This window comes from Atractosteus spatula, chromosome 14 (assembly GCF_055471065.1).
Source record: "Atractosteus spatula isolate fAtrSpa1 chromosome 14, fAtrSpa1.hap1, whole genome shotgun sequence".
NCBI lineage: Eukaryota > Metazoa > Chordata > Actinopteri > Semionotiformes > Lepisosteidae > Atractosteus > Atractosteus spatula.
Window position 1 is genome coordinate 30,489,605 of NC_142719.1, and position 276,686 is coordinate 30,766,290.

A 276,686-nucleotide genomic window follows, 5' to 3' on the forward strand; every position below is an offset into this window, starting at 1 on the left:
CAGCACATAGACCACTGCCAGGCAAGACTCAGCATTCACATAATGACACAGTTACACAGACACAATACACACAGTACACAACAGGGGAAACACAACAGAAGGGGCAGGGAGGTGGCTCTGTGGCTCAGGACCTGCCCCTGTGTCTGGAAGGTTACTGGTTCGTATCCCGTGGCCGACAGAGGAATCCAACTCTATTGGGCCCCTGAACAAGCCCCTCATCCCCAGCTGCTCCTGGGGTGCTGTATAAATGGCTGACCCTGCGCTCTGACCCCAAGCTCCTCTCCCTGTCTGTGTGTCTCATGGAGAGCAAGCTGGGGTATGCAAAAAGACAAATTCCTCATACAAAAAATTGTATATAATCAATAAAGTGATCTTATCTTAAACACGGAGATGCATAGGGACACATTCTTTAAACTGCAGCATTGATCATTCCAAAGTGTGACGACTGATGCATTATCAGGATTTCTTCTTGTTTCAGAACTGGAGTTTACAGTTTACAGTTCACAGGATTTACAGTGTACGGAGCCTCTTCTGTGTCTGCTAACACTCTGATTTCCTGCACGCTGCTGCAAGTGCTGGCAGCTGCTGTTCACTCACATGTGAAGTACCTTACAGCCATTTAATGCTTCTTGACAAAAGGACTCAGAGAGTTGTGGCGCCAGGCGCTGCAGCCTCACAGCTCTAGGCTCTCTGGTTCGATTCCAGACAAGAGCACCTTGGGTGGGGAGTTTGCACGTTCTCCCCTTGTCTGTGTGGGTTTTCCCCCAGCTGCTCCTGTTTCCTCCCATCATCCACAGACATGCTTCAGACACGGTGTGTGTGTGTGCTCCATCCCGGATATGGTTCCTCCTCGCGCCCTGCGCTTGCTATGACTTTCACGAGGAAGACAATGGGTGGATCCAAAGAGCAGCAGTTCAAGCAACCCTGCACCATTGCTTCCTCACCACCAGAGGTCGCCAAACACCACAGATGTTTTTTTTCTCCGTTTCAGTTCTGAGTCCCCGATACCAGAACTGCTCATATCCTTCACATGATCAAATTAAAGTATTCGTTTACAAGCTTGGGTCTGATGCACCAACATAAGTGAAGTATATTTTAAAATATTACAGGCCTGCACCGAGAACGTATGACTAAAGTTAACATTACGCCTGCCACAATATGATACCGTGTGTTAAAAAACGAAACGATCAAAACATAGTTATTTTTCTGCAATGATTCTGATCAGCTGATAGGATTATAATTAATCAGAGACAGTTTGATATAGAGTTTCGTGAAACGAGAACTTTAATGTTAGGGAGGCGGTCATATGTGCCTCAGAGTCATACTGAAGCATTTCCTCGGAAGGAACTTTCCAGCAGCCTATTGACTCGTTTTCAAGTGGGTGTTTTGAAATCCACCCTTACAGGTTGCAATTTGGATGAGGTCATTTGTAACACCTGGCTTTTCTGGAGCATCGTTTCATGAGGGGACATGCAGGCTGTCATGGAAGAGGTGCAGTTGGATTCCCCAAAACTGCAATGTAATGGTGTAATAATAATAATAATCACTGACACTTAAATAACGCTCTTCTGGACACTCCACTCAAAGTACTTTGTAAGGTAATGGGGACTCCCCTCCACCACCACCAGTGTGCAGCCCCACCTGGATGATGTGACGGCAGCCATAGTGCACCAGTACTCCCACCACATACAGTACCAGCTATCAGCAGGAAAGAGAACAGAGTGATGAAGCCAGTTCAGAGATGGGGATTATTAGGAGGCCATGATTGGTAAAGGCCAGGGGGGAAATTTGGCCAGGATGCAGGGTAACACCCATACTCTCTTCAAGAAACGCCCTGGGATTTTTAATGACCACAGAGAGTCGGGACCTCGGTTTTACATCTCATCCGAAGTACCGTGCCTTTTCACAGCATAGTGTCCCCGACACTGTACTTCAGTGAGCTGCCAGGGTGAGCTGCAGGGTGGTATGGCTGCTGGCTGTGTAGTGGTGTAGTGGACCAGAGACACGCTGGAGCCTTGTCCATCCTTCAGGCACGCCTCCAGAAAGTGAACTGTTGCGAGAGCCGGAGACAGAAGTCTTGCCTGTCTGAGTAATGCCGGAGCGGATGCATTAACCTAATAATATCTGTTGCAGGGGAAGCAGCTGTATTAATGCACCTCATGCACAGCACAGTAATTCCACGGAAATTTGCAATTGAGACTTTTAGGCCACATTGCTTCTATTAAAATACCATCGCTATTTACACAGAGAGCGCATCGCTCTCAAACACAGGCCAAAAAAGTGGGTCAAAACTTAGGAGGGAATGTGAAAACGTGTTTATTCATGGTAGTGCTGATAAGGGTTAAGGGCCTCACTCCCCCTGATACTGCTCTATTGATCCATGCCATTATTTCGAGATTAGACTACTGTAATGCCTTACTGAGACTTCTTCTCTAAAGTACTCCTAGTCTTCAGTATATCCTGTGTGTAACTTCAAATGGATTGTACCTGCACTTCACTCCTGTCCCTGGTCAATTGTACTGGCTCCAATCGGGTTTAGAGTGGATATTGAGGTCCTGCTGCTGATAGCTCCAGGTTCCCTTCAGCGTTAATTGCTTGAGTGTGACCCAGCTCTTGCAGCACGCTGGTTAGCATTGTTGCCTTGCAGTGCTGGGGGCATGGGGAGCAATCTGCATGGAGTTTGTGTGTTCTCTGTGTGTTTGTGTGGGTTTCTTCTGGGTGCTCCAGCTTTCTCCCACAGTCCAAGGACATGCTGGTGGGTTAATTGGCTTCTGGGAAAATTGGCCCTGGTGTGAGTGGGGGGGGTCTGTGCGCATAGTGGACTGGCGTCCTGTCCTGGGTGTGTCCTGCCTTGAGCCCATTGCTTGCTGGGATAGGTGCCAGCTCCCCCACATCCCTGTACTGGATAAAGCAGTCAGAAAATGGATGGATGGACCCAGCTCCTCCTGTGAGACGTGCTGATCCAGGCCTTTCTGAGTGAAGACCAGGCGAGAGAGTCTCCTGTCAATCTCCCCCTCTCTACTCAAGTCCACTTGAGACTGCTGACGTCTGGAAAAGTCACTTCAACACCTGCCCACTCCAGCTTCTAATGTACAGCTGACTTGTGCTCTTAGCTCTTTGATTTACTTTACCGTGTTTTCTTCACTCCTGGAAAGTGTGCTACGTGTGCACAGTTGTACAGTGCTTTGATTTTTTTTAGAAGTCCTTAAACATGAAATGGAATTGTTACTGATTCTGATGCATGGAGGAGATTATGATCCACAGGGCATGCAGAAATTGCAGAAATATGTACAGTAATTATCAATAATGACCTCAATCAAGGAACATGAGCCGAGGTGAAGAGAATAAAGAAGTCAGCGTTTCACTTAAACGACACAGCAGGATGAACAGGGCAATGATTCAATGATTCAGCCTAATCTACACATTATGATGACACCTATCCGAAGAAAACAATTACCAAGGCTCCCCAGTAGGTGGCGCACGATTTCTTTTTTCGTGGTGCTAAAATCTTCCTTTGAATTAAAAAAAAGGGGCAAAACACCCTCACGTTGTTTCCACTGACAACACATCTCTCTGTGCGTAACCGTAGTAAAACATGAAGGGCGCTTGATTTTTTTTTTCCCTGCGATCGACTGACACATTGACACCGACTCTCTTCAGATGTCAGGTCCGCGCCTCTGACGCCTCCTTAAACCGCAGACGAGGATCAGTTCCCACTGGCTATCATGTCAGTGGAATTGGCTCAAACTGAGAGTAGAGTACGGGGAGCCTGCCCGTAGACAGAGCGCTACAGATTTTTCGGGTCTACTTCAGACTCCCAGGAGAGCAGACGCGGAATGCGCCTACAATGCACCTCCATTGAAATCCGGAATTAATCGAATTTCCTCAAGCGGCACTGTCACGACAGCCCGGCTGAATGCAATCGGCTCCTGTACTTAGGGAACACCCTCGAATTCCACACCAACCCGCATCTCTTTTTCGCCTCGTCTGTGGATAAATCACACGGCGCAATTTCGGGACTGGGAACAGTCGAAGGCAGAAACGCGACATCTCGGGAGTGCGAGGTATTGCCGTAGACAGCGGTGGCTTTTTAAAAATTGCTACAAAAAAAATACTAAAACTGTGTCGAATGAGGAATACTGCAATGAAATAATTTCGCCTCCTGAAAAGATAACGGAGGAAAATACTTTCGTTTCACGAAATCTCCCCGTGTCTTTCTGAGGGAATAATATTTTCTCGGAGGCTCTCGCTCTCTCGGATGAGAAGCCAGTCTATGCATTATGAGCGGTGGAGGTAAGTCAACGGCACTGTGCCGCTTCCCTTGTTGTTAATGAATTCATGTGTGATAAGGAGAGAAATGAATGCCTGCAACATTGCAAGCAAGGAATTAAATACGAAGACACTCCTGAAACGAATACGGTGTTATTGGCATATTTAGCTGTCAGTAAGCTGCTTTGCTCTCTGGTCTAACGAAGTCGCCCGAGCTGGAGCGCTTTGGCGACCAAGCGCGTTTAAAGCAGAGCAGATTTTTTTTTTTTGAATGATTTATTTTTTTAGCTGGCGCTTCTTCACAAACGGTCTTTTGGGAAGGCTTGAGTTAGAGCTCGGGTCACTGGGAGACGACCGGGCGGCGAAGAGACGGGCCAGGTAGACGCAACGGCGGGTTCTCGTTTTCCACCTTTGCCGCGTCCCGTTTGTTGTTCTTTGCTCCCGGGTTTCTTAACCTTTGTCTGCGCGCACGTCGTGGCAGAGTGCCTGGGCCGTCGGGTTCGGGCTGCGGAGCCGACACGTGTAGGGTAAACGCCGGCTCCGAGCGGAGGGACCGCCGGCGCTGGCCGTGCGGGAGAGCGAGTGCGCAGGGGAAAGTTAGGACGCTGGTCACATCGCTGCCGAGGACGGTCAGCGCCTCACCTTCACCGAACAGCCTGCTGCCGCTGGGGGGGATATATTGTAGTACTGTAAATATTGTAATAGTGTGCTTGAGGAAGAGATGGCCGCATTATTTCCTTTCCAGGCATCCCCGTCATAACCCCAACCCTCCTACCTGTCACGGTTCATTCACCTGCTGGAATTGTGAATTGTCCCTACGGCTGCCGCCTGCAGTTTGAGCACTGTACCCGTTCCAGTAAAGCGCACTGCCGTGTGCCGTGTAATGGGGTCCGGGTTGTCTTTTCTAATGACTTTTAACAGTTGCGTTTGCGGGTTCTAAAATATGTATGCCGCTCCTCTGATGTGAGAGAGGCGGTTGAGCGGCGCTGTGTTGTGGAACCTTTCCCCCCGCCGCGATCTCTGTCGCCGGTCTGTCGAGTCAGTCCCCTCAGAGCGCTGGTCTTTTCACGGAAAATCGACTGGTGGTCGGTGTAGCACGCTGGGTGTCCTAATGAGCGCTCAGCACCGCACTAGGTTGAAATTCTTAGAGAGACCGATGTATTTTTTTTTAATTGTTTAGCGCCAGCTGTCCCTCGTCCGTCAACTACGAGGAAAAGCAGAGCGTCACTCCGTGTCTTATTTTCAGCGTCTGAAACTGCAGGCTGTTAACTGCCAGTTGCTGCGCTGCCTCTCTGCTTGGAGGGGTGCGTAGCTCCTCTGTTCTTCGCCCCTTTAATATTAATGTATTTAACTGCCGTTACTAATGGTCTCTGGTAATTTGAGTCAGGTGCTCTGAAATCAGTGCAGAGAAGAGCAACGCGAGGCATTCCAGGGCTTAAGTAATGTCCCACACTGACAGGCTGGAGGAACTGAGCTCCTCTAGTCTTGAATGGAAATAAGATAGAGATCGCTTTATTAACCATATACAACTTCTTGCATTAGGAATTTGTCTTTTTGCATACCCCCAACTTGCTCTCCATGAGACACACAGACAGGGAGAGAAGCTTGGGGTCAGAGCGCAGGGTCAGCCATTTATACGGTGCCTCTGGAGGAGTTGGGGTTAAGGGCCTTGCTCAGGGGCCCAACGGAGTAGGGTTCCTCTACTGGCTGCCGGATATGAACCGGCAACCTTCCAGCCACAGGCGCGGATCCTTAGCCACAGAGCCACCGCACTTGTAAAGTGTAGTTTACACTGAGAACGTAACATTGACTTGACTGACTTAGCACTTAACACTGAGAACAGGAGGCACTTCTTTACACAAAGGGTGGTGGGAGTGTGGAACAAGCTGCCCAGCCATGTGTTTAAAGCCGATATCCTGGCTTCCTTTAAGAAACAGCTGGATGAGATCCTGGGATCAATTACTAAAACCCAAATATAACCTTCTTCTGTTCTTAAAAAGCAAAGCGAAATCCTAGGTCAATACCAGTAATAAAATGCTGCATGGGGATTCTCCACATGGTGTCAATGAAACGTGCCCATTCCACCGTGTTCTCTCTGCCCTCTCTCCTTGGCTGCTGGGTGTCCCTGCCTGTTCCCCTACAGGGCTGTAACCCGACACCCCTCTGTCCTGCTTCCTTGGCTACACCGGCCATGGGCTTTGGCCCAGAACTGCCCCAGGGCACTTTGTCGGTGAGGTTGCCATGACGCGGGCAGCCCAGCCCCTCACTGTTTTGACGTACATCACAGCACAGACTCTGGGCAACCCACCCATTCCCAGGGTGCTCCACAGGCGGCAAAGACGCCAAACCTGCCTGGCAGCTGGCTGAACCAGCAAGCTGGCAGAGTCCTCTCCCCCTGCATGAAGGAGGAGTGCGAAGCTGGGGCTTCGACCGCAAAGAGACTTGTGTCCGAATCTGCTCGTCGCTGCTGTGCAGATTTCACTGCCCCTGACACACAAGCGCTGCTGGTTTTGTAAGAAGAGACGTTCAAGTACATGAATAGCTTACACCTGGAGCTGTTCTTTTCTGAATGAAATAATAATAATTGCTTACACTTTTATAGCGCTTTTCTGGACGCTCCACTCAAAGTGCTTTACAGGTAATGGGGACTCCCCTCCACCACCACCAGTGTGCAGCCCCACCTGGATGATGCGACAGCAGCCAGAGTACACCAGTATGCTCACCACACACTGAAGAGAACAGAGTGATGAAGCCAGTTCATAGCTGGGGATCATTAGGAGGCCATGACTGGTAAAGGCTAGGGGGAAATTTGGTCAGGATGCAGGGTTACACCCCTACTCTTTTCAAGAAACTCCCTGGGAGTTTTAATGACCACAGAGAGTCGGGACCTTGGTTTTACGTCATTTCCAGAGGATAGCCCTTTTTACAGTTTACACTATACTAGGGCATTGGGAACCACAAAGACCGCAGGATGAGCACCCCCTACTGGTCCCACTAACACCTCTTCCAGCAGGAGCCTCAGCTTTCCCAGGAGTCTCCCATCCAGGTACTGACTAGTACCTGCTGAGCTTCAGTGGGATGCCAGGGTGATATAGCTGCTGAAACAGGAACTGCAAATCCCACACAGGTGCACAGGAGCTACATCACACAACCGGAGTGTCTATCCCTTGGCAAAATACCTCACTGAGCTTTTTTGGCATTGGCATTGGGTGGCGGCAGCTCCCCCTCATTCAGGAGTTACTGCGCTGGTCCCTGGCAGCTGAGTACAGCGTGAGGCAGGTATCAGCTTGCACACCACCGCTGTGATGCAGCTGTCACCTGCGGGAAGACATGCAAATCCGCCACCGAGAGCACTGCTGCACTCCGCGGCACTTCATTCAACTCGGACTTTCTTGTCCCCCAGGGGAAAATGGCTCTCCAAGTCCAACACGACAATATGACATAACCAACCAATCAAACACACAAACATTGCCAATAAGGCATGCAGCACGCCAGTGCTTCAGGGGATCAGAGGCTTATTTTGCATTGTTGGAGAGTGAGATCGCAGAGAAGGGGAAAGATTTGCCGAGTCTGTCACCGTTCCACCTGAGGTCACAGAGGAGTCTCCCAGATGGGAGGAGTAAGAATTCACAGTGGAGGGGCTGAGACACGCTCCATAATTCTCTTAACCTTCTCTACAGCGCCCTGTTTGGCCAGCAGATTGAGGTGGATCTGATTTGACTCTAAGGCACAATTAATGTAATGAGTCTCGGAATCAACTTCTTAGCGAGAGCCTACTGCGTGTCACCATGGCCATGCCCCGACTAAATCTCTTTTCAATAATTAATGACTGCGGGCTTTTCAAAAAGGAGTCTCCCTCCATATTGAGGGCTGACTACAATATCAGCAGCAGATTGCTAATGTGTAACTAGAGGCTTTTTTTTATTGGAACCATAATCATGACGGTTTGCTGAAACTGAAGCATCTGCGTGTCCAGCCCTCTTTAACAGCGGTAAAAGATGAATTTTTAGGCTGCGTTTGGCCGAATGCAATAACATACAGCACTGTTTTAAAAAAAAAGGCCATCATGTGTTTGCATTGGTTCTGCTGCCCAGCTCCGAGGGCTGTATTTACAGCTTTAGGTACAACAATATTAAAGTCTGCACTGAAACTGCAACACATGCCCTCTATTCCTTGGGTTTGAAGTATTATATTATTCCCATGGAAAAGATTGGAATTTTTTTGATAAGCTATGGCGCTCTGTGGTGGTACTCTCTGTTAAACTGATCAAGTGAAGCTGGATCTCTCTGTACCAGGCTGCAGAAGGTGCTGAAAATTCTGATGATTTAAAGCTATATACTGTAGGCTGTGTCTATGACTTTAGCTCAATTTCTTGGCTGTTGTTTTCAATCTTCCTAAAGGAGAAAAGGTGAGATGCTGTCTGTGAAATCCTTTATCGACTCACCTGTTGCTCATCCGTATATGAACCCCAATCAGAATCATAACAGCGTCCCAGAACCTGAGGCCCCAATCACAGCCAGATGGCTGATGGAATCTGCCATTTTGTCAAACACATTGTGCTTTTGTACAAAGCTCCTCGTCTTCCACTGTTGATATTTTTACGAGATGCATTTAAAAAAAGGAATAAGGAATTATAATCTGTGAGCATTCAGTTTTATTATTGTTTAGCTACGGTACGGTGGCTTTACACCTAATGGCCAATCAGGACTTGTCTTCAAATATATTTTTACTGTATCTCTCCATTTAGTGCATATTGGCATTCCCATAAACTCCATCAATTTTTTTCAGGGCTGTGGACAGTTTTTTTTACAGAACGAATAAATACAACCTAGCCTCGGAATGCAGTGAAGCAATAGCATAGAAAAAGCAATGTTTCACACCATGAAAGAGATACTTGCCCCACAGCAAAAGAAATCCACAGTGTAATTTCATCTAGGCTATGCTTTTTGTAGATGGCTTTTTTTCTGTTTGCGTGGTCACTGCAGCATGAACTGACGTCAATTTTCCACACCGCTGGGTAAATAGGAACATATTCTCCTCCTAACCCTGACGTCTCTGGAGGTCAGCCGAATGGGTGCCTTGCAGTTCTTAATTGAGCGTGTGAACAGCCGGGAGCTGGGAAGCAGGTGACGGAAGAGTGCGAGTAAATACTTCTGAAAATCCAGGCCGAAAATGATCTTCCTCCGAACAACACCCTCTGTGGCAGCTTGTGTCGTTAGGTCTCTTTGAAAGTCAGCGCTGTTCGGTATTCAACACTTTCATCACAAACACTGGAAAACGCACAGCTGTGGAGCTCAGAATTGACACATTTTAGAAGCTCAGGCGGATGTGGCCAAGTTTACAGAGGGGCAGCTGGTCTCACATCTCTAACAAACCGACAGGCACAAATAGTATGAGGCACTAACCACAGCATCAGAAAGATAGATCGCCAGCAGCCACATCACCCTGCAAGTCACAACTGGCAGCCCCACTGTGTGAGCCTGGCCAGTACTTGGATGGGAGACTCCCGGGAAAAACTAAGGCTGGTGCTGGAAGCGGTGTTAGTGGGGCCAGCAGGGGGCGCTCACCCTGCGGTCTGTGTGGGGTCCGAATGCCCCAGTATAGAGATGGGACACTATACTGTAAACAGGCGCTGTCCTTCAGATGAGATGTAAAACTGAGGTCCTGACTCTCTGTGGTCATTAAAAATCCCAGGGAGTTTCTTGATAAGAGTAGGGGTGTAACCCCAGCATCCTGCCTAAATTTCGCCCTGGCCCTTACCAATTATGGCCTCCTAATAATCCCCATTTATGAACTGGCTTCATCACTCCTCCCCACTGAGAGCTGGTGTGTGGTGAGAGTACTGGCGCACTATGGCTGCTGTCACAATATCCAGGTGGGGCTACACACTGGCGGTGGTGGAGGAGAGTCCCCATTACCTGTAAAGTGCTTTGAGTGGAGTGTCCAGAAAAGCGCTATATAAGTGTAAGCAGTTATTACAGTATATCTATCTAAGGGTTTCTCTGCAAGCGCATCTCTGCAAATTGCAGAGAAAATAGGACAATAATTAGAAGGTCAATAGAGAACTTCAGGTCGTATTTTTTAAAAAGAGTAATCAGTAGCCAGGATTGCCGAGAGGACTTTGAGTCATATTTTTGTTTCCGAAAGGATAATGAGATATTATGGTGGCCGTTCCATCATCTCCAGGCGTCCCAAACCAACTCCTGAGAGCAATTCCTCGGCGGACAGTAGATCACAGGGCTTAATGACAGGCTGCATCAAACGGGCAGAACGCAGCCTGCGCGAGGGAGGAGAGTGCTGTGCACAGGTTTTATTCGTGTCTCCATGCCTGGCCTCATGCCATGACGCGGGTTTACAGCAGAAAGGGCTAAGGGTGGATTGTATCCAGGAACGAGTGTTCCCTGCAGGCGCGTTTTGTTCTGAATCAAAGTAACAGGAGCCACAGATCATTGCAACATTATGAACATGACTCTCGGGAGCCCGAGGAGGGGCTGGGAGCTTCGGGTGACAGGGAATGGTGGGGCCTTTTCCTGCTGGATTTAGATGAGGTGGGGGAGGGGGCGGTGGTGTTGGGGAGGTCAGCACGAGGTCAGGCCCAAGTAGCTGTGGATGTGGCAGTGCTGCGATGTTAACTTCACCTGCTAGGCTGGAGGGCCGGCCCATCAGAGGGAGAAAGCCGCATCTCTGTGGCCACAGCCACTCCCCCTCAGCAGCTGCTGTGCTCCCGGAGCGGAGGGTGTGACCTCCCTCGTCACCGTGTCCTGCGATATTCTGCACCCAGCTGCTAGCCGGTGAAATTCAAGGCCTACTGTACCTTGCTCTTCGCCAGCCCTTAGCATGCAAACTGAATTCACTGCAAAACTGAATCAAACTGACTTCTGTGCAAACTGAATCAAACTGAATCCAGTGCAAACTAAATCAAACTGAATCCAGTGCAAACAGAATTAAAGTGCCTTCGGTGCAAACTGAATTCAATGCAAACTGAATTAAACTGAATTCAATGTAAACTGAATTCAATGCAAACTGAATTGAAGTGAATCTAACTGAAGAGCATGCAATGTTTTTTTTTTTTGCTACCTGGCCCACTATCCTTGTTAAGCACACCTTAGAAGTCCAGACATTGTTTTGATCAAATTCATTGCGGCGTCACTGTATAGCATCTTAAGGTTACAGTAACTATTATTGTCTATCGTGTCTTTCATTGCCCACCATCTTAAGGTGCTGTACAATAGAGTAAAAGGCAGCTGGAGTATAACAGAGAATATGACAGGGTATGAAAGTGCTTGACTGGCTGGCAAGATCCCATACCGACGAGATTATTCCACAGGCCTGGAGAAACAGGTCTCCCAGCATTTCGCAGGGTTTGGGAATGTCAGAGCCTCAGACTAGGAACGGGAACGCCTGGAGAGCACAAACGAAGTGTAGTTGTGTGTATCCAGCCTTAAAGGAGTGCAGGAGCGACATTGTCCAGAGTCTTCTTCTGGAATGCACTGGGAGACCAGCTCAGGCAGGTGACACCAGGCTGGTGGGTTTTAACTTGTGGTTAAAATCCCAGCAGCGGTGAGCTGTGGACATGCTGTATCTCCGGCAGCCCAGCTCCACATCCTCCCCCCCCGCCACCTCCAGCGCTCCCCAGCTCCCCGCGGAGGACGGCGCGCTCCCCAGCTGTCACGTCCGCTGGAAACGTTTGCCTTCCAGGGTGCTTCCATGGAATTCGGTTGCTCTTCTGTGGAAACGGGCCCCAGAAGCAGGCGTCCCAGTCTGGAGAGAGGCCCTGTCTCCTGTCTCCTGTCTCCTGTCTCCTGTCGGGCGCTCGTGAGGTGGATAAAGACGTCTCTCACGTGTGAGGGGGAGGAGAGTGGGGGGGCAGCGTTCATAGCAGGCGCTCGTTTAAATTTCGACACGGGTCCGAGGAAAATCTTTAGCCTCCTCCGACATCCAGCAGTGCCCTCCCCTCCCCAGATGGAGAAGCACGTTCCAAACTCCAGCTGCAGCACTGTGCGTGCTAGACCGCTCTCCATCCAGAGCCGGGCAGAGGCTGGGGAGGAAAATGAAGGTTATTTAATGTGAGGGGAAGGCTCTGGGCGTTATTATGATGGGTTTTTTTTTACTTTCTACAGCTGCAACAGCTTCATTATTTCTCTTGCTATTAAAAAAATGATAGTTACTGACCCCTCCTCTCCCTCCCTTTTCAAAACAGTCTCGGCTGGAGTGGAGAGAATTCTCCCTCATTTGGTTTGTGTTTCAAAGGGAGACCTCCAGGGAGAAGACAGCATGCTGGAAACAAACTTAACAAACTGTCTGAAAGATTCAACTCACCCCAGCCGCTGTGCCCACTGCCCTCTGCCTTGCTGCACTGTGGGGGTGTCTGTCCTGAGGCTGGGGTGGGAAACACTTATCCAATCTCTCCTGGAGGAGAATCTCTCCTGGAGGAGGAGAAAAAATAAACACTGTCCCTTTTGTGGAGCAGAACTTGCTGTTCCCACGCAGTGACAACAAATTACCGTAATGATCAGGGCCGAGCAGAAACTCTTTCGCTTGCTCTCCAGGTCTCGCTTTTCGAGGGGAAAGTTCACTCGGTAGATGTACACCCAGGGGTCTGCTCATCGCTCAGGTCTGGCTGGCGAGGGCAGTCAGATCCTGCAGACATCAGCTCAAACGAGCCAGGGTTTGGAAACGCGGCAGTGCTTCCAGATCTTGCGGCCCTGAAATGTAATTTATTGTGCAGAATATTGTGCAAGCCGCAGTTCGTTCCCCCCCCCCCCCCCTGGAAAACATATTGTTTCAGCCTGCGCAAGCAGCACCCAAGCAGGAAATTAACTTTTTCGGTGCCAGTCGGGGAGCGATTGGTCCGCCTGATTTTTTCCGCAGGGGTGACACGGAGCAGTGAGAAATCCACAGCTGCACAGAGCCGAGCACGGTTCCAGGCCATTTCTCCTTTCTGGTAGTCAGGCAGAGTATTTTAGCACCTTGAGAATCCCCGCCACCACCCGGCTAATGACAGCCCATTCCCCATAGAGGTGCCTCTCTCACTGCCCTGCACTGCAAGGGCACCGCACACTCCACCAAGCAGAATGGGGGGAGAGGGCACGCCCTTGGCCAGGCCCCGCAGACTCATCTCAGGAGACACGAAAATAAGATTTTCTCTTTTCTCTTAACGGCGCGTTCATCTGATGAAGCAGGATTCTGAGTGCCTGCAGTGCCCCTCACAAGGGCATGAATGGGCTCTTGAAAGAGGGTGGCTTCTTTTTCGAGTCCTTTCAAGGAAGGGTGGAACCGAGAATAAAAGAAATCAAGGACTCGGAGATTGCAAAAGCTTTGAGAACGATCACCTGGGCCTGTCTGAATTTCTCCGATTTCCTGAAATGCTCGGAGGAATTCCTGCCGTGTCGGCTTGCGTGGGGAATTGCTGGGATTTTATTCAGGGATTTCGTTTTGCTGTTGTGACCGCTAGGGGTGCTTGATCTCCTTGTGAATTTCCAGTCCAGTTAAGTCACAGTTATCCCTGCTTCTACCTGTGCTGACCCCAAATTCCAGGGGTCGGTGCTGCTTTAACACGCTTCTGGGCACGATCCTCGTTGAAAAACATCTCAGGCCAGCCAACGGCTTGAGATTATGGTGGCGAAACAAGACTCGGGCAGCTCTGTTACTGCCAAGACGGATTGAATCCAGAGATTCTGCAGGAAAGCGTGATTCTGGAGAGCCAGCTCTTCCCTGCGATTTCCTTCCCCTTCTGGGAACAGTTTGGTCAGAGCTCCAAACTGTACTCACAGGCCGTTCGTTACCTTGCTTTGATCATTGCCATCCGTGCCGGCTCTACAACACACATCTGGGGCGTCTGTCCGTGTGGAGCCTGCATGTTCTCCCTGTGTTTGTGTGGGTGTCCTCCGGCTGCTCCGGTTTCCTCCCACAGTCCATAAACATGCTGGCAGGTTGAATAGCTTCTGGGACAATTGGCCCTGGTGTGATTGTGTGCATGCCGTGCGATGGACGTCCAGTCCGGGGTGTACCCTGCCTTGTGCCCATTGCTTGCCAGGTTAAGCTGCAGTTCCCCCTCTACCCTGGATTGGATCACATGGATAGAAACTGGATGGATAGATTAGACCAAGGTAGGTCCACAAGAAATAACATGACAGGGATCAACATCCCTGCCCAGCTTCTACAAGCCCACAGCATCAAACAGTGGACCCCGGTTCTGGATCAGAATCCGTCCAGCTGGGTCGTGACGTGGGCCACAAACCTCCTGCACCCCCCGGCTTGATTCGGCCGGGAAAGAGTCTCACACAGGTGTCGGAGTCGTTGTTCAGGGCTCGTCGTGTACCCATGAGTCATGCGGAGTGTGAGCGCTGTTGACGTGTGTCAACGCACACAAAGGGAGGAATGTGGAACAGTGTCAGCCAGGGTGCACTGCTGCCAAGAGCTGATCGAAAGGCCGTCTGTGTTCCCGAGGTGTGATGTCAGACATAATTAGCTGCACACTGTCATTAATCAGCTGGAAGACCGTCTTTTAAAAACAAACACACCTTCTTCTCATGAGCCTCGGTTGCCCTTCACTTCAGAGTGATCCAGTTCCGGATCTGGATGACTGTGTGTCGTTGGGTTTAAGTGGTCCACATTCACAGCTTTTCCCAGATTGTAAGGTGCTGGTGATTTAAAGAGACTTTCAAGAGACTTGGAAATGGGACTGACCAACGCTACAATGCAACACTTCAGTGTGTGGCGTTTGTGCACTCCTGAGAGTAACGTCTTTGTGTAACAGCCATGCCATCCCGAATGAAGCAGGCGCAGTGGAGCGTCCCTCCCCCCAGCCGAGTGGCTCACAGCAACCAACGTCCCGGAGTGGGAATGTTGAGATCCGAGTGGGAGCAGCGCCTCAGAAGAAGCGTGGCACGGAATCAGGAAGTATACAAGCCGATCCGACGGAGCTCTTTCCCCAACCTGTCCGAGGAACACGGGACGTGTCGCCCCTCCTCCTCCTCCTCCTCCTCCTCCTCCTCCTCCTCCTTCCCGACACTCTGGAGGAACTGGCACAGCAGGATGAGCCAGCTGTCAGAAGGTGTGAAAACACATCGCTGGATTCGGGAAACACCGCCAGGAAATGCTGATCAACATCACCCACAAAAAAAACCACCGCATGAAAATGACTGCTCTGCGGGATCTGAGCTCAGTTGCTCCAGACACTGCGAGTGCGCAGCAGAGGGACCCCAGAAGCTGTCTCACCTCTTTATTTGTTACAGGATTTATTTTTTTCCCATAGTTTTTTTTTCAGTTAATACATTACAGATTTTCTCATACAGTAGATGTATTAAATTGACTGAGAGAGCCCTTAAGATTCCTTTGTTGCGCACAGTCAAAGTCAGCCACACTCAATAAATCCCTTCTGCTACAAAGAAGTATCCGCGGTAATCCCTCTGTGCAGAGCACTCTCAGCAGTCATCAGTTTTTATTTGTTGGCAGGCAGGGCTCCGAGAACTCCCTCCTTCACGCGGTACGCCCATTCCAAATTCCACAGCAGGACAGGAATTTCATATCGCGATCATCGCTTGACTCTCCTTTGCCCGTCCGGTTTTTGGGACTCAAACTCGTCTTTCTCGCGGTCAGTCTTCCCGTATTAGGCGGATGCCAACTGTGACGTCCGGACTTGCACCCCGGCTCTGAAGCAAGGGAGATGATCTGACAGAGTGATCCCCCAGAGAGAGAATGCGAGACAACCCCCTTTAAAACATTCTTCGATATTTTGCATGCCTGGGCCTCTGTGAGCAGGGCTGGTTCACTCAGTCCAGTAATACTGTACGCTGTACTGCACCAGTCTGAGACACCTGAGACACGATCAGGAGTTGCAGTGTTTGTTACCAGTTATCAGTTTCCCTCTGCCAGTGTTTTCTTAACTTTTACTGTTATTGATAAGACTTAGTTTGGGAGAGAAGAAACCCATCTAGTCATTTAGTTTTAATCATTAATCTACGCTCACAATCTTCACAAACATGACCAAAACAGCTCAAGGTAAACTGTACAGGAGTCAGCATGAGGTGTTGTGACAGCTCATCCGTGTCATTTCCCAATCAGAGCTGATCGACTCCCTGTCAGATTATTTCTCAACTTTAACATCAGCTGTTCCTCCACACGCCCACAGAGCTGAAGACCGGTCAGTGTACCGGAGCCCACAGATCTGTCGGCTCAGCACAGACAGCCTGCAGTCTCAGTGGAAGATCAGCACAGACTGGTGTTTCTGTATAAACAGGGGGTCACTGAGTTAAAAGAGCAGCACAGGGCAGTAAGACTGAGGCTTTTGCACATCAGTGTTGTACCTACAGATATTTCTAATTGTGCACAGAGTCTGGGGTTCCCTTTCTATTCATAGCTCGTACACTCAGCATATCCCTGAAACCTGACCCCATCCTTTAGCCCAGTCAGGGACCTATTGCAGTGCACTAGGATGCTCAGTAGCCCCAGTCAAAACCACTACCCCTGCACTTGACTGTTCATACCCCATGTTCCTGTCGCCTCTCGACTGCTGCCAAAGCCCTGTCCTCCCTGTCAGGTCTAATCCCACATTATCCTTTGAGATATCAGCCATCCTCGCCAGCTCAAGAACCCGTTCAAATTAGCAGTGGGTTGAGGGCTTGCATGTTGTTGTGGTTTTTCCACGCGGTGGTGTGTCGTCACTCTGGCCGGGGGTCCCTGGGGCCGCAGGCAGAAGATGTGGCGGCTTCTAAAACACAAAGTCTACAGGAGAAAGCTCCTGCCAAAAGAGAGGGATCCCAGGACGCTGGTGAGCAGTCCCTCGCTGTTCGAGCGCACAGGCACATGTGCCCCTGTCGCATTTGCGTGCACAGCACATATTTCTGCCCCAGGGTCTTCAGCAGATTCTTCTTCTTTCATCTCGCGCTGCACGTGTCCCTCTCTCGTTTTCCACATTCAGAGGGAGCCCAGGAGAAATTCGGTGCCCCTGCGCTGTCCATCAGTGCACGTTTTTGTGTTTGTCAGGAATATTCCCTGTAAGCGCTTTCATGCTGCGCACTGGATTTGTTTTCGGCAGGAGAGGTTTGTGGAGTTTCCTGTACAGAATGATAGAGCAGCAGTCTAGAGTGAGTGTTTGTCATTTTCCTGACAGGAAAGCCAGGAGGGAACTTGATCCTAGACTATTGTAATCTATAATCCCACGTTGTTGTCACAGATGTGGCTCAGATGCTGTACAATCCCTATTCCAGTCAAGGCACTGGGATTCCAATCCCTACTCCAGTCAAGGCACTATGATTCCAATCCCTATTCCAGTCAAGGCACTACGATTCCAATCCCTACTCCAGTCAAGGCACTGGGATTCTGACCCCTATTTCAGTCAAGGCACTAGGGAGTCCAATCCCTACTCCAGTCAAAGCACTACGATTCCAATCCCTATTCCAGCCAAGGCACAGGGGAGTCCAGTCCCTACTCCAGTCAAGGCACTGGGATTCTGATCCCTACTCCCGTCAAGGCACTGGGATTCTGATCCCTACTCCCGTCAAGGCACTGGGATTCTGATCCCTATTCCAGTCAAGGCACTGGGATTCCAATCCCTACTCCAGTCAAGGCACTAGGATTCCAATCCCTACTCCAGTCAAGGCACTAAGGAATTCAGTCCTGGGCACTTGTCTTGATGGCACCGCTAGGCAGCTTTGAGGTGCAGATTCGGTTCCCACCATTCATAAAACGACAAAAGGTTTTGTGTGTGTGTACAGTGTGCCTGTGCCCGAGCCTTCTCTCTTGTAATTTGGGGGAGGATAATCATTTTGACTACAACAAAGCAGAAGCAAAACTTATTTTTTTTTATCTTTTTTCATGACTGAAAAGAAATTGCAGTGTTTGTGGTGTGAAACATGGCTTTATTAATCCTAGTAAAAGGAGTTATCAGACTGTCCGTCACTGCTTTGAGCATGCAAACAATTGATGGCTATACACACTAGACAGTTTATTCTTTTCTTAGCCAGACCCAACCTCCTATCTCCCTAATTGCAGTAAAAAGGTCAGTGAACCTTTGATGGCTGTAGAGCATTTAAAAGTACCTTCTAGACAGTCATAGCAGTGACTTGAGGGCTGATGTTTTTGTAAGCAAAAGAAAAGCTCAGACCTTATTCTGGAGTGACCTCGTGTCGGGACCTAAAAGCCCTGGTGTTTTTCCCAGATGGGATTGTGCGCTCCAGCCAATCTCCGATGTGGTGCTCGGAGAGGGGAATCTATAGGTGCCGAAGGTGCTCCTCGGGCACGGATCCTTCTTCCCCGGATTAAAGTCTAACGGGATTATTCTGCATAATTAGATTACCCCTTAGCCAGCTGCCAGTAGTTCTGGAACTATGAGCTGGATTGCCATTTGCAAGCGTGGAAAGGCTTTGGAAAATGACTGAAAGAAAGAAGAGGGACAAGGGGAGAGAGGTGTCGTACTCCAAGGATAGAGCCAGGGATGTATTAGACCACAGAATTGCCTGGTCCATGGCAGGTAAAGATGTCCTGTATGTTTTAGCAGTATGTACTGTAATTTGAGTTTAATTTCATTTTATGTCAATTTCAATATGAAGTGGGAAAAATGCCTTATAGTTAAAATAAGCAGCTTGGAGATCAGGAAGTAAAGACAGGTCTTTTGCCTGTTAGAAAAAGATATTAGAGAGCTTTTGAGTCATACTCTTTGGTTTTCATCCTAAGTGCTTCTCACACAATAGGGGACCCACTTAATCCCCACTGAAGTGCCCAACCACCTGAGTGCATCTGCAGCCCCACGACACACAGATCAGGGGAGGAGAGAGAAACTGTACAAGACCAGAATGGGGTTCAGTCCTCCTGCAGCCCCACGACACACAGATCAGGGGAGGAGAGAGAAACTGTACAAGACCAGAGTGGGGTTCAGTCCTCCTGCAGCCCCACGACACACAGATCAGGGGAGGAGAGAGAAACTGTACAAGACCAGAGTGGGGTTCAGTCCTCCTGCAGCCCCACGACACACAGATCAGGGGAGGAGAGAGAAACTGTACAAGACCAGAGTGGGGTTCAGTCCTCCTGCAGCCCCACGACACACAGATCAGGGGAGGAGAGAGACACTGTACAAGACCAGAGTGGGGTTCAGTCCTCCTGCAGCCCCACGACACACAGATCAGGGGAGGAGAGAGAAACTGTACAAGACCAGAGTGGGGTTCAGTCCTCCTGCAGCCCCACGACACACAGATCAGGGGAGGAGAGAGAAACTGGACAAGACCAGAGTGGGGTTCAGTCCTCCTGCAGCCCCTCGACACACAGATCAGGGGAGGAGAGAGAAGCTGTACAAGACCAGAGTGGGGTTCAGTCCTCCTGCAGCCCCACGACACACAGATCAGGGGAGGAGAGAGAAACTGTACAAGACCAGAGTGGGGTTCAGTCCTCCCGCAGCCCCACGACACACAGATCAGGGGAGGAGAGAGAAACTGTACAAGACCAGAGTGGGGTTCAGTCCTCCTGCAGCCCCACGACACACAGATCAGGGGAGGAGAGAGAAACTGCTTCATCAGCTGAATTAAGCTGTGATTTCAGAGAGGACAGGTCAGGGGATGAAGGTCACTGTTATCACAAGAAGGTTTTGCTGTCAACAGAAGCGACAGGATGCAGGATGCAGAGAAATCAGACTGGAACAGAAAAACCTGACAGGAGGCAAAAGAGATGCAAGTGAAGTTCATGCTGGGACATCTTCAGATCCTCTTGGGATCAGAGGAAGCCCTGAATTATAGATGATTACGAAATCCCACTTGATCTCAGCAGGCAAGGCCTTTTAAAGCAGCTAAGAGAGAAAGCATCCCTCCTGATGCCTGCGTGTGTTTGACCGTGTGCTCTCGTTAAGAAAGAAGCAGAGGTTGCTGTTTTTTCCTGTCCTGGCAGTGAGAGTGTGTACCCTGTGGGCACGTGCCTTTCTCTGAAGACCGTTCCAGCAGTCGCTGCCCTGGTCCTGCCTGGAGACCAGACAGACTTTTTATTGATTTTGTGCTTTGCTCTGCTCAGCATCCTCTGAGGAGGGAGTTACAGCATATTCCTGGCAGGAAGAATTATTAGACTGTAAAGACTGGAAATCAGCACCTAAACAGCAAGTATCCTGGGTTCATTGCCAAGTGTTATTTTGTGCACAGATTTCTCATTAGAGTCATGACCCTCTCGCCAGCTCAGTTGTGTGGTTTTTTCATCTTTGTGTAATACAGAAACTACCCACTCTTACATCCATTTTCTAAAAGCTTTATCCAGTACAGGGCTGGGGGGGAGGGGGGGGGGTCTATGCAGGCAGAGCAATGGGTGTAAATTAGGTTTTTAGGTATTTAGGTAATTATGTAAATTAGGTAGACCCTGGATGGGACACTAGTTCATCACAGGGTGGACATACAGTACACAGACACTCTCACACCAGGGCCAGTTAGACGCCAATTAACCTATCGGTATGTCTTTGGACTGTGGGAGGAAAACAGTGCACCCAGAGGAACCCCACGCAAACTTGGGGAGAACATGCAAACTCCACATAGACAGCACCCCAGGTCTGGAATTCAACCCAGGGCCCCAGCCCAGCAAGGCAGCAATTTCAACTGCTGTGCCACTGTGCCGCCCAACAGGCAAGACGAGAAAGACAAAAAAAAAATCCAATGCAAAACTATCACCTAGAAATAGAAGTTAACAGGTTGGAAGAAAAAAATGACATATTGAAATTCAAAAAGCACCATTCGAAATGCTCCTAGACTGTGCGCTTGCTGTGTGCTCGGATGTGTAGGTAAGCTCTGCTTCATCCTCGCAGATGCATTTTGCTTTCCCGGTGTGACTCGCACCCGTAGCACCGTGAGACTCACAGCTTAGTCAGCACATTGAAGATCAGGCCCATTAAAATGCTGAGGAAGAAAGGGCCTGTGACATCATTCTGAGCCATACGAGCGAGTTAAGGCTCAACACAGAGTCTCCTGCCACCCCTGCAGCTAGACAGCATGGTCCCGAGATGGGATTATTAAAGCACCTGAATTTCTCCACCAAGCAGGATGTTATAAGCTCCCGGAGAACGGTTCTCTTTAATAAGACTGCCGTGTTTTTCTTTTTTTGTCTGCGATAGTGAATCTTTTAATTCCATTGACAAGTTTTGAAAGCAGTGTGGGTCTCATCTTCTGATGCAGCTAATGCAACATTTCAGAACTTTGATGCGGGCTCTACCAGGAAAAGGTTAATTTTCCGTATGCATGCCAATCTATTACAATTAGCTTCACAAGGCCACCTGTCCGAAATCAGGATTTTAATTATTTTCCTGATGTGATTCTGGGTGGTTTGTTGTCTAATCTCTTGCACTGACACCGTGGCCTTAATTAGAGAGCGTTCGACTAAGCAGACAGCTTGAAACAGCATGGTTACTGTCAGCAGTTACCTTCAGTGTCCTTAAGAAATGAATCCAGTACAGCAATACTGGAAATGCTTTAAGGTGTGTGGCAAGCAGAGGATATTTCTTGTATAGCCGTGAAATATCTGCAGCTCGGAGCCACTCAGACACACAGAAATGGTGGAATTATAACCTGGGACTATCATTATCATATGGAAAAGAGCTTCTGCTTATTCTGAATCACAAATGTCCAATTACTTACTCTTTGGCTAGAAATGCCTTTTTTGATCTTTTTCCTCCGTGTCAAAGCAAGCCTGGAGATTTTGTGAAGATGCTGGAGGGCCTGGACCTGATTGCTTCTCCGTTGGCGTGGGACCTGGTTTTGATATCTCGTTATCAGCAGAGGGTGCCCCGCTGTATTTAAGCACAGTGCATGGAAAAATGGCCTTAGTGTAGGGCTCTGTCTCATGTCTCCTCTGCTATTTTAATTGCTCTGATATGGTCATAGAATAGGGATGGGCAACTCCAGTCCTGCAGTGGCTACAGGGTCCAGTTTGTTCTGAACGACGTCATCGCCGTTATTACGTGGATAAGAAGCCAGACCCCTTGTGCTTTCAGGTCTTCATCAGTTGCTAGTCGAAACACACCTGTAGGACCAGCAGGACTGAAGCCCCTAATGTTAGGGGCAGGTGGATGGATAATGGAACACTTTTCGGGGCTATGGCGTCTTTTCAGAGCCACTGCTGCTGGGAATTCTGGGAATGAAAATGAATCAGACTCCCAGTTCCTGTTTTTTTGGATATGTAGCAGTTTAAATACCTTAACATTTGGTTTGTGGTACAGTAATGCTGAACATAATGTGATGAAGAGAAAACCTGTTGGTAATAGCGTTTATCAGTTCTTCTAAGTTAAAATTTACCATTAAGAGCACAGAAAGGGAACGGTTACCAAGTCACGCTCTTACAGTAGTTTAAACAAACCAGTGGCAACGAAAGCCCTGAATCTAACTGCCTCCTTTCAGTGTTTTTATTACAGGTCTATAATCATTTATTTGCTGATAATTACATGAAGTTCTGTTAATAATCAGGGCGTTCATTCCGTTCTTAAAATAGGTTGTATGTGATGTTCGAGCTTCTTTAATGATATTAATGAATATATATAAAGTTCAACAGCAGCAGGTTACAATGTGAATTTGCGGATTTAAACTTTTATGTTTCAGTTACAGATAAGATGTTGTGTTAGAAGAGAATATTTTTTCCGTAATACTAAATCGCATTTTTAGTTTAAATACACAAGGGGCAACAAAAAAAGCACTGAAACTAACTACTGTATCTCCTCTCAATATTTTTACATTGCAGTTACGGTGATCACATTCTTGTATCCCTGGCAATCATAATACATAAACTAACTTTGATTTTCTGTACACAAAAGGGAAAATAAGAATAATTGACAAACAGCCAGAGCTAATAAAAATTCCTTCCCTCACCAGCATTTCGATCAATAAATAGGCAGATCGATGGACAGTTGTAAATGGTAAAGCAAGTTACGTTCCTGCATCTTCTTCCCCACGAGAGAAGGTTTGACAAAAAGAAATGCTTCCCAGCAGCCCCAGCAGAAGGAACTGTCCATTTTCATTTATTATTCATGCATTTCAGCAGGCAGCCCTGGTAGCCTGGCAGTGTGTACCTGAGGCCTTTCGTTAAGGTTTGCAGAATGGGTATTGAAGTGACTCTCGCCAGGCCTTAACAGCAGCCATAGCGCCTCAGATTTTCCTTTAGTTTCAGTCTATGAACAGGCTTTTCTCTCTCTCTCTCTCTTTCTAATCCCTTGTTTCTAAAAAAAAGCATTTCATTTTGATGAGCAGATGGATGAAAGCCGGGGTGGGCAAGCCCTGTGCTGGAGGGCCTGTTGGTGTGTTTGCAGGTCTTCCGGGTCTCCCTCAAGCAGCAGCACCTGAAGAGCTGGGAGAGCTTGATAAATAGGAACCATTAAGCCAATAATGAGCCCATCTAGGGTAAGAGCCGGGTTGGAATGAAAACCTGCACCGGCACTCCGGGACCAGGATTGCCCACCCCTGGCTGAAAGCATGCACAGCTGACAGACACTATAGAGAGGCTGAAGTAAACAGTGAATCCTATCAGTGAGGATGTGTTTATGAAGCAATGCTATATTTTGCTTTACTTTCTGAAAAGGAAAGTCCTGGCAGCTTAGCACTGCCTGCCTGCCTTATAGACATTTGTTTAATCAGGCTGACAGTCTGACTGGGAAACAGACTCTGCTTTTCTGGGCAGGAAGGCCAAGGAGATGTATGGGTAAAGCCCACAATGTCATCTTTTACTTCAAATGCTTCCCTGATCAAAGATACAAATACACTTCATAAACATTTTAATAAACATTGACGATCCTGTTCTGAGGCAGATATTTAAGAGGTTCAATACTGAAGTAGTTCAAGTAGGGAGCTGCGTCAGCATGCGTAGGCTGCAAAAGGAACAAGTAAAGGTGTATTCCAGGCTGAAAAGAGAAGAAGAGAAACACGACGTTTCGGCGAAGGAGGCCCCACAGCTGAAACGTTGTGTTTCTTTTCTTCTCTTTTCAGCATGGAATAACCCATGGCTTGTGGAAAGCTTGTTGCTCACTCCCACCACCCTCTGGGTAAATACGTTGTGGTTCTGACACAAATAATAAGTCTTGACACAGGATCTGCCAGAGGGATAAGCACATCTGGAGTGTGTATTGGGGAGTCAGGGATAAGAAGCTTGTCCCAGGCTCGTCTTCAGGGACACAACTCAGGAATGTGTATAGGGGAGACAGGAGTACAATACATATCTTCTTTACGTTATGTAGCTATAATTTATCTGTTTATGAGCACTGTACAGGCTTAGGCTTGAAAAATGAACTCAGTGCAAAAACCAGAGAGAAACACATGACGTCACACCCTGCTCTCCTGGTGACGCCTCATGTACTGACGCACGTTGCCGGTGTAGACTGCAGCTTTAGTGTCAAAAGCACAGTTTGTGTAGATCTGCGATAGCTGCTACAACTTTGACATTGTGGACCCCAAAAAAACAGACATATCAGATAAAAGGAAGCTGCACCAGACAAAAGCTGTGGACAACGTTAAGAACAGCTTTTACAACTGTACATGTTTACAGTTTAGAACTGTACATGTGTGAGACTCTTCCGATGATTTCCTTTAGAATCTGTCCAAGGTGGAGTCTTACAGAGTGCCGCGTCTGGGTCGAAATTTTGGCTGTGCATGATGAGTTGGATGGGGTTTGATACTGACACCCAGAATGAACCTCCACACATGTTGCGGGAAAAAAAATGTTGCAAAAAGTTTTGGCAGCGCTGAGCCTTCTCAAGTGTTCTCAAGGCACGAAAACGCCAGCCTGAAGAGGTAACACACGGTTGTCAGAAATCAGCTATTCCTGGACTGCAGTGTACTTTGAGTCAGCTTGGGTCTGTATAGGAACAAATATTAAAAAGATTTTCTCTAGGTGATGACTCTTAGGAACAGCACTGCTGTAGGAATGTTTTCAAATGAAGCAGTCATTTTCTCCTGTTTGCCCTATAGATGTTTGCGAATTATGGAAGCCACCTAAGTATTGTCAATCCGTCTTTGGGAATCTCTATTGTACTATGCACAGACATTTCATGGGTAAAATTGACAGCATTACCATTTTTATGACAAAAGGCTCACATTCTAAGATGGCTACACTCTTGCTGACGCATTGCAAAAGTATTTTATTTCTATGAATGTCTTCATTGTAATGGGTGGGCAAAGGAATGATAGTTGCAGCTGGGTTATTTCATGATTCTGATTTTTAATTGCTTTTCTCCTGTCCTCCTTGTGTTTCTTCAGCAGCGCCCTATCAACAGAGCTCGTACAGTGGAGGCCGCAGCACTTCGGCCATTCACTGCTTCCGCTGCCGAGACGTGTGTAAGGGGGAGGTGGTGAGGGTGCAGAATGTCCACTTCCACGTCAAGTGTTTCACCTGCCAAGGTAGGACCCCTGGTTTCTTTCCTGTGGCACTAGAATTGTCATACCTCAGTGTGCCAGGCAGGACCCCTGGCCCCTTTCTTATGGCACTAGAATGGTCATGACTCTGCATACAGGTAGGACGCCTGGCCCATTTCCTGTGACACTAACATGGTCATGACTACATACAGGTAGGACGCCTGGCCCCTTTCCTGTGATACTAAAATGGTCTTGACTATATATGGGTAGGACCCCTGGCCCCTTTCCTGTGACACTAGAATAGTCTTGACTCTATGTGCCAGGCAGGATCCCTTGCTCTTTTCCTATGGCACTAGAATGGTTATGACTGCCTACAGGTAAGACCCCTGGGCCATTTCTTGGTTCACTAGAATGGTCACGACTACATACAGGTAGGACCTGTGGCCTCTTTTATATGGCATTAGCATGGTCATGACTCTGCATGCTAGGTAGGGCACCTGCCCCCTTTCCTGTGGCACTAGAATGGTCATGACTCAGCTTCAGGTTGTCGTTGGCTCCCTGTGCTCTGGTATTTGGTCAGCGAGATGCTGCTGGGGCTGGATCAGCTTTATTTGGCCAGGGTTCACTTGGCTCTCAGCTTAGCAGTAACCCTGCCAGACGCCTGCAAGTTTTCAGCAACATCACAGAGAGATTTTGTAGCATTTAATATTCATACACTTGGTCATTCCCACACCAGTTAATGGCACATACGGATGCAGAGAAGTGATTGTAATCAATTTCCGAAACAATATACAGTATGATTCAGACCAGGTCAATCAATTCAAGCAGTAATGCCCAATTTCCTGTCCATTGTGTTTATCTTGTTTGTGGCAAATGCTTCACTCTTCTAGTTAAGACTACTGATTCTCCTTTCATTGAGGCAGCAGTTTCCTTTTAATAGACTCCCGAGTCCTTACATTAGCCCAGGTATCCAAGGTCAGCTTCTGCACTAATGGTTCTTAATTAATTGGGGATTTGTCGTGGGTTTAAAACGGTTCAGCTGTTCAACTTCTTTGCACTTTCAGAACCAGGAGCAGCAGCTTAGTGAGGACTGTGTGTATTAGGAGGACAGAGAGGCAGAATAAAAGAGACTCAAAGGAGATTTAGGATTAGAAAGGTGAAGGTCGGGTTTGTGATTTGACGAAAAAAAAAGAACAACACTGACTTCCTTCATTCGTGCGATATCACACATCATGAAATCTTGTGATCGATTTAAGTGGCACAGGATACGTGTGCAAATAAATGGGCATGATGCCGAAGCTGCTGGTGTTACTGTAGCTTGGCAGTTTCCTCTTGCATGCTGCCTCTGTGAGTTTCTCTGTGAGTGCACGGCGTACGGGTGTATGCTGTATGCCAATTTTGTCCCAGTGGGGAAAGCTGCAGCCTCCTGGACTCCAAGATAGAAAAACGATGATGGGCATCTGGAGGCTGTATAACAGGTCTAGACAAAAGGGGTTTTTAAAAAACGACATTGGTATTCCATGCTCCAAGTGTTGGCACAACGTGAGCAGCGATTGAATCCCTACCGTCCGGAACATAACTTTTGGTCAATAATGGCTTTTGGGCCCGAGAGCAGCCATCCTATTGGTCCTTGTAAAACAGGTGTGCTTTTTTCATTTAGTGCCACTAATGACAACATTAATCATCTGCAGATCCCCTGACTCTCTCCGAGAATAAGTCGCATAACAAGTGTGCGCCAGGGGAAAGGTTTTGTAGTTTTTTTCTCTCTCTCTCTCTGAACGGTATTTAACTCCCCAGTATCAGGCGTAAACAAACATGTGCCATGCCCTCTGTGTGTTTTGAAACAAATGGGTGGTAAGGAAGCTCTGCAAAATCACAAGTTGTTCGGGCTGCAAAGCATGCCGAGGAGAACTCCTAGTCTGTGTTTTATTCCTGAGGAGGACTCGTCCCTGTTGAAAAGGCTCCACCTCTGCCCGCCCCTCTCTGGAATCGGCAGCCTCCGTTCACACACGTGTTTTGCTGTGTTGCATGAGAGGGTTGCTGTGGCAACCCTGCGAAGGGGCATCCTCCCCTGGGTGGTGGTATTCTCAGCAACACATTCCAGACAGCAGCCAATGGGAACTCCTCCTGCCGGGCGCCGAAAACAGGGGGAGGGGGGGTCCGTGTCCTTCCCACTATTGTGACATCATGAGCTCCATGGCAGGATGAAGCCCAGAGCGCCAGCGGCAGAACTTAACAGAAGTCACACGGTCTCTCCCCCTCGCTGCCTCATTCTGCCACCCTTAGCGCCCTCCTCTCCGCAGATTTTAAAGGAGGGGGGCACAGGGAAACACCTTTCTGGGCTCGCTTTCAGAGGCCTGTGCGGTTTGCTGGCGGCACCATGTCACTTACAGTATGTCCTTCATGTCTTGTTAGGCTTGTTCCCACAATGCATTGTGGGATGGGTGTCCTTCCCACTATGGTGACATCATGAGCTCCTTGACGAGATGGAGCCCAGAGTCCCAGCAGCAGAACCTAACGGAAGTCCCCTCTGCTTTGCCAATGGGGAGGAAACAGCACACGAGCTGGCCCTCCTGAGCCAACCGCTTGACTGCAGGCGCTTGCTGTTTCCAGGGTCGCTTGGTGTCCGGGGCCTTAGCTGGCCATTATCGGACCTGCATCTGCGACAGGGCTCACGCACTGAGCCGGTTCCAGAAGTGACGTCGCCCCTCTGAAACCTAGACAGCACAGAGCTGCGCTGCAGCCGCGGATCCCGTCTTTCCGCATGGCGGAGTTGTCCGCTGTCCAGAGAGTCCGTTGTCCAATGCTCGTCAGCCATCATTAGACACACTCCCTGGCTGTCTCAGGCGAGAAGACAGCACTAATGGGAAGCTGTCAATGGGTTATACAGGGGTTCACGGCAGACCAATGCGATGCTCTTGAGCTTGCTCTGGAACTTACGTCTGCAACGGAGCGGGCCAGGAAATGAAAACTGCTGATTGCGGCCTGTGTTGTTGGGCCACACCTGTCACAGCCCTGGTCTGTGAAATCAGAATAATAATAATTGCTTACACTTATATAGCGCTTTTCTGGACACTCCACTCAAAGCTCTTTACAGGTAATGGGGACTCCCCTCCACCACCACCAGTGTGCAGCCCCACCTTGATGATGCGACAGCAGCCATAGTGCGCCAGAACACTCACCACACATCAGCTATTAGTGGGAAGGAGAACAGAGTGATGAAGCCAGTTCATAGATGAGGATTATTAGGGGGCCATGATTGGTAAGGGCCAATGGGAAATTTGGCCAGGATGCCGGGGTTACACCCCTACTCTTTTTGTGAAACACCCTGGGATTTTTAATGACCACAGAGAGTCAGGACCTTGGTTTTACATCTCATCCGAAGGACGGCTCCTGTTTACAGTATAGTGTCCCCGTCACTATAATGGGGCATGAGGACCCACACCGACTGCAGGGTGAGCACCCCCTGCTGGCCCCACTAACACCTCTTCCAGCAGCAACCTTAGTTTTTCCCAGGAGGTCTCCCATCCAGGTACTGACCAGGCTCACACCTGCTGAGCTTCAGTGGGCTACCAGCTGTGTGGATTTATTGATTTATGGAATTCATTTATTTCTCTAAAGTCCTTGATTTCTCCTATTCGCAAAGAACATAAGAAAGCTTACAAATGAAAGGAGGCCAGTCGGTTGCTCAGGCCCTTTTAGAAGTTAGTAGTTAATTAAGTTACAGTAAGTACCTCATCTACCCGTCACTTGATAGAAATCAGCTTCTTCCCAAGTTACTGAAAAATAAAACTGACTGAGTCGTATTGCAGCATGAGCAATAATTGATGGCACATTTTTTCTGTAGCGCAGAATTTCTCTGCAGCGTGTGAGAGGCAACAGGAGGGAGGAGAACGGGAAGTTTCATCACAATGGGCTTCCAGCACGAAATATCTGACTGTTAAGGAAATAAGTTGAATTTTAAAGTCACCTGTGACTGTTGGTACATTCTGTGCTAGGAACTTCATTCAAAACTCTTAAAGCACTTAATTCAATAGGAAATGTGTATGCATTAAATTGTAATGTTCTCTTTGACTTTTTTTCTCAAATAATAGTGCGGAGCTTTGTGTTCTGTAAGATTCTTTCCATTGTGTCCAAAGAATACATTTGCTGTCTGAAAAAAAAAAACTTTTTCTGTGGTATGTATTGTGTGAATTTGTGCACACTCTGCAGAATGAGTTCTGTTATCAGTATCTAAATAGGCGAAGCATAATGAGGTTTTATTCCCTCGAAAAATACAGGAAAGGTCTGTTGAGTCTGTTTTTATTTCTTAAACTGGATATTATATTGAGCTTGGCTCCACATTTGTAGTTCCCAGCAGCTGGTTTTTGATGGGTTAATTAAATTAAATTAGACTGATTGGGTTCTTGTTTCAGATCAGGGGTTACAGATTCCTGGACTCAGATCCAGCTGAGCTCCAAGTTAGTTCATTGACCACTTAATAGAAGACACTGTTACTGGAATAATGCCATTTCAATTACAGCACACTGGTTAGGAACTGAGCTGTTAGAACACGGGCAGGGTTTCCACTTCTGATCTGTTGTAAGTCACTTAAAATCACCAGTTTCTGAGCAGATACAAATCTTGACAAAATTCCAGTTGGGCAATCTGTCTGCGCACTGAAGTATTCATTTTAGCACCTGATTGCTCATCGAGGACAAACACCAGGGGGTGTGGATTCTGAGGACTGGAATGGGGAAGCTCATTTCTAGGGCCGTGCTCACATATGTACACACACACATGCACTTTCAGGCATACACACTATGTGCATCGGCGTGCACACACAGTCACAAGCACACTGGCACACTCGCACCGCACACAAATGCACACACACAAACACACATGCGGACGTACTGTACATCCAAGCACGCTCACCAGCACACGTGCGCAGTCACACGCACGCCAGCACGCTCGCACACACACATACTCACACGAGCACACACATGCAGACGTACACCCAAGCATGCACACTGGCACACGTGCACAGTCACAAGCATGCCAGCACACTTGCACATACACATGCACACTCATGCTCACAAATACAGGAGACAGCAGGTGGCTGCCTGGGGTATCGGGTGGCTCTGTTCTGGAGAAATCCAGTGCGCGTTGCTCTTCTGTCTGTTGCAGGACACAAACAATGGGCTTGTTGTGAAAGGTACATGCCTGCAGACACTGCAGTTTCAACCACTATTGTGGGATACTGCCTCACCAGCCTGTTTTCCAGCCTTCATTGTTAATTGTCACAGGCCTGTCCTAGGATCTGCAGTGGTCAGTTGTCCGCGTTGCAAAGTTTTTGTCTTTCGTTTCATAACTCTGCCCCAAAAAAGGGCAGAATGACAAAAAGACAGGGAGATGTACAGTACGAAAACAAATACGCAAAGCAAACAACACAATTCTGGGCTGGAAGGGGCCCAAGCAAACGACGCAGAATATCTCTCCCACGTCATGAAACAAAAAGCCGTTGACAAGTCATGACAGTGAGACTCTCGGAAAGAGCCCACAGCAGTCTTATTAAATCCTTGAGTTTTTACAGGAAGCACCGTGAACCCTGCACATGGGACTGCAGAAAAATTCATTCTGAAACGCTGCTACAGTTCAAAATGACAGGAGAAATATCCATTTGCAAATATCCCTCCACAGTCGGTCCTGCCAGCATGTGGAAACCACCTGCTGATCTGTGTTAAGGGAATTGTCTTTAAAGACCGTGGTTTTTATCCATCTGCCCTGTACGCATCAGTGAAATAACTGATTCTGCGTCCAGAACGTACAGTGGAGTGTGTGGCATGTTTTGCATGTAAAAGGAAATAGTAAACTAAAAAAAACAAGGAATACATTGTAAATTGTAAAAATGCAGATTTGTCCTAAATGCAGTTTTTAAGGGGCTGGTTTAAAAATGCTGAAATCTGGAGTTTTTGTAAAGCAGGGTAACTTGGGTATAATTGTGTAACGCGAACAAAGAGACAAGTCGGTTTGAACATTTCAGGATTCATTTAAGAAACTGGCTCTCCCCTTGGTTTAGCTTTGGGTTTCACTGACTCATGAAGGCAGAGTGACCTACATTGACCTTGTCTTGTGCAGCGGAGGTTTAGTTCATTAAAGGTGGACAGTAATCCGATTGCCAGTTCTATCAGTAGAGTGCTAATACCGTGATTATTTCTTTATTTAGGTTCTTGTCTGGAGTTGCTTAAGATATTTTTGTCTAAGTTATAAAATTAGCAGCTTTTATAAAGGAATAATGTTACTGTGCACTTGAAGATTTTTTTTTTCCCCCATTCCTTATAGCTTTCTTTTTGATTGGTACAATGTGAAAAACACATTATGATGTGAAAAGCTCTTTTATTGATGAAACGTAAAGGAAGTGGCTTCTCATTCCTACTGATACAGATCAGAACGATTTAGCAGAGCTGTTGTAATATTCTGGGTCACTGTAACGGCACCAGTGTGATTCTGGGTCACTGTAACAGTACCAGTGTGATTCTGGGTCACTGTAACGGCACCAGTGTGATTCTGGGTCACTGTAACATTCTGGGTCACTGTAACGGCACCAGTGTGATTCTGGGTCACTGTAACAGTACCAGTGTGATTCTGGGTCGCTGTAACATTCTGGGTCACTGTAACAGTACCAGTGTGATTCTGAGTCGCTGTAATATTCTGGGTCACTGTAACGGCACCAGTGTGATTCTGAGTCGCTGTAATATTCTGGGTCACTGTAACGGCACCAGTGTGATTCTGGGTCACTGTAACGGCACCAGTGTGATTCTGAGTCGCTGTAATATTCTGGGTCACTGTAACGGCACCAGTGTGATTCTGGGTCACTGTAATGGCACCAGTGTGATTCTGAGTCGCTGTAACAGTACCAGTGTGATTCTGGGTTACTGTAATGGCACCAGTGTGATTCTAGGTCGCTGTAACAGTACCAGTGTGATTCTGGGTTACTGTAACGGCACCAGTGTGATTCTGGGTCGCTGTAACGGCACCAGTGTGATTCTGTGAGACACAGCCCTGCAATAAATCAAAGGAGTTTGTTTTTCTGCTGGAATGCACTTTCCCCCGATGTCGATCCAGAGTCATTACACATTTCCACACTGATTGTGGCAGAACAATTAGACTTTTGTTGCTGGACCTCCTTTTCGTGTTCAGGGAACAATCGAGCACTTAATATTGACTTGGAAATGTTTATGAATGTCCTTGAACAATTTCCAAGCAAAGCAAATGCCAGATGCAATCCTTATTTAAAAAAAAAAGAAAAATGCACTTTGCCAAAGCGCCTAGCACATTCGTTTTGCAGCTCAGTGATCTATTGTATTAATTGTGTTCAAGTCAAACCATTGCAGAGCTGTGTAGTCAACCATCTGAAAGTTCGTATTGCGTTTCCTACTGCTCCCAGTGTACACTTGCTTTGTTTGTAATAAGAGAGCAACACAACAAAGTTGTAAAGTGTTGCACAAACCTGTTGGGATAGTAACGTAACAGTCTTGACAGGCAGTTCTTTACAAACATGGCCTCAGGCTTTCTAGATAAATAAACAGAGGTCTTTTAGATTAAAGAGCACTTTTAATGTTGGGGAACATTAAAAGTTGGTAATACCCCTACTCTTTCCAGAGAAATGCCCTGGGATTTTTAATAACCACAAAGTCAGGACCTCAGTTTTGTACCTCATTCGAAGAACGGCACCTTTTTAAAGTATAGTGTCCCCATCACTATACTTGGGTATTTAGACCAACATAGACCACATAGCTATAGCGCCCCCTACTGGCCTTACTAACACCTCTTCCAGCAACAACCTGAGCTTTCCCAGGAGTCTCCCATCCAGGTACTAGCCAGACTCACACCTGCTGAGCTTCAGTGGGATACCAGGGTGAGTTGCCAGATGATACAGCTGCTGGCGACATAGCTCGGTTGTGCCAGTGTTTGTAATGTGAGACAAACTGCAGGCTGCTGATGGATCAATTGTAGACACGAGCAGGCCTTTCAGGAGAAAATGTCCTGTTTGGGCAGGGGGGTGATCTGCAGAATCTCTGGAAAATATATTTCTGCATGGGGGGGGTTTGATAGCTGGATTAGAGCGGATTGGTTTTGTGTTGTCATTTTATTTTAACCACAAAATCATCCTTACAGGCCTTTTCAGTTTAGTCCTGTGTTATCTGCCCTAGGTACTGGTAGTAACAGATTCTTACATGTTCCCTTTAAAGGGGTAAGACACATTACAACCAGGTCATGCTTGAAAATGGAACATCCTCCTGTCATTGTAGAGTATTGACAATCGTCAGCTGCTTGAAATAAGTGCTTGCATAGTTATTGCCCTAAACTGCTCCTCAGGCGCTTCATATAAATGAGTGTTCAGTTTCTAATGAAAACATGTGCTACAAAATGCATTCAGAAGCATTTTTTAATCTTTTACCCTGGGCTGAGACAGGATGTAATGATAAACAAAGTGCAGAGCTGGGATTTTTTTTTAAAAAGGCAGGTGGGGGGGGGGGGGGTCACCAGGTGAACTTACCTCGAAACCGAGCATCTCGGCTGAGAGAACCAGACCCCAGACCCCAGCCGCTTCGTGACTAATCAAGATGGATCAGTGGACGAGGACCGGCTCTAGTGGTGCGTGTATCTGGTGAGAAACCCCGAGACTTGCTAAAGAAGATAAAAGACTTGCCCTCTGCAGAGGACAAGCAGACCCTTGTTTGGTCTTTGTGTGGAGTAGTCATTTAATCACCACTTCCCCGTGTCAGTTTCCCTCTGTGGCTGACCACAGCACTTGTAGGATCCCCACGCTCGGGCTGTAGTAGATACCACACACACGTGTGCGTTCGTTCCACACCAAAACACAGGAAGTAGAAAAAAACGTTTTGCCTGTTGATCCTTCTTCGGATGTCATCTGAAGACCTCGGCGTGCAAGAACGTCTGAAGGACTTGCGGCAAACCAGGACTGTAGCTGTGTCTGGGGAAGTACTGTAGGCATAAGACAATAACAGGAGACACCTCATTTCACAAAGGGTTGTGGGAGTGTGGAACAAGCTAATACAATAGGATCCTTCAAGAAAGGGGCAGTCCTTGCATTAATTAACAATGAGCAAACAAATGAGGCAGATGAGCCAAATATCCTCCTTCAGACCACTTCACACACTCAGTATTGAGTATGGCTTTTTTGTCTGCTCAATCGAAGCTCGTGTCCTGTAGGCCCGGTATTCCTCTGTGAAGAAAGTTTCCTCTCCAACATCTTGGACATTGGTTGTCAGCCTTCATGCCCTCTTCTGACCCAGGGAATAAAGGAAACCTTATCCTTTTCCATCATGTGCTTTGAAGCCACAGCAATCCTGCTGCACTCAAGCAGAGACATGACTGCAGGCTGCTGTCTGCCCAAGGACAAGATAACCAGGATTCAAAGCTCCTTTGACCTGCTCTCAGCACGAGCAGGAGTTTTGCAGCCTGACTTTCAGCCCATTATGGGTTTTGCTGTTGCTGCTTTTAGCGTTACTGTACATCATATCAGGAGCCAAGTGATTTCCAGGATGCTGAGATTTTGTCTGCTGGCAGTATATTGCTGCAATGTTATTTGGATGTTTGTCAAAACACAGATCTGATTCTCATTGCTGGTAAAAGTAATGTTATAAGTTTCCATTGAGAGGGAGAATTCCTCTGTGGCTACATGGTGCATGTTCCCCCTTTGGTGTTTATAGCCCGTTAGTATCCCTCATGTCTGTCTTATTCCAGTGCATTATCTTTACACAAAAACTGCAAACACCATCCAGTGATAATCAACATTACAGTAAAACAACAAACACTATCCATTCATAATTAACCACACAGTAGAACTGCAAATACCATCTACTGATAATTAAACTTGCAGCAGAACTGCAGACACTGTCCAGTGATAATTAACCTTGCAACAGAACTGCTAACACCATCCAGTGATAACCTTACAGCAGAACTATAAACCCTATCCAGTGAAAATGAACTTTACAGCTATACTGAAAATAGTGAAATACTTTTAATTACTGAAATTACAGCAATTAGATGTAATAAGACTAATCCCACAAGTAAAATGTGCGCTGTATTAAAAGCCACAATGAAAAAATAGCGGGATCTTGGAGGAGGTCATTCAGTTTTTTTGATTGAATCTTGCCTTGAAATTGTTTGCTTTCAAAGGGGATCTTAATGAGTTTTTCTCTTGTACCCATTCCAGTCAAATGAGAGAGAGAGAGGGAAAGATCTATTAAAATCAAAGAAATCCCGATAAATTGTTCCAACATGTTTCTGTACATACAGTATCGGCATCCCCCATCCTTGCCTGCAGCTGCTGCAGGAGGTTGTTAAAGGGATTGAGAATTTTACCTACCCCGGAAGAGCACGTCTGTTAAATCATTGCAGAGCTCCTGGATTTTTCAGGTGTTTTTAATACGTCATTGGTGGATGTTTATGTTTTAGAGTTGAAGTTCTACTCGCTAGGCTTGACCTTCGTGTGAAGCCACACAAGCACAGGAACGAGCAAAAAAATTGTAATTCTGTAATGGACCGTAACGGTGTAACTTTTGGTACTCTACCCATTCTCTAACAGCTTCATCCAGCACAAAGTTGCAGGGGAGTGAGAGTCTATTCCAACAAGCAATGGGCACAAGACAGGGTACACCCTGGACAGGACACCAGGCCACCACAGGGCCACACAGACACACACGCCAGTTTTCCCACAAGCCAATTAACCTACCAGTATGTCTTTGGACTGTGGGGGAAAACCCATATGAACATGGGGAGAACATGCAAACTCCCCACATACAGCACCCCAGGGCTGGAATTGACCCCAGAGCTCCAGGCACACCAAGGCAGCAATGCTAACCACTATACCACCATGCTGCTCATTTTTTGTACTCCCTGCCTTGAAATAAAGAACCACCCTTTTCACTTTTCACCTTGTCCTGTTCTTCCAGTCAACACAAATTGTGGATCTCATATTCTCTTCATCTTGCATTGCCCGCATTTTCCACTTTCGTTTCTTCTCTACTAATCACAGATTTGGCCCAACGAATTAATGAGTTTAATGATCTGACATGAAGTCCACACTTTCAAGCTTCTTAAGGGAATGTAAAACGCAATCCTATGAAATGAGTTTTCACCGCTAACACTTTGTGTGAGCCTCTAATTAATTTTCCTTAAATGTGGAATTAATAAGCATTGCTGCTTGTGCGATGAAACTTGTTTTATATTTAGAAAACCGGAAAGAGGCAAATGGTCGTAGCCCATTTTATTAACTGTCTACGTCCGGAGGAGATTCACAACCTCTGTTCTCATTTAGAAGGACAAACTGCTGAAGAACACAAGCTCGTTAAAATGCTAGCAACAGCCCAGCCGTTCGGGCAGTCCCAGAGTTAATTAGGTGTGCTAAAATGTCCCATCATGCCGAGAATGATCAGCCCAGCTCCCCGGAGACATCGCTGATATGCTGGGGGTTTTATGAGCTAGAACTCAAACAGAGAAACGGGATCGAAAATGTCAGTGAACATGAACACAGGGGGAACCTGGGGGAATTAACATGCCCCCTTCCCCGATCTCGGAGTTTCTGGTTTTGTTTCTTTGTTTAATCACGCTGTCTTTTTAATCCCAGCCACGAGACTCAGATCTCGAAGAGCTCTGGGGTGTCAGTTACAGGCTCTCGTGTCTACCAGTAACGCCCACAATTATCAGACATCCAGGAAAAAGAAAAACACAGTTACCTTTTCAAGCCTCTTGCTACTTCTGTGTTTTTCTTGAAAATAGGGTAAAATACACTTCTGTATACTTATTTTAGCCCCATTCTGTGTATATTTGTGGTCAAAAAGCAGGCTTATACGCAAGTTTTGCTTTGATTGTACCCTCATTGTCTTGTGGTTGAACCCTAGTTATGCTATGGTTAGACCCAAATTTTGGAGTGATTATATTCTAGTTGAGCTGCAGTTATACTCCAGAGTTTTGCAGTGATCATACCCTAGATGTCCTGTGGTTAGACTCTAGTGTCGCAGTGGTTATACTCTGATTGTGCTGTAGTTATATCCCAGTTTTGCAGTGGTTGTACTGTTGGTTTTCTGTACTTACACCCTGGTTTTGCAGTGGATATACTCCGGTTGTGGTATATTCATACCCCAGTTTTGCAGTAGTTATTCTGTGGTTGTGCTGTACATAGACCCTAGTTGTGCTGTAGTTCTACTCTGATTTTGCAGTGGTTATACTCTGATTGTGCTGTAATTCTACTCTGACTTTGCAGTGGTTATACTCTGGTTGTGCTGTAGTTCTACTTTGATTTTGCAGTGGTTATACTCTGGTTAATGGTTATACTCTAGTTGTGCTGTAGTTAGACCCTTGTTTTGCAGTGGTTATACTCTGGTTGTGCTGTAGGTAGACCCTAGCTGTGCAGTTGTTATACTCTGGTTGTGCTGTAATTCTACTCTGATTTTGCAGTGGTATGCTCTGGTTGTGCTGTAATTCTACTCTGATTTTGCAGTGGTTATACTCTGGTTGTGCTGTAATTCTACTCTGATTTTGCAGTGGTTATGCTCTGGTTGTGCTGTAATTCTACTCTGATTTTGCAGTGGTTATGCTCTGGTTGTGCTGTAATTCTACTCTGATTTTGCAGTGGTTATGCTCTGGTTGTGCTGTAATTCTACTCTGATTTTGCAGTGGTTATACTCTGGTTGTGCTGTAATTCTACTCTGATTTTGCAGTGGTTATACTCTGGTTGTGCTGTAGGTAGACCCTAGCTGTGCAGTTGTTATACTCTGGTTGTGCTGTAATTCTACTCTGATTTTGCAGTGGTTATGCTCTGGTTGTGCTGTAATTCTACTCTGACTTTGCAGTGGTTATACTCTGGTTGTGCTGTAGATAGACCCTAGTGCAGTGCTTTCCTACTGTATGTTTTTAAAGCACATGATGCTTTAAGACACAGGACAGTGGGGGGGCGAGGTCTTCTGCAGTAAACATGCCTTTGAGCTATTCTTCACGGGCCAGTGTAGTACAGCACAGCAAGGGCATGCTGACGCCACAGGACACCACAGCAGAAATATATTGACTGTAATAGACTCTCACGCTGGCCGGGTTCCTAATTACAGTCCATCAGGATGCTGCTGTCTCGTGCTCTTCCCTGGAGCCCTAAGGACGTGCGGGGAATTCCTGGGATGGGCAAGCAGGCGGAGGCTACCCGTGTTGCCGTTTCCATATATAGCCCCTCTGAGGCTGCACACTGGACTCTTGCTCCTCCAGAAGGATGGCCGGAGGCTATTTTTTCCCTACCCGGTCCCTGGGCAGGCGTGACAGGTGCCGGCTGGTGGCAGGGCGGGTCGCGTGCCCGCCAGCTGTCCCTTCACTGCGGCCTGATCTGGGTGTTGGGAGCTGGCAGGGTTAGGGCAGGGCTCAGATCTTCCAGACCCTTCTGCCCTTCGCACGGGGCTCGGAGGATTCAGGGCGGGGCTGCGACGTCTCCTGCCCAGGGGACCTCCAGAGCCGCTGCAGTCCCCCTGGGGCCAAGCCCAACAGCGCCACAAGGCGCCAGAGAGGAGGCTCGGCGAATCACGGGCTGGGAAACTCTAGCAGAGCAGAACCGCAGTTAAAAAAGGCTTGTGCAACCAGAGCTGTCCAGAGAGATAGATCTATATATACAGTATGAAGACACATTAAGAATCTCCTTCTGCAGCTGATAGAGGAACGTGATCACGCTCTCGTGGCAAGTGGCTGCCCGCTGACTGATCTCCACAGCCTTGCTTGGCTCACCTGGGGGGCTGTGCTGGATGAACAGGGCCAATCCTGCCACCTGTCGCTCGGCACCCAGCACCTTTCTCTTGGGAAGCCAGGGACTCTTGTCTTGCAGCTCCTTTCCTGGTTCTTCTTGTTGACGTAGAGTAGGACATTTGCTGGTGTTATTGCAGTAGGTAGAGCTAGGAAAAAGCTCAAACAAAACACTCAGGCAAGTTTCCTCGGGCCTCTCAAGACTTCTTCAAGTCGGAGAATGAAATGAAGTTTGAAAGCCCCAGTCCAGTTAGTACAGGGGTCCCCCACTCTGGTCCTGGAGAGTTCGGGTCCAGTTAGTACAGGGGTCCCCCACCCTGGTCCTGGAGAGTTCAGGTCCAGTTAGTACAGGGGTCCCCCACCCTGGTCCTGGAGAGTTCGGGTCCAGTTAGTACAAGGGTCCCCCACCCTGGTCCTGGAGAGTTCGGGTCCAGTTAGTACAGGGGTCCCCCACCCTGGTCCTGGAGAGTTCGGGTCCAGTTAGTACAAGGGGTCCCCCAACCCTGGTCCTGGAGAGTTCGGGTCCAGTTAGTACAGGGGTCCCCAACCCTGGTCCTGGAGAGTTCGGGTCCAGTTAGTACAGGCGTTCCCCACCCTGGTCCTGGAGAGTTTGGGTCCAGTTCGTACAGGGGTCCCCCACCCTGGTCCTGGAGAGTTCGGGTCCAGTTAGTACAGGGGTGCCTGTACCACTACCACAGCAATGCGGTCAGCAATATTGACTCCAAAATAAAGCAGTGCTCTGTGTGGACTGCAGAAGGGCTAAGTGTGTTGAGCAGGGTTTCGGAACATAGCCTGTTCGGAAGTCAAGCAGCGAGTGTAGCAGAAGGGCATGACGGGGTGTGATGAGCGTGGAAGGGGGGCGCTGTGGGAGTGGGGTCACATTGTCTCACAGGGCTGCTGCTGGAGAGTGAGACCGTGCGTTGTCTTGTGCGTGGGGGTGTGCTGGAGTAACAGCTTGCAGAGAAGGTGCTCTGGACCTGAGACAGTGCTGCGAGACAGGCTACTTCTACCCCACTCCTGAAGGCTTGCTGCCGCAGTAGTCCTGCAGATTCTGCTCTGGGGGGCAGAGCTCTCCTGAACGAGAGGAACCGCAGGTGCGAAGAGGATTGAGCGGCCCTCTGAAAGGTTTCTTGCCGTTTCCGGTGAGCTCTTCCGAATGGGTGTGTTGGAAACCAGCACAATAAAGCCAGGAATCGTCCCACTGTAAAGCAGGCGTCTTCCACCCATCTCATCTTTGTTTTCCCCCCACATCCGAGTACAGTAGAGTACAGTAGAGTGGAGTGGTTTATTGCCATAGGTACACCTACATTGGAATTCTTAATTGTGCTGATCTCTGGGATCATACACAGTACAACAGACAACACCACACAATGAGATGGCAACAGGAACAATAAATATATTGAGGAAAAATGAAATGTCGTGCTGAGACCGAGAGAAAAAAAGGGTAGACTATGTAGAAAGTGCAGAGTGCAGATGAGTATTGAGTCTGAGGCCCTGCAGTTAGCTGTCGAGGATGCGCACTGCAGTGGGTTAAAAGCTGTTCTTGAGTCTAGTGGCCTTTGCTTTAACAGTGCAGTACATGTACCTCTTGCCAGAGGGCAGGGGGGGAGAACAGTTTGTGGCCGGGATGGTTGGGATCCTAAATAATTCCGGGCGGAGATTTTAACTGGCGTTTAACTGGAGGTGGAAAAAAGGACCAGATTTTGTTCTGGGGGTGAAGAAGCTCTCCCTTCAGTCAATAAGAGGTCTGTGGCACAAAAGCAGGACCTATTATGAGCCCCGTAATGGTTTTAAAACCCATTTAAAGATTATTTCTTGAAGCTGCAGTGGTAGAATTCTCCACCATCTGGTTATTCCATGGGAACCAATTCTCAGACCTTAGGCATTTAATTACTGTGCTTTGTTTGCTTGTGCTAGTTTGGATCTGCCTAATGGTTCATTAATTACAGATGACACACTCCTCATTAAGACTATATGGATGCAGTTCTGCTGCCAGGGGGTCTACATGGAGCACAGGGAACCTGCATCCAGGAAAATGAGAAGTGTTTGACCCCCAGTTAACTTCCTGTCCTGTCTGATGTACAGGTGTGTCCCCGATCCGAAGTACAAAAGCCCTGTCCAGTGCTAAACGAGGTCATCATCACATCACCCAGGTGGGGCTGCACACTGGTGGTGGTGGATGGGATTACCTGTAAAGCGCTTTGAGTGGAGCGTCTAGAAAAGTGCTACTTAAGTAAAGATTATTATTTAAACCATTGCCTTTTTCCTTTTCCTCCTGTTTAACACGGGAGGAGACAGAAGCCGGAGCCTCCTTTTTCTACAGCTCTCAGGCACCTGGTTTGCTGTGATAGACCGTTCCAGCCTTTCAAAGGGCACGGCAGTGCTGGATATTGGGCAGAACCAGCTGTTTGTCGGCTTGGTTATCTAACATAAGAGAAGAGAAGATCGCTTTATCGGCCATATACAATTGCATTAGGAATTTGTCTTCTCGCATACCCCAGCTTGCTCTCCATGAGACACACAGACAGGGAGAGAAGCTTGGGGTCAGAGCGCAGGGTCAGCCATTGTACAGCGCCCCTGGAGCAGTTGGGGTTAAGGGCCTTGCTCAGGGGCCCAACGGAGTAGGATTCCTCTGCCGGCCGCGGGATTTGAGTCGGCAACCTTCCAGCCACAGGCGCAGGCACAGATCCTTAGCCACAGAGGCACAGTGTCACTGCTCCGCCCCCTGCTCATTGATCCAGTTTGCGCAGTTAAGGGTCTGAGTCCAGGACCAGAGCCGCCCACCTGTGTCCCACTCGCTGCTGTGACGAATGGATTCCGACACCTGCATTAAACACGTCATGTGACAGGGCCAGAGACCAGAACTCATTGAGAGCGCCAAGCCACCGCAGTGCCGCCGCAAAGCTGGACCCACGGGCGCCCTGTGAACGCGGTTTCTACCGCCAGGCCTGCCCCGCGCGCGCCCTCGATGAGCGCTGCCGCCGATTCGGCTCGTTCGCGCCGTGAATTGGATGTGTCGCACTCGGACACGAAAGGTCAGGCTGGCATTTCAGCGAGAGCGGGAGGGGCAGCGCGCTGAATAATTCATGAGAAGTTCCCGGGGGAGGGGCGGCCGCGTCTGGGCAGGTTAGATAAAGATGAGAAAACAAGTGACTCCCGATCGGCGCGCGGTGCAGGGGCTGTTATAGATTTCAGCTCTGTCCTGCCCCCCCCTGCTGCACGTGAAGTTAAAGTACTGACTAATGATGTGGGGTTTGAAAAAATCGATTCCCTTTCTCGCCCGCCCTGGCCTGCACACGGCTCAGGAGTGTTTCAGCTAGTGAATATTTCTTCACTGGTGCTGATTGAAAAAGCAATCGATCGAGGGGACGTGCCGCGAGGGAAGGCCGTTCTGCGAGGTCGCCGGGGGGCCGCGGGGATCCCCCGGGGGCTCGTGACTGCCTGGATCGCGGCAGTTTGGGCAGACTGGGCGCAGCGATCAGGGAGAGAAGTGACCGTGACCCCCCCCCCGGCTCTCTCTCCCTGCCTGACAGAGGGAGACTCGAATCAGCGTTTCTTCCCAGAAACCCTTCAGTCCCGCTTCTCCAGAATGCCACAGCTTCCTGTGTTAAGCACATGGACATCAAGGGAACGCTACAGTAATTTTATATTTGGGGGTTAGAAAGAATCAGCATGGATGGGTGCATTTCAAACCGCAGTGAGAGTAAAATGTACACAGCAGCATGTAACAGCTGACATCACAAAATAAACAGCATTTTCAGGTGTGCGCAGCGCCATATTCTGAGATTCAGAACAAGGCAACAAAACTTCCGGTGAGGTGAAGCGGCCTTATTGCGCTGTAAACCATCAGACTTGTGAATCCAAATCTCTTGAATCCAGTCGGGACGGTTTCGAGACGGCTTTAACTTACTTTTGACTGTGAACTAATAATAATTATAATAATAATAACTGCTTACACTTATATAGCACTCTTCTGGACACTCCACTCAAAGCGCTTTACAGGTAATGGGGTCTCCCCTCCACCACCACCAGTGTGCAGCCCCACCTGGATGATGCGACAGCAGCCATGGTGCGCCAGAACACTCACCACACTTCAGCTCTCAGTGAGGAGGAGAGCAGAGTGATGAAGCCAGTTCATAGATGGGGATTATTAGGAGGCCATGATTGGTAAGGACCAATGGGAAATTTGGCCAGGACACCGGGGTTACACCCCTACTCTTTTCGAGAAACGCCCTGGGATTTTTAATGACCACAGAGAGTCAGGACCTTAGTTTTACGTCTCATCGAAGGACGGCGCCTGTTTACAGTATAGTGTCCCTGTATACTGTATACTGGGGCATTAGGACCCACATGGGCTGCAGGGTGAGCGCCACCTGCTGGCCCCACTAACACCTCTTCCAGCAGCAACCTTAGTTTTTCCCAGGAGTCTCCCATCCAGGTACTGGCCAGGCTCACACGTGCTGGGCTTCAGTGGGGCTGCCAGCTGTGAGCTTCAGGGTGATAATAAACAGCTGTGAACTAATAAGCATGGATATAAAGCAGAGAAGTCACTGTGCTGTAGCCCATGTTATAAGGACCTTATTAGTTCGGTATATCTATGGTGTCTTACATATAATATACATCTGTACGTCTAAGAGTCATGCTCACTGGACATGCCACCAGACAGCAGATGATTCTGGCTTTGTTTCCGCAAGTGTGCGCTGAATCCGAAAATCCCCCCTGGCCGGGATCAATGAAAAAAGCCGGATTTTAACCCAGCCTGATCAGCACGCGTGGGGGAGGGTCTCCCTCCCCTTTCGCTGCTGTCGTCCTTGAGCCCCCTGATGTCTCGGGCGGGTCCGGTCCGCGGAGAAGAAAGCGCAGGCCGAGGCTGGGATCGCAGGGGGGGTCGGATCGAGAGCCGTGTGTCCTTGATCTCTTTTTTCGGAGGGCGCGGAGGGGGGCGCGGCGCCTCCGACGGCTTATCTCGGCAGCCCAAGGCCGCCTTCACAGTCTTAAAGAGTTTTCTACAGAACTGCGATAAAAAGTAATTGCACTGCGTGTCATTAACGGGAATTGGGAAGGAAGGGGAATGAGGGAGGCAGTCCGTCTTGCTGTGGAGCATTTTAATTGCGTCTGTGGACTGGGGATAAATATATAATGAGATGCCCTCCTGCCAGTCACAGGTTGCTGCTGTTTAACAACCTCCCCGTATGACGATTTTTGTCCTGTCCTGTCCTGTCCTGGTGTTGGCTTTCCCGTCGGATTCCCTGTCTTTCCTGGAAGGGTGAACAGGATGCCACGTCGCCTCGAACAACAGAACTGGCAGGAAGGTTTCGGCGAGTGAGGGGGGGACAGGGCTGTGGGATGGCCTCACTGCACAGCTGTCGGTATTCCAACCAGGATTATAACCTCCTTCTGCTCCCCACATGCAGCCCTTAATTGAAAGCATAAGCCTGCACTCCTCCTGGAGCCAAGTGTATCACGCGCTAACAAGGCCTCGTTTAGGATACTGTGTACAGTTTTGGTCTTCGTGTTACAGAAAAGAAATTACTGCTCTGGAACCCAACCAGAGAAGAGCAAGCAGATACGTTCTGGGGCTGAAGGGAGTGTCCTGCACTGACAGGCTGAAGGAGCAGAACCTTTTTTAGTCTTGAACCGAGGAGACCTGATACAAATCCTAAAAGATGCTTCCACAGTTAAACCAGAGGACTTCTTCACAACCAAGGGAGAAGCACGAACCAGACGACACCAGTGGAAACGACAGGGAAGAGCATTTATCACTGAGAACAGTAGTTCTTTACACAAAGGGTTGTGGGAGTGTGGAACAAGCTCCCCAGCTGTATGGTTAAAGATCACCCCATGACGTCTTTCAAGAAACAGCTGGATGTGATCTGCAGATCCGTTAAATACTAACTACCCAGCAGGCTCATGGGCTGATGGGCCTCCTCTTGTCTGTGGTCTTCCCTCCGGTCTGGTGCTCCACTGTGAAGGCGTGAGGAGGAAGGGGGGACCGGCAGCGCGGATGCGCCTCATGTAGGCCTAGCATGTCGTGGGAATGGCGCCGGGAAAAGGCGCTTTTGTAGGCCTGGAAAAGCACAGCGGATCTCAACTCCGACACAGAAAAACAAATCAAAGCACAGCTGAGCTCTTGTGCGTTGAAGACAATGAAAGAGCGTGTTAATTGACTTATAAAAAGCAGGAGTTGTGGGGGCCGAGGGAGATGCGTTGAATGTTTTCCAGTGCCACATCCTCTGTGGGAGTTGAGCTGTGCCACTAGGGAAGCAGCCGACTTTCTTGAGCTTCTTTAACCCCTCAGTGCTGTAATGTGGGTAGGTTCACCGACGTTCCCAGTATTGACGGTTTGGTCAAGAGCTTAGCTCTTGCAGGGGGCTTTGATTTTCGGCTAGAGGGGAGTCTTTTTTCCTGTAAAAAACAGTAAGTTACTGAGTGAAAACCATCTGAAAACTTAAATTCAACGCGCCGAATTTCTGATCGCTATGGAGCATATTCATCCGAAGGCCGGAGCAGTATCCCCAGTCACCATACTGGAGCAGTGGCTCAAAACTTCTGGTCCCGCGGCAACAGCGCCACCTACTGGTCCACGTCTTGCAGCAGCAACCTAGTGTTCCTGGGAGGTCGGCCTCCCCTCCCGGTACTGACCCACCCCGGGCCTTGCTGAGCTCCTGAGGCCGGACCGGCCGGCACGGTCAGCCCCTGGCAGCCTGAATGCCTGTGCCTGTGCCCCGTGCCAGGGGAGGAGTCTTGCCCAGTGACGCAGCCCGGACCCCGGCTGGCGTGACCGGGGCTGTAGCCCCTCAGACATGCTCCGCCACGGCTCGGGCCTCTCTGGAGCTCCCCGGCGTTCTCGCAAGTTTGCGTGCGGCTGGCTCGCTCTCCGAGCACAGCCTGAAGGAATTATGACGAGGAGCTGCCACGCAACAAAACAATATGCACACAGCCTAATAATCAGCCTTCTAGTTTTTTTTTCTGATTATTTTCCTTCTCGCCTTCACAGCAGATGGCCGCTGCTGTGGTTTGGTTGTGTTTGTGTTCAAACCTTCGGCAATGGGTGGGTGTGGGGGAGCTGCAGTCTACAGAAGCGTTTGAAAGGAAGGGGGGGGGGGGGGGGAGAATCAGCACTTCGTAGAATAAGGGAGACGACCGTGTTTCGTCAGTCTCTGAGTGAGCCGCGGCAGGATCCCTCTTCCCGTTGTGTCTCAGGGCTGCCCTCCTCCTCTCCTCTCTTGAAATGGGAACTCTCAGCCTGCTTGTGGGTGGCGTAGCGATAGGCCATTCAGTGAAGTTTAGAGCCATCATGGGCTCCGATATTCGGCCAACCTGCCGACGAGCCAGCACTGTGCCGCAGCCCGTAAGCTTAAATTGTTTAGGTTTTAACTTTCGGTTGGAAATGTAAAAAAACAACAACTCCCAAATAATTGTATCCCACAGACTGTAATTGCTGGGATGTTATTAAAGCGCTCAAGGTGACATCTCTCTCTCTCTCTCTCTCTCTCACACACACACACACACACATACATACATACCTTATCAGCAGTATCACTCGTGGAAGCCAGCAGTCACTAGGGCAACCAGACATCCAGTCTGCAGGTTTACTATGGCAACTGAGGCAGAGGACATACTTCACGTCACGTTCCAGCTGCTGCGAGGTGGCCGGGCCTCCGTTAGCGACAGGACACGAGTGGCCTAACGGTCCGCGGCTGGCTACCCCCCCAAAGCCAAGACATTGCATCTCCCCCTCCGCTCGCACCCCACTCCTCGCCTCCGTCACTGTGGAAGGCCACCAGTTGTGTTGTCACTGCCATTGAATTCAATGGCAAGAGAGAGCTCACTCAGCAGCAGCAGTGAGAAAGGGCTTTGTTTTGTCGTTTATATTCAGCAGACAATAGGAGTAAAAGCGCGTATGGGCAGCAGTCCTATTTCATCCTCGATTATATCCTGTATAAGCCTTTATGAATGAAGCAAGGTAAACTGATGTGAAGGTGGGCCTTGGTAGGGTGATTTGCCACCATGTCCTGGTGTGAAATCTGCGTGTTTGCAGGCTGAGCTCTATGTAATTCCCCCCCCCCGTCTGTGATCTGCCAGCCTGTCCCAGACTCACAGGGCACAGAGCAGGACTGCACACTGGATAGGCGGACCGTCCAGTGCAGGGAGCACCGATTTGTCTCCACACCAGCACACAGCACACAGGGGCGTTTTAGAGGCACAGATGAAAATTTAGAGCTGACGCACCATGTTCAAATCCCAGGTATACATGGGCTGAACACGCAAGCTCCTCGCAGAAGGTGCGCCAGGCCGTAAGCAGACCCAGCTCGAGAGCTGTGAGGCAGCAATGCAGGCAGCTCTGCATATAACAGCAGAACGTGCAGAGCCCTTCGCACATATCAGTTCCGTATTGGAGCCGCTCAGCACAATACATAATGTATGATCTAATCTCTAAATTCCATAAGGAGTGGGGGAGTTTTCTTCATCGTGGCCAGTGGCATCCAGAGACTGTAGCCATGTGGATGCTGCACATTGGTGGTGGTGGAGGGGAGTCCCCATTACCTGTAAAGCGCTTTGAGTGGAGTGTCCAGAAAAGCGCTATATAAGTGTAAGCAGTTATTATTATTATGTGCTGGTCAATCAGCATTTCCCAAGTCTGGTGAAAAGAGCAGTGAGACTCAGTAAGTCATGTGGAGCTGAAATTGACTGAATGAATGAGATTCACTGGGGTTCAGGCAGCAGAGGATCCAAACAGCTGGGAAGAAACCTCTGTCAGAGAGAATGCGGGGAGTGTTACGATTTAAGGGAGTGTTAGGATTTAAGACTCTCAGATGTAAGGGTGTACCTTTCCCTTAGGAATTAGATTAAAATAACAGTGTTATGTTCAGGTCTCCCAGAAACATCTGGGGTTGATTCAAGGCACTGCACAAAAACGGAGCAAGTTTCTGAACTGAGGGGAAAAAAAACACTGAAAATCTTCCTACTTCAGTATTCCACACGAATCCTGAAAGTCCCTATACTGTAATAGAGTGCTAGTGTTGCGGCGTAAATGCCACAGCTGATGTTGATCAGTTTTAATCTGCCTTTACAACACCATTCAATTGTCCGTCAGTCTTCTAAATACTTCATCCAGTACAGGAGTCTATTCCAGAAAGCGGCAGGCACAAGGCCGGGTACACCCTGGATGGGACACCAGTCCATCACAGGGCACACACACACAGAGACACACACTCACACCAGGGCCAATTTTCCCACAAGCCGATTAACCTGTCGGTATGTGTTTTGGGCTGTGGGAGGAACCCTGAGCACCTGTAGGCAACCCACCCACACATGAGGAGAACATACAAACTCCTCACAGACAGCACCCCAGTTCTGGGATTGAACCTAGGTCCCTAGCACTGCAAAACAACGGTGCTCACCACTGTGCCGCCCTCCATTCATGTATCTTATTAAACTGAGCATAGCAGCTTGACTCCTTTAGCTACCGTTTAAGTGCATTTTAACACGTGTTCTTCACTGATTAGGTTGCTTGGCCTCTTGTTGCATTCCAGTAGACACGCACAGTTAAAACGCCAGGCTGTCAGCTGATTTAATTTATAAGGAAGTTTGCAGTATCGCCTTTCAAAATCAGGACCCATTATTTACAGGCTCCCCTGAGCTCCATAAAACCTGAGCCCAGAGCAATAAAGCTGCACTGCCTTGAGAGAGCTGAAAGAGCAGCAAGTTCACTGAGTGAAGCCATTACCATATATCATCATATCCATAAGCAGCCACCAAAAATACACTCCCCTTTGTGTCTTCTGCCTCTGGGTTCTCGGCATCCTCCTGGGGACAGTATTAAATGAACTTTGTTGTCTGCAGGTGTGTTGTGTGAGAAACAGCACTTCTTGTGTAGAATGTTGTGAGTGTTTGAAAGTAGTGATATTAATTAATCTGGAAATAGAAGACGCCTCCTTTCAGAGCTGTGCATGCACCGTTTCTGTTTTTCTCTGCAGCAACGCGATGTCACACCTCTTGTTTTTGCATTTCAAGTGGTGCAGCCCTGTTCCAGCCTGTGTGCCATTGCTGTCGTTTATTTACTGTATGTGGACCTCTTGGGTAGCTTGTGCTATATACTGTGCATGTAGCTGCACATTCTTCAAATGGTGGGATAGCCACCAATCTGCTGCATCCTAGCATAGCGCTTCCAAACCTTTCCACAACATTCTTTTGTCATCCCAGACTTTCCTGTGGCACGACAGGTGATTTCATAATAACCAGCACCCAAGTCGCGAGAAGGAACATCTGTTCCGAACTGAAGAAAAGACTGGGTGGCATACTGGTTAACATTGCCCTGGGTTCAGTTCTGTTTTCTGAAAATTGGCCCTGGGGTGAGTGTGTGAGCGTGTCTGTGTGTGCCCTGTAGTGGACGGACGTCCTGTCCAGGGTGTATCCTGCCTTGTTGCTTGCTGGGATAGGCTCCGGCTCCCCTGTGACCCTGTATCGGACAAAACAGTTACAAGATGGGTGGGTGAATATCAGACTGTTACAGTTTCTGTTACGGAATGAAGCGTTCCAGAGCAATGGAAGCATTCTGGCACAATGATTCTGTCATTTCCAGTGTTAAGGCACTGTACACCGAGCTATTTTTCATTAAATACAGGATCACTGTATGAAGTAAACGGGCTCATCTGTGTCCTGTCACTCTTGAAGCTCCCAGTGCACACTTTTTAAACACAATCTCTTCTGATTCCACAGCACACATCAGGCTGCCTACGACACCCCAGTGCACTGTGACCCACAGTTTGGGAACCACTGACATTGTGCACTGAGCTATTGCACTCTGATTTTCTGAATGAGCTCTGCATCATGCGAGTGTTAGGTTAGAGAACTGAGTTTCTTAGCTTTCAAACGATACCACCCTGTGTCAAATTGCAGATAAAGTAATGGAGCAATCATCTAATGAAATTCAAGCATACTGTACAACTCCTTTCACATGCCAGGTCAGTTTCAGACAAGAAATGGACGTATCATTGAAAAGCTCCCTTGAGCTCAGAAGCCCATAGCTGCCAGTCACAGTGTCTGATTAATATTAGGTTTAGGCGTGACAGCAGAATTCACTGGGCTGATTTTAAAAACGTAATGAATGCCGCAGTGTCTTCTAAAGTAAGAAATGTGGCCTCTGCGCACAGATCAGACCCCCGCCCACGTTCACACACAAACACTCCGCTGTCAGGTGGGTGGATCCTGGGAAAAGTACTGACTGCCAGGACTTGTGTACACCCGCAGGAATTTTACAACACTGTGTTGGTATAGGTTTGTCAATCACAGAAAGGAAAAAGCCTCAAGTGGTAACCGTGAAGTTTCTCATCAACTGAAAACAATGTAAGTTTCATCTCTAATAAATGCTCGCTCACTTATTTCTTCTGTTCAGTACTCCTGGCTCCACGTTACAGGAGAGATTACCGCATCCTCAGTACAACACTAGTGCATTACCTTGGGTCATGAAGTTCAAATAGAATTTATTTTCCCTCGTCTTAAAATGTTATTTTAGTGACGAAAGATTTCCTTCCATTCTTCTACATTTCTCACAGAATATCACTCTGCACAAAAAAAGAAAAACACGCCGAACAAGCCTGCCTATAAGAACTCAATTAAAAAAACAGCATTTTGTGCCTTTTCCTCTGTGAAGAAGAGCAGAACTCTCGGCTCAGACAGGGGGGGTCCACGCCCAAGGATCTGGCTTGGATCTCTGCGGGTCCAGGTCTTGCTTAGTTTAAAAAAAAAATAAATCTCAGCTGTGTTCTGCACAAAACGAGCGGGGGTGTCTTCTAGAGGCGCCTGGGGCTGTGAGGTCAGGTGAGGGAGAACATGCAAACTCCACACAGACAGCATCCCAGGAACTGACCCCAGGGTTCCTGCACCGTGCGGCAGAAAAATACTAACTACTGGGCCACCGGGCCTCCCCTGTTTGTTATTAAAAATGATGCAACTTGTAATAAAACATTAAGGCAGAGCTGCAGATCAGAATACTGATTTGCTCTGCGATAGCACTGATGTTGCGTACTGCCAAACATTTCTCTCTCTCTCTTTGTGGACCCCCTCATCTCCCGACAGCCCCCAAGGACCCCCAGAGGTCCTCTTACCTCTGTTTGAGAATCATTACTGCAAAGCACATAAGAATGGTTGCAAACAATTAGAGGCAGTCCAGTCGATCTTGTACAGTTTTTGTTGCTAGAAGCTGATTGATCTGAGAACCTCAGCCAACCACTACTTAAGAGTTTAAGGAAATCTTAACAGAAGTGGAGGGGGGGGGGCTTTGTGGCTGCGTGCTCACTGGGCTGTTCGATCAAGTCGTGATGCCACTGGGCTTTACCGCCATCATCATCTTCACTGCCACGTGTGCGGTCAGACCCTGCATTGGAACTGCTGTTGCAGACACACCTGCCATCAACCAATCTGCACTGCCTGAATGAGCTCAAATTCTCCCCCATGCATCAGGGAGTGGGACTGCTGTGTGAGAGGCTAGGGGCACTTCCGTCACGTTAACAATCTCGATAATACCCTGTCACAGCATCGCACTCCGTTACCCGCCATTAAGGAAGGCAAGGGAAGAGCTGATTTTTCAAAGGATTGTTGTACTGGGATGTTGATTGCCATTACTTACAACACAAGTCAAATAAGACATGATTGTGCAACGGGGATCATGCGCCAACAAAGTATTGAGAGTTTGCTTTTTTTATTTTTTGGTTCCGTTTGATTAGAGCCAGTGCGCTTTTTCTCTCGATAGACGGAGACCGACAAGGTTGTCCCCAGTTTGTGCTGAGCAGTTACACGATCATGACCGAGCTTGTTTAGCGCCAGAAGAGAACATTCCCGTCTGCTCCCCTGTTTTCCAAAAGCAACTGCATCCTGCAAGATGTGAATTCTGAGAAAGATCTTGTTGGGACAGAGAAACTGCAAAATTAAATGAGGAGGGGCCTACAGGTTTTGTAAAATGACCTGCAGTTTTCTTTAAAAAGTGAAGAATGCTGTGCAGTGCAAAAAGCTTTGAAAGTCATCCTTTCATGAAGTCTAATCATTTATTTCTAAACCTGGCAGCCCATTACAGCCAGTCAAGAGCAATCATTCACTTCTGCTGTGCTTCTGCCTGTTTTTTCTGCACGCCAACATTGATTAGGACAGAATGTGACGCTCAGATTCTCGTCGTTTTGGATGTGGAAGCCGTCCATTTGAAAGGCTGACATTTAAAACCGCATTTAAATTAAGCTGGGATTTCAAACAGATACAAATATTGTCTCTCGAAAGGTTCACAGAAGCAATGCATCGTGTGGGAAGCATTTGAAATTGTACTACTGGTGCATATGCATTAGGATAACACTTACTGAGTGCGTTCTAATTAATTTGTGAAAGTAGAAACTTTGCATATTTTTTCCGCTTAATAGCATCTGTTTTAAAGGTAGCGCACGAGTGTGGTTCTAAATCCTGAGCTGACGGTGAGCTCCCATAAGGCAGCGGAAGATTACAGACGTCAACACGCAGAAGAGATTCATGGGCGAGATGGGTGATACAGTGTAATAATTCTGAAATACAGTCGCTGTAAATCCTGGCCTGGTCTCCTCGTTGCAGCCAGAGCTCCGCGCCTCAGAGGAGGCGTGATTAGGCAGACAGGTTCGCCAGGGTGTGTGGATTCCTCAAGGGGGTGGACCACTCATTCAAGCCGAGATGACAGGACTAGCGCCCAGCCAAGAGGCTCGGTCTTGTGGTATTCCCAGGGCCCTTAAGAGGCCCTTTTGGGGATTTTTCCTGAACTGTTTTTTCTTGTTTCTTTCACTTGGCTTAGGCGTGTCAGGATTGACAATTCCTCTGACTCCTTTCGTCTAAGGTGCCGTCTTTGCTTTAGAAGACAAGAACAGTTAGAAACGTGAGGAGACCATTCAGTTCATCTGGCCATTTGGTCATTAGTAGCTAATTGATCCAGGGATCTCATCCATCTGTTAGCTGTTGGCTCCACGGCCGAAACGTTGTGTTTTCTTTCTTCTCTTTTCAGCATGGAATAAACCTATTACTTGTTCCTCGGCTTCAAACAGCATGGCTGGATAGCTTGTTCCACACTCCTACCACACTTTGGATAAAGCCGTGCCACTTGTTCCTGGTTTTAAATGCACCAGAAATGCTTGAGTGTGTGATCTGTGTGGCTGGCGTTAGCCCATGACAAGGCCAATAAGTGTGGCACCCACTTTGTTTCTGTCCTGGAAGAGGGGTACACACCAGTTATTGTAATTATTGTGCTCGTTTAAGTTCTGAAGAGAAGTCCCTTCCCTGCAGCACACTGGATACTGTGAGGAGCATTTGCTGCCATACTGTGGAGTTATTTGTGGATTTTTAAACGATCCCCTTGTAAGAGAACTGTGCTGCGTTTGAAAATCAGTCTACCAAATTAAACCAATTGGACCACGAACTTCAACTGTAAACAAGTTGACTTGCTTAGTTTCTTTCTTTTTTTCACTGCTCCTCATTGGCCTCTAGGTTAGACATTTTTGACGCATCTAGAAACGGTATTTGAAAAGAAACAATTAATTGCTCTCTTTGGAGTAGTGTCGTTTGCAGGAATTCAATGTACAGACAATATTGTTTTTACATCCCCCTGAAACAGGTTTCAACAGATTTCGAGCCACTAAGCAGACGGCAGCTCTGGCTCTCACCCGCAGGAGCAGAGATGTGGTGAAGTATACCAGTGTGAGCCCTCTCGGTGCTTTTACCTCTGCAACAGCGTAGTTTTACCGTAGTAGACGGTGGTAAAAACAAAAGAGAGCACAGTGAAATCATGCACAAGAGTGATGAAGCATGGAGAGAAACAGTAAAGCCTGATACCATAGGTAAGCAAAGGAAAACCATGGGAAAGGCATAGGGAAAACTGTGAAACATGGGAAAAGGCATTGGAAAATATGGGAAGCCCACAGATCAGCATGGGGAAAGTGCAAAACTACAATACAGCTTGCATCGTTCAGGTGCCATGAGACTGTAGAAATATTCGTTGTTCCTGCTGTGACAGAAGAAACCATCAATCCTGGAGAGATTCACTGTGGTTTGTGTGTAAAAACAAATAAATCGGTAATTAAGAACCTGCTAGACTGACGATGAAAAAACTGCCTCATTGGTCACTGGCTGAGACTTGCAAAGGGATTGTGACACCATTTTAAAATCCGTGAGCACTACAGCGCATGGCCCTGAGACTGGGAAGAAGTCCTTTGGAGACTGAATCATGAGGCAGAAAGCAATTATATGTTCTGTTTGAGGAATAGTGAGTACAACAGTGCCCCCTACTGGAGCAATTACACCCTGCAGCTTGTGAATTACAGTGCAGTGACCGTCTGGTCTGGGAGTGTTAAGTGGAAGGTTCAGTGGCTACAATACGAGTTATTAATGGCAGTAAAGCACTAGTGTGCGTACCCATTGTAACATAGTGACAGCCTTCAGGCTGCCTATAGTTCAGTGAACTGATGAGTCCGTTTTTGTCTCGTCTCGGAGGAGCACAGGGGCAACCAGCTCGCGACGGCGATCAATACTCTCCAATCAAACCACCTGGTCAGATTGCTTTTGTTTCTGCCAGGCGAGTGCTCAGCGTGTGCATCCATTGCCCATGCTGCTGAGTCAGGGGAGGCAGGGCTCTGCTCAGGCGGTCTCCGTCTTGCCCTGCTTGCAGAAAGCTCAGCAGGGGGACAGAGCCACTGTCTTTGACAATGTAGTGCAGAGCTGAACTGGGAGAGAGAGGTCTGGGAATGATACTCCAGAGCCCATAATTGCGTAAATGTTCAGTAAATGACATATACTTTCAAAAACGAAAGCCTGCATGTGCTCAGGTTTCAGCGTCATTATATTCAGCCTGGAAGACCCAGAGGGGGTGCAGTTCTCTGGCCTGTCTTAGTGAGTCTGTGAAAAGAAAGGGCTGCGTGTTAGAAACTGGATCAGTAAGGCGGCTGCTGTCTGTATCCGACAGAGGAGGAAAAGTCTTGAAAGTGCTTCTTTGCCCTGTGTGGCGCTCGTGAGAGACCGGCGCGTGTCTGGGCTCTCCCACCGGGTGTGTGTGTGGGGGGGGGTGAGTTCGTGGCTGTCCGTGCCAGGCAGGCAGGTGTGTGTTTCTCCGAGGGGCAGCTGAGCTCCCGACACCTCCCGCTCCAGGGCTCTCCTCCGGGGAGGAGCACGGGAATTCAGGCTGGGATGGGGGAGCAGGGAAGGAGAGCACCGAGGCAGCAGGGAGATTCAAAGCAGATGCAAAGTCGGGAGTAACACAGCAGAGCGGGCTGATCTTTCTGCCAAACTGCTGACTGAAACAATAAACCGCAGAAATGTAACTGCTGAAGTTGTTCCTGGGACGACCGAAGGATTAGGAACATTTGAATTCGCCGTGCAAATACGGCCTTTTAAACTTTAATGAAGGAATGTACAAATTGCAGCCTGTGTTCCCAGATTTTACTTTTGCATATTTTTCCCAGGAAGGCATTTGCATCCATGCAAACGAACGCCTCTGCGGTGGTCTGGCCTCCCCTGCCCTTCAGACAACGAGCAGGCTTTCAAAACTGGGGGGCGCCGCCTCCTTATGGCATTTCAGAGGTGGAGGGGCGATGGGGGACCCCAAGTAATCCCTGGCCGTGGGGAATCGCGGGTGGGGGGGGGATCCACTTCACTAGGTCATCACTTCTCATTCTGGTGGTGTCGGAAGGTTCTGGAAGCTTCTGTTCCATGACCCGCCCTGGGAATCTGTAGAAATACAAACGCAGGCCTGGCGAGGGCCTGGCCCCTCGCTTGGCGTGTCAGGTGAGGGAAGGCGCCCCAGCTCCCGGGCAGGAGTTGCCGAGTTGTAACGGGCGCTGTGTGTTCTCTGCAGTGTGCGGCTGTGACCTGGCCAGATCGGGCTTCTTCCAGAAGAATGGGGAGTACATCTGCACGGCGGACTACCAGCGGCTGTACGGGACCAAGTGCGACAGCTGCGGCGACTTCATCACGGGGGAGGTGGTGTCCGCGCTGGGGCGCACCTATCACCCCAAGTGCTTCGTCTGCAGCGTCTGCAGGTAAGCTGGCGCCCAGGGGACACGGGGGACACAGGGCTCTTCCCTGGGCTGATTCCAAAGATACTGCTGCTCCAGGATCAGGGCCAGAGAAGAGCAACCAGGCATGCTCCTGGATTTTCTGGAAAGTCCTACACTGAGGGGCTGAAGGAACTGAGTCTCTTTAGTCTTGAACAGAGAAGACTACCAGGGGAGCTCATGACTATTTTTCACAGTCCTCCAACCTTTACAATCAATAGTGAAACAGGACCCAGAGGGCACAAGTGGAAACTAAGGGCATTTAACACAGAGAGCAGGAGGCATGTCTGTACACAAAGAGTGGTGGGAGTGTGGAACAAGCCATGTGGTTGAAGCAGCTGGGTGAGATCCTGGGATCCACTACTCAACCAAAGTTCAAATGGGCTGGATGACCTCCTCTTTCCTTTAACTGCTCTTGTGAACATGCATGAGGAGCCACACTTGTGATCATCTGCATTGTGTAACTCAGAAACCGGTGACCGGTCACATTAGTCACTTTACAGGGCAATAAGAAATGAACAGACACCATTGGGCCCATGTTGTGTCTTGGTTGCTGGTATTATCTGTTGTGTTATATTATACAGCATGTAACTCCCTTACATTCTGAATAATCCAAGAGTTCCTTTCATATCTTCTTAGCTTCAGCAATGTGACAAGAAAGTTAAAGACTCTGCTGTGTGGCTCATGTTTTCTGTTTAGATGCTTCTAAACTTGATTTTAGTACTTGTGTCTCCAGGTTCTTGTATTGTTAGTAATCGTAAGAAAAATCTGCTGATTTTGAGGAACCAAATCGAGTCTTTACGTGGTCTTTTCTGTGATTCTGTGTTAATGTACAAACCGTATGTTGTAGATTAACAGTAACAATAAAACACATGCAGCTGCATGCTCATATAATGTTATATATAAAATGCCAATAAAGTATCTTAAATACATCAAATGCCTATACAAGCCTAAACCCTATTAAACAGTATAAAGAATACTGTCAGCTGGCTCACAATGCTAGAGCCCTGGGTTCCTCCTCCAGTCCAAAGACATAGTGGTAGGTTAATTGGCTTCTGGGAAAATTGGTTCTGGCCTGCGTGTGTGCGTGTTTTTGTCTGTGTGTGCCCTGTGACGGACTGGCGTTCTGTCTATCCTGTGTATAACGTGAATGGATGTGCCCGGTGCTTGCTGGGATAGACTTCGGCTGCCCAGTGATCCTGTACTGGATAAAGTGCGTAAAAGATGGATGGATGGAACAAAAGGCAGTGAAGTGAGGGGCGCAGAGGTGAGCTGTAGCACGAGTGTTGCCCCTGAAGAATTACTCCTCTCGGTTCTCGGTAGAGCCAGCCTAGGGGAGGATCGACCCAAATAGCACAGGCTGAGCAGATGCCGGGGGAGTCTTGCATATTTCATGATCATTTTTTTTTTGTAATGAACCAAAGTTAAATTGCGTAACAGGTCGTTATACAATATTCCCCCTGCGGAGGTGACTTGGGTATGACAGGATGGGAAATGCAGGTTTTACCTGTTCAGCTTTCAGCCCTGCTTTGTGGAAATTGAACCACAAGCCAGTGGTTGAGCCACCGAATGTTTGTGGGATTATTCTTTGCGTTCTTTTATTTAGCGAGCAGGTAAAAAATGTCCTTCTTCCAAGCTCTCTGCCGTGCATTTCCTTTCCAATACTGTTTCTAGATCCTGAAGAGAAGACCAAGCATGGCGAATCTGTGCTACTGTAGTATTTCACAAGGGGCTACAGCCTCTCTAATTCATTGAAAAAGAAAGTCCCGTTTCAGAGGAGGAGGCTGTTTCTGCACATTTGTCAGGTCCTCTATGGCTACTGCCTTGGAGCTTTGGGTCCTGGATCTGATTCCAGCCTCGGGAATCTTCTACATGGAGTTTGCATGTTTACTTTACCCCTTGTCTGTGTAGTTTTTCTCCAGGTGCTTCATTTTCCTCTCCTGAAGAAAATTATGGCTTCGCTAATTAGTGTCCACGTACGTGTGAGAGTGAGAGTGTGTATTGTGTGTGTGTGAGTGTGAAAGGGTGTGAGAGGGTGTGAGTGAGACTGGGAGAGTGTGTGAGTGTATGGGAATGTGGGAGAGAGTGAGAGTGTCTATTTGAGAGTGAGAGGGTGTACTGTGTGTGTGTGAGTGTGAAAGGGTGTGAGTGAGAGTCTATGTGTGAGTGAGAGATAGTGAGAGTGTTTACTGTGTGTGTGAGTGTTAGTGTGAATCTGAGAGAGTGAGTGTATGTATGTGTGAGTGTGTGTGAGAGTGTGTATGTGTGAGAGTGTGGATGTGTGAGAGTGTGGATGTGTGAGTGTGTGTGAGAGTGTGTGTGTGAGAGTGCATATGTGTGAGAGTGTGTATGTGTGAGTGTGTGTGAGAGTGTGGATGTGTGAGTGTGTGAGAGTGTGTATGTGTGAGAGTGTGTATGTGAGAGTGTTGATGTGAGAGTGAGAGTGCATATGTGTGAGAGTGTGGATGTGTGAGTGTGTGTGAGAGTGTGTGTGTGAGAGTGTGTGAGTGTGTATATGTAAGTGTGATTGAGAGTGTGGATGTGTGAGACTGTGGATGTGTGAGAGTGTGGATGTGAGAGTGTGTGAGTGTGTGTGAGAGTGTGTATGTATGAAAGTGTGTATGTGAGAGTGTGGATGTGAGAGTTTGTGAGAGTGTGTGAGAGTGTGTATGTGTGAGTGTGTGTGAGAGTGTGTATGTGTGAAAGTGTGTATGTGAGAGTGTGGATGTGAGAGTGTGGATGTGAGAGTTTGTGAGAGTGTGTGAGAGTGTATGTGTGAGTGTGTGTGAGAGTGTGTATGTGTGAAAGTGTGTATGTGAGAGTGTGGATGTGAGAGTGTGGATGTGAGAGTTTGTGAGAGTGTGTGAGAGTGTGTATGTGTGAGTGTGTGTGAGAGTGTGTATGTGTGAAAGTGTGTATGTGAGAGTGTGGATGTGAGAGTTTGTGAGAGTGTGTGAGAGTGTGTATGTGTGAGTGTGTGTGAGAGTGTGTATGTGTGAAAGTGTGTATGTGAGAGTGTGGATGTGAGAGTGAGAGTGTGGATGTGAGAGTGTGTGAGAGTGTGTGATAGTGTGGATGTATGAGAGAGTGTATGTGAGAGTGAGAGTGTGTATGTGTGATTGAGAGTGACAGTGTGGATGTGTGAGACTGTGTGAGAGTGTGTATGTGTGAGAGTGCCCTGTGATGGAATGGTGTCCTGTCCAGGATGCAGTCCCTCCTTGTCCCCTGTGTTCCCGGGACAGACTCCGAGGAGCCCTGACCTTCAATAAGAGGCTTTGTGATAATGGATGGATATTAAAGTGTCTAGCAAAATAAAAGGAAACCAATTAAAAGAGCATCTGTACTCAGCGGGATTAAGTGGAAAGGCCTATGCAGAAGCACAGCACAGCCTTTCCCATCCAAAGGAACATCAGAGGCTGCAGCACTCCATAGTGACAGTTTACCACAGTAAATGGGTGTAGTATTTTAACTTCTTTGCAGTGGTTTACCACACTTCACTTCACCAGCTTCTTAATTGTTTAAAACAATTAATACAGCATATTTTTTTGTGTGGTTTCCTGCAGTTGGTATAGCGCTGGCTTCTTTTGTTTTCAGAAATTCTTACTTGTTGACTCTTAGTGTGTCTTCTCCACTGAGCAGCTCAGACCAGTGCTCACTAGTGCTGATGTCCTGTTCTGGGAAAACAAGAACCAGGAATTCCTTATTTCCCAAGCTTTTGCTGAGACAACACCTCACCTCACAGCTTTATACAGCATCACATATAAAGTACCATTTGCCATACTTAACTGCAAGATTCTTAACCTCAACCTGCATTTTTAATAATAATAATTGCTTACACTTATATATTGCTTTTCTGGACACTCCACTCAAAGTGCTTTACAGGTAATGGGGACTCCTTTCCACCACCACCAGTGTGCAGCCTCACCTGGATGATGCGACAGCAGCCATAGTGTGCCAGAACGTTCACCACACATCAGCTATTAGTGGGGAGGAGAGCAGAGTAATGAAGCCAATTCATAGAGGGGGATTATTAGGAGGCCTTGATTGGTAAGGGCCAATGGGAAATTTGGCCAGGACACCGGGGTTACACCCCTACTCTTTTCAAGAAACACCCTGGGATTTTTAATGACCACAGAGAGTCAGGACCTCAGTTTTACGTCTCATCCGAAGGACGGCGCCTGTTTACAGTATAGTGTCCCCGTCACTATACTGGGGCATTAGGACCCACACAGACCACAGGGTGAGCACCCCCTGCTGGCCCCACTAACACCTCTTCCAGCAGAAGCCTCAGCTTTTCCAGGAGGTCTCCCATCCAGGTACTGGCTAGGCTCACACCTGCTGAGCTTCAGTGTGTTACCAGTTGTGAGTTGCAGGGTGATATAGCTGCTGGCCATAATAAACTAAATTAGGTGGTAACAGAGCAATATTGACAATCTATCTGAAACAGATATGCTAAATCGTATCTGTATACGCAGCTTGTTATAGCTAATGAAACAGTATCCTACTCTGAAGCAAAGTTTCCATATAGGAATTTCTGAGGAAATGCCGGTTCCCTTGCTTGATTCTGAAGAGCTACCAGCTGCGCTTCTGTGCTTTCCCTGCAGTCTAATAACCCACACGAGCTTCAGACATTTCACTGTTTCAAAGTAGGTTAACGAGGTTAGGCCAATTAGGCCCCTGGAAAAGAGAATGCCTGGAGCAGATCTCGTTGAGGTGTTTCAAATTAGGAAGGGATTCGACGAAGCATATCTGAAAGGGAAAAAAAAAATCTCTCTTGTCGCTTAATGTCTTTTGGAAAAACTAGGCCATTTGTATTCTGTCAGCTTTTATGGTGAACAGATCCATTCTACAGTGTTGATGTCAGATCAGCAGGCAGGAAATCCTACTGTGGTTTTAGCTTAAACAGGGTCCAGGAGCCAGGCTAGTGGGTGCACAGTTTTGTTTCTGCTCCCTAAAAGGAAATCTAGTATTTGCAATGAAGATCTTACTATAAACGTTTTTATGGCTCTGCACCAGCTGTGAGCCTATTTTGGGAGTGTCAGGGGAACAGCTGTTTCTATATTTGGTCGCTGCCTGAAACGAAACAGGATGACAGAGGGCCAGTGGAGAGTGCAGGCATGACATATCCCGCTCGGAGACAGCTCTGGAGAGGAAGTGCAGCAGCAGGGGTTCGCACGGAGCTCTGCGCTGCACACGAGCTGGGATTTCGTCTCAGGATGTTCATTCAGGACAGCTCAGCTGCCTTTCAGTACGGGACTTGATCCCAGCCGAACGTGGAGGCCCACTTTTCTGGCTGCACAGCTGCATCATTTTTTAAAAGCCGTTTATTCGAGCAAGGGCGATGCCCTGCAAAGTGCATGCGGTATTTCGGGAACATATAGTGCACAGCAATCCTGATTCCCATTGAAATGGTGCTGGCTGCAGCAGAGACGAGCCTGTCTGTTCGTGTGCCAGCCTCACCTCTGGGCCTCTGTGCCTGGGACTTACTGGGCCGTTTGATCAAATCCGGCGGACTTCCTTTTGCAGCTTTCTCACCTGCAGCGCTTAAACTGGCTTTGGAGCAGCTCTGCCACCTCCCTGTTCCCACTTACTCTGTTTCTGGGGTCCCCTCTTTTATCCCGGATCACCCCCTTAGTCACGCATCTCTCTCTTGCTCCCTCTGGGATGTGAATCCTTTTTTCCAGAGCTCGTGCTCCTCACACTGTAAGCCTCTGTGCTGCTGCCGTATTACCTTCAGAATGTAGGTGCATTTAATATTGTCATTAAGACAGATCGTACCTGCTGCAAGCTCTTGCTAAATAATCATGTGATTTGAAAGCTAATGAAATTGAAGTATCGATTGCATCTATAGCATGGCTGTGCTCTGGGTCATCATGATATATTATTATTCAATATAACGCCATCTACAGTGCGGTTAATACACCGCTGCTTCAGATCAAAAGTTTCCACTTGGGGGCACTTCTCTGGTTAGTGCTAGGGCTGCTGTGGGGATTCCCAGGTTCCGAAGACCCATTTTCCGATGCCGAGGGCAGGAGCCTGACTGGGCGAGCTGGTCTGGCTGTGGTGTCAGTGAGCCCTGGAAACTCATCTGAAGGGGTCAGATGGGCTCAGCGCAGAAACACTAAATCAAAAAGCATTTTAAGGTAATGATTTTGCATTAACGGCCCCGAGGTGTGCCGAGGCAGTCAGTTTAGGGCATTCCAGGCTGGCTGCCAGAATATTATCTGAGTGCTACTGTGCTGAATCGTTTCCTAACTCACAACGTTCCTTGATTTCCAGTCACTCCTGGCAATGCCAGAAAGCTTACAGCAGTTAGCATTTGATTAATTCCAACTTTCCGATCCTCGGGTAATCCATTTTGCAAAGACTTCTGGGACGGCTTCATTGCCAATCAAGGTAACAAACTACCCAAAGGGGCCCTCCAGATAAGCCACACTTTATAACATCTAATCAGCTATTCTTGCTCGTGCTCTCACAAAAACTGGCCTGACGTTGCTATAGTCTATAGAGTGGTGGGTTTGAGACACATTTTAGGTGAACCTGTGGTACAGCATTGCATTTGTCAAATATAAAAGCTATAAAATTGTAATTTCTGCTTGACAATATTGTCTTCATGGCAAAATGGATTACTGTGTATAGTTTTGGCCACCATGTTATAGAAAGAGTTGCTGCTTTGGGATCAGTCAGAGAAGAGCAACAGGGATTAAGGGAGTGTCCTACACTGATGGACTGAGGGAACAGAATTTAGTGTGGAACAGAGAAGACTACAATGGGACCTGATAAAAGTTTTCAGAATCCTCAAAGACACCAACACAGAGGACTACTTCAGAATCAACAGTGACACACGAACCAAGGACACTGGTGGAAACTACAGGGAGGAGCATTTAACACTGCGAACAGGAGGCGCTTCTTTACACTAAAAGGTGTGGGAGTGGGGAACAAGCTGCCCAGCCATATGGTTGATGCTGATACTCTGGTTTCTTCCGAGAAACGCTGGATCTGAGTAGGTAATAACAACCAAACAAGCTGTATGGGCCTCCTGTCTTTGTAACTGTTTTTCTGCGCAATGAGGTAATGTGCCTCATTTCAAAGTCTCAGCGGCGGTCCTTTGTCTGCGTGTTTTTTCTGGCCTGTGACTATATTATACAGTAATTATAAATGAACCGACCAGTGAAGGACAAAAATAGCTTTGTTTTTATCAACAGAAAAACAAAGCATCCATTAAATATGGGAAGGGTGTAAATTTTTAAAGCACACATCCAGCAGCGTGTTGCTGTGAAGGGATACAGTTCGGTTTGCCGTCTTCTGCCGGCAGCGTGTCCACACAGACATGTGCAGAAGCACCTTTTTCAAGAATTGGAGGGCAGGGTTTTTGTCCCAGCGGGTCGAACACGTTTTAAAATCAATTATGTCATCCTCTCCACCGGAGTACAGGTGTAACAGATTCTTAACTTCGGAAATGAAGGAGCAATGGTCCGGATTGCAGTTCCAAATATTCAGATTCATTTAAGTCTGACCACAACTGAGATTTTTTATAAAGGAGATTTGGAAAGTGAATGTGGAATTCCCCTGTTTAAAGGAATTTTACCTGTGTTTTGTGTTAAATGAGGCCGTGTTTCAGTGTGACCTTGACACCAGGGTTAACCCTTCTATACCAATACACTCCCACCACGTCTCTGTAAGCAAACTGGAGTTTTTGATTGCAGTTCACAGCGCAGAGGCAAGAGCGCCACCTACTGCTCCTCCAATATCACCAGCAACCTCTTTTTCCTCTTATGCCTCCCACCCGAGCACTAAGCCTTTGAAAACTGATAAGATTAGGAGAGTTGAGTACTGGGATTTCCAGCTCCAGTTGAATTAATTAATACTTGAGAAAGAGCATTCAATCAGCTGGACCTGTTTTAACCCCTGAAACTGCTGACACTTTAAAAACCCCATAAAGGCCTCATGTTGCCTGACAGGTGACCCCTCAAATCTGAGATTCAAGAGAATGGTTCTGCACATCACACTTGAAATGACAGCAGTGCGGAGACAGAGTGCTGAGGACAGGGTGAAGTCTGTGGCCCCTTCACTTGAGCCCATCTGTTCCAGCAAACCCATCAGTGTAAAACAGCATCCCAATTAAACAAAGGGAATTGTAAGCTCTGTAAGTGGCTTCATGTAAAAGCATCGGCCAGATGAATTAATAACGGGGGGGTTCCTTGCCCAGGCCGTACCTGATCTCAGTTTCAGGCTCAGGCAGTGAATTTTCTGCACGCCCACCCGATTCTGTTGCTTGGTCGTTTCCCAGCGTCCTATACAAAGCGGCGTTTTCCAGCACCATTCTCGCATCTTGCCAGCAGCCATATCACCCTGCAACTCACAACTGACAACCCACTGAAGCTCAGCAGGTGTGAGCCTGGTCAGTACCTGGATGGGAGACCTCCTGGGAAAAACTAAGGTTGCTGCTGGAAGAGGTGTTAGTGGGGCCAGCAGGGGGTGCTCATCCTGTGGCTCATGTGGGTCCTAATGCCCCAGTGTAGTGACGGGGACACTATACTGTAAACAGGCCTGTCCTTCGGATGAGACGTAAGACCGAGGTCCTGACTCTCTGTGGTCATTAAAAATCCCAGGGTGTTTCTCGAAAAGAGTAGGGGTGTAACCCCGGCGTCCTGGCCAAATTTCCCATCGGCCTTTGTCAATCATGGCCTCCTAACAATCCCCATCTATGAATTGGCTTCATTACTCTGCTCTCCTCCCCACTGAGAGCTGATGTGTGGTGAGCGTTCTGGTGCACTATGGCTGCTGTCGCATCATCCAGGTGGGGCTGCGCACTGGTGGTGGTGGAGGGGAGTCTCCATTACCTGTAAAGCGCTTTGAGTGGAGTGTCCAGAAAAGCGCTATATAAGTGTAAGCAATTATTATTAAAACAGATCGGTTTCCCCGTCCAGCTGCCTGCCCGCCAGGTCCGATTTTCACAGGGTTCGCCTTCGTCCGCCGTTCTCTGATTTTTCAGCAAAGAAGGCTATCCGGCTCTTGTCCGCAAATGCCGGGCTCGCGAGAAGAAAGACAGATTGGAAGCGCTTCTCTTGCAGTATTTCAATAGAAAGACATAGAGGGGACCAGAGCCCCAAGAAGCTCTGAATTACAATGTCTGCCAGTGCCCAGAGCATCCCAGTGGGAATTGACTGTGTTTCCAGCAAACACTAAAATAACTAAAGGGATTATTCTGAGCGTGTATCTTAAATCGGGTTTAAACAGCGTGGGTTTTGTTTCCACAAAACAGAATGTGTCTAAAACCATTACACTTCACTGCTGAGCTATGCTATTGATCGCCTGAGGAAGCCACATTTTATTTGTCATTAAGAACTTGTCCCCTTGCCAAAGAAAAGAAAGCATAGGGAAAAATAAGACTGTCTGGATCTGAAGACGTCGCTCACACAGTCTGAACACAGTGATGAGGTCAGTGTTGAGGCCAATGATGACGTCAGTGATCAGCCACTGGTGAGACCAGTAATTAGCCAGTAAGGAGGCTAGTGGTCAGCCAGTGATGAGGTCAGTGATCAGCCACTGGTGAGACCAGTTGTCAGCCAGTGATGAGACCAGTGGTCAGCCAGTGATGAGGTCAGTGATCAGCCACTGGTGAGACCAGTTGTCAGCCAGTGATGAGACCAGTGGTCAGCCAGTGATGAGGTCAGTGATGAAGCCAGTGATGAGACCAGTAGTCAGCCAGTGATCAGGTCAGTGATCAGCCACTGGTGAGACCAGTGGTCAGCCAGTGATGAGGTCAGTGATGAAGCCAGTGATGAGACCAGTGGTCAGCCAATGATGAGGCCAGTGATGACGTCAGTGATATTTCCCTCTAGTCACTTTGAGCAGATTAAGCAGGGACCTCAGTTCAGACCATCCTGGAACAGCTGATTTTTGGGGGTTTCAAAACTACAGTTTCTAAATTAGCGATTAAATTAGTGATTATAAAATGTCCAGGCTTTCAGTTTAACCTGGAAGCTCTGCACGTCTTTGTAAAATAGATCAATAAAGTATACTGGTAGGTGGCACTGTAGCACTGCCTCACAACTCTTTGGGCCCAGTGTTTGTTTCCAGACCATGGACCCTTCTGTGTGGAGTTTGCATGTTTCCCCTGTGTTCAGGTGCTCCCTGGGAATCCTACACAGCTCAGAATCTGCTGATGTCTTTCCTACTTACAGTGGTGAAAATGGGAGTATCAGTCTGGGCACTAATGGCTGATATGATACTCTATAATACGGATATGAGAGATTGTTAACCATTCCATTGTTCTGGAATGGTGCTGTACAGATATATTTTGGAATAGAAACAGCAAAACGTTGATATCCATCCTTCTACAAACCGCTTTATCCAGTACAGGATCACAGGGAGAGCTGGAGCCTGTCCTGGCAAGCAGTGGGCTCAAGTCCAGAAACACACTGGAACAGGACATCAGTCCATCGCAGGGCACACACAGACACTGACACACTCACCCCAGGGTCAGTTTCCCCAGAAGGCAATTGACCTACCAGCACGTGTTTGGACTGGATGAAGAAACCGGAGAACCCAGAGGAAACCCACGTGAGCACAAGGAGAACGTACAGACTCGTCCGACTGAAATTCCTTATGTCTTCTGTAATTTTCCTGGTTCCAGTATAGGAACGGGGGAGGCGCTGAAAGATTTTCAATTAATATATCTAACCATCCTGGAAAGCTGTGCCTCATCAAAATTCCCATCTGTAAAAAACCTCAATAAAACCAAGGTGCACTCACCTGGAGAGAGACGATTGCGCTGACCACTGTGCATCAGGAAAAAAGGAAAAGGAGTCGAAGTTGTATAAATTTACAGTCATTGATTAGCAACTGACAAGTGTTTAGACTAAATAGCAGCAAAAAAGAGCAAACGTTTCAGTTGCTTAATGAATATCCCTGGTACTTAAAAGTAAAAAAAAAACTCAATTGATATCTTTGACTCGTGATTTTCTTTTTCATTAAGATAATGGGTGCTAATTGTGATTAAAACATCTGCAGACAGGTCTATGGATTATTGAAGCTAAATAGTACACCTACAGATGCAATGGATCTCAGTATGAAGAATGTTTTGGATGCACAGTGGAGTTCATATTTTACTAATGTATTACCTGCAAATGTATTTTATTTGGTTTATTCAAATAGCATGTGTGTTTTTCCGCTCTGCGGAAGCACATTAAGGTTTCAGGCCTGTCAATAATGATGTGCGTTTTATTGCTTGATTGCCTGAGGAAATTCTTTTATGTGCATGTTGTTTTAATTGTGGATTTAGGCACTGTTTTATTCAGTCAGTTAATCAAAGGGGTTCTGGTGTCTTCATCTGCTGCAAAGTAACATATTCAAGTTGGGGGGGAGCTTGTCACATTTAACTGTCAAACGAGAGAGTGAAAAAGTTACAATTTTTAACATCCAAACAATCCTAGAGAATTTCTGCTGGGCTTTATGATATTGCAAAAATGTAATGAAAACCAGCTCTGCAGATCCCTACTTTATATTAAAAGTGCATCATGTCCTCGTAAAATAGCCTCTAGTTACAAAAAAGCACACTTTGCCCAGGAGCGGAATTGTACCGAATTTCCAGTTTGGTTGTAGAGTTGGGCATGCCTCTCTCTCTGAGACGGTCCTGTTCAGATGAGAGACGTACACAGAATGTGTTTTTTTTTCGATACGGTACAGGCCTGCGGAGAGACAAGGTACCTGTCACGATTATAGTCCCCCCTCCTTAAGGGTGCTCCAGCCCTTTCACTAAGACTTTATTCTCTGCACCTGTTTCCTATTCCCAGCCCACCTTAAAAGCCAGGCGCTGACGCTCATCCGGGCTCTGCATCTGATTTCCATATCGTGCGAGTCCGGGACCTGGAAGCGCCTGGTCCCGTTAAGGTTTTAACCTCTGTTCCCGTTCCTGTTCCCCGTCCGCCGGTTCCGACCCGGCCTTCGTGGTTTTTAATTCCTTCCTCTGATGGATCTCCTGGTTTTGGACTTACCTTCATGTTTTGGATACTCTATGGATTACTCTTTGGGATTGTTCGCCTCGGCCACGCCACGCCTCCCCCGTGCACCAGCGCACCTTGGACACGCCCCCTTGTCTTCAGCCCCGTTTTCCTGCATGACTTTTCCCTAGTGTTCCCCCACTCCGTCGGACTGTGTCGTCCGCATAGGGTCCGGAAAGAACTGTCCGTTACAGTACCGTAGTTACTGCAGGAACTGACAGAGATTCAGCAGTTAAAATAGTAAACAGACCGCTGCGTTCGTAAAACTTGGAATGTTAATCACACATCCTGCTAGAATCAGCCCATGGGTTGGATCTTGTGATTTCTGCTATCTCGTTAACTGTGGCTTTCTGTAAAGTTTCCTTTGGCTCTGCAACCATGTCACTAATCTCATCTCTGATTCTGTATAGCAGCCACCTGTTATAGCTCACAGGAGGGACTTTGGGGGTTTTAGGGTTTACAGTATGTCGTGGGACTTCTTGGGGTTTAAGAAGACCCCTGTTACTGCTGATAACTGCACCTGCTTCTTGTTACCCTGTAAAACGTGAACTTGAAAAAGCTGTTATGTACCCAGTGGGGCTTCACTGGTGGTGTGAACAGTGATAAGCACTGCTTCCTTCCCTTATCTTTGTAAAGTTTACAGATTACCCCCCTTCCAAACAACCCATAATTAAGACTGATTGGGTGTTCCAAAAAAATCCTCTCTTTGGACTTCGCTCTGATAAGGAAGGTAGCTGGGCTTCCCATTCCGTTACTGGGCTCTCCACTCAGTTACTGGGCTCTCCACTCCATTTCTGGGCTCTCCACTCCATTTCTGGGCTCTCCACTCCGTTACTGGGCTCTCCACTCTCTTACTGGTCTCCCCACTCTCTTACTGGGCTCTCCACTCCATTTCTGGTCTCTCCACTCAGTTACTGGGCTCTCCACTCTCTTACTGGTCTCCCCACTCTCTTACTGGGCTCTCCACTCCATTTCTGGTCTCTCCACTCCATTACTGGGCTCTCCACTCCGTTACTGGTCTCCCCACTCTCTTACTGGTCTCCCCACTCTCTTACTGGTCTCCCCACTCTCTTACTGGGCTCTCCACTCCATTTCTGGTCTCTCCACTCAGTTACTGTGCTCTCCAATCCATTACTGGTCTCTCCACTCCATTACTGGGCTCTCCACTCCATTACTGGGCTCTCCACTCAGTTACTGGGCTCTCCACTCCATTTCTGGTCTGTCCACTCCGTTACTGGTCTCTCCACTCTTGCTGGTCTGTCCACTCCGTTACTGGGCTCTCCAATCCATTACTGGTCTCCCCACTCTGTTACTGGGCTCTCCAATCCATTACTGGACTCTCCACTCTGTTACTGGACTATCCAGTCCATTACCGGGCTCCCTGCTCTGTTAGTAGACTCTCCACTCTGTTATTGGGCTCTCCATTCCATTACTGGGCTCCCCACGTCATCACAGAGCTCTTGAGCTGAGTGGCTTTGACGCCTCTGTATCCTACCACCAGATCTGATTATGGGAATACATGGGGGGATCTACACACCATACCCAGATCCCTGCTTTATTATTATTCTTTTTACGCTGATTTTTATCCTTCTGGAAAATGACTGCGTCCAATGGAAAGAGCCGTCAACTCCAAGCACAGAACAGAATTGACCCCTGACCTTAGTGCTCCGTGCAGGGCCTGCCCGTGATGCTCAGGCTGATGTATGTTTTCCGCAGGCATGGGAAACCATTGCAGTTCTGCTGCAGCAGGGAGCAAGACAGCAGGTGGGCTTAGCCTAAGTGTAAAGGATTGCCTGGCTCTCACTAGAGATTCCCCAGCACTCTAACCTTTGATTAAGCTGCCCTGCTCTGCGTCACTCCAGATTGCTGTTATTACTTAACTCCTGAAGTGGTTTTTGTCATGATGATGGCTTGACACTGAACTCAGAGTGTGTTATTTTAGTCCGACAGCAAGGGTTTGTTTTTTGTCAAGAATTTCTCGCCCCGCTGAATTAATCTCCTCTCTTCCAGAGGTGGCTCGCTCTCTTTTTTGTCGTCCTTTCGGTATTGGATGAGCGGAGTCAGGTGCCATTAACGTTTGTCTAATCCATCCTCTCCTTTTAAAATTACCATGTGCTGCCTGGCAGCCAGTCATTAAGGGACCCTGTGATTATCGATGAGCCGCACAGACAGTTTTTAAAGCCCTCGGAAGGTTTGGCCGTCAGCGTGGGATGTGTTCTGTCGGGATGCAAGAACGTTGGCCCTGAAGGAAGTCTTTAGTCAAAGAGGAGCAGCTCTCCGTTTTTACTTTGCTGTGGTGATTTTTAAATGCCCGTCTTGCAGTCATTTACAAACAGCTTAGCCCTCCATTTCCTTGTTCTGACTTGCTGTTTTTTTTGCCTGTGACGTTTTTCATTTGCAGTGTTTCATGCGATGTGAGGCATCACTGTGGGGCCAACCTTTCAGAGCCTGACTGCAGACTTCTGGGTTTTTGTTTTGTGCATTGTAGACGAAACTACTTAAAAAACAGATCAATTGTAATTATCAAGTCATCATAAGTAATCACTAGATTGCTGATAGAGTCTAAGAAAAGAGTACTACATCTTCTCCTGACATCTTATGGAAGAAGCTTGCATCATGTACTGTATATAGTCAGTCATGCATATACTGACATTAACATCCACCAGCGAAAATATGAGGAACCCCTGGTCTTTGCTGACATGAAGAAAGGTGATTGTTGTTGTGTGTCCTGTGTTAAACAATCCAGTTTGAAACTGGTGGAGCCAGTGCATTCCAGTGTCACACACACACTTGTCTTCACCGCAAACTCCAGTAGAGGCAATCCTGAGAAGGGCTGGGACGGGAGCCGACCGCAAATATGAGCCCTGTCGTGTTCTTGCTGTTCTCTGTGCTCCGACGTGTCCCAGTTGACGTCCCAATATTCTGACCTATGTCCTGCACTGATAATGCAAACCCCCTGATCATTACTGCACCAACCCTGCAAGTGATCCGGTGCATTAACAGACCTGCCTGCCAAGCCTGCAATTCAAGTTCGACTCCTGGCCCAGACGGCCTTCCCCTATAGTGTCCCACTCAGGCGTTTTAAGATAAGAACACTTTATTAGCCATATACAATTTCTTGCATGAGGAATTTGTCTTTTCACATACCCCAGCTTGCTCTCCATGAGACACACAGACACGCAGATGGGGAGATGGGGAGAGAGAAGCTTGGGGTCAGAGCCCAGGGTCAGCCAATTATACGGCACCCCTGGAGCAGTTGGGGTTAAGGGCCTTGCTCAGAGGCCCAAGGGAGTAGGATTCCTCTGTCTGCCGCAGGATTTGAACCGGCAACCTTCCAGCCACCGGTACAGATCCTTAGCCACAGTGCCACCGCTCCGCCCTCTCTTCAGGCATTTTGCACTGGATGCAGACACCAGCAGAGATTTCAAGAGCTTTCTGTTTCCGGTGGCTTTTTGAAACCTCCAGCTCATCAAGAAGAAAGAGAGTCTTTTTCATCCGAGACATCCTTAACGTTTGCATCAAAGAGCCGCAGACATTTTTTTTTCTCATCAGCCAGAAAGAAAAAAAAAGAATTAAGTAATCAGACCCGTTAAAACGTATTGGATTCTGTTGGAAGCGAAGGATAGTTGTCCTGTTGGAGCTTGTTTCTTAATTAAGGCTGTTTTCCTGCATTTCTGCAGCCCGGTCAACCTTTATAATTTAATGGATAACAAATGGGCTTTGTTGTTTATCGTTGGGCAGCAACATGCACAGTGTACTGCCTCATTAGATTTTTCCAAATGCCAGGACTGTTAGTCCGTGCTGACACACGCTAGCTGTTGCTTTCTGCTGGAGGGGGAAAAGAAAACATCTCAGAACCAAAAAAATTAGAAATGCTTGTGTGTTGTCGCATCTCACGGTGTTGAAGTCTAGATGAGAGTCTTCTGATTCCACTTGTTTGGTGCTTGCCCATAAAGTCGCTATTCTCTACCAAAAGAGTTCCATCCAGCCACACATCTTCTAGCTGCTTGATAAATTCAGCCCCGCAGGGGAGCCAGAGCCCTATCCCAGCAAGCAGTGGGCACAAGGCAGGGTCACCCTGATTGGGACACCAGTCCATCACAGTGTTTTCTAGTTAAAAGTCATCTTTTAAATTCTTCTCTGTATTATTCACTTATCTCTTGGTACAGTGGATTTGAAGAGCTCGTTCCCCAAAGCGTCGAGCTTTAGTCTGAAGCAAAAGGCTTTTTAAAAGTCACCCTGGTCACCCTGCTTGTGTGCAAAATAAACACCCTGTTAACACTGCAAAATATGGTCAGCAGGCCCAACAGTGACATTTTTAATTAATTATAATTGCTCACACTTATATAGCGCTTTTCTGGACACTCCACTCAAAGAGCTTTACAGGCAATGTGCACCACCACCAGTGTGCAGCCCCACCTGGATGATGTGACGGCCGCCATAGTGCACCAGTACACTCACCACACACCAGCTATCAGTGGGGAGGAGAGCAGAGTGATGAAGTCACAACGTTGGTTTTGCATCTCATCCGAAGGACGGCGCCTGTTTACAGTATAGTGTCCCCATCACTCTACTGGGGCATTAGGACCCACAATGACCACAGGGTGAGCACCCCCTACTGGTCCCACTAACACCTCTTCCAGCAGCAACCTTAGTTTTTCCCAGGAGGCTCCCATCCAGGTACTGACCAGGCTCACACCTGCTTAGCTTCAGGGGGCTGCCAGCAGCCAGGGTGATATACTGTACACCAGCTGGCTGCGCTGTGCTCTTCACAAGGCCCATGCGGGGCAACTGATTCTGTCTGTGTTGTTGCCGTTGCTTTTCAGGAAACCCTTCCCGATCGGAGACCGAGTGACGTTCAGTGGGAAGGACTGCGTCTGTCAGCAGTGCTCTCACACTCTGGTCAACACCAACGAGCCCATAAAGATCCACGGACCCAGCCGTAAGTCCATCGGTACCGGCGAGGATGACGATGATGAGAGGATTTTGCCTTTGTAGCTGAAGCGGCTCACAGGGGCGTGGAGGGCGAGCTGCTGCCGTTCAGTCACTGATCTCCGTTTGACGTCTCATCCAAAGAATGGTCAGGACCCTTTCCCCAGCTTGACACACAGCGTTACCCCTGGACCTGAGTCATCCTGCGGTATACCGCAGTAAAAGCAGAGTGAAGTGTAGTAGAATGGGGTCACTCATGGCTGAACAAAGGGATCAAAGAAATTTGTGGAAGAGTGAGACAGTGGCCTAGCACAGCCATGTTAGTTTACAGTGCCTGTTTACCCTGGTAAACCTCTGTACCGGCAGGCAGTAGGCTGAAGTGAGCTTCCTAATAAATAATGTAGCCTGGGTGATAAGGGGTAGCTGTTAGTGCCTAGCGAGAAGAGTTCAGGATGTTAATACAGGCCTGCTGCAGGTCAAGAAATGCGAGAGACCCATAACTTTTACAGGACTAGTCCTACCACCTCCTGCACGGACCCCTGCCGGATAGAAACAACTTCTAACAATATTCGAAAACAGAAACAAAGTCGCACTTTAAACCGTAGTGCAATAGCCTAAAAAAACTGTCAGTTTTTCACATTTCTGTTTTTATTTTCCAGCTACAGCAAAAAGAAGCTGGGTTGTTTCGGATGATAACATACACAGTGCCCTCCTTAAGTACTGGGACAGAGAAGTCAAAATGGCTGTTTTTGCTGTATACTCAAGTAATTCACATTTGAGATGGAAAGATTAATATGAGGCACAATGTCAGTTTTTATTTCTGGGTATTTCTGTGCATACATGCTTTAAACTTTTAGAATAATACCCCTTTTTTTACACCATCCCCACCTTTGAGGTGAGCTCACAATTTTGACTTCACAGTACCAATGGTTATGGAAGGCATTGTTCATTTGTTACGTATGTAGTTACAGTAAGAGTTCTGTCCCACTTTGTGAATGAAGGTGCCAGCCCAATGCAGAGGACAGCCTTTCTTCCCAGCCTCCACAGATTACAGCAACTACAGCACTTATTGACTGAGACAGTGATGACTGATAGCTTCAAAGCTGTTTGCTGATCAGTTGCCGCGCACTCAATTGTCACTTAATAATTGCTATGGATCTGTGGAAGGAGCTGGGTTAAGGAATTCAATTTCAGAAGCTTCCCTCCATTCATTTAACGTAACTAGTCAATTGCATGTTGTGAAAGCCATAAATAATTTACTGTGGAGGTCTGGTTAACAGTGTCTGATTGCAGAGGTGCTCTTTGAGAGAGAGGTGGGAGGATGAGATGGTCAGGTCCAATAAATATGCCAGACACACAATTAATTGCTCTTGCCTCCTAATGCATCGCTTAAGTCTGCCTGACAGAAGGTATCTCTTCATGGTGCAATCTGCCACACCATTTATTTTGATACTTTGGCCTGACACATCTTAAATGGGTGCATTGATCGCTGAATGACAGTTTTCGCTGTGGCTGAGCATCCCATTCCTGCTCGTCGTTTAGGTTTGTGAAGGATGCCAACCACTCATCTCGAACAGTCCAGGCTGTTAGACCGACTTCCAAGGAAGGATTTTTTTTAATTGCCACTATTGTAGAATTTTTTCTGATACACCTTCCGAAATCATGTTTTGGGTGTCCAGTGTTCATTGTAAGTGCAGTGTTGACTCTTCCATCTATTTTCAGTAATTGCTTGATGCTTGATCCAGGTCATGGGGACCTGGTGCATGTGTACAATACAGTACATACACATGCACATACACACACATGCAGAGAAACACGCATACACATGCACACAACCCCACAAGCATAAAAACACACAAATTTATGCGCACACCCACCCGCACACACATCCACAGAAACACACAAACACGTGCGCACACACAGAAACACAAAAACGTGCACACACACCCACACGCACATAAACACGTGCACACACACCCACACAGACAGATCACACACAAATGCATGCACACCCACCCACACGCGCACACACACAATAGGCAACACACAGTTTACCTACCTAACCTAGCTTCCCAGATTCCTGTTCCTGGAAACCAGAGCACTTCTGGAAAACCCATGTGGACACTGGGAGAGCATGCAAACTCCATACAGACAGTGACCAAGCATTTCTGCGGGGCTGTTAAGCACTCACGCTCCCAACTGTTTTAATGCAGAAATACTTGTCTCAGGGCATAGCAATCCTTCAGTCCTTTTATATACTGAAAATATAAGTAAAGTGTAGAAGCACAAATATTTATATAAAAGAGTATGCAGCACTTTTGTGTGATTAATTGGCAGTGCTAATGGCACTGGGATTCTCACGAGGAAAGCATGTGGCGCGTGGCAGTCTGGATTCAAACCCGTGATCTCCCGTGACCCTGCAGAACTCATCCTCTGTGTTACCATCAGAGCAACCCCGAGGCAGCTGGTTTTCATCACCGGCGAGCTCCCGATTAAACAGTCGGCACCTCTATTGAAGCCACACTGTGCCGAAACCAGAGCTTTCTCAAATATTTATGCAACTGCAAAACAGTAGTTATAAACCAGTCAGAGCAGAGCAAACCATGGTCCCAGGCAGGTAATTGTTTCCTTCTGCTCACATGTGGATTCTGTGCTCATTGTGTTCATGTTGTGACTCATATCCTGTTTGTTGGATACCTCGTGTTCTGGCCAGTCCCTGTGGATGAAGTCACGATGGGAATGATTATTGCCAACGTGAGCAGGAACTATTTTAAAAACGAAGGCGTGACACGACAACATTGCCCTCGTCCTGGACTGCGTTTACCTTGTTTTTAGGGCCTCTCTGTGCTCCTGTCACAATGAAGTGTCACTGTGCTGTGCTCCCAGACAGAAGACCACACCGTGCACCATCATAGTGAATACGACCGTAGTGTGCAGAGGCTGGTGAGCACAAGAGGCACTTACACCAGAAGAGTGAAGCGTCAGCCTGCCTCATCCCTCAGCCGTACCCAGCAGTGAGGAGAGAGAGAGGAGCCTGGGCACCCCCTTCCGGATAAACAGAACTGGAGCGGGGCCTGTGGGCAGAGATCCAGCGGCTCCCGCAGGAATCAATACCGCCAGGAGGAGGCCGCTGGGCAGGGCCGATCCGGTTGCAGCGAAGGGGCGGAAATGCGGTTTGCCCGTTCAGCGAAATCCAGCTGCTCTCCGGTGTTCCATCGGAACAGTCCAGGGCAGGAAGGCGAGCCGGAGTTCGTCTGGTCTCTGGAGGGAGGCCGGGCGGCGTCAGCCCTCCTCCATCAGCACATCTCTGTTCCGGCGCTGGAGACTGCAGGCTGATCGTTTACCCCTCTAATTCACTCTACAGAGCCTTCAGCTGCTTTCCAAGGGAATCTTCATTTCCATCTTGCATTTCTTTTTCTCCGGTGCATCTCCCCTGTAAAACCACAGTTTGGAAGAGCCGTGGGGAGGGAAGGAGCACGGGCCTTTCGGAAAAGGACAAAAGTTGATAAAAAGCTTGATCACGTAACCACTGGAGGAAGGGTTATGTCTGATAATGGAAGTGTAAAAGGCTCTTTGGCAGCTTGGTAATGTGTCCGCCTGTAGGGACCTGATCCAGGTTGAGCCACGGCCCAGACAGACATCCGCTCTGACTGGACACACGCGGAGATGAGGTGCTGTTTATTCCTATGTGATTAATCAGCCTGCACCGCTGGGCTTCATCTGCTGCCTCTCCAGCTGACACTCAGCTCTAGTCTCAGACACAAGCACTCCTTGCTTTGGATTAAAGCGCGTCAAGACATCAGAAAGGGCACAGATGACAGGAGAGCATTCGGTCAGTCTGGCCCCTCTGGCTGTTAGTGGCTAATTGACCAGAGGATCTTACCCAGACAGTTCTTGAAAGAGGCCAACAACATGACTGGGCACCTTGTTCCAGGCTCCCAGCACCCTTTGTGTAAAGTGCCTGCTGATCTCAGCTCTAAATGCACTTCCCCGTAGTTTCCACTGGCGCCTTGTGGTTTGAGTTTCACTGGTGACGTTGAAGAAGTCCTCTGGATTGACTGTGTCAGTGTCTTTGAGGATTTTGAACCCTTATTTCAGTTCCCCCTGTAGTCTTCTCTGTTCACGATTAAAACGGTTCATTGCCGTCAGCCTGTCAGTGTGGGACTTTCCTATAAACTTTGGTTTTACTTATTGGGGTTGTATCTAATTGCCCTTGAATCTGGGTGGATTCAGGAGCAGTAATATCCTTCCTATTGTATGTGCATTTTACCGTTGTAGACAGGCATTATACAATTTTCGCCTAAAAACCCTTGATTTAAGTTCTATGCCTTTTGTGTTTGTGCACAAAATAAAGCCTCACATTTTATCTTTTGAACTGTTTCCCTACATTGTCTCAAAGACGTAAATGTTGAGTTTACCCACCGGCAACATCTGAACTGGGCAGTCCACAATATCCCATGCCCTTTCCTGTTCATTTTGCCCAGATTAAACCCTGTGCGTTTGGAGAGGAATCCAAACAGGTAAACAGAAGAAAAAGCACATTTCTCTACAGAGGCAAATGAAACACTTCTAAGGGAAAGTGGGTTTTGGGAGGAAGTTATTCAGCTTGCCCCTGAGGGACTGTCTTCTTCACCCGCCTGTCTGTCCTGAATATCCCACCGGAATGTGAGACATCAAAGCGTTCTTGCTGATGATCCATAGGGAACACAGGAAGTGGAATTCTTATTGACCCTTCTGTGGCACGCCTGAGAGTTGAACAATAAAAGCAATAAGGAATAAATCAATATGTAATTTCCCTACCACATTGGCATTGGTAGGATTAGAAAGTCGTTAAAAGAAATCCATAAAATTACTAAGGAAAAGTAATAATGCCGATCCGAAGGAATGTCTGATGTTTTTCTTGGACTGTATCCTCTCTTTGGAGCTGAACAAGCCTTCAGTCTGTCTCTGACAGGCTGGAGAGCTCAGAGTCGTGCTCAGCTTCAGCACAATGAAAACGAATGGGCACAGAACCTCTCCTCAAGAAAATCTGCTGCAGTCATGAATCACCGCCATCCATGTTCCACCTGCCCCGCGTGCTTATAAGATTTAATAATGTATCCGTGACGCCGTGAGTCTCATCTGTCCTCATGGCTCTCTCTTTCCCTCTCTGTCACAGATTGCGCAGGGTGCAAGGAGGAGATCAGACAAGGACAGTCCCTGTTAGCTCTGGAGAAGCAGTGGCATGTCAGCTGCTTCAAATGTCAGACCTGTGGGATCGTGTTGACAGGGGAGTACATCAGCAAGTACGTGTCTCGACTTGGGCGAGCTCAGCCTGTGTCACACAGCTCCCGGGGGAGCTGTCACCAGCACGATAAAAACACCGCCTGCCTGTTTTAACTGTTTGCATTTTTATTTTCATTTAATCAGCTATTTATAGATAGCAGTCTTAGTGTTTATTTTGAAGTGACAAGTGCAGTGAATTGACATTATGAGGAGATTCGGAGAGTACTTTAATTTTGTTTTGCTCGACTGTGCAGTGCAATTATTCAATGTGAGCACAAAACATTGTGCCCTGATGAATAAAAGATTAGTGTTGAAAACCACTGTATAGCTGGGCTGTTACCACCACTTGAAACTGATCCAGAACAGGCAGGTGGATTCTAAAATAATCAGGGCTGTGTCTTATTTACAAGTCAAGTGGAATCAAGAGTTGGAAAGGGATATTTTGGGGGGGTCTGCTCTGAAGAATATCCAGCAAGGATATGTTCCTTTTTACAAGCTGAGTTCAGCCTAACGGTGCCGTGTGCTGAGAGAGCTACATCTGAAGTGTTTTATTTTTCTTCAAAGTGGGGAATGTCCCCGCTGTTGAGGCCAGTTACTGTCGCTGTGAACTGGTGCGAAGCTCAGATAATTTCCAGGCCTTGGGAAACCAGCGCTCTCCTGTCTACAAGGCACTTCCCAGTTTGTTATACAAGAAAGGGCAGGTTTCTTGTAGATGTTGTCTTTCGTAAGGCAAAGTGAAGAAAAGGTGGAAAAAGTCTCCTTCTGCACTGAAAGACTGCTTTTAAGGTATCTGCAAAAACCATGGAAACACCAAACAATCAATACGTCGATCCATCCGACATGCTTTTTTTCGAACGGCTTTATCCAGTACAGGGAGCTGGAGTCTATCCCAGCAAGCAGCTGGCACAGGCAGGGTACACTCTGGAGGGTGCGCAAGTCCACTGCAGGGCACACACAGATACAGACAGACACACTCGTACCAGGGGTACCAGGGCCAACTTTCCCAGAAGCCAGTTAACCTGCCAGCTTGTCTTGTAGGAGGAAACCCATGCAAACCCAGGGAGAACATACAAACTCCACACAGATAGCACCCCAGAAAGTGCACGCAGGACCCCAGGGCTGAAAGACAGCAGTGCAAACCACTGCGCCACCATGCCGCTCACAATAAACACAGACTTTTTCCAATTAAACGCCAAAAAACAAATCCTCATTATGAATTTAGGGTTGTTTAGAAGCCCCTTAACTACCAGCAGGGCCCAGAGATGTATAGCTTTGCTGCCGAATGCTAACCCTAAGAGAAGGGCAATCAGCACAGATCCTTTTACATTTAAACCAGATAGCTTCTGCAAAAACTCAGTGGGTGGTCTGGAAAGTACTGAATGAAATGCAGTCTTTTTAGTCAACTTCAGGGATGTGTTTTAAAAGGCCAGAGATCACCCGCACACCTTGTTAACTCTCCCTGTGCTGTGTCTCTGTCAGGGATGGTGTGCCATACTGCGAGACCGACTATCACACTCAGTTTGGGATTAAATGCGAGACCTGCAACAGGTATATCAGTGGACGAGTATTGGAGGTAAGCAATAGTTCCCTGTATTCATATTGCACTTCTCAGCCTGAAGGATCCCAATGCAAGCTATACATAGGAGGGGATCCAGTTCATCCCCATTGAAGTGCAGAACCACCTGGGGTGACACTGTTCTGCACCTGTAGCCCCACGACACACAGATCAGGGGAGGAGAGAGAAACTGTACAAGACCAGAGTGGGGTTCAGTCCTCCTGCAGCCCCACGACACACAGATCAGGGGAGGAGAGAGAAACTGTACAAGACCAGAGTGGGGTTCAGTCCTCCTGCAGCCCCACGACACACAGATCAGGGGAGGAGAGAGAAACTGTACAAGACCAGAGTGGGGTTCAGTCCTCCTGCAGCCCCACGACATACAGATCAGTGGAGGAGAGAGAAACTGTATAAGACCAGAGTGGATTACTGCCAGGACAGGGGAGTTGACACCCCTACTCTTACAACTGCCCTGGGATCTGTACTGACCAAGCGGGACCTCAGTTTAGCATAAAGGATCTAAAGGATGTAGCATGTCCTACAGCACAGTGTCACCACTATTGCAAATTCTGGTCCATACAGAAGAGCACCACTATGTGTCTACCAGAACCACACAATCTACAGAGAAAAATACATGTCAGTTGAACCTGTTACCTCATCTCAAACTGGATGCAAAAAAATCTAATAAATTATTAATAAATTAATGGTTATAACTATATAACAATATAAGTGGTACTACAGTACATACAGTTGCAGATGCTTTTATTTGAAGGTTATATTAGAAAATATTTTTATTACGTGCTGTTTCTTTTATCAGGAGCTATTATCATTCATGCGCAAACATTAGGTAAGAGTAGAAAGTGTTATCGATTACCATTTATATGTAGTGTGTGTACACACAAGGTTCTGCACATGAAGATATAGCCAACCGGTAAAGACATCTCGACCCCTTAATGCGTTGCTATCTAAAAGGTTCTGAAAGCACTTAAGGCTTGAGAGTCTTGGCAGCAGGCTCTGTAAGAGCAGCGTGCACACGTTTCTGCTGATAGGATCCTCAGAAAGCTGGGAGCTGCAGTCCTGGCTCCTGAGGGCCACAGGCTAGCTGGTTTTCTCGGGCTCTGTAGATCACCTACAGGTAGAACGCACGAGTTCAGTACCTTTCCTCTGGCCTGAAACCTCTCTAAATAGATGCCTACGATTATCCCGGCTTTCAGTGTGTCTGATATCTGCCTTGTTTTTCCCAAGGCCTTCTTTTCTAGGGTCTAATAGAGGGGTGCTGTACCTGGGGAGGAAGGGGAGGTGTTGGGCCTGTTGTGCCCTGGAGGAGAGGAGGAGCTGAGACACAGGCTGAGACAGGCAGTGGGCTGGTACTGATCAGGGCTGGAGTTTTGATTCAGGGTGGGGGGCCGTCCTCTGCAGTTTGATACAAGCTTGCTCCCCCCCCCCCACACACACACTGCCTTCTAAGCTGGGGTCAGTTTAATCTCTGGTCCGAGAAAAGCTTTGTGTCGGCTCGCACTGTACTTGTCTTCCTCTTCACAGCTCTATCCAGGCTTTGTCGTCATGGAGACAACCTTTGGCACTTGGCTGCCTTTTCTAGGATGCAGACAAGGACTCAGTTCCGGCTTTTTGGATGGGCATTCGCTACAATATCCTCTTAAACTCCCAGGTTTTATTCATCAAGCCCCATGAGCTGACCTCCCTTCAGAGGGATGAGATAAATGGATTGGATTATTCTGTAGCAGACACCCTCTCCTGCCTCCTTGATTGATCTTGTAACTGGATCTTTCAAACGATCTCCTTACCTGCGTCTCCAAAGATGCACAGGGCTTGTTTGGCTCTTTAACGCTTCCTTTCAACTATTTCCTGAGGGAAACAAGGGGCTTATGAGGTTCAAGGGTTTGTGTTTCAGTTTATGAGGAAAGGCAATCTTTAGGGGGATTAAATAAAAATCATACAAATATTATAGATAACATACAATAAAAAACTGGGAGCATGTTTATCACATGAACAGCTGTATTATAAGGACTGCAAAAGGCTGGTGTGATGCCAGACCTTCACTGGGCTTGTTATTAGATAATAAGAACGTAAATCGTGTTATAAGTGAGAGGAGGCCAATCAACACATGTAGCTTATTTTGTGGATAATTGGTCCAAGGATGTTGTCCAGTCGTTTCTTGAAAGGAGCCGGGATATCAGCTTCAACCACATGGCTGGGCAGCTTGTTCCACACTCCCACCACTCTTTGTGTAAAGTAGTGCCTCCTGTCCTGACTGGAGGATCTCATCCAGCTACTTCTTGAAAGACTCCAAGGGCATCAGCTTCATCAGCATGGCCAGGCAGCTTGTTCCTCACTCCCACAACTTTGTACAGAGGTGCCTGCTGTTTTCAGTTTCCTCTAGTCTCCATTTGCGTTCGTGTTTCACGAGGTCATGTGCCCCTGTAGTTGTCCTTGGTCAGGACTGAAGAGGTTCAGTTCCTCCAGCCTGTCAGTGTGGGACGTTCCTTTGAGCCCTGGAATGTATGTGGTTGCTCTTCTCTGGAATCATTCCAGAACAGCAGGATCTTTTCTGTAGCGTGGTGGCCAAAAAACAGTATTCCAAAACGAGGTACCTGGTGCACTGTACAATTAGGGCTTAGGGCTCTGGACATGTAGCCAGAAGATAGTGAGTTCATGGTTCATTATATTATCCAGTTGCATAAATGGAGACACGTGGAGCCATGGAAAGAATTAATTAATAATAATCAGAATAACCAAATAACAACTTGACTCCAGTACTTAACATCTTGAAGGCTATTGTCAAGGCCAGCTTAGGACCAGCAGTAAAGCAAGGACACAAGACTAGAAGTGTTTCAGCCTGTAATAATAATAATTATAATAATAATAATTGCTTGCACTTATATAGTGTAAGCAATTACACACTCCACTCAAAGCGCTTTACAGGTAATGGGGACTCCCCTCCACCACCACCAATGTGCAGCACCACCTGGATGATGCTACGGCAGACATTGTGCACCAGAACACTCACCACACATCAGCTCTCAGTGGGGAGGAGAGCAGACTAATGAAGCCAGTTCATAGATGGGGATTATTAGGAGGCCATGATTGGTAAGGGCCAATGAGAAATTTGGCCAGGACACCAGGGTTACACCCCTACTCTTTTCAAGAAACACCCTGGGATTTTTAATGACCACAGAGAGTCAGGACCTCGGTTTTACATCTCATCCGAAGGACAGCACCTGTTTACAGTATAGTGTCCCCATCACTATACTGGGGCATTAGGATCCACATGGGCTGCAGGGTGAGCGCCCTCTGCTGGCCCCACTAACACCTCTTCCAGCAGCAGCCTTAGTTTTTCCCAGGAGGTCTCCCAACCAGGTACTGACCAGACTCACACCTGCTGAGCTTCAGTGGGGCTGCCAGCTGTGAGTTGCAGGGTGATATGGCTGCTGGCTAAGCACAGGGCTTGTCCTCACAGAGACGGCTGGGGGGCAGGGGGTACTGTAACACATGTTCCAGATGTGCTCCAGTGTGTTGTGGGAGCAGACACACAATGTGCTTCTAGCTCAAGGGCTTCAACTTGTGCATAATCCTTTCAGTGCAGGCCAGGACACAAAGGGTCGACATTTTTTAACATTACATTCCCAGACAAATTCGGCCTATTTCTGCTGGACCATACAGACATAGGACGGCTGTCAGGCGTTTTTACTGCGGGGTAAAACTCGCTCCACTTTTTCAGCGCGGCTCCAAATCAACCCTCTCCCAAAAGCTACGTCTGTGAAAAGATTAGAAAAAACAATCTTCTCCATGCCTGCGTTACAGCTGCTCTTTTTATTTAGCGTTTCTCCTGCCCCTTTCAGGAGGAGAGGACATTGTTTTTTTTCAGCTCGTGCAAAGGGGTTGCTGAAAATGAGCTCAAAGGGAAATCGCAGCTTTGCGATCCCAGACCTGCTCTGTCGTGCTGTGTGCGGAGGCAGAGCCCTTCGGTCCTGGCCTCGCGGCGATGTACTGTACACAGGCAGGGCTTGCTCTCTGCCTGGCAGCTGCTCTCCCTGCCAGCGCCACTCGGCACCCTGGCACACGCTCGGGTCTCGGTTTCGAATGCGTCCAGCTGCCCGGCGCTCATTGCCAGCCCTACGGGAGACAGCAGCAGTGGGGGAAAGTTGCGGATCTTTCATCGTAATCCGGAGGGATCCGAGATCAAAGGAGATGATGTCATAATGGCGTGAACAGCTGTAACCCTTTACAGCCTGAAATATTGTTTGTGCGTAAAAAAGGAAGCAAGAAGTGCTCATGTACTGCGGGCCGCTATTCACATCTTTGTCTTGGTGACAGACTCTGGTCAGCATCCTCCTTAATTCCACAGACACATGGACATAGGAGAACCTACTCTTTCTCCTTGCTGCTTGCTCGAAGCCAAGATTCAGATATATATCCAGATTTGTAGCTGTTCAACTCCAGCAGTCCATGCAGGGTTAAACAGCATGGGAACTGCAATAGAGAAGCTGATGGACAGGTCAGTAATTGTCTGTGTTAAATGGCAGAAAATTGGGTGTCCCATCCTGGTTTAGGGGAGTGAGGCACTGAGGCTACTCCACACTTGATCGGGGAAGTGGGGAGACGAGCAGCAGTCTTCCTTATGGGGGAAGAAATCCCAGGGGGACAAGTTAGAATATTCGATGACATCTTAGGTGTATGTCTTTGGAAGGAAACCTGGAGCATCCGTTGAAAACCCACATGTACACGTGGAGAACGCGCATACTCCACACAGCAGCAGTACTGACCCCCAACAATTCCTTGCCATCATGAAAATTGTACGAAACACATCCTGTTATTCCTATGGCTCCAGCTGTGTTTGATGAAGTTTGGCTTTATGTACTATGTCCACGCCTGTATGGGTTTTCATTGGCTGAATCTGCAGTTATCACAGTATTGATTTGGCTGTGTCTGTAGTATCTGAGCTCAGATTGGCTGTGTCTGTAGGTATCTGATCTTTGAGTGGCTGAATCTGCAGCTGTTCAGGCTCTGAATGGCTGTGTTTTTGTTTGTAACTGGGCTCTGAATGGCTGAATCTGCAGCTGTTGAGGCTCTGATTGGCTGTGTTTGTAAGTATCTGAGCTCTGATTGGTTGAAGCTGCAGCTGTCCAGGCTCTGACTGGCCATGTCTTCAGTTTTCTGGGCTACAATTGGCTGACGCCCCCCCAACACTCACACGCACGCCTGTGCTTGACAGCTTGTCAGGCTAATGGGCCTCCTGACTTGCCGTACACCTGGTGCCTCCGCCAGTGAGAGATGTAATGCCTTGTTTTGGACACAGCACTAGGCAACGGGTGGCCATGAACAGGAAAAAAGGGGTGTGTGGGGCACCGGAGGTTTGAGTTTTTCCTCTCTGTGCCTGGGCCTGTCCCCTTTGGCAGCCTTGCACACGCTGCCAAGCTGCAGCAGTTCATTAATGTCCCCTCTGGGGACCTCTCACTTGGCGACAGCGTGACAGCTCTGATCTGTATTCCTCCTTGATGGAGCACGCCCCTGCCGCAGCTGTCATCACGCCACGCCTCAGCCGCCCGGTGGGCTCCTGCAGCGCCCGGGGACTCGACAGCTGCCGGGCCCCCTCGAGCACCTCGCGAACGTTCGCCTTGGCTCAGTCGGTTTCCTTCCACGCGGCCTTTTTAATTAGCTTCCGGCACGGATCTCTCTTTGAACCAGGAAACCTTCATCTACCCTGCCCTGGTGGCGCCGGTCCTCTACAGCGTCCGTGGGCACAGAGGTGTTTTTATTGTCTGAAGAAATGTTGAGGGTGAATCTATGCGAGTTCTGTCAGCGGTGGTCATGGCGACAGGAAATGAGCCTCTCATCAGTAAGCAGCAAGCTTCCTCAGGAAATCAAGAGGCTTTTTTTTGCTCCCTTCGAGTTTTGGATTGTCCGTTCTTGAAGCCTGGCCAGCGATCAGGTTTTGACTTGCCCATATCAGGTTGACATGTGCCCATCCTCTCCTCGAGACGCCACCTTCAGGGCAGGCCCTGCGTGCTCTGGCTCCTTACAGTTTCCCCGTCTCGGTCTGCTGCTGTTCTGGGGCGCGGACATGGAAGCCGAGTCTTTAACAGTGAGTTTACCTCCAGCTCCGCCACAAAAATATAACGGCCTTTGAATTTATTCAGGGCTGCAGCGCATTCCTTTGTCTCTTTCTCCTGGCTTAGTGCTGCACAGCTCAAAGCGATTCTTTCCATTCCCACATCAAAGAGAGTTTCAGGCTGTAGCGGTGGAGCAGGGTGGTCTGGGAACCAGCTGCCCGCAGAGCCAGATTCCTGCGTCCATGTAGGAGAAAGCCAGTGCTCCTCCTGCAGTCTTTCCGCTGACTCCAAATACATGTCGGTGGATTTCTGAAGTCCCACAAGCAGGACGCGTCTGATCGGGACACAGAGAGCATAAATCCCTTACAGCTGGCTTCTGTGATACTCTCTCTGTGACATTTTGTTTTTCTTGCCTTGGAGTACGCTGGATAGATACAAATCACAGGGGTCTACATTATTTGTCCTGGGAGGACAGGGACGCCAAAACGCAATTTCTCATGTTGATGCATCAAAGCGTCCCCTGCATTTCAAACTATTTGCATAAGCTCTTTCGTGGATGGCCTAAGAAAACAGAATAATCCTGATGCAGGATTAAACCTGTACAGTACAGGCGCACGCACAAGCCTTTAATGGGACTGAGGTGCTGTGGATTTTCTTTCTGATAAATAATGCGCAGGACACTTGTCCTACATCAGACAAATCAGAGCTCCTGTTCTGTCTATGGGTTGCGTGATCTTGTTTTCCATAGACCATGAAAGTCCACTGCATGCACTGTGAGAGATGAGTTCTGCAGAGGGTCAGAGGGGTACCATGCTCCCCTCCTTTCAGAGCACAGAACATCTAGGGCCCCGGGTTCAAACCCCACAGGGTTTCCTCTATCAAAGGATAAAAGCAGGGTACCTTTATCAAAGTACTTCTATATAGATGGGGGTAACAGAATTAGCGGCATACAACAGGCATCTGTATGAGGACTGCTGTTCTTCCTAATTGCAACGATCTGCATTCTGGTACAGTTAGTGAGAGAGTCAGGTTTGCAGATGATAGCAAAATAGGAGGATTTGCAAAGACTGTCAAAGAATTCTAAACAATTTGAGACAGGAAATTCATGCAGCAAGCCCATGACATTGTCATTCCATTGACAAGTGGAAGTATCGCATGTGGGTAGCAGATGCTATTAATATGAGACAGAAAACACTGAATTGAATACTTCAGTGGAAAGAAAATACTTATAAAGAGACTAAGGTGTTCAGACAGTGAGGGAAAGCAATAAAAAAGGCAAAATGTTAAGATACAGTACAGTATGAAGTTGCAAGTCCAGAATTTAAATCGAGGGAAGTTATGTGAAAATTGTACAATGCATTAGGAAGACCTCACTTGGAGTATGAAGTCCAGTTTTAGTCCACACATTACAAAATACATTATAAAGATGTGTTCTACTTTTGCAGGCTAAAAAACTGAATCGTTTTACTCTCGAACAGAGAAGACTCCGAGAGGACCTCATTCAGGTGTCTAAAATCCTAAAGGTTAATCCATAGGATTTCCATCCATACATTTTCTAAACTGCTTTATTCAGTAGAGTGTCATGGGGAAGCTAGAGCCTAACCCATCAAGCCACAGGCGCTTGGCAGGATACACCCTGGACAGGACGCCAGTCCATCACAGGGCACACACAGACACTTTACACGCTCACACCAGGTCCAAATCTCCCAGAAGCCAATTAACCTACCAGCTTGTCTTTGGATTGTGGGGGGAAACCAGAGCACAAGGAGTGAACACTGTGAGAACATGCAAACTCCACACAGACAGCACCCCAGGAATTGAACCCAGGGCCCGATGCTCACCACTGCACAACCATGCCATTACACAGGACTTCCATAAGACAGGATCAGGAAGAGACGACACAACTGGAATGTAGGGGAACTCCTGGAATTCGGAAGGGGCTGCATGTGTTTCTGTCCAAGCAAAAGCACTCTCCTACCTGCAGCCAGCACATCACCATACATTAAAGTTCACCAACATCATCATATATAAAAGTTGCTGTTGAAAAATGTATTTATAGACAAGGTTTTTAATGCAGATTTATATTCCACATTTTATCTGCAGACAGAAAGATGTCTTTTTCTCTTTCTTAAAGTCTTAACAGAGAAGGTTATATTACGCTGTGATATAAAGTGCAGTATGGCGTCTTTGACACGTATTGGGGAGCTGGCTGGCCTGTCTCTGGCAGTATTGTTTCTGTGTGACAGTGAAGCCACCCACTCCCACGCACATGACATCCATTGCATGCTCTGTTCCTGAAAATGAATAGGCTGTCTGGCCATTTACATGGTTAACAGATGACAAGCAATTTCTGGCACATCCTGGTAGTGCTCTCCTATGAACATCAGGCTGTCAGAGCAATGTCAGGCCATGGGTTAATCTCCCCCCCCCCCACCCTTGAAGGACAATCACTCCTCCGGTGCCCGAACATGTGTGTCAGCAAGGAAATGAGATTGAGATTGAAGAGACTGAGGAACCTTTTTTCATCGGAGTTGCTATTGTTGCAGACTTTCATTCAGCCAAAGCCTTGTCCCCTTCAGAGAAGAGATGAACACTGAAAATAAAATGTTATTACACTAATAATCTGCAGCAGAGCAAGACGTCTCCTTTTATGGAGGTCTAGCACAGCACGTCTGGATGGTGTAGTTTTTCTGTGCTTCTGCCAGGCGCATACTGTAGCTTTAGCATGTTCCTGTGGCTTGCTACATTTTATGTGGTTCTTACCATAGTATGTATAGTGAGAAGGATGAACATACTGTAGGAATGCAGAAAATCTACAACTTGATTCACTGCTGTTATAGAGAGACTACTACCCAGCACACTTGCAAGCCTGACAGTTTTACTGCTGCAAAATAGCTAGATTTCAAGTTTACTAGGGTATATATACATTTTTTGTCTACCTGAATTCCTGCTAAAGCTGGAATTCCTGAAGCAGGTGAGGGCAGGAGTGTTTGTGTAGGTCTCACAGTCCTCCTTTATTCCTTCTCTGGCCAGTAATGAACCACGTAGTTCAGTTTAACCCTCTCCTCCTGCTCATATAGGAATGGAAGTATGTGAACCCCGTTCTTTGAAGATCAAAACATCCCAGAAAGCTGGAAAATAACATCCCCAGATGAGATGAATTTTGATCCCCGCATTATGCCTGAATTGCAGTGGAAGTCCTGGAGTAGACTCTTTTTTTGTATGTAGATTGATGAGGACCATAAAACAGCACAGATTACAGTCTGTAAGTGCCAATACACTCTTATGTATCATGGGAATAGCATTTTGAAGTACAGTACAATAAAAAATGCACTCAATCATAGGAGAGTACAATGAAAACGGCTTTCTAAAAGTACCACCACCTGCTTCAAATAAGGTGAGCTACTTCTGCCAATAAAATTCATTCCTTTTTGGTTAAGATCTGTGCGCTGTGGTGTCAGTGCTGTCTCTGCAGACTCCAGAAATGTGTTGGTATTTGTGCATGCTCTGCAGCTTTGCAGGAAAAGGCGATTTGAAAAATCTAAAACTGTGTTGTCTTGGACACTGGAAGAAGTCGTTAAAGTAAAAGGCTCCAAGTCTTTTGCTTGTCTTGTTTTGTTGGATGCCACATTCCTGTGAGAAGCCAGCTCTGTGTCTGAAGTGTTCTTGCCCAGACTGGGTTTTGTGCCAGAGCAGTAGCAGGCCAGTTCCCGGAGGGATCGGTGCACACCGAGAGGCAGCTCCGCGAGGCGGCACAAGCAGCACGCGTGACACGTTGCACAAGCACCGCCACACAGGGCACGGCTGGGAATCCGACTCCCGCTGCAGAGCAGTTTGAGCCAGGCCAGGAATTACAGGCAGCAGGCTCCTCTCTAGACACTGGGTGCTGGGTGTTCCAAGCACCCACCCAGCCTAGCTGCACACACTAGGTGTGAACTGACATTCGTGCAAAGGGCTGTCACTTCTAAAGCCTGGAGTGGCACAGCCTTTTAAAGAGGCAAAGGAACAGTGTGCTGCTCGTGTTTGGGGGAAACTAACAGATGTGGTACCTTTTTGTTTTTTCCCGTTAAGCCTGGCTTGTTAACATCAATGCTTAACAGCAGCAATTAGAGGCCACTGAACAGAGAGCCATTAAAAAGCGTGAAGCCAGCAACGATTTGAGGCTTGCAAATAGAACCTTTCAGTCAAAGTCTACACTTCATGAACGCAGACTCGATTTAGCTTTCACAATGTCTAAACGGAACATCTGTGTTTAATTTCTTCCTCCAACATCTTTTCGACCTGTTGCCTTGCTTTCTCCTTGTTCACCCTCTGCCTCGCCATCGCACTTCACCTAACAACTCTCTCACCCGGGTTTCTCTCTCAGGCCGGAGGGAAGCACTACCACCCGACGTGCGCGCGCTGCGCCCGCTGTCACATGATGTTCACGGAGGGCGAGGAGATGTACCTGACAGGTGAGACCTGGCACGGCTATCAAGATGTTCCTCACTCCGGCTCTTGTTGACTTTAGCTGGGAATTTCATGCCGGCTAAGTCCTTTAAAGGGGAACTGCAATGCTATTTTTATGCTTCCGGGTTAGAAAGAATCAGCATTGATGCGCATTAACGGTAAAATGTACACAGTAACTTGTAAAACACTCCAGTTTACATCACAGAATAGATGGAATTTCCAGGTATGCACAGAGCCATGTTTTGCAGTTCAGAACAAGGCAACAAAATTTCTAGTGAGGTTTTGCGGCCTTATTACATTCTAAACAAGCAGGCCTGTGAATACATCTCTTTAATCCAATAGAAATATTCCTCTCGACGTCGAGACGGTTTTGCTGACAAATACTGCTTGTTAACTCTGCATCCAGATCACGTTGGAAAATTTCTGTGGTGAATTGTCTGCTGCACAACCTGTACTTATTACAGTACATTAGTCATGGCAGTGACTAGTGAGCAGGAAGGGCAACTTCACGTCACGATTCTTACGCACTGTCACTCTTGCCCATGTAGAGACCAGGGGTTTGCAACAACATGGCGATTTACAGTACTTTTACACATTTTTGGATTTTGTGTTTAATTTGGAATTTGTCCAATTTTGCACTGCCGTCAATGAATTTATTTTGTTACCGAGATTTACTAACCAGTCTGAGAAATTGGGACTGCAGTTCCCCTATGAACTCCAGGCCATCGCCCTGCCCCTGTCAGAAATGGATTTTAGAAAAGACTTAAGGGGGAAAAGGGGTCTCCGTGTCTACGGAGCATTTCCTTTGTCTTTGGCTCTGTGGCTGTCCTGCTCCCGCGCTCTTCAGCTGACAGGAAGAGACTCTTTCTTCAGCCTCGTGCTAGCCTCCAGTCACTCATGCATTCACGTTCCGGCGGGCTCCCGCTATTATCACTAATTTATCAAAACTCAGCGGTGTGACGATGTAGAGGGGTACAGGATTGGTCTGCGGGAGGGTGGAAGGTTGCCGGCCCTAGGGACACCCTAGATCTGTGTCTCCCCGGAAGTGAAAAACGAGCAAGGGCAAGCCGTGATTTGTTCCATACTATATAGGTTTTTAACGACACAACGGCGAACCGTGTTCCTAAGGAAGACGAATTAAAAAAACGAAGCCATTATTCTGAAGCTGTGTCGGAGAGCCACATTACCATGGGCCAGAAAGTCATGAAAAATGGATAATGACATTACCAGACTGGCTGGCACAGATAACATTTGCTTCTTGCCTCGGAGCAAAGAAAATTAAAGTGCTTTTTTTTTTTTTTTCCCTGGCTGAGCTGTTGTGTTTGTCTCCTTCCTTTGGCGAGCGCTGTGCCGACAGAATAAAACCTGCCCCCAGGTTGCGCCCTGACGGGGCAGAATCACTCTGAAGCTGCTCGCCGGGTGCCAGGTGCCAGGAGGTTAATGAGCGCTGTGAATGATTATTGTCAATTAGAAGACAAAAATGTGTTTAAAACTTTTTTTGCACTCAGTCAGCCAGCGGAGAGCAGGTTGGCCTCTCTCTTTCTTTCCAGTTGAGATCTTTTCATAGAAAGGAACAAGTAATAGGTTTATTCCATGCTGAAAAGAGAAGAAAGGAAACACAACGTTTTGAAGAAGGCTCCACGGCCGAAATGTTGTTTCCTTTCTCCTCTTTTCAGCCTGGAATAAACCTATTACTTGTTCCTTTGCAGCCTACGCATGCTGACGCTGCTACCCACCTGAACTCTTTTCATAGAAATGCATCAATGTTCTTTTTAGCAAAGTTTACCACCCATCCATCGTTTTTCTGATAACTTTATCCAATTCAGGGTTTTGGGGGAGCTGGAGCCCATCCTGGCAAGCAACAGGTGCAAGGCAGGGTACACCCTGGACTAGACAGGGCCTTCATCACAGGACACTCCCAGACACACACACACTCACACCAGGGCCGGTTTTCCCAGAAGCAAATTAACCTACCAGTATGGCTTTGGATTGTGGGAAGAAACTGGAGAACCCAGAAGAAACCCATGCAAACAGAAGGCAAACATGCAAACTCCACACCATTCCATTTCTGGAATTGAACCCAGGACCCCAATGCCGTGCGCGCTGTGCCACCCTTAGGAAAGTTATCTTGGCAGATAACGGAAAAGATTTCTGCATTTCTTCCCTTTATGTTGCCATTCTGCTACCACGAATTTGCTTTGCCCCCCCCCCAGTTCCAATCTTACCATCCCCTGCCTTTCTGTGCTGAACAGCGATTTCACAGTGATTTACTGGGCATTAGCTGCTTCTACGAGGGCTCTTCAGTGGCAGGGGGGAACCAGCCAGCCCTCAGGTGTGAAGAATCCTCTCCCTGCATTCAGCGTGGGGTCCATGAAGCAGGGCCCTGGCTCATTAACGGGGGCCGGCCCCGGTGTGCGCGCGCGCTCTGATGTTGTCTTGACCTTGCAGGCTCCGAGGTGTGGCACCCGCTGTGTAAGCAAGCCGCCCGGGCTGAGAGGAAGCTGAAGGTGAGCAGCCGCCAGCCTCTCTGCTCCCCAGACGCTGGGCTGAAAAGAAGGATCGTTCTCCCTCCTGCCATGCACATGAAACACTGCTGCTTCTCCTTGGTCTTTGATCTGCTGTAACAAATGGATTTCAAACATATGACCGACAAAAGAATTCGGGACATGAAAAGGCAATCTCATTATTTGATGAAGGGGGAACAGAGTATACAGAAAAGCCTTATACTAGTCTACAGAGGGCAGAAGTATCTACACTGCACCTGATGTTGCATGTCTTTCAGACTCCTTGCCCTGTGGCTCCCTGTTATTTGACCGTAGTTGATTTATGGAACGACAGTGTTCTTCATTGACAGACAGCTTTGCCCATCTGCACTGTAACTTTGCAGGAGTCTTCCTTTCTCATGCATTTTTTGCATGAGACCAAGCACTGTCGGGTTTGGTTGGACTTGGGTTAGTGTCCTATCGGCCTAAGCCTGGAGTACCATCAGTGAGAGCACAGTCTCACAGAAGGATTTCACCATGTATACTGCAGGCAACCCACTGTCTCCCACAGTACACTGCAGTCCCGCAGACAGTTCTGCATCTCCCACAGTGCACTGCAGTCCCATAGCTAGTACTGCATCTCCCACAGTGCATTGCAGTCCCGCAGTCAGTACTACATCTCCCACAGTACACTGCAGTCCTGCAGTCAGTACTGCATCTCCCACACTGCACTGCAGTCCTACAGCCACTACAGTGTGACACAGTGTGACACATGGCAGCTACATTCCGAGTAACAGTGCAAGGTCAAGTTAATTAAACTTGGGAGGTGTAAAATGTGGTCTCCACTACCAAATCTTACCTGGTAGCATTGCACAGCAGTATATCCCTGCTGAGCCCATCCGTCAGACTCGGACTGCTACATTGACTGAACTCGGACTGACAGCATTTCTTCCCTTTTACAGCACAGACGCACTTCGGAAACGTCCATCTCTCCCCCAGGGTCCAGCATCGGGTCCCCGAGCCGCGTCATCTGTGTGAGTAACAGCCCCGAGCGCAGACTTCACATCCAGACAGCAGGAGGAGCTCCTGTTCCCTGCGAGTGGCTGTCTCACTCAGGAGAGCAGGGCTCTCTGGGTTTGATTGCTCTTGACTGGCTGTCCATGCCCTGTCATGCTGTAACATCTCTTTTTGCTTTGAAAATCTGGGCTTGGTAAAAGAAAGAGTTAATTTTAACCTTGCCTGTTAAAGACACCCCAAGTCCTGTTTCCAAAGAGGAGAGTTTGTGAGCTGCACAGTCACTGGTCTCAGGTGGCAGAGTCACTAACCTGATTAGAAGCAGCATGTAGGGAGACTGTGCTGGCTTTGACTTTTCTGTGATATTCAAAATGTTCTCTAGATAATTGCACAAGTAAATTCCAAGCATGCACGCTTAGTTTTGTCTGCCAATCTAAAAAATGAGAAGAAAACTGCTTTAGCCTCCAAATTGAGGTGGAACTAGAAAAAAAATGCATTTTACTGTAAAGCACTTAATAAAACTCTGCAGGGTTCTTGGAATTTAGCAGATCTACAGGAGTTTAGGAAAACTCCTAATGAATGTAGTTCAGAAATATGCTGATGGACCCTTCCTGGAATTCTGCTAGGAAGATACAGCAGGAGAAAACAAATCCTGTGACATTTCCCGGAATCTGAAAGGCTTTGCACCCAAAATCCTGCTGAATTTGTATACGCATCCTGCAGATTTTTTATCAAGTGCCAGAAACCTTTTCTTTGCCAGGGAATCCAGTACAGGGGACTGTGTTTCAAGCACTGATATGCTTTTTAAATGAATAGTTACTGAATGAGGCTCCAGTCCCAAGCCAGGGGCAGATCTGAAAAACAACAAACTGCCCCATTGCACTGCAGGCTCTCTGGGGGTGACCCCCAATATTGTATTGTGGGTTCAGCTTTATCAACAGAAGAGACGGTGCTCCTGGGTTTCAGGGAGAGGGAAGGTGCTTTAATGAACGAAAGTGTAACAGGTTCAAGTTGCTTGTGAAAGGGATTCCATCTCCCAGTTAACAGGGTGGGAAGAAATAGGTTTAGGATATAATCTATTACAATAAGCAGAGTGAGTGCATAATTCCTGTGTGAAGGAACACATAACCTCTTAAAGGGGAACTGCAACACTATTGTCATATTTTGGGGTTAGAAAGAATCAGCATGGATCCGTGCCTTTCAGACCGCATTAACAGTAAAATGTACACAGTGACTTGTAAAACCTCCTACATCACAACATAGACAAAACTCCCAGGTTTGTGCACCACCATGTTCTGCAATTCAGAACGAGGCAACAAAACTTCTGGTGAGGTGAAGCGGCCTTATTACATTGAAAACAAGCAGGCTTGTGAATCCATCTCTTGTAATCCACTAGAAATATTGCTTTTGTTTCCGAGACGGGTTTGCTGACAGATACTACTTACTCGTTAATTCTGCATGCAGATCATGTCGGAACACTTCTGCAGTGAAATGTCTGCTACAGAACGTTTACTTATTCGCTCGTACATTGCCTTACATTAGCCATTATGGAGACTAGTGAGCAGGAAGGGCCGCATCACACGGCAATTCGTGGGAACTCGAAGGCGAGTTGCGTCAACATGGCGACTTACAGTGCTTTCACAAAGTTCACGATTTGGGGCTTAACTCCAAGTTTGTCGTTTGTTTTCTATAACGTCAATTTATTTTGTGACCGAGATTTATTTACCGGTTTGAGAAATTGGGCCTGCAGTTCCCCTTCAAAAGCAATTTCTCCCCAGCTTGTCATTCATTGTGAAAGAGCAATCCCTACATAAGAAACATGCATCTGTTGTGCCTTCCTTTCCCAAAGTACCATACCCCTCCCACTACTGCCCTCCCTCCGTGTCATCCTGTATTTCCGAAAGGCTGTGTCCGTCTTTGCTGGTCCTATGGCTCCGTTCAAATCCGCTCTTCTTTGTGTCCCTCTTTCCAGGCCAAAGTGGACAATGAGATCCTTAATTACAAAGATTTCGCTGCTCTTCCTAAGGTTAAAGCTATATACGACGTTCAGCGGCCTGAACTAATTTCCTATGAGCCCTATCACAGATACACCTCCGATGACAGGCTAGAGCGCTACAGCTATGGGGAGGTACTGAGACGCTGGAGCTGATCGCTGTCTGTGTGCTTTGCCTGCGCTGCGCTCGCCGCTGACTCGGGCTTCACCTGTGGAATGCAGAGACGCTGCAGTCTGACCCACGAAACCCGTGGGGTTCTGAGTAACTGGGAGCACTGCTGCGAAATGTGTCCTCTGCCAAGTGCAGAATCCTAGTGGAAGCACCTTTGTTTCCCACGTAAGAAATGTCCAGCATCCGTTTCTTAAAAATGAATGTTACATAATCATTTTAGCCCTGAAATCAAAAGCATACATAAAATGACAGAGAGCGGGTACCGTAGTTAAGAATGCCGTACCTGTTGGATTATGGCAGAATGGTGCTCATGGGCTCAGTTACAGCTGACTTAGTCTGCTGGTTGAATGCATACTGTGAAGCCCAAGATTCAGGGGTGTTGTTGTCTGGCTTGTGTCAGTGTGTTTCCTCTGTGCTTCTACATCTAACTGTGGGTCGCTGCACCTAGTTACGCTGTGCACTGTGTGAGCTGCATGCTAGCCTCGCTGTCATGTGATAGACAGAAACATCCAATATATACACTGTATCTGGGCGGACAGAAGCAGGAAAGAATGAAACTTAAGCATACGAGGCAATACCAATACAAAATCTCCAAAAAACAAACAAGTGAACATGTGCTGTACTGTCACAATTTACTTTTTATAAATTAAAAATGTGGTGGGATGTACAACAAATGCATTAAAGCAACGTATTGAAGGGATCTGTTAGATATGTTGCTTCCATCTGTGGAGCAATAAAGAGAAGACCAGAAGGGAAGTGTTTGCTCCTCTGTCTGCCAGACTGGCAGTTGTTTCAAGGCCTGATGGCACCTCTCCCAGCCTGCCCTCACTCCCTCTTCCCTGTGTGTCTGCTCTCTCTCCCTGCAGTCTCTGGGGACTCTTTCTCCGTACTCTCAGGTAATTACAGTACCTCCTGGTCTTCTCGGCCCTGTGAGCACTTGTGTGTGTGTGGGCATGTGTGTCTGTGCATGCGTGTGTCTGTGCATGTGTGGATGGTAGTGTGTGTCTGTGCATGCGTGTGTGTGTGCATGTGTGGATGGTAGTGTGTGTCTGTGCATGCATGTGTGTGTGCATGTGTGGATGGTAGTGTGTGTCTGTGCATGCATGTGAGTGTGCATGTGTGGATGGTAGTGTGTGTCTGTGCATGCGTGTTTGTGTGCATGTGTGGATGGTAGTGTGTGTCTGTGCATGTGTGTGTGTCTGCATGTGTGGATGGTAGTGTGTGTATGTGCGTTAGCGTGTGTGTGTGCATGTGTGGATGGTAGTGTGTGTACGTGCGTTAGCGTGTGTGTGTGCATGTGTGGATGGTAGTGTGTGTGCGTGCGATAGCGTGTGTGTGTGCATGTGTGGATGGTAGTGTGTTTGCGTGCGTTAGCGTGTGTGAGCATGAGCGTGTAGGTGTGTGTATGAGAGTGTGTAGGTATTGTGTGAGTGTGTGTAGGTGTGTGTGAGAGTGTGTGTGTAGGTGTGTTAAAGCCCATGTGTGTGAGCATTTATGTGTGTGTATAGGCCTATGTGTGAGCGTGCCCGTGTAGGTGTAAGTAAACGTGTGTGTGTGTCTGACCGTGTGTGTGAGCTTGTGTGTATGACATGAGTTTTATTTGCTGGTGTACAACCAAAACAGGAAGAAAACCCTGTTTTCTAAACCTTTTGTATACCCACTCAGATTTTTCTTTATTTTTTTGTATACAAACACTTTCTTTTTAAACGCTTAAAAAAAAAAGTAAAAAGAGGCCTGTGAAGATGAGGGGCTGTGCTGGTGCATGAGAACAAGCTCAGCGAGAGGAGCACTCGCTGCTCAGCCTCATGGACTCAGGGGCAGGGAGACACAGGGGACAGAGGGTCAGAGGACAGAGTGACAGAGGGACCAGAGAGACAAGGGGGACAGGGGGGACAGGGAGACACAGGGACAGAGGGGCCAGAGGGATAGAGACACAGAGAGACACAGGGACAGAGAGGACAGAGGGACAGAGGATCCAGAGGAACAGGGAGACAGAGTGTCAGAGGGGACAGGGAGACAGGGAGAGAGGGAGACAGAGGGACAAAGGCGACAGAGGGGCCAGAGGGACAGGGAGACAGAGGGACAAAGGAGACACAGAGGACAGAGGCATGCACACTAATGGCTGTTCTCAACAGGACATTTATGACAGCATCGACCTGCGGCAGAGAAGAGCGTCAAGCCCCGGATACATCGACTCCCCCAGCTACAGCCGCCAGGGAATGTCCCCCACAGTGCCTCGCTCCCCTCAGCACTACTATCGCTCCGGTGAGTCAGGGGAGGCAGCAGGAGGGCGATGGGACGCACAACAATGCTCTGTGTGTGTTCGAGCGGGGAGCTGAGTCAGCATGCATCAGCTGCAAAGAAACTAGTAAAGGTTCATTCCTCCATGTTGCGTTTCTCCTGTGTACTGTTCAGTGTGCAATTAATCTTGACCTGTTCCCTGGACCTGAAATACCCCCCCTTACCTTTTGTACATTGCTGTAGGGGTCTAGCACGTGACTAATGCAGGCTCGCAGAAAAAAATGTGCACGGCCGTGTGCGGGGCAAACGTGTTTGAAAGAATACTTTTATATTCTGTCTTAGCTGATCTTCCCAGAATAACGCCAGCAGGTCACAGATCTTGCCAGAGCTTGGGCCGGCTGGTGCACAACCAGTAACGAGTGAAAGTGCAGCCGTACTGTGTCTTTCCAGAGCATGACTAAAACGTCAGTCCTCAACTCACAGCAGTGAGCTCGTGAGGAGAAGATGTGTGCCAGCTAACTGCTCCCTCCTCTCTGTCCTACGCAGGTTGGGATGCAGATTCTTATTCCGAAGGGACTTGTGCCAGGCAATCACTAAATTCCCACGTTTTCCTCAGGTCCCGAATTGATTCACACTCCCGCTGTCGAATCCTAGCACAAGCTGTACATATTCCATCCCTGGATAAATTAGCTGCCCGGGATTTTAGATACTGTAGCAGGCATGTGTGAAGCCACTGAGCATTTGCAAGTTAGGGATACATTATGTAGGGCCCTATACAGGTGCTCTGGCCTGAGGCTGGTGCTTATATTCTGATAGATGAGGCGTTTCAGGTAAGTTAACTACATCCACCAGTGCCCCTGTTGGAATGTGACATGTCTCCTTCGTCCACGTAAGGGACTATCACAGGGTATTCCCGGCTCATGCTCTGACTAGGCAGCGCACCTCTTCCCTGAGCTCTGAAATACTCCTCCTTAACCCGGGCACCACCTGGCAAGAGCAGATAGGAGCTCACAGGGTTCAAATCTGATCTGATCGCACAGGTGAGAGCAAGTGGAAACTCCGGCACTCTGCCTGACTTTCACATGCGGTCAATTGGTCTTGTGTGCCCGGTTCCTGCCCCTCTGAGTGAAGCATAGCTCCCTACCTCCGCCATATTTTGCTTTTTAAAACAAAGGTGTTGTCATTTAGGTTCTGGTTTTCTTTGAGTTTTGTCCTCTGAGAGTTTCCATTGGAGAAATTCAGCCCGGTCCAGGAGGCACACCAGATTCTGCCTGAAAATGCAGTGGCCATTGGTTTGGCAGGGGGGAGGGGGGGTGGATCTCGGGGTTCAGTGTGTGTGGTGGTGTGAGACCTGACCCTCACGCTCCTCTTCTGTCGCTGTTCTTGGCCGGGCTGGCTCCAGGCACGGAGAGTGGCAGAAGCTCCCCCTATTACAGCCAGGTGGACGTCAGATCCAGCACCCCGACTGCGTACCAAGCTCCCAAGCACTTCCACATCCCAGGTAGGCCTCCGGCTCCTGTCAGGTCACGCCAAGTTGGCTTATAGCTGTAAGCAGTGAACAGCGCACCTGGCCTCTAGTCCTCTCTCTCTGCCCTCACTCTTCTCTGCCTCTCTCAGTTATTTAACATTTTACAGACGTTTACGACAAAAATAGTTGTTGTTATTTCTTATTATTTTTAAATTACTGGTAGTAATAGTATTTTTGAGAGGCTCACAATCTGTTCCTCAGGCTGTGACAGGAGACCCCATACTGGGCTGCCAGATCTCTCTCTCTCTCTGCCCCCTGTTTCTCTCACCCCCTCCTCTCTGTCTTTCTGTCTTTCTCGTCACATGTTTCCCCTAAAGGCAGGCACTCCCACCACCATCTTTTCACTTTGTCTTGTTGCCTCACGCAGACCCCCGCTGTGAGCTAGCTCTTTCGTGCAGGGGATCTGAGCCCGTGACTAACAGAGTGACCCTAAGCCCTCATCCCTCAACATTTCAGTCCATGCAGTGGACCCACATGCAGTTTGCAGTACAAGGTGGGGGACGCCACAACAAAGCCAAAAAACTGCCAAGAGTTGAACAGTTAAAGACTGGGAAGAGGAGGTGCTTCTTTACACAAAGGGTGGTGGGGGTGTGGAACAAGCTGCCCAGCCATGTTATTGAAGGTGACACACAGCTTTCTTTCAAGAAACAGATAGATGACATCCTGAGATTTTAGAGTGACCCTAAACCCTAATCCCTCAACATTCCCTTGCATGTTCCTTGTGTATACATGCACATGGAGCGGAAAACGAGTGCAGTATTTTATGGGATATCTCAGTGTTCTGAGATAAATCATCAGTGCCTATTGACATCTCAGTTAGATGGACTGTCTGAGGGACTCTCTGTAGTGGAGTTCGGGTTTCATTTCCTGGCCTTGTGGGGATCGCTCTCCGAGTCCTGGCGCTGGAAATGCGAGTGTCCCGGCCCAGAGAGAACACCTTTCAGCCGATGGGGTGGGGTTTACACCCAACTTTCAGGAGCTTCCTGTTTGACCTGGCCGGCCTTAATATAGATTGGACCCTGTGCGGAGTAGAGGGGGAACTAGGAAGATGAGAGATTTCTTCAGGCGATAACGATCCGACCCGTGAGACTGAAGTCGTGGTCTAAGGACGAGGTCAGGTTCAAAGCCGTGGTTTCTGTTCGAAACATTTTAGTGAAGGCGAGGTATGAACTCCAGAGAGAGAGACCAATACCAGGCATAGTGTGATGGGAAGTGAGGGTTTAAATGGGAAGTAAGTTGATGGTAGAAAGCTGAGGGTAAATAGTTACCTCGTGTGGTGGCGCTTAGTGTTGATTAGGTGCTTGCGGTGGGTAGCAGCCGAGTTCAGCCCCACCTCAGCTGCCCCAGCCGGGACTCATTCCCGGCGTCATGTCCTCAGGTGCAAGCCTAGACCAGACACAAGCCTCTTCTCCTTCACATTCTCCCGCCCAGCCCCAGCTGCACAGCTCCACCTGGTCGCTCCTCACTCTGCAGGGGGGTCCCAGCCTTCCTCCTGCAGCCTGGGGCCGAGCCTCATCTAACCAGGACTGGGCACCCAGGTGCTCCCAGCAACCGTTCACTCCTGGCTGTTGTTATTCCTCGGGGGACGTGTTATTGTTAAGATTTAGTGCTGTGTGAGCAATCAAAAGCAAAGAGGCCGAGTTTCTTATTGAAAGGGTTTCTTATTTAATCTACAGCACTATTTTTATATCTCGGTGTTAGAAAGAATCGGCATCGATAAAAGTGTTTCAAACCACAGTAAAAGTCAAATGTACACCGTAACTCGTAAATCCTCCAGTTTACATCACAAAATAGACTAGACAACCAGGTATGTGCAGCGCCATGTTCAGAATGAGGCAACAACACTTCCAGTGATGTTTTGCAGCCCTATCACATTGTAAACAAGCAGGCTTGTGAGTACATCTCTTTAATCCAATAGAAATATTCCTCTCGACTTCGGGACGGTTTTGCCGACAAATACTACTGACTTGTTAATTCTGCATGCAGAGTCACGTTGGAACATTCCTGCGGTGAAATGTCAGCTACACGACCTGTGCTTATTTGCTCGTACATCACAGTACATCGGTCATTACAGTGACTAGTGAGCAGGAAGGGCCACACCATGTCGCAATTCATGGGAACTCTAGCTCTCACCAGTGGCGAGACCAGGGGTTTGCAATAACATGACTTTCACAAATTTCCCAATTTTGTGCTTATTTCAGAAATTGTCAAGTTTTTCTATACCGTCAATGAATTTATTTTGTTACTGAGATTTAATAACCGGTCTGACATACTGGGACTGCAGTTCCCCTTTAATCTAGCCACTTTAAATCAGCAAATCAGTTTTCTGTGATAACAGAATAATTTCCCACTTACAAAACAATGAGGCTTTATGATATGGCACACAGCAGGGTGCTTGCACCTCAAGAAGACCTCAGTGGGGGGAGGTTAAGCTGTCCGTCTTTTGCTGCACTGTATTGCCCCCGTGGTCTTGATGGGAGGGCGTAGTTCACCAGGATCGTTTCAGTCCATGCAGTGGACCCGCATGCAGTTTGCAGTATAAGGTGGGGGACGCCACAACAAAGCCAAAAAACTGCCAAGAGTTGAACAGTTAAAGACTGGGAAGAGGGGGCACTTCTTTACACAAAGGCTGGTGGGGGTGTGGAACAAGTTGCCCGGCCATGTTGTTGAAGCTGACACACGGGGTTTTTTCAAAGAAAAGATAGATGAGATTGTGAGATTTTCAATTAGCTACTAAAGACCAAACGAGTTGGATGCGCTGAATGGCTTCATCTCATCTCGTCTGTAACTGTTCTTAAAATTTTGGAACGGGTAGGCGCAACACCTCTCGTCCTCTTCGCCTTCTGTGCTCTGCTCTTGCTTCTTCCTCCGTATTTCACTTCTCGTTTGTCTTTCTTTTTATCTCCAGCGACAGGAGAACCAAACATCTACAGGAAGCCTCCCATCTATAAGAGACATGGTACTGTGTCTGCTGCCTGCTGTAGTGTGTAGCCTGTAGCCTGAGGTGGGGGCTGGGGGGGGGGGGTCATACAAGCTGACTTCCCTTTTCCGTTCTTCCCAGAATTATCCCAGGCCTCTGTACGTCCCTGCCGTGTGCAGGAAGGCGTTGTTCCGGGCATGTGCTGTTAGCCTTGGAAGAAATGTGTGTGAGACATGGCGCCTGACTTTTTTTCCGGGCTTTAGCATGCTGTTTGTCTTAATGGGAGCAGTGACATTTTCTCCTTGGATAGGAAATCCGTATTGCTGTACAAACACAGGGATCTGTGAATATGATAATACTGTATGAAGGCCCAGTCGGGGTTTTTTTGCCCTTTTATAATTACATGTGAAAAAATAATGACGCATTTCTAACCAGCGATAGATAAAGATAATATACAGTCTAAATGCATTTGCAAAAAGAAGTCTTGCAACTGTGTAAGCCCAACTGCTATAGAGGAAACCAGGACTGTAGAAACTCCCACAGGGCGCCAATCAAACCAGGCATTACTAGATGCCACTGGAGCATAGACACAGAAGGCTTGGTTCCAGGTTTTTTGGTGCCTTAGTGCTGTTGTGAAGCAAGTTTCCTAAAGGGTCTTCTCTTCCTGTGCTCTTCAGGTCTGACAGAGCAGAAGGGTCTCTAGGCCCTTCTACACCAGCATGGTCTTTAGCCACAAAAGCAGGTTACATCAAGGAATCAGTTTTAATCACAATGCACGAGGTTCAAATTACATCCTGTGTTTAACGACTAATTGCGATGAATCAATGTTTAATGAATCGCTATATCCAGGATTAAAGAAGCAAACTCATTTCACCAGGACTTTGAATGCAGGTTTAAAATAAAGGCAAATAATTCAATTAGGTAAAGAATGGTAAAGAATTTAATTTGAAAGGTAGAGAACTTAATTGGAACCTTGCTAGTTTGAGCCCTGGTTTAAACTGGCACATACTGACAGGTTTGCTCACCTGGCTCAATCTCCAAGAAATGGTTTCATGGAGAAAAATCAGAATGCAGTTGAAAAGCTGTTTCGATGTTTCTGGCAATGAGGAATTTTCCAGGAAAGGGTTTTGAAAAGGTGAAAGGCTTCCTGAGTAGCTCACTTACCTCAGCTCTCTGCAATGGTGCAGATTTGTCTGTGCCCCACTGAGGCAACACAGTAGGGTGGGATTAGTTAGCCAAGGCTCTGTTGGCAAATTAGCGCCCCCTGTGGGCTCCTGGTTGCTTTCAGCCTTGCGGTGCTGTTGGTGAGGGATCTCCTCCAATCAGCACGGATCATCTGGTACAGGGCGGTGCTGACTGTGAAGGACATACCTGCCCTCCAATCAGCGCTGATCCTCAGGTACGGGGGCAGTGCTGCCTGTGGCATGTTAAAAGATGATTGGCTGGAAGGTGGGCGGGGCAGAGGAGTCTGTCTGCACTTCCTTTTTCTCCCTGTGTGCTCATGGGGATCATACTGTAGCTGTGAGTCAAGTAGTGAAAAACACACAACTGGCTCTCCCAAACTGGATAGGCCTCACAAAAATAATTGATGATTCTAAATTCTTCTAAAAAGAGTATTTTTGACAGCCTGGTCAGAAACTACACAGAAGCAGTTTACTTTGGGCATTTTCAATATTATTTTTTCTTGTAAAAAAGAATAAATCAAGAATAAAATCTGAGATCTAGACACATTTTTCTGAATCCAAGATTTACTAATCCTAGTTAATTTTTTTGTGATGCAGTACAGCTCTGATTAAAGCATAATCCTTGATGAGCTAATCTTAGCTCTGCACTAGCCTGAGTTCATTTTGATTTGTGTTGGTGCAGTCATAGTCTGTGCTTACTATGCTGATTCGTCTAACAAGACGGACTTGAAAGAAAAGTAGACCTGCTACCCTTGCTACCTTTACTATGAAGACCGCGGTAATAAAAGACTGAACGGAATGAATGGTTTCTGTGATTCAGAAAACAAAATGATATTCATTCTTGAGCCCATTGAACCTATTACAGAATGAAAAACGGAACATCGACAGACTGACTGTTCTTGAGTCAGGCTCTATACCTATATACCTACACGTTTGTGAAGGTTTTGTCATATTAGACATCAGATTGAGCACTCACCACCCCCAGGACTCAAGGTGTAGCCCAGGCTCGGCCAGTCTTGGTCCTGTAGGGCCACAGTCCAGCCCAGGTATCTTAGGTTTACTTGTAACTTCTGAGGCATGAATCACAGAACAACTGACCACTGTCAAAAATCAACAACCAAGACCTTTCGACTCCTAAAGCCTTAGACAATATATAGCCTTCCACATCGAGGTGTCACTCCTTACAGCTGACTTAAATTGATCCAAGGTTTTAGGTTTAGTCTAGGGCTGTGGCTCTGTGGAGTAGGGACGGGTCACCCCTAGTTTGTCATTGCAGTCTAATGAAGGTGACCCAAAGTAAGCCAAGCCCCCTGAGATCCTGAAGCTGTTTAAAAAAAGGGCTGCTAGCAGAGACTAATGCAGTGCACTAACAGTGCTAAGGAACATTATAGTGTCTGTGTTTGTGTCCGTGCTTGTGCATCGGTGCCCCAGTCTAAAGATGCACCACAGATACAGGGAGCTTTTGTTTTCTCGCGGAAGGTAACGGCCTGAGCTCCTGTCTCCCGTACCCGACCGGCAGCTCTCCTCCTTGACAAGCAGCTCCAGTTACAGGAGACTGCACAAGCAGCAGGAATCTGTAACAATCTGGGTGCATCTTTTATCCCTGTTTTGCATGTCAGTCGTGCGTCGTTGTTTGTGGTTTTTGTTTCTGATTTGTGCTGCTGATTCCTACCAGGTGTGTTGTGTGTTGTGTGTGTGTGTTATGTGTTGCAGGCCTGCAGCTGCCTTTATGTAAAGCCAGGCAAGATCTAGTGAGCCTGCGATCAGTACTGCAGGATGTGTAGGCATCATAGACGCATTATAGCAGTGGTTATCCTGGGCTGCGGCTATCTGCTTATTTATGCAGTTTGTTTGTGCTCAAGCCAGCCGGAACAGGTCTGATCTACCCGAGATACAGAAGAGTAGCTGGAGAGTCTGTGTTTTTTAATGGTTCCAGGGTACGAGGATCCTGGAAGTATCCCTGACTCGTGAACAGCTATTGCTCAGCCCAGACCTGCCTCTTACTGCCACAGAGCTCCTTACACAGTATTGCAGTGTTCAAGATAATTCCCCAAATTACATCTTGCAAGCCAGGAGAAATATTGGGGGTTTTTTTCGGGGAGCTAAACAAAAAACTGAGAAAATGGCAATATAAAATCTGTTTTTAATGGAGCCGATGTGCATTCTCACACTTATAATGCACAGGCAGGAGCCGTTATTTTCTGCTTTCAGCACAAAAAGTGTCTAATGTACCATTAAACGCTGTCGCTCACAGCGCCAAAAACACAGATTAGAGGGTAAAGACAGCCGCCTAATTGCTAAGGAGCTGGTAGAAAATGGGATGCTTTCATGGATGTCGGCTGCTAAGGCACAGGGCCTGACAGATACGAGCGTGGCCGTCAGGGCCTCAGGCGCGGCGGCGGTGACGTGGGTACCGCGCGCAGCGGGCCCAGCCCCTCGGTCCCGCTGGACAGGACCTGCGGCCCACACCGGAACGCACCCTGAGGCGGCTGTCCATCCTGCGTGACAGGACAGGACAGGACTGGCTCTCCGTTTTAAAACGTGCTCACTGTGTTACATTCCCTATCAGCTAGGTAAGTGAGTAGAAGGCTTCTCTCATCCCTTGGCCTCAGGCCTGTAACACACAGACGAGTTTAACCCTCCCCCGCCCACATGGAAGAGAAGCGCTGTGCCCCAGTGCAATACGATCTGAGCCCCGAGGAAATACCCATTCTGACAAAGTGATTTCATTTTTCTTATTCATTTTTCCTTCCATGTGGGGGCCCTTGCTGTTGTATTTCCTGTCTGCTCCTTGGGGCTTGTCAGTAACGGTCCTTTTTCTATCGTGTTTTTTATCACCTGATTTCTTTTCCTCTTCCCACTGCTGTGCTTCCCTCGGTCAACTGTCCTTTTCTGTAAGTACCTCCTCGTTTCCCGGCTGTCTGTCTCTCCAGGTGTCTTCCATCTGCCACACAGTCTCTCGGATCTGGACCCGTTTCCTAAGAAAATACGGGATTGTGTACTGGTTTTTTGTTTTTTTTTTTGTTCTCAGGGGAAAGAGAGAAAATTTCAATTCGGGACTGAGAAACAGGGATGAGTCAGTAATTAGAAAATTAAGAAAGATTCATCTGTTACACCACCCTTCACATCACTCGCTCTTCACCCACCTTCTCATGTGTTTAAATACGTTCCTGCATCCTCACAGTTAGAGACAAGTGCATTGTGTCCTGTTTTCTGAAGTTTTAAATTCATTTTAAATAGGAAAAGGGTGCAAAAATGCAGTCATGAAAGGAGGCAATAATGATCAAGAAACTCTTTCCCAAGTCCAGACATTACAGGTTCGAACCTGGGTCATAGAACCAGCCAGCTATGACTAGGATTCCCAGGGTCCTCTTGGCTGCCAAAAAAACAGTGACTCCTGTGACATACCTGGAGCCCGCAGGCTCACAGTGACATCACTCGGTGACATCACTCGGTGACATCACTATGTGACGCCCTGCTCCTCCAGTCAACCCCAGGTTTCCAGGGAGGCGCTGTTGGTTGTGATGAAAGAGCGCATGCTCTTCAGTGTGGGTACATGACTCAACCTAGATGTATATATATAAAGAAAAGTCATGCTTCTTCCATTGCCTGTTACAATTTGTTTTAGAAAAGGCACAAACTGTTTAGAGACTCCTCAGCAGTTTAATGATGTCAGGAGATGCAGATCTGGCTGGCATCAGGCTCTAAACAGCTGTGTCATTAATTGCACTGGCAGGGTGCTGCTGGGTGTAGCTGTGGTTATTGAAAGATGCGGATGAGCTCAGATGCTGCCTTTCAAAGCAGACAGTAGAATGGAAGTGATTGATCCAGCATGAGAGGAAATTGCCTTTTTCTGCTCACTGTGTTGCTCTTTTAACCTGAGATGTGCTGAGGCGCAGCACAGCTGTTCACAGTATGTCAGAGCAGTGTTGAGCAGACTGTCTCCAGTTCCATCAGCACTGATAATGTTCTCCTGTAACCTTCTCTGGGTCTCTGGGTCTCTAGGTCTCTGTTAGGTGCCTCTTGCATTGACAGCCATGAGCTCTGTCTCTCTTCACACAGGTGACTTCTGCAAAGCTATAAAAGGTGGCACACCTGGACTGAGTACAGAACAGCAAGCCCAGTTCTTAGCCTTCGTGGCCGGGGAAACCTCTTTCTCAGCCAGTTCATCAACCAGTTTGTACGCAGACCCCCAAAACGTATCGCTAACACAGAAGCCAGAGCAATGACGACTGCAATCGCAGTCTTTTCATTTTATGTGTGCTGTGTGTTGGATGTAGTTCCCAGTTAGAGCATTTTAGCATTTGAGCTGCATCAGTGTCCGGACTGTGCAAAGAAACAAGTTGAGGCGTGAAACCTTGCTAACAAGTAGAAAGAAAAAACACCACATATAGGTGAAGAAGGTTTAACAGCCAACACATTTTGTTTTTGCTTCTGCATTTCAGCATGTAATTAACTTCTCCTTACTCCATTAGAGCATTGGTGCATTCAAAGAATGTGCATCGCTGTGGGCTTTTTCTTCCCCTGTCCTGAAAGAGACCTGGGAAGGATGAGATATTGGAGGGCGCATTCCCCACCTAACTGGAAACCCTTCAGGCCATGTGTCAAATGGGCTGCAGGAAACACCTGTTGTCTCACTGTTTAGCAATATTATCTATTTACCATGTCATTATATAGTAATCAGGGAAGAACGTATTAAATTGTGCCCAGCAGCTCTTACGAAGCATCTGTATTTCTTGCCTTTATCATGTCTTATGCAGATCTGCAAATGAGCCAGAAGTAGGAATCATGCTTTTCAAAGTGTAATGGGAAACTGTAGGTTGAGGGTAAAAACAGGACCCAGGTAGCCGGCTGAGCAGGTTTGGGTTGGAACAGTAAAGGACACCCCAAAGTCCACTGCTACATTTATTTAACGTTATGTGCGGTCAAAGGAAGCTTCTTTCCTAATACCTGTAGGCAAAGCAGTAAATGCTAATTTGCCCGGCAGTTGTTTGAGAAGCAGGTGGAAGAAACGTTGTTTGTGGTGCGGTTGGTATTATTTGTCTTGTTTTACTTTTTCCATGTGTGCTGAGTGTGCCTGGCCACGCGCCACACAGCGTGTGCGTGTGTGTCTCCAGCCACCACTGACGTCGGAGATCTCCTCTCTCCCCAGACAATCACCGCTACACAGCCACCAAGAGCAAGACCAGTGAGGATATAGTCCAGTCGTCCAAATACCCGTCCGCCTACTCGCCAGACCAGTACCACCACTCTGAGTCCAATTACTACCACTACACCGGCTCCCCCAAAGGTACGGCACAGAGCCAGCGAAGGCACTCCCTCGAACCCGGGTTCGAGACTGGGTCACATCACTAGCCGACTGCCACTGGGATGCAGCGACGCGTAGCTGGCACAGCCTGCTTGGGGAGCGGGGCTGCGGTTTGTCCATCCATCCCTTGGCTCCAGGTTAAACAGCGCCCCCTACAGTTCCCCCTGCAGAACAGGAGCCATTAGTGTGCAGCAGGATGTGAAGAAACAAACTGATTACTCTAATCTGGGCGGGCATGAGGGAAATTGGTTTAAAAAGTGGTGCAAAAAAGAGCTCCAGAAAAAAAACACGTTATCAGTCTGGTTTGGCAGGAAAGAGATATTCTTGTCTTGCTATCTCCTGTGTTCTGCAAACACCTCCTCTGTTTCCTCTGTTAGGGGAGGGGTAGACTTCAGCTTAGAGCATGAGAACATTAAAACTAGACAGGGTGGGGATCAGTCCTCTGAGGCCCTTCATTACACAAAGGGTGGTGGGAGTGTGCAACTCGATACCTCTGGCATCTTCTCAAACAGCTGGATGAGAAACTCGGATCAACCAGCTACTAAGTACCAAACTGGGCAAGTGGCCATCCCTTCTCTTTTGGAACTGTTCTTAGATCTTTGATTTGGAATTGTGTGTGGGTATAGGCGGATTGTTCAGGAGTGGTGGATATCTCTGGAGAATTAAAAAATGCACGATTCAAAACCTTCTTGAGTCCCTTTTGAGGGACTGAGGTTAGTAGGAATATTATCAGAATTTTTTGCTGGATACTGAAGGAAAGAAAACGAGATACAAAATGTTCCGCAACTTGTGTGTGAGTCAGATCTTTAAAAATAGGAACTCCAGTTGCATAAGGGGCAAAATTTAGGTTTTGGATTCAGATTTCTATATCTCTGCTGGGCTTCTTGAGATCCTGTCTTACAGTCTGTAGAATTGCAGCCCATTATATGCAGGGAAATAATTGATCTGATGTGGCTTTTGGGGTGCAGTTCCTCAGCTCTTTTAAAGATTTTGCTGTGTAATGAAAAATATACAGTAAATCTTTCTAATCATTTATCGCCAGTCCTGTGCACAGAACAGACTGTGATAAGCCAACCCAGGGAGGTTTATGCTGTTGTGCCCTGGATGAGTGTTAGAGTATCTAATATACATCCATTGTAAATACCAGTGTGCTGTTTATTCTGAGTTCTCCAAAGACCTTCAGAAGTAATTTCGCTGTGTTTGGACATATGAAAAAAGGATAGCATATAGTGTTTTGGGGCTATGAATAACTTTTTTGATTGAAATCTGTTGCAAAGGGATCACACTAAACTGTTGTTAAAATAGAGACTGGGACTAATCAGTCCTGGGAAAACCAGGTTGCTCTGGCCCAGAGCCACTGTCCTTACAGATCCCAGGGCTCTTCATAAGAAAAGTAAGACAGTGCACAAATGTGTGCAGCAGCAAATCAAATCTACCTTAATTCTTCACCTATTCAACTTCAAAAGTTGTAATCATTCATTTAAATTGCCACTAGCACAGGCATTTAACTGAATCCATTCATTTCAAATTATACTGCAAATAAATTTTGCTGTCCTGATCCGAAACTGTGAGTAAAAATGTTCGGTTTAGTGAAGGCGAGAAAGAAAAGTCTAAAAGCGAAGGAATTACACCCGCTTCTTGGACTTCAATATGTTGACGAGTTATAAGTTCCCTTTAAAGGTGTTCCACAGTCCCTTTTGTCAGGTTGTAGCCCGTATCGTTAGGCAGGAAGGCTGGAGGAGAGCGAAGCTGGCTGAGCCTGCCCGAGTCGAGCTCCGCCCCTCTCTCTCTCTTTGTGCCCTCACAGCTCCCCGCGCCCGGAGGTTCTCGTCGGGGGGAGAGGAAGATGGCTGGAACCACAGTCTCAACAGGGTGAGCCCCCCCGAGCACTCTTTCTCTCTCTTCATTAACGAGGGCAGACGATGACAGCGGGCCATGCTGGACTTGCGTTGCACATCAAAGCCCCAGTTCTGCGGACTGTGCAAAATCCCTTTAAAGCTGGCCAGGTCCCTGAAGGCTGCTGCCTTGCCGAAGACTGGAGTTTAATGGGAATCGGTGAGAACAGGGGCACTCTGAGATCTCTTTTCAGGATAAGATCACAGGGGTTGAGTGCAGATACCAGCCGGAGGCGGCAGCTCTTCCTGCTCAAGCCCTGCAGCTGCCGCTAGTCTTTCACTGCTTTCGATTCTCATCGTGACGCTCTCGGAACCGACCCCCACACCCCCACGTCCCTGCATTTCCCCCGTGAATGAATTTAAACCTGTGTCAAGGTGAACGTGCTGTTGAAATGGCCGTTTTCTGCCCAGTTCGCGAGGATCGGCAGTACCTCTTGCCTCCCTCCAAAGAGACTCCCATCTGTCATCAGCCGCTTCGCTTCTGCGGTTCCCACTGAGGTGCACTCTCTCCCCTCGAGCGGCGCTGGGCTGTGAGTTCATGATGAGCGAGACACTGAATGCTCCGTCGCGGCTGTCAAAGACGGGGCCTGCCCCTCCCTCTGAGAGCCCGGATTCAGGCGGCGTCCCCGAAAGGCGGCTGTTACTGCTGGCGGCGCCTGGGACCCCGCTAACCTCACAGAAGCCGCGGCTGCTCGTTTTTGAGCCGCCAGTGGGTGTGTTTGGGCGGCTTGCTGAACTGATGGAAGGCTGAGGTGGCGTGTGGGAGTGAGCCTCCGTCTGTCTGGCCCACAGTCCCGCAGCTCGTCCCCGGCTCTGTCTCAGAGACAGCCCGGGCTGGGATCACCCCCCCCCCCCCACACAGAGGCACAGCGCAAGGAGCTGTTCACGCTCTGGATCTGCCTGTTGATCTGAGTTTTTTCTAAATGATCAGCCATGGCCTGAGGGAGGTAATATCCGTTAGGCCCAGAGACCAGCTTCAGAGCTGCCGAGGGCTGGGTTAACTTTCTGTGCTGCAAAAGCTGTGCTAAGCTAGCTGTGCAGAGGACCCTCATTATTAAAGTCCTGGGGACTGACAAACTCATTTTGATTAAAAAGGAGATGTTTCTAAATGATCACGGTGAGACAGATTGATTGGAGTGAGGATGCATGGAACTGTGTGGTCCTATCAGCAGAGTCGCCTACACTGTGGCCAGTTCTCCAGGTCGGTGGCACAGTGACATAGCTGGTGATCCAGCACTTGTGTGCCCTGGATCTCACTCTAAGCTAGGGCTCCTTCTGCGGGGAGTTTGCATGTTCTCTAAATTGTGAGTACGTGCCCTACGATGGGGTGGTGCCCTGTCCAGGCTGCAGTCCTGCCTTGTCCTGCTTCTGAGCTTCTGGGATGGGCTCCCAGCAGGGGAGGACCCCCAGGTTTCTGGGGTCCCAACAGAGTGATCGGCCCCGCAGTAAGAATGGAATTGCCTGTTTTGGTCTGTCGAACGCGATTCAAGTCTTTTGTCTCTGCCAGTAGATGTCTGAACGTTTTCCTCCGACCTGCTGCAGTGTGTCAAATTCAACTCCCCCGGGTGGCTGATCTTCCCCCCCTCTGCAGATCCAGGGCGGAATCGGGAGGATGATCCTGAAGGAGGAGATGAAGGCCCGGTCCGGCTCCTATGACAACGACCCGTGGGCCAGCGCGCGGAACTCGCGCAGCGGCAGCAAGGAGACCCTGCTGGGCCTGGGCTATGAGACCTCCTTGAACGGCTGTGAGCACGCAAGCGCCGTCCCACCTTCCCGTCCCCATCAGAGCACTGCGATGGAGGATGAGATCAGGAACAAAACGAACCTTCCTGCCCCACCCCACCTCCCCCCAATCCGCCCTACAGCAGCTACCCCCTCCCACAGACACAATCACAAACACCCCCCTGCAACCGCAAAAGGATCATTTCAGCGTCTGGAATACCTACAGATGAAACACACACATAACCCCCCCCCCACGACAGGTTAGCCAAGAGAGCTCTCAAGAGCACAGGAGGGACGGACAGAGGACTGCTGACAACGTTTGTACTACATTTTACAACGAGATCTCTAAAAATAGGACAGGAAGGTTTTACATTATAAAGTTGAAATGATTAAAAACGAATTTCTTTCAAAACGGCTGAAGGAGGACTTTTGACCAAAGCGAATGATTTTAAATCATTTAGGCGTTGTGTCCAAGTGTCCAAACTCCCCCTTCTGTTTTAGATTAGTTGATGGGTGACTGAGTGGACACAAATTGTCACCTGGAGAAATAGACAGACAGATGGACCACAGGGTAGATAGACTGGCAGGCACATAAATTTACAACAACAGATAGACAGACAGATGGACAGACTGATTGTGCTACAGTACATTTAATGCTCTCCTTACTGAGATATGCTGTATTATTATCCTGACAGCAAAATGAAGCTGCGTGGAGCCTCTGTAAGGTCTAGTTGAGTGGTTTGTGTGTTTGAGAAGCCCTGCCTGGAGGTGGTAATGAAATAGAAATAGAGCTTGTCACAGCTGTCAGTGTTACAGTCCCAGCCCACGCGCATCACTGTCCTGCTGCATGTGGAGGCTTGGTCTTTCTGAACGGCCTGTTCAATAATGAGTTGTTATCCGGAGTGCCGGCTCCTCTTGGCTCCACTGCTTCAATCAGAGCCAGGGCTTTACAGGCCCGGGCTACTCGGGTTTCTAGCAGGTCACCCTGTGCTGCCCTCCCCCGAAACTGCATTACCGCCATGTCTTCATAGGAGACCACAGGAGCAGCAGGAGGCAGAGAAACAGGAGAGAGGGCCTCTGCCCTCCTTCTGAAGGGGCTACGTGGGTGCACAGAACTAGCTTGGTGTCAAATGCTGGATGCTCCAAATTCTGCCTGCTTCTCTCTCCTGTCTCCTGCTTCATGTCTAATGTCTCCTGTCTACTGTCCTGTCACAAAATGTGAATAGAGCAGTGTTCATCAGGCTGTTACACACAAACTGCCCCACAGCCTAGAGAGACAGACAGGTCCTCAACACACTGTCACACACACACACGCACACACACACACACTCACACACGCACGCACACTGCCTGGAGAGACAGACAAACATGGCAGAACTTTGAATTGCCTTGCAAATGTGCCTTGGCAGACTGTTCTTCATGGATAAAAGAGAAATCGTACTGTCTCCCACTGGGGGAGTAGAGCCATTCTGGGAGAATTTCCTCCTGCATCACCTTCCAGATCTAATGAGGCATTGCTAAGAGCCTAAGGAATTACCAAGAAATTGTGAAAGCCACAGGCTCAAGCAGCTCTGTTATTCTGAATTCAGAGAGAGGGAGGCTCTGTCTGAATTACAGAAGATTAGCTTATTGTTGAGAGTGCTGCTGGGGCACTCTTGTGCTCTTCCTGACGGTCCTTTCAGAGCTTGTCCCTCTCTCCCCAATCCTCGCCAGGGGGTTTGTCTCTGGGGCCTGAGAGATGGCGCGCAGTTTGGATTTTGTTTCTTTCTTGTGTGGAGAAAGGCGCCCAAATCCATTCATTAGAACATGTCTCACCTGGCAGAGGTGCCCAGCAGAGCCCAGCAGAGAAGAGAGGTGCTGCCGACCACAAAGCTATGGGGCTGCGGTGATAAAACTTGGACTCCCGTTGCATAGCACTGTGGTCCATGCCAGGTTTTACTTACCACAGGCTAATGCTCAGGTTCAGTGCTAACGGAACAGAAATGAGCATGTCTTTTTAAAGACGTCTTTAAACCTGCTAATGCTCATTCATTCAAAAGTATGATCTTGCATTTGTCGCTTTTCAGCTGGGTGGATCTTGAAGCACTTTAATATCTAGACACCTTAACACCTTCATACAGGCTGTATATGACACAGGAACAACCTTCATACCCTGCGATTGTAACTCCAAAAAGACATCGTGTGTACATGACTATCTCTGATAATACATGACATTTGTCACAGCAGAGCCTGCGTGTTTTAGGATTAGGGTTTAAATCGGGATTAGGAGCACAATTCATAAAACACCACTCAGAAAAATGTGACTGAAATATTCAGCACCTGCTGTTGGGTCGTACCGCTCAAGTCTCTTTTGAATAAAACTTCAGAGGCGAAAAGCTGTGCAGTGGGAGTCTGATACTCTATCTCTCCTCGATGCAGCAGGGTTGATGTGTCTCTCTTTCTATCTCGGATTGCCACGGCCCTTTTAAAAGAGCATGGTGGTCTAATGAAGCCTGTCCTAATTAAGCCTATCATGAATTCAATTAAGTAATGAGAATCGCAGCTGGAATGAGACCCAGCTTAGTGTGTGTCCTGGATTCAGAATGTGTGGACAGACAGATTCATGCACACAAACAGTATGTACAGTACGCAGGGCCGTCTCAAAGGGTGGGCGGGGCGGGGCCCAGGGTGGGGGTTCTTGTGCGTAGGGTGGGGGGCTCTTGTGTGTACCCAGGGTGGGGGGGTTCTTGTGTGTACCCAGGGTGGGGGGCTCTTGTGTCTACACAGGGTGGGGGTTCTTGTGTGTACCCAGGGGGGGGGGTTCTTGTGTGTACCCAGGGGGGGGGTTCTTGTGTGTACCCAGGGGGGGGCTCTTGTGTGTACCCAGGGTGGGGGGCTCTTGTGTGTACACTGGGTGGGGGGGTTCTTGTGTGTACCCAGGGGGGGGGTTCTTGTGTGTACCCAGGGTGGGGGGGTTCTTGTGTGTACCCAGGGGGGGGGTTCTTGTGTGTAGTGGTGGCGGCAGGGAGCAGCGTCGAGGTGATGAAATAGCTCCCTAACTGGCCTGCGCAAACAGACACTCAGAACCGAACAGCACTACTCATCGCCGTTGTTGCTCGTGCTGTCGGTGCCTGCAGGCGTCTCACTGCCAGCGTCCTCGTCCTCGTCGAGATCCCCGCCCGTGTGCGCTTCTTCTTCGCTCCTGGTTTTTACCACCAACCTTTCCGAAGACCCTTTAAGAGCCACTTCAGTGTCCTCCCTCTTCAGTCTCCTTTTTCTTTTCTCGCGCCCACTGTCGTGTCTTCGTCTCTGTTTCCCCTCGCCATTTTCCCACCGGCGAACTCTTTTCTTTCCGGGCTAGTTTAGTTTCGTCGCAATCGCTTTTAACTGGCAGCTGCTGGCCTGTGACGTAGTTTTGTGAGTGCGGGACAGGCCTCCGGTTCTCAATACGGCCTCTGCTCTCCCACTGACTTTAGATTCAAATGAGAGTCTTGTGTGTCGCTTTATTCAAATGTTTAAACATGTATGTATTTATATTTTTATGCGTGTGTGAAGCGGGACTGGGAATTGGGGGGGGGGGGTTTGGGCTGGCTGGTACGGGGGGGCCCCCCAAAGCGTGGGGCCCTGGGCCCTTGAGACGGCCCTGACTGCACGTAGAGGCGGACAGCTGGGGGTGTTCAGACCCAGCTGGTTGCTGCCCTCACTGGCATGGGGGCCGCCACCGTGCTTGCTGATGAAGGCTGACGGCGGAGGGCGTAAAAGGCGGCGGATCCCGATGCAGGAGCTGCACGCTTCGAGCCGGGCCCGGCGCTGGCATGCTGCCCATTGCCCCTGGTATCCCCTGGGTCTGCGCCGGCACTGCGAGGCACAGCCCGGTGTGCCGGCCAGCTCCTGAATGTTTTATGATGCAATTTGCTCTATCGTAAGGAGAATCGATGAGATCAGAGGCAGGGAGCGAGGCAGCGGCGCTGGGGATGGGGGAAGCAGCCGAGAAGGGCGGCAGGTCAGAACGAGAGAGGGAAGCTGTTAACGACTTCCATTTATCTCCCAGATTTTGTGCTCTGATCTCTCCTGACGGTCCGACGCAGAGTAATTAAATCAAAATAACACTGCGGGGAAGGGAAAGGAGAGGCTAGCTGAGCCCAGTTTTTGCTGTGGTCAAGCACAGTAACCTGACGGGCAGGGGCATTGAAAGTCAGACAGGACACTGCAAACCACGGTACAGAGGAGGAAGTGCGGACAGGAACGGCAAAAGGACGTCTTGTTTAAAAGCAGTGTGCCCTTTGACACTGCCTCCGGGTTGCGTCTTGCTGTGGAGGACTTGCAACTTGCGCGTCTCCCCCTTGAAGCTGGTCGCGGCCTTCTTTCTAATGAGATCGCCCCGGGAAATCGCCAGGCGTCCGCGTCCACATCTCGGAGCTGCGCCGGTGCAGGCTGACGACGGATCTGCGCCGTTTCATCTTTTTTGGGGGGGGGGAGGGGGGAAAACCGCCCCGAGTGCAACGTGCACCTGGATCTTGGGTTTTCGTTTTTTTGGAACAAACGGAGATTCTCGTCTGGAATCTCTTATGAGGCTGATTTAGAGCTTCATGGCAGTCGATATCCCGGCAGGATGTACTGGCTGCAGATTCCAGCTTGTTGAGCAGGGGGGATTCTCCCAGAAAGTACAGACGTGGCCCAAGTGCGGGGGGGGGGGGAGGGCACTGTGACAGCCCATGTTTTTTTCTTTCAGACACAACTGTCTGTGAGAGCTTACACATGGTTATAACAGCGGATCGCTTTGACTGTAAATGAATGGTGTTGATCATCCTGGTTTTTTTTTTTATGACATCATTTTATTAACCCTTCACAATTTCTTGCATTAGGAATTATCTTTTCGCATACCCCAGCTTGCTCTCCATGAGACACACAGACAGACAGATAGGGAGAGAGTCTGGGGTCAGAGCGCAGGGTCTGCCATTGTACGGCGCCCCTGGAGCAGTTGGGGTTAAGGGCCTTGCTCAGGGGCCCAACAGAGTAGGATTCCTCTGCCGGCTGTGGGATTTGAACCTGCAACCTTCCAGCCACAGGCGCAGATCCTGAGCCACAGAGCCACCGCTCTTTTAAACCCCTGGCTCTGAAGTCATGCTCCCAGCTCCCACCTGTGAGACAGTGAGGGTGCAGATAGGGGGTTCCAGCAGGTCTATGGTGGTTATCAACAGGACATCCATCCATCTTTCTCACCTGCTTCATCCCATTCAGGGTAGCGAGGGAGCCAGAGCCTATCCCAGCAAGCAAGGTGGAATACGCCCTGGATGGTACAAAAGCCCAGCAGAGGGCACACAGACAGAACCCAATTAACCTACCAGCTTGTATTCAGACTGTGGGAGGAAATCCATACAAACACGGAGAGAACATGTAAACTCCACACAGACAGCACCCCAGGAATCGTACCCAGGGCTCCGGTGCTGCGAGAAAAAGACAATTATGCTGAAATTTATCATTAGCAGTGTTCCTTCTTTCTGCTATGGATACAGTATCTTCCAGTTCACATTCCACCCAATGCTCTTAATAAGCTAATTGGATTAACGAGTCTCTTAATTGTGTAATGTTTCCCAGTTCTTTGGCCTGACAGTGACTCTGGGGTGTGATCAGGGGACATATTGCCAGATCAGGAGTTAATCTTGTTCTTTTTTCTTTAATTTCAGCTCCTCGATCCCACTACACAGTGGACAATGGTGAGTGCCTCACAGCTTTTAATCTGTTTTTTTCTTATTTGCTCATTTGCAGTGTTAAAAGAGCCGCAGTGTTTCATCAGTACTAGATTTTTCAGAGGGCCAGATTAGTTGGTACGCTAGGAGTCTTAAATTGTTTCAAGCAAACAGGTCCCGATCCATTCGGCTCCTGTGTGGCAGCGCAGGTTGTTCTAACTGTGCCGTTTCAAGTGCAGGATCAAAAACAGAGAGGGCAGCGCAGGCCAGTGTCTCACTTCCTATGCATTATTAAAAGGAGATCAGTACAGAATGCCTAATCTTACTCTGGGATTAAAATAAGAGGTACAGAGTCACGACTGAAAGGAAATGTAAATGTAGATATTTTTCGAACAGCCTTTCATCAGAGGGAGCTATCAGACCAATCTCTGGGCGATGTTGGCAATGCGACTAAGGTTTTCAAGTTCCGTTGTCTGTGCCGATGGCGCCCCCTGCTGCCAGATAGTCGCTCAGCGCTTCTCCTCTCACAATTTCAGAAACATCCCAGCAGCACAAACGAGTGCCTTAAATAGTGCCTTTGAAAGCTAGCTGCGGCGCCAGGATTAATTTAGGATTAAACTGCAGACTCATGATTTTCTATATGGCAGGGTGCTGAAGAATCACAAGGAGGGAATATTGCCTTGGAATAGGATGGGATGGCTCCTTAGTTCCTAGGGAGGATGTGTTTTTTCCTAGCACTGTCTTCCTGTAGGATTTCTAGGAACAGTGCCAGTCAGACATTGGGAATGGGATTGAACAAGAAGCCCACTGATACCCATTAGAGAGTTGCTAGTTTTGCAGGCCCTGACTTCATCATCATCATCATCAGTGTTTTAACAGTTTATCTTGTCAAAGCCTTAATCCTTGGCAATTTACAGTTTATGTATTTAAAAACGATACTCATTTATTGCTGCCTGTGCACTGTACATGTATAAAATAACCTAAGGCAGGCAGCCTCACAAAGAACTGAGCTCATGCATTGTGAGGCAGACACACAGATGTATGTAATGGGCAGTCACAGGATACAGGTTTGCTGGGAAAAAAAACGACTGGGAATAAAACAACTATACTAAAACAACTGGTAACAGTTAGAAGTTCTTACATCGTGGTTAGAATTGTTTTAACATCTATTCTAAACTCCAGCAGTGCAGCTTTTAAGTCTGTCAGCTTGGATCTGGCGTGTGGGAGTTGTTTTTCCACAAGTTTTTTTTTTAATTCCGAGGCTTTTGTGTGTTCGTTCCAGACTCCTTCATTTCCAAATCCGCCTCCTTGCCCGGCTACGGCAGAAACGGCCTGCACAGGGTAAGACTTACCGGGATATCTCCGGCAGAGACTTCCTCTGGGACCCAGGAGGCCAGCGAGGGCAGCGCCCCGGTCAAGTGACACACAATGCGCCTCAACCTTCAGGGTTATTCCTCCAGAGACCCCTTTCTCTAGCAGCCGCTAAAAAATAGCACGGTAAAAAAAATAAAGCTGACTGACTGTGCTGCGGCTGTCTCGGTGTGAATGAAAAGGAAAGGAACAGGCTTCCTGCCGAGCAGCTACAGGACCTCTGTGTTTCTGTTCAGGCTGAAGTTAGCTGTGTGCCACACAGGCAGTGCAGGGCTTCTCGTCCTCTTGTGCTGGGAGATTTTCCGAAAGAAACATCTGCTGTCTCTTGTTTTTCAGCCCCAGAGCGCTGACTACTTCCAGTACGACAGCAGCAACGCAGTGAACTGGGGAATCAGAGGTAAAGGCTTGTTTTGGGGGATAAGGCAGATGAGAGAAGGGTTATCGGGCTGAATATCAGCGCGTCCCGTTTCCTGAAGATAAACTCTAAACGTCTGAAGGCATGGTATAAAACCCATCAAGGCAAGGCAGGCAGAATAAAAGGAGTCATTTTTCTACTTTTTATTCAGTCCTTGGTTTGTAAAATGAGCTCGTATCCATTCAGAGTGGGAAAATAAGGTGCAGCAAAAAGTGTGTAAAATAGTTACCCTGTTCCAACAGGTATCAAAGTCATTCAGCTATTTAATCTTCTTTTATACCAACATTGCTAAGTCATAACGGCAAGAGGAGAAATATCCCAGCTGCCACTCTCTGTCGTCCATGAATGCAAGCCCTCATCTCAGTATTCATCCTTATAAAGAGGCAGCCTGGCTTGTACATTTGGAACCGGATGTGAAGTTGAGCAAGGAAGAAGTTCCATCACAACATGTTTTCCTGTTGTTATCTTTTAACCTGCTGCGGTTTTATATAAATTATGGCCTTAGTCTGGCAAAGTAAAACACAGATTCGATCACCATTGCTGGGAGTTAAGCTTGAAGTAATCTTTTTTGTTTCTTTGTGCTTGTGTCTCCCCCACAGAATACAAGGTAAGACAGTGCGCTTGGAAGAGGAGCCAATCCACTTGCAAAAAGACAGACGTCTGCCACCTGCCGGCCTCTCGAGACACCGTTTTAAGACGTTTCAGCAGGGCTTGACCTACACTTTGCCCATTCTTATTCTTGTTTGTCATTGCTGTGTGAGCAGCAGTGGACTCATCTTTCACTCATTTCGTCCTTTGTGTCTTGAAGCACTTTTTTAACCATATTCACAGTAAAAATCACTTCAGAGCAGAGAGCTGTGACTGAGGTTGTACAATCATTTCTAACTAAATTAGCCAAATGTAAATTCAAGCCTGGGGACACCAAAGGTAAGGTCTGAGGATCTTGTGAGTAATGGTAGGAGCTCCACGGGCTGAAGAGTACTTTCTACATTAAGCCCTGGAGATCTATTGACTCAAGGGCTACGCAATGCGGTTGTGTGTGTTTGTCTGATTTTTTAACATTTGTTGCTTAGTAATGACTAACACACGGCCCAGGGTCAGTAGGATCTGACACAGTGTCCAGGGTCACTAAAAGGTGACTCCCTACACAGGGTCAGTAAGGGCTAATGCCCTGTCCAGGGTCAGTAAGAACTGACACACTGCCCAGGGTCTTTAAGAGTTGACTCGCTGCCCACAGTCAGTAAGAGCTGACTCCCTGCCTAGGGTCAGTAAGAGCTGATAGAGTGCTCAGCATGAGTAATGGCTGCTACTGTCTTGTTGTCAAGCTCTAGTGACTCTAGGAACTGCACAGGGAAGATGAGTAAATCCACACAGTCTGAGCAGTCAATCTTAGCGAGCGATCTACAGTGTGCCTGGCTGTAAGAGTCACTCTGATGACTATCCAGATAAAGATGGGACAGGAAGACGTGTCAATATCAACATTATCAGATTGTAAATGGAAAGAATGGTCAATTAAAGTTAATTTTTTAAGTAACACTTAGTTTTTTAGTGCCAGCTTCAGCATCAGTTTTAGCAAACAATCTGAAAATGTAATTCATTCTCACCTTCCTTTTAATTAATCCAAATATTATTATTTCTTAAATGAACCTGAATATTTTCCAGAAGTCTTCATTCATGGCTGCTTATGTAACATAGTAATAGCTCGTACAATGAAGTGTCGCAGGTAACTATGACTGTGTTGTACATGCAGTAAACAGTGTTTTCTGTAGAAGTCGGGGTCAAACCTTAACTTGTTGAAATTAAAAAAACAGCACAATGGGTAATACAATTAATCCTGTTCTTATATAGTGCCTTTCAGACATATGAGACATAAAACGGAGATTCTGCCTATGATCTTTAAAACCCAGGGCATTTCTCAAAAAGAGTAGGAATGTTACCCTGGCGTCCTGGCCAAATTTCACCCTGGCCTTTACCAATCATGGCCTCCTAATAATCCCCATCTATGAACTGGCTTCATCACTCTGTTCTCCTCCCCACTGATAGCTGGTGTGTGGTGAGGGTACTGGTGCACTATGGCTGCCGTCGCATTATCTAGGTGGGGCTGCACATTAGTGGTAGTGGAGGGAGTCCCTATTACCTGTAAAGTGCTTTGAGTGGAGCGGCCAGAAAAGTACTATATAAGTGTAAGGAATTATTATTATTTCAATCCAGAGCATTCTCAAGGCACTTCACTTTACATATGCATGTAACAAAAGTCTAGCAAACACAAAATACAATGAAAACATATATAACAGGGAAATCATAATAAATAGATAATTAAGTAACGGCCGTACAGAACACAGGTTCTAAGGCAAGATTTAAAAACTACAGAGAATGCATTTAAATATTTCATACAGAAGATGAACAGGTCTCACTGTTTACTAAACAGGATGTGATGAATAATAACCCCCTGCCTAGTAAGCAGTACATCTCTATACATTGTGTTAGTTAGAGTGCCCAGAGGCCCGTGTTCATCTGTCCTGTGATCAGTGACCCTCCTGCCTTCCCTTGCAGATTTATCCCTACGAAACTTTAATAGTGACCACTAGGGGGCGCAACCGGCTGCCAAAGGATGTGGACAGAGCTAGGTTAGAGGTGAGTCCGGGTGTTCGCAGGTCAAACAGCAAGTGCTGCTTGTGGGGGTGGGGTTGGGGTGAGAAAACAGTTCTGATTAGGCCAGTGCTCACCATAACTCAGGATCCACATGTGCCAGCGCTGATATTTCTGAAGGAAGAAGGCTTAAGCCCTTCTCTCTTACTGCACTCTGTTTGCACCATCCCACTGTTCAGCTTTAAGAACCCGATTATCTCGGTTAGACCCGGAGCGAGCTGTTTCTTGGAGGTTTGGCGGTTGGCGTCACAGAGCTGAAGTCCGTCTTCTTATGACTGCACATGGGCTAAACGTTGCTTTCTCCCTTGGCTTCAGCGACACTTGTCCCCTGAGGAGTTCTACCAGGTGTTCGGGATGAGCATCGTGGACTTTGACCGCCTGGCGCTGTGGAAGAGGAACGAGCTGAAGAAGCAGGCGAGACTGTTTTGATACCAGAGCGCGCCGACAGAGAGTGTCCTCGGGTTATTGGTGTCACGGCTGAAGAAAATGGAAGCGCTGCATCTGGAATCGAAGCCAAACAGAGTTGGGGCACAGCTCGCCTAAAAGGCCCCCTTTGCAATTATATTATATAAAACATATTTTGCTTTCCTTTTACTCCTCAAAGTGACTGTGATTTCTGCCTGCGTCATTTCCCATTAGCAGCTGTGTTGAACGCTCATTACAGTTTGAAACTGGTCAGGCTGGGCCTCATTAAATCCTAACTTTGCAACATCCGACACAAATGACAGAAATGTTGGCATTGTATCTGAAAGCTCTAGGAGAACAATGCCGAGTGAAAATCCTGCACATTTTCTGTACAACAAAACTTTAAAAACACTTAAGCTGAAATTGGAGGCGTTGCTCCAGCTCCCTTTAATTGCAATGAGGCTCAAAGTCGAAATAATTCCATGACTGTTTCAACAGCGTACTCTTAAAGAAAGCTGAAATAGACTTGTTACTGTTAAACTGTCTCTCTCTGGAGCTTGTAACTTCCATAGATTCAAAGCACGGAGTTCCGTTGTCGTGTGCAATCATGCGTTTCCCTAAAGACGTAAAACCAAAGTAAGATAAGGAGTTCTGTATGTGAGATGAAAAAAGTCGTGCACGCACAGATCAAGATGTGTCCACACTCTGTTTGGCAAATTGCATGGAGAGAAGTGCATTGCTTGCCTTCTCAGACTGCAGTGCGGAGCTTAAGCACTGAATGTTATTTCCTTTGCAGACAAACTGAAGTGAACTCTGTTATTTGTTTTTCTGAAGAATGTATTTGAAGTTTTAGAAAACTGTAGAGTGTGAACGACAGTACAGGTGAGATGGCGGAACACTGCTGCTTTGCGACCACCCATAGGTCACAGAGCTCTGAGAGGTACCATCCTCCACTGCAGGCGCAGGTGGTGCCACGTACTTACATGGCAAAATATCCACGCATCCCAGGCGCAGAATAACACCTGAAAGAGGGCTGGGTCGCTTTTCAGTAGAGCAGCAATCCCTGGGCTTCAGGGGAGGGGGTTAAATGAAAAAAAAAAGACTTTATTTAGGGGTCCAGGGTTTGGACAACATAGCATAAAAATAACCAAATTTTCATAGTTTCTCTTCGGGCTGTTTTACACTGACAGATGTTTCTTAAGTCAGCCAGCACGTTGCCAGCGCAAATCAGGCTGTATTGACTTGCGGTCCTCTGAACAGTTGGTGTGCACTGAGCAGGGCAGTGTGCGTTCATGATGGGCTTTCAGTGGGTGGCCCTCTCTGGTTGTGTAGAACCACAGTCCTGCGGGTATAAACCTTAGGTCACTCTGCAATCATCAGCTCGTAAGGACGCACTGGAGATTGGATCGCTGCGTTAAGTGCGTCGGTTCGTTAAGCCAGGAGAGCCCAACTGTGCTCCTTGAGAGCTGTAGGACGGTGATATTTTCATGGAAGACTGGATGGATAGATGGATGGATTAGTTTATGGGTAGATGCGTGGATGAATGAATGCATGAGTGGGTCGATGAATGTATGAGTGGATAGATGGGTGGATGAATGGGTCCATGAGTGGATGAATGGGTAGATAAATGAATGGATGAGTGGATAAATGATTGGATGATTGGGTAGATGAATGGATGATTGGGTAGATGGGTGAGTGTTGAGTGAAGTACTTGACTGCCTAAGTGGTCACAATGGAAGTGTTCTCAAGTGCAAGGAGGACTGGGTTCAGTGCCTTTGAACCTTCCAATCAATTAATAATGGGACTTGACCCTTAATTGTTTACTCCACCTAACTGCTCAAAACCATTTGGTTGATTACTGATTGCCGAAGCCAAGATTGGACTGGGACTCCCCTGGTTGCCTGCTCCTGGTTTAGGGTTACCCAGAAAACCTGTGGCTCCCCAGATCCAGAATCGGCCACCCCTGATGGATTTCCTTTTTCATTCTCTGTGCTTTGTTTCACTCCTATGCCGAATCAACACCTTGTGCCGATGAACACCTGGGGGCACGGTGTGATGGGTGCTTGGTTTATGCTGCACAATGTAAAGTCACTGCCCAAAGGCACACTGCAGTAACGAAGTGTCTAAGTAAGTCAGCACAAGCTGTAACACATAAAGCCTGTAGCTTACATAGCTTTAATGTGCTAGTCCATCAGTGGAACAGCCCTCCAGCCCTGAGTTAGACTCCACTGCTGTAGGAATATTCTGAACATTATTTTGCAAGTGAATGTTTATCGTACAGTACATTTACCACGTTAACTGACACATTTCTAGACAGTTCCACCTGCAATATTAACCTGCCTTTTTCTCATGACACGCACGGCCAGCAGTGTCTGTGGAAGACAGAGTGTCCTGGAGTGTTACCTAACCTAACCAAGTGTCCAATGACCAAGCTACTTACCAGAGTAGTGTCTCTGTACTAAAGAAGTTAGTTACTACAAAATGGTATTTTTAAATTGTACATTTTTTCTGTTTTCTTTTTGTAACTGTATACAACAACCTAACTGCTTTATTTAACTGTCAGTACTGTATCAACAAATGATGTATATCTTATATTTAAATAAAATGCTGTTTTCATGTGTAACAGCGTTTCAGAGGTGTTATTTTAAAAAGCAACGCCAAGCAAACGTTTCAATTATAACGCTTGCAAAGCCTTGTTTTTTTTTACCTATGTCTAATAGCAGCCAGTTCCGCAAAATATTCGAGCGGATTACCTCACTGAAACCACAGGCAAAGGGAAAATTAAGTTCTCCTGTCGTTTGTAACAGTGTAACAGTGTTGCTAACACTTTGCGGATGGGTAGGGAGTCGGGATAGGTTCGGCACTAGGACCCGGCGGAGAAAGACTGAGGAAGTAGGAACTACTGGAAGTTCATTGACTGTATCAAACGGCATCTGTCATTAAACGGGACGCGGGACCTGCTGCACTCTATCATGAACTCCGGACAAAACTTTGGTAGTCTCTCCAGTTAAGGGGAAAATACACCAGCCGACATGGAGAGTAGCAACTGTAAGTAACCAAAAACGCTGCGTGTGTTCTGCTTTTTTTTCCCCTCTAAATTTGTTGCTTAAAATTCTGTAGCAGCGTGCTTTTCTTGTTTGTTTGTTTTTTAATTATCCTTTACCAAAAAATCTCGGAAACGCTCCGTTGCTTATAACAGTGTTGACGCAGTTTTAAAAATTCCGCTCGGGAGCGACAGGTGATGAGACAGTCGTTGTCCAGGATTGTGTTAGAGACACAACCTCCCTCCCTTCCTGCGCCGGTCGCTACACGGCTTGGGGTACGTTTGACGACACCGTCTGCTGGATATGTTTTCGGCAGTACCGCTGTAGAAACGACGAATTCAGGCAGACCCGTCCGGGCCGGCTGTAGGCGAGTCCCAGGTGTGGGTCGCTGACGCAGGGACTTGGAATTGGGAAGCGCGACTCGGAGCAGCACCTGTGAGCGACGGACGGGCGAGTCCGCTCGCAGCGCGCTGCTGTCGCAGGTGACTGGACCTGCCCCGGGACTTGAACGTGTGTGTGGCAGCGCCGAGTGCGTGCGAGTTGTCTCATAGTAATCATAACGGTAACGAAGTTTCTGTAGTAAAACAAAAGGGTCTCTAAAGTCTGCACTCGGGTTAATGCCGGCTATTCCTTTGCTTGCGGTGAACTAGGGCTCGCTATTCTGTCAAATTTCCACCTTTATTTGAACTCCCATTGCGGCATGGACGCGGGCCGGCTGCTCTGGCGAGTTGAGCCGCGGAGGCGAGACGCCCCACGAAGCGTCAGAGTCGAGCGCTGAGCCGCTCAGGGCGAGATGATGCAAACTGCTGACCGGCCCCTGCAACGCGCTCCGGGCGCTAACAACGGGCCGGACCCTTGGCGCTGTCCCCACGGCCACTGCCAGCGCCTAAAACATCGCCCCGATGAAACCACAGCAGCCCGTTGCTGCCCCGTGTGAAACTTTGCGTCTTTTTGTGTTAACCTCGGTGCTCTCTCGGATTTGCAAGCAGATTTTCGTGCTCATTAAAACTGTGCGGAGGGCCTGGGCGAGGAGCGTCCCGCGGTTCAGAGAGATCAGTTTGCTTGCAGTGACACTTGACAGGGAGCTTTGTAGCCCTGTTTATAATAAGCGGAGCTTGACTTTATAAGGCAAGGATCTCTCCCTCGAGCGACGCGCCGTTCGGGGGCCTGTAGCTCTAAGATCCCCTCTCAATCTCATTGTTGTATCAATGCCTGGCTCCCTGTGATGGCTGTTTTATTTTAACTTTGGCAGGGATCGCCGCCGTGGGCGGGAGGTCCTGTATCAATTTTCCTGCCCTCACACGGATGCGCTGAATCTGAAGGCTTTTTCCTGAAACGGGGAGCCTGTAGCATCTGACGTGTTTAAAATGTAACAACCTGCCACAACACCCCCTCCCCCCCCCAACCACCCCCATGAAACCAGATCTCCCTGGCAATCCGTTAAAAAAAAAGAGAGAATAAATCTGTAATGGACAGTTAAAAGGGATTAAGACTGGACTGGGGAAGTAAGGGATATTCCCCTTTGTTTCTCATTGTTTGATATTTTATCTGCACTGATGGATTTCCTTGGCCAATCTCGAGAACGGGTGGCCTCCCGTTCTCCATTGTGTTGTGAACCGGAGACTCAACTAACAGACTTTCCTTCGGGGGTGTCTGCACCCCCTGGGCTGCGTTCAGACGGGTCTTGCCGGCTCCGGGGCTTCGCGGGTTCGCCCTGGAAACCCACGAGGCGAGCCGGCTCTTCTTTCCTCCTTCTTTTCTTCCGAGCGCCACCGAGAGAGTCAGCCTGGGTTTCTTTCCGCCTCTCAGCTTCTCTGGGAAGCGCGGGAGAAGACGGCCACGAGCTTCATCAGCCCCAGAGCAGGAGGTAGCAACCTGGAACAAACAGACAAACAAACAAGCCAGGGCCAGATGTGGGATGATCGAGAGAGAGACGGGAGGCAGACGCAGAGCTGCAGGACAGGTTTTCTGAAGACCTGCGCAGGGGTAGTTCCTCCCTCTAGCCTGGTGATTAATAGGACCTCACTGGAGACGGCTACGCTTTCCCCCAGTCCAATCTCCTCTGTGCCAGAGTTCCTGCTCCCTCTCCTCTCCAGAAGCGGGACCTCCTGGTGTGACTCAATGGTCTGTGGGAAGCAGAGCTCTGCGCTGATGCGGCCGGCCTGTCGGGCTGCCAGCGTGACTCCGCACTCGCAGGATGGGTGGGGACAGCTAGGAGGGCAGCGGAGTTTCCACAGCCGCGCGGGCCAGCAGGGTGGGGTGCGTGCTCTGAGTGTCGCAGACGATCCACTGACCCACAAACCACCCCCCCCCCCTCCTCCCCCCGGCTCCCTGGAGGCCTCAGACTGGAGCTGGGGACTCTGTAACCGCTTCCTCAGCTCCAGCAAGCACCATCTCCTTCCCCTTCCCTTTCCCCGTCCTCTGCCGGAGCAGCAGGTGAAGGCCCGGGCCTCGCAGGCCTGTTTCCGACCCCATCGCCCCTCTTGGCTTCATCCGCCATCCGCTGGAAGTCCTTCCTTCAGCCAGGTCTCCGCTGTTCCCCTCCGTGCAGCCCCGATTCGCCAGGAAAAAATAAGAATCAGAGATCTGTTTATTTTTAACCTCCCCCCTCTCTGCTTTTAGTAACCGGACGGCCGTGCTGTTTTTTTATATATTTTTTCCTTACACGCCGGTTCCTGTTTAGATGAAGTTAGCCGAGGGCGGAGACGGTCATCGTTCCAGGATCGCAGCTAGAGGTCCAAAGCTCAACAGCGAGCATGGGAGATCCGCGCAGGGGGTGACTGAGAGAGACCGACAGACTGGGGGATGATTGCTCTTCTCTTCGGCTGTCAGCAGTCTCAAAGTCGCACCAAACTGATACCTGGCCCAGCACTACGTTAGCAGAATCTCTCTCTGTGTGGAAGCAGAAAATCCTGCCCTGCTTGTCCCCTGATGCTCTGTTAGCGGCTCTGTGTTAGCTACAGTCAGGCAGCTCGGTGGGGCACCTTGTTTCGAAGTGTCATCCCCCGTCTCTAAAGCGTACAGTAGCTTGTTATTTTCCCAAGAGCAACTCCCTCCAGGGCCTTCCGGCTTTGAGCCCTGATTTCTGCAGGTGGCTCAGGGTCGATCCATCTGGTATTGAGTTTTTTGGCAGAAGTGTTTTTTTTTATTATTTGGTAAGCCCCATTCCGTGAAGCAGGTTGTCAGTGGAATGTTTCTGAGTGGGGAAATGACATCACCAGTAAGTAGCCTGTGCCCATTCCAGGACGATCCAGAGCTATTCCCTTCCTTTGTGTTTCAGGATAACCATATTTCCTTCCTCAACGCCCAGCGGCAGATAACCACCAGCAACCTGATGCTGGAAACAATTGCTTATTATGCTGTGCTTCCCAGAGTTTGTTTTTATTAATAATAACAGTTAGAAGAATAGAACATTCTTCTAGAACGCCTTTAAAGTTAATCGTCTCAAAGTGCTTTGCAATACACAAAACACACATTTCGTCATTTGCTTTTGTTTGATCACAAAACTGAATGCAAAGTGGGAGCAGGATAATCATTTATTAAAATAATCACACACACAAAATGATTTTCTGAAAAGTCAAGTTTTGCGACTTAAAAGTGAAGTTGTGTGGCTGAGTCCCAGGTTTATTTTGAGGTGGAGTTCCACAGCTTTGGGGTACAGCGACACAAGGCCCTGACACCCATAGAGTGGAGATGCACAGTGGGGTCACACAGAAAACCAGAGTCAGCTGATCAAAGGTCAAGTGGAGGGGAGTGAACAGACTGAATGTCAGTTAGACACTGGGGAAATCAGGCATGTGGAGCTTTGAATATAAGCAGAAGGGTCTCAAAATCAATTCAAAACCTGACAGGAAGCCAGTGCAGGGATTCCAGGATAGGAGTGATGCGATTACTTGCACATGACCTGTTCTCAACGCTAAGTTTTGACGACAATCCAGCTGATGTTTTAGAGAGTAAGCGGGGTGTTGCACTGCTCAGTCAATGAAAAAGTACTTTGGCTTTAAAGCATCTGATGTGGTCTTGTCTGTGACCTGGTCAGATGTTGAGTTCTGAACTTATTACAACTTATGTGTAGTTTTAGAAACCCATTCAAGCTGTGTATAGCAATAATCCATTCTTGAAAAAACACAGACCACACAGAATGCAGCCTTGCAGTATTTCTCTGTGCATAAGTCTGCAGGCTGCAAAGAAACAAGCACTGGTTAATTTAGGGCTGAAAGGCAGAAAAAAAGGGTTTTGTTTAATTTTTCATGTTGAGCCACTCCTGAGGGCTCAGCAGCTGAAATGTTGTTTTATTGTTATAATGTCTTGCACATGAGGCTCAAAAGCCAGTCCACAATACAAGGAGGTGACATCATTGGTTTTCTGTAACTGATGGTACAAGCCTAACGGTATGAATGTTTTGTATTTAAATTTGATAAGACTGTGTTATCCGAGATCTTGCATATCTAGTGCAGTACTGAGACGTCTGCCTCGGTATGAGATTTAGATCTGGACTGTGTGCACATGTTGGGTGGGTGAGTGTGAAGGGTGTGGGATTCATTGAAGAAGAAATCTCTACAGAGGCCAGTCATGGGGATGCAACACTCCATTATTCTGATGAACTGAAATATGTTTATTGTTCCCTTCTGATAATCTTCAGGATTCCTAAGCATATGGAAAAGCTTAACATGGAACAAGTGATCTTTTGTCTTTTAAAGCCCTATCATAATGCAGGAGTCAAGGCTTTATTTAATGCAAATCTGCGTCCGTGCCGTGTTGTGAAAAAGGTCTTGCTAGCTAGCTGCTGTGCAGGTCTTGTAGAATGCGCTGGTACCCAGCATGCCTTTGCCCTGTGAGATGAATAGAACTCCTGTCCATGTCCTGATCAAACATTCTAACAAATTCCATCATTTGCATGCTGAGGGTGGCCATATCTAGCATGTGCTGAACCCCGGACACGAGTGTGGGTTTGCACAAGTGATGCCAAACAATAGAGGTCAGACTTTTTTTTTTAAACAAAAAAGCTTGGTTTTGACAGTCTTGGATCTCACTGCTGTATTAGCTAATGGTTCGTGCTGAGAGGTGACGGGGAAGAGCTGCCTGTCAACAAGCTTTCCCAGCACTATCGGAGCCCCACAGAAGCAGCTACACAAACACACGGCCTGTTTGTTTAACAAGCCTGAGCGTGTCCGATAGGGATTCTCATGTGAAAGCCGCTCTGCCTCAGCTCGGCCGTGCCTGACTGTCACTGTGCTGTGCTTCTCTGCTGGAGGCATCCAGGATTGGTGAAGAACAGTACAGCTCAGAGGGAACAGGAGGCAGTTCTTTACTTAAAGAGTTGTTGGAGTGTGGAACAAGTGCTGTGTTAAGAAACAGCTGGATGAGATCTCGGGATCAATTAACTACTAACGACCAAACGGTCGAAAGGTTACTAATGACAGGAGGGCACTCTTCTGTTCTTATGTGCTGACTAAGGGCACATGGTGTGCTCCAGGCTTGACGTGAGTCTTGTGTTAATCCGAGGGATTAACAACGACATCCGGGAGCGGAACGGGTTGTTTTAGCATTCCGAGAGGCACCCCTTCCCCGGAGGACGCTATATTCCAGTCTGTCTCCGAGGGTTTCCACACGGACACAGCCTGCTGGTGCAGGACATGGTCGTATTGAGCGCCGGGTTAGAGCAGGAAAACTCCTTCCACCCTCTCTGTTTCACAGTAGTCCAGTCGACATCTAACCGATTTGAGCCTGATCAATGCAGCGATTGAAAGGGCTGGTTCCATCACTGCCCGCCGCGGAGGGGGCTGAGGAGTAAACTGGCTGACACAGAGGGTTTAATAAAAGCTGTATGTGTTGAAAAGCAGTCTGGTTATAGCACCATCACCTCACCGCATTTTATCGTTTATAGTTTGCGGAGGGAGAGAGAGAGGTAGGAAATCCTTCTGGGAGCTGGTATGTTTATTTTATCTCCACGAGCTTTTGTTTGTAAAAACAACAGTGCAAAATGAGGAGGCCGTGCGATATAGCGCCCACCTCCCCCTGGCTTTCGATGAGGTTTTCTCGGCTGCGGCAGTCTAAGTTAAGGCCGGACCTGCCTTGTCCTTCCCACACCCAGGTGGTGGCGCCACCCCGGCCCGATCGGGTCCCCCTCCTGGTTCCCAGGGACCTCCGGTGCCGGAGGTGCGGAGAAGAGGCTCTGCTCCAGCTCGTGCGCTGGGAACAGCCTGGAGGACCAGCGAGATGTTGGAGCGCTTTCAGACAACTCGCCAGCTGTGAGGTCCACAGCCCAGAGCTGTCCCAGATAAGCCGTACAAAGAACCTCTTATTTCTGCATTCAAAGACAGTGTTTGTGAATCCATAGCACAGAAAAAATCTCGGGAAAATGTTCTTAATTCGTCATAAGTCGTCTATGATTTTTTCCGAAATCAGGGGGTGATTTATTTTTGGATTACTGTAGCCTGTGACACCTTAGTTGCACACTCTCTCCACTTAGGTCAGGAAACTCTCGTTTTGTCAGCGAGATCTCTTCAAAAGGGGCTGAGCACAGTACGTGGAGTCTGCAAAAGATCATGGCGAAGTGTGAGAGCCCAACTGTGATTCACTGTGGCGCGTCAAGTCTTTAATTTAAAAAATGAATATGGTTTAAGAGCCATCTATAACAGTCTGGAGGGGCTGATTGTTGGAAACCGTGTGTTCAAGTTTAAAAGAGCAGCCTTGCTTCTATCTCAGAGGCACGGATCATGTAATTGAGGGCATTCGCCTGGTGTAATTGAACCAGGGAGCCAGGAATCCCAGCAGTCCCTGTTTATGTGGTGGGGAGGCCGAGCTCTAAAAATGCAGCACAGGAAACCGAGACAAAGCAGCTACTCTTCTGGGCCCAACAATAGCTGAGGGGGCTTTGCTCAGACTTGACTGTGGCCGGAGGGCCTTTTTTTTTTTCTTTTTCCCTAAAAAAGAAACTTGAAGAAAATCAAGAGTTTCAGCGACGCATAGCTGTCTAATGAAATCATCGAGCCGGCGGCGGGGTTTTTATTTTAGATAAGCCATATGAATAACGAGCGGAGGGCTGAAAAGTGCCTTTGTCTGGGCGTGTTGAGTTACCCCTTTGACAGAGTTTGCAGGGGAAATCAAAAGCACTGAGACGGAGGGGTGCAGAGCCGGTCATCGATCTGCACTTAAGCCCTAGCTGGACTGCAGGAGCCCACCGTCCTCCTGCGGACCCCCATTGCAGTCGAGAGGGCCCGCCGTCCTCCTGCGGACCCCCATCACAATTGAGAGGGCCTGCCGTCCTCCTGCGGACTCCCGTTGCAGTCGAGAGGGCCCGCCGTCCTCCTGCGGACCCCCATCGCAGTCGAGAGGGCCCGCCGTCCTCCTGCGGACCCCCATCGCAGTCGAGAGGACCCGCCGTCCTCCTGCGGACCCCCATCGCAGTCGAGAGGACCCGCCGTCCTCCTGCGGACCCCCATCGCAGTCGAGAGGACCCGCCGTCCCTGTGCTGGACTATATGTGGCATTTGTGCACTTCTTTGCACAAGAGGGTTGTGGGAGTGTGGAACGAGCACCCCAGACACTCCTGGCTTCTTTTCATGGGTTAAGCTGGATAAAGCTTGATAGAGATTCTTGGACAAATTCGCTAAATGGTCTGTCATCCTTTGTAATCTTTCTGATGTTCTATTCTGTCCACACATTTCTGCAATGATCTCCCATTTAAAAACAACTCAGATCCCAATATATACATTACCACATCTGGGCAAGCTTGCAGGTCAGCATCAGGATTTGCCCCAAACAGTTAGGCTGATGAATTCATAGTTGACTTTATGCACTTTATGCCGTCCTCAGGAATTATGGCCACTGCTGGTGCTGTTTGACCTGGATACTGGGTATTGATAGCAGGGCCGTTAATAAGTGGTAAATGTTTGAATAGTTGTAAGCAAGGTTCTTCTTTAAAAAAATCAAGGGGGGGCCTTACCCTTTGATGTTGAGCGGGGGTGGGGCAGCCGGTGCCTCGGTTGCTGTGAAACTGGAGGCGGCAGGACTTCAAAGCCACCCCGCCCCCAGTGGAAGTGGAGCTGGGCTTCAAAGCCAGTTAATGGACAAGCAGGTGAACTGCAGCACGGAGCTCATCAGTTTCTCCCGTGCTCCGCTCAGATCTCTGACCTGCGAGGACCAGCTTTAATTACCGGCTGCTGCTGCTGCTGCTGCTGCTGCTGCTGCACGGGGAAATGAGCCGCTCTCCCAGGCATGACCGTCCCTCTGTGTGATTACAGCAGGACCGGCCCAGGCAGCTCGTTAAAACCCTGTGTCACAAGGCTTGGGGAGATCTGTGAATTCAAACTGCGACTTCCATAGCTGCCTTAGTTATGTGGCTCCATAGTATCGAAACAAAAAAGGCCCGTGCTGTCCGCCATTGCAAACTCTGCTTTTCCTTCTTCCCACTTTGGAGCTATTGCAGGCACGCAGAGGGTTGGGGAGGTTTGGGAGAGCTGGAGATCCAGTTCCTCCCGGTGTGTCAGCCATCCTAAACCAAACAGCTCCTTCCTCTGCAGGGGAGGAGGACTTCCTTGCCTGTCCGTCTTCAGCAGCATGTCCCCTGTATTGTGCTTTTGTTCGTGCCTGGAACTTAAAACGTTTGTCTAGTTCTGTTTTGATGGGCTTCCCAGACTCGTCCCACTTGTTGGCTGAGCTGCACTGTACGATTTCAGATGCCAGACTATTTAGAAGAAACCGGCTGTATCTGAACACAGTGGTGGCCACTGTGCGGAGGAGTGGTCAGGGCTCCTGGACGTGCACCTGGAGGTTTGTGGGTTCAAAACCTGGGTGGGGAGCTGTTGCTGTATCCCTAAACTAAGGCCATTGCTTGGGTCGCCCCAGGAAAATTCCCAGCTGCGTAAATGGATACAAATGTTAGTCTGGGAAGAAGTGTTGGCCAGAGTAATTATTAATATAATCTTACCGGTCTTGTTTTTCTTGTTTCTTGTTTTGTCTGTGTGTGTGTGAGGCGATGGTATATGGTGCCATAAGGGTCTAGGCAAGAGTAAAAAATTAACTTATTTGAAAAAGATAAAAGAAAAAGGCATCGCATACACAGTCAAGAAAGATTCTGAGCTAGCTGACAGGCTATAGCACGAAAAGAAACAAGACCAGATTTGACTCAGAGGAACAGCCATTAATTTAAATCCAGAAACTGACCAGATTTTTTGCTGTGCAGGAGTTTTTTCCATATCCATTTTGCCTGTTAAAATGACTTAATTGTATAGCAGAAGTTTCCATTACGTGTTGTCTTTAAAGCCTTGCACTGCTAGCGGAAGGGATGGTTTAAAATGGTAAAAGGTTTTAAATGGTGACAACCATGATAAAACATGGTTATAGAATGAAGTAGTTCAGGTGGGGAGCTGCGTCAGCATGCGTAGGCTGCAAAGGAACAAGTAAAAGGTTTATTCCATGCTGAAAAGGGAGGAAAGAAAACAATGTTTTGGCTATGGAGCCTTTTTCGGGTGTAAGAAAGACAGGGCAGTCAGCAAAGATAATAAAGCACAGGAAAACAAAAGCCAGGAGAGAGGAGAAGGCGGGAGCAGGGGGGAGGCAGAGTGGCCACTCAGGTGGTGCGAGGTCGAGAGAGAGGTGAGGAGAGGTGTGAAATTAAACCTACAAATGAATAGAGAGGATTGGAAGAAAACAAGTCTGTCGTTGAGAGAAGGGGGAAGTGTGAGCCAAGTTTCAGGATCATTTTAGTTTCTGATGTCTTTCTGCGATAGGAGTCAAGAAACCCTTTTGAGAACGCAGACGGCGAGATCAGTGTGATCATGGCCATCAGAGGTGAAATGAGAATCTATGGGTTTGCAGAAATCTTTCACCTTCACACCCCTAACATGTTCTCTGAAGCGGTCTCCCAGCGCTTTCTCATTTCACCTCTGACGGCCATGACCACACTGATCTCTCCGTCTGCGTTCTCGAAGCCCAGATGCCCCCTGCTGCAGCTCTCCAGTGCTCCTCCCCACTCCGGCCCTCTGCCCCATGGGGGCTCCAGCAGTGCTCGTCCCTGCGGCTTGGCGAGAGGCCGTGCTCACGTCAGGCTTGCGTCTCCTGTCTCGCTCACGCCACCCCCCACGGCGGCTCCCTCGCTTGGGTGACCCCTTGTGCTTGAGTCTGCAGACCGAAGTCCCAGCTCTCCCCTCTCTCCTCCCCCTTTCCCGCCACCAAGGTGGGCGGACGCAGGCTTCAGGGGCGGAGCTGGCCAGCAGGGCTCTGGCGGCAGTCGGGGAGGGATGTCTTCCTGGCGCGTCCCGGCGGCTTGCCGTGCCTCATCCAGGGTGCTTGTCTTCCCTGAAGGAGGCAGGTTCCATCGCCCCTTCTCCGGCTCTCCTCTGGAATACCAGCAGCGCGGTGCCCACCGGCTGCCCGACACCAGAATTCCTTGCCTGAGTCGCGCCAGTCTGGTGCATGCTAGGCCGCACGGCCCGTCTTCGTACCCTCGGGGACTAAAGTATAAAGTGTTTCTACTGGAGTCCACCAGGGTTCCAGATTGCTCCATTGTGATGCGGAATGCCAGCCTTAATCCCAGGTAATTTTCTTCTGTTAAAAAAAAAATGACGATGATAAAAATTTACTAGCGGTCAGTGCGGTCGAATCTTTCAAGAAGTTACCTACAGGTGCTGCTTCCAGAAGTCATAGGTTCCAGGGGGTGTGGTGAGCTCATTCAAAAACAAGCCCATGGCAGCGTCCTCCTCCCCTGACTCCGGAGGAAGAGCAGTGAGCCGGTGTAAGCACAGAACAGTAAGGTAGCGGACAAGAGGTGGCCGTATGGTCCACGTGGCCCATGCGGTCGTTAGTTTCTCGGGAGGTCGAGGCAGAGACGTGAGCGCGGGCGGGCGGGCTCGAGGGGCGTGTGCCCCTGGGAAGACGTTTGGAGCGGCTGCTCTGGAAGGGGGAGCGGAGGAACAGGAAGCAGAAGGCTGCAGTGATAGGAGCTGTCGTCGGGGGAACAGGAAGACGCAGCTGTGGGCTGTATCCTCTACCCACACTGCTGCGGTGTGTCTGCCCTTCCACGGGGCTAGGAGGGATGCTTTTCTGTTAAATACAGGAGCAAGCGCCTGGCCGTTTCTTGTATGGCCTTTCTCCTTCACGTCTGAAGTTTAGTTGAGCAGCCTGTGCGTAGTGTAAGTAGTTACAGTAGTGTTCAACCCTCAGAAGCACAGAATACAGAAGGAAGCTCAGAATCTCGGGGGTCTTCGTTACAGTGCTGGTCTTTTCAATTCATCTGATCTTGTCCTGTTAGAAATTTAAGAATTTCATGCCTTCGTTCCATCAGCTTCAGATTTTTACCCAAAGTAGTAGTATTATTGGAGAAGCACAAGAAAACAAACTGGGTCTTTTCATGTGCTAGAATTTTTTCATGTGCTAGAACTTCCTTTCTAGTGTCTGTACTGACTATGATATGAAAATCTGATATTTTAGACTTGCCCAAGGAGTTGCCTTGAAATCAAGCCCTGAACCAGGCCTGAACTGTCTGTACTTTCCAAGATAAAGCCACAAGATATCTAAAGGCACACCCCTTCTTACAGTAATGATGGAGAGTTGCAGGAGAGCCTTTGAACGCATGACTGACAGGCCGTAGGTTTGAGTACCTGCTGCAGACACTGCTGCTGTACCTAAAGTGATGTCCTTCACTCTATTTGCCCAGCTGTAACGGGACCAGCAGTGCTGGGTGGGTAATCCAGCGTCCCATCTGGGGGGGAGTCATCTGCTGTCGGTCCTCTTAATGCTACACTAACCGGGATGAGCTCTGGCCAGATGAGCCACTGAGGCTCTGGAATGGGACGTTGCTCTGTGGCGGATCTTGTGCTTTGCTATGGATAAACGAGCCCGAGCAGAAGGAGACTGTATTGCAGAAGAGCCTAGATCACGCTTGCTTCTCCCTCCCGTGCATCGGATCCACATCAAACCCTTTCCCTCTCGCTGCTTCACATTGAATTGCGTCTTGCGCCTGTATTTGCCTTGGGCTCACTGCTCGAAACCGGTCTCACCCTGACTGTGGTGGTGGTGGGGTTTCCAGCAGTTGGTGCACTGTACTCGCCAGACACGGCATCCCACAGTAACTGGAACGCTAACTCTCGGAGCATGTCTGGAATTTCAGAGCTTTTTGTTGCTGTTGTTGGGGGTGTCACTTGGAATCCTGTTCTTGGTCTTCTGTGGTTAATCAATCTGTCACATGTTCGACCACAAACCAGGACGGACAGCCCCCCTGGGGGCTTAGGTAGAAAGATGGGAATACTTGCTCGTAAACAGGTATTAAACAAAAGATCCTTTTCTTTACAGGAGAAATAAACCTTGCTCTGTGAAATGAGATGACTTTCTCATCAGGAATGAGCCTAATGTGGTTCTCCAACACTCCTGTTTTATTGTTTCTAGTCTGAGTGATAACGCTGAAGCTGTCATTAGTCCTGGGGATCTCTGCTCTTTTTCTTCAAGTAAATTGCATTTTTTTAGTTCAGGAAGCAGGGGAAGCAGTCAGAAAGGCTAATGATTCTCAGGATATACACTGTAGTTAACATGGAACATTGCATTTCAGTGGGACTTGTTAAAACTGCAAGAATATTTTGTAATAAGATCGTATTAGATCACTGTGCACACTGTGGTTAAATTAATTCAAATAACAAGGTTATTTCTTCTCCTAAAAGGGAATGTCTTCCACAGACAGGTCAAAGGAAATGAACCTCTTTTTATTGTTCAGTTGAGGAAACTAAGATGTTAGATGTGATATACCAGTATTTAAAAGCTGCAAGGTATGAACAAAGTCAACACAGGTGGGGGTTCTTCTTAACCAACAGTGTAACTAAAACTGGAAGACACAGGTGAACATGAAAAGGGCAAGTAGGTGTGACTGCATGAGGCACTTGTTTACACAAAGGGCTGTGGAAGAGTGGAACAAGCTGCCCAGCCATGTAGTTGAATCCAATAACCTGTGTTCTTTCAAAAACAAACAGTATGAGATCTTCCAGTCTGGACTCAAGGTATGTCCAGCCATGATGCTAAAGACAATTCCATGGGGCTATTTAAGAAACAGCTGGAAAAGATTCTCAGATCAATAAGCTACAATCAAGCGGAGGTGTTTAGTTGATCATCTGGAGCCAGATGGTCCTAATTTCATTTGCAGCCTTTTTAACTGCTTAAGAATAACTAGGTGACAGTACCAGGTAGCATTAACATGACCAAACAATTCCTCAAATCAAATACCAGCATGTTATCACTTAAGATAGGGTGCAAAAAGTCTCTCTATGTTCTGTCATTGTGATTGTAGTGGTGGCAGCAGTGGGTTAAAATCCCAGCCGAGGCAGCTCCACACGAACAGACGATTATGCGGGAGAGGTCAGAGGTCAATGTGTTGAGCTCCCACTGTAAAGTAAACATGGATCGCATGTGGAGGGGAGGGGTGATTTTGACTGATCTTACTGGGGTTGTCCAGGATGGCTGGGTGTGGGGTGGATCATGGGAACTCAGGGGCGAGAAAGACAGCAGGCAGAGGCCTTGGCGTTACTCTGTATTCCCTCTGCAAGGCCAGCAAGTTCAAACTACTCTCCACGGGGGCCTGAATAATTTGCTTTAATTGGGCGTCGCGTGCTAGAATAACACGAGAACTCATCAGTCATCTGCCTCTTGGCGTGTTTTTTTTTTCATTTGCAAAATTACGTTCAAGTAAAAAAATGCTACTTCCATGCAGAATGTTTGAGTGAAAGCACATTGAGGATGAGCTTTGTGTTTTTTTTTATATTTGATGAAAGAGTTGGAGTAGTATCTTCATCAAAACCTTAAATTACACGGTAATTAACATTGCTTAACCTGCAGTATCTTCAGTCTTTAATTACAAGGCGTTAAAGACTCTTTAAAAAGCCACGTCCTCTGTGTTTCATTTCCATGGTAACTAACAGTGTTTGAGTTGCTGTGCTGTGGGTTTTCCAGCCTGCAGCTTGCAGAGGCCTGCTGTAGTGAACCCTCCTCTCTCTCCTTCAATCCAATCCCTGTGCTGAGCCAGGGAAGCTGTGAGTTCAGGGACCTGACTCCCTAGAGTCATTTCCTCGTTCCTGGGGGGTCAGGGGGTGATTGTGCTCTTCCCCTCCAGTAGTGCATTGCACTGTAAGTCCCCCAGCATGTCACAATGAGGACAGCAACACCAAGCACTGAATGGAGCATACCCAAACACAGCAGTGCCCAGTAGCTTGGCTTTGTCGTGCAGGGCCTGATGCAGATGCTTATGAAGAGGACAGCCTCTCTAAGTGTGTTGGGAACATTAGGCAGCACCACGTTGCCAGGGTGTTCCTATTTCAGCACTTCTGGAATCAGCAGTCTGAGGGAGTGATCAAGACTGTAGACTCCAGACTGCAGGGTTTTTTGGGTTTGGATCTCAAGTGGGATGCTGCTGTTGTCTGCCTGAGCAAATGTACCATAAATGTGGCACCATTGTAAAACCCGAGTATCTGTTCTGGGGTTGAATAAAGGATAAAAAGCTGAAAACACCAGACAGAGATGTATGCCTGGACAGGAGCTGCAACGTGCTGAGTGTCTTTCCAGGTATTTGACAAGTCAGATCCTGCATCCCATTGAGGCTGAGAGCTCATTCATTCCCTCTCTCTCTGTGTTCACAGATCAGCTCTGTCAGCAACAAATAAATCAATGCAAAGTCTTTTAAAAAGCCCTGCGACCTATAATGCTGTCTGCACAGTACGATTATGGCAGGATACAAAAATGTTCTTCTTTACCAAGGGAGGTGAAGTCTCAGATCAGACTCGGGTCTTCCCAGAGCTGTCCTTGCTCTGCACTGCTCTGTCCCATACTGGGCTGTTGTATGGATGGCATGGCTTGTGGCAGTTGAGTCTTTCTACCTCCTCTCAACCCCCTTAGACATGGATCTGTCCACTTCTAAATCAGTGGACCGCCTTCCTTCACACTTCATGTCATGTCTATCTCTGAACTGGCTTCATCACTCTGCTCTCCTCCCTACTGAGAGCTGGTGTGTGGTGAGCGTACTGGTGCACTATGGCTGCAGTTGCATCACCAAGGTAGATGCTGCACATTGGTGGTGGTGGAGGGGATCCCCATTACCTGTAAAGTGCTTTGATTGGAGTCTCCAGAAAAGCGCTATATAAGTGTAAGCAATTATTATTATTTATGTGTTGTGATGGCTTTTCTCACAGTTGAAACAGAAATTTTTCTCTAGACCCCCCAGAAACTTTTCTTAATCACGTAAATCCTAATGAATGTACCCAAAGCTAGTGTCTCCTTCACTCATATATTTCTGTCATAAGGAGGGAAGTTTTTATTATTCTTTATGCTTTGCATGATATGTCCTGTCTCTCTTTATACAAGCAGCTAACCTTTAGCCATTGCTTCTCATTTGCCTGCCAGTAGATTATTCCATCAGAACTACCCAACAATTTTTAATCCATGTTCCCATTTGTGAGCATTGGAGTAAAGAAGAGAAGCTATTGGCTGTTCGGGGGTGGGAATCGCACAGGTGACTGCAAGAGCTCCGGAGCTCCACAGCAGCGTTCCTCTCCCGCTCGGAGCACAGTCCTGGGAAGTGGGAGGGGAGGGAGGGGGGACCGTGTTGACACAGAATCCTGATTCCCATGTGAAGCCGGAGCCTCGGAGCCTAGGGATTAGGCCAGGCCTCTCATGACTGCGGTGGGGGGTGGCCACTGCAATCTCCCGGAGCCTGAAACTGCCACTCAGCACTCTCAGAGGGAGCCCTTGAGATACCAGAGCACAGCCGCTGCCTGCCTGCCGAGCCAGTGCTGGTGTTACGACTGCTGCCGATAGACCACAGGGGCTTCTGCTCCACGACTGGAGAGCTTTGAGCCTGATGCTGGGATTCATGTAACATCCTCCTTCCCCGGGGGCACAGCGTTTATTTTTGGAGAGGGAAAAGGGGAGAATGGTTGGATTTTCCTCCTCAGCAGCTGTAACTGGTAGGTGAAAAAAGTTTTGCTCCTAGTCCGGGGTCCCAGCAGTGTCAGGAGTTAGAGGCTTCACTCTAGCATTCACTCTATCATTCGATAAAGCTTGTTGATATTTCACTTGTCATACCTTCTTCATGGACCATTTTTACACTGAGGGTGCTTCTTGACTGTGTTAAGTGTCATTCCAGACAACTGCTCCTCTCCAGTTTCTTATCAATTAGGTCTGTCTTTTTAGATAGGAATAGGTAAAGGTTCGTTAAACGAAAGATTAAGAAAAGACACACTACTCCATACCCAAAACGTAGTGTTTCTTTCCCTTTCTCTACCTTTCAGCCTGGAATGAAAATGTACCTGTTCCTTTGCAGCCTATGCATGTTGACACAGCTCCCTGCTTGCATACCTTTTTAGACCAGGTGAAGAAGGCTCCACGGCCGAAACGTTGTGTTTTCTTTCTTCTCTTTTCAGCATGGAATAAACCTATTACTTGTATCTTTTTAGATTGCATTTTCCTCTTCCTGAGTTTATTATCCTGTCTTTCTACACAAAACTGAGCCGCAAAGTTAAGCAAGGAGCTAGAGCAGGGAGTGGGAGACGCCACTCAACAGACAGTTGGCGGAAACCCCGTACGTACTCCTTGCAAGTAGGAACGGCACACTGCCACGAATACAGCAGCCCTCTTTGAGAGTTTGCCCTGCGAGGTGTCCTCGGGGCTGGGGACTTTGTGATCAGGCCGCGGCCTCTGGCTGTGACGGTGGTTCCCGTTCCACGTGGCCGAGAGGCAGACACCGCAGGCCGTTCCCTCTCCTGCCCCGCGCTGGCGTGTCCCCGCGCGTCAACTTAACAAGGTGTCGCCTGTCAGCCCTCCATTGTGTTTCAGGCTTTTACAGCCTTTCCTGGCCCCATGGGAGGCGGCAAACACTGCAGAGGGTTGGAGCGCCCAGGAGAAAACATCCACTCCAGCAGAGAGGCTTTCATGTGTTAATAGGTCACCTCTTTATTCGCTCGGGTGCGGTGAGTCACAGCTGCAGTTGTCAGGGCTGTAAGCTGACTGAGCACTTGACACGTTTCTCAGCATCGGGGCGTCTAAAATCCCGAATTCTGAGAATTTCCTGTTCCGGTTTGGAACAGGTTTTGGTACTAGTGGCCTAACTGAAGCTGTCCTTGATATAAAACAAAAAACTCCAGCCTTGTGCTTTTCTGGTTTTATATTTGGTACCTCATGTAGCCCTGGGCATTCTGGGTACCCTGTGAGCAGGGAGGCGGAGGCAGAGTGGGGAATGAAGGCACACGTCTGTCCTGTGTTCTTGAAGGAAAGGGGAGAGCCAATACCTGGCCTGGAGGGGGCGTACATGAGCCATTTGCTGTTCTATGCCTCTCCAGCTGTGAGCCTATTCTGTGCATGTGTTCTATATTTATTTATCTGGCAGACGTGGTCATCCAAACGACTTGCATTCGCCCCCCCAGTGAATGGTGTTTGCTTTCAACAGCAGTCTCTCCCCTAGCAATCAAACCTACAACCTTTCAGTCATGAGTCCAGCACCCTGACAGTTGCTCCACACTGCTGCCCTCTATGTACAGTACAAAGAGACCTAACTTCTGTACTGTAAATTCATGTGTAAGCTTCCCATTTTCATTACTGCATTGAGGTTTTTTCCTTCTTCTCTGCACCTTGCAGTGCTTTTACTTTTGATTCCACTTTGCCTTGCCCTGGCAGTCCTGATGCCTATCGCATACATTCACAGAGATGCACTCTTCTAAAGTTCATGTTTTTAAAACTTTCTTATTGTTCTCAACTTTCCCATCTTTTTAAAAAATTAAGTCCTGATCTCTGCCCGGAGTCTTTCACGAGAAGGCTCGTGCAGAGCTGTGCAATTCCCCTCTTCCCCGAGCTCAGCTGTAGCCAACCCCCTGACGTTAGCGGCACTCCTTACTGCTGGGGTGAGAACTCCCTGCTTTCCCTGCGGAGGAGTGCTACCACTCCTGCACAATGGAGCTTGTCCAGATGTTCCACTTTATGATGTGCAAACCTCAGAAGATCCCCTGTGGTCGAGAGAAGCTTGCCTTTTTTTTTTTCAGGTGTTGCTTTTATTTGAGAAAACCGAGTCTCTTCATGTCTCAATAAATTCCCCTGGCGTGTGTAAAAATGCCTTTCATACGGCCAGGAAAGATCTTTATGCGTAATGCCACTGCTAACACACTGAACCACAGCTTACTTTACAGGCAGCTCATGTCAGACTTCAGGCACTGCTGAGCCAGCCTTGAAAGTCTGTCTTCCCATTTGTGGTTAACGGATAAACAGGGGAAAAATCTTTAGAGAACTTTCAAAGCTTTTTGTGAACCAGTTCTACTTATTTTTCAGCTGAATCGTAGAAACTGTCTTTGTTCTACTGGTGAAATGAGCTCCTCTGTTTTGCAAAGGACCCAGCCTGCCTCAGCACAGATCCAGGCCTCAGCACTTTCTACTGCAGCAAATAAACAGTTTATTCACTGTTATATGTTTTAGAATAACTAGTGTTGAATTACAAATTTCCAGAGTCTACTGATACGGCCTTAGGCTGCCCTGGGTGGTGTTTGTTCGTGGGGATTGTTCTTCCAGAAAGTAAAACCAAGGTTTATCTTCAAAACCTGCTCAATTCCCCACCCTTTCCTTTGTTTCTATCTCCTTAGGCCATTCTCTGTATTTTTTTTTCTCATATTCTTTCACAATACATCAGCTACCTAACGGGCCAGATGACGGGCTGTCACAGCCCTTCTCCCCTTTGCTTACTTTATGAGCTTATATTCTGAACGAAAAGTGTCTGGGAGAGTCTGTTCACACAGAACACGCTGAAATAAGGGACAGTTACGCTCTGCTGATTATGTTACACTGGGCCCTGCAGGAGAGCTGGGCATGATTGAAAAAGGATCGGAGCCTGCCTGATTGCGGTGATGACGGCCGGTCTAGAGAGCAGCCATGTGATCATGCAGGCCCCTGGGGGGCAGGGCTGGGCTGGACAGGCTGGGGAAGGGAGGGGGGAGGTCACTTAAGGAAGTGTGTGTTTACCCAACAGATGAGTTTTGCAACAAACGGTGTCTTTGTGTATGCCCACTGGGTCTTGCTTTCCGTGAAATTGATCTGCGCGATAGTGGACAGCTGAAATCAATGGTAGACAGAAGAATTTTGCCAAGAACCCGGTGCAGAGAAGGGAGGCTGTATGTGATTTTTTTTTGGAGAGTGGCTCTCCAAACTGCGCCACCGCGCAGCCATCTTTAATGCCGAAATTTTTAAATAAGCCTCAAACGGGATGCCTCATCTAATGAGCAGGTCTCAAATCCTGAACCCGGAGGGGCAGGGCCAGCTCTATCTTTAGTGAATGAACCTGGGAGAAAACCAGCAAATGGGCTTGCTGGGCAGCGGGAAAGGAGGCGTTAGGAACTGATCGCGGATAAGGCTGGAGAAGGTGAGCCTGTCCAACGACCAGGGCGTGAAGGCCCAGCGGTTTTCATCGGCTTCTGGACAGGTCACCATGTCCACTCCGTGCTGCTCCTGACGTATGACCTGCAGTCTCACATCGCCAGAGCCTTCTCGCCCGGAGCTGCGGCGGACATGCCCAGTGGATGTTTTGGAGCTGTCGTCACCTGTTTTCCTCTAATGGGGGTGGGGTGGGGGAGCTCTTTTTTTTCCAGCGATGGCTGCATTTTTCACGTGTTGAAACCTTATCTCTGTGGTGGGGGGGACAGCTCCACAGGCTCAACGCACAGGCGTCACGGCATGTTCCCAAGGGGTCGTCAGTCCTGGGGCATCAACCCCTGGTCTGTTTTAAGACCACTTCGCCCTTGCTGTTTCTCTTACCCTTCTCAAAGACTTTATTAGTAACAGTCCGTGCTTGCTTTAAGATTTAATCATTTATGTCTGTGATTCATGTATGAAATTGATTCTTGCCGTCCCCCTAACACGCCTGCTTACAGCATTAAGCCATCAACCCCTTGGATAGCCTATTTGGCAGGAGTTCCCTGGACAGCGAGCCAAAATCTCCAGGTGTCCAGTGGATACAGCAATTCTGACAGCTGGCTCTCCTTATTTTCCACAGCTTCGCTCCTCCAGTTAATCCGAATTTGTGTCTGTGGAAGACTTTGCAGTGTCAATCAGTGTGCAATTGCTGGGTCAGCAGGCTCACTGTTATGAGTCAGCTTGACATGGAAAGCCAATACAGATAGATGTATCCTAGTGGAGCTGTGCTGTAGGTTCTGCATGGCAGAAAATACTTTGATTCTGAATATTTCTCTCTGTGCTTACATCTGACAGCAGTCACTGATCTGAGAACTCACTTTGTCTCCAAGCACACCTACAGCTAGGGTTTATTAAAATTTGTACTGATCACATTTTCCCTTGTCCCACGGCACTGCAGCAGTGCTCACCTTACTCTGTTACCTTGTTCTGTAGCAATGGAGCAGCTGGTTTCCGAGCTCAACATCCTCCTGAAGCTACTGGACCATGAGACATTGAGCTCTACCACAGCTGAGAAGAAGACCACTGTCAGGAACCTGCTGAAGCAGCTGCAGCCTTCAGGTTAGCCCACTATCACAGTGTCCACCAGGGACAGGTCCATCCACTGTTGCGGTGTGCACCTGGGACAGGGTCACCACGGACAGGTCTGCCTACTTTCAGGGTGTCCACCAGGGATAGATCCACAGAGGACAGTTTTGCCCACAGCCACAGTTTCCACCAGGGACAGATCCACCCAGAATTGCAATGTTTGCTTGGGTCAGCTCAATGCAGAATCATAGGGACCACAACTAGTCAGCCTATCACCACAGTGACCACCAGACCATAGAATCGAGCATGTAGATAAAGGTCTTTTGGTTCCTTCCCACAGGAGCTTTGTTTTAATGTCACTAAATGATTCTTTACATCTCCATTTGCTAATTTATTTACACGTGCCACTGTGCTGGTGCAAATGATGGTGCTTGTCTTCAATTTGATTTAAAACTACAGTTAAGAACTAACTGCATAAGCTAGCAGTTATGTTTGCCATTGTTTCTGTTAAAATCCCACACAATTATGCAAGGTTCTCTCTGCGGATGTCTTTTTGTAGAGCCCCCGTGATGTACAGATAGCGTGGGTTATTTATTACCAGTTCAGCACGGGAGAAGCTGAGTGGGCTCTGTAGATTACTCATGCATTGCAAAATGAGCTGCAAGGGGTTCTTCTGTAGTCTGGAGAGTCATAGTCCACTGTAGCTCAGCCCTGAGTGAGTGTAGACAATTGATTACCGCATTCACATTAAACTATTAACCTTTTTTGTGTGCCTTTTCAGTTAACAGAACAGATTACACGTACATGAACTTCTCAGTCTACAGGAATGGGACGAGCTTTGTCGAATCCTTGTTCGAAGAGTTTGGTAAGAAGAAAATGTTGCTGTTATTTTCTACTTGTTTTTGACTGATTGTTTCCTGTAATCTATCATTAATATTGTTGTATGATATGCAGTATCCTATTTTATATTCTCTTTTATTACGATATATGAATGTTTTCCAGTTTCAGTAATGCTTTGGTCAGTAGAGGGCCACAGTGAGCCAAAGCCCAACCTGGCAGTGAAACAGCACAAGGTAGCATCAGCCCTGGCCAGGACCAGAGGCCATCGTTGGGTTCACACACACGCGTACACTTAGACACACAAGTTTCCACGGAGTACACTTTAAAAGGATATGGATAGCATGGTCTGAGGGAGGAAACATACACGGGAGGAGACATGCAAACTCCACACAGAAGGCTCCCCAGGTCAGAATTGAACCAAGAACACAATAGCATGTGAGGCTGCAATGATCACTGCCATGGTACCCCGTGATCATGTTCTGCTGAGTGTTTATGTAAAAACCAGGAAGAGCAGAAGGAGGAGAACAGGGTGGAGGTCAGGTCATGTGAAGACTTGAATGACTTTATTCTCCAGGCTTGTCTTCTTTGCTGTTGCAGAGTGTGGTCTATGTACTCACTGCTCCGCATTCTTGTTATAGCAGACTGCGACCTGCGGGATCTGAAAGACTCGGCAGAGGAGCAGAAGGAGGAGGGTGAGGAGGAGGAGGAGGCACCTGAAACTCCCCAGTCAAAAACGGTAAGCAGGGCCTGGTTTAACCCCAGTTCCCAGCTCTCCTCCTGCTTTTCACAGGTCTGACGGTGCAGACAGCGCAGACAGCGCAGGCAGGTCTGACAGTGCACACTGTGCAGACAGCGCAGACAGGTCTGATGGTGCAGACTGAACCGCAATTGCAGTGCACACTGTGGCACATGTTGTGGAGCATCTGACTGTGTGAGTGACTCAGCAGCCCCATGGTCTGCCCCATGGAGAGTCAGTATTAGTTCAGCGGGATCCTGGGAGCACTTTCAGCTTCTGTAACTTTTCTAAGACTTTGTGCGCATTTGTTTTTACTGGAATTACATCTGAGTTATTCTAAGTAATATTTTATATAATATATGAACACAGTAGATGATTCTAGGGTGGTTCAAAATGTTTGGATATATATTTTGTATATATTAAATATATATACTTTGAGGTGTCTGTATGTTTCACGATGAGATAGCAGTGGAATGCTGAAAGGAGGAATTCATAACACTTTGAAAGTAGGACAGGTTCTCTCAGGTTCTGGGAAATTTTGGATGAAGGACTTGATAATACCTATTCACTTAGTGGACAAACAAAGTCAGTCGGGAAGCTGGAAATGTTTCATGAATGGACAGACGGATGGGCAATTTGGTATGTTTCATGAATGGACATAATGGACATGGCAGCTGGGTGTGTTTTGTGAATGGACAGACAGACCGGAAGCTGGGTGTGTTTTGTGAATGGACAGACGGACGGGAAGCTGGGTGTGTTTTGTGAATGGACAGTGAGATGTGTGTTCTTTGCTCCTCAGAGTTCAGACACCCCCCCTCCCTTGCCCACCACGCCCCCCCCAGAGGATTACTATGAGGAGGCAGTGCCCCTGAGCCCTGGGAAGGCCCCCCAGTACATCACCACCCGCAGTAAGTTCTGTGTTGGAAATGCTCTGCCTCAGAATATACACCTCACTATTCACATAATACTAACCCTGACACCAAGCCAGTCTGCAGACAGCCAGGAGTGACAATAAGAGTCCCGATACATAGCAGTTTCAGCCATTTCAGGTCTTCCTAAGACTACTGGGCTTCTTGAGCCCTCCTGTAGGGGCCAGGGTTTTGGTCTGTCATGTTGATCATTGTCCTCCACAAGTTCACTGTGTGACCTCTGACCTCTCTCAACTACCTCATGGGGTCAAGTGAATCAGGGTCAGGTGTTGCTTGTTTTCCTAGCCTGCTGCTCTGTGCTTGCTGTAGACCTGTGCTGACACCCTGCTCATGGTTCTGCCCAAAGCGCAAAATTACTATCTGTCTTCAGAGGTGCACGTGCAAGTGCTGGCCGTCTCAAATTAGTAAACTTACTACACCATCTGAACTGCAGCTTGCTGGGACAAAGTGCAAAGTCTTTTGCACTGACCAAAATATACATACTACAGATGGTGCAGGTTTCACTGCAGTCGTTCATTTAGAAAAACGGATTAAATGAGATCTGAACAAGAACAGTTACAATACAGGAAGGGCCATTCTGCTCATGTAGCTTGGCTAGAAGCTGCTGATGGACGAATGTCTTCCAGCCTCCAGTGTATCAGCTCAGACAATGTGGCCCAGCACCTTGTTCCAGACTCCTACACCTCTTTGAATAGAGAAGTGCTTGCTGTTCTAACTGGACAGGACTCTTGTCAAATATGAACCCTATGATCTGCTCTCACACAGGCAGCTCCAGCCCCCCCAACTCCATAGAGGATGGATACTATGAAGACGCCGATAACAACTACCCCACCACCAGGATGAACGGAGAGCCCAAGAACTCCTGTAAGGCTATGCGCTGCACCAACACAACGGTCTTTAATTGCTTCTTCCCCCTGCTTGTGCTTTTCTTCTTCACTTCATTTGGTTGTTGCCGGGTTGTTTTCCCCCTAGACGACTCGGATGCCATGAGCAGCTCGTACGAGTCGTACGACGAGGAGGAGGATGATGGGAAAGGCCGGCGGCTGACGCACCAGTGGCCGTCCGAGGAGAACTCGATGGGGCTGGTGAAGGACTGCCGCATCTGCGCCTTTCTGCTGCGCAAGAAGCGCTTCGGACAGTGGGCCAAGCAGCTGACCATCATTCGTGACAGCCGCCTGCTGGTCAGTGTGCAACCCCATAAATCTTCCCCCCCTGACATCCTGAACTGAGCTGATGAACCTGACTGACCACACTGAGCAAGATAACCCATTGACTTCCTGCGTTTCCTTACCGTCTGACTCGCCGAGAGACCGCGGGTGCTCTTAGAGTTGGACAAGACTGGTGAATGCTGCGATTTTCGCATCTGTGTGGTTTTGCGCAGGATTTGTTCTCCCTTTGAAATATGTTTTATCCATATGGAATCTCCGTAATAAGATGGACACTTATTAATCTCTCCAAGGTGAATATTTCCAAGTGTCCATCTGTCAGATTTCCAGGTTAGAAAGCAGGGAATTTGGATGGCTCTTTCTGTGACCTTTGAACTATTCCCTTGCCTGATTTGCAGGCTCCTCTCTCCCGCCTACGTACACCTTTGTCCCCTTGTCATTCCAGTGCTACAAGAGCTCCAAGGAGCACACCCCCTACCTGGACCTGCCCCTCAACCTGTGCCACGTCATCTACGTCCCCAAGGACGGACGGCGGAAGAAGCACGAGCTGCGGTTCACCCTGCCGGCGGGAGAGAGCCTGGTGCTGGCGGTGCAGAGCAAGGAGCAGGCCGAGGGCTGGCTCAGGGTCAGTGTCCTTAACTCTCCTCAGCTCGGGGACCGCCACTGAGGTCGCTGATGAGTCCCATCCGGGATTTGCCAGCAGTGGGGCGGGGAAACGAGACCAATTTTGGGTTCCTGAAGCATTGCGTTTTGGAAGAATTTTGGAAAACGCCTTCTAAAAATGCAAGCAGTGGGAGACTGTGGTGTGACAAACAGGCATACCAGTTGCAACACTAAAACAGGTTTATTTCAACACTCCAAACTCTTAGGTTTTAGAAGAAATCCAGTTTAAAATGCGTGAAGGCAGCATCTGGATGTAGCCAAGCTTGCACAATACCTCTGTACCATTTTGGAAGGACTGGCTGGTTCTGCTGTTCCACAAGGTAGCAGTGCAGGATGTTGCGTCTTCAGACAGTCCAGAAGTATGTTAATTTCAGGAATGAAGGGTTCTGGTTCAGAAAAACTGGCAAGCTTTAAGATCACTGTACCTGCAGATCAGTGAGACTTTACAGTATCAACAGCAAACATGTCAAGTTTAACAAATTTATGGATCATGACTAACAAACGTCTGAGCAGCGTTTGCCAAAATCCCTGTAAGTCATGGCTTGTGTCTTGTGTATAAATGTCACCTTGTGCATGGAACTGCCAGTATTGAGTAGCTATGACAACTTACAGCCACAAATCTTCAGTAAGATGATTTGGGTGAATCTGTCAGTCTTGCTGTTTGTGTTAAAGTCCTGTAGTTACGCTCACTAAATCTGAGAAGAGTCAGGACGGGAGCCCTCATAGAGACGAAAGAGATCATACAGACAGCGGAGGTTTTGTTTTCTCCAGTCAAATTTATTTCTTATCCAGGCGTGACCACATTCATCATATATAGAAAATAGACTCAGCAGTAATTGTAATAATGAAGTAATAAACACCTGCCCCACTGAAGAGAAAAATAGAGAAACCCCTTTCTCTGCAGGGCTAAAAGGGAACTTCACAATGCTCTTAATTGTGGCCTCTTGGTACTCTGGAATCTGGATTCTGGGCTTAAGAGAAGAAGAAAGGATTTTAGTGAACAGTTACATTAGACTGCAGACACAGTGGTGAACTCTGATAGAATTCATCTACCAGAGATCCAGATGTGAATTGTGTGCAACTAAAGAATATTGAATCTCTGCCACATTCAAAGTGCTCACTCAGCAAAGATTTGCTTTCCTTAAATGAAAAAGTAACTGTTTTTTTTTTCAGTTTAACCACACACAATTTTTCACTGAGTCATTATTTTTGTGGCTGAATAATTTTTCTATGAATGTACCTGTATCTAAAGCATCATCCTTGGAAAAAATATATATAAATATATATAAATAAAACTATATAAATATATATAAAACTGGTAACTTTGTGCATCTAATTAATATATACACAGCTTCTTTAAAACTATTATTTGACTACGTAATAACATCAGAATATTCAACAATGGGTGCATTCAGTCTGTCAGATCTCCTTATTCCATTTCTTATAATTACTGTGTAGAACAATTACGTTTTTTTCTACCAAAGGCAGCAGTCCTAAAATATATGAGAACTTTTTACTTTTTTATGCAAAAGCTAGTTCAGGCCATAAAATGTTAAACTGATAATTGACTTAATCCAGTCCCTAAGCCTCCAGGTGGAAAGACATCTCCAGTGACCAGGAGTGAGCGTCGCTGCTCTAGGCCTCCTGAGGGAATATTTGATCACTTTCACAGTTTTTGTGGATACAGGTTTCTGCTTGCTGTGATCTCACTCTGCCGCAGTGCCCTCTGCGTGCCCTTCTTTCCCCATAGCAAACGTCAATAAAGGTCACAGGTCAACAGCACATCGCCTTTTTTTTCAGTCCCTCCAGAAGCTTTTCTCTTTCTTTGCCGGCTCGTGGCTGTGCCTGTGGGAAGAGAAATTCCCGGCAGAGAGGAATGCTGCTCTGGTGTCTGTTATCTGCCCTGCTGTTGTCTCCCCTGCTCGGTCCTTGCTGGATCCTCTGCAGTGCGGGGGCTGATAGTGTCTGCTTTGAGCACCCAGGAGCCCGATTCCTTCTTGTGATCTGACAGGGCAGACGGACTGCAGACAGGAGAACGGGAACAGCACCGGCCTGTCTGAGTGGAACAGCTCACTGCTTCTCTAACAATTCATCTTCCCCTGAATCACTGCTTCGTAGCTGGTTTGGAGAGAATGTAACCAAGTTACAAGCAAGACATTTTCATGCATTTTCATGCATCTCGAGTTGCAGGCCGAGTTTGAAAAGCCCTGCGTCACGCCTCCTGCAGATGAAGGCTGTCCTTGCTTAATGGGTGTCATATGTATGTAACAACAGACGCATCACCTTCTCCACCTTCGTTCTTTATCATTTCCAGTGAGCTTCAGTTTTCCTTCTCGTTCTTCAGTGAAGTCAGTCGCTCCATCTCTCTGCATGCTCACAAAGTTATTTTCTCAAGGCAACAAAAATACTGCCCGTGCTGTGCAGTGCCTCTCCTAGGGGGTGTGTGTGAGCTGCCAGAGCTCTGGTAAAGCCCCATGCACAGGACTGTAGTCTCGCCCCACTGATGCCACACATTTACTCCACTGTGCTTGTCCTGTGCCGCGCCGCGGATGTCTCGTTGTGCTCAGCTGCACTGCGCTCTGCTTTTACCCTTTCGACTCCGGCCGGGTAAGTTGTGTGTAAGGCTGCCATTCCTCCGCAGGTGATCAGAGAGGCGAGCGGCCAGGGCAGCAGTGGACCTGGAGCAGAGGTGTCTACCTCTCCCATGATCCTGAGGAAAACGGAGCTGGACAAGGTAATCAGGGGGAGTCGGACTGCGGTCAAAGAACAGGAGAGTGGGCGTGCTGTGTGGGAGAGCCCTACTGTACACGGCGGAAAAGTGTGAGAGGTATACAGTGAAACCTAAACACCTGGCTTTCGAGTGTGTGGTTTGCCCCAGCCGGGTACATAAACCCTTCAGATGTCTTTCCAGACTGTGGTTTAACTACGGTAGGCACACATCAAACAGAGCTGCGCGGCTCTGTGACTTCGTCAGTGAGGCGGCCTGCTAAGACAGGCGCTCCCGTGTGGCCCAGCCCTGCAGCCAGGAGACATGTAGAGCAGGGCTGGTGTTGACAAACACAGCTTTTTGTCCACCTTCCCAGAGACAAGTGTTCACGTAGGGCAGTTTGAGGAAAACGGGCTGGGTATAAGAATTCTACACTTCTTGCTTCACTTTTCGCCCCGCGGCCTGATTCAGCGCAGCTAACACTGTGTGGGTGTGTTTACAGAGACTGTCTGCAGACAAGCACACCTCCGACTCGGATAGCGTCGCGACGGGGGACAACAACAGCCCGGCCAACGGCAGAGAGAGCAGGGAGCATGGTAAGAACCCGCTCGCTTCGTCACTCCTGCACCAGCCCTTTTGTGTTTCTGCTCCTGCCTGTCTGCGCAGTGCAGCTGCCAGCTCGGTGTAATGTTCTCCACTCAGAGCATGAGCCGGTCTGTGGCCCGGTGTCGCCTCCGTGTTCAGGGTCTGTCCGGGGCCTTTCACTCCTGTGCTGTGTCTGTGCTTGAACGCAGGGAAGGCGAAGCGCGGCGGCCTGTCGGAGCTGACGGGCTCGGTGAGCCGCGCGGCCGGCAGGAAGATCACTCGGATCATCAGCTTCTCCAAGAAGAAGACCCCTGCTGCCGAGGACCCGCGGACGTCCTCCCCCGAGGAGGAGCTGCCCCGCTGTGGTGAGGGTCGTCCCTTCCTGGCTGAGCGCTTTCCGGGCTGGGTGGGCTTGTCTGTTCCCTGGGGTTTCCAAGACTCCCGGGCCCTGCGGTGACATCGGCGACGGCCGCGCCGCTTTTCCAGCCGGCTCTGACTCACCCGCACGGCACTGTGGAGCTCGACCATAGCTCTGACAGTTGGGCGTGTCAGAGGGGCATGCCCCCCGCCCCTTCCCGCAATGCCAGCCGGTCCCTGTGCCACTGACTGCGCTGCCTGCGTCTCCCCGCAGGCTACCTCAACGTGCTGGTGAACCAGTGCTGGAAGGAGCGCTGGTGCTGCGTGCGGCGCGGCACGCTCTACTTCCACCGGGACCGCTCGGACCTGCGCACCCACGTCAACGCCATCGCCCTGCGGGGCTGCGAGGTGGCCCCCGGGCTGGGCCCCAAGCACCCTTTCGCCTTCCGCATCCTGCGCAGCGGGCATGAGGTGGCAGCCCTGGAGGTATGGGTTCCGCGGGGACTCCCGGGGGCGCTGCAGTCCTGAGACGTGTGCGAGGATGACTGTTTTTCTCCCGATTCACACCCTGTCAGCTAAACAGAGCTTGGCGACTCCTCTGTGTGCTGTGTGTGGGCACCTGTGTGGGTCTCTGGGGCTCTTTTGGGCTGGACCAGCTGCTCTCCTGCTGTGCCCCTGACCGGACGCCCTGCGTCTCGTTCCTGTCTCTGCCTCCAGGCAAACTGCTCGGAGGACATGGGCCGCTGGCTGGGCCTCCTGCTGGCAGAGACGGGCAGCTCTACGGACCCCGAGTCCCTGCACTACGACTACGTGGACGTGGAGACCATCGCCAACATCGTGGACGCGGTCAGACACTCCTTCCTGTGAGTGCTCGGAGGGGAGCCCGCTCCTCGCTGGCTGTGCTGCTCATGCTGGGGCTTTGCTGCAGCTCGCTGAGCTGCGCTGCACTGAACCATGGGAATATCAGGCAGATAAAGATAAGATAAGACTTTATTGATCCCGAAGGGAAATTGAGGAAAGAGAGTTGAGGAACGTTCCCCAGCTCTTCTATACCTGCAAGCCCAGCTCTGGCCACGGGTGCAGAGTCCAGCAGAGTCCAGCAGAGTCCAGCAGAGTCCAGCAGAGTCCAGCAGAGTCCAGCAGAGTCCAGCAGAGTCCAGCAGCTCCACTCCCGGGCAGAAGGGCTTAACTGGACAATATTCTTCCTTCTCCACAACCTTGAGCTGTCGACAATTTGAAGAGACAAACCTGCTGGATTTTAGGCTCCGTGGTCCAGAGTAGAGAATCCCTGATCTGTTCAGTACAGTCCTACTTGACGCGTTAATGATACAGTAAATCTCCCAAAATCAGCTTCAGTAAGGAGAGTGTGCTGTGTCTTATCCACAGGGGACACAGTTGACTCGGGACCTTTCTGTTGCTTTTCTGTTTCGTAAAATGCCGATTCTGGGTCTCGGAGTTGTGCCGCTATCCCGTTAGGCGGCCCAGCTCGTTCGGCTTCACTCCAAGGTGACGGCGCTCTTCTCTCCTCCTGCGCAGGTGGGCGACCTCTGCCGTGGACTCCAGGACCTACGACGAGGTGCCCTACGAGCGAGTACAGGTACGCGCCCTGGGTGCAGCTGGCTGGTTCAGGTCCCCTGTGAGCAGCCCAGTGTACAGGGAACAGGACCTGGCGTGCAGCTGCATGCTGAATCAGAATGCCAAATTCCAACACCGAGACAAAAGCAGGGCTACCTTAGCAAAACTTGCTCAGATATTGCAAGGTAAAAGCAATGTGTAGTACAGCCTGGTATAGCATACAGGGGCATGAAACTGTTGGGCACTATGCCAGAGCAGAGTATATGCAGCAGTATAGAGAAAGCGTGGTAAAATGGTGATGCATGGTGATGCACATTTGCCCTAGTCTGACAGCTGACACTTGTCACTTACAAAAAATCTTCCCATCTTCCTCGGAGGTTAACTCCTTTTCAGCACCATGATGCAAAAAAAAGGTGCAGTTCCCTTTTTTGACACTTGGAAAAGGGAAAAATCTATTTGTGTAAACTGCATCCTTGCGGCCTGCTGCCTCCCCGGTGTCTTGTTTACGCGTAAACGGGCAGTAGCACTTAAATCTTAGCTTTGATGCCAAACACGGTGGAAAAGAGTATGTACTCCAGTCATCAGTGCCACTTTGGGACAGGTCATCCCTGTTCTCAAAGTCATGCTGTTCTTTGCACGAATTGTGTTCTTGTGACAGGCTGGTGCTCTGTTTAGCAGTGTTCTGTTTAAAGCTGTGCGGTAGTGTTCCTGCATACCTTCACTCTTCAGCCGCGGTCTGTCTTAACTTGCCTCCTTGAGCTCTTGGCAGAGTTCTCCTTTCCTTTCAAAGGGTTGCTGTAGCATTGATCAGTGACTTTCACAGCAAGTGCCTGGTTTCCAGGACCTCCTGTCCTGGTGCAAACAGTGGAAATGGAGTGATTTTTTTTAAAACACACGCATGCTGAATTTCCGCCTTCTGTGTCGTAGGACAATAAAGTCAAAGCAAAGGAGCCCTGTTTCTTTTTGAAAGGCAAGTTTTTATGCGGTAATCTGGTTTTCCATCAAACGGACAATCCCATTTCCCGTCGGGAAGTGCCGCCCTCACTGGCCACTTCCCCAGATGTTTCGGACAGATGTTTCTGTCTGTCTGCACTAGGGCTGAGACGAGAGGTGTAACAGTATCGCATGTTACCCCAGAGCCCTGGACAGAAAGGCAGAAGTAACAACAGAAGTAAGAACACAAAAATCAAAACATAATGCTTCAACAAGGAGCCAGGCTGTATCTCGGTGTTCTGCAGGGCCCAGATTTGTTTTCTCCAGACTGGTGGCTGTTCTTGCCCAGAGCTCAGCAGGATCCTCAGCAGCTGTTGTAAACCATCACCCGGACCTGAATAACACAGCCCCTCCCCCCGACACAAAGCCTATAAATCCTCATTTTCAACCTCACCTCTGAACTCGGATATAAAACATTTGTTGCCATAGGTATTTCCATGGAACAGCATAAATGTATCATTGGCACATTAATGGCACATTACAGTATTTATCAGCTGTGGAGAGGAGTACCAGTAAGATAGGATGGAGGGTGTTGGGTGTCTCGAGACAGGATTTCATTGCACAAAGGTTGGTAAGAGTGTGGAACAAACTACTGAAGCTGATACCCTGGCTTCCTTCAAGAAACAGCTGGATGATATCCTTGGATCAGTTAACTACTAACTACCAAACAGGCACCACTCATTGTAACTGTTCTTAAGTATACATTAAGAGCTTATTTGAGTTGTATAAAGTCCTGTTTGCTTGTAGTAGCTGGAACCAGTCCCCTTGAAGTAGAAATAAGAAGAAATAAAGTTGACTAACCATCTAAGCAAGCAAACAGGCCAATCAAAGCTGTCAATTACTGGAGATAAGTGGAGACTTCAGAGCTCAGCTTGAACTAAGAGACAGGGCTGTGCCCAGGTGTGGTGTGGGAAACCGCTGACACTGTGTCACATAGGCACTGGTATCAATTCACTTGTATCAGTTAGGAAATGTTTTTCCGACTTTTCCTATGTAAGCTCTGTGAAGCCTCTGTTTTTAGTATAGCAGTTGGCAGAGGAGGACGAGACGATGTCCAGACTTGGAGCAGCAGCCCTGTGTTATTAGCAGTAATCTTCTGGTTTGTGTTTGTGAGGAGCAATGAGTGACATCAGTCTTTTAAAGCGGAGAGATGTTGTGCGGTTTTCCCTTCTAGGACCTTTTCCTTGCTTTCCGAAACTAAATAAATCAGAAACTTTCCTACTAAGTAAGCAATTTATAGGAGACCGAGCCTGTCTGCCATGTTTAAACAGTGTTCTCGGAGAGCCTGAGCCTGCTCTAACGATGGTGAAGAGCCTGAAGCAAAGTTTTCCCATTTGAGTTCAAAATTTATTTGCTTCATATTCTTCTTAAATAATGTTTAGTGTTGTTACTTATGCAGCTCTCCCGGGATTTGATGTCAAATGCTGTATCAGACACGCCCACAGTGAGAATGACCGTCGGACACACCCACAGTAGGAGTGGTGATGTCAGACACACCCACAGTGGGATTGACAAGGTGCCGGGCACGCCCATAGTGGGAGTGGCACTGTATCAGACTAATCAGACACGCCCACCGTGGGAATGACACTGTATCAGACACACCACTGTGGGTCAGCGTTTTTCCTTTGGCTCAAGTGCAGTTGGTTAGATTTCAGCTCACTCACCTGAATGAGTGCAGAGCTGAAACTGGGTCTTATCTATTACACCTCTCTTTGATCTGAAATCAGTTAGTCTGTGTTTAATAATTTGGCATAAGCCACAGACATTGCTCCAGAACAGGAGTTCCCAACCTTGGGCCTGGGTACCCCACACCTGTTGGTTTTTGTTCCAGCTGAGGACTGTGTTAAATAATTAAACTTTTTATGGAGCTAGATAACACCAGATTTAATTTGAACTCTACAGTTCTTTTCAGTTCTTAAACATGTAGGACATTGCCTCTTAACTGTTGACTTTCTTAAGTATCTTCAAATTTCCAGCCTTTGAAACCCAGCAGGTGTGGGGGACTGGGACTGGGAACCCCTGCTGTAGAGGACTGTGGGGGCGCTCGCTGTCTGAACACCTTGCAGTGACCGCAGACGCAACCACTCCTCACTTTAACATAGTAGTGCGGTGGTGAAAATCTGTTTGACCTCAGTTATTACTGCTCCCTGTCTAATCCCAACTGGCTGCCTGATCCCGAAGCCCGGCTCTCCAGTTCCCTCCTCTTCTCCCCTGAGTCCCTGACCTCTTCCTTTCTGTCTTTTCGGCCTCCAGCAGCCGGAGGAGCCGAAGGCGGGAGCCCAGGTGAAGCGGCACGCGTCCTTCTCCAGCAAGGACGCCCAGAAGATCGACCCCCAGGGCAAGATCAAGCGCCACGATTCCAGTAAGACTCCGGCGTCCTTGCTTTCCTCTTGAGGATGAGGGTCCCTGAAAGAGGATGGAGTGGATAAGCCAGGACTGGTGTGCAGTTAGACGCGTGTGCTGTCCAGGTGGTGCCGGACCCTGCATGTCTCAGTGAGCAAGACATAGTGGAGCTGTCCAGTTGTACAGTTGTAAACATCCTTGCCCCTGGCAAATGTATCAAGGGTGTCTGATCGCCTGCGTGCTATCCAGCCTGAGGTACCAGGCACTGCGGTGTGCTTTAATGTCATGTCACGCATTTCTGTTGGGGTGGCTCCATCTTCCATCCATCCTGGTGACATTCTTTGTTGTCTCTCTGCCTTGCTCCTGATTTAATTATCTTTAAAATCTTTACATTTTTCCTTGGGCCGGAATAATGTCTCTATTTTGGCAGATGAAACAGGAGAAAAAAATAAAGCAGGACTATATTAGATTCAACAAAGCATGCAGGCTCAGAATGCTCCCCTCATTGTACCGTTCCAAAAAATATAAATATGCAAAGAATTAAATTACAATTTTCCAAAATATTAGGATAAATATTCAATTAAAAATTCAAACAGTGGAGTCATAGGGCACAAGTGGAAACTACATTGCAGAAGGCACTTCTTTACACAAAGGGTGGTGGGAGTGTGGAACAAGCTGAACTGCCATGTTGTTGAAGCCGATACCCTGTTTAGCTGGATGAGATCCTTACATCAGTTAACTACTAAAGACCAAACGGGACCGAATGGACTCCTCTCATCTGTATCCATTTTGGTGTTCTCATGTCAAGAATGTTTGTCATCTCCTGACTCTCTGTTAAGGTACAATACAGGCAGGCAACAAGTTGGTCATGATGATGGGGCCTCCTGTCAGAGTGTTCTCCAGTAGTGCCATGAAAGTTTTACAGAGTCATTACCCCTGTCAGCAGCTCTCCCCACCTTCATCCATCTTGTGAAGGTTTAACTATTCATGTGGCTTAATGGCCCTATAGAGGATCAAGTGAGAGAGGTAGTACTGGCTCTTCAAAGGCTATCCCACGTTACACATGACACTTGAAGTAACATTAGATTTACGAGCTTCTCTCTTGGTCTGCACAGGGGCTGAGAGGGGAGAGGGCCTGGAGGATTGTGTCACCTTCTCACAACCCCTCGGCTCAATCTGTGACCTTTCACCCCTCCTCCCATGTATGCCGTGACACTTCTTCAATCTGGTGGTGAGGAGAGAGTGGCCTTGTGCCCTTTCTCTCGATTCTGGCTCAGGTGTTGGGCTCTTCTGCAGGACAACCTGTATAAGTCCCCCCATTCCCTCCCACCAAAAAAACCCAACTAATGCAGTAAAAAAGATGGTGCATTGAGATTGTTTTGTTTTCTCCTTTTAGAAGATAAGAAAAGTTTCAAAATGAGAGGAGGCCATTCAGCCATTCCAGTCCGTTTGGTCGTTAGTAGATAACTGACCCAAGGATCTCACCCAGCTGTTTCTTGAAAGACGCCAGGGTATTGGCTTCAACAACGTGGCTGGACGACTTGTTCCACACTCCCACCACCCTTTGTGTAAAGTGCCTGGTGTTCTCAGTGTTAGGTCCTCTTCCCACTAGTTTCCACTGGTTTGCTCTGGAGTTAAACTGCTGGTTCTGAAGAGGTCTGGAGTGTTGACTGTCAGTGTCCTTATGGGTCTGGGGCACTTGTGGAGATACTAGTGTGTTGGCAGACATATGGCGCTGGAGAAATATGTCTGAAATCGGGGCAGGAATTCTGAACGCCGCACTCCAGGCCCGGCCTGGTTCCCGCTCAGGACGCCAGAGACTCGGTGCCCTGTCCGTGGGGGAGAGGGGCAGGAGTCCCCTGACTGCGGCCGCCGCCTCTGTCTCTCCAGATGCCAACCAGTTTAAGTACGGGAAGACAAGGGCGCAGGAGGACGCCCGGAGGTTCCTGAGCGAGAAGGAGAAGCTGGAGAAGGAGAGGGAGGGGATCCGTGGGGAGCTGCTGGCTCTGCGCAGGGAGAAGAGGGAGCTCAAGGAGGAGCTCAAGACAGCCACAGGTAAGTTACAAGACTTTTAATGTGACAGATTCGCAGGCGAGGCGCAGCTCACTGACTGAAGAACACAAGAGAAGCTCTGCTCTGTGGTTCTTCAGTGCCCCCTGTTGGAGGAAGAAAGCACAGCCCAGCTGTGAGCCAGATCTGTGCTCTGCTTGTAAAAACTGCAGGGCTGTAGCTGTCCAACAGCAGGATTACAGACCCCTGTCTTGGAGGTACATGTACCACAAGCATCCTCTGAACTTCCTCCACTGGTACAGCTGAGGCAGACCAGTGTCCACAGGAGCAGTCTCATGTTCACTGCTACTGTTGCTAGCGTAACGACAGCACGTATAGCACCATATAGTGTGTGAGTTACTGCGGCTGGCATTTACAGATCAGCACGTTCTTGCCTGCTGTATTTTCTCTAATGAGAAAAAAAGGGCCTTTGCAGAGCATGTGCTTCCTCTCGTGGTGTGGAAAGGTGAGAGTTGCTCCTGCCCTGGCCAGTCTGTCCCTGTGGTGCTGGGGGTGGGGCGCCGAGGGCCGCGGTGAGGGGTCGGCTGTGAGTCCGGGTGTCTCGTGGTGCAGGGAAGCAGGCGGCGGCGCTGGAGCAGAAGGTGGCGCTCCTGGAGGAGAGGTGCCGGGCGAAGGAGGGCGAGAGGGTGGACCTGGAGCTGCGGTTGACGGAGGTGAAGGAGAGCCTGAAGAAATCGCTGGCTGGGGGGTCCCTGGGAGCCCCGGGGGATAGCCGGACCGACAGCAGAGTACGTACGGGGCGCTCAGCCCTTCTGCAGCCTTCTCAAACACTGGGCCAGGAGGAGGGCCTCAGGGAGCCGGTCCCTGGTTCAACACAGGTGGAGAAAGGGCGCACTGGAAAGCAAGCTCATCCGCGCTGGCCGTGCTAGAACTGGCGAAGCACGCCGAGTGGTTGCTGGATGTAGAATCACCATGCAATGACCAGTTGTGCGGTTTTGTACTGGCATGACTAAACGTACAGGAAGGGTGGTTTAGTCTTTTTGAAGCCTCTGGTGCAACATGTTCGGCCTTTTCCTCTCCCCAGAATGCTCTTGAGAGAATTCCAGTAATGTGCAATAAGTTAAATGAATTGGGTGCTCTCCATCGCTCCTGTACAGAGCCCTCTCCCCGCCCTTACGCTGGCGTAACAGGGTGTGCTCGTCCAGTGCATGTGCACAGCCTGCAGCCTGGCTGGTGTCCGCTCAGATGGCGTGAGTCCACCAGGACGGGTGTCCTGTAACATACCGCCACCTAGTGGTGGACTCTGCAATGGCAGGAGCAGCAGGAAATTGAATTGGTGAAACAATCTTGTCTCTTCACATGCCATAGTAGGACCTTAATCTAACCATTTAATTGTTTAATTGATGTGCAAATACTCAGCTCATTTTACAACTGAATATTGCAGATTTATCAAGGCTTGCAATGGAATAAAATACCCACTGGCCCATAGCCAAGCACATGCTAGAAGCCGGAGGATTTGTGCCACACACATCAGAGATACTGCATTTTAACACTGAAATTGACTAAGATCCTGTTCCTGTGCTACAGGTTTTGCCTGAGAAAAGCAAAATCAGTAGTGAGGGGTACAGGTTGTGTTTCAGGGTGCATTTTACCTGTGTCTTCAACACGCTCTTTAACATCTCTTCTGGTTCCTCTCAGGGCCAGGGCAGTACGGCAGAGAGTAACTCAACCGAGCACCCCATGCCTGTGAACTGCGCCTCGGAGATGCGCAAGCGACCCCCCTCCATCTATGCGTCAGGCTCTGGGAATGTCATGCAGAAGGCTAAGGTACGACTGGGCACACACCCAGGTAGATGGTAGATGCCTCAAAATATTGACACCAGCCTCTCTTAAGATGCTCTGAGGGTCTATTTTACTACAGCATGTCCACGTTCCCTCCTATAACTAGAAGCCTTTAACGAGATCATCTGCATCAGGCCCTGCTGGATGCACAAGGCCAAAGATATGAATGTGTTTGTGCATGCTGGGCCAGGATCTTGTTCCCGTGCTACAGTTCTTGCCTGAGAAAAACGAAATCATTTGTGCTAGGTGTTGAGACACCTAGCATGGCAAAGCTATGTGTTCAAAGCCTAGTGTATTGTTGGAGATTGATAATGCATCACAATAATCCCATGTAGCTCTTTCACAGAGTTTCACAACATGCGGTTTCAACTCGGGCTTCTCGTTCTGCCTCTTTGCTCAGAGCAGTACAGTGGCTGCCTCAGAATGACTACTTCCCCTAAATAAACTAAATAAAACATAAACACTGCGTCTCCCATTTTCTTCTAGGAATGGGAGTCTAAAAAAGGGACCTAAGTGGCTGATGGAGCCTGAGGAGGACTGCTGTTTCTGAACTGTTGTGAGAGGGGCTGTCCACTGGCTGCCTCCCTCTGTCCATCTCTGTGGGAACTGGAAGAGTTTGAGAGAACTGCTGCAATCTTGTCTTTAACTGGGAAACGTTCGTCGGAGTGTTGCACGGTGGCGAGGCTGGTGTGGATTTCTGCAAGGCCTTGACGCACATGGCTTAACCAAAAAAAAAAACGACTAGGGTTAAACCCAGTGAATACGTCCTCTTTAAATCTCCTCGCCTCATCCTTTGATTCCAAAGATAGACAAGCGATTTTATACCGAGTCATTTTACATCATCACAGTCCCCCTGTCACCTGCTACGCTCCCCCACAAAAAAGACCGTTTAAGGAATAGAGCACTACAGTGGTCCTCACATGGTTGAAGAAGGCACGTTTACAGTCTTGCTATTGACTGACCACTTCTGCTACAGCTGCCCTGCCAGACGATTCAGAAGAATGGTTAATAACAAAAGGAAGCCATTCTGCCCATGAAGCATGTTTGATAGGTAGTTGCTTCTTGGTGCATGGACCTCATCTGTACTCTTCTTGAAGATGCAATACAGGACTGGTCAGCTTGATCCACTCTCCCACCACCCTTGGTGTAAAGAAGTGCCTTATGTTATTGGTGTTGAATGCACTTCCACATATTTTCGAAATGTGTCCTCTGACTTGTGTCTTGCTATTCACTCCGAAGAAGGCGCAGGGGCAGAGAGATTGACAGTCCTTCCACGGTGTTGTGTATGAGCCCTGCTGACCTCTGAGCTGGGTTTGCGGTTGTGAGGATTTTGGAAGCCTTTAAGTTCACGAGATATGAGAGGGAGACTGAAAGAGGACCTACTGCATGAGACACTGGGATACAGAGTGCAGGAAACAAAGACAATCGATATTTTTAATTAATTTAATTTTCTACGTTTCACTTACTGATAACATGATAACACACTAAGGATATTTTAATATGCTCTTCTTTTTAGTCTTTTTGCTCTGTGCAGTTTAGTCCATGTTCTGTCACTGTACTGCAAGACTGGGAGGTTTTCAGGGCTTGAAGCTGAAGGGCTCAATGTAACCAGAGATGGTGTGGAAAATGTGCTGTTTTAAGGTTATTGGTGTCTAACAAAAAAGAGCAACATTATTACAGGATTGCAAATTCGTAAAAATCATCCTGGAGCCAATTAATATGCCAATATTAATTGCCATTATTAATATGCCAGTTAATAAGTAACTTATTTTACTTTTGTTGTGCGAACAAAACAAACTGTTAGTCTATTTTTTTCTGAGATGTTCCACCGGCGTCTGTTTGTGTTCTGGAATGTCCAGTAGAAAAGACTCTGAATTCCGTAAGGCAGAGCTTTCCTCTGTGAATCCGTCACAGGAGTGCTCAGTGCCTCTTCACTGTGGATGGCAGGGGCACAGCAACACAAGGAAATTCTCCACGGTGTTCTCCTGCCTGTTTCCTGGAGTCACGTGCCATTTCTGATTGGGCAAAGACACGGAGCCTCCGGGACCTCAGACTGAGCTCCTGAAAGATCTGCGCCACGTCCAAGACCAGCCTGAGGCCTGTCCGGACTTCCTCTAGTGCCAAGAAATGACTTCCCCTCTGAAACACATTATTGTTAGTCCCTCCTTGCAGAGTAAACTGTACAAGACAAGTTGTCAGTTATGCTTCTAACTTTTCAGTACTTTTAGGCACGTGGTGGTTTTTGAATATGGGAATCCCTGCTGCAGTTGGTTTTGTTCTTGTGCTCTTCACTCGCTCGGTCGGCAGAGGTCAGGGGTGAAAAGCTCTGATAAGGACAAAATGAGTTGTTCTGGGCCCACTGAACTTAGGAGACTTTGCACAAGACTAAAAAGTTTTTTCTCATTTCCTTGCCTTGCTTTGGCGCTCATGTTCTGTCAAGCAAAAGATTGTAAAATAAAGAAAATTTGGCCAATGACACATGTCTGCCGTGTCGATTGGTTTTATTGAGAGAAGAACCGAGGAGAGTGAAGAGCTGTCCTTTGACACAGAGGGAAGAATCAAATGCAGAGATTAAGGTGTTGAAGCATCAGTCACGTATGTACACTACTGGCACATCTACTCTTTAAACAAGAGCGCTGATGAGACGATAATAAGGGAAAACAGCACCATGGAGGAGGAGAGGCAAGAGCAGTGTGCAAATGCTCTACACATAGGAGCGGCTTTATTATTCTGGCTTTATTGCCCCCTGGGGGAAATTTGTTTTGCGTCCAATAGTTCAATACAACAAGAACAAACATCGCCAAAAAGAATTCAGTACAGCAGCGCTACAGGAGATCAGGGTTTTTTTACATTGCTGGAGTCTCCGTCCCTACAGGTAGGACACGGAGGGCAGCCCGGTGCTCGGCCAGCGGTCCACATCGTACTGGCCGCAGTCCGCCAGGGACCTCAGCTGCTGGGACATGTCGGAGGCCAGGCTCCAGGGCAGCAGCACCAGGTACGCCGTGGGGCCCTCGCCCATCCGCTTCTGCAGCCTCTGTAACACAGCACAGCTCGGGTCACCAGCCCGCTGGCTGCAGGAAGGCACCGCAGTGCCTCTGGGTCACGGAGGGCGGGCGCCTGTCTGTTTAACCCGGGGGGCAGACGGGGCCGAGAGGGGCTTGCGAACCCAGGCCAGGTGTGGGGTGAACAGGGAGACCGAGGGCCAGGTGTGGGTGAACAGGGAGACCGAGGGCCAGGTGTGGGGTGTACAGGAGGGCCCAGCCCAGGTGTGGGGTGAACAGGGAGACCGAGGGCCAGGTGTGGGGTGAACAGGGGGGCCCAGAGAATGTGTGGGTTGTACAGGGGGGCCGGGGGCCAGGTGTGAGTGTACAGGAGGGCCCAGGGCCAGGTGTGGGGTGAACAGGGAAACCGAGGGCCAGGTGTGGGGTGAACAGGGAGACCGAGGGCCAGGTGTGGGGTGAACAGGAGGGCCCAGGGCCAGGTGTGGGGTGAACAGGGAGACCGAGGGCCAGGTGTGGGTGAACAGGGAGACCGAGGGCCAGGTGTGGGGTGTACAGGAGGGCCCAGGGCCAGGTGTGGGGTGAACAGGGAAACCGAGGGCCAGGTGTGGGGTGTACAGGAGGGCCCAGGGCCAGGTGTGGGGTGAACAGGGAGACCGAGGGCCAGGTGTGGGGTGAACAGGGGGGCCCAGAGAATGTGTGGGTTGTACAGGGGGGCCGGGGGCCGGTGTTTTCTTTCAGATAGTTTCAGGCAGTTGTTTTTTTTGGCTTTCAGCCATGTGTGTTGCACCAGAGCAGTACTGGATCACTGGCCCACAGCTCCTCCTCTTCCTCAGGACCTTCAGGCAGGGCTGGCCGTCCTGCGGAAGAGGAGAGGGAGCAGGCAGAAGGGATAAGGAATTGGGACTTGCGCTACAATGACTAGTGGATCCGGTTCTGATACCAGCAGCGCTGTCTGGCAGATTCATTGCACGGTGCTTCATTAACGTTTAAAAAAATTACCCAATTCCAGAGACTTATCCTGCTGCAGCTGTCCCCTGGGTGTCCCCTGAAAGAACAAAAGGAAAACAGCACCTCCATTGAATAATCGCTTTAAAACTGCCCAGATAGATTGGAACTACAAGCTACACACAAAAGCACCCCACAGATTTTATTCCCAAACAGAAAAAGTCAGATGTCGAATCCCAGAAAACAGGTGTTCCCAGGAACAGAATGTTTGCAGTTTGAATAAATGTGCAGATTTTGGTGTGGATTGTGCAGAAGGGTGTTTTGGCTGGGATTTAAACCCAGGGATTAGCTTTCAGTACACCACAGGAGACGTCAAGAGACAGTCCCTACCTCGGCGGGATATTCAGGCAACAGCTCCCATTCTCCTGTCTCCTTAACTCATAAACACAACGGGGATGGAACTCCTGCAGACGACAAGAGATGAAGTGAAATTGTGAGATTACTATCCAGACGATGAGTAACAAACACCCCAGCTGTGCTACTGACTGCAGCCCCGTGGCATGACCTCAGACAGGGACTGGCTCCAGTGGGCACCCTGGGCCCTGCACTTTTCTCACAGAAGATCAGGCACTCGACAGCGTCCCATATCGAAAACCCTTTCCCCAAAGACGACTGTGGAAACCTAGTCGAAAAGCTTTCCTGATGACCACGGGGAACGGGAATGCCCACATCAGAGGGACAGAGAGCTAATAATATGTCAGGAGCATCCTAGTCAGTCCCTGCACACACGCATGGACAACCCACATGCACTCTCACACGCACCTCCATGCACACACAATTATTATTATTATACACTGAATAGCACTGATAATCTCCTCAAAGATCTTCTGTGTTTTCAGAACCATGTTGTCCCTACAGGAAAGCATTCAAATCTGAGAGCAGGTACAAAGACCACACTACTGTAGTTTTGAATAAGTGTATATATACTGTATTCTATATTTAACCCATCTCTTCTGGCATTTCCTGAAAAGTGTAGGGGTGTTACCCCAGTCTCCTGGCCAAAATTCCCCCTGGCCTTTATCAATCATGACCGCATAATTTATAATAATATGAACTGGCTTCATCACTCTGCTCTCCTCCCCACTGAGAGCTGGTGTGTGTTTAGTGTACTGGTGAACTCTGGCTGCCATCGCATCATCCAGGTGGGGCTGCACACTGGTGGTGGAGGGGGGTCCCCATTACCTGTAAAGTGCTTTGAGTGGAGTGTCCGGAAAAACTCTACAGGAGTGTAAGGAGTTATTATTAATTACGTTAAGAATTTCTTATAACTTGACTTATTTATATAAAACATATATATTATTTATATGACTTATGTATTCCATTATTATACATAACCCTACAAGGAAATGTGGTCAGGGATATTTATTGATGCATCAGGCATGAGGGTTAGGTTGAAGGTTCAAAGGGTTCACCCTCTGGCCTGTACAGTACACTGTGCAGTACTGTTAACAGCTCTGTAACACAGATCCATACAGTGTTCTGTGGCAAACTGCTGCAAGACTGATTGATTGATTGATTGATTGATTGATTGATTGATTAGCCAAGGTGACTCAGACCCCCCCCCTAGTGACGCAGAGGTTGGCCTGCATAAGGGGGCTACACTGTGCTATTCATACCTTTCCAGGAAGTGACATCAGTCAGGATTACAAGATACTGCAGGAAAGGCAAACAACCTGCTTGCTGTCATCCCTCCCGAACCTTCATTCAAAACTCCATTCACTATTGATGGATCTACAACCTATCCTTTTTGTGCTCTGGCTTTTTTCATAAATAGTGGCTTGCACGTGTCATGACATTACTGGCATTACACACTGTGGTGTCACTTCGCTGATCTGGCGCCTGAGCTCTTCCTATTGTTTGTGCAGGCGTTGTGCAGACGCTCAGCGGCAGTGGCTGTGAATGGAGAAGTGTGTTTGGTGGTTCCAGTGCGGGACGAGGGGAGCGGTCTTGGGTTCACCTGGACCAGGCCATGAGGAAGTAGTCTGTCTGTCTGGCGCTGAGGTGGAGAGCTGGAGAGTACTGCTGTTGGCTCACAGCGGCATGGCCCTGACCCAGAATCAGCGCCTCCCGTTTCGCAACTTCCAAGAGCCTGCAGGGAGAAGCGACAACCAGCCGTCTGGCCAACCCGTACAGTCCTGGGGGGTCGTGACAGACAGCGGGGTGGGGTACTGGCTGGGGGTCCCAGCTAGAAGGTTGTGGGTTCGAATTCCAGGTGGATTATTATGGCTGCCAAACTGGCCTGATAAACATGCCTGGCTGTCCAGAGGATATCATACAGACTTTTCTTTGGATAAAATCAGCCAAAGAAATAAATATTACAAACTTCAAACATCTGCACAGCAAAAGTGTTTGGGGAAATGAACTATTTCATATTGCACGTTTAAAAGCAATGATCTCAAGGCACTTAGTTTGCTTAATTAATGATTGACTTAGGCCTACAGTGGAACACATTTGTGCCCTGAATGAAAAATGCTAAGCAGCTCGATGAAGGAGGAACTGACCAGGAATCCCAGTGTGTTTTTTGTACAGAAAAGGCCCAGATGCTACAGCAGATCTCTGGCCAGCATCCTCAGAAGCCTTGGGAACTTCAGAGTTTTGTGATCATTGTGTAAGACTTGAAACTCCTACACATTTAAATAAGTAAATTTAAATATAGATATGATCTCCTGATAGAGAAAGCTACAAATACTAAAATCATACAAATTCAAATTGCATCATAACTGTATTTCCTAGCAATAGTATAAACTATTATATAATATATCATTATAAATTAAGGCAAGTAAATGAAAGCATGATGATGATGATGATTATTATTATTATTATTTTATACAGCTTGTGAAAGACGATGTTATCTCACTCTGACACAGGGAGTATTTCTTCCACATGCTCCCAGTCCTTGGAGTAGTCCACACAGCCTCCCTGCTGGCCGTGAGCGCAAGAATTCAGGCTGAACAGGCTCTCCAGCCAGGTATCCTGCTGCTGGGAGACACAAGCAGACCAGCACCCTTCACATCCTATCGATAACTGCGTCTCTGGAGAATCCCTGCAGAGCACTGAGGCGTGCCATGCTCCAGCCTGGTCTTCACTGGCGTCGAGCTTGGCATTGAAAGACTCACCTGACTGCAGGAGCTGTGCAGGCATCAACACAGGGGCGTTTGGCAAATGTCCGGCCCGTTACTGCCCATCCCAGAGTTCCCGTCTGGCTGCAACGATCCAGAGAATTAGAGCTGACAGCTTTGGATGTGCCAGATACACCGTGGCACAGAATGACAGGAAGTGACATGGGAGGCACCCCAATTCCTTCCTGCCGCAGCCAGGTTCTGTTTTTTCTCTGCGATTCTTCATGAAGTTTTCTTTGAAATTCCCCTCTCTGCTCTGCAGAGAATAGGCCTGATCCCTAGCTCTCAGTCTCGCAACCTGTTGTCCATGTTGAGCTGTGTTCAGAGTTTAGAAGCTGTTCACTGGATTGAAGGGATGCTTATAATTATAATAATAATTGCTTACATTTACTGTATATAGCGCTTTTCTGGACACTCCACTCAAAGCGCTTTACAGGTGATGGGGACTCCCCTCCACCACCACCAGTGTGGCTTTAAACTTACATCAATTAAAACCTTTCTTAATCAGGGCCAGTTATCACAGATGCCCCAATTTTCAACGAGCCCCAGGTGAAACTGGCTCTCAGTCCATAGCAAGACCATCAATTTGAGCAGGGAGAGGGGGTGGCACAGTGGTCAGCCCGGGGTGCTATATGTGTGGAGTTTGCATGTTCTCCCCGTGTTCCAATGGGTTCCGTCCAGGTACTCCAGGTTCCTCCCACAGTCCAAAGACACGCTGGTGGGTTAAAAAACACCTGCCAACTAACCCCTACGCGAGAGAAATAACACAAAATGCAAGTTTTCTTTTGTTGCCCCGATTTAATCTAAAACAGTCGCGCTGCCGGTGTGGCCATTGTCATGTGGCAGCCCGTGTGAATGTAACACAACGTTTACGTCAGCACAAACACGGGGTGAGTCGAGCGTGAGCCCAGAGGAACGGTGACTTGACCAGCGGGAAGGACAGAGCGCGCCATGGTCTGAGCTGAAGGACTACGGACTGGCAAACCTCGTCCCTGCGGCATGCTCGTTGCTGGTTAACCGGACCACTAATACTGTAGCTCCTCTCGGCTGGACAGGTGCTAGCGCTGTCAAGAGTCCTTGAAGAACCTGCCGACACTCCGACACAAGACCAGGACTGGACATGTGCTACCGTGTTGTTCTGTAGCTCTGTTGGTGCTCTTTCACTGCCTGAATCTTCCTGTGACGTCTGCATTTATGCCTGACATGCCACGGCTTTTACTTTTCGAGTCATTGTTCTCCGCGACTTCAAGCTGTGTTAGTTTTGTTTTACTAAATAAATCTGTAGTTCAGGTGGGTTCACACCCGAAGAAGGCTCCACAGCCGAAACGTTGTGCTTTCTTTCTTCTCTTTTCAGCATGGAATAAACCTATTACTAAATAGTAAAAGTAAATATGTTACTTCTTCCAGAATTGGAAGAAGAGAACTATCTCTTCGGTGACGTGTTTTTTTTTTATTCGCAGAGCATAAATTATGTGAATACTCCAAGTTAAACTGTAATATGTGGTTTTTAAAAGTGACCATAACTCTCAGTCGTCACACAGTTACACGTCAAAACGGGTACATGCCTAGAAAAAGAAAGCCCTGATACGTTAGAATTTGTCGAACTCCCGCTAGAAGGCGCCATCTTTCTTACTGCCCTCACCCCCCGTTGCACCCTGGGTATTGTAGTCGCTGTTGTGTGCTGGGATATGTAGTGCAGCGGTTTGTATCATCATGCCCTGAGCCAGCGTTTGCTGTTCACAGGCGAATATGGCCATACACTATCTACGGACTGTTGGAAAGAATTTGAACGATTTAAATAGATTAATAGCGCTCTCTGCAAGGAGCTACAAGTAAGTATTATCCCTTTCATTCTACCGAGACTGCAGGCGGTGTTTTGTGGATCTTGTGTTGGGGGACGTGTGTATTTTTGGTGGGTTTTGTGTTTCGCTGCTAGGACGCAGTCGGCTGCTCTCCAGCCTGCCCCGTCGGTCTCCGAGCCGCTGCAGGGGGTGGGCAGGTTAGGCTGTGAGCTCGCTAAGAGCGTTTAGCACAGTCCCAGGTTCGCATCATATGGTTTTTAACAGACGAGCATGAGATTTTGGCCTAAAGAGCCGACAGGAGCAGAGCCGCGGACGCAGAGACGATGGGATGTTCGGCTCTCCGTGCCGCCGGCGAGCTCGGCCGCCTCACCAGGTGCACTTGGGTCTGGTATTAGTTCTCCCCTTTCGCTTAGGACTGCGGCTTTTAGCTAGATAGCATAAACGAATCTCGAAACTGCACAGCTTAAATGGGATTCCGCAACACCTGGTGTCATTTTGCGTCGGGTGGCTCTTTAAAAAAATTAAACGCGAAGCTCTTTTTCCTTTAATCGCTATGTACCGAAGCTATCGTGCTCATTCAGATCGGTCGAGAAACTGAGGGGTCCTGCGTGGTCCTTTCGCGGCTCTGTTTTTGGTCAGAAGCGGTGATATGTGGGGCGATGCTGTGAAATGGGAGAGCGGCGGGCTGCGGGTGCGAGTGTCCGTGGGCTCCGGCCTCGTGACTGCGAGCTGGTCCGGTCGGGGTCGCGCACCGCTTCGTCACATGACGGGTTCATCCCCGGCGCTCGGGCCCAGCTCTGTAAAGCTTGGCCGCCGTTTCAGCTGAAGTATTTCTGAAGTGAAAACACGTTTACACGTATCTTGGGGGTGTTTCTGTAGAATATTTACTTTTTAAAGGGCATTTCTTGCCTGGTGGAAATCGAAGAGTGATTTAAGTGTATGCCAACGTTTAAAAAAAAAAACACGTCAGTGTGTGTACCCAGGTCAGGGTAAAGAAATCGGTGCCAGTTTGCTTGGTCTGTGTGAAATCGCTGCTGTTGCGGTTTTCCCAGTGGAGGAATAATGGCCTTGTTGCCGTGGCTGTGGGAGTCCATTCCGGCAGCGCTGCGGCACACGTAGGCGCGGGGCGCGAGGCTCTCTCGCTGCTGCTGCTGCTGCTGCCCCAGCTGCTCCGGCGGGCTCGCGGAACTGCACGCGCGCCGGGTTTCTTCTGCCCGAATCCTCTGCTTTCGCGAGCAGCGACGGGCGATTCGGGGGATGGTTTGCGTGTGTTTACCGTAAACTGGGGGGCTGTGGCCGGGTCGGGTAGAACCAGCTAGCTTCAAAGTCCAGAATCAGTTCCTTGAGGCAGGACCTAGTGTCCGAGTCTGAGCAGCCAATTAAACCGTTAACTTAGTCAGACCCCTACACAGTGTTGCTGCCAGTCTTTAGCAGGTGATTACTCCCAACGCTCACGTTTTTAAAGCTGTGGCTACTTTCGATACACCTCAGAGCCGGGTTCCAGATATTACTTATGCTGTTAGTTATTACATAGTAGGTCTAAAGGTTTAATTCAGACCTCAGCCTGGAACAAACCCACAGGATACTCCGCAGACCTGCGTCTGACCCCCTCTGCTTTTATGTACCGTTTGCAAAGGAGAGGCCGCAGTCCAGCAGGTGCTGTGAGTCACCCTCAGATCGACTTTCTAAATAGGGGAGCAATTTAGGATTTATCGTTGACGCAAGTAGGTTATGCACTGAGGAACATCAGAGATCATCTGAAATTAAAATCCTAACGCTCTGTAGCTCTTGGAGGGACACAGCTGCATATTTTGCATTTATGTTGAGCTGGTTGAATGATGATGCTGATCTGAACTCGTGTGTGTGTGTGTGTGTGTGTGTGTGTCCATTCTGAACAAGTTAGGGCTGACCGGACCTGTCGGGCCCACTGGACTGGTTGTCCAGAGGCAGGGCTCGACTCGTTGAACACCGATACACAAATCGGACAGCCTTCAAGGTGTCCCAGTCATGGCGCAGTTGAACTTCGAAGGTGTTGTCAGCTACTAAACAGCACTTCCTGCGTTTTGGAGGAAAAAGATCATTTTTAATGTGCCCCTCTGCATTTTAACCGGCATGTGTAATTTAACTTTTCATTGCAAGAAAAATAAAAAAAAAATTAACTGCAAATTGAGGAAGTTCCACACGCCCCCACACGGTGCTGCAGTTGAACCCAGTGGGCACAGTGCAGGAAGCAGGACACACGCAGGAAGTGGTAGCAGTTTTAATACAAGTAATAGGTTTATTCCATGCTGAAAAAAAGAAGAAAGAGAACACAACGTTTCGGCCGTGGAGCCTTCTTCAGGTGTGAGAGAGACAGGGCAGTCAGCAAAGGTAATGTAGTGGGAGAACAAAGGCTGGGAGAGAGGAGTGAGAGGTGGGAGCAGGGGACAGAAAGTGAGGCCAGTCAGGAGGTGTGAAGTCAGGATAGGTGAAGAGAGGTGTGAAATGAAACTTCCAATGAATGGAGAAAATTTAGAAGAAGAGTAGTCTGTCTTTAAGAGAAGGGGGAAGGTGTGATCCTAGCTGCAGGATACATTTGGTTTCGGTAGTCTTTCTGATGTATGAGTTGGGAAAACGGTCTTTGAGAACACAGACGGAGAGATTAGAGTGGTCGTGGCCGTCAGAGGTGAAACGAGAAACAATGGGCTTGGAGAGATCTTTAATCTTCAGTTTAAATACGCCAGGTTGTCTGCAGACGTACAGAGGATGAGCTGATTCTTGTGAGACTGATGCTGATGTCAAGCTCAACTTAAGAGCAACTGTTTAATGTTGATTTGTCTGCTGGCACTTTGCGCGAGTGGTGAACAGGTTAAATCGGTAGGACTTGTGGTTGAGCAATAAATTGGGATGGGCTTCATAGAAAGTTTCAGCTATATTAAACCATTTTTAGGCAAAAAGAGGTCATTCGATCCATTTGGCCTGGTGGTTAGCTTATTGATCTGAGGATTATCCACCTGTTTTTTGAAAGGGTATCGGCTTCAACAACCACCCTTTGGGTAAACAACTGTGTCCTGTTCTCAGTTTTCAGTGCATGTCTGCCTAGTTTTTTCTTGTGCCCCCGATGTGTTTCACTGAATGGCTTGACTTTGTTGAGGCTTTTGGTGGCATTTTAACCAGTGTTGTGCAGGAATGCAGTAGGAATAAATTTGAGATTGATGGTCTTGACAGAAACAACATACCTTGGGAAACAGCAACCCTGACACATTTCCACAAAGGGAAATTTAGATTTTCATGTTGTTGAAATGTAAGCACATTCCGTATGAATAAAAGCTGTCCGAGAAATATTTTGGGAGCAGTGCTGTAGTTTATCTCTGTGTAGGTCTGAGTCTGAGCTGAGCTGTGTCCCAGGCTCTTAGACCAGCGTGTGCTGTAGTTAATCTCTGTGTAGGTCTGAGTCTGAGCTGAGCTGTGTCCCAGGCACACAGACCAGCGTGTGCTGTAGTTAATCTCTGTGTAGGTCTGAGTCTGAGCTGAGCTGTGTCCCAGGCACACAGACCAGCATGTGCTGTAGTTAATCTCTGTGTAGGTCTGAGTCTGAGCTGAGCTGAGCTGTGTCCCAGGCACACAGACCAGCATGTGCTGTAGTTTATCTCTGTGTAGGTCTGAGTCTGAGCTGAGCTGTGTCCCAGGCACACAGACCAGCGTGTGCTGTAGTTTATCTCTGTGTAGGTCTGAGTCTGTGAGCTGAGCTGTGTCCCAGGCACACAGACCAGCGTGTGCTGTAGTTTATCTTTGTGTAGGTCTGAGTCTGAGCTGAGCTGTGTCCCAGGCACACAGACCAGCGTGTGCTGTAGTTTATCTCTGTGTAGGTCTGAGTCTGTGAGCTGAGCTGTGTCCCAGTCTGAGTGTGGGCTGTAGTGTGAGAGATGGTGATGGAATTCCTCGCATGGCAGGGAGATTAGCTCATAGCTCGTGCTCCATGCTCTCAGGAGTGTGGGATTTGTGTTCTGGAAAACGGCTCTCTCTTTCTCCTGTTTAAAGGCCTCCATAGCCGTGTGCAGGACATGAGAAATGGGACAAGCACTGCTGCTCTCACCAGGGAAGTGGGAGCTTGTTCAATGACTTTATCCATTTCAAACACTTGGCAAAGCCGTAACCACAAGCGAGAGCAATTATAGATGCTTATACTAAAGATATTATTAGACGTTTGCGAATCCATGATCATTTTTTTTGAAGATTCACTGTCTGCAGCTCTATTGAGTTTCCTCCCCCTGTAGGATTGGAAGCTGTTGTGGTTCTGGCAAGAATTCAGATTCTGGGATTAGATGATTTTAGGAAAGATTGTCTAATCCCAGAGTATTTCTCATTGTGCATCAGAAAGGGCATCTCTGTCTCTGCCTCTCTTTGTTGACAGTGGGATCACAGCCTGTCCTCTCTGGACAGTCATGTCTGTCTGTGTCCAGTTTCTCTGTTGAGGCTGTGGTCACTGAGCCTGTCCTCTCTGGACAGTCAGGTCTCCCTGTGTCCAGTTTCTATGGCCAGGCTGTGGTCACTGAGCCTCTCCTCTCTGGACAGTCAGGTCTGCCTGTATCCAGTTTCTCTGTTGACGCTGTGGTCACTGAGCCTGTCCTCTCTGGACAGTCAGGTCTGTCTGTGTCCAGTTTCTCTGTTGAGGCTGTGGTCACTGAGCCTGTCCTCTCTGGACAGTCAGGTCTGTCTGTGTCCAGTTTCTCTGTTGAGGCTGTGGTCACTGAGCCTGTCCTCTCTGGACAGTCAGGTCTCCCTGTGTCCAGTTTCTCTGTTGAGGCTGTGGTCACTGAGCCTGTCCTCTCTGGACAGTCAGGTCTGTCTGTGTCCAGTTTCTATGTCCAGGCTGTGGTCGTTGAGCCTGTCCTCTCTGGACAGTCAGGTCTGTCTGTGTCCAGTTTCTATGGCCAGGCTGTGGTCATTGAGCCTGTCCTCTCTGGACAGTCAGGTCTGTCTGTGTCCAGTTTCTATGGCCAGGCTGTGGTCATTGAGCCTGTCCTCTCTGGACAGTCAGGTCTGTCTGTGTCCAGTTTCTATGGCCAGGCTGTGGTCATTGAGCCTGTCCTCTCTGGGCAGTCAGGTCTGCCTGTGTCCAGTTTCTCTGTTGAGGCTGTGGTCATTGAGCCTGTCCTCTCTGGACAGTCAGGTCTGTCTGTGTCCAGTTTCTATGGCCAGGCTGTGGTCATTGAGCCTGTCCTCTCTGGGTTGCCCGGTCTGTCTGTTTCCCCTGATTTCTGTGGCCAGGCTGTGGTCACTGCGTCTGCTGTCCTGTAACCTGGTCAGATACCCAGCTAGTGTGTTGTCTTTCTAGGGTGCTGTAGCATTCCAGTTTGTGTTGTCTGTGTGTCCCAGGTGAGGTGAGCTAGAGCTGTTGTATCTGTCATGGTGGGGGTGCTGACCTCAGAGGAGCAGTTTGCACTGCAGGCTTTTATCAGTTCCTGTGCTCGGACCTCTGACACAGGCCCAGTGATCTCTGCATGACATTTTCAGTTTTGCATTCCGTAAATATTGCACGGGTGTGTTACCCTTCCTTTGCATCAATGCTTTTCACAGCTTGTTAATTTTCAAGGGCAGAAGTGCCTTTTACTGTACTGCGTCGTTGGGCAATGGTGGGTGCAGAGCAGGAAACGAGCAGCTTTTTCCTGTTCCAAGCTTAAAGAAACAGTCTCATAGTCTCCTTGACTGCTGCATTTCTGAGCAGAATCCCCCTCGGATGGTTCTGGTGACCTTGTGTGTGGCTTACTGACACTCTCCTGATCTTTTTGGATCTGGAAAGCTAAGCAAGGCTGGGACTTGTTAAAAGCAGGCTGGTGCTGTCAGTTTTTTGTGGACCAGTAGGTGGCACTCTTCCCTTTGCACCACAGTTTCCAATCAATTGCTCCAGTATGATGACTGGGGACTGATGCCCTGTCCATCAAATGAGACCTTAAACTGAGGTCCGTACTGCTTGGTCAATACAGATCCCAGGGCTGTTTGTAAAAGTAGGGGTGTCACCCGAGTGTCCTGGCTGAACCCCACTCTGGTCTTGTACAGTTTCTCTCTCCTCCCCTGATCTGTGTGTCGTGGGGCTGCAGGAGGACTGAACCCCACTCTGGTCTTGTACAGTTTCTTTCCTCTGCCTGAAGACATCACTGCACTTATCATTTTACTGCACGGTTACAATCTTGACATGTTTGTGCTAGGCCCTGTTGTCACCCTCCTGGCCTAGGCTGGAGCCTGCGGCTTGCTTGCTTGTAAATTGCTGGAGACAAATTAGGGGTATTCCTCATCAGGGGCTTTCTGTGCCACATCTGTGTTGACTCGAGTGATCCATCTGCTCTCTCTCCCGAGCAGGGATGACAGGGGCTTCCGGGGGCTCTTTCCCGGACCCCCGGAGCTGCGTTTCTGTCGCTGACCGTTGTCCTTCTGTCACGTGGGCAGTTGACGAGCCGGAGTTGCCCGTGACTGACCGTGGTGCAATGCCCACAGCAGTGAAAGAGCACTTCTGCCCCACTGCAAGGACCTGGCGGTACAGTAGAAGGGTTCGCATTCCCCGGCTGAGGCACTGTACCGCGGAGCCCGACTCCGCACAGGGAGGTGCGTCGGCTGTGGCCTGTTCGTCCCGGCTGATGCCTGTGTCGATTCTTGTATAGTTCCAGCTTGCTGCCGCCTCGCAGTGGGCTGTGACAGTGCTCATGGAGGGCGAGGAGCTCCCCCCAGGAGAAATGTATAGTCCGCTGGGGCGTGATTTCACAGAGGAGCCTCTGGCCCGAGCCACAGCTGGAACTTGGTGCCCAGTAACATCTGGCTCGCAGGGAGGGGGTGGGCACCTCCCTCCTTCTCGAGTTTCAGACGGGAAGCATTTAGATTCCTTTGCAAAGGCTGGGTTTTGACCAGGAAGCCCAGGCGTGAGCGCAGCTCCTTAGATCCTTTTACAAAGCAGCCAAAGCACTGTAAACTCGCTCGTAAATTCCCGCGTGCGTGCATGGGCCAGATGTCTGCTTTATAGCGCTGTCTTCTGTACGAGTTCAGCGAATTGCACGGTCTCGCAGGCACTTGAAATTTCAGTTCTGTTTGTCTGCACGCTACTGTTGTTCTTCCCACAGGAAACACGTTGACTGTGACAAACGGCGAGGCACACACCAGTCATGGGGGATCAGGCTTCTTGAGATGAACTGAGGTTCCTTTAAAGTCCCACCCTGGGGTGTCCCAGATAGAAAGGCAGCACAGGCCTAGCCCCACTGGTGCCAGCCTAGATCGGTGGTCCCTGCGCTCGGATTGGCTGGTTTCTCTCTCATCGGCAGTGTAGCTCTTGCTTTAACTGGATCAGCTGCGGGGACAACCTGCTCTACGGAACTGCTGCGGGGCCGTCACGCCTGCTTGATCCTGGCTGTTCGGTGCGAGTTAGAATGTGAAGCCAACAACTCAGCTGTAAAACTGCTGGTACTTTGTTTCAGTGTATCTCCGGTTTTAAGTGTTTGATCTCCATGGAGAAGGTTATTGATGCTTCTCAAGTTACAAGGGAGACAGACCTGCGCAGGGCAGGCCGGGTAGACTGGACCTCCACATTCAGAAAAGCGCTCTGAGCCGGTACAGACTGGACACCCCAGAGCAGCTAAACTTGGTTTCTGAGGGACAAGTATTTCAAGATGGGGGCACCTGGGCTGTCCCTGAAGCAAGTGAGCCTTTGGGGATCGTGCCCTGGAGAGCTTTATTCCTCTTCCACGCGACGGGTCAAGGCGCTGATGGAGCAGGAGCTGTGAAAGAGCAGTGAGAACAAAGGTGCTCCCTCTCTGATGGCGTCGAGGTGTCCTCCAAAAACATGGCTTCCAAGTGGAGTTGTTTCCATGAATCTTTTCAAATATTTTTATTTGTCGTACCTCATTGAGAAAATGGTTCAAATAAGTAGAGCCGAGTCCTGAGGAATAGTTTTTATTTTCTCCAGTCTTACATTTGTTTCAGTCCGAAGGTCAGTGGCTCCACTCTTTGCGGGCTGGGCTGGCCTGGGCTGGCCTGGGCTGGCCTGGGCTGGCTCGTTCAGCCTGTTGCCTCGTTGGCGTGTGATTTACAGGAATGAGTCCTGCCCCCGCGAGAGAAGCGGCAGCATGAGCTCAGCACCCTGCGCTGCGGTGTCGTCTCTCACGCAGCTTCCTCCTTCTGGCAGGGCACCCTGCCCGGCCTGCGATGACCCTTGACAACCGCGCCGCGCAGATCGCTTCTGCCCCACTTCCTTGTCTGTGCGCTCCCCGCTGGGCCGCTGTTTGTCTGCGTCAGCCTGTGGGGGGGGGGGGGGGCAGCCGGCGCCGAGCTTGACGTGGGCGAGGTCTGGGGCGGTCGGAATTGTGTGGGGGCTGTGGATTAACTTGGGGGTCCGCAACCCCCCCACTTTGGAGACATCCCATCCGCCGAGCTGACAGTCGCCCAGGGAGGGCGTGTTGGTGTTTGTTTGTTCCACCCCTGGGTGCTGGGGGGGCTCCTGTCCCCGGCGGTGGTGCTGCCACAGCGGGGTGTCTGGATCAGCAGGTGGGTGGGGTGGGGGGGGATAATCGGGGTTCTGGAAATCCTCGGGGCGCGAGATCGCGGTGTTCTCGGTTCTCGGCGCTGGGCACGGCTTGGACCCGAGGTGGTAGGGGCTGCCCTCTCTACCCGCACCTCTTGGCTGCGCCCGTAGTCCTGCCCGTGGCTCTGGCGGGTTCCCGATCAGGCCCAGACAATCGGAATCGAGGGTGTGAACGCTTTCATGTGGGAGCAGCACCTTCAATGTCAAGCTTGCATCCTTTTCAGTTTGTGATGTTTTCTCTGTTCTTCGCCAGTCTTTGTGCTGGGCAGCTACCGGGTGATAAGGGAATAAGGGGGAAATGTCCGTGGCCCAGGAATTGTTCAGCTCCGAATCTCTTGAGTGATCTGTGTCTTGCCTGACCCCCCCCCCCCGCCTCTGTCTCCACAGTGCCCCCTTGTGTCTGTACAGCACCGCGGCCCACCAGCGCAGCACGGGCGACGAGTGCCACGTGGACGACGCCCCCGAAGAGCAGACCCAGGCGCTGACCATCAGGATGCTGGAGATCAGGTCCAGCAAACTGGAGGAGCAAGTCCGCGACCTCACTGTAAGAGCCCAGCGCTCGGCCTGGTGGGGGGGGGACTGGCAGCCCACTGAAGCCCAGCAGGTGTGAGCCTGGCCAGTACCTGGATGGGAGACTCCTGGGAAAGCTGAGGCTGCTGCTGGAAGAGGTGTTAGTGGGGCCAGTAGGGGGCGCTCGCCCAGCGGTATGTGTGAGTCCTAATGCCCCAGTATAGTGACGGGGACACTGTACTTTAAAAAAGCGAGGTCCTCTCTGTGGATCTTAAAAATCCCAGGGCATGTTTCAAAAAGAATAGGAATATTACCCCCAGTGTCCTGGCCAAACTTCCCCCTGGCCTTTACCAGTCATGGCCTCCTAATAATCCCCATCTCTGAACTGGCTTCATCACTCTGTTCTCCTCCCCACTGAGAGCTGGTGTGTGGTGAGGGTACTGGTGCACTATGGCTGCCGTCACATCATCCAGGTGGGGCTGCACACTGGTGGTGGTGGAGGGGATTTCCCTTTACCTGTAAAGTGCTGGAGTGTCCAGAAACGCACTTATATTATTAATCATATTATTATAATCATTTAAGTGCTGGTGGAAGACACACTTCTAATGTAACCCCTGCTTTCGTGCACTTATTTGCATGGGCCTGAACAGAGAATAAAATGATTTAATATTCATGTATTGCAGTCTCCTGGGTTTCTCAAGCCCCCTGTCTTCTGGGAACAGGAAAGATTGTCCTTTTGATTGTAGACTTATCAGCTCAGTTGTGCTGCCTGCCTGGGGAGAATGAGGGTGTGAGACTGAGCAGATGTTGTTTTTGTGTGGTTGAATGTCAAAACGTTTCGTTTTCTAGGAGCGGTACCAGAAGGCCTTGGCAGATTCCGATACAGTTCGGAGGAGGACTCAGAAGTTTGTTGAGGACGCCAAGCTGTTTGGTAAGCGGATTGATTTTTTTTTTTCCAGGAAGCACTTATTCATCTTTCCCCCTTGAAGAGGTGGCAGGCGAGGGTGGTGCCTTTCTGCTCAGGCTGATCCTGTGGAGCCTTTTAAAGGGGAACCGCAGTCCTCATTTCACAGACCGGTTCTTAAATCTCGGGAACAAAATGAATTCATTGACGTTACAGACAAATTTTGCTTATTTCGAATTAAGCATAAAATTGTAACCTTTGTTAAAGTACTGTGAGTCGCAATGTTGTTGCAGACTCGCATTCAAGTTCCCTTCCTGCTCACTGGTCACTGTAATGACTGGTGTGCTGTGATGTACGAGCACATAAGTACAGGTTGTGTAGCAGACATTTCACTGCAGAAATGTTCCAACGTGATCTGCATGCAGAGTCTCGAAATGGAAAGCAGTATTTCTGTTGGATTAAACAGATGTTTACAATGTTATAAGGTGCTTCACCTCACCGGAAGCTTTGTTGCCTCATCTCAGAATATAGCGCTGCACATACCTGGAAGTAAGGCCTATTCTGTGATATAAATTGGAAGTTTTATGAGTTACTGTGTACATTTCACTTTTACTGTGGTTTGAAACTCACTCTTCAGTGCTGATTCTTTCTAACCCCATTCGGCCCATCCAGACCTTTTGGTAGCAGTTCATTGATCGCAGCATCTCATCCAGCTGTTTCTTAAAGTAAGCCAAGGTATCGGCTTCAAGCATGTGGCGGGGCAGCTCGTTCCACTCTCCCGCCACCCTTTGTGTAAAGCAACGCCTCCTGTCCTCCATTTTAAATGCAGTTTCCTCTTGCGTCCTAGGCTGTATCTTTTGTCGTTCTGAACTTGGCTGGGTTGTCCGTGTCGATGACTCGAACCGGAAGGGTGCAGACGCGCCTGTCGCAAAAGAGCGAGACAGAGAATAAGAGCTGATTGGCTGAGCCCGGCGTCGGGCCGGTGGGTTTCCCCCTGGGCGTTGTCTCACAGGCTGTGCTCTCCCTCCGCCTTGCAGGGATCCAGAGTTTCTGCCGTGACCTGGTGGAGGTGGCGGACATCCTGGAGCGCACGGCCAGCGGCGTGGCGGCCGAGGCTCCGGGGGAACGCGGCCCCTCCCTGCAGCGCCTGTGCGAGGGGCTGGCGCTGGTGCAGGAGCGGCTGCAGGGCGTCTTCGCCAAGCACGGCCTGGAGAAGATGAGGCCCGTGGGCGGGCGCTACGACCCCTACGACCACGAGATCGTGTGCCACGTGGCGGCGGAGGGCGCAGTGCCCGGCACCATCTCGGTGGTGAAGCAGGAGGGCTACAAGCTGCACGGCCGCACCATCCGCCATGCGCACGTGGGCGTCGCCCTGGAGACGCAGGAGCGGTGACCCCGATCCGGACCTGGGGGTGCCACCCCCCCCCCGTCAGTCTCTGTCCGTGTCTTGAGTTAATTTATATTTAAGGATTTTTTCTCTCTCTGTAAATTTGCTTTTTGTCCTTCTGTACAGTTTTATATAGAAATGTGTATATTTTTTCTTATTTTTGGGGAAACAATGCGTCTTCCTTTTTTCTTTTACTTGTTCAGAATAGCTGCTGACCTCTGACCCTCTTGCCCCTTGTGCATGTGGGAGACTCTTGTCTTTACAGTCCAGTTGAGGTTAGTTGGGAAATTGAATTTGTTGCACCGAATAAAAGTTTTTAGTATCAAGCATTGAAAAATGTGTGAGGAATGTACAAGTCAAGATAGAAGCAGCTTGTGTGGGTCTCTCACATTCAAATCCCTGTGCCACAGGCTTCTTCAAACACATTCCTGAGAAGCTGAGATGCAGTAGGTTTTAATAACCAATTGAATCAGCTGTTTCTAAAGGCTTTTCTGCTGGTACACTGTTTCTGTAAAGCCCTATCCTTACGTATACAGCCCATAGCACGGAGAGCCCGATTCCTGCTGCTGGGCTCAGTAATGCACAGAATTTGTCCACCAAGTCTTTCTGTATCTGTTAGAGCACAGGGTTAATGTTAATAGACATCTTCCTGTCAGCTTCATGACACCAGATACATAACTGGGCTGTCTTGCTCCTTCGTGTGAGTGGGTTGTGTGATGTGTAAGAGCTGAGCAGTCAGTAGTGGTCATCTGGACAAAGTTTGCTTCACACTTTTGTGCCCATGTGGTAGCGGGAAGTTTCTTTAGCCTCCATCTCAGGCCCTGCATGCTGCATTATACCAAGCTGGTAATCTTGTGCTGAATGCTGCATACAATTTGTGCCAAGACCTTTTGATAAATGGCAGGACTTCTACAGCTGGCATCTTCTTTTAAGAGGCATTCCACTCTGCTTCTTTCCTGGGCAAGGCTTTTGAATGCAGTGGCTTTCCTGTTTTCTGGAACTTATGGTTTGGAATTTGTAAATGAATACTGTAATATAGGTCAGATTGCTCTGCAAGATTAAAGCATTTAGAAGGACAAATTGCTCCTTAGATGAGGTAAAAGTAAATCTTTAGGTACAGAACTGGTAATGTTAACTGGTAGGGCTGTCCCTTTGGTACAGTGGCTTGTACCAAGCCTTTCATGGACCAGTCCTTTCCAGGAGTCGCCAATTATATTGAGTCTTTCTGGGATGAACCACCTCACTTAATTGCTCTCCAGTTGGTTTTTGGTTTATTCTTAAGCCTTTTTGAGCATGGTGGAGACAAATTCCACCTGGTCCATACCAACAGGCATTCTTACTTTAAGGGGCAGTAGCTATACATTAACAGTTTTGTTTAAAACCATGTTCTGTATTTTATTTATGAAGCCTGTCTTCTGTACATAAACTTGTATATCTAAATTATGAAGACTTTGTTTGTACAGAGATCTCCAAACCAAAATGGAACAAAGCAACTTCAGTACTACAATAAAAGCAGAGACCACAGCGCTGTGTGCATTGTCATCATGGCCAGAAACAAGGAAGAGAAACCAAACTCAGAATAATAATTTATTAGAAACTACAACAAATACTAAAAATGAACAATGCCTGTTTAACAGATGGGCATTACAACTTTGGCCAACTGGGTGATGTTAAGTGCCACAGCATCCAGAAAACAGATGAAGGATCTCAGTCTTCCTTGATCTCACTTGACAGTGATTGAGAGTTTAAAGTAGTTTAACTATTAAGCAGCTTACATGAAAAACTCATTATCAATGCTTAAAAATATACAAAAACAAAGCTTCAGTCTTCAAACTCCATTGGAGGCAGATCCACAGTCAGCTCACTCACCGTCTGCAAGAATGAGTCCAGTTCTGCAGACCAGTCCTCTGCAATACAGATATCACTCCTAGTGTTAGCCCATTCACAACAGAGAGAAAGACTGGAGTAGCAAAGTCAAAACATTAAGAACCTCTCTGGTAAAGGTCAATGAATTACCAAGCAGTGCACAAGAAGGTTTATCTCCAGTTATTACAGCTTGACTACAGTTTAAAGAGGTCAGGTCATTGACCATAGGTTACTCACTAGATCAGCACCTGCAGCAAAGCCGGTTGCATATCTAGTCTTGTGAACTGGAGTCTTAATTGGGCAGGAGAGGGCAAAACGCGTAAACAGGTGGATTACACCTGCTCATGGGCCGACAGCATGCAGTCTGGTCAACAACCAGCCCAGTACACCATTTTAAATCAAATGGGGTTTGCCCACTTCAAAACCTACAGCACTGGTTTCTGCAAGAGGGTGGCAGATTCCCCACTCTATAAAACACTGCCCCTACCCCCACACACACTCACTTTTTGGCAAGGTCAGAGGTGACAGCTGCATACAGACATCCAACAAGTGAAAGTCATCCTCCTCCTCTTCCACAGTGGGCGGCACTGCCAGCCCTGCCAGGCACAGGTGGCTCAGGCGCTGCTCCTCGGGCACATCGAAGCACTCGAACTCTGATGGGAGACCAGGACCATCAGCCCCAGAGAGCGAGTAGGCAAGAACCCAAGCAACAACAGTCATGTACAGGTACTTAAACAGATGGAACGGACTTACCGAGTTCAGGAACAGGTGTTCAACTAGGGGGGTTCAGGAAGAAGCTATCTGGCACATATCCCTTCATAGTCTCCTCCCCCCCCTCTTGAAACAGTCATGTTAACATTCTCGAGCAGATCTGCTCAAGTAGGAGAGCAAAGCACTTGATCTAGCACAGGAAGGGGGCCTACCCAGCGGGTTATAGGGAATCATCTTCTCCACCTCAGGGTACTCCTCTTTCTTCACCTGTCGGGGACAGGCCTTCACCTCTTCTTTTGGCTGGGGGCCAGGCAAAAGGCTTGATTAATTCAACTGAAACCCAAACACCAGCCAGAGACTTTGACCCATGTGACACATCAGTAGGATTCCTAATGCAGGTGACCAGTGCTTTCCACAGGATACATGAGTCCTGTAGCAGGCTGGGCCATGCCATCAAAGGCAGTGCTGGGTTTGAGCTGCTACCGAGTCCCCGTTAAAGGGGAACTGCAACACTTTTTATATTTTGGGGCTAGAAAGAATCGGCATGGAAAAGTTCATTTTAAACTGCAACAGTAAAATGTGCACAGTAACTGCTATTTAGAACGAGGCAACAACTCCTGGTGAGGTGAAGCCGCCCTTTTACATTGTAAGCAAACAGGCTTGTGAAAACATCTCTCTTAATCCAACAGAAATATTGCTCTTGGCTTCAAGATGGTTTTCCAACAAATACTACTTGCCAACTGCACGCAAAACACATTGGAACATTTCTGAGGTGAAATGTTTGCAGCTCAACTTGTACATCACAGTACGTGTCTCGTTGCAGTGAATAGTGAGCAGGACTCAGTTACAGCACCAAATTTTATACACGACCTTTAAAAGGTATGAAGTGGTCAATTAAGGAGGTAATTTGTCAAGTTGCATAGACTGGAGCTCTTTAGATCTTTTCTAAACACCTTTCAGTCCTTAAGGACTATGGTTCCCTTAAGGGATCAGTAGCCATCTGATTCAGAACCTAGGCTGAAGAGTCCAAGACTTGTTTAAGATATCAGGCACAAGAGCAGGGTCAGGTTTGTCGATGGACTCCAGGTTAGAGCAGGAGTGAAGTATCCTACTGGCACTGCAAGCCACCAGGTAAGTACCTTAGTCGAACCCACACGCGGCTCCTTCTTCCAGACAGGAAGGGGCACTGAGGGAACCGAGCCGAGCGCATTGACCGTCTTCCGAGCTGAGAGCGCGGGGGCGCTGGTCAGGAGCTTCCCAGCGTGAGGGGTCTTCAGGCATCTGTCAGCGAGCAGATCTGCCAACAGAGAAACCAGTAGGCCACAGACTTTATAATAATCCCTTACACTAATATAGCACTTCTCTGGACACTTCACTCAAGACGCTTTACAGGTAATGGGGATCCCCTTCCACCACCACCAGTGTGCAGCACCTGGATGATGCTCCAGTACTCTCACCACACACCAGCTCTGAGTGGGGAGGAGAACAGAGTGATGAAGCCAGCTCAGAGATGGGGATTATTAGGGGTCATGATTGGTCAAGGCCAATGGGAACTTTGGCCAGGATACCTCATATTGAATTGGTTAAAGGGATCTCTTCCATACATTTCTCCAAATAAGCCAAGAAATTATAGCAATCTAGGCTTTATGAAAGAGATGCACTTCAAAAGACACAGCCATGGAGCTGGTTTATTAACACAAAGACGCAATTTCAGCACCACTGTTAGTCATTTCTGCACACCTCATTTTGTTTTACAAAAGGACACATTGGCAATGGTCCTGTATTCATTCCAGCACTATTCAGCAGGTAACGACACCTCCGCTTATGTGGCTCGGAAAAGCATATCGCCGTAGCGACGCTCTGAAACAAGTACTCTTCTTCTAGTTAGTTACCCTCGTAGTCTATCCATCGAAATGAATGCGCAATGAATAACACGGGAGGGCCCGACAGCGGAGCGGGGCTCGGCTGCAGGGACGGAGGTCTCACCTGGAGCAGACTGTAGCCTCACCCGGTTCTTCGCGGGAGCAGGCGTCGAGAGGGAGCCGTTTTCCTTGTCGGTATAAATCGCCAGGGACATCTCTGAAGAAAAGAAGAAGACTGTAGTACACGACAACAAGACGAGTTTTAACAGGTAGGACACTTTAAAAAAAAAAGCGATTCCAAAAGAACTTCCCACGTAGGGTAATGGATAAAAAAACAAAACTAATCTTAAGTAGTTCAAGAAGGTAGCTGCGTCACCACGCGTACAAAAAGGTTTATTCCACGCTTAACAGACCAGAAAGGAAACTCGACGTTTCGGCTGTGGACTTAATCTATAAAACTATACCTTTGCTACTACCCGCCTCACAAGGGCGTATTGCAGCTTTATTTTGTTCCAATACTGCAAAGGGAGTGAAGACGGTTCTATTTCATTACAGAGAACATTTAAAAAAAACAATACTGCGTTACTTACCAGCGTACCAAATTCAAAACTTCACCACCCAGGCGCCACGCTCCAGGGGCGCTCGTTTTAAACAATAATCCGCGCTCCCATTGGCTCTCCGGGGAGCACGAGGATGCGGCTGTTGCGGGGAAGTGACGACTGTCCGCACCGCCCCCTTGCGGACCGGGTGTGTAACGCGACCGACTGAGGCTGTTTTCATATCGCCGCTTTTTTATTTCTTTCCCTCAACTTGCTCGGTGCAAGCCAGCGCCTCCGCTTGTCATCTTAGTGAAACCTGACGGAGGGGCAGACACCCGGGCTATCGGCTCCACTGTAGTTCATCATCGCCCTGCCGACTGTTCTCCTACCGGTGTAATTCCTGGTGCGATACACTGTTTAATCACTTTTATCGACTGGCGCAGGGAATAACTTCTTAAATCACCGTGTAAATCAGGACCCGCTTGAAAAGCGGAATGTTCCTCAGATCCATCAACAGCTGGGTTGCGGACAGTACAAAAATCACTAAATTTATTTTAAAAATTTAAAAATCACTGGGCAGTAATTATGAATCTGTAATAACACCGTAGTGGTGAAAAAAGCAGAGTAGAAGTATTTATTTAACAAGCATTTGCAGGAAAAATGTAAACATTCAAGAACTATGGTATAACTTTAATTGAGTCAAACGAGCAGTTAAGGCGGGAGTAAAGTGTTGTCGGCTCTTTCCAGACAGCGAAACCGGGGGACCGGGAACCCTTAGTGACGCACCAGTGTGGTAACCGTCTGGTGAGCGGTTTTAAACAGCCGGCGGATCTCACTCGGGTTTCATCTCTTAAAGTGAAAATCAACGCAAGGAGGCCAGTGGGCATTCTGATAGCACACCGATGGTGGCGAAGCCGCCGGAAACAGTATTAAAGTTACCAATAAAGTTGCGGGTATTACTAACATTATCACTACGGTTTAGTTGAAATCCTCCAGCACTATAGGTGCTTAATTTGCAGATTTTGCCATTAAGACATTAAAAATAGAATAAATCAAATACAGATTTTCACGATAAGTGTGGGAGTATTTATAGAATTTAATTTAAAAATTTAAAAATTTATATTTTTGTGTTGCTGCTGAACAAAATTTAAAGCACCACCACGCAGACGCCCCCCCTTTGAATGACGTCAGCGCGCAGGGTATTCTGGGAATATGGCGGCGTTGTGCGGTGGACTGTAAATACGACACTAGGAGACGATAAACTGACCTCAAAATATATTTTCAGTCGAGTTCGGTAAGACGTATTTCTACTTATTATGTATCTTAAACGTCATGTTTTACGCGGATTTCATGTCATAATGTCATGTGTTCCTTTTTAATGCGCTTCCCCAGGTCGTTTACGCACGACGGTTGTGTAGCTGTAGACGCAAGGCTAGTTTGTTATGGATGAACGCTTGTGAATTTAATGTAAATCTACGGCATTTGGAAGTACATCGTCTGTTTTGCAGTATTCGAAGACAAATTTCCTGTAACTGTTAAATTCCGGTATCGCTACAGAACACGCGTTTCCCTCTGTTAGCAGCTGGTTTCAGACCTCGGAGCTTCTCCAGTGTCTCCCCAGAAGAAGGAGAGGAGGCTGGTTTATGAACAGTCTGTTTCTGTATTTGTCTTTCTCGGCCTCTTGTTCACCTCCCCAGTCCTCTCCCTTTCTCTTCGAATACTGCAAAGCAAATGATAATTTCTCGCTCTGCAGCTTCGTTCACGGGACTCAGCAGGTCAAATTGGGGGAACTGGTTATCTGACATTTGCTATATTTCTACACGGCTGTGTTTTGTTACACCTGGTAAAAGCTCCACAGCCGAAACGTTGTCTCTTTTGATAAGGAATAAACCTGTACCCGTTCCTTTGCAGTCTACGTATGCTGACACAGCTACCTACTTGAACTTCTGTATATTTTGTATACTAACGATTGTGAAAGCAAAGGCACAAATAATCGATAAAGTCCTGGTCAGGTTATTAAGGGACCCAGAAAACCATTATGGACCCGTTCTAAATGACTGTACTAAATGGTGTAACGAGTTTGCACTTAAATGTTGTCAAAACGAAAGGAGCTGATCATTGATTGTCAGAATAATGCAACACCTCTCCAACCTACTGTAATTAATGGTCAGACTGTAGGAATCGTCACTGACTAACAAGTACTGGGGATGGTCATAGTCAAGAACCTGAGTTGGGACAAATGCTGTGACACCGTTTATAAAAAAAGTACAACAAAGACGTTTTTCTTAGCAAACTAAGACATTTCCAGATAGATAGGACCATCCTAACAATTTCTACAAGTCTTTTATTAAAAGTGTCTTGGCATACTGTCTCACTTGCTAGTGTTGAAATGAGTACCATTGATTGTAATAGTTTTCCCAGCCTAGTCCAAATGAATAGCAAATTAATTGGAGGAAATCAAATCACCTCAAATATCCTCTACAAGCAAAGTGTGCAAAGAAATGCTTTGTAATGCAAAGAAAGCAACGTGCATTATGGATTGTGTCCCCAGTTGTAATACTAATAGACACAGGAAATCTTTCACCCCCACTGTAATATCTAATATCGTGACCATCTTGCTGTAACAACCACCACTTCTTGGTTGGTAAAATTTTGTCTGTCATTGTGTTATGTTGGAGTGTGGTGTAAAACAAATTTCCCCAGTGGGACTTTAAAGCTTGAATTGAACTGAATCATCCGGTCTCTCCCACCCTCCTCCTGCAGGTGGCGCTGAAGCAGAAGAGCCATGTCCGCGGGGACCGAGGGGGTGGTGGGGCTGGAGGAGCCCAAGAAGATGACCAGGGAGGACTGGAGGAAGAAGAAGGAGCTGGAGGAGCAGAGGAAGCTGGGGAATGCCCCAGCCGAGGTGGACGAAGAGGGGAAGTACGTCACGCAGGCCAAAGCCTTACAGACTCTCAAATAAAGGGTGGAAATTTGGAGCCGAAATCCAAAAGCATTGATGTGCTGCTGGGCATCCTTTGGGGAAAGCCAAGCGACAGGAGAAAAAGAGGTTTTCTGAGGGGGTGCTGCAAGATGCATGCTGTAGGATTTTGTGTGTAAGCCAAGGGCTCTTTAAAGCAGCAGCTCCTGAAGAGCTGGGAGACGCTGTTAAATTAGTCTAGTTAAACCAGATGGTTCCTGGCTTAGCTCTTAAACACTAAATTAGAATGACAACCTACAACACACCAGCCCTCCAGGACCAGATTGACGGGCTGTAAACCTGTTTAACTTTAAATATGAATTCATTACATATAGCCCTGCTGGTACTAACCTACGAAATACCGATTAGGGGTTTTGTGCAGAGGAAAGTCGGTGGAAGTTCGTTAGTTCCATGGCTTAGATATGTTGCCTTTTCCTTCTTAATACCAGTTCTAGTAACTTTCCAGGTGTTTTTTTTTTTAGAACAAAGATCTTCACATCTCCAGCCATGGTTTTGGTATCCTCTGCCATCTTTGTGTAATTTTTATAATTAGCATATATGTGATCAAGACACGGCTCTTGAGCATTGCGTCGCATCATTACAGGTTTACAACGTTGGTCTAAATGAAATTGCTGACCTTTTATTCTTTTTCCAGGGACATCAACCCGCACATTCCTCAGTACATCTCCTCCGTGCCTTGGTACATCGACCCCTCCAAGAGGCCGACCCTCAGGCACCAGAGGCCGCAGGAGGAGAAGCAGCCGCAGTACACGGCCATCGGGGACTGGTACAAGCGGGGCGTGCAGGAGGTGAGTGCTCAGCGCGGCGCTGGGGCGCTGCTCTGCAGGTGGCACATCGCCTCAAATCACACGAGCGTTCTTTCCCGTAGGTATTTGCCCCGGGCGAGAATGTGATTCACCGTTTTCTGAAAAGTCACATTAAAAAAATAATAATAATAATAAACTTTATTTTATGTAGCGCCTTTAAAGGTGGTTTCTCAAAGCGCTTTACAGGATGACAACAACAATAAATAAGAAGAATACACAAGATAAAACACAATTACAATATATAGAGGAGACCGTGGATGGTGGTACTAGGAAAAGCAGAGGGGTGAAGAATGGAACCAGTTCAGTAAAGTCTTGAGTCTGGATTTGAAGGAGTTTAGAGAAGGTGACTCTCTGATATCCTTGGGGCATAATGGGAGAAGGCCCTGTCACCCCTAGAGTGTAGACGGGCTTGGGGGACAGTTAGGGGACCAGAATTAGAAGAGCGAAGGTTGCGAGGTGGGGAGTAGGGCGATAATAGTTCAGACAGGTACTGAGGTGCCAAGCCACGCAGAGCCTTATAAAAATGAAGGGGGGCAGAACTATCACATTTAAGGGAGTGGCAAAAGAGAGAATTTCTGGGGGATGATAAACGCAGTGTTTATAACTGATGTGTTAGGCATTAAGCAAAGAAAAGTACAGAATCTTGATGCTTGGTTTGTTAAGCTGAAACAAAATGGTCTATTAGAACATTTTACTGCTCAAGCACTACTTGTCTTGTAATCCTCAGTCAGGCCATTTATTATCATAAGACTGAAAAATGTTTTTGCTGTGTGAGGGATGGCATACAGTATTTGTGAGTGTTTTTTCTTTTGGCCTAGAAACCTGTTACCACGAAGTATCGGAAAGGGGCGTGCGAGAACTGTGGGGCGATGACGCACAAGAAGAAGGATTGCTTGGAGGTAAGTGGGAACCGATATTCCATGGTCCTGGTGGGGGGGGAAAGAGAGTTGGCCTTTTTGTTTTCTTTCACCTGTTTCTCCTTCCTGAGCCTTCCCGAGCTGGGTTCTGTCGCCGGGTGGCTAGTCACAGCGAGGCAGAAGAAAATGGCCGCGCCGCTGTGAAAACGATCAAACGGGTTGTCTTTGCGCCCTGTCTCCCCAGCGGCCCAGGAAGGTGGGAGCCAAGTTCACGGGCACCGACATCGCGCAGGATGAGCACAGCCAGGTACAGCTGTCCCTGGACTACGACGGGAAGCGGGACCGCTGGAACGGGTACGACCCTGAGGAGCACATGCGCATCGTGGAGGAGTACTCCAAGGTGGACCTGGTGAGTACACCTCTGACACAGTGTACACATGGATCTAACTCTTTATACCGCTATACCTCTGTCTGACACAGTGTACACAGGATATAACTCTTTATACCGCTATACCTCTGTGTGACACGGTGTAAACATGGATCTAACTCTTTATACCGCTATACCTCTGTCTGACACGGTGTAAACATGGATCTAACTCTTTATACCGCTATACCTCTGTGTGACACGGTGTAAACATGGATCTAACTCTTTATACCGCTATACCTCTGTGTGACACGGTGTAAAAATGGATCTAACTCTTTATACCGCTATACCTCTATCTGTCACGGTGTAAACATGGATCTAACTCTTTATACCGCTATACCTCTGTCTGACACAGTGTAAACATGGATCTAACTCTTTATACCTCTGTCTGTCACCGTGTAAACATGGATCTAACTCTCTATACCTCTTTACTTCTCTGTCACCGTGTGCATCTGTAAAAATATGTACACCCCCCTTCGCCTCAGTCTGATGCTGTGAGCATTTTTAAATATATACATATTTTAATTATACTCCCAGTTATTCGGTGCTTTTTTCTAACCATGCGTATACCAATTAGGCATTTTGTGCTAAGGATAATTTCACAGTCAGTTTCTGATTTTTGTTGCCTAATTATGTTTTATTTTCCTTTTTAATTCCAGTTGTAGTAAGCTTCCTAAGGGTTTTTCAGAACAAAGACTTGCAAATTGCCAGACTTGTGTGTCTGTTCTGTGTGCGTTAACAGATAGACGGTTTCACACTTGTAGCCCCAGGGACTCAAGTTGCAAGTTTCAAGCTGATGTCTTATCACCGGGGCTAATTAACGAGGGAACAGTTGGCAGCCAAATTGAGGAGCATGTCAATAAAATAATAGCTGCAATGTCTTTGTTGCTATGCTCCTGTGAATTGCCTGGCTTTGCAGATGTTTAGTGTCTAAAAGTGGTTCTCCTGTTGGTTGCTTTCAGCTGACTTAGATTTTTTTTATTTCATTATTCACATAGGCTAAACGCACTCTGAAAGCACAGAAGCTACAGGAAGAGTTGGCTTCGGGGAAACTTGTGGATCAAGCGGTATGTTTGTTCACTTTCATTTTAAGAAGCTCCTGAAAAAAGCTGGGAAACCTGCTTAAGGCATTAGAGTTAAATTTAGTACAACAGATGAATGCCATTGTTTCTGCCCTGCATGTTGCCCTTACCGATAATTGAATGGTGTGTGTGTGTGATGTCCCTGCAAAGAAGCACATAATAGTCATGCATTTTAAAACCCGCTTTGGAATAATCAGATGTTTTCTTGTCTGAATTATTTGACTTTCTGTTAAAAATATATAACCATCAAGCCGACATTCCAAAACCATTCATTAAAGTAACAGGTCTCACTGGCCAGTATAAAACATGCTTTAGCGAGTGTTGTGTTTTTGTGTTCATGCTGATTGCGAAGCCTTTCTTCCTGAATGATTTCTGACTGCGAGTTTTGTTAGACTGGATTTTTTGTCTCTGCTGTCAATGCACCAACATGCCTCTGTTTGTTTTCTGTAGTTTGACAGTTGAGCATGCATGAAGAGTTAGTGCTGGACTTTCCCAAGGTTGAATGTGTTTGCTGACAAGCCTGTTGATGTAGTTTGCTTTCCCCATGCATGTTGATCAATCATGCTCTCCTTACTGCAGAGCTCATCCAGAAAGCAGTGGGGAGAGGATGAACACAATTCGCAGACAGTAAGATGGTTTAATTCAATCAACCAAAGAAACTGTTCTTCAGAAAAAGCCTTGGCTTCTCTTTATGGTGCAAATGGGGGGAGGCACTGCACAGAAACTGAAGTTTTAATACGGAGATCTGCCTTTTAAATAATTACAGGTGGACACTTAGCAGTGTATGTGCTTTATAATGAATGTTAACATTATCTTGTGCTGTGTTCCACCCTTGGAGAAACTAATTGGAAGGAGAATAAATCTTGTTGCAGTAGTATTAAATATATATATATATTACTTAAGGGTGTGGTTTGAATTTATTATTTATTATTGAGTTTGCCTCTCAATGTTTAAACTTGGGGTTTGACGTTGTCTCAACATGTCTTAGCTGTTAAGTGGTGCTGTAAACTGTGGTGCCTGTCTCGCCGTGCCTGCGGGCGATACTGTGGTGTTGTGTGGACAAAGGGGGAATTTGGCTTTGGCTTCTCTGCAGGAGAGGGAGCACAATAGCGAAGATGAAGATGAGGACAAGTACGCTGACGATATCGACATGCCGGGCCAGAACTTCGACTCCAAGAGACGGATCACCGTCAGGAACCTGCGTATCCGAGAAGACATCGCCAAGGTGACTGATTTTCCCTGGGTTTAAAACGGGAAATGTCACTGTGTGGGTCGAGATGGTGTTTGATCCTTCATCCATGTAAATATTTGTGTGTGTCATGTATTCATTTTTTTTACTGAATGAATAGCAGCTGGAGGAGTCACCGTTCCTAGCCATGCTTGTGTAATGAGTTAAAATAATTCAAAACAGAAATCTTAAGGGTACAGTTTTACAAAGGGTGTCAGCATCTTAAGATGATGTTAGTGGTACACAAATTTACCTTTCCATGTTTTTAAATGATGTCAGTTTATGACAGTGGTTAGCATTGCTGCCTCACAGAAGATGGATGTATGATGTCAATTAAATTTTGTTACAATTGTTACAATTAGCAATTACCCTATTGCTAATTGGTTTTGCTTTCTTTTCCCAGTACTTGAGAAATCTGGACCCCAACTCTGCATACTACGACCCCAAGACCCGAGCCATGAGGGAGAACCCTTATGCAAACACTGGGATGAACCCAGAAGAGTGAGTGCAGTGCTTCGTCTCTCCGTTTCAGACTGCATGCTTTCAGGGAACATTTTATTCCAGGGTTTTTTTTTTACACTCTGCTCATTAACTAGCGAATTAGACACGGTTTACCCCTGCAGTAAGCACACAGATCTTTTCTCTGGCGTGTTTCTGTGTGCTGCAAAACCTTCAAGATGTCCGTTCTTGATTTTTGCAGAGTGGGCTACGCTGGCGATAACTTTGTGCGCTACACAGGGGACACCATAACCATGGCCCAGACGCAGTGTGAGTATTTCCTCAGCCCCGCTGTGCTGATGCAGTGTTCCTATCGGCAGATAATAAATTAGATTTTTACCCAGAAACTGCTGTTCAAGACATTGGAGCCTAATTTGTACTGTGCTGTTTATAGTGCCAGAAATAGAATAAGATCTTTGCCGCAAATAAAATTTGATCATATGAGGTGCAGACTATTGCACTGAATAAAAAAGGTCTTTATGCATATTATAATACTGTTTGAGCTACTCTTTCATCAGTTGTTTTTCACTCAAAGCAAAGTAACGGGCCTATCCAGAACCTGGTGCTGACTTCTGTATTAGTGTTTGCAGCCGGTAAGATCTGGAGTGTATTGAACTGCCCTGCAGTGGGAGTGTTGTTTCCACCTGGTGCAGCAGTGCCCTGGGTGTTGAGGAGCTGCAGGGTGGAAGATCTGGGCACAGCTTGTGCGTGGGGCTGACGTACTGCTGTCCTCTCTCTCCCCGCGGCAGTGTTTGCCTGGGAGGCCTACGAGAAGGGCTCCGAGGTTCACCTGCAGGCCGACCCCACGAAGCTGGAGCTGCTGCACCAGTCCTTCAAGGTGAAGAAGGAGGAGTTCAAAAACCAGCAGAAAGAGAGCATCCTGGAGAAGGTAAAGTGCTTTGGAACAGCCACTCTTTCACATCTGCGTGCCGAACCGCGGAGTCCATCCGGGACTGGCGCACAGGGGCCGCCTTGGCTGCCATCACACAGTTTTTCTCACCCTGAACAACCCCAAAGAAAAGGAACTTAACTTAAAACTTGTGTTTTGTAGGGGATTTACATCACAAATCCAAACTCATGTTATAGTTAAAATAACTTTCTAGTGTAAGTCACAGCTAAGCTCTGATGGAGAAGTTAGTATCAGGGTGAGAATGAGTAAGTCACTGATAATTTGGGGGTAAAAAAACAGCTGTTTCAGCCAAGCAGCATTTCTCCACCCATGGCCACTGGGTCTTCTACAGTGCTGAGGTTCAGTTATGCAAAATCGTCATGTGCTACGGAGCCCTGTCCCGTTAACAAAGAGAAAAATGCATGCAGACAAAACCCCCAGCACTTAGGAGAGCAGACACAAACCTGTCCTTGTCTGGGGCCTTGGTTTCGTGCTGCGCCTAGTATTTGTGCCACATGGCTGGAAAGCTCCCCCTGTGTGCGGCGTCAGGCCCGCCCGGCCGTGCGCGAGAATACAAGCAGCGACGGGAGTTTGTTCCTCTGCGCAGTACGGCGGAGAGGAGCACCTGGACGCGCCGCCCCAGGAGCTGCTGCTGGCACAGACGGAGGACTACATGGAGTACTCCCGGCACGGCGCCGTGATCAAGGGCCAGGAGAAGGCTGTGGCGCGCTCCAAGTACGAGGAGGACGTGCTCATCAACAACCACACTGTGAGTCACGCCTATCCCCGCCGTTCGCAGTCACTGGTGTTTGTAGTCGTCTTCCTCGTGTGAAGCACGGTAATTCCCTCGTCTATTCCAGATCAAGACGCCACCTGGGTGAATGACAATTATTTACAAGAGCCTCAAGCTGAGGAAGTGTTCTGTTCACTTCACGTTGGCATCTGGGATCTCTTTCACTGCAGTGCCAGACTCTTCTCTAGCGTGTTAAACGATTAGCACTGGAACTGACTTTAGGGGTTGCAGCTGAGGCCCAGGTGGTTTCTGTGATCTGTTCAGAGCAGTTTCCCCAGTGATTCAGATTGGTTTCTCCATCTAAACTGGAAGTGCCTGGACCTGGGAGAGCCTCCCTCAAGCTGAAAGACCTATGGGACGCGACTCACATAAAATACATGGCATGGGTGAACTTTTCAGGCTGCTCTTGTCTTTCAGTGTATCTGGGGGTCCTACTGGAAAGAGGGCAGGTGGGGCTACAAGTGCTGCTACTCCTTCATCAAGCAGTCCTATTGCACCGGGGAAGCTGGCGTACAGAGTAATGTGAGTACAGTGCAGCAGCACCATTCCTTTATTACAAAACACCTCTGTATTTCGTATGTGTAAATCATGTAACCTGCAACAACAGTTGGTATCCTCTTGTATCTTTTGGTCTGTGTTTCACTGTTCATGCAGGAGATATCTCTGGGCTGGCTTGGTCAGTATCCTTGAAGATTTTTAAGTCTTAGATCTATGACTAAAAAGGTTCAGCCATGCCTGTCAGTGCATGACATTCCTTTAAGCTTCAGAATGTATCTTCTCTGGATTGATCTGGAGAGTAGTGATATCTTTTTTATAAATTGTACCCAATTTCACAAAGCACAGAACAAGAGAGAAGGGCGGATTGTGATGCTTCTGATAATTTCAAATAATAAAGAAATAAGAACATGCAAGTGGGGCCACACGGGGGGCGCAGAGATAAGCATTGCTGCCTCACAGCGCCAGGGCCCTGGATTCAATTCCTGGGGTGCTATCTGTGTGAAGTTTTCTCCGTTTGCTCTGGTTTCCTCCCAGTCCAAAGACAGACTGCTAGGTTCATTGGCATTTGGGAAAACTGGCCCTGATGTGTGTGTCCGTGTGGCCCTGTGATGGACTGGAATCCTGTCCAGGGTGTATCCTGCCTTTCGCCCGTTGCATGCCAGGGAGAGGCTCCAGCTCCCCTGTGACCCCTTATTGAATAAAGTGATGAGAACAAGGAAGAACATGCAAGTACTGTTTGACTGTTTGACTTAGCACAGTTTTCGCTGACCTGTGTGCACCTGTCTTTTTCCAGACCAACCCTGCCTGCGTGCCGTTTGAGGAGGAGATGAGTCAGCAGCAGGAGGAGCCCAAGTCATTATTGGAGGTCAGTCTCGGCAAAGCAGCCTCCCCAGATCAGAGCTGGAACGAAACTTGTTTCTGCTGTGTTAGCTCGGAAGCTTAATCCAGTTTCAGTCATGAGCTGAAGTCGCTGTCATTCTGGCTGTCCCACAGATGCACCAAGAGAAGATGATGAAGAAGAAGAAAAAGAAGAAGAAGCACAAGAAGAAAGACTCGGACAGCAGTGACGAGGATGATGAGGCGACGAAGAAGGAGAAGCTGAAAAGGGTACGAGTGTTGGAGGGGGGAGTGTTGGTGTCGGGGTGGGGGCTGTCTTGTGTGTCTTCTGGGAGACGAGCACAAATGTTGTTGGGCTCCGTGATGATCATCATCCCGGGGCCCTCATCTCTCTCGAGAGGTGTAGCATCGTCTGTGTGTGCACCCTTATATGCATGCCTACATGCTGCTTACTGCTTGTGCTCACCTGGGTAACAACGGCCATCGTACACATCGGCACGATTGTTTATTCCCAGTGCTGGTCCTGGAGGCCACATACCTGCTGGTTTTCATTGCAGCCCAGCTTCATTACCCGTTTGAATCCTTAATTAAACTGACAGGAGGCTGTTGTTTGGAAACGGTCAGACAGCTCAAACGAGTCTTACTATTAATTGAATTTAGAGTTCTTATGTGTAACTGAGGGCTGGGCTAGAATCAAATCCAGAAGGTGTGTAGGACCTGCACTGGGTTCCCCTGGTTAATCGTGTTGTTGCCGTCATTCAGTTTTTCTGGGTGTAATGCGATCACTTTGAAGTTACAGACACTGCCTCCACGTGGGCTAACATGGGGTTTTGTCCCACCTATTCTGAGACTTGTGCCCATTTAGGTGATCAGTCTGTGTTTTTGGCTCGAGTCTCTGCTGTTCTCAAACGCTCAGGCATTCTCTTATGGGTGTTTCTCTGCCCAGTGGTGTGCTTGCTCACTCTGCACCGCTGCCTTGAAGAATTCCTCCATCCTGCTAGCAGAAGTCATGACCTTAGTGAGGTCCACATTAAGGCTCATCACTTTATCTACTTTGGTTAGATTGACATGTATAACTTTTGACAATATTCCCCTTTGCACATGTAATGCAAAAGAAAACAAATGACAGACAAACGAACTTTCTATATGCCCTCTCACACACAGGAACAGAGATGGGGGGGGGGGGGGGGGGGTCATATAGAAAATCCAAATAACTTGAATTACTTTTTCTACAAGTTCTGATTGTTTGCTGTGTACCAGCCAGAGGGCCCGAATGGCCTGTTGCAGCCCGTTCAAGAATGCTTTGCCACTGCGTCTGTAGTATTCTTTGCAGCCACAGTTAGGGGGATTAATCGACTGAAAGCAAGGCAGAATGAATAGATAATTCCTTACACTTATAGTGCTTTTCTGGACTCTCCACTCAAAGCACTTTACAGATAATGGGGTCTCCCCTCCACCACCACTAATGTGCAGCATCCACCTGGATGATGCGACGGCAGCCATAGTGCACCAGTACACTCACCACACACCAGCTCTCAGTGGGGAGGAGAGCAGAGTGATGAAGCCAGTTAAGAGATTAAGAGGCCACGACTGGTAAAGGCCAGGGGGGAAATTTGGTCAGGACACTGGGGTAACACCCCTATTTTTTTCAAGAAACACCCTGGGATTTTTAATGACCACAGAGATTCAGGACCTCAGTTTTACATCTCATCTGGGGCCTTTTTATAGTACAGTGTCCCCGTCACTATACTGGGGCATTAGTACCCACAGAGACTGCAGAGTGAGCGCCCCCTACTGGCTCCACTAACACCTCTTCCAGCAGCACCCTTAGCTTCCCCAGGAGTCTCACACCTGCTGGGCTTCAGTGGGGCTGCCAGCTGTGAGCTGCAGGGTGATATGGCTGCTGGCAGAACAAGACCAGCCTCTCCCGCGAATAGGTAAGATATACCCGTGGGGGTCCCCCGGCCTCACCCCGCGCTGGGCTCGTTGCAGGCTCTCAGCGCGGAAGAGGCCCGGCTGAAGCAGGTGGACGAGCTGCTGCAGCTGGACGAGCGCAAGAGGCCCTACAACAGCCTGAAGGAGGCGCGCGAGCCAACGGAGGAGGAGATGGAGGCCTTCCGCATGAAGAGGTACAGGCCCGACGACCCCATGGCCTCCTTCCTCGGACAGTGAGGCGGGGGGGGGGGGGAGGCGAGGACGCCCGCGGGTCCCAGCCCCCGTCCTGGAAGCTGGGCCGGAGGGCGCCAAGCGACCGATTCTCCTGACTGTTTCGCGGAGGCAGACGTGTCCTCGCGGCCCGCTTGTCGGCCGGGCTGCTCCGGTTTCTCGCTGGCTCGGGGATACTCGCTCCCGTTTCCTCCAGTGTCCCCGGAGAGGAGGCGGAGAAGGAGCGAGCCGGATCTGGTCTTCTCCGATTTTTCTCTCTGTACCCGCCTGCCATTTGTAAATCGCGCGTGTGCCTGGAGATACCGCGCTTCGACTGGACACTTAGATGCTTTTATTTCCCCCCCCTAAAAAAGAGTTATCTCACAGGTCATCTTGCCAAATGGAATTAAAGCATGTTGTTTACCATGTGTTGTTTTTGCTTGTCTGGTTATTAAACATTTTTTTTCTGTAAAACGTTTAGCTAGAAGTGCGTTTCTAGCGGGAGAGCGCGGCCTGTCTTGAAGCGGCTCCTGTGCCGCACGGTTGTATAATGTGACACCTGACAGTAAAATAGGTGTGAACTTCGCTGAGTGTCCTGAAGTGAGGTGGAACAAAGACGGCTGCACTTATGATGATCAGCTTTATGACGCGGGTTGCTTCCCCGGGCAGCAAGCGATGGTCTGTAAGTGACACGGGGCCTTTTTCCCCCCTTGTGCAAGCGCGTTACACACAGGGCGGCGCGCACCTGCGCTTCCGCTCACTCGCACCTGCGGACCCGGCGGAGACCGAGCCCGGAGCCCGCCACGTCACCGCTGTCTGCCAGGGCCGAGAAGGCAGCCTGGTCGCCTGATGGTGAGGCTGGAATACGGGTGGTGCTCAATCCAGCGTGATTATAATATATAGATCACGCATTGTAACACAGGAGCCCCTTTTCGCTGTGGGCGAAGTTGCATCTATAAAAAATGAAGCTTAAAGTGGAATGAACTCTCTCGGCTTTGTCCAAGACGTGTTTAAGACCGGTTCTCAGAATAGAAGACGTCTTTTTTTCCTCCAGATGTTTATTGTCCCCTAAATCTTTCCTTGGCTAGGTTTCCGAAAGCCCTGCGAAACTCTTGACAGACATCTGGTGAATTTCTCTTTCCAGCTGAGTCAATTAATCCCAGCTTTCTGGGCTTGGCGATGTCCAGCGAGGCTCCTCAGTGAAGTCCGCACGAACCGCAGGACACGTCCTTGTCGTCCATCATCAAGCGTTTCGCTCAAACTGAGCGTGTCCAAAATGTGTGCAGAACAAGCTCATCACAGACGATTTGAAATAAATATATTTGTGAGATTTAAACAAGAATCGTAGATGACACGATTTCCATCGTCTTGTATTCAATTTGGCTGGGTCTAGCTACGCGCAGAGACACTGACTTAAATAGATGGGATTTTAATACGCTAAATCGCAGATGGGCGTTTTAATGATAAAACTGAGGCATTCTTAACTCGGACATTGTTCCCTTTACCAGTACATGCGGTTTCTATTCTACAATCATAATTTCCAACCCCCTAAAGGCTCGGAACAGCACTGAGCTGTTGCATAATGTTGAAAGTATTTGCTGGCGAGAAGGCAACGTAATTATAATAATAAAAAAAAGGCAAGGAGAGGGGTTAGGGTTGCTGTTCGGAGGTTGGCGTTTAACATTTGTGCTTTGCAGAACCGGACCCGTAGGAACGAGAGCGCCACTCTCCCCTCTCTGTCTATGCGTAAAAGGGGCGCCCGGCTTTGCTTTCTCCAAAACGGTTTCAGGGCTTGCGGGCTTGCCTCTAGCCCATCATCATTTTTTTTTTAATTCAGAGCTGCAACAACTAACAACTTAACCAAGTGAAAGGTTAACCGCTCCGCCGCAGTCCCGCGCTGTTGTATAATCTGTGGACAGGACTGGTGAGGTAAGCAGCCTATTGGTCTCCAGCTTCAGGACGCAGTTTAGTTTTGACTTTTACATGCGGAACTTTCATGCAAGGTCTTTTTCTGCTTATGTTCTATTTCGTACTAAAAGGGTTTTATTTTTTGCACACTTAACGTTGCGCCTCAGTGCAACCAAGCTCACACTTGGGCTCCGCGCGGGACGTGAAGAACAGCTTTCTTCTGAAACTCCACAGGGTAATAATTCACAGACTCGAGTATGTTCGACAGATCTGCTCGAATTTAAAAGTTTATTCCACGGAACTTGCGTAGAATATATTTCCTAGCAAATATCTGCTGTAGGTTCGCTAGTGTCGTCTGCTATAGCCGGCACTGTTATTACAACTACAGGAGGAAATGCTCTGGCTAATCTCATAGGCTTTTATTTGTGGCGAAGCGGTGTTTTGGGCATTTAGCACACATACCTCATTCGGGTGTTGTAGTTGTAACCCACATACTGTACTTATGGCTAAATAGTTAATCAGGGTGTCTAAACGGTGTGTTTCTTGAAAGAAGCCAACTTCAACAACACGGTCCCACAACTCTTTGCTTAGAGAATTGCCTTTAAAACGTTTCATGCATTTATTTATATTATTTCCTGCTCTGCCGAGAGACACATGGTATTTTCAATTCACAGAGCGCCCGCTCTGTTCGGAATGACGTCTTGTGTTATTTAAACAATGTGTCTTTAAAATGCCTGTAGCATCACGTCACTTCTCGGAGCGTAACCCTCTCCGGGAGATCTCTGGGAGCAAGCGGCTGAGCTCGGCAATCTCTTCATCTTTCAGCGCGAGTGAATCGTCCTGCGCCACGCGTGTGTGTGTGTGTGAGAGGGAGAGATCTGTGCGCATTTGTCCGGCATAGTAGGACATAAAACAATCTCGTTAATTCAGCAAAATTAAGCACAGAACTTCCTTGAGCTAGTTCTCAGGGATATGCAGCAGGGGGCAGCACAGGAGCAGCGCCGGCCGGTCAGTGTGCTTGCTGTGGAGTGATCTTCTGTTGCTTGCGCCGAGACCGTTCTGTGTGTTTCAGTGACTTGCCCGTCTCCTGCCGCAGCTCCCATGATGCTGTGCCCCGTCGTGCTGGCCTGCCTGCTGCCCTTAGCAGCCCATCAGATCGTGAGCACGGCCAGCAGGAAGAGCAAGGTGCTCACCATCAACTCCTCCCAGCTGGCCTGCAGCCTGCCCGGGCCCCCGGGGCCCCCCGGCGTGCCCGGAGCTCCAGGGGTCACAGGAACCATCGGGAGGATGGGCTTCCCGGGCAAGGATGGCAAGGACGGGAAAGACGGGGACAAGGGAGAGAAAGGGGAGAGAGGTGAGGAGGGAGGAATTGTGGGTCTCCCGGGATGAAATCTGCCCCCCACCCCTGGCCTGTTTCCTTCATTTTGCACCTGCCTACGTCCTGGAAACCCATGGTACATGTGTTTGGAGTAGCAGACTATGGGATCTGTAAATCGAGACACGATTCCAGTGAACGATCCATCCGTGTGGAGTCTGCATGTTCTCTCCTGGTTTGGAGCAGGTGCTCTGGTATCTGCCCATTTGCCAGATATGCTGGCTGGGTTAATTCTCAGTTACCCATGTGTGTGTACATGCATGTGCGTGTGCGTGTGAGTACCATGCAATGGACTGGCCTCCCAACGAGAGGGTTGTCCTGCCCAGAGCCCTGTGCCTCTGGTATACGTCCCAGGTTGCTGCACCCCTTAGCAGGAAGAAGTGGCAGGTAGGTGATGGGTGGTCATCGGGTAATTGACAGCTCAAGCAGAAAGACCGCGGACTGAGCCTTTAGCCCTTGAGCAGCTGTGGTTTCTTCCTCTGGGGGGGTGGGTGTACACTGTCTCTGACTCTGGGGGCTGTGCCAGGCTCAGACACGAGGTATGTTTGTTTGCATACCAGCAAGGGGTCATAGCGCTGATCAGTGCAATTAACCCGGGCTTCTGTCTGAGACAACTCGCATTTAAAAATGCAGTGCGAATCCAAGAGTTACATAGCCTGGAGTAGCATGTTAAAAACATTACAATTTACCTTTAAGGTTTCTGAATTCATTCACTTATGTGCTTCATTAATTATGAGGGCGGCGTAGCATCGTGGGCAAGCTTTTTGGACTCATGACCAACAGGTTGTGGGTCCGACTCTGTTGTACCTGTTAAGTGAGGTACTTCACTGCAGCTGCACCAGTCCAACCAGTTGTACAGCTGGGGACCAGCATTGCTGGGTGGGGGGGGCTTTCAGTCCTGGGGGCAGTTAAATGCTCTCTGGTCCGACCCCAGACCAATCCCGGCCGATCCATACTGACAAGCCTGAGCCTCCGGTCTGGACTTGAGCTCCTCCTTCGTGGGTGAGGCTCCTAACGGTTGAAGCGATCTTTATTCCAGGACCATCCCTGACCAGGACAAGAGGCCTGGCCGCGGAATGATGCTTGATTTCCTGTTGTGTTGATTGGTTTCTCGTGAGAGGATCCCTATAAATCCCAACCAGATCACAGCGCCTGTGGAACCGGGCTCGCTCAGCTCTGAGGTGCCTGCTGTGGTCATCAGGACCCCCCCCCATCCTCAGAGCCCCCATCAGTGACGCGCGTCTCTTCTTGCAGGGGCACAGGGGCGGCCGGGGAACTCTGGGAAGCCTGGCCTGAAGGGGCGTCAGGGCGTGGTGGGGAAGGCAGGACCCAGCGGCAAGAAGGGCCCCCGCGGCAATCGGGGGCTGCCGGGGGCCAGCGGGGCCAAGGGCGAGGCGGGAGACAGCGGCGGGGCCGGGCTGCCGGGGGGCTGCCTGTGCGGCGCCACCCTGGCCCGCTCGGCCTTCTCGGTGGCCGTGAGCAAGAGCTACCCCAAGGAGCGGCTGCCCATCCAGTTCGACCGGGTGCTGCTGAACGAGGGCGGCCACTACAACGCCAGCGACGGCAAGTTCGTCTGCGCCGTCCCCGGCGTCTACTACTTCACCTACGACATCACCCTGGCCAACAAGCACCTGGCCATCGGGCTGGTGCACAACGGGCAGTACAAGATCAGGACCTTCGACGCCAACACGGGCAACCACGACGTGGCGTCGGGCTCCACCGTGCTGCGGCTGCAGCGCGGCGACGAGGTGTGGCTGCAGATCTTCTACTCGGAGCAGAACGGGCTCTTCTTCGACCCCTTCTGGACCGACAGCCTCTTCACCGGCTTCCTCATCTACCCCGACCAGGACTTCCTCAACGAAGTGGAGGGCAGGCCGCCTGGGACGGCCTAGGGCCGCCGCCTCCCTCCCCGTTTCCCCCTGCGGCTTCTTTCAGTGACGCGCGGAAGGACTGTGGTCTGGGCCAGATGAGGTGCCGCCGGGTCTGTGGACCGGAGCAGCGGACGATACGTAGAAAATTCTTTCAAGGGGAGTTTCCGCGCAGGGGCGCAGCAAGGCGGCTCCGGCACAGCTCAGTTCTGCAAGGACGATCTGCCTGCAGCAGGCCTGTGCTCTCTGGTCGGCTGTCTGTCTGTACTGTAGGGGGGCGCCCACAGCGGGCACAACGCGGGTGAGAGGTTTGGCAGTGCCCGGGAGTCGGTTGGTGCCTTGTGACCTCGAAGGGGTGCGAGTGGAACGTGCAGAGAGGACATGGTACATTTAGTTTCCCTGCCCCCCAAAATTGCAGGGGTACAGAGCCCCTCAAGCCGGGAGCTGCAGTCCTTTCTTGTTAATTTGCCAGTCGATGGAAATGTAAAGTGTAACAGATCATTGCAAACTAGAAAATATTCACAAGGTATCATGACACCCAGGAATGATGTGGAACTTTCAGTTCTTTTAAGAATGACTTACAGACTTCTTAAGATTTGTCTTCTTGGTTGATTTTCCTGATCTGAAATTTAATTGTTATTGTTTTTCATAATCATCATTTTAAAAAGCCTTTGCAAAATCACAACCCAGACCTGTGACTTATATATATACTATCCTTCCACTTTCTCACCAGCCCACTTCGGGTTTGCAGGGGAACCAAAGTCTATCCCAGAAAGCAAGGCAGGGTACACCTTGGACAGGACACCAGTCAACTCCACAGCCACACAGACCCAAACACGCACACACTCACACCAGGGCCAATTTTTCCAGAAGCCAATTAACCTGTTTTTTGGGATTATGGGTTATTATGGGATTATGGATTATGGGAGGAAACTGGACCAAACCCACATGAACATAGAGAGAACATGCGAACTCCACACAGACAGCACTGAACCTGGGGTCCCAGAGCTGTGAGGCAGCAATGCTAATTATGGTGCCACATGCTACATATACATAGGAACAGGTGAAGGTTTATTCCATGCTGAAAGGAAGAGAAAACAGACACAACATTTTGGCTGTTACATAATAATAATAAGTTACACTTATATAGTGTTCTTCTGGACACTCCACTCAAAGCGCTTTACAGGTAATGGGGATCCCCTCCACCACCAGTGCACAGCCCCACCTGGATGATGCGATGGCAGCCAGAGTGCACCAGTACTCTCACCACACACCAGCTATCAGTGGGGAGGAGAACAGAGTGATGAAGCCAGTTCAGAGATGGGGATTATTAGGAGGCCATGATTGGTAAGGGTCAATGGGAAATTTGGCCAGGTTACACCCCTACTCTTTCCGAGAAACTCCCTGGGATTTTTAATGACCACAGAGAGTCAGGACCTTGGTTTTACGTCTCATGCGAAGGACTGTGCCTTTTTACGGTATAGTGTCCCTGTCACTATACTGGGGCATTAGGACCCACAGAGACTGCAGAGTGAGCGCCCCCTACTGGCCCCACTAACACCTCTTCCAGCAGCAGCCTTAGCTTTTCCCCAGGAGTCTCCCATCCAGGTACCGGCCAGGCTCACACCTGCTGAGCTTCAGTGGGGCTGTGAGTTGCAGGATGATATGCTACATGCTGCAACCTTCTCATTTTTGAGGGGATAGTTTTGTTTCCATTTATAAAAAAGCACACATGGCTCTTATGTTGAGGAGCAAAGATGAATAAGAAAGGTTTCCAAGGTGCCTTGTTCAGCCTGTGGACTTCGCTGTTTGGAACCCTGACCCACCCAGCAACCATTTCTGTTTGTGAGAGCCTCAGGGCTCTGTCGACAGTCCTTAGCCACGCCAAGAGCCCCCTTCGGGGGGTTGTGGTCTTTTATCATTGAGCTCTCCCCCCTGCCCAGCAACATCCAAATCCTCAACCCAACCTGGAGCGTCCAGGGCGTTCACCCACAACTCGAAACAGTTCCCCTCCAGATCGCAGCAGTGCTGAGTCAATCCCAGTCTTGTAGCACTTGTGTCAGCCTGGCTGATGGCCGCTGTTGTGGCGTCTGGCCTTTGCCTTTCAGCCAGCAGTGAGTCAGAGGCAGGGCCAGTGCCAGACCTCCAAACTGAGTCCTCTTGTCTCCCTCAGAGGAGATTACGAAGGGATTTGATGCTGTCAGACCAGGACAACAATGAAACGAACAAGTTACTAGTGCAAGTGAGGTTGGGTGGATTAGGACTGGAAATGATCACGCTTCTGTACTGTGGTGCTGGGGAGTCTTCTCTGGAACAAGTTGCTCTGCTGCATTTTTATGTATATTAAGGGCTGGGAGAGTGTGGAATGAGCTGTCCAGCCACGTTGCTGAAGCCAAGAACCCTGGCTTTCTTCAAGAAACAGCTGGATGAGATCCGTCAGGCAGGACAGGAGGCACAGCCTTACACAAAGGGTGGTGGGAGTGTGGAACAAGATGCCCAGCCATGTTGTTGATACCCTGGTTTCCTTCAAGAACTACAACTATAAAACTACCAAATTGGCTAGCTGAGACACATGGCCGTCCTCTCATCTGTAACATTGCTGACACTCTGGGAAGGCAGGTTGGGCAAGCTTCTGGAAACTATGAGTTAATGATTATAACAAGTTCTGGGATGGGAGGACTCTATGGAAAAGCAAGTTCCTGCTCTCCTCCCCTGATCTGTATGTCTTGGGGCTGCATGAGGACTGAACCCCACTCTGGTCTTGTACAGTTTCTCTCTCCTCCCCTGATCTGTGTGTCGTGAGGCTGCAGGAGGACTGAACCCCACTCTGGTCTTGTACAGTTTCTCTCTCCTCCCCTGATCTGTGTGTCGTGGGGCTGCAGGAGGACTGAACCCCACTCTGGTCTTGTCCAGTTTCTCTCTCCTCCCCTGATCTGTGTGCTGTGGGGCCACAGGAGGACTGAACCCCACTCTGGTCTTGTACAGTTTCTCTCTCCTCCCCTGATCTGTGTGCTGTGGGGCTGCAGGAGGACTAAGCCCCACTCTGGTCTTGTACAGTTTCTCTCTCCTCCCCTGATCTGTGTGTCGAGGGACAACACTTCAGTGGGGTCAATGAAGTGGGCCCCCTATATGAAAGAATAGCTCTGGACTTTATAGATTTTTGTCTACGAGAGGAAAGGTTTGCGTATGTGAAACATGGGTTTCTGGGCGATGCTTGACCGAAGCCCTAGAGCTGTGTTTGTAGTCTGCCGAGCTCTTGAAGACTACAGTTCCCAGAATGCCGTGAGCGTCCTTCCCATCCCCTGCTGTGCAGGTTCATTCGCCGGCTCCTCGGCGCTGCGCTGGAAACACTGCCATTCCCGTCCACAGCGAGTAGAGGAAAGGGTCGGGAGTGGGGGGGGAGACCACGGCACAAATTCTTGGAAAAGTACAAAATCTCCCACTACCCCGTGTGGAACTCGGAGCTCCGGCTTTGCGTCTCCCGGGACGGAGGAGAGTTTTTCCGCCCGATTTTCCCTAAAATCAGGAGATACAAAGAAACTTCCACGCGGGGATTGGTGATTTCAGGATGTTGGTCTGAGACAAAGGGTCCGGCGCTGCGGTTGTCTGGCTGGGGAAGAAGGGTAAAGCGTGCTTTTTTCTTTCTCCTCTCTTTCTTCGGTGTGTACGTGTGTGTTTTTCTTCCTGCCTAACGACCGTGTTGCCCAAGCCAGCCAAGTTGTATCCCCGTGTTTCAATCTCAAACTCTTCAGAAGAGCAGTTTTACAGGTATTTGCGCGAAGGCAGCCCTTCAGTGGGTAGGACGGCTTTTGCGAAATAAATAAATAAAGCGCCTGTAGTTGGACAGAAACTGCGAATTCTCACAGGCGCACTTTTAAACAGATCGAGCGAAGACTATATTCGTGCTTCATTTCGCTTCATTTCCCAGTTTTGCGAGACGTAGGTGCTCGTTGCTGTTCAACTTGATAGTTAATGCGGTTATGGTGATAAATCCCATTTGTAAGCACGGACCGGTTTAAAACGCCTTTGGCGTGGCCGTGGGGGGTGGCTGAGGGCTTCAGTAACAGCTGTGAGTACTTCTCCCGCACGCCGGAGCCGGGCAGCGTGAAACTCACAGACATTTAAATGCAGAGTTGTGTGAGACCCAGGGGGAGGAGGTAGGGGGTGTCTAAGATCTTAGCTCGTTTGGGACGCTTCAAAGGCGAAAACTTGTGCGGGTTGACCCGCGTTAAGAGCCCTTTGACCATTTCCGCTACGGCCGTAAAAACAAAGCACTTAAACTTTATGAACGTGTGTTATTCAAATGTTTGCTCGGGTTGTGTTCTCTTGCGGAATAAACGTCGGCGGCCGTTGTTTTAAAAGACCGAACAACAAGTTTTCAGTGGCGAAAATGGTTTCACACTGAATGACTGACGAATCTGAAGCTTGTCGCGGTGTTTCCTAAAGCAAGCGAGGTTTTAACCCTGGAAATACAGGCGAAGTGGTCCTTCATGTGACCAGGCCATCGAGCTCCGCACTTGCAGGACCTGGTACCGCCCAGGTTTAGCTCCGAGCCGCGGCGCCCCGCTCTTCTCTGCTCTGACGCGGCCTCCCTACGCTGTGATCTCCGCAGGGTTCACCGGCCGTCCTTTTCCCCCGGGCTGGATGGGAAGGATGGAGACGGAAGGGCAGTGGTGGAAAGGACAGCTGGCGGCGGACATCCATCAGGCTCTCCGCATCAAGGTGAGTCGGACCCGCCGGCCCGCAACGTCTCGGCGGGACCACCGATGTGGCTGCGCGTTGAATTCTAAAGAGAAAACTCACCATGAGTGTTTTTCAGTAGCCCTGACGGTCCTGGCTGGTTTTGACCACTAAAATGAAACGCGCAGTTGTCAATACCCCCGTCTGACCTTAGTGGTGGTGTTTGCGGATATTTCTAACTTCGTTGGGTCTAAAACGGCGCTAAACTCCTTGGTTCGGCTGACGGTCGGTGTCGTACTTTTAGTGTAACACTTCTGTTACAGAGGTGTTGGGGTCCTCCCCCGTTTTGCGCAAAACATTTTGAAGACGAGTGACTGGAGGCAGAAATGTTACTACAGAGACAGATGCGAGCTCACAGCCGCCGCCGCCTCCTCCCTCCCCCCCGCTTTGTGAGAGGTCCGGCGTGCGCCGGGCAGGGAGGTGTGAGGGCAGCTGTGTGGTTTTGCGGCGGCTGTCTCGTTGCGGCTGAAGTGTGAATTGTCTGGGGTCCTCACCCCTGTGTGAAGTCACCGCTCTCCTGAGGCTGATTCGGTTCGAAGACTTCAAAGCCCGCAAGCTTTCACTGAGCAGCCCTGCTCACGGCGGCGGTTCTCGCTGTGCGCGGTAATCCGTAATGCCCCGCCTGAGCGGCGGCCGAGCCGAAGGGAGTTCGACGTGAGGGAATGCGGAGGGGGTCTCCGCTCACCACCACCACGCAACTGCTCGGCCCAGACGGAGGACCGGGGCCGAGGCAGAGACCCAGCGCTGCAGCTGCTCGTGTCCTTCGGGCTGGGGAAGCACGCGTGTGTTTGTTCAGCGCGGTGGGCTGAGGAGCTGTCGGGAAATGTAATAACGGTTCAGTCGGGGAGGGATGGCTCTCTCCAGGAAAGGAGAGCAGAGGGTAATTGAAATGACCCTGGCTGCTCCGTTTGTTCCGTCTGGAAAGCTGGAGCTGACGTTGCCCTGTGACGGACGGCTGGCGCACACCAGTGAGCAGGGCGATGCGGTTCTAACAGGAGGGCAGAGTACAGTTGGGGGCCAGCGTAGGGGATGTTTTTTTGTAGGTTGTGGAAAGCTGTCAGTCAAGAGGTGTGCTGTTTGAGTTTTCTTGTCACAGCGCTGAAGGTACTGTCTGCGTGGAGTTTGCATGTTCCCCTTGTGTTTGTGTGGTTTCCTCCGGGAGCACCAGTTTTCTAAAGACAAGCTGGAAGGTCAGTTGGCTTCTAGGAGATTTGGCCCTGGTGTGTGAGTGTGTGCCCTGAAACGGACTAACGTCCCATCCTGGGTGTACCCCATCTTGCGCTTGTTGCTTGCGGGGCTAGGTTGGCTCCCCCCAGACTCTGTACTGGATGAAGGGGGGGTGTGTGTACGGTGCTGTATTGACTCTGTATTGTTGCTCAGTTGTTTGATGCGTTCGATGCTGGTGTTGAGTGTGCCTTGCAGTCTTGAGAGCGTCAGAAAGTCTGAATGCTGGAGTGCTGGTCCAAACCAGGGTGATTTTCTCTGATTCTCTGGTTGTGTTGGGAACAGCTCCCATCTCCCTGAGGAAGCAGGAAGAGGTGAATACTGGCTATAACATGCACACTTTACCCAGATAGTTGCCCCAAAATGGAATTGAACCCAGATCCCTTGAGCTGTGAGGCAATAAAACATTTTATGAGAAAATGGTCTTCAAGATGAGGGTACTTGTCCCATCTTCTTATAACAATATATATACATACAATACAATATATTGTCATGCAATATATATATAATGCCCCACAAACCGTTACATTATAATCCAATTTGTTATGGCGCCGTTCATCTGAAAGTGTTTCACTCGCTTCATCCCAAGCTGAATTAAGGGTCGACTTCGGGTAGGACAGTGCAAGATCAGGGGAGGAGAGAGAAACTGTACAAGACCAGAGTGGGGTTCAGTCCTCCTGCAGCCCCACGACACACAGATCAGGGGAGGAGAGAGAAACTGGACAAGACCAGAGTGGGGTTCAGTCCTCCTGCAGCCCCACAGCACACAGATCAGGGGAGGAGAGAGAAGCTGTACAAGACCAGAGTGGGGTTCAGTCCTCCTGCAGCCCCACGACACACAGATCAGGGGAGGAGAGAGAAACCAGCTGAATTGAGGAGAAACTTGAGGAAGGATAGATTGACCAGAGTGGAATTTTACAGCTAGTGCCATGGGATCTATAATGACCTTTTTCTTCATGGTCTTTTAGTAATCTTCATTACAGTGTGAAAGTCCAATAAAACATCACAGATCAGTGTGAGTGTGGCAAGGTCACATGATAGCCAGGTGTTGTCTGTTGACCTGAAGGGACAGGAATGGTGCATTCTGATAGGCTGTCCATCCCCGCAACTCTGTTTTCCCGAATACTTCACTTTGATCGGAGAGCTTCTTCCAGTTTGACTGGACTACAGAAGTAGTGCTTCTGTAGGACTGATGGAAAATCTCGGATATCTCCTGCATGTGGCCTTAAAAAACCCTGTGCCCTGGTTATACTAGCGTGCAACTACCCTCACCTCCACCAGCAGTGCAATACACACACACACACATCCGTGTGAGCTTCTGTGTCAGGCCCTACACCCTGTCTGCAACTCCCGTTTCCCAGCGCCTGCAGTACAAGAATCATGCTTTGGCGTGAGCGTCTGTGTCTGGCCCTGCTCTCAGGCTGTGGGTGAGCTTTGAGTTAGTCTCCTTTGCTCTGCTCCACGCAAGGTCGTGGGGAGGGGGATATAAGTTGCTGGGTTTCTGGTGTGTGACAGTAGCTGCAAGGTCTGGACACCTATTAGTGTTCTGCTGCTGGGAAAATGTTCTGAGGTTCAGAATTCAGGGATGTGGCCTTATCCACTGGCGAGTTTACAGTTCTGTTAAAAAAAAAACTTGACTCCAAAGTGAGAACACCAGGACTTGGGCATCTCGGAGACAGATGGAGTTTTTTTTCCTTTTCCGAATATGATTCATCTTTCCTCAGCCCTTTTCCTGCTTGGTATGGTCGGGGGGGGGGCTTTCCCACAGACCCCTGAAAAATGATGGGGTGGGTAGCAGGGGGTTGGACTGAAGAGGCCGGCACGATTGCCAGCTTGCTGCCAGAGGGCTTTTACAGTAACTCTATATTATAATGACGGCTACTGAGCCCCTCATGGGAAGCATTCAATTCTAACGCACTGTTTCCACATAATGAACTCTGCTTTTCGCTCCCGAGAGGATTCATGCGTTTTAAGAGGATGCAAGTGCCAGATTGCCTTAATTTAGACTCCCTTTTGTGTTCCACACTTCTCTTAAGGGAAACCTCTGCAGTTGGCCCAGGGATCTCTTGCTGGGCATCACCCAGCCCATGTTTTTAGATGGGCTTGGGGACTCAGCTTTCTCTGCAGGCAGGAGGTCTGTTGCCCCTATTTTCTGGGGCATGCTGGCCATCTCCCCCCCCCCCCCCCCCGAGACTGCGGTTCAGACAGAGTGTCCTTGCCTGGGTGTTTCGACGAGCCAAGCTCTTTTTTTTTTTAATTCCCTATCCGGGGGGCGTGCCAACTAAAGATGTCCTGTCTCTCTTTAGGACAAGAGAGAGGTGTTAAAAACAAAATCCAAAAGAGGGCTGCTGATTGGCTGCCTCCGGCTCCCACTCCTTAATGAGGTGCATGGAGTCAGCCCGCATACAGAGCGCAGATCGCCGATCATTCGTTAGTTCTGTGTTGCATGGGTTTCTGGGGTGTTTGACCCTCTGCCCTTGTAACCGGGAAGTTGCAGGTTCAAATCCCAGGTGAGAGACACTGCCGTTGCAGCCTTGAGCAAGGTGTTTTGATCAAGCTGTTCCCACAAAATGCCCAGCCAGATTGACAATCAAATGATGATGCTGGCTGCTGTGCACGCAGCAGTGAACCTGTCATCGTTGGTGGCGCCTCTCCTCCTCTCCTTCATAAATCGTACCCTTATAGTTGCTTTGAATGGCACTTGCCAATGATGTGCCACTCACTGTTCGCATAGTGGTATAGTGGTAACACGGCGTAGCTCTCTAAATTATGTTCCATTAGTAAGAAACCCTGGGTTTGATTCCTGGGATGCTATCTGTGGGGAGTTTGCATGTTCCCCCTGAGTTCACATGGTCCAAAGTCACTGGTAGGTTAATTGGCTTCTGGAAAAATTGGCTCTGGTGTGCATGTTTTGTGTCTGTGTGGTCCAGGATGTATCCTGCCTTGTGCCCGTTGCTTGCTGGGATAGGCTCCGGCTCTCCCGCGCCCCTGTCCTGCCTGAAGCAGTTAAAGGCGGCTGGAAAGACGGTGAGGAGGTGGGGCTGCTGTGGCGGTGCAGTGAGAGAAGTTGGTAGCTGTGTGCGAGATGGTATCAGCCGCGTCCCAGCGCACAGCTGTGCAATCCGCCACTTCAGCTCCGTCACAAAAGCACCACTGTGCGCGAGAGAGGGTGACAGATGGCGAGTAGAAAGGGCCCGGGACGGACGGCAGCCGGCTCTCGCCGCCCGGCCTGGCCAGGCGGGATCTGCCAGGGCGCTCCCTTTCCGCTGGGGCTCCGTTTCAGGGGTCTGGGTCGTGGAGATGGGCTGAAAGACCCGGCTCGGTGGGGGGAGGGGAGCAGGCGGACTGAGAACAGACTCCCGTCAGTGCGCGGGGTGGGGGGGGGGGGGCTGCGAGGGTACATCTGCAGAGAAGAAGCACGAGATTTGAGCTGCAGAGCCTCAGTCGGGTGCTGAACCACTGTCACCGGCCGAAGCACCGGGTCTGGACTGCGCCTTCACTGGCTCCCTGTGGAAAGCGTCGGTGGTTGTGAGGAATCAGTGCGCCGTGTGCAGAACAAAACCACCCTCTGTACCCTTACCCCCTTCTCAGGGGTTTGTGGGTAAATGATGGGAAAGCAGACCTCTGGGATAGGGGAAGCTGGAGGAGGATACAGCTGACCTACGATGAGGCTACACGTGTGGTTATAGGTGTTAATTTGAGCAGTTTTTCGTCTTTAAATTCAGTTGAGGATTAGGAATCTGCACTACGCTGGCTGTTAACATTTTTCTAACCTCGGAATAGAATACCAGAACTTGTGTTGTGAGCGCAGACGTCCGAATCTCGGCTTATTGGAGCTGCTCTGCAGGCTGCCCACCTGTTTCATGGCCTCTAATTACAAGGTTTGAAGGAAGCAGCCTGCAGTGTTCAATCATGGTCACATGGGCTTGTCTTATCAGGGGCAGGAGATCACAAATCCCCCTGCAGAGAACTTTTCTTCTTTTTACCGTCTGGTGCTTCCCTGATAAGGTTACAGAGACGCTGTAGGTTTTTTTTTTTGTCCTCTGCAAGTCATGACAATACTGTTTTTTTAAAAAAAAAAACGTTGGAAAACGGCTATTTCCTTTCATCCTTTTAAACTTTTTAAAGCAGTTTGTCATTGGACCTCTGAGTGAAGCGAGAAACTCCAGATGTGAATGAGCTCCATGTTTAAATCATTATCTCGAGATCAAGGATGCTGAAAAGCCCTTGAAAATCTACCATGTTGATTGCAAGAAAAGGCACACTGTTTTAAATGCAGCGCGTTGCTTCTTCTGTGTACATTCTTTATTAGCAGTCTCGGTACTGCTTATAAATTAATTGCTCCCCCATATGAATTGGGAAATTATTCCTCAAAGTGACTAGAAACTAATGTTTTCTCGAACAATCTCGAAGAAGCACATTTCTTTCCTGGATTTTTAGTGAGCCAGTAATCCATTTTGAGGCTTAAATAAACGTGCAGGACGTCTTGTGCCATTTGAAATCTGTGGTTTTTGAAGTAGCTGTGATTAGTATTGGGGTGCCTCCTCATTTCCTGCTCTGAGGTGTACGCGAGACCATCCATTCAGAGACCCAGTTGCTCAAACCCGAGACCGGCTGTCGGCTTTCAGAGCTTATTCAAGGCAAAGGGCGAGTGGGGTGTATCCAGTCCCGTTAGGAGAGCCTGAGCTCCCCCTGTCCGGGGCAGTCTCCCTCCTCGGTGCCAGATGTTTTTCCCGGCTCTGTGACAGAGGCTGGAATTTCTCCTCGCAACGGGTCGAACGTGGTTTTCATCCCAGGTCCTGGAAGAAGATGCTCCTATTTTTTTTTCCATGGCACCAAGAATTGTCGCACAGCCATATTGACAGATGCGAGGTGAGGGAGTCCCTGGACTTGGGGGCAGTTCCCGTGAGCACCCCGGTTCTGAAAAAGTGCCCTCTTGAGCATCAAGCATGCCAGTGTCCTCTGAACAGCCGAGCAGATTCTGACCGGCTGTGTGATGGAGATTGAATGCAATGGCATCAGGCCCGCAGGGGCTAATAATATCCTTAGACTTACATAGCATTTTTCTGGACGCTCCACTCAAAGCGCTTTACAGATAATGGGGAGTCCCCTCCACCACCACTAGTGTGCAGCCCCACCTGGATGATGCTCCAGTACCCTCACCACACACCAACTCTCAGTTCAGTTCAACCAGTTCAGAGATGGGGATTATTAGGGGGTCACGATTGGTAAAGGCCAGGGGGAAATTTGGATAAAAACATGTTGAAACTTCCTATGAACAGGATGTAGAGAAGAGTGCCTTTGCAGGGCATTTTAACCTGTGCCATCATTAGTAGGCCTGCTGTCTGTTTAAAAGCCATCCCCTTATTGAGAGTGAGACAATTCTACAAGCATGTTGCATTTCATTTCAGTTTGTACATGAACCTGACAGCTGCTCTGTGATGGGAGTCTGGCCTGTTTCCTTGGGCTGGCTGGTCTGCCGATATCGTACCGCCCCGGGTGGGCGGTGAACTCCGTCGGTGGTGGAGAGGGGGACGCAGGCTTAGGTGGGGACGTTAGTGCAGGGCTGGTCCTGTCCTGGTTTTGCCAAGGGACCGTTGAGAGCAAACTGAGTTTTATTAGTCCTCGGCCCCGCCGGTCTCCTCCCACGTCATCGCTGTGTGCTGTGCTCGAACCCGCTGCCGTTCCCCTTTATGCCGGCTTCGTCGAGCGGTCGCAAGGGTGTCCTGGCTGCGGTCTCGGTGGGAGCTCTGAAATCCCGAGGATGGGCTGCAGTTTGTCCCAAAGCTTCCCCATCAGCGAGCTGAGGTCCACTCTAGACCGCTGACCCGTCTCGTCTGGGTTCTGACGTTTGATCCCGCAGGAAAGCTCAAGCGGCTGTTTTCTTTTTTGCAGTTTTATCGCGTGTTTTATTTCTTCCCAGCAGTTTGAGTCAAAGGCAGTGTTTATTTTTCCTGAAGAGCTTTCAGAACAGGTTGCTCTTCGGTCGCGGCTCTGGCAGAGAAGTCCCTGCGCGGGTCTTAGACATGCGCTGCGTGAGGGTCTCCGCGCAGGCAGGGTGTAACTCGGACTGCCCCCAGTCCTCTCGGCAGTGGGGTTGCACGAGCCCGAGAGCAGCGCGGACGGCAGACCGGCGCGAAGACATCGGTGCTCTGAGAGTCTGGACGAGCTGGCAGCCGTCCGCACTGGAGGGGAGGGGGGGAGCGGAGAGGTTTTTTTGACTGCAGCCTCTGCTTCTGCTGCCTTATCTGCTGGTGGGAACGCCACCCCCCCCCCCCCCCCACCCCCGCACCCGGCTCTGAAACGGGCTGGTATGTCAGGAGGAGATGGTTGAGTGAGGAGATCAAAGATAACAGAACCTCACAAGGGGAGGGGAGTCTGACGAGCCCAGTTGGTTGAGTCTGGGGGGGGCAGTGGTGTGTGTGTGGGGGGGGGGAGGGAGCAGCCGGAGTGCTGCTCCAAAAGTCACCTCAACAGAGCGTTGCCGAAGCATTGAAGAGGCTGACTGGGCCGTTCTCTCTGCTCTGCCCAGACGCCTGCTCCGCCAGCCCTCTGCTTGATTCAGTCTGTGATTGCAGAGGGATCCCTGATGTTGGCTTCCTGCCTGTAAAGTTTGTAAGTGTTGGTTTTGAAAAAGAGGCCCAGCTTGCTCGCTCCTCCCCGCACGCACCCACACAGACATTTAAGGTGGCTGTTCCAAAACTTTCCCCATGTCTCCCACCGGGCCCAGTCCGTGCGGCGTTACCCCTGAACAGCCCACGCTGTCAGGGCGCCCCGCTTTCTCTGTCGATCTGACGCGCGCTCTCTGCTGCGAGAACCTCTGGTGAGGCGCGCCATGCGTCTGTGGAGTCTTGGGGCGCAGCTACACCAACACTCCTGATGACCCACTCGCCTCCAGTCTTGGGGTGCAGCCAGACCAGCTCTCCTGACCCCATCAACTCTCTCTCTCTCTAGCTCCCAGTCTTGGGGTGCTGCCAGACCACCTCTCCTGACCCCCTTGCCTCTCTCTTCCCCCCCCCCCCACCCTTGCAGGAGCTGAAACTGCCGGCGTACCGAGCTCACTCCCCGCAGATCGGGATGCGGCGCTACTTCGCCGACCTGCTGGCCATCCTCAGCAACCGCTACCAGCTGTGCCCCACGGCGCGTCACCTGGCCGTCTACCTGCTGGACCTGTTCATGGACCACTACGACGTGGCGGTCAAGCAGCTGTACGTCATCGCGCTGTCCTGCCTGCTCCTCGCCAGTAAGTGGGGGGGTTCTCTCGTCTCGAGAAGCTTGGCGCCAGTTGTATCGATTGTTCCGAAATCGGTTGAGCCTGACGTGTTTTCCATAAGGTTTCTTGCGTTGGTACAGTTGGGTGTTTTATTGATGTTAAACAAAAAAAATGAAGTACCGTGGCTGAAGGGTGAGATGGCTGTGCTGCTTCTGGGATTTGAACCCGCAGCCACAAACGTGTCCAGAACCCTCACCCCCATGGTGCTACAGCTGTGTTAGGAGGGAGGTCGGTCCGTATATCCTCGCTCTTTCTGGAGGAGGGCTGCTGTGCAGTACAGATTTCTTGCTTATGTCCTATTTCGTTTTGTGCAGTCGCTCATCAGCAAGGAGAGCTATAGACTGGGGGTGGAGAGCTCTTGAGTACAGTGTGTACAGTGGCGCCGTCTGACGAGTTGAAGTGCAGAGCTGTCTTAAAGTCCTGCAAGAACGGACTTGTCTGGTCAGCCCGTCTAGAGCACGCACTGCTTTAGTCTCTGCTGCAGGATGTCTCAGCTTTTGCGAGTTGCTGCACTGTGAATGTGGCTGGACTTCCCAAAACGAAAAGAGTAGGCCTCCGAAGAGGCTCAGCTGGTAAAGTTGCTCACCTGATCCCAGGTTCAAGCCTGGGTGCAGTCTCTAGGCTGACTGTGACTGGGGTTCCCCACGTAGTGGCGTGCAACTGTCCCCCGAGTGCCGTTAAGGAATCTCTGTGCTGTCAGAGACACAGCACCCCCCTGTGGCAGGCCAGGGGCTTGCCTCTCCTCTGGGACGGGGCTGCGCTGCCTGTGACTTGTTAATAAGACAAGAGGCTGGAAGGTGGGCAGGGCAGAGCAATCGCACGTCTCCTGCGTCTCGGGGTTTGTCACTCTGAGCCCAGGCGTCCGAAACGCAAACGTCGTCTCCCCTGGATCTTCCAGATGCGGTGTTGGTCAAAAGTCTGTTCTGAGCTTTTTCAGAAAATACATCTCGGTGTGGCGGTCGACTAGGAAAGTCCCAGGTTAAGCCGGCTAGTGTAAAGTCTGGCCGTTGTCCACATACCCAGTGGCGTGTAGGAGCCGCTGTTGGCCCGTTCAGCAATAATTGCTGTCTTGGCATTTTGCAGTAGTCGTTCGCTGCATCCCCTTGCCAGCTTATCTGACCCTCTGGTTTGGTCAAGTCTGAGATGTTCCTCTTCTCCGGGACGCCAGGAGCTCGTCTGCGTTGCCTTGTCGGTGGGCGGCCGGCCTCGGCGGTGGCGCTCCTGACTGGGGCTTTGTCTCCCCTGACAGCCCCCGTTAATCACGCGGGGCTCACTCTTATCACAAACGCGCACCAGAAGGGAAACGCGGCTCTGGGAGCTGGGTAATTAGCGTGGCAGGGAAACGAGGAGGGTAATAAGTTATCCAGCAGACACGCTGGAGGACTGCGCCAAGATGGGGGAGGCCCGGCTGTGGTAGCGAGGAGGGAAATGCTGTGGCTTCCTCCGGTCCAGGGTGTCTCATTTTTCATGCTTTTCCAAATGCAAAACATTCCGTGCGTCTTGAATTCTTCAAGTTCTTTCTGCAGGGGAAAAAAATGCGTGAAGACACTAACGGTATATGCCATTGAGTGTGAAGATCGAGTCTCAGAGCCTGGATTAAGTCAAGGCTACGAGCCGTCCTGACGAGATCATCGTGCTTGGGGCGTGGAATCTGAAGCAGTCCGGTCTGCCTGCTGGAAGTCTGGGGACATCAAGTGTTTGGTGCTGCTGGACTGTGGAATTCCAGTCCCTCTGGAGTCTCTAGGCTCGGGAGATGCCTTGCTGATCTATAGGATTAAAACCACACCAGTGTGGTTAAATCGGGGCAGGATCCAACTGGGAGATCCTGCTTCTCGGTGAGGGTTCGAGGCGGTTTTCAGGGAGTCTTGTGCAACTCTTTAATGGGGGAGGGGAGAGGTCAGGCTAGCAAACTGTGCTCGGCCTAAAATTTCCCAGTCAAAAATTGGACTCGAGCGCGTTCTTTGCTTTGCACAGAGAGTATCCGTCGGTTCTGCGATCTCCTTGGCGGAGTTCCCGACTTCCTTGTCGTGGTTTGCCCGGGCGTCTGGGGTCGGATGGTGTGGTGTGGCTGGGGTTTTGGCATTTGTGTTAATGACGGCCTCACTGGCTTTTCCGATCCACTCCCAGAGCTGATGCAGTATATATTTTTTTTTAGTTGGCACCTTGTGGGCAGGGCTGGCCGTGCCAGCGCAGCTGGTTAAGGCCCAGGGTTTTGCCCTGCGAAGGGGGCGGGCGCAGCGTAATTCAATCAGTCTGTGTAGGAGCGGGTCGCGGGTCGCACCTGCTGCTGGCTGTGTCCCCCCTCCATTGTCAGCCCACCGTCTGCACGGGACTCTGATGAAGTGGCTTTCACAGGAGAGGGGGGCGCCGGGGGAGTGCAGGGAAGGGGGAGAGTGTTGGGCTGGGTGGTCCGGGGGGGGCGTGGCGCTCATCGTGGAGAAGCCGATCGGATGTGGCAGAGCTGGCGGAAGCAGGAGTCCTGGGGGAGCTGGTCCGTTTTCTACTCCCGGCGGAGTTTGTAGGCTGTTTCCACCCCTGCAGGAGCTCCGTTGAGCTCGGAGCTGGGGGAGCACAGGGGCCCCGTCTCCACTGAACTGAATCCCCAGCCGGCTGCAGTGTGTCCCCCTGGCGGGGGGAGGGGGGGGTGTGCTCGGGCTGTCAGGAGCAGCTGGGGGGGGGGGGCAGGGGTGATGGCCTATTTAAGGCAGCGAAGTGGCGTGGCGCTGTTAATGCTCAGGGGGATTCGAAGCTCAGTTTTGCTGCAGTTTGGATTTTGCTCCTGCGTTTTGCAAAAAGTGCCTGAGAATCCAAAAGGCTGGCCAGAAATCCTGCTCCGTTAGCCCAGCGTGGGAAAAGAGCTCCTTCCTGAGGGCTCCTAAAGAGAAGCTGATCTCTCTGCCGCCTGCCCTTCAACACTCTTAGTCCTGACGCTGTAATGGTACCTGCGTTAGGGAGGGGGAGAAAAAGCTACACTTCAGAAAACCCTTGTCCCCAGACCCATCAGATACACACACACCTTCCTCGAGTGCTGGAAAGCAAAAGACACTGACTCTGGAAAGGAAAGGGAGACCGCCCCCCTCCCCTCCCCTCCCCTCCCCCTCTCCTCCCTGTGTGGCAGTGCGGCTGCCAGCAGCGGCTCCGCCAGCCGCTGCGGCAGCGCGTGGGGACGGGGGCAGGCCGCTGTTTTTGTCCCGCTGACAGGGGTGACAAGCTCAGAAAGAGCCCAGCCTCTGTGAGAGTCCAGGGGGGCTCCAGGGCGCCCGCCGTGTGCCTCTGGGCCCCATTCCGAACAAAAGAGCGCCTCACGGGAACACCCCCCCCCCCAGCCCCTCTCCGGTGGGGGAGCTGAAGGGCAGGATGTGTGCCGGGGGGAGGCTGGGTATCGTCCCGGGCACGAGGAGAGAGGTTCGGGCCCTGGATTAAGTGACGTGCCCACCTGGACCCCCGTGTGGGTCAGAAGCGGACCTGTGCTGTCTGATATGTTTTCCCACACCTCTGCACGCCTGCTTGAAGCTGGCGGCGGGAGAAACGGGGGTTTGTGGGGTGGTTTTTATTTGCGTTCTCCAGCTTCCCCTCGGCTGTTTAACAAAAAAAAACCAGAGGGAAGTGGACAAGAAATTGAAATGTTGGCTTCAACCAAAACGGTGGTTGATCTTCCAGCAGGCGTCAGCCAGCCAGTGCCTGGAGAACGTGCTTCCGTATCTGGGGGGTCTGGGGGATGCGGTCCTGTCTGCTGCTGCTCCCAGCTTGCCAGCGTCTGCCCGGCTCTGCCCTGACCAGGAGCTGGGAAAAGCCTGGATCCTGCCGTAGAGCTCCCGAGATGTTCTCTCCGATCGGCCGGGAAGGGAAAAGGAAAAGACTGGATCCCAACTGCAATTTCAGTTAAACTCCAGTTCGTTTCTAACTGCCTCAGACACGGGCAGAATAGTGAAGGGAGCTGAGCTCCAGCTGAGGGGGTGGGCAGCTGTCCAGCGCTGGGCTGAGGAGAGAGGGCCGTGAGAAACGAAGTTTAAAGTGTCCCATAACGAGGTCGTCCACCCTGCGGGGAAAAAAATGGCAAAAACAACAGGATAAAAAAGGAAGGTTTTTAAATCCGGGCTGTTCCGCTGGTTGTTGCTCCTGATGAGCTGTGGCGGGGGTGGGGTCGGTGGTATTTCTGTGTTGAATTTACCCAGCGGGGAGCCGGAATATGTAGATTAGTCTGACCGAACTCCCCCGTGCCTGTAAGGGAGATAATCAGCTTGGGGCCCTTCGGAAAATACTGCACAGAGCAAGTCTGGTCAGCTCTGAAGACCCTTTTAAACGGACTGTCTGGAGCACCCTTCTCCCTGGGCTTCTTGATCTGTTTTTATATTTTGACAGCGCGGCAGCAACGGTAAATCCGAGATTTGCAGCTCCTGAATCCAAGCTCAGGTCCCGCTTGACAAAAAGACGGCCGTAATCCTGGCTTTGTTTTGCGCTCGAAGTGGCGGGCGCTAATTGGTTTCAGCCGCCTCGCTTTTGCAATGCAAATGAACACGCAAAGTGGATCAAGAGAGCATTCCCGAGGCAGGGCGTCCGAAAGGCGTGAGGGTGTAATTAAAACAAAATCGCTGCATCGTTAAATAGGCCTGGTGTTTGCAGAGGCTGCAGGAGGGGTCTTGTAAAGGGGGTTGTTTCCTGATCTGGGGAAGTGTCTCCACAGGCTCCCCCCACTCTGGAGTCCCGAGCTCAGTTTTGCTGCCGTCTGGACTTGCGTTTTTGCAAAAAGTGCCCGAGCGTCAGAAAGGCTCTGGCCAGAAATTCCGCTCCGTTAAAGAGCTCCTTCCTGAGGGATCCTAAAGAGACGCTAGTGTGGAAGATGGAAGGGGTGATGGAGAGCAGTAAATGAAGGTGAAAATAAGAAACCTCATTGGGAAAACTGGAAATTCCCAACTGGTGTGGGGGGTGGGGGGATTGGGGGACAGGTCATTGGTTAGTTGGGAAAAGTCGCTCTTCGTTGAGAAAAGTCATCATGGAGGGAATGCTGGGAGTCTAGCCACATGAGAAATGAGCCTGCAGATCCTAATATCTGAAATCTGAGTGTTATTCATCAGGAGTGTTTACTTCCTGGCCTGGGTGTCCCACGTCCATAGCCCTACACTGGACCTGCTTTGTGCAGGGTGTACACATCGCCCCGGATCGGGGCGTATCCTTTCACACCCCTGTTTCAAACCTTCGTCTCATTCCCTGTGCACTCCCCAGACCTCCCCTTCCACCTGGAAAACCCTTACACGGATGCCCAACTTGTCTTCCCTGTAGATTCGGGTGTCCAAGAGAGAGTGCTCCGGATGCCGAGTAATGTTTTTCTTTCTGGGAGGCTGAGCGTTCCTGGAGCACACCGTGCGCGTTTGGGGGGGGGGGGGCTGTAGCGACTCTGTGGTCGTGCAAGGCCGATCTCTTCCTCTTTGAGGCGCCGATGTCTGTCCCCTTGTGCAACTGCAGAAGGGAGACTCTGTCGTCGGCACCTGGAGCGAGGGACAGGCGTGCGGGGGGGGTTTAAAATGCTCGAGACCTGGCAGGGGGTCTTGGCCGCCAGCACGCTGGTACAGTACAGATTCCCTGCGATAAGGCAGGTGTGTGGAGCAGACCGGCGTCTTTTGTGCAGAACTGCACCCGGTTTCAGAGCCAACGGTGTCGTGTTACAGCACACATTCCAGGTGATGTGAGCTAAGGTGAAAGGAATGTTACACCCCCACACACACACACACACACACACACACACACACTCTGTCTCTGACCGGATCTCCCGCCTGGAGATTCCCTGTAGGACAGCTCGGAGCAAGGCAGGGCCGTGCGGTCATTGAGAGTGCTGTCGAACTGCCTCTCTCCCAGGGACGTGGATGTTCACTTTTTTCATTTCCAGTCTTTCGCGTCTGCCAGCTGCCCTAATAACTCGTCAGACATTGAGGCATTTTGGCCTGTGGTGATGGAAAAGGTCATAATATCCTGATTTGAATACAAGGATCTTTATTTTTGCAACCTCACCTTGCGGTTGTGGGAAGGGCTGACACAGAGCATGTAGAACATGTAGAAGATGGAAACGGAGGACTTACATGAGAACATTGGACATTCCCAGTTGCTGTGTGAGGGCCTCTCCACAAATGTTCCGAGTTTTTCCGGGTGCTTCTTTCCGCTCTTTCTACACTTTTTGCTAGATTTGCGGATTTAAAACATTTTGGGCCATTTTCGCTTCTCAGTGGGATGGGGGGGGGGGGGGGGGTCTGTTGTCGATTCCTGTGTCAAGGCCCGTAGCTTTTGAACCCGTGTCCCGCACTTGAAGCTTACTGGAAGAGATGGGAGCGATCCAGCGGATCCCTTGCAGTCCCGCGTAAAACAAAACACTTTTTCTGAAGAAGCGTTGTCCCCGTTGGCAAGTCCCGCAGCTTTGAAGGTCAGATTTGGGGTAGACTTGTCAGATGTGTGCCTTCTTCCCCGTAAAATGGATTTGAAACCTTCCACTGAAAAGCAGATGAAGAAAGCACGACGTTCATTTTCATTTTTTCTGCAGCGGTGGCGGGAGAAAAGGCCCGCGAGGGCCCGGAATAGTGGACCTGGTTCTGAAGTCCTGTCGCCGGGCCCTGCTGGTCTCGTCTCCCGGATTGTGCTGGGCCGTCTCGGACCCGTCCCGTAGCCTTGGTGCGGGGAGTCCCGCTGTTGAGAAGCCCTCTCCTCCGCTCGGGTGAGCCGCCCAGTCGCGCAGCTGCAGGGAGGTCCGTTAGAGCAGGTTTCACAGCCTCCTGCCGGAAGGGAGGGACTGTATCTGCTTGCCGATAAGAAACGGGCAGACGTGGATTTGTGTTGGCGGCGAAGTTGCTGTGAAACTGGGCTGGCTCTCCCCACAGAAGATGGAGGCGTTAGGCTGATTCCCCGGTCAGCAGCACCCGGTCGAACTGGTTGGGCAGCCGCTCCTCCGGGGAGAAGGCCGAGCAGGAGGAGCAGAGCCTCTTCCATCTTGAACGGAGATGCATCGCGTCCCCCCCCCCAGTCGTCAAGTCATCAAAGACACTGACGCACTTCATCAGAATCACCAGTGAAACTCGGGCCAGGGGAGAGGATGCACGCTACACGGAAGACCATTTCAACTTGAGAAATGGAGGCACTTCCTGATACAAAGGGTGGTAGGAGTGTGGAACATGCTATCCAGCCAGGTGGTATAAGCTGTTACCATGGTGTTTTGTACAAGAGATGGCTGGATGACATTATCCAGTCAGGACAGGAGGCACGTCTTTACACAAAGGGTGGTAGGAGTGTGGAACAAGCTCTTGTTGAGCACGTAAGCCATGTTGTTGAAGCGTCTTTTAAGAAACAGCTGGATGAGATCCTGGGATTAGTTAATGTACGACCAACAAACAGGCTGAATGTGCCGAACAGCCTCCTCCTTGTTCATATTCATTATACTGTGGAAGTTTTTATTAGTGAAAATTGGAGTCATATGGTCATAATTGTCATCTACAACCAGCTGTCTTTGACTGCTAGCCTCAGTACCCTACACAGCCTTTTGCCCCAGCTCTGCCCTGCCCTTCCAAGGGTGAGCTGCTGTTTGAGAATTCAGGCTCAGGGTGGTCTGGATGGCTGATCCTTCTCCAGCCTGCCTGGAGCCTGCACTCCTCCCTGCGTGCAAAAGTCCCGGTCAGCACTACAGACACCTGGCCCACGTGACTCCAGTCTAAACATGCCTGCTTTTACATCAGCCACCACTTGGCATCTTTTTGATGTGTCATTTTCAACCTTCGTCATTTGATTCCCTTTTTTTTCTCCTGGAACCTCTTTAAGTTGGAGCTTGACATATGTTTTACCATTTGCAGCGACGCGTTACTTGTTTGCTTCCTGTGTTTAAAAAAAAAAATGATTTAGCGTCGGTAAGCCCTCTGTGATTTCAGCCGGTCTGCAATGAGCCCTTTCTGGCGCCTGTGTGGGACTCTGGACCAGCTCCAGCGCCTGGGTCCTGCCAGCTGAGGAGATCCCAGCGAGCGCTCTTGCTGGTTCTGGGGTCTGCCACCCGACCGTGCGGAGCTCCCGCTCTCTCGCTGGGTATCCGTAGGAGTCTGGATGCCCTGGAGCCCTACGTGTTCTCAAAACCCTTTCAGGACAGGTCCTGCCTGCATCCTCGGGCAGAAGGGGTGAGAGCTGTCCGCTTCCCCCTCACTCCACGCCCTGCAGAGGGGCAGCAGGGCTGCTGGCCACACCGACCAAAGGAAAACTGGGCAGAGAGGTCCCCTTTTCTTCCTTGAGTCTTTCTCGGTCCCAGAAAATACGCCCTGATCGACCACTCCACTAGCACTTCCACCCCAGCTGTTTCCTGACCAGAATAGCACAGCACACGCTGCAGAGATCTGCCATCAAACAGACACCAGCACTTTAATACTTGGAGTGGCCGAAGTCAGCATGCGTGACTCTACAGACCCAGAGAACCCACTGAGTCGTGGATTACAGCTTTATCAGTGGAACAACTTTGCGAAGATCTAGTAAATGTCCAGTAGGAAAAGGGTATCCGAGTTATTAGCTGTTGTACTGATAGGGGGTAGTAAATACCTCATTTGATTTACTTGGAGATCATCCTGTTTGTTAGTGCGTATGCTGGAGGGCTGTGGTCTTCTGGGCTCTGGATGGCTTGGGTTGAGTCGGCTGTTGGCTGCTTGTCTGGACAGTCCTGGCTGCCATGTCCTTACTCCCTGAGGGTTTGAGTGGACAGAGGGTATCGCGTCGCTGTGCTGGCTGGTGGGCTGGGTATGACCGAGACTTTACCGCAATGCATCATGGGCTCCTTGTCCTAAATGCTGCCCCTGCAACCCTCCTGTTTCCTTTCGACACTCCAGCCCTGCCAGGAAGGAGAGGAACCTTTTATAAAACGGCGCTTGAACAGCTGTGGCATTTGTTTTTCTTTTTCTAGGAAAATGAGAGAGGTCCTAACTAAGAGGAAGCCACCTTCCCGATCAAAACCATTTGGTGGATAGTCCTATTTAATAATTAAAAAGACATGATCTTGGCTACACCCCATGTTTGGACAGCTTGTTCCATACTCCCACCACTCTTTGCGTGAGGTGACTCCTGTCCTCTGGGTTTACCGTTAGTGTCTTTGAAGATTTTGAATACTTGCATCAGGTCCCCTCGTAGTCCCCTCTCTTCAAGACTAAGGAGATTCAGTTCCTTTAGCCTCCCAGTAGAGGATATATGAGATTCACCAGAGACGCTGTTCCTCCGGGAGCAGGGCTGGGAAGCACTCTCTTCCGCTATTGCAGTGCAGGAAATAGACGCCTGCAGGGGTTCATGCATGTTAAGGTTGTCCACCGTGGAGTTTGTGCTGTACGTCCCAGCTGTTCACGTCAAGATCAAAGGGTCCCTCCACCCTGTGCTCGAGCTTTTATTGCCATGCGAGTTGCTGGACGGTGTGAGCCGAGCTGGCGCTGTAGGAGGAGGAGGAGCTGGTGTAATAAACCGCAGCCTGTGAGCAGGGGCGAGACTCTGGGCAGCTAACAACACTGGGAAGGGTTAGGGTTGGCCAAGGTCTGGCTCCAGAGCCCCAGAGCTGGTCCAGGGCCGAGAGCCGGAGTGGAGCCGGGCAGTTTTCATCCGTGGATGAGCGACTTGACCCAAATTCTGCCACGCACAGGCCTGGTGTTTTTCAGTAAGGGAAGAAAAACGCACCCAGTCCTTCTGTACACAGCACTGAATAATCAACACCCCACATCTGTAAAAGACGCTTGATGAAGGCTGTAAGACATGTAACAGCACGACAACATAGTTGTTCCGCCAGCACTGAAACTGCGATCGTGGTGATCCCTCACCCGACTCTGGCCAGACACAGCAGAGACTGGAAGCGAGGCGCTCGATTTCACAGTTTGCGAGCTGCGGGGTTTTGTGAGCCTGTTGACGATGCCTCTGCTGTCGTCACCTGCCCTGGGGGTGGGCAAGAGGCCCACTCCTGAAGCATCCTGCCCCAGGGGCAGCTCCCTGTGATGACCGTGCCCGGCCTGGGGGAGGTCCGCGCCGGTGTGGGTGGAGCAGAGCCGAACGCGAGAGCCCTAGCGCTTATCTGGCTCCAGCTCCCCTGTGGTCCCAGAGTTGCCGCTGGCTGCATGTCGATGTCGAGCGGCCAGTCCCCCAGAGGGAGGAGGGAGGCAGTGAAACGGGAGTGCCCAGAGAGGAGCTGTGCACGTATGGGAACGTGCAAGCTCCACACAGACAGGTTCCCGAGAGCCTGGAGCTGGGAGACTGTAATACTCATCACCTGGTCCCTGTGCTTCGCGGTGTGCAGAGCTGAGCCCGCATCACTGTGCTGCTCTTAGTTGTGAGTTTTTTTTCACCCATCTATAAGAAATTAGCATTTTATTCTACCCTGCCAGCGTCTGTGGAGTAATTGGATCACAAGACCCCCTCCTCCCCCCCACAACTGCTTTCCCTAAGGGAGCATTAAGGAGCGCAGAGGCCATCATTAGGGGGTGGCTGGGGTGTGCAGGTTGTGTAATCTGAGCTCCCCCTCTCCTCCACTGGCTCTTTCCTCACTTGGGTTAAAAGGCTGAACTCTGTAATCTGATTGGCTGTGAGGGGATGTGAGGTCATAGAGCTGTTGCTAGGAGAAGTATATATGAAGAGAGCCCCCCCCCCCCCCCCCCCCGGGGGGAGTGGGCGGAGCTATAGGACCCTAATAGTTTTCATCCTCATTGAATAATCAAGTAGGCTTCAGCTGGCTGTCTCCCAGCTTTTTTTTTTTGCTGTTTTATTTTGAATGTCCCATTAATTTTAATATCTTCAGCCCCTCCGGGGGGTTTCCAGACTAATACATTCCAAATGAATTCCTTCAGTAGGCGAAGAGATTGAAAGAGCGCCTGCCACACGTCTGGTTTGAACTCGAGTGCTGTAGGGGTCTCTCATGGGTGTAAAAAACCTGCTGTGTATTTCGAGAGCTCCCCGTTTTTACAACTGGAGAGTACTAATTGCCGTCTTGTTTACAGTGTGCGGACGTGAGCGCTGTAGGTCCTGGCCAGCCGTCATTCAAGAGCTGTTAATTAAAAACAAACCGGCGCCGCGGTCCGTGTGAAGGCTTGGGGCTCGCGTGTTTGGCGAGGACGGACATCTCCGACCGTGAAAAGCGGGTTGCCAGGAGAAAATGCGTTCCGTGTTGGAAGCGCAGTTGTCCGGGAGCCGGAATTCCCCCCCTTTTAATTAACATTCACGGCCACGCACGTGTCCTGTGCTCGCCCCCCCCCCCCCCCCCCCACTGCACGCTGTTCCGCGAAAGATCAGATGTGAGCCAGTAACTCGCCCCTATTTGCCTGATCGATGTCCCCGCATTATTTAAAAATGCAAATGGCGGCGCTTTTTTGCACCTGCCGCCGGGGCGGACGGGACAGGGCCGCTCCTCTCGGGTGACTCGGCTCTATTGTTTGGGGCTCGCTGGCCTCTTTCAGGCCGTCCGCGACGTCACCTCGGCGGAACCGGATTAATAAGGGGGCAGTGGGCATATGTGCTTTTACAGCTGAGAGGGGCCGCTCCCCCCAGCTTTATGTTCGTCTGAGTAGCGAGATTGGGGAATTAAACTCGCGTCGGCTTCATCCTCCACCGTCACGTATTTAAAGCTCGGCTTCCTTCGCCCTGCGGCCTTTATTTAATTATTATTGTATTTGACGCTCTTATCCGAAGCGACTTCCGTTTACACCCGTTTATACGGCTGGTTATTTTACCGGAGCAGCTCAGATAAGGCAGTGTGCTCAACGGTATGACAGCAGTTTCGAACCCCCAGCCTACCCTGTACACCTCCATAGCCCTGAGCACTGCTCCACACCGCTGCCCACGAGAAAGAGACGTGTTCAATAGGCTGGCCAGGATCTTGACAAATGCCAAGCAGGGCTTCGAGGAGAAATGTTGGCATGTGTCTCTTAAATGCCCACGAACCTGTCTGGTTTTTCCTTCCTGGGTGGTACAAGCCTTTTTAGATGGGCGCAGAAGGTGTTGGGTTCTGCCAAAGCCTGGAAACCTAGAAAGGCTTTTGCTCGGTTGTTTAGCATGCACCACGCCCTCAGCCTGAGCTGTTTGTAGTTCCCTGGACACCTGCGCTCCTGCTGCTGTGTGAAATCGCTAACCTTTTCTACTTCTCTCTTTGTTGTATTGGGATTTTTTTAAATTGTAGGTCTTGCATGTGTCCTGCCTTCATGAGGCCACATAGGCAAAAGGTTGATGTGGTGGGTCATGTGATGAAAATAAAAACCCAACCTAACATTGCCCGTTATCCCCAAAGAGGTTGACTCACGGGCAGTGGGTAACAGATGGAGAGGTTTACACCATGAGTTGTGGGAGGGTGGAACAAGAAACCAGGGTATCAGATTCAAGAAACAGCTGGATGAGATCCTCCAGTCAGGACAGGAGGCACTTCTTTACACAAAGAGCGGTGGGAGTCTGGAACAAGCTGCCCAGCCCTGTTGTTGCATATCCCGGACTGGTCTGACCACGGCTCCTTCTTCCTCCGGCAGGTAAATTCGAGGAGAAGGAGGACCGCGTGCCCAAGCTGGAGCAGCTGAACGCGCTGGGCTTCATGTGCAGCCTGAACCTGGTGCTGACCAAGCGCGACCTCCTCAAGATGGAGCTGCTGCTGCTGGAGACCTTCAACTGGAACCTGTGCATGCCCACCGCCGCCCACTTCATCGACTACTACCTCCACGCCGCTATCCAGGACAGCGACCTGCACAACGGCTGGCCGCTCTCCTCCCTCCCCAAGACCCGAGCCTTCATGGAGAAGTACACACACTACTTCCTGGAGGTCTCCCTGCAAGGTAAGAGGGCCAGAGCAGGGCCCACACGCACACACAGAGCTGGTCTCTAGGAAGAGTTGCGGAGGCACTGGGCTGTGTCTTCACAGCACAGGAGTAGGTGTTTAGTCAGGCAGGTGCAATCTAACAACCTTGAGCACTAATTCATCACTGATCTGGTCCAATCTCAGGTGGCTGCTGTATGTGGCGTGCGTGGACCAGTAGGTGTCACTCTTCCCTCTGGCTCAGCATTAGCAAAGGATGGTGACACAGTGCAGTAGGAGGTGCTGAGGTCTTGACTCTTGATCAGTAGTCAGTACAGATCCCAGGGCTGTTTGTAAGAGTAGGAGTGTCACCCCAGTGTCCTAGCTGAACCCCACTCTGGTCTTGTACAGTGTCTCTCTCCTCCCCTGATCTATGTGTCGTGGGACTGCATTAGGACTGAACCCCACTCTGGTCTTGTACAGTTTCTCTCTCCTCCCCTGATCTGTGTTTCGTGGGGCTGCAGGAGGACTGAATCCCACTCTGGTCCTGTACCCCCACATTTTGACATTTCAGTCAATTGGGCCCTTTATCTTTAGATAGCCCGGCGAGCATGCACCCCGACACTAGGCTGTTTTGTTGACGTCGCCGCGTTGTTTGCATCCGACTCACTTGGAGTGCGTTTGTCTCGTGTGTGTGTGTGTGCACTCGTCCGTCTGTCTCCGCCCCAGATCACGCCTTCCTGAGTTTCCGGCCGTCCCAGGTGGCAGCAGCCTGCATCGCGTCCTCCCGGATCTGCCTGCAGATCTCCCCCAGCTGGACCACCGCCCTGCACCTGCTGACCGGCTACACCTGGGACCACCTGACGCAGTGCATCGAGCTCATGCTGCTGTAAGGCCCCGCACCCTCCTCCTCCCCGGCTCCAGCGCACGGCTTGCTCTCCGTCCTCTCTGAGGCAGGAGGAAGGAGAATTGGAAAGAGCTGAGCTCGTGCACTGGGGCAGAAAAGCGGTTCATTGTACGCGAGTATAACGGAACAATGTGATTTTACTGGAAGATGCTCACTGATGTCCGGTGCATCACCCAGCGCGGTTCTGCACAATGATTATCCGGGCTGCAGTGAGGGTTCAAGACGCGTTTTTCTTCCTGTTCCCCACAGAGCCCACGACAACGACGTCAAGGAGGCCAACAAGACCAAAACGGCCCCGCCGGCAGCGCAGACGCCCCCCCTGGCCCCGGTGCAGAGGCAGCCTCCCGCCTCGGCCCCCCAGCAGCTCCTCTTCCAGCCGGTCGGCTACACCCCCCTCTCCCAGCACGCCACGCCCCTGTCCCAGCTGCATGCGCTGGCCGACGCCCAGGCCCTGGGGCCCCTGGCTTCCCGCGACTACCTCCAGGCCCACCGGCCCGCCCTGCTGCCGGGCGCCGCGGGGGCGGGCGCCTGCACCTTCCACGCCTGCCCCGGCCTCCCGCCCGGCCTCCCGCTGCCGGGGCCCGTCTCCATGCAGGTCGCCATCGCGGCCGAGCCGCGCCACTGCCTGTCCGTGGCCTACGGCGGCGGCTACCTGGGCGCGCCCCCGTCCTTCGCCGCCGGCTGCTTCGACAGGTGACGCCAGGAGAAGGGGGGGGCGCGGAAACGGAATTGGCCCCCTCCCCGGGCCCGGCGCACGACCCGGCAGCCGGGCTCCGCGGCCGGCGCCGAGGCAGTCGTCGTTCTGACGTAGCGCCAGGCGAGCCGTTCACATCTGGCTTCTGTACTGGTGGGGGGGGGGGGGCCCTTCATCCTCCATGTTTGTTGTGATATCGGCGGAGGGCAACTCGGACACTCAGTTACCCCGGGCAGCAGAGCGCTCACACCCCTGCCCTCTCTTGGCGCACATCCTTCTGCTGGAGAACCGACTCCCTGCAGTGTTGGTGCACTGAAGGGCCGAGGGTCTGTGGCCTGGGTGGGGGGGGGGGTCTCCACCCTCGATGTCCCGGCAGAGTGCTACAGCTCTGTCCTTCAGCTGTGGGGGAAGCCCTGGAGCAGGCGTCTGTTCTGTTCGTCCGGAGCAGGAGGCGAGCCTGACTGGGGAAGTGTCCCCTCCTCATGGCCTGGCCTGCAAGTCCTGGCGTTGGGAACATCTTACTGGGGGAAAGGATTCCTGCTGAAGCTGTTTTGGGGTTTTAGGCTACTGATTGAAGGGATCTGTAAACTCTGCCGGTTTGTGACCCCCCTCCCCATCACCCCTGACCTGCATTTGGCTCAGAAGCAGGGTCCTGTACCCCCTCTCCACCTGTGTGCTGCTGTGAACACCCCCAAACCACCCCAGCAGGTCATCCTGCTGGAGGGGCAAGCGCTGTTGTTTTTATTGAGGGTTTAACTGGAGACTCTGATTTTTTTTTGGAGTGTGTGTGGGGGTTCAATTCAAAACAAGTTGTTCCCAACCCCCGCCCCGCCGGTAATGCCCAGTCTCTCACTCGCACTGATCCAAAAATGAGACTTAAAAACAAAAGAAATCAACAATAATACCTCAGGGAGCAAAACTGTTCGAAGATCGATTTCGCACGAAGGCGATGAAAACGAAGCTCCGCCCGGCTCCTCCGCCCACACGGAGGAGGAGGAACTGCGGGGCGATTCTGGGCGAAGACGAGCGAGGGGCGATTTGAACTTTTCAGAGACCCTCAGCTTTGAGGTTCCGTGAGTGTGTGGACGCGACACAAACCTGTGGACGTGGTAGCGTTTTCATCTTCTGGGTTCGCCCACCCCCCCTGCGCTCCCGTTTTATTTCAGGAGGAATACGGAAATAACCGGGACCACACAGACTCTCCGTCCCGGGAGAGGTTCAAAGACTCTTCAACTCGATGCCTTAAGGACTGTCAATGAGCGAAGGGGGGAAGCTTGCTTTCTTTGAAGATCTAAAAAAAACTGAAATGGATATTTTGAGGAGTCTTTTTTTTTTTTACAAAATATTATTGTACTTTTTACAAATCCCGTGCTGCTGCCTTATGATTGAACTGAACGGTTTATTACTGTGACTGTTTTCTCTATTGTTGTTTACAGAACCTCGCTGTATCAGGGACCTAACATGTTACTTGAACACAATGCCATTTAAACTTTAGCCGTTATTTATAATGTTATCCGTATGGGAGATTTTGTAGTTTTTTAATTTTTTTTATAACTGTTGGGTAAACACTGTCCGTCAGTGGATATACAACGTCCACGTTTTTATCCCGGCTTTTCGAGAGCAGCGCTGTACAGTCTCGGGTACAGGAAGTGACTTCCTCGCGTCCTCGCTCCGCTGGTAACCCTGGAGACTAGGTCAAAGTGCGCGCTTCTCTTCCGGCCCAGCGCACATCTGTAAAAAAAAAAATCCAAAACAGAAAAGAAAGAGGGTTTTAAATTTTTCTGCCTCTGTTGTAAAAAAGATGGTTTCCTACACGGCTATCTTACTGACTGAGTTTAAATAAAATCGCAGTGGGACGCAGAGCGGGCAGTTTTCTCTCTGGGAGGGCCGAGAGGAAGCGGATTTTTGATTGGAGAGGACGAGGAGGATGTCATGTCGGTGCCAGTGGCTGTCCAGGGTTTCCTGTCGGTTCCTTAAAAGAACCTTTTTATTTGCCTCCTGGGTGTGAAATGTACCCTAGGCTCTTCTGCTGCAATGCTCAGGCGTGCTGCGCAGGGGGTTCGACTCTGCGGCCTGGGGCACAGGCCTAGTGACCCATCACACTGGACTGCAGAGTGACAGTCTACCCAGCTCCCCAAAGCATTCCCTATCACGCCTCCCTCCCCTCCAGGGGAGTCTGGAACTGTGCTGAGCTCCGGCAAATGGCGAGATCAGATTGATTTTGTGGAAGTCTGGTGATTTTTAACCGCATCTTTGTGAAAGTGACCCTTAAGGCGATTGAAACCGAGAGTTTGTCATTGTGCCCATTGCTCTGCAGAGCTCCTGTGAATGTATTTCACTGTGCACGGTGCTCTTCGGTTCAGAATTTCAGTCCCACCATGCTCGGAGACGTCAGTTTTCTGGGCCACCTGTCTCGCCTGGTGGTGCTAGCTTGGTTTTGCACTGTAAAAGGAATACATGCTTCCACTTTTTTAAAAAAAATCTTAACTGCAGTTCAAAGGTATCCGTCTCTCAGCTTCCATAAACAGGAATATTTTTCACTGTTTTTTTTTCTCGATTAGCATCAGATTAGTCTTCATTTCTGAAAGCAGAGCTCCTGGTCGGTTCAATTGACTGGATTTTTCTTTGAAGCCACCAGACAAAACAAAATCCCACATTCCTTACCTGAATGAGATTCCCCCCCCCGTCATTTTGACTAATTGGAGGGTTAGATTCCAGAAAAAGGGTGGATGGGGGTTGTCCCAAGTACCTAGTGAGACCATGTTCCAGCCTCATCAGAAGCAGCAGCAGGAGACATAAGAGAATCAAGCTTCCACTGTTTTTTTTTTAATTTCTTACGATGTGTTTTAGTTTCAACATTTTGCTTGATTTTGTAGCTGTCCTGTCTGTGTGTGTCCAGTTGGATTGTTGTTGTGTTTGCTGAATGCAGTCTGGATTCAGTGAGTTTCCAAGCCATTGACCGGCCATCCTGTTACAGTAAGGAGAGCCTCTAACTACTGGAGGTCTCCGAGTGCAATATACTGAGTCACTGATATCTCGGAACAATAGCTATTCTGTTTAGACTGACGTTATACCACTAGATCCTCTTCTGTTTTTTTGTAACTTATTCTTGACAGATGTGAGATTATTGCTTTTGTTGTATGATAAACTAGTTTTTAAGTTCTTTGCCTGCTGCCGGGGGACAGCGAGTTTTGATCCAGTCGTGAGAATATGTTGCATGTTGCAACACTCCGAAATGTGACCCGGAACGACGCCGCCAAGTCCTCAACGAGACCGACGGCACCGATACTTCGGAACGCTGGTGTTTTAAACTGATTTTTTTTCATTGTTTTTATAATTATCAGGTTTTTTTTTGTACACGAGAGGGAAGAGAAACATGAAACCTCAGAAGCTCAGTTGTTTTTTTTTAACCTAAAGCGGGTCAAAATAAAAGACTGAACAGATACCGAAACGAAAGCAGGCTGCTGCTCGCGTCTTCTTTGGAACGAAGAGCCCATGTCTGTCACCGCGCACTCCCCCCCTTCAAACCAGGGCTCCTCCAGCTCCAATCCTGGAGGTCTGGAGTCCAGGTTTTCCAGGGCTCCCTGGAGAATGAGTAAATGAGTCCATGAAGTGCTGATGTAATCATTTTAACCTTCCTTCCTGGAGCAGATATGTTGACGTGCAATACTCGGCTCTTAAGGAGCTAATTCTGCTCATTTCTGGCTGTACTGGGCCTGTAGGTCAGCAGTGGAAGAGCTGGGAGATGCCAGTGTCCTGGAGAAATCCGGAGTCAACCTAGGCGTGCCGCCCAGGACCTGTCCGCGCCGTCTCAGGCTAGAAATGCGCGTTAAGCAAGCTCAGGGGGTTAGGGATCAGTGTCACCTGTGAGTACTTGGCTTTTCCAGCAGCCATATCGCTCTGCAACTCACAGATGGCAGCCCCACTGAAGCTCAGCAGGTATGAGCCTGGTCAGTACCTGGATGGGAGACCTCCTGGGAAAAACTAAGGTTGCTGCTGGAAGAGGTGTCAGTGGGGCCAGCAGGGGGCGCTCACCCTGTGGTCCACGTGGGTCCTAATGCCCCAGTATAGTGACGGGGACACTATACTGTAAAACAGGCGCCGTCCTTCGGATGAGATGTAAAACCGAGGTCCTGACTCTCTGTGGTCATTAAAAATCCCAGGGCGTTTCTCGAAAAGAGTAGGGGTGTAACCCCGGTGTCCTGGCCAAATTTCCCATTGGCCCTTACCACTCATGGCCTCCTAATAATCCCCATCTATGAACTGGCTTCATCACTCTGCTCTCCTCCGCACTGAGAGCTGGTGTGTGGTGAGCGTTCTGGCGCACTATGGCTGCTGTCGCATCATCCAGGTGGGGCTGCACACTGGTGGTGGTGGAGGGGATCCCCATTACCTGTAAAGAGCTTTGAGTGGAGTGTCTAGAAAAGCGCTATATAAGTGTAAGCAATTATTATTATTATTTGGAAAGGGGCTGGCCCCATCTTAGGTTTTTAAGCAGAGTTGGCTTACATTAAGCACACAAGTACACTGAACGATTGAGAACATGCCTGAAAACAAAAGGCCCTCCTTATGTGGTAGTTTTCAAAGTAGCTGCGTCAGCATGCGTAGGCTGCAAAGGAACAAGTAGAGGTTTATTCCAGGCTGAAAGAAGAAAAGAGACAGCTTTTCAGGCAGGGGAGCCTTCTTCGGGGGTCAATGTAACTTTAAGATTTTAGGAGCTCAAGTCAAGACCTTCATCCAGCTATCCAATTAAGCCCATTGTTTTGTTTCCCTTCAGAAGGACAGTGAAAGGCGCAGCTGGAATTAAATGGATGTCGCAGGGCTTGAGGCTAAAAAAAGCTCTTTAATTAGGGTAACAGGCCCCAGTCTGATGACTCCTGCACTTGTGCTGAGATCATGCACAAATCGCATTACAGCACGGTACGTTGTGGGAGCTGGGGAAGAGCGCACTACAACACAGGCCATCTTTGAGACTTTCATGAATAGCCCACAATCGGGGAATTTCAGACTGCATAGCTCACAGTGGTGAGGATAGGGCACCGAAGAAAGGCCCCCATACAACACGGGGCTTCCTACAATGTGTGCTTCACAGCGATCCTTGCGGAACGGCGAATGAAGGAGGAATTGTGTGTTTGTGTAAAAACAAAAAGCACGAAATCGCAAAATGCCCTCTTTTGTCTCCGTCCTCGTGTATTTGTCAGCAGCTGGTCACGGAGAAAGAGGGGGGCAGGGATTCCAGATTATTTTAACCACGGAAGTCGCCACCGGTCAGGACTAATATTTGTCTTTTTATCAGTTTCCGAGCCGTGAAGCGAGACGCTCCCCGATCTCAGTGGTCCAGTTCGGCGTCTCTCGGCCCCTCGCGACCACCGGAAACCGTTCCCTAGGCTACAGGCGAGCTGTAATTGGGCGCCCCCTGCCTCCGCTGTTGTTGGGGGAAAGTCTGTCTTCGCCGGCCCCCGCCAGCGTAATGGCGTTTTAATGGTTTGTTTAGCAGTTAGAGGAAGAGACGAGGGATAACAATCGGAACTATTGTTCCGTCTGTGCGGGGTGGGGGTGGGTCGTAGGGGATATGTAGGGTTAGGCTCTCCGCCATGGGGCTGCGCTCATTTTTTTGGATGCACATGTAAAACTTGATGAAGGAAAAAAACGTAAATTAACATTTATTTTTTGGGTAGCGTTTTTTCCCTCCATGGAATCTAAAGTGAAACGCCAAAGAGAGGACGCCAGGGGAAATTACTATGAAGAGCACTTTACACTGAGAAAACAAGAGTCACTTCTTTATAATAATAATTCTTACACTTATATAACGATTTTATAAGTGCTTTATAAGGCACTTATTACTTTACAAGTAATGGGGACTCCCCACCACAACCACCTGGATGATGCGACGGCAGCCATAGTGCACCAGTACTCTCACCACACACCAGCTATCAGTGGGGAGGAGAGCAGAGTGATGAAGCCAGTTCATAGGTGGGGATTATTAGGAGGCCATGACTGGTAATGGCCAGTGGGAAATTTGGACAGCACACTGGGTCAACACCCCTGCTCTTTTCGAGCAACGCCCTGGGATTTTTAATGACCACAAAGAGTCAGGACCTCGATTTTATGTCTCATCAGAAGGATGGCGTCTTTTTTACAGTACAGTGTCCCCGTCACTATACTGGGGCATTAGGACCCACACAGACTGCAGCGTGAGCACCACGAAATTTAAAACTGTAATTATAACTTCAATGTTCCGAAGACGTCTAAGATTGAGATAAACTACAGCAAAGGTCAAGAAAAACAAATCTGTCGACTGGGACAGGTTGGTCAGGTTGTTGGCCCAGCTTGATCTAGGCAGAGTCTGGGTCCCTTCTGGCTCTTAACGACTGACCACTCTCAAAGAGATGTTAGTGATACATTGGAATGTTTTCATATCCTCCGGATCTCTGCCTTTATACAACTTTATCCCTGGGTTGTTTTGAAAACTCCTAGGACTTCATGTTTAAGTCTTTGTTTGCCGCTCACAGAGCCAGGTGTATTTCACCTGCAATCACTTGACCCATCTCATTACTGCACACAGAAGCCGCTCCGCTGATGGCGTGGCACATTAAGGTAGTTTTGTGCACCTGAATTAATTTAGGTATGCCGCAGCAAAGCTTTTGGATACTTTTTGTTTATAACAAATATTGCTACGTCAGAGTGCCGTGCTAATGAATCAACACAATGTGAAAACTGGGCAAGAGACAACTCTTTTGCAAGGCATGTATGTGCAGTGAAAAAAAAGGATTAGCAATAGAGATCCAGGGCTACTAACTATAATTTATTGAAAACTGCAAAACGTAATGACGTGCCTGTAGTGAGTACTGCAGTCCTTCATCTGTGAAACATATGAATGCATGACTGATTTCTTTCATTCCACACGAAATTCAGAAGTCCGCTTTTATTTAGCATCTTTCCGGATAAAAAGAGCAGGCAAGGCAATCAGAAATTAAACTATTCACCATTTTATACAATTCTTTGAGCTATCCCAGCTTTTAGGCCACGTTTCATGTGATAAAGTCTGCTATTTTTTTTTTCCCCAGTAACGACTTCAATCCGCCCGAGAATTCAAGACACCTCAAGCCATCTCCGTAGTCAGAACCGTGCTAAACCAAGAGGTGTGTGCTCCCTCTTGTGGTTTAGTAGCGTTACTGCACCCCTCGAGTCGACAAGAAGAAAGGAAACCGGTATGTGGACTAGGACTATATTTGAACTAATGGGAAACAACGCAATTATGTTTCTTCTCACAACAGGAGTTTTAAGTACTATTTGTAAGCTTATTATGATTTTTACATCAGCGTTATTTTGTGTTTCCCCACATTTTCAACTGGTTCCTTCTGCAGGACGGCCTGTGCCCACAGAACAAAGTTATATGGACAGACGTCTGAGGGATGCTGGTATTACCCACAGTTCAAAGGAGGCGCTCACCCCATGAATTTCAATAGGCTGTCGGGCGGAGGTGAAAAGTGTGCAGTACGTTGGCTGGGGGTTTGGATTCTTATCTTTATTTAGCGGGACAAGAGCTCAATTCACCTGTAAAAATGCATTTAAAAGTTTATGGTAACTGGCCCCTACAGTGTGTTTGCCGTCTCGGAAATGTGAGCATCAGTCGAACAAAGCTGTTGATCTCAGTGAAAATCTTCTGAGGGGAGCTTTAAAACCCCCGTGGCTGGGATTGTTACCTTCGTGATGTTTGGAAGAGCGAACCTCGCAAAGCTGAGACGTTCTTGATGGAAGAAAAGCAACAGGAAGTTCCGCAATCGCACTGCCGCGGAGCCTGCGCTGGGAAAGCTGAAGAGGAAAGAGGGCTGCTTGTGCTTTTCCCTTCCGTCTCACTGCGCACGCTCCTCACAGACTGCGTCTTGTGAGCTTTACACCCTGTCTCTGAGGCGCGCAGGGTTTCACCACACTTTTGCCCTGAGCTGAGGTTTCACGCGAGAGGCAATGAGCACACGGGTACCAGAAATGCTGGAGGAAAGCCATCCTTTTATTTTCCACACTGCCCACAGGGAGCTCTTCTTTACACAAAGGGTGGGAAGGTAAGAATGCAGGCGAGGCAAAGCCATCAGCTCTTCTACACCTAATGTACACCCTGGATATACTGTATGTTAGCCTGTGGTAACCCATTAATTACACCACCCCAGTCAGAGCATCCACCCCTGTCTGTCCTGTCTGCTTTCTATCCAATAGCCAGTCCCCAATTCCAATACACACATTCCCTTGCCTGTCTACTGCCAGCAACTTAAGAATTGACATTTCAGGAGCAGCTGTATGAAATGCTTTTGAAGGTTAAGATTTACCACATGACGTCCTCTGTTTGTATCCGTTACTGCTGCTGCTTTTTCAAAGGACCTCAACAAGTTAGCTGGACGGTTTGTTTTTTTTTGGGGGGGGGTGGGAGTTATGGGAAATCGAATGAATTTGGGACGGGAGGCGCTTCTTTACGCAAAGGGTAGTGGGGGTGTGAAACGAGACGCTCGGCCGTGGTTGTTAAAGTTGATAACCTGGCTTCTTTCAGAAAACAGCTGGACAGGAGTCTGGGATTAATCAGATACTATCACCTAAACGGGATGGATGCCTCTCTTGGCAGTGCCCTTCCTGATGGTCTTCTCCAGCTTTTCTTGCAGTCTGGGGTTTGCAGTGGCGGCGGCAGGGGGGGCGCGGGAGGTGTTAGATCCTCTTGCTGATCCTCTTCATTGTGACCGTACCCTTGGCCCCGCTGGCGGTGGAGCACTGGAGAGGAGGAGCGGACAGCGACAGGGCTTGTGAACGAGCAGTCCCTCTCAGCACACTCTTAGAGGGGCGCGGTGTGGGTTTTTGAAAACGATTCCAGTTTGTTTTATTTGTGTGTTTTACTTTCTCACTTCGACCAGCGAGAAAAAAAAAACACGTCTGTTTTTTTTTGCAGAAGACACCTAGGATGTGAAAACTAAGCAACTGAGACACAAGTCATTTTTGGGAGGTGATGGTGGTGATTGTAGCAATAATTGCACATAATCACAGTGTAGTTAGCAATAAGTTTCTAATTTTGCAAGCGGACAAGTGATAGGTTTATTCCATGCTGAAAAGAGAAGAAAGAAAACAAAACGTTTCGGCTCTGGAGGCCTGCAACAGAGCTCACTGTCTCATCTGCAAGTACATATAGATAGATAATACTTTATTAATCCCGTAGGGAAATTGATGTCTAACACCACACTCATTCGAGGCCCCTCAGGACAATTCCGGATCACACAGGCAACCTCCTGTACCTTCAGCAAACTCATTTACTGTATCTCTTGCAGTAAATGCCCAGCCGTCTACACTGGGGAAACGGGAAGGAGATTCGGAGACCGCTTCAGAGGACATGTTAGGGCTGCGAAGATTAAAGATCTCTCCCAGCCCATAGTTTCTCATTTCACCTCTGATGGCCATGATCACATGATCCCTCTGTCTGTGTTCTTAAAGTAGGGTTTCTTAACTCCTATAGCCAAAGGAAGGCTCCACAGCCAAAACTTGTTTTCTTTCTTCTCTTTTCAGCATGGAATAAACCTTTTGCTTGTTCCTTTCCAGCCTGTGCATGCTGACGCAGCTCCCCACCTGAACTAATTTTGCAAGCTACTTCCTTCATGCAGGAAGCATGCTACTTCATCTCAGCTTTTACCGTGATATCACTTTGTTCCGTGCATCATGTACCAGGCTAGGCCAGAGTACTGCCACTGGAGGAGACTACCTCGTTGGCAGCTGAGGGGACGCCCACATGAGCTCTGTGCTTTCCTGGCTCAGGGTGGAACAGATCACAAGCTTCTCCACCAGGGCTGTGTCCCTGCTGTAGCCGCAAGGCATGTTACTACACCAAGAATGAACTATCATTACAGATTTCTAATCATCTTTCTGCTGCCCTGATCACACAGCCCAGGCCCTGTGTTAGAGAGACTAGGGTTACAGCTAGAAGGGGGGGGGGCTCTGTACCCCACGTCTTTGACACAGTCCTGGTCCGTTCATAACCTCCATCCAACCACTTCTTCCAATTCAGGATCAGGGGGGAGCCGGAGCCTAACCCAGCAAACAATGGGCTCAAGGCCGGGTACAGCCTGGATGGGACACCAGTTCATCACAGGGCACACAGACACTCACACACGCCGGGGTCACATTTTCCCAGAAGCTAATTAACTCCCCAGCATGTCTTTGGGCTGTGGGTGGAAACTCAAGCACCTAGAGGGAAGCCACGCAAACACGGGGAGAACATGTAAACTCCACACCTCAGGTCTGGAATTGAATCCAGGGTCCCAGTGCTGTGAGGCAGCAATGCTACCGTGTCGCCACTGTGTCGGCCCGTTCTCACCCTCCCTAAACGATACATCGTGCAGCCTGGCTCCCCTCAATCTGCTACCCTCTTCGGCCCAAGACAAGGGGTCAGAGGTCACCGTCCATCACCCAGAGGTTGACCGGCCAATCAGGAGCCTGCGGGGCGGGCAGAAGGACTCACCTCGACCAGCTTGTCTCCGCTGATCTCGGCCGTGTGGTGGTAGTTGGGGAAGCGGACGGAGATCTTCCCGCCCTCCATGGTGACGGTGGCCTGGCGGAGAGAGGGATTGGCGCAGGTCTGTTAGACGCAGAGGAGCCTGGGAGTCAGGGCTGTCTCAAAGGGGGTGGCCGTTCAGGGTCCCCGCGACCGGCCAGCCCCCCCCAACACCAATCCCCAGTCCCGCTTCACACACGCATAAAAATATAAATACATACATGTTTGAATAAAGCGACACAAAACTCTCATTTGAACTAAACTCTCATTTGAAATCTAAAGTCAGTGGGAGAGCAGATGCTGTCTTCAGAACCGGAGGCCTGTCCCGCACTCACAAAACTAAGAATGGAGTTTCTTCTGTGTGTCCTACAGTCTCCAAGACCCTGAACTCGATCGGACTAAGAGGCGTCCCACAGGAACCGACGTTTCGAACTCTGTCTTCTTCGGTGCGGTAACACATAACTGGGACAGGAAGTCCGAGCTGCAGCGTTAACCCCAGCGGGACTTTCCTGCCCGGAGAGAGGAAGCAGAAGGGCCGGAAGTGTTTGCCTTTTCCGAACGGGACGGGGCTGACCTTGAACTTCTTGCCGGCCATGGTCTCCATCTCGCACTCCTTGTCGAGGACGAACCTGTTGCTCATGGTCTTGGTGGGATACACCTGCGACCAGGTGAACTCGTTCCCGTTCTGCTCCACCTCCGTGACGATCTTGAAGTTGCGCCCCTTCTCGATGATGTCGTCGGGGATGCCTGAGGCGGAGGGAAAAGCGGGAGACGTTCAGGAATGCCTCTGATGCCGCTCTTTCGGAAAGCTCTCCGCATCATCTGGCTTTTGGCTTTCGACCGGAATTTCCTTTAATGACCACCATTATCATCATGATTTCAAATTGCATCACTTTCCTCTTTATCCCATTCAGGGTCACGGGGAGCCGGAGCCTATCCTCAAAAGCAAGGCGGGATACACCCTGGCTGGGATGCCAGTCTCACACAGAGCAGACATTAACACACACTCACACCAGAAACAATTTCCCCAGAAGCCAATTAATCTACCAGTGTGGCTTTGGACTGTGGGAGGAAAGCCATGCAAACATGGGAAGAACATACAAACTCCACACAGACAGCACCCCAGGTCCGAACTGAACCCAGAATGGGACTCAATTGCTGACACTTGGCATGCTTTGATTCAATTTGTACTGTTGTACTGTAACACGCTTTACGAATTTGCAAATCTGGATTGAACTCTAACATCAGGTCAGGTTCTGTCTCTTCCAGATGGGCAGAATGGCCTCCTCTTGCTTATTGCCTGTCGTTTTGCACAAAGTCTGGAGAGAGACAAATTACTGCACTGAATTACAAATCTAGAAATATACAGAGAGCACAGTGTTTCTCCAAGTGACACACCGTTGAGGCTATGAGATGCAAGAGATAGACAGGCAGGCAGAGAGACAGGCAGATGGGGAAAACAGACTGCTAAAGAGACAGACGGTCTGGCAATTAAACAGACTGGCAGGCAGACAGACAGACAGACAGACAGACAGACTGACAGAAAGACAGACAGACAGACAGACAGACAGGCAGACTGGCAGAAAGACAGACAGACAGGCAGACTGGCAGTGAGACAGGCAGGCAGGCAGGCAGACAGACAGACAGACAGGCAGGCAGGCAGACAGACAGACTGGCAGTGAGACAGGCAGAGCACCAGATAGGCAGACTGGCAAAGAGGGACAATCTGGCGGAGAGACATAGGCAGGCAGAAAGACAGACAAGCAGGCTCTTACCGATGTGCTTGAGGAACTCATCATAGTTCTCCTGGCTCTCAATCTCATACTTGCCGGTGAAGGCCATGACTTCAGCGCTGCGGGTTCGAGGGAGGTGAGAGTACTGGCAGGAAGCGGACAGGTACAGAGGCAGCGTTTCTCCCTCTTTAAATACCTTCTCTGGCTGCACACCCCCCCCCCCGTCACGCCATAAAGTTTTATGGAGGCACCAGGTCTCTGGCACGGCTTCTGGGGTGACCAGCGACGGTCACTAACCTCAGTGTCAGTCACCGGAGAAGCCGGCAGAGGGGAAGTAGATTTCGTCACGATCAAGACAGAGGCATCATAAAATGCTGGGCTCAGTTGCACATCTGCTATGGGTTAATGATTTAGAAATATGAAATAGATGAGCCGCTGCCATTTTCCCCCAAAAAAATCCCGGCAAACTAGCTGATGCAGCACAAGTCAGTCCTTGCAGGTACTCCCAGGGGGCCCAGACAGATTCACCCCCTGGACAGGCTGGCCTTGATTTCAAAAACTAGCATGAATTCTCACGTGCAGGACAGTAAGAGGCGGGTCGGATAGGAATACAGTAACCTTTTCAGATACTGTGTTTTTTTTATTTTCAATGGTAGGACTGCAGAGGGGTGCTGCGATGATGTGGGGGTTAGGGCTGCTGCCTCACAGCTGCGGGGTTCCAGGTTCTATTCCAGCCTTGGGCATCTGTCTGTGTGGAGTGTGCACGGCTTACCAGTCTTCCTTACTGATCACTTAATGAAGAACACACATAGGGGGCACTAGCACTGTCACTGGACAGTAGTTTTGCACAACGGAGAGATTCACAAGAGGTCCCTCCATCCAATTTCTAACCACTTTATCCAGTAGAGGGTCACAGAGGAGCCGGAAGCAACAGGCATGAGGCAGGATACACCCTGGACAGGACAGACGGATACAAGTACACCTGGGCCGATTTTCCCAGAAGGCAATTAACAGGCCAGCATGTCCTTGGACTGTGGGAGGAAACTGAAGCACCTGGAGGAAACCCACGTGAACCCGAGGAGAACATACAGACTCCACACAGACAGCAGCCCAGGTGCAGAATTGAAGGAATTTGAGGAATTGAAGGTGCTGTGAGGAAGCAATGCTAACCACTCTGCCACTGTGCTGCCCTTGACTTTTTCTCCAGAGAATGAGATCGACCCAATCACTTAGATCGGGGGGGGCAAATCTGAAGGCGCTGTCTGACCCCCAGGGAGGCTATTACACAGCTGGAAAAACATAGTTTGGGTATATAACACTATACCCTTCTCTGTGTGTGCTTCATGTGCAAGATCTCCCCGACAGGACATAAATATAGGCTGTCTTGGCGGATTGTGTGCGCGCTGCTCGGAGGTCAGTGGCCCCCATCTTGTTGTAAAACAGCCCGGCTCCTCCCGCTCTGTTACTCATTGACACGCTGAGGGCGCCTTCAGCCTTGAAGACACGTCTCTCGGGTCGCAGGCGACGTCCTGCACGGCCGCCGTAGTCTTTGGATCCGCGGTTACGAAACCTCCGAATCCTAAAAGCGAGGCTCAATTTGTTTTATTCCTCTCCAATAATTAACCCCCCCCCCACCCCCCCCACACACACACACACACTTCCCGACTAGCCCCCGATTCACAGTTCACGCCTTGGTGAAAAAGCAGCTTGCAGCGCAGCGACGTCTGCGGAGGTCGGTTTTTTTTTTAGGTGTTTTAGGTGCTGGAGCAAAGGTTAGGGCTGTGTACCCGTCACTGGAATATTCCAGTTCCTGTATCCCCATACCAGTGGGGATACTGGCCTAGATTACCCAGTGAATCTGCTGCTCTTTGGTCCCGAATTGTCCGGTTCGGTAACCTAACGAACACATCCCGAGCCATCTGTGAAATTGTCTGCCGCTTTTGTCCGAGGTAGCGATCCCCGGCCCCCCAGTTAAACAGCTGGCCATGTTGCTGGTATGGTCCAGTCTGTATGGTTGCTGGTATGGTCCAGAGACGGGCAGTCCAGGACTCTGATGGGCGCTCTTGCCTTGTCTCACTCCCTTTAGAGTGCACTCTGTTCCAGAGCTCTGAATATACCGTTTATTAGTTCAATTAATTCAGCAAGAGCTCAGCTGGAATTAAAATCGGCACACCGCGCGTTTTCCCCGACCGGGGGCTGAGAGAACAGGCCGGGGCTCCTGGCAGTACCATCGTGCCAGCGCGCAATGTGCAGGACCAGTGTAGGAAGAAATTCAAGACTTTAAACGTTGCGTGTTAATAGGACCACAACGCGGAATGGTTTACTTCGTCATCGCAGCGGGACAAACATAAGGGCTTTGTATAATGCTGATTTTAAACATCTACTTTTTTCCTCATTATGCAAAATTTGCTGAACAAGTTACTTGTTTTTGTGCTTGGATGCATGTATGCATTTTTCCCAATGGCACAACGTATTCTGCTGTTGAATTACTATCTGTGTTTTACTTTCAGCTTTTTAAATTTAAGGCAGTAATTCAGAAAGACGCGTGAGATGTTTTTTTTTTAACAAGATGGTTATAAATACATGCAGTGATTGCTGCATGAAGCGATATTTGGCAAATCTTCGGTATCGGTCTTGTCCGGAAGTCCAGAGCCGCGCGGAGTCCCACGGGCCGAAGTGACGGTGCGGGGGGGGGGCGAGCGGCTGTGTTTTACCCGGCGTGTTTTACAGCTGCTGTCGAGGACACACGGGACAACCGGCCTTGACTCCGGTTTTATGAGTTTACAGTCCCGACCGAGATGATGCAAGCGCCCGGCCGGGTGAAACACATTGGCGCTGGGTGGAAAGGGCGAGCTAGGCCGGCCCGGGGTGTGGTCTGAGTGCTGTGTTGTCATCTATCGCGAGGCAAACTGGGGTACAGGGACGCGAACGGGAGAAATAGAATTGACCAGATCGAAAACACTTCAGCACGCTTTAACATCGCGGAGTGGTCTGAAAATCAGACTTCTCAAATTACAAGAGACTGAGAACATAAAACTCGCTATACAGCGCCGATGGCTAGTTCCAGTTTTTTTATCTGGTAACTGTAAAAGCTTCAGGTTTGTATTTCATTTGATTTTTTTTTCGAACTCGGGCGGCATGGTGGCGCAGTTGTGAGCTTTACTGCCTGCAGGCTGGGGCCCTGGGTTCCTTTTAATGGGGTGCTATCTGTGTGGAGTTTGCATGTTCTCCTCGTGTTTGCGTGGGTTTCCTCCAGGTGCTTTACTCTGTCTTCGTCCGACAGAACAAAGATGGCTTGTGGATTATTTGGGTTCTTGGCCCTGGGGTGAGTGTGTGTGTTTCTGCGTGTCTGTGTGTGTCCCCTGTCATGGACTAGCGTCCAGCCCAGGGTGTATCTTGCCTTGTGCTCGTTGCTTGCCGTGACCCAGCACTGGCTAGCAGTCATTGAAAGGTATCAATGTGATCGTAACGATGTAACACAAAACTGTATCGACAGAGCCCCCTAGTGGGAGAGAAAAGAATACCAGGCCAGAAAAGCTCAGTGTCGCTGCATCGACGTGACCGATTAATCACGTCCGGCAGAGCCGGCGCTATGAGCTGCACCCGGGCCCAGATCTTAGGGGGGCCCGTTGCTAACGTCATTAAAATGACAGCTTTTTTTTTAGAAAACACCATCCGTAAAATAAACGAACGAGAGTATGTCAGGAACGCGGTGTATTATCCAATAGCAATATTAGTCTCGCATATTTTAGAGTAAAACACAATGTTCTATTGGAAAACACGGCTTTGCGGATGATTTGCAATTGGTCATTGGCGCGTTCATTCCAAAATATGTCGAATTGGATAACGCGACCTGCTCCTCTGCAAGACTGAGCCACAGACAAGCTTACATTAAGCTAAGCTGTGTTCGGTAGTGTGCAACATGAAAGTGATCCAGAAATGTAAGTCGGGTAGCGAAAAACGCAAAGAACAGAAAAGAGAATTAGAGAGGAAAAGTTTAAAGTGGACTTTTTCAGTTGCTTACTGGACCCTGTCGTCAGTGAGACAGAAGAACGTGTTTATTTCTTGAGCGAATTCAGGCGTCTCTTTGGGATTCTGTTTGTGACATAAAAATACTGTCTCATCTGCTCCCCAATGAAGTCAACACTCAGCAAAGATATCAAATCTGCGTTCCCAAACACAGCGATAGCATTTCAAGTGTGTTTAACGATTCCAGTTGCTGTGGTCATCACTCTGCGCTCCTCCCCACTGAGAGCTGGTGTGCGGTGAGCGTTCTGGCGCACTATGGCTGCCGTCGCATCATCCAGGTGGGGCTGCACACTGCTGGTAGTGGAAGGGAGTCCCCATTACCTGTAAAGCGCTTTGAGTGGAGTGTCCAGAAAAGCGCTATATAAGTGTAAGCAATTATTATCATCCCCGTTTTTACCACTTCACGGTCTGAGAAGGCCCTCAGTGCGGCGGCGGCTCTGTACGGGACCACGTGGGCCGGGCGAGGCACTTCCTCCAGGTGCGGCCACGTGGTGCCCGCGGGCTGGCGCTGGGAGCCCACCCTGCTGGGAGAGGGCGGACGCGGGTGGTACACTCCCGGGGAGAGAGGAACGGCTTCCCGCCGGTCTCCCAGCCACTGCGTCGGCGGCGCCTCTCATCCGATGAAGTCATACGCGGCGGGAGATCCACAGCCCGTCTTTCATGCTTATATGATGGAGATGCAATATTAACTCGAGCTCCACTAAAAACCCGAAACATATCAAAGCAAAATGAAAAACAATCGATGTATGTAGAAAAGATGAATTATTGGTGTTCTCTGATGTGGAATGAGCCCTGGCAGCTGTCATTGAAAGGTATCAATGACACCAAGGCAGCGTAGTGTTTCGTGTTTGGGTTTTGTTCATTTTTGGATACCTTGCAGTCTGTCTGAAAAGATCCGTTCAGTGTTCAGTTCAGTTTATTGTCATATGCACAAGTGCGATGAAATGCTTATTTGCATGTATGCTCCAATACAAAGACATTGAGGAAACACCAAAAACATGAACACGGAACAGCAGCAGCAGCAACAACGAGTTAAATATAACATACAACGTGAAAAAGCATCAGTGTGAGCCAGTGCGCTACAGCTACTTCTAGGGGCAATCCTGATGGATTCAGGTATCTCCTCAAAGGCGGTGTGCATTTTTTTTGTAATGATTATTTCACAATGATTATCACTTGACGTTGTGGGGACATAAGGCACTGACGGGTCGTGGAAAAGGAAACCTGCGCTCGGCCCTGGAGTGACGTCGGGGTGAGTTTGGGGTCTGTGAGCGCTAAAACTATACTGTATGGAGACGCTCCATAATGTTAATTACCTCGAGGAAAAAAAAAAGGCAGAGCTCAGCACAAATTTCGTTATCACGGGGGATCGCACCCCTACTGTCTTAACACGGGCACATGCTCCGCGCTCACATCGTCGAAAAAAAAAAGTTAGCTATAGTTGCACATTAACAATGCTCTCACACCGTGACGGAAAATCAAGAGGCAACATCGGAATTTTACAAGATAACTCTCGCGAAAAGAAAACTCATAGTAAGCACACCACGTCAATATTTCCAAATAGAGATAATACTCCTGTTCTTCATGTAGATGTCGCCCCCTGCGGCACCATTCGCACATTAAACCCCCAATTCTTTGACAATAAAGGCTCAAATTTATTGACAAAAGGTCTATCCAATGATAGGGCGGATTTCGAGAGCCCGGACTTGATAGACGTGGGCAAGAGCCAAACAGAGACAGGTTTGTAGTTTGTCGGCCAATCCCAAGTGCCTGTAGGGCCCGGTGGGCGGGCCTAAGCCCTATCTGTGAGAGAAGGCCGAACGCTGGCTGGAAAAGCGGAAAGAAAATGGCGGCCGTGGCTGCGGAGCCTGGAGCTGCTGCGGCATCAACGACAACAGCGGGGGACGGAGCGGAGCCCGAGCCGGAGATAGTGCAGCCTGCCCTGGCGCAGGCCCCACTCGAGGCCGAGGCCAGCGAGGAGCGTGCCCCAGGGATGAACCTGGCGCTCCTGCCCGAGGACGGGGATGCCGCTCAGGAATGCAGCCCGGTGACCGCCGAGGCACAGGGCAGGCCGGACCGAGAGGCCGCGGGGAAGGCGCTCGCTGCTCTTGCGGGAGGCGAACAGAATGAAACGGGGAGGCTCGGGGCAGGCGAGGCAGGAGCCGCGGCCGCCTCCACAGACCCCGAACCGGACCCGGAGAGCGCGGGGGACCCCGGCAGCGACGCGGAAAGCGGGGAGTCGGGGTCAGCCCCGAGCGTGGAGGCGGCGGACGAGGTCAGCACCCACAGTTCCCACGCCTGTTCCCCTCCGGGTCCCAGCCCGGATTCACCGCGGGCGCCCGGCTCGGACCCTGCAGCAGACGCGCAGCCTGAGCTGGCGAGCCCCCCGCCTGCTCCGGGGGATTTCCACGGTACCGACGAGCACCTGCAGCACCGCCCCGAACCGGACCCGACCGAACCGACTGAGACTGGGGGCGAAACCCAAGCCCCCACAGAGCCACTGACGGGACCGCAGCCCGCTCTCGAAGGCGGCGCTGAGGTGGCGGGGTCCGAGTCCTGCTCCGGCGATGCCCCGCCGTGTGCTGATAACGCCGGGTGCGTCAAGATGGACCCGGTTTCCGAGACCTCGGAGCCGCTCGGAACCGACGGGGGGCGAAAGCCACCGCAGGCGGCCGTTGTCGGCCACGACCCGGTCCGGGCACCGGCGTCGCCTGTGGCGGATTCAGCTCCTCGGCTGCATCCCGATCCTACGGACCTGCGTGCGCCCGGTCAGCAGCGTGACGCGGAGCCCCCGGAAAGCGAGCCCGAGCCGAAGCCCACGGGGGCGGGGGGAGACTCGGTCCTGATCCGGCCCGAGTGCCTCGCGCACCTCATCCCCGGCTCCGAGGTCCGGGTCTCGCTGGACCACATCATCGACGATGCCCTGGTGGTTTCGTTCCGGCTCGGCGAGAAAATATTCTCCGGGGTTCTGATGGACCTCTCCAAGAGGTAACGGTATCGTAATTCACTCCCAGGACACGCCTTTGCACGGGGAATAGCTCAGTCACCCAGCACTGACACCGTGCACGTTCCCTAATTATTTCTTAATCCCTTTCTCGCGACCGAAGCTCACACGCCCTCTTTCCGAAATTAACCATTGAGCACTTTTTAAAAAAAAGTTTGGCTGCCTGTTAGGAGTTTTTTTCCCCCTGTTCTGTAGCGGGCGGGTTTTGTCGCAGTTTTTATTTTTTTTTTGATCGATGCAGCGGTAGCACCTGTCGGATAATCCCAGTTGTCCCAGCAGGCGACGCGTTGCCTGGAAAGGAAAGGGAAAAAAGACATTTAAAGGAAACTTCTCCTGCGGTTTATAATAACGGGGTTCTGGTTCCGCCTCAGAATTCCAGATTCTGATGGTGGTTCCGGGTGTTGGACGGCTTTTTTTTTGGGGGGAAATGGGACTTTAAGATTTTTCTTATTAATTGAGGTTGGTGATGGAGCGGTGTGGAATATTTAATAATTAACCCCTTATTGCGGTTGCCGTGCTGTGGTCCGCACTAGCGGAACTAGGAAATACAATGAGCACCTGAACCACGTGTCTGCCTCAGTGAATCGCAGAGGGCTGGGAGGGTTTTATGGGGTCGGTGACTGAATGTTCTCTCCCCAGAAAAGTACAGTGCTGTCCCACTGGTGTGTGCCCGCTCTCGTGTACAGAAACTAATGGGCCGCCACACTTCTCTTGGCCTTGTTCAATCTGTCAGGGGCTCAGATCACACTCTTAACGCACTGAGAGCATCTACCACCGGGGACCAGAGGGGTCCCTTTACAAGAAGGGTGGTGGGAGTGGGGAACAGGCGGCCCAGCCTTGTCGTTGCAGCCGGTTCCCTGGTTTCCTTCAAGAAGCTGCAGAAGGAGGTCCTCAGATGAATTGTCCACTAATGATCAAACGGGCTAGTTGGGCTGAATGGGCTCCTCTCGTTTGGAACGTTTCTGAGGGCAAGCTGGCTGCAGCTCCTGGCTGCGCAGAGAGGGAAGAGATGTGCCGCCTGCGCCCACAGCTGCGCTCTCGGCTCCCCCGGTTCAGTGCTTTCTGTGCACGTAACCTCCTCCGGACAGTTGGCTCATCCCCTCGGGAGCGCTCTGTTTACAGGAGGTGGAAGGAGTCGCTTGGGAAGGGGTCTCGTGACATTCAGCCGGTTGTGGTTTAGGAGCTAGACGAGCTGTTGCGTTCTGTGGTCCTGTCAGCGTCTTCCTCAGACACCCTGTCCCCCCTTTAGTTACTTCTTTTACCAGTTTAAGCCATTTTGTTTTTTTTACACCGTCCTCAGCACCCCGACGGGTGGGTGTGAAACCACTTTCAGTTTTAAAACCTGTGCAACGCACGCTTTGCTAACGAGCAGCTTGTCATCTCCCTGGTGTCTGAATCCTCTGCTTTGAGTGGTGAAATATGAATCCGGGGACACCAGTGGAAACTACAGGGAACAGCATTTAAAACCGAGGGCAGAAGGTATGTCTTTACGTGGTGGTGGAACAAGCTGCCCAGCCATATGGTTTTAGCCCATATCCTGTTTTCCTTCAGGAAGGACCTGGATGGGTCCTTAGATCAGTCGGCTACTAACTACCAAACGTGCCATATGGGCTAAATAGCTTCTCTCACCTGTGACTGTCCTGATGTTCTTTTCCTGTGCAGATATCCAGCCCCGTGTCGCAGAGTCTCATTGTGTGGGGCTCAAGGGGCTGAGGAAAGCTTTGGATTTTAAATACTGATGGCCTGATTTCCGGACCACCTGAACGTCTTTCCCAAATGCTTCTGGTTCATTAGTGTCCTCGTGGACGGCTGGCTTGTTCAGGGCATCGCAGTGGTGTGGTGCTTAAATGTGATGGCTCCTGGGCCCTTTTGAGGACCGTCTTAAGTGGAGTCTGCATGTTTCCTCCCCAGCTCAAAGCCCCATGGGTTTTTTTCCTGGGGTGCTCTGGTGTCCTTCCACCTCCCAGGGAGATGAAGGCTGTCTTTGATTGGCTAAAGTGGCGATGTTTTCTCTGTTATTGTAAGTCTAACGACCTCCTGTCTTTTCTGATGTGACTTGGCGTGAGTGTTCTGGCCCCTCTCGTTTTGCTCTCTTCCCCTCCGTGTTGAAAAAAGGTGGACAGTTGAAAAGGGAACAAGTAAAAAAGCAGAAACCTTCGCTCACGATTCTGAAGCGTCTGAAACCGGCGGTGTTTTGTAGGCCGTTTTCTGAGTTCGTTTTTTTGAGATTATGAGAATCTTTTCAGATCCCAAAGTGCAAACCGAAATCCCGTGAAACTGAGATAAAAGCCTTCTGTTTGGCAGTAACTCTAGTTTTTTTTAAATAGGACTGAATTCTCTGCACGTAGTGCTGTGGATTCTGCTTGGCTTGCTGTAGAGTGTTAGACCAGTATGTCACCGGAGGGATGAAAATCAACTGGCTGAAACTAAATGTCCGAGATAAATGCAGCGGATCTCTAGTCCTGTGCTTCCCAGCCTTGGTCCTGGTGGAAGAGGATCTCTGCTGGTTTTTATTCTAGCTGAGCTCTACGTCTCCAGTGCTAAGTGATGATTTAATTGATCTGTTGACTCTCCTCTCAAATGATCTCCTCCTTCAGGGGGGACAGTTTAGGCAGCCTGTCCACAGCCTGATGGCCGTTATCTCTGACTGGACAGCTCTTCCTAGCTGATGACGGAACAGACAGAGGTGGCACTGACACTGTATCAGACAGTAGTTTTTCCTTCTGTGGTGCTCCACCCATCCATCCATTTTCTAACTGCTTTATCCAGTACTTGGTCGTGGATGAGCCGGAGCCTATCCCAGCATGCAACAGGACGCCAGTCCATCTTGGGGTACACAGACAAGCACACGCTCACACGGGCCAGTTTTCCCTGAAGTTAATTCATCTGCCCGTATGTCTTTGGACTGTGGGAGGAAACTGGTGCACCCGGAGGACACCTACGTGAACACGAGGAGATTATCCGGACTCTCCTCGATTAGCACCCCAGGAATCAAATGCTAAAGTCTAGTTCTTTGCGATTCAGTCAACGCACCTGAATCGCGGACAGTAGTGACGCTCGGAAATCGTTACAGGGTTGACAACAGTGACATATTACAGATCAATTCTTTTTGAGAGCTCAAAGCACATTTACCGGTCTGTCCCAGACAGAAACCTGCCGTCAGTGTGGCTGTAATGGAAAAACTCGACTGGTTCCTGCAGCACCGGGGTGGGGCACCGCTGATCTCGGCTTCAGTCTGGGAAAGGCAGAGCTATAACTGGACGATACGGCCCAGCATCTCGGTCCTGCTGTGGACTTGACCTCCCCCCTCTGCCGAAAGTGTCCATGAGGGGTGGTCTGGGTTGGGACGGCCTGCCTGAGAAACGAGACGCACATGTGTGCTCCAGGATGGGTGAGAGGCTACAGTTGTGGAGCAGCCCGATCCACTTCGGATTTGCTTAGCTTTCCTTTCTGGATAACGGGAGGGATGCCGGTTACCAAGAGCCGGGATCGGGTCGAACGAGCTCGCTGGCCTCTGGTCAGTCAGAGCCATGCTTGCTGTAGGGTGAGTGGGTGCTCTTTTATACATGAGGGAGTCTTCTGTTTATCCCAGCGTTCATCACGTGATGGGCCTCTGGAGACGGTAGATCATGCCCCATTGGCTCAAGACGGAAGGGGGGGTTGTTTTTTGGGATGGGGGTCGAAATGATGGAATAGCACCGAGTTCTCCCCTCCCTGCATTGTTGTTCATTCGTGCTGGGTCATCTTGATCTGACCCAGTCGCTTCCCTAGTCTTGAATGTCATTGAGATAATAGCTCTGCTGTCGACAGGGCCGAGAGACGAGAGTAAAAATTGAAAGGGGAGGGTGAGTGAGGAGTTCCTCCGCTCTCTCGCTAGGTGAGTCACTTCCTTCCCCATCCGCCCACGGAGAGCTGATGAATCGGCACAGACTCCGGCAGCAGCTTTTTAACGCCCGAGGTGTTAGTCACCCAGCAGTCACCTCTTGGAAGTGGCCGTCCGCAGGCTTGTGTCGTGGGGCGCTTACCACCGGCAGGGGAAAACAAATACGAAACCTGCCCTTCCCTAGAAGTTATCCTGTTGCCCTTTCCGGCCTATTATCCCTTCTCGTCTCCCGAACAATGTAAGCCGTGCATCCGGGACTCACTCCGTCGTCTTCAGTGGTGATAAGGCATTGGCGATTTTCAAGCGCTCCTGCTCTCCATGCTCCTGCTCCGGCTCTTGCCAGAGATGGCCTGTTTTATTTTTAGCTCAGAACAGAACAAACCCCGTTTGATTTGCATTTTCCGTGCAGGCTCAGCAAACGCCTGCGCTGGCTGTCTTGGATTTTAATTGCTTCCAAGATGAAATGGACTTTTCTGTGACTCTACAGAGTTTTGTACCGGTAACTCACCCCCCCCCCCCCCCCCCCACACACACCTCCTCCCCACCCTCTGTGCAGTTCTTAACAAGGTGTGTCGTTAAGGGATTTTGAGTAAATTAATCGGCTTCTTCAGGAACTGCGGAAGGAGTCAAGTCCAGAGCCTCCATCCAGCTCCGGACCTCAGCGCTGGCCCTTGGGTCTTTGCTTTATTGCTCGTAAAAGACGCCACGTGAAATCTGGCCTTGTTGTAGAGAGGGTCGTGGAAGCCTGGGTTGACCCAGCGCTGCGTTCTTCCTGGTCACAGCGGAGGCCTTCTTTCCTCTGAAGCAGCCTTGACCTTTGCTGTCAAACGAGCTCCTAAAATCTCTTGATGGCTAATGATTTGTCACTGGGTCCTCCTGGCGCTGACGAGGCATTTAAGCAAACTCCTGTCTGTAAGCAGATCTCCCTTTGAGATGGGTGCAGTTTGGCTCAAAAAGCAGGGTCAGAAGAAAATCCCAAAGGTGAAAGGCTTCCCCGCTGCTAATCTGCTTAATCCCCAGTGAGGTTCAGTCCCCACTGGTTTGATGTTGTGATGGCACTGGGAGGACGGAATTGAAAACCATAGGTGAAGCTGCACCAGTGCTCCGTCACAGGCTCGAACAGGGAGAAGTTAAGTAACAGAGTTTCCCAGGATACAGGATCGGAGAACATTTTTGTTGAGGTTTCGTTACATGTGTTCACAGTTTACCTGAAGGGCGGGTGGAGGCCCAGCTGAGTTGGGCTTGCTGTGCTTTTAGCTACCAGCCCTCTCGTGACGCCACATACCGAACCGTAGGCTCCTCACTCTCGCAATAGGAGTTCAGGTACGTGGGCCCTGGTCAGCTCTGACAAGTACACAGCAGAAACATGTCCATTTGCTTTCAACTGTGATGGAACGTGGCGATTGTGATGCCGCAGTGGAGCGGCTGTTCCGCTTACATCTCCTCCGGCTCACAAGAGGCATAAGAAAACAAAGAGGAAGTTGGAGCAGAGGTTCCGTGGGACTGCTGTGCCGTGAGCTCGAGGCGCTATTCTGCAGCACCCGGGTAGGAAAGTAATTGGACTGTAGACCGCAGGATGTGTGGCACGGGCTTTATAGCCACATTACCAGCACGGCTAAGAATCTATCCTCTAGATTCTCACCCCGGAGGAGACTAAAGAATTGTCTTGGTTTAAATGTCAGTGGGCAGTGTGCTAGTTCTTTTTTATTCATGTGTCATTTGCTCTGCTACAACCCCCCCCCCCCACTTCTCACCGTGAGGGGCGTTGGTGAGCGTCCGTTGGGGCAAAGCACACACCCTCTTCCTCCATTTTAAAGGCCTGCAGTAGGAAAGCTGTGGGCTTTGCTATCTCTGTGCAGGTTCTTCTCTGTTGCAGAAATCGCACACATCTGGTGTGGCAGTTGTGAACAGAAAGCCATGGGCTTTGATATCTCTGTACAGTGTCCTCTCTGCAGAAGAAATCGCACGTCTGGTGTGACAGTAGTGATCTGAAAGCCCTCCGCTTTGCTATTGGTGTGCAGGTTCCTCCCTGTGGAAGAAATCGCACACGTGTGATGTGGCAGTATTGAACAGGAAGCCCTGGGCTTTGCTAGCAGTACTCTGTGGAAGAAATCACACCCGTCAAGTGTGGCAGCTGTGATCAGAGAGCTCTGGGCTTTGCTATAACTGTACAGTGTCATCTTCACGGAAGGAATCGCATGTCTGGTATGACAGTAGTGACCTGAAAGCCCTGGGCTTTGCCATCTGTGTGCAGGTTCCTCTCTGTGGTTGTAATCCCACGTCTGATGTGGCAGTAGTGACTTATTCCCAGGAAGGGCTCTGTATTTATTGTCCAGCCCTGACGTCTTTCTGTTCCTCATTGTATGTTTTTTTGTTAATCTTATATGTCATCCTATGTTGCTAGTTTTACGCTAGGAGCAGCTGAACCCCTAGGCGAACTCGGTGATAATCTAGGAGGTCCCTAAAAATGCAGAGAAGGTTTTCACCCCGGGTTGTGAAGAACGCGCTTTCTTGCAGCAGATGTGCTGTGAACATGCTCCTAGGAGCACGTTCTTGTGCTGCTATTTTTTCATACACTGTCTTGCAAAACAGTTTGGTCCTTTGCCCAGTTTTATAACATTTTTTTTTTGCTTTAAAGCTTGCAGTCACGACACTTTGATATACAAGTTAATATTTATGTACACAACCCACTCAATGCATTCAAAGCAAAAAAACAAAACAATAAAGTAAATAGGGGCACCCTCATAAAGCTCTAAATACTCTTGCAATGAACTATCAATGCGCCTGTTCAAATTTTTCTTTTATCACATCTTCAGTTAAACTTCCTGTTTTTAAACGTCTTTATATTTCCGCTGGGGCAGTTCGTGTGTGGAATGACCTTCGTCTTTAAACAACGGGCCTTTTCTTCTGCTGAGAAACATCTCCTTCAGCCATGGTCAGCCTGCAGTTTTATGTCATGAGCCCCGTTATCGTTCAGCTGCTGCTTGTGCCGAAGGCAGATGGGGTCCTTTTTTCACACTTCTGCCCAGTGTACATTTGCACAGCCGAGGTGCAGCAGTCGTAAAGATTCAAAGATAAAAATTGAAATCCCTCAAGCAAAAGGCCTAGAGTCCAACTGTGGTCTAATAAAGATTTATAAAGGATCAGCTACAAATGTGTTCCGAGCAGCGGAGGTGTTCAGGGCTGCGCCTGAACACCTCCCAGCTTTGGCGTGACTCTGTGCGCGTCCCAGGCTAAGTGTGGGGTCGGCGGTAAGCCTGCAGCCCGTGGGCGTTCACATCCTGGCTGTCTCGAGTGGAGTTTTTGCAGATGTCTTTGTCATGTTCAGTGGAGTACTTTTGCCCCCTGCTCCCTGTTCCCAGAGTGATCAATGTTGAACCCTCTTTGCTCGTGTCCTTTCTCTGCCCCACCAGTACAAATGTGAGCCCGTTCTTTGCTGGCTGTGCAGTGTCCCCTCTGCCGAAGTAATCGCACACGTGTGGCGTGGCAGTAGTGATCAGAAAGCCCTGTGCTTTGTTATAATGGTGCAGTGTCGCACACCTGGTGGGCCAGTAGTGATTGCGGCCGGCGAGAGGACACGGCAGCTCTCGGGGTCGGCCTCCCCCAGGTGGTATTCTGTGTGGCAGTGCCCACGCAGAAGCAGGTGCCACTGCAGAGTCAGGGCAGGTCCTGTTTGCCCAGCAGCTCTGTAGATGAGCGACAGCGGCTGCACAGCAGGGTGTGTCATAAGTGGTGAGAACTAGGGAGCAGGCGCTATAAATAACTGCAGCACGGGAGTGAAATCACCAGCATTTATCAGGTTAAAATTGGGTTGAAATGGTTTATTATTTTTTTCTAAATGTGCTTGATTAGAATAAGAAGTCTCTACTAATGTCGCTGTTCTCTGTAAACCTTTGCTGCTCTATTAGAGGATACCTCCTGTAGCAAGTAGGTCCACCTCCAGCTATCTTGTGCCGCCATATTGAATTCCATTAGATGATCGCGAGCTTCACACGTGTCCGTGGAGCTGCGGTACAACCCAGCCTGCAGATGCCAGTGTGCTCAGCATTTCAGTTCCTTCTTGCAGAATGAATCCCTCTCGCTGTTGGTGTTAATTTTCTTCCTGTATTGACCAGTGCCTTAACAGAACGCCTTGTTCTGAGTCTTCTATTGCTCTCAGAGGCGCTGCAGACGAAGGTGGCACAACCTTACCTCTGACACCTTCTTTTCCACAGTGCAGCACGCAGGGAAAGGCCTGACTGCTGATGTATAATTATAATTATAACATCACTTTATTAACCCTATACAATTTCTTGCATTAGGAATTTGTCTTTTCGCATACCCCAGCTTGCTCTCCATGAGACACACAGACACACAGACACACAGGTAAGGAGAGAGCCTGGGGTCAGAGCGCAGGGTCAGAGCCAGTGTTGGGGCTGTTGGGGTTAAGGGCCTTGCTCAGGGGCCCAATGGAGTAGGATTCCTCTGCCGGCTGCGGGATTTGAACCGGCAACCTTCCAGCCACAGGCGCTGATCCTTAGCCACAGAACCCATTTACAGATGTTGGGGAAACATGGGATGCGTCTCTTGCTGGGTCACTCCTGTGTAACATTTTATTAAGACACCATGGATTATACTGTTGGGATCTTTGGAGTCCTTTTAAAAAGGAGAACCTCTGGATAGCAAAGGCTTTCACTAGCATCGAGGGCCTTTACAACATGTCCGTACAGTATGTGAAGAATCCAGTCCGGCTTTTATGTGGGCCTTCGTGCTGCTCGGTTTGTCCTTCAAGTGCTGTGCGCTTGAGAAGGCTCCCTGGCTGCTGTGAGCCGTGACCTTCACCCGGTGTATCGGCTCACCCCTGCTGGGTGCAGACCGGGGAGGCGCGATTAGCGCTCTGATGGATGACGAGGAGGGAGAAGCGTCGAAGCCATTGAGGCCGAGGCTGACGGAGTCGACTCCTGCAGCAAGGACACCCTCCGCCGTCTCCCGTTAAGATGGGATATTGCTCTAAAATCGGTGCCACATTGCCATGCTTGAATCATGACATGTAGGATTGAGTGCGGCAGAGCCTTGGCTTACAGGGACACGTGCTGAGGAGGAGCGAGGCACTTTTATTGTGATGCTTCATTGTAAAAAAAAAAAAACAGAACTGAATTCCACTCAGGTCTGAATGAAAGTTTTGCTTTGGAACTTAATTGCTGCAGAATCCAGGCAGAGAGGAGTTTGCAGAAAGGTCTTCATCTTTTCCGTCTTCAGTTTTGTCAGCCCCTTGTGCCGGGGGGGTCCTTTTTCATTGGAAGGACCGCAATCTTTCACCCTTTGTATGGGACGCAGGATAACATCTGGGAAGCTGTGCTTCTTGAGGCGGCCACCTGCCAAGAGAGCGCGGGAGATCTGTGGGAGCAGTCTGCTCAGGCCCGCTGCTGTCAGATCTAGCAGCAGGCACCAGTCTGAAGAAGCCGAGTCCAGCTCGCCTCGCCTTTTGCAAGCAGGCCTTGCACACTCATGAGCGTCGTAGGAGCAGCATCTGAAAGACTCTCGTGCAGCTGCTTCAGAGGGTGACCAGATGGCTGTACTGGTCTGCTGGTGACAAATTGGGGTGAGCATGTGTAGGTTATTGTAAATGATAAGAAGAGGGGATACCAGGGACATGAAAGGGTATTAGTCACTGATGACCTTTTCTGGTTTTGATTCAAAGATGAGGAAAAAAATCTTGCAGAATACTTTCCTTAAAACATATTACTAAATACTCCATGCCCAATGGGCCAGGCTAACTGGGATGCGGGACTTCAAGGATATAGTGCCAGATAATCCTGCAAAACCATCTTTTTTTGGGCAATTTCTAATTTGCTTGCAGTAAACACAAATCAGGACACCGTACGGCTGAAGTTTGTGTGGAACAGTTCTTGCCTTTTACCCATGAGGGCTGTGTGGAAAAGGACCGCTGTCCTCCTCCCTCGCACAGCGGGTGAATGCTTGGCTGCTGCTGATCGAAATTATTCTCTTTGCGGGGAGTATTCACTGTGGCCTGCAGGAAAATGGGCTGAAAGAGAGTGACCTTCACAGCACCACAAAAGGCGAGCACACAAGACAGCGGGGTGAAGGGGGAGGCGGCCATGCTGTGCTGAGCCCTGAGCTGCTGACATCCATATCGCTGTTGCTCGGAGAGGCGTCCTCGCACAGTCTGTGTGGTCCTGGGGAAGCAGGGTCCAGTCAGGGACCCGTGGGTGCCTGGGGAACAGATCACAAGGAGGAAGCCCTGCGCTCTGTCTTTAAATCTTTTGTGAGCGCGATGGGCGAGAGGTCTGCAGCTCTCGTGCAGGTAAAGCGTCGGGCACGACTCGGTGCATGTTGAGTAATTTCGTTTTGGGAGCGGATTGTTAAGGTGTTCTCATTGCTTTTTTTTTCGCCAGATTGCCTTAGGGAAACGAACAGGAGGTGAAACTCGAGAACGGAGACGATCGATCGGGTTAGTTTGAGCACACCCCCTTCCGCAGGGATGTTGACAGGCGTTTGTTTGCGGCTTGGCGCTTCCCGTCGGCTTTTGGCGAGGGACTCGGGGCGGGACTGAAGCTCTAGCAGAGCCGCGGCCGTGCAGCTCACGGCCCTGGGGTGGTCCCGTCTCGTTCCGGTCAGACCGGGGAACCCTGGCGATCGCTCCGCCCCTTGACTTAAATCGCGTCTCGTTCCCGCTTCTCTCAGGGTCCCCCTCTGTCCGAGAGCGGGGGTGCGCGTTTTGCTTCCTTAACCTGAAGGCAGTTCGGTGGTAGTAAAGAGCGTTTTGGCGTGCTTCGCTTTATTTGGAGCTGGCGGGTGAAGCTGGCCTGTCTGGGAAAGAGGGAGATGGTGTTGCTGCAGGTGAAGGATGACGAGCAGCAGGCACGCTGACGTATTCCTGTTGCAGAAGTGCTCTCGCACACAAGGAATACCGGGGTGCTGTCGTGCTTGTATTGGGAGTGAGAGTCTGCTGGGCTGTGCTGCTGTGGGTGTGTCTCGGTGATCTGGGCTTTCAAGGACAAATAGAAAGACTGCAGATTGCTGCTCACCTGGTGCACCGATTTCTTGTGGGGAGTGATGCTGTCAGCGTGATGACTCCAGTGCAGTTTGAGCACATTAGGATTGCTTTTCAAGGGGCTATATAAAACGGTCAGCTGTTATTCTGCCCCCTCTTCACGCACAGCGGGTTCCTACAGATGGGTGAGGCAGGACTAGGGAAAGTCTGGGCTGCAGTCATCAGACGGGATCATCACATCACTTTCAATAACCGCTTATCCTAGTCAGTCTCACGGTGGCCTGAAGACTATCCCGGGAAGCACCGGGCGCAGGGCAGAATAAACCGTGGAAGAGACGCCAGTTCATCGTAGGGCACACACACACTCGCAGTAGGGCCAGCGGTCCCAAAAGCCAGTTAACCTACCAGTACGTCTTAGGATTATTAAAGGAAACCGGGAGGAAATGCACGCAAACGCATGGGGAACATGCAAACTCCACACAGACAGCACCCCATGAATGGAACCCAGGACCCCAACACTGAGCGGCAGCAATGCTAACGACTGTGCCCCCGCGGTGCTCAGAGGGGGGTCACAGGGATGTTGTTCATCTTCCCTGGTGTTTCTGTTTTGTTTGTTCGTCGCCTGTGTTTATAAAGCTGGTTGGTCTGTCCAGCTCATAGTGTTGAACATTTTGACCCTAGGGCACTGAAATCTGGCACAGTGGGCTGACATCACCGCTGTCCACCTTGGGGATGCGTGCAGGCCGTTGTGGGTAGTGGACAGGGGTCACACGGAGCCTCTGTGGTTGTGCCCGATGACCATGTTCCCATGCATCTTGGTCCTGCCTGGACTTCTGTCGCACTTCGCTGCTCCCCGAAACATTTTTCCCCACTGCTCCGATCCACGGCCACCCTGCCCTCGTCGTTTGTTTCCTGCGGTGTTCGCTGGCAGCAGATCGGCTCCGCAGGTTTTTGCTGCAGACATTCCAGTTTCTAATTCTGCTTGTTATATGTGCACAACTGTTCTTGTGTGCAGTGCTTTTTTCCCAAGGAACGAAGTGCACTCCCGTGTGTGTGGTATATCTTGAAGCAGCATTGCTGTTGGTGCAGCAGGCTGGCTTCGGGCACATGTTTGCCCTTGGGCACGGCTTTCAGCAGAACTGCAGTGCAGCTATGAGCCCCCCGTCCCCCACCCCCCGCCTCCCTCTCTTCCTTGCATCCCGTGTCCTGCCTCTCTTCGCCAGGACACCTTCCCCGGTGGCGTGTGCCAGGCATATGCCAAACTGGACCCCCAGTCTCGAAAGCAGCCAGAGGTGTTTCAGATGAGCTGCAGCATGAGCTCTCAGTCTGCAGGATGTGACTGCTGTGGGAGAGATCAGCACGTTTCCTGGAGCTGGCTGCTTTGTCTGTGTGTGTGTGTAGTCAAAATCACAAACCCCAGACCTCAATTACTTAAGCTTTTACCTCTGAATTCTTTCCAATCATGGGGCTGCTCTGACCGAGCCAGTGGCTGACAGCTCAAGTGATGCGAGATGAAAACCTTTAGGGGGTAATAAGAGATGATGACAGCTGAGTTAACTATAGTGTTTGCCTTTTCTGTATTTTTACCATAGCAATGCGTCAGCAGATGCTGGATTCATCATGTGTGTTGCTTGTCTTTTTGAGTGTCAATGCAGTCTTCCACACTGTTCTGCATCTATTTTTCACTCGTTAATAGTGATTTATTACTCTTCTGTATTTTGATAAATTTAGAAGTGTTCTGTACCAACATTCTGTTCATATTCCGTCTTTAATTTCTTAATGATCTATATCTGTAATTGTAATGATTTTGGCACAGTGGGTTGTGGTATGTATATATAGAAGAACTGCATATTTTTCTCTGTCTCAAGGCAGACAAGTTTACCTGTGAAAATGGGGTAGTTAACATACAAATTTTCACATGCATAGGAGGAAAATAGTTTTTTTTTTGCTGTTCACGGCAAGCTTTGTTTGCATTATGAGCTTGTTTTAGTGTAAGCATTGGGAAGTGGTCATGTGGAAAAGAATGAGCAGCAACTTCCTCCTCCGATGGGCCGACAATAACAAATCTTCGCCATCGGACTTATCGCTGGTTAAAAATGACCTGGGAGATTTAGCTGTCAATCCCACCGTCACGTCCGATAAAAGTCTGGACGTTTCTTCCTCGCTTGAATCACACAAGGAAATCCTTCTCCTGACTTGTTTGGAGTGAGGTAACTAGAAAATCAAGATTGTTTCAAACTGTTTATTAAAAGACTTGGAGAAGAACAGGCCTGCCCATATTACACTTTCTGTGAGCGCTTTTTCGGGGAGCGGGTGCAACAGAGTTTTGGACGGTGAGGGGGTGTGGTGGGAAGTGTGGATGAGGAGTGAGGGGGCGTGGTTGGCAGTGAGGGTGTGCGTTGAGGGGGCGTGGTGTGGTGGGGAGTGGGATTGTGGTGTGAGGGGGCGTGGTTGGCAGTGAGGGGCGTGGTTGGCAGTGAGGGTGTGCAGTGAGGGGGCGTGGTGTGGTGGGGAGTGGGATTGTGGTGTGAGGGGGTGTGGTGGGGAGTGAGGGTGTGCAGTGAGGGGGCGTGGTTGGCAGTGAGGGTGTGTGTTGAGGGGGCGTGGTGTGGTGGGGAGTGGGATTGTGCTGTGAGGGTGTGTGGTGGAGAGTGAGGGAGTACAGGGGCTTGGTGACGAGGGTGAGCAGGGTGTGATGGGGAATTGACGTAGACCAGCAAATGGTAGGATCACCCCAGCAGCAGCAGCAGCAGCAGCAGCAGCAGCATACGGTCAGCCTTGTCGATTTAGCGTGCCACCGTTACTAGCACCCCAAAAAGCCTCAAGAGCAGAGCCACACAACTCGCCCTGACCATGGCGGCCTGTAGGGTTCCCTATGGGGCAGATCTGTGTCCCCCTGAAGGGTTTCTCTGTCATGTGCCTGTTCCAGCTGGGCAGCCATGTGACCACACACTTGCCGTCAACGCTGTTAAAGCTGCTAAACTCTCAAGGCCAAGCAGAGGCCCGTTGGAGATCCGAGCTAATTAACGGAGGCTAGTTGCTTGGGATTTCATCATCTCCCAATCTGTTTAGCTCGAGGGGGGTGTCAGCCTCCCAGGTTGGATCAAGTCAGTGAATAATGAGCAGGAGCTAGATAGTTGCAGGCACAGCTGATTTTGATTGCTGTGAATGAATTCAGTAACACAGCTGTAGTGTCAGTCCCCGTGCAGCTCAGTCAGTGAGGAAGGAGTTCTCCTGGGACGCAGCACGTGTTCTGTTGGAAAAATAACTGGCCTTTTTTTTCCCCCCAGTTTTTGTATATGTGTTAAGGCTGTCAAAGGAAAATAGTTTTCTCCTTTTCTTTTAAATGATACCGGAAGCTCCTGGGAGCTGCTGAGTTAGGTGGCCGATGATGGTTGCGGCTCTAGAAAGCGTGCAGGTATTTCAGGAAAGGACAGCCCGCTGCAGTGGCGTCCTTCTTGGAAGCTGGCTAGTCGTAAGGTGCTCTGCAGGAACCCCTCTGCCCCCCCTACTGTCTCGGAATGATTCCGAACCGGACGACCCGTTCCCAATCCCTTGATAAAGTCCCCTCTGGAAGGTCGTTGTGGAGTACGGGAGCCGAGGTCAGGAGGTCAACTTCAAGGAGAGGAGGCCGAGTGGCGGGCCGGACGATGATCGGTCAGTGGTGGCGCTGTGCGGTGTTAAAAACGGGCCTGTTTCTGACCTCGCCCCGGGGCCAGGTTTGCGGAGGCAGGGCTGTCGGCTCGTTTTCCTGTGCGCAGGTCGAGGCGTGGCAGTAAGATCGAAAGTGGCACGCGGCTCGTTCATGGTGCAGTCCTCCAAGACCAGAGGGGGCCTGCAGCAATGGCTGAGACTGCTGGGTGTCCCTGGGCTCTCGTCCTGCAGCGGGACCTGCAGCAAGGCATTAAAGAAGGAACTAAGTATGTTTTAAGTAAAGGTGGATTCTCTGAGGATGAGTTTTGTAAATATTTTGTTATTACTATTAAAAGTGCATGTAGTTTTACCAGGGAAAAAAATGCTTCTCAAAGAAGTCAGCACTCGGTACTAAACCGATGTATTACATGTGCCCACTGGAGAGGCACACAGAGAGGAGAGATCCTTCAGACAGCGTTCTCAGGGTTTGCACACCGTGCACAGGCAGTATTTTACAAAGCAGACTGCACCAGATTTCCCAAGATATCCTCAGTCATCTCTGAAACTCATCCAAGACAGGAGGCTTGCCCCGCGAGCAGCAGTGTCGGGCCTCACAGGCCACCGCTTCCGTAAAGAGCAGGGAGCACTTCTGTCAGAAAGAGAGGGGATTGGAGTGACAGGAGCGTAGCGGAGGGCAGCCGGCTGGAGAGGGGGCTGCCAGTGCAGGGAACACAACGTCTTCAAGTTTGGAAAGTAGCCTGTCGGTATACACTGTACGTATTGCAATAGAGCAGTGCTCAGCTCTTGCATACGTATGTGGGCATGTGAGTAAAGAGCACGTTTTCCCCGATCTCTCTAATGATCCTAATTAACCCGTTAGCCCTTTGATACATAGTCTTCTAGACCATGCAAGCTACCCTCACAGCTACCTTTCCTGTCGCAGTACATACATGCACACAGCGTGTTTCAGAGATGGGCTTTGGTGGTCGGAGGTTTGTTAGAAGGATCTTGCAGCTCGTTCTGTTCACGCCTGCCGCAGCCTTTGTCGGCGGTTCGTTTGAGATGATGCCCCCTTGCAAGAGGGTCCCCCCGCCGCCTTTAGAGCTGTGTAACAAGGAGACGAGCCTGTCGTGACGTCGGCAGTGGCCGCCCGCTGGTGGGCACGTGTGGTCTAGAGCAGTGCGAGTGTTGGGCGACGGCTCCAAGTGTCGTCGTCTCTCTGTCTCCTCTTTCCTCTTGTGGATGGTGTTGACCTTGTGCTTTATTCATGCTCCCATCTTCTCCCTTCCAGGTTCGGACCCTATGGAATTCCGGTCACCGTGTTTCCCAAGAGGGATTACCGGGATAAACCCGAACCTATGCAGCTAAAGACGGAACCATTCCAGCCGGAGGCTCCGGACACGCAGGACGGCCCCTCCCGGGAGCCCTCCGACGCCCCCGCCGCGCCGCACCCCAGCCTGTGGACCTCAAAGCCCCCTCCCCTGTTCCAGGAGGGGGCCCCTTACCCCCCGCCTTTGTTTATCAGGGACACGTACAACCAGCCGATACCTCAGCCCCCGCCCCGCAAGATCAAGCGGCCGAAGCGCAAGCTGTACCGCGAGGAGCCCACGTCCATCATGAACGCCATCAAGCTGCGGCCGCGCCAGGTCCTGTGCGACAAGTGCAAGGGCGCCGTGGCCGGCGACAAGCGGGAGGCGCGCCGGGGCCCCGGGGCCGACTGCCGGGGCGAGGAGGCCAAGCGGCGCCGCAGCGAGAGCGCCCCGGCCGTCGGCAAGAGGCCGCGCACCGAGCCGCGGGCCGAGGAGAGGGGCCGCGCGGCCGAGGGCTCCAGGCGGCAGGCGCACGTGGTGCGGGTCCCCGCGGTGGCCCCGGCCCGAGGCGCCGGGGGGAACAGGGTGGTCAAGGTGGGGCCCGGGCCCGCGGCGCCCGCCTCCGCCACCGCCTCCGCCTCCTCCCGGGTCCAGCTCAGCACCAAGAAGGTTCTGCAGAGCAAGAACGTGGACCACTCCAAGGCCCGGGAGGTGCTCAAGATGGCCAAGGCGCAGAAGAGGCAGCGGGAGATGCCCGGCGGCCGAGCCAACGCCAGCATCGCCGCGGCCGGCGCCAAGACGGCGGCGCCCCGGCAGGACGCCCTCCCGAAGGTGCACTTCACCCGGCGGCTGCACCAGATCAGCGGGGGGGGCGGCGGCGCGGGGAACGCCGCCCCCCTGCCGCCCCGGATCCGCCTCAAGCCCCAAAGGTACCGTAACGAAGAGAACGACTCTTCCTCTTGTAAGCCGGCCCTGGAGAGAGTGCAGGGCGGCGGCGGCGGCTGTAGAGGGGCGCCCAAGGCGGCCCAGCCGGTCCCCCGCTGCCCCTCCACTCGCTCCTCCTCCTCCCTCGTCCCGGCGGGCGAGGCTGGCGCCTCCTCCGAAAGCCAGGGCCCGGCCCCGGGGCCCGAGCCTCAACCCAGAACGGACCCCCGGCCCCAGTCCGAGCCCGAGCCCCAGCCCCTGCCCCATCCCGAGCCAGCCAAGGAGAACAAGGACACGGCGGTGGCTCCCGAGGAGCGGGGGGACAGGCGCGAGAGGCGGGGGGGCAAGGCGGCCGACCTCCCGGCCTTCGTGGCGCTGACCCCGGGCAAGCCGGACTCGTCCGACGCGTCCGTGTGCAGCGTCGACAGCGCCGACGACCTTAAGTCCTCCAACTCGGAGTGCAGCTCCACCGAAACCTTTGACTTCCCCCCGCCTGGCGCGTTCCACGCCCCCTCCGCGCCCAGCACCTCCTCCACCGCCCCCAACACCACCTCCTCCTCCTCCTCCTCCTCCTCCACTTGCTCCTCCTCTTCGGCCTCCAAGGAGGACAAAAAGCTCAGTAATTCCCTGAAAGCGACGGTCTTTTCCAAAAACGTCTCGAAGTGCGTGACCCCGGACGGCAGGACCATATGCGTAGGGGACATCGTCTGGGCCAAAATTTACGGCTTCCCCTGGTGGCCGGCGCGCATCCTGGCCATAACCGTGAGCCGCAAAGATAACGGGCTCTTGGTGCGGCAGGAGGCCCGGATTTCCTGGTTCGGGTCGCCCACCACGTCTTTCCTGGCACTTTCTCAGCTCTCCCCCTTCCTCGAAAACTTCCAGTCGCGCTTTAACAAGAAGAGGAAGGGGCTGTACCGTAAAGCCATCACCGAGGCAGCCAAGGCCGCCAAACAGCTCACCCCCGAGGTGCGGGCCCTGCTGACGCAGTTCGAGACGTGAGCGGGCCGGGGGGCCGGGGGGCCGGGGGGCGGGGGGGCACGGGCTGGGAAAGGTAGGCAAAAAGCACATGTTCTCCCCCCCACGAGTGCCAGCCCCTCTGCAAATTTCCCCCCCTCACAGTGGTGGGGGCTCTGAGAGTCGGGGCGACAAGAGAGTTGGGGGGGGGGGTACAGCAATGATCTCCAGATGGTCAAGTGGACGGGCGGGGCACCCCAGTTGTGTTATCCGTTTCCTTTTTTCCCCCCCCCCCCCAATTTTGAGACGTGGTGCTAAAAAAAAAAAAAAAAAAAAAAAAAGGACGACACTCCAGCTTTCTCGGAGCTGGTCGGCCCCGCGCCCCAGCCACCGGCTCGGCTCGGACTTACAGTAAAGGCGCTGGCCAGCCACGCCTCTCTCAGGTCTGTGAGTCCACCCGCTGGCGACTCTCGGGGGGTGCGACAGGACGAGTTCCGAGCTCCCGGTGGGAAACGGATGTTCCCGGAAGCATAGGTCCCAGAGGAGGTCCGATTGATCTGCGGGTGGGCGTGTTAGGCAGTGGGTTTCAGATTGTGAGATTTTCCTCTCCTGAAAGCTTCTTCTGGAAGGGTTCCCTCTCCCTGAATTAGCGGCGCGGAGCTGGTCTGTCTGCAGGGAGGTGCGTAGGAGCCCCAGTGTGTCTAAAGTAAGGCTTTGCTCTGATGGCCGAGAGCAGGGAGAAGGACTGGAACCCTTTCAGTACCGTTGGAGTTTCTTAAAAGACTTAAAATCCCGGATATGGTGCAGCAGGCTGCTCAGGTTTTCTTTTTCACCTGATAGTGTGATGTTCAGCACCGGTTTATCCGGGATTATTGCGTCATTGCCCAGGACTTTTCAAGAGCTGTGCGCATTTCAAAGCTTGCAACCGGCAGAATTTCCCATTAAACACCGGCTGCGATTTCTTTGGGGGTCTTATCCGTGTCACAGGTGCATTAATTTTAGGGGAGGGAGATGCATTGGGGAGTAGGGGGATAGCTATCTGTCACTCTCTTGTTCTTAGAGTGACTACTTTAATTTTTTTTTGGAAACGTTTTAATTTCCTATTTTTCCGGTATGTATCCGCCGACCAGAAATTGTACACTACACAGGCCCGTAGAGCAGACAGACCCCCTTTTATCCTGTGGGGGGGCGCTGGTGTTCTTGACCGTCACCAGAGGCCTGCCCGACACTTTAAACAGTCAGTCCGGTGCATTAACAAACACTAATTAAGCAGATCAATCAGCCCATTTACGTCATGCGTGCTCCTGCGTCAGTGAACGGTCACCTCCTTTCTCATTTCCTACCCCAGTTTCTGAAGCACCTGCTTCAGTTTCAAACAGGGGGCTTCTGCTTTATGGGTAGATTTTGGGTTGAATCCCCCCTAAGCTCCTCCCTGGCCTGTTGTTTGAACCCCTGTCAGAATAGCAGATGCAAGGTCAGTCTCTGTGCGAGCCGGGGGAAGGGGGACCCACTCATTCCCTTGGTTTTGTATCGCTGACCCGTAGACACCACTTTTTAGGGTAGAGCATGATATGGGGGAGAAAAAGTTAGAGGTCAAAGGTCAGCAGTTGAGGACACTGGACGCCCAAATCCAGTCCAGGTGATAGGACCCAGTGGTGTAATGTCAGGATGACCAGAGTGCTGCTCGGATTTGTGAATTTCTACAGTGATCCTTGCACACAGTGGCAGCTTGGTCTTTTTATTACAGAAGGTTGGGTGACCAGCTTTTTTGTGTATTTAGGGAAGTGATTGAATGGGAAGGCTTACACTAACAAGTTAGTGGAGTGGACACAAAGGACATGCTTTATGTGTCTTCTCTGACAAAATGGGATGTGCTTTTGAGATCTTGTGTTTTTTTTAAGGGTCACTCTTCTTTAGAGGGGGTGTTTATCCCCAACAGGTTAGTAAAAGATATTAAAACACTAGATTCTGGGACAAAATCATCTGTTTTCCCCTCAGTTTGTTGTTTTCTCGCAAAAACAGTTTTTCAGGCTAATTGTAGAGCGTAAACTTTTGGTCTTGGCAAATGCATTATTATATGTAACCTGACTTGCAATTTTTATGCGCTTAGAATAATCGTAATGGCCCCCTTTGAAAATGTACTGCAGGGAATGATTGGCTCCTCTCAACACCTTTTTTTAGTGTCTGTCTGTTAACCTTGAAGAGCTTGTACCGAGGAGAGGAAGGGGAAATGCATTTAAAACCGAGAACAGTAGGCACTCCGTTACCCAAAGAGTGGTGGGAGTGTGGAACACGCTGCCCAGCCATGTTGTTGAAGCCTTAACCCTGGCTTCTTTCAAGAAGCAGCCGGAGGAGATCCCTGGTTCACTGAACAGCTAATGACCACGCGGGCTAGGTGGGCAGGTGGCCTCCTCCTCTCGTAAACCCCTCTTCTGTTTTTAAGTGACGGCTGACTGCAGACTGAGCAGCGCTGTGTTCAGCCGTGTTCAGCTGCGTTTGCTAGAAAAGTGAAGAGCAGCGTGGATGCGGGTCACAGGGTAGCTGTCCTGAACCAGAATTGGAAGGGAACAGGGGCTACAAGCCCTCGAGACCTGAGCATGGGACCTTGGACCTAGTGAAGATGAGGACTGAGCAGAGAATTAGTCACATTTCAGCAGCGTTTTCGCTAGCGGTTGCAGACAGGGGTGCCGGAGGTCCCGTCTGTTGCGAAACGCGCTTCGCTTGTCTTTGTCAAGTCCCCTCCGTTCAAGCGGTGTTGCGCCTTGGCGTCTGTCGTTGCGAAGCTCCTTAATGATCGCGCTTCCGGTTTGCCCTCCTGGCGTGCGTCTTTAAACTCCATGTGCTGGCTGGTTCCAAGTCCCGCAGCCCAGTGGTGCCCAGCTGTGGTCCTGGAGAGCCGCTGTCCATCCATATAGGTATTTACACCCCATAGCTCTCTGGGACTGCAGTTGGCCTTTCCTGACATAATTGAGCCAAATCAAGTGATGGAGACTCACTTGTGTCCCCAGTCTTTCTGAGTTGATGTTTCACATGTGGTCTGGAAGAGCTGCTGGTCTGTGGCTCTGCAGGACCAGGGTGACTACCGTTCCTCAGCTTCTAGAGCACATAGCTGAAGTAGCATTCAGTCTGTTTGCATATAAGTAGAGTTTCTCTGTATAATTAATTCATTCAGGGTTAAAATATTATTTAACCGCTGTCTGTAAACAGCTTAATGGAGCAATATCTTAACTAAGGTGTAAAAGTAGTATCCAAAGGAAAATCAGGGCAGGGCATCCAAAAAATGTTACATTGATGGGGGAAAATAATTGGATTAGTTCCTTATCAGTGTAGATAATTTTTCTCAAGTAGTGGTTAGCATTTCACCCTGGGTTCAATTCCAGGAATACTATACGTGTGGAGTTTGCATGTTCTCCCTGTGCTGGCGTGGGTTTCCTTCTGGTGCTCCCGTTTCCTCCTACTGTCCGTGACATACCGGTAGATTCACTGGCTCCTGGGGAAAAACAGGTCCTGGTGCAAGTCGGTGTCTTTCTGTGCCCGGTGATGGATTGGCATCATCCGGGATGTATCCTGCCTTGCATGCGGTTGCTGGGTTAGGCTCTGGCTCCCCCGTGACCCTGTACTGGATAAAATGGTTAGCGGATGGATAGCTGGGTGTTTTTTTCGTGTCTCAGTTCCAGACCTCTTTCCGGATCCCTCGTAGGGACTTCAGTTCTGCGACCGTTGGGGGCCACCTTTTATATAAAATGACAGCCTTAATGAAAAGATGCTTGTCAGGTTAGTTAAGAGAGCGCCCACATGGTTCATAAAGTACAGATTGACCGTCTCCACATCAGGCAAAGCTTCTGCTCTGTTGTGATCTTGATTGAGCCACTACAGCTAAACCCTCACAAGTGGTTCCACAGATCCAGATGATATTGAGATACGATAGAATTATTTTAAGTAGGCTGGATCGCTACTGTAGTTGATACAAAGACCAGGTCTGCTCTTAATCGAATTAAAAATTGGTGTGATTGGGAGTAAGTATGCATGATGTAGTTACTGATGAAGGGAGTCTCTGATACAGGTAGTTGAGGGACAGTTTAGAGAATAAGATGACCTGCAGAACAGTTACAGGTGACAGGCAGTCATCTGGCCTGTTTGGCTGCTAAGAGCTGTTTGGTCCAAGGATCTTATCCAACCGTTTCCTGAAAGAAGCCAGGGTATCGGCTTCCACATCATGGCTGGGCGGCTTGTTCCACACTCCCACCACCCTACATTTAAACTCTTGAGTGCTTGATTCGGAGTCCAGAGTGCCAAATAATACAGCCACAGAGTCGCTCTGTAGACTGAGGTGCAGAATGTGCGAGGGATTGAACTAGGAGAGGAGAGAAACCGGGGCTAGCTTATGACTGGTGCTTCAGTAAGGGTGCAGTTTGGCAGTCCGAACGCCTGTCCAAAAAACACGTGTCCAAATGTCCTAAGCTGGCTCTTCTGACTCCCAGTGATTGGATTAGACAGCAGTACAAAAAAATCCTTCAGTTATATCCTAGAGCGTTTGCTCAGCCAGCCAGGAAAAACCGAAGACTCAAATTTTCCACGTGTGATGGGCTCTCATGCTGTTTGCAGTGTGTCCTACATTATGGTTATTTAATAGTGGCAGGTAGATCGCAGAACTCCTTGTCTTGCAGAAAATTGCCTGTTGATGCTTCTTGAAAGGAGTTTTTTTATATCTCTATTTTAGGAATTTGTGGTGTTTGTAGAGGAGGTAACTGACATTTACTGCTGTTCCAGGTATCATGTAAGCTGGATGCCAT

At 49.5% G+C, this 276,686-nt stretch overlaps 9 protein-coding genes across 17 annotated transcripts; 7 read left to right on the plus strand and 2 right to left on the minus strand.

The window, feature by feature from the left end:
* Positions 1 to 3,555: 3,555 nt before the first annotated feature.
* Positions 3,556 to 126,263, plus strand: ablim3 (actin binding LIM protein family, member 3). 4 transcript variants are annotated; one of them, XM_088932498.1, is made up of 23 exons: positions 3,578 to 4,293; positions 25,467 to 25,607; positions 56,200 to 56,383; positions 73,230 to 73,345; positions 78,494 to 78,620; positions 80,080 to 80,173; positions 90,593 to 90,680; positions 93,124 to 93,182; positions 94,121 to 94,192; positions 96,145 to 96,300; positions 97,204 to 97,233; positions 98,473 to 98,602; positions 99,981 to 100,079; positions 103,015 to 103,065; positions 109,381 to 109,500; positions 111,326 to 111,390; positions 113,005 to 113,158; positions 118,802 to 118,831; positions 120,087 to 120,145; positions 120,512 to 120,572; positions 121,190 to 121,197; positions 123,144 to 123,224; positions 123,555 to 126,263. In XM_088932498.1, exons 1-23 carry the CDS (start codon positions 4,281 to 4,283, stop codon positions 123,666 to 123,668), a joined length of 2,052 nt encoding a protein of 683 aa, XP_088788624.1. In that variant the 5' UTR covers positions 3,578 to 4,280; the 3' UTR covers positions 123,669 to 126,263. The 4 variants fall into 4 exon arrangements, with proteins under 4 accessions (XP_088788622.1, XP_088788621.1, XP_088788624.1 ...); XM_088932496.1 differs by lacking the exons at positions 96,145 to 96,300; positions 123,144 to 123,224; positions 123,555 to 126,263 and having other exon boundaries at positions 3,556 to 4,293; positions 25,470 to 25,607; positions 109,363 to 109,500; positions 121,190 to 121,376; XM_088932495.1 differs by lacking the exons at positions 96,145 to 96,300; positions 123,144 to 123,224; positions 123,555 to 126,263 and having other exon boundaries at positions 3,576 to 4,293; positions 109,363 to 109,500; positions 121,190 to 121,376.
* Positions 126,264 to 126,579: 316 nt separating this feature from the next.
* On the plus strand, positions 126,580 to 166,357 carry afap1l1a (actin filament associated protein 1 like 1a). Of its 3 annotated transcripts, none has more exons than XM_088932782.1 (19): positions 126,580 to 126,692; positions 147,043 to 147,168; positions 147,917 to 148,000; positions 148,614 to 148,711; positions 149,511 to 149,619; positions 150,406 to 150,504; positions 150,613 to 150,821; positions 151,252 to 151,431; positions 154,111 to 154,203; positions 154,679 to 154,772; positions 154,971 to 155,126; positions 155,393 to 155,604; positions 155,836 to 155,981; positions 156,655 to 156,715; positions 159,940 to 160,048; positions 161,920 to 162,084; positions 162,652 to 162,827; positions 163,738 to 163,866; positions 164,368 to 166,357. In XM_088932782.1, exons 1-19 carry the CDS (start codon positions 126,677 to 126,679, stop codon positions 164,392 to 164,394), a joined length of 2,289 nt encoding a protein of 762 aa, XP_088788908.1. In that variant the 5' UTR covers positions 126,580 to 126,676; the 3' UTR covers positions 164,395 to 166,357. The 3 variants fall into 3 exon arrangements, with proteins under 3 accessions (XP_088788908.1, XP_088788906.1, XP_088788907.1); XM_088932780.1 differs by lacking the exon at positions 126,580 to 126,692 and adding an exon at positions 142,572 to 142,628; XM_088932781.1 differs by lacking the exon at positions 126,580 to 126,692 and adding an exon at positions 142,572 to 142,628 and having other exon boundaries at positions 148,617 to 148,711.
* Positions 166,358 to 172,719: 6,362 nt separating this feature from the next.
* On the plus strand, positions 172,720 to 185,679 carry grpel2 (GrpE-like 2, mitochondrial). Of its 2 annotated transcripts, none has more exons than XM_088932674.1 (4): positions 172,720 to 172,839; positions 181,742 to 181,898; positions 182,714 to 182,795; positions 183,806 to 185,679. In XM_088932674.1, the coding sequence occupies exons 1-4, from the start codon at positions 172,757 to 172,759 to the stop codon at positions 184,159 to 184,161; spliced, it is 678 nt and encodes a 225-aa protein (XP_088788800.1). In that variant the 5' UTR covers positions 172,720 to 172,756; the 3' UTR covers positions 184,162 to 185,679. The 2 variants fall into 2 exon arrangements, with proteins under 2 accessions (XP_088788800.1, XP_088788801.1); XM_088932675.1 differs by lacking the exon at positions 172,720 to 172,839 and adding an exon at positions 173,080 to 173,192 and having other exon boundaries at positions 183,806 to 185,677.
* A 124-nt stretch (positions 185,680 to 185,803) lies between these two features.
* On the minus strand, positions 185,804 to 189,204 carry pttg1 (PTTG1 regulator of sister chromatid separation, securin). The gene is made up of 6 exons (XM_088932676.1): positions 189,185 to 189,204; positions 188,719 to 188,811; positions 187,872 to 188,029; positions 186,945 to 187,032; positions 186,525 to 186,674; positions 185,804 to 186,062 (listed from the first exon to the last, which is right to left on the minus strand). The coding sequence occupies exons 2-6, from the start codon at positions 188,807 to 188,809 to the stop codon at positions 185,977 to 185,979; spliced, it is 573 nt and encodes a 190-aa protein (XP_088788802.1). The 5' UTR covers positions 188,810 to 188,811; positions 189,185 to 189,204; the 3' UTR covers positions 185,804 to 185,976.
* A 1,103-nt stretch (positions 189,205 to 190,307) lies between these two features.
* Positions 190,308 to 202,598, plus strand: slu7 (SLU7 homolog, splicing factor). Its single transcript, XM_088931832.1, has 16 exons — positions 190,308 to 190,427; positions 191,897 to 192,055; positions 192,748 to 192,901; positions 193,738 to 193,818; positions 194,021 to 194,185; positions 195,199 to 195,267; positions 195,862 to 195,909; positions 196,376 to 196,507; positions 196,914 to 197,011; positions 197,211 to 197,278; positions 197,758 to 197,897; positions 198,505 to 198,666; positions 199,108 to 199,212; positions 199,982 to 200,053; positions 200,182 to 200,295; positions 202,018 to 202,598. The coding sequence occupies exons 2-16, from the start codon at positions 191,919 to 191,921 to the stop codon at positions 202,195 to 202,197; spliced, it is 1,725 nt and encodes a 574-aa protein (XP_088787958.1). The 5' UTR covers positions 190,308 to 190,427; positions 191,897 to 191,918; the 3' UTR covers positions 202,198 to 202,598.
* Positions 202,599 to 203,865: 1,267 nt separating this feature from the next.
* On the plus strand, positions 203,866 to 207,889 carry c1qtnf2 (C1q and TNF related 2). Its single transcript, XM_088932770.1, has 3 exons — positions 203,866 to 204,099; positions 205,175 to 205,432; positions 206,708 to 207,889. The coding sequence occupies exons 2-3, from the start codon at positions 205,180 to 205,182 to the stop codon at positions 207,343 to 207,345; spliced, it is 891 nt and encodes a 296-aa protein (XP_088788896.1). The 5' UTR covers positions 203,866 to 204,099; positions 205,175 to 205,179; the 3' UTR covers positions 207,346 to 207,889.
* Positions 207,890 to 210,832: 2,943 nt separating this feature from the next.
* On the plus strand, positions 210,833 to 234,910 carry ccnjl (cyclin J like). The gene is made up of 6 exons (XM_088931834.1): positions 210,833 to 210,944; positions 211,934 to 212,043; positions 220,318 to 220,528; positions 233,047 to 233,346; positions 234,036 to 234,195; positions 234,463 to 234,910. The coding sequence occupies exons 2-6, from the start codon at positions 211,966 to 211,968 to the stop codon at positions 234,908 to 234,910; spliced, it is 1,197 nt and encodes a 398-aa protein (XP_088787960.1). The 5' UTR covers positions 210,833 to 210,944; positions 211,934 to 211,965.
* An 8,691-nt stretch (positions 234,911 to 243,601) lies between these two features.
* fabp6 (fatty acid binding protein 6, ileal (gastrotropin)) lies at positions 243,602 to 247,271 on the minus strand. 3 transcript variants are annotated; one of them, XM_088932814.1, is made up of 4 exons: positions 247,205 to 247,271; positions 246,004 to 246,176; positions 245,397 to 245,486; positions 243,602 to 243,664 (listed from the first exon to the last, which is right to left on the minus strand). In XM_088932814.1, the coding sequence occupies exons 1-4, from the start codon at positions 247,269 to 247,271 to the stop codon at positions 243,602 to 243,604; spliced, it is 393 nt and encodes a 130-aa protein (XP_088788940.1). The 3 variants fall into 3 exon arrangements, with proteins under 3 accessions (XP_088788940.1, XP_088788941.1, XP_088788943.1); XM_088932815.1 differs by having other exon boundaries at positions 243,602 to 243,640; positions 245,385 to 245,486; XM_088932817.1 differs by having other exon boundaries at positions 246,004 to 246,150; positions 247,191 to 247,271.
* Positions 247,272 to 253,028: 5,757 nt separating this feature from the next.
* pwwp2a (PWWP domain containing 2A) lies at positions 253,029 to 271,953 on the plus strand. Its single transcript, XM_088932699.1, has 2 exons — positions 253,029 to 254,179; positions 269,997 to 271,953. The coding sequence occupies exons 1-2, from the start codon at positions 253,038 to 253,040 to the stop codon at positions 271,936 to 271,938; spliced, it is 3,084 nt and encodes a 1,027-aa protein (XP_088788825.1). The 5' UTR covers positions 253,029 to 253,037; the 3' UTR covers positions 271,939 to 271,953.
* The last annotated feature ends 4,733 nt before the right edge of the window (positions 271,954 to 276,686 follow it).

What these genes read in the sequence shown, in the direction of transcription:
- ablim3 (XM_088932498.1), top strand. An exon ending in TCAGTGGACGAGTATTGGAG is followed by an intron (nt 80,174 to 90,592) that starts GTAAGCAATAGT and finishes TTTCTCTCTCAG; the next exon opens with GCCGGAGGGAAGCACTACCA. An exon ending in AGCGCTACAGCTATGGGGAG is followed by an intron (nt 96,301 to 97,203) that starts GTACTGAGACGC and finishes CTCTCCCTGCAG; the next exon opens with TCTCTGGGGACTCTTTCTCC.
- afap1l1a (XM_088932780.1), top strand. Translation starts at nt 142,595, where the DNA reads ATGGTTGGATTTTCCTCCTCAGCAGCTGTAACTG. An exon ending in CTCCTCAGCAGCTGTAACTG is followed by an intron (nt 142,629 to 147,042) that starts GTAGGTGAAAAA and finishes CTTGTTCTGTAG; the next exon opens with CAATGGAGCAGCTGGTTTCC. An exon ending in ATAGCCGGACCGACAGCAGA is followed by an intron (nt 162,828 to 163,737) that starts GTACGTACGGGG and finishes GGTTCCTCTCAG; the next exon opens with GGCCAGGGCAGTACGGCAGA.
- grpel2 (XM_088932675.1), top strand. Translation starts at nt 173,080, where the DNA reads ATGAGATTTTGGCCTAAAGAGCCGACAGGAGCAGAGCCGCGGACGCAG. An exon ending in AGCAAGTCCGCGACCTCACT is followed by an intron (nt 181,899 to 182,713) that starts GTAAGAGCCCAG and finishes TTCGTTTTCTAG; the next exon opens with GAGCGGTACCAGAAGGCCTT. An exon ending in TGAGGACGCCAAGCTGTTTG is followed by an intron (nt 182,796 to 183,805) that starts GTAAGCGGATTG and finishes TCCGCCTTGCAG; the next exon opens with GGATCCAGAGTTTCTGCCGT.
- pttg1 (XM_088932676.1), bottom strand. Translation starts at nt 188,809, where the DNA reads ATGTCCCTGGCGATTTATACCGACAAGGAAAACGGCTCCCTCTCGACG. An exon ending in CGCGTGTGGGTTCGACTAAG is followed by an intron (nt 187,033 to 187,871) that starts GTACTTACCTGG and finishes CCTGGCCCCCAG; the next exon opens with CCAAAAGAAGAGGTGAAGGC. An exon ending in GATTCCCTATAACCCGCTGG is followed by an intron (nt 186,675 to 186,944) that starts GTAGGCCCCCTT and finishes GTCTCCCATCAG; the next exon opens with AGTTCGAGTGCTTCGATGTG.
- slu7 (XM_088931832.1), top strand. Translation starts at nt 191,919, where the DNA reads ATGTCCGCGGGGACCGAGGGGGTGGTGGGGCTGGAGGAGCCCAAGAAG. An exon ending in AGTACTCCAAGGTGGACCTG is followed by an intron (nt 194,186 to 195,198) that starts GTGAGTACACCT and finishes TTATTCACATAG; the next exon opens with GCTAAACGCACTCTGAAAGC. An exon ending in ATGAACACAATTCGCAGACA is followed by an intron (nt 195,910 to 196,375) that starts GTAAGATGGTTT and finishes GCTTCTCTGCAG; the next exon opens with GAGAGGGAGCACAATAGCGA.
- c1qtnf2 (XM_088932770.1), top strand. Translation starts at nt 205,180, where the DNA reads ATGATGCTGTGCCCCGTCGTGCTGGCCTGCCTGCTGCCCTTAGCAGCC. An exon ending in GGGAGAGAAAGGGGAGAGAG is followed by an intron (nt 205,433 to 206,707) that starts GTGAGGAGGGAG and finishes CTCTTCTTGCAG; the next exon opens with GGGCACAGGGGCGGCCGGGG.
- ccnjl (XM_088931834.1), top strand. Translation starts at nt 211,966, where the DNA reads ATGGGAAGGATGGAGACGGAAGGGCAGTGGTGGAAAGGACAGCTGGCG. An exon ending in GTCCTGCCTGCTCCTCGCCA is followed by an intron (nt 220,529 to 233,046) that starts GTAAGTGGGGGG and finishes TTCCTCCGGCAG; the next exon opens with GTAAATTCGAGGAGAAGGAG. An exon ending in TGCATCGAGCTCATGCTGCT is followed by an intron (nt 234,196 to 234,462) that starts GTAAGGCCCCGC and finishes TGTTCCCCACAG; the next exon opens with AGCCCACGACAACGACGTCA.
- fabp6 (XM_088932814.1), bottom strand. Translation starts at nt 247,271, where the DNA reads ATGGCCTTCACCGGCAAGTATGAGATTGAGAGCCAGGAGAACTATGAT. An exon ending in TGAGTTCCTCAAGCACATCG is followed by an intron (nt 246,177 to 247,204) that starts GTAAGAGCCTGC and finishes CCTCCGCCTCAG; the next exon opens with GCATCCCCGACGACATCATC. An exon ending in GCGGAGACAAGCTGGTCGAG is followed by an intron (nt 243,665 to 245,396) that starts GTGAGTCCTTCT and finishes CCTCCTCTCCAG; the next exon opens with TGCTCCACCGCCAGCGGGGC.
- pwwp2a (XM_088932699.1), top strand. Translation starts at nt 253,038, where the DNA reads ATGGCGGCCGTGGCTGCGGAGCCTGGAGCTGCTGCGGCATCAACGACA. An exon ending in CTGATGGACCTCTCCAAGAG is followed by an intron (nt 254,180 to 269,996) that starts GTAACGGTATCG and finishes TCTCCCTTCCAG; the next exon opens with GTTCGGACCCTATGGAATTC.